At 44.0% G+C, this 288358-nt stretch overlaps 2 protein-coding genes and 2 pseudogenes across 3 annotated transcripts; 1 reads left to right on the forward strand and 3 right to left on the reverse strand.

Moving 5' to 3' along the window:
* Positions 1-9004: 9004 nt before the first annotated feature.
* LOC147463154 (uncharacterized) lies at positions 9005-11192 on the reverse strand (annotated as a pseudogene).
* Positions 11193-38596: 27404 nt separating this feature from the next.
* On the forward strand, positions 38597-183651 carry LOC147463155 (uncharacterized). Of its 2 annotated transcripts, none has more exons than XM_086487493.1 (21): positions 38597-39202; positions 83072-83134; positions 83278-83612; positions 100485-100557; positions 100659-100736; positions 100815-100874; positions 100970-101074; positions 101189-101299; positions 102271-102297; positions 102578-102697; positions 102801-102976; positions 103058-103269; positions 104054-104169; positions 174693-174735; positions 174812-174903; positions 175153-175201; positions 175379-175449; positions 175531-175656; positions 175754-175839; positions 176053-176098; positions 183333-183651. In XM_086487493.1, exons 1-21 carry the CDS (start codon positions 38891-38893, stop codon positions 183375-183377), a joined length of 2346 nt encoding a protein of 781 aa, XP_086343619.1. In that variant the 5' UTR covers positions 38597-38890; the 3' UTR covers positions 183378-183651. The 2 variants fall into 2 exon arrangements, with proteins under 2 accessions (XP_086343619.1, XP_086343611.1); XM_086487485.1 differs by having other exon boundaries at positions 38598-39202; positions 83275-83612.
* On the reverse strand, positions 92889-94276 carry LOC147463156 (uncharacterized). Its single transcript, XM_086483017.1, has one exon. It carries the CDS (start codon positions 94185-94187, stop codon positions 92889-92891), a length of 1299 nt encoding a protein of 432 aa, XP_086339143.1. The 5' UTR covers positions 94188-94276.
* A 24470-nt stretch (positions 183652-208121) lies between the features above and the next one.
* On the reverse strand, positions 208122-209857 carry LOC147463157 (uncharacterized; annotated as a pseudogene).
* Positions 209858-288358: the final 78501 nt, after the last annotated feature.

Consider the following 288358-nt stretch of genomic DNA (forward strand, 5'->3'; position numbering starts at 1 on the left):
CTCTCTCTGGATCTCTCTCTTGCTCTCTCTCTCTCTCTCTCTCTCTCTCTCTCTCTCTCTCTCTCTCTCTCTCTATTTTCCTCTCTCTCTCTCTATTTCCCTATCTCTTTCTCTCTCTCTCTATATATATATCATTCTTTGTCTCTCTCTCTCTCTATTTCCTATCTCTTTCTCTCTCTATTTCCCTCTCTCTCTCTCTCTCTCTCTCTCTCTCTCTCTCTCTCTCTCTCTCTCTCTCTCTCTCTCTTTTCTCTCTCTCTCTCTCTCTCTCTCTCTCTCTCTCTCTCTCTCTCTCTCTCTCTCTCTCTCTCTCTTTCTTTAATTTTAATTTCCTACGCATACATTTCTCGCTCTCTTTAATTTCCTACACACACACACACACATCTCTCTCTCTCTAGTTTCTTACACACACACACATTTCTCTCTCTCTCTCTCTTTGATTTCCTACACACCCACACACATTTCTCTCTCTCTCTCTTTCCTACACACACACACACACACTTCTCTCTCTCTCTCTCTCTCTCTCTCTCTCTCTCTCTCTCTCTTTCCTACACACACACACACACACACGAAGTAGCTTATGTGTATGTGTGTGTGTGTGTGTGTGTGAGAGAGAGAGAGAGAGGGGCGGGGGGGGGGGAGAGAGATCCATAATACCTGCGTTGCAGGTTTCCAAGAGCAGATATGTCCGCGCGCAGGTTTCCAAGAGCATACCAAATTTTTTCGTCGAAGTACGCGTGGAAGTACGTGTGGAAATACGCGTGGTAACATTTACCTTTCGACAGGCATTGCCACACGTATTTCGACGCCTCTGTCGACGTGTATATCAACGAGCAGCATGCCCGTCGAAAGACGCGTGGAAAGGTACGGTGCGTCAAAATGTGGTGAGTCAAAATCTGGGTGTTATGTTGTAGGGATGCATGCAAGAATTTCATGATCAACCAGGAGTTCAAAATGGGAGATTATGTGTTAGTCTACACCTTAAAACAAAACTCCAAGAAACTAAAGAAGCAAAGTAATGGTCCATTTTTTATTCATGACATATCATCTAGTGGATCCATAAAACTTGCTACATGAGAGAAAGAAGAGATGCCCAATTGGATTAGTGGTTGTAGGTTAAAGAAGTATCAATTTCGTCACTAACCATCGACATGTTAGAGAAGTTCCACAAAGGAGATGAAAGGAAGAAACATGTCAAGGCTAATAAAGCTAAGGCTCAGGAGGGAGCTAAGCTGAGGATTTTAAAGCACAAAGAACATAGAAACAACTTGCAAATTCCACAATAGCAAAAAATAGCACCTCCTTAAATCGAAGGAATTCACATAGATCAAAATTGGCTTGGAGGCATGGACATGCACATCAAAATCTAACTTCCAGATAGATCAATATAATTTTAGGATTAGCCCCATGATACACCATATCGAGAATTTTCCATGCAACCAATGTAATTTTTCCATTAATTTCAATGAGTTCCTAATGTAAGTATAAGGTTGCTATAGCCCCACATCTTTTTGATTGTGCATACAATTAAGTATAAAAAAGTTACATATTTTGTATTCTACATACCTATCATCGGTGTTTGCATGACTACACCCATATTTAGTCTTATATAGGATTTATATCAATACATCTTGGTAATTTGCCTTCATACTAACACCGAAAATACATTAAAAACATCCAAAAAAAATTTACAATTCTAAGCATAACTACAAAGCCCAAAAATTGCACAAACTAAAAAACTAGCTTCCACATTGTGGTCATCTCAATCTCTTTAGAAAGTGTGTACTTATAGCCAAACAGTGTTGTGTGCTTAGGTTTGGACCTAAGCTACAAGTTGACCATGTCCATTGAAGGAATTGAGAAATATTGGACACAATACATTCCTGACTCATAATGAGTTTGATTTTTGTAAAATGGATTTTTTTTGTCAACTTTGTGTTGTAAGCTATTGGGGGTATTAGGTGCCCCGAAACTCAATATATATGCAATATATAGTTATGAGTTCATATGCACAATCAAACTTGTCTTTCTATAGCATATGCATTGCCAAAAAGGTGATCAATGTAAAATTTATCCATAAATCCGCACGGCATCATTTCCATAGTAGGTCATTACTTCAAATACATAGAATTTCCATGCATTAGAAGCATTTGAGGACCTTTATAATGATGAAGGCTACCTATGTAGCACCCTAGAAATCACTAAGAGGATTTTTAGGGTAGTCAATTGTCACCTTTATGAAAAATGTGCAAAAATAGCACACATTTTTTTTTTGGCACAATTTAGGTTGGAATTGCTTATGAAAGAAAATTCTAGCGGCTGGAACCCATAGCCCAAAAAAATTCAAGTTTTTCAAAGGTCATATGATATCTTTGTGGATATCAAACACTCTAAGACCTCATTGGCATCCATCGTAATAATTCTAGAAAATTACTTGGTTAAGAGGATATAAAAGTGTCCCGGTACCAATCTAGTGCTAAGAGTGATCATATGTGGGAAGCACAATCTATTGTTACAAATTCACAATAAGTGATCAAACCAAAAATATATGACATTTCAACAAACAATTAACAAGGTAGGTATGGGTAAAGAAATCAATCATGGCCAACAAAACTAAGCAGATATGGATACCCAAGGCCACATATTGAAAGGTAGCACTCAAAACAAAACAACATAGTCCTCCTACAAGATCTTGAAAACCTCAAAGAAATTATACTTGGTAATGGCAACCAAAACAAAAGTTGAAAACCACAGAAAGCCCACCCAAGTGTTAATGGATTCCAAAGAAAACACAAACCCAACCCCAACTAGTGCAAACAACTCAGCAATGGAGACCAGAACTATAGACTTGAAATCAACTCTGATAAATCCACCAACATAAACAACCAAGTTCAAGTGGATACCCAAGCAACCAAAGACAATTTAAATCATGACACAAAAACCTCAACAACCCATTATGAAAGAGAGAGCATGACATCTTCAAACACTTTTATTCAAAAAACATAGTATAGATAAATCCTCGACAACAAAGACCATTGAAAAAATAGTTCATTACCCACATCTTACACATCATAGTGTTACCCCATGCACTTCTTCCATTGACATAATAGGGCCACATTACATGGCCTTGCATAGACAAAGTGTTACCGTCCATGCATAATGCACAACCTTTCGTCCAAAACGATGGGAAAGGGTGAGTAGCTACGTATGGCTACTACAAGATGATGAGAATTCATGTGTATAAATGTGTTTTATTGCTTAAATTTTACTTTTTACCTCTTATAAGGCATATTAATGAGCCATACTGACCAATTATAGTAATCATGATGCCTAGAGTGAGAGTATATGAGTATGAAGATGAATTTTGGCTAATTTTTAATCAACTAATAATAAATTTTGGTAATTTTGTTTCATTTTTAGTTAATAAGGATAAAAAAATAATAAAACTACCCAAAAGAGCCAAAAGTGAGTTTTGAAAGCAAACCCCAAATCAGCAAAGCAAGAGCGTCAAACATGTCAAGTTTCAAAAGATTTGGTGCAAATCAAATATTTGGTCAACTTATAGATGATCAAAGTTGCAAAATCAAAGGTGAACAACAATAGGATATTCAAATCACTAGCCATTTGAGCTACAAGTTAAATGAAGTGAGCAATCAAAGCAAAGAGGTAAGAGTACACTTGGGTTTCTAAGTAAGTCGGCTACACATACCCAAGATAGGTCATTTTAGGCCTCATTTGCATTTGTGAGAGTGTGTGTGGGAGAGAGAGAGAGAGAGAGAGAGAGAGAGAGGGCTAGATCTTAGGGCTAGGGCTTCTTGGCAACCTAGAGTGTGCACTGCATTTCTGCTTGCTACAAGCCAGTTAGTACGGCCATCATTCTTCATTAGATTTGACGGGTACATTCTGCATACCTTACTCGCCATGTCTATGTGGTCATGATAGGACAAAGACACCAAAAAGATCGCGCCAATCAAAATTGAATCGAGTTTTATTGCTAACAAGAGGATCAAACGTGATTCAAATCCAAAAAGAATTGGGAAAAATACTCAGCACGATGCGAACTTTGAGGCTATGTAACCAAATTCTAGTTTAATGGTGAGCACGTATCACAATCCATGTTCCCCATCACCCAAACTCAAAAAGTTTACTCCAAGAGATTCACTCAATCCGCGCCAGTGTACTACAATGAAAACAAAAAAAAAATTGGAGTCCAAGAATGGATTGCGATTCATGCCCCCAATATAGCTTAGAGTTGGGTCAAATCTTGCAAAAAGTTAGAGAAAAGTTTTGGTAGGCCACCCCTAAAACTTGATTGAATTTGAACATAGTTTGACCTAAAAACCCCAAATTTTCAAGCACTGAGACTCCAAATGGTCATTTTGACCTACAGCAATAAAAATTGGCAGAAAACCCAAAAATTTGGTACTCAATCACTTTAGAAACATGCCAAGATGCTACACTACAAATCTTGTATCATTTGGCTCTGGTTCATGGATCACGATCCATGCCCACACATGCCATTGTATCCTAGAATTTGATCCATAGATAGTTTAGTATATCTATAAACAAAGGGAAACAAAGGTTTCAAAGAAATCTACAAGTTTGGATGGAGTTCAAGAGAGTGCACCTTCAGAGACTCCAAGCAGCAAAAATTAGAGTTTTTATCAAAACCTTGAAGCTTAGAACCTTGAAAGTGGTTACATGGCTTAAGAAGTCAAAATGTAACCAAAAGTGCTTGACAAGAGCATAAAGATTGACATCAATGGTAGAAGGGTCCCTCAGAGATAGATTGTGGTGAAACTTGACACATACGAGTGGTCACATAGGTGTTCTTCAATATCAAAGCAACAAATCAGGGAAAACTAACACCTATTAAACACATGATTACAACAAAGAGGGCTCTTAGAAATAGTTTTGGTCAAACTCAAAAAGATATGGCCATAAGCTAGAAATTGGGCTAACTTAGTGAATTTTGATTTGAATTTGAATGTCCTAATATCTAGGATTAGATATTAGGACACATGACCCAATTTTAATCTGATTCTATGACCAAACATGGGTCGTGATCCATGTACCCATCCTAGATCTCTAAAATAACATATATCCAACTTGATTCATATGATAATTATAGCCCAATCATCCCAAAAGTTTTCTATCATATCATCTATTAGTCATGTTGAACTTGATGGTACCAAGAAAACCTAATTTGGCTTCCAAACATGAATTTTGATCCATGTAACTCTAGCTTAGAATTGACCTACAACAATCCAAGACCAATCCCTCCTAGTGCCTGTAGTTATTTTAGACACAATATTGAATTTTGGTCAAATTTGGATCACATTTGCTTCAATTATGTTTAATTTTTAGTCTATGGTCAATTTTGCACTAAAGCACATTTTTTTTTACAAGCTTGCGACCAAATTCTTGGCATTAAAATTACAAAATTTTGTTATGAGGATACCTCACTAATGTGTACCAAAGGAATGGGGAGGTGCAACTTATGAGATCGTGGACATCTTGTCCAATGAGAAGGCCCATGTCAAAGACAAATATTTGGAACAAACACCAAAAAATATCTTCATTGGAATTTTCCAAGCAGTAGATGGCATCAAAGTAAAGGCGACCATACTCCCTGAAGAGCTGTGGACTCTACACCAAAAGCCCAAAATGATGGATAGTGCTAGATGCCTATAGCTAGACAATTTTTTTTGTCTATCACCATGGAGCACTAACTTTCAAAGAGCACATGAATTGATGTCAAGCATCCAGTACATTGGAGAAGCAACTCTCACAAACAAAGATGGGGCTACAATGCAAGTAAAGATAACCCATGAGATAGTTTGCCTAGCACTACACATATCGGTCAGTCACCACAACTTGCTACTAAAGACCAAGGAAATTGATAATGATAAAGCTTTCATCAAGTAGCAGGGTCATAAGCTCACCTATAAAGACCCAATCTATTCAAAAGTAGAGCTCCCATTACGATTGATCTCACAATATCTTAAAGTGCAAAAGTTGCCCATATACATTGAGCCATTGGCAATAGTAATGGCCATTGGCTTATCAAAGCATTGCATCATCAAATACAGCTCAAGAAACTACATTTTGGAAAATTTGGTTGAAGAAAACCTAACAAGCAATGAAATGAACAAGAGCTACATGAATACTTCACCGATGCTAGCTTGCATAGCAGATCAAGCACTTGAGATGATTGAAGACCTCCATGAAGCAAATTCCTAATTGGACTTATTACACAAGTCAAAGAATAGTATCCAAGTGGTGAGGAGTGATTCTAAAATTCCCACAAAAAGAAAGAAACACTGATCAAGCTCAAAAGCACTAACATGATAGCAAAGCCACGGAGTTAGACATAGAGCTCCATGGGGATATCTGAAGAAAAGAGGATATCCCTTCATAGAACCAAGCAGCCAAAGAGGAGGAAGAAATAGAGATTTCCCTTATATCAAAAGGAAACCATAGCAAGAGGAACATATTCCATGAATGCAAATACAAAGATCTATGGAGAAGTCTCAGAGGTTTAAAGCAAAAAGGTTTACAAGGAAAATTGAAGAGCAAAAGAAAGCTACAACAACATAGCAAGATTCATCTTCCTTATACTCAAATGATTAAGGGCTCTTAAGAGATAGAGAAGGAGAGAGCTCTTGCAAGCGCGCGCACATGCACACACACACACACACACACACACACACACACACAAAGATGGAGGCAAAAGACTATACATCTTCTTCTTCACTTACTCAAGATAAGAGATCTAAAAAAAAAAAAGAGGAAAAATACAGCATAAAAAGGGAACTAGTACAATGATCTAACGTAAATTGCTAGTGAGTGAGGTGAGTAGATAAGTGTGGCATCACTCTGTAGGTAGACCAACTTGGTGTATAGATCTATAGCATCACTGGCAAAGATATGCGTATGCACCAAGGTGCACCGTTGATGATGACTGTCAGTGGTAATCATCCAAGAGTCGTACAAGTTGATCTTGACATCTTAACACTCCCCCCCAAGCTCAATACCATCGCTTGTATGTGCCAAGCATCTTGTATGATTCTCTGCCCCAAGGACCTTCATGAAGATATCTACAACCTTCTCATCTGTCATCACGTACTCAAAGTAGATGTCGCTTGCTAAGACCCTTTCTCTAATAAAGTGGTAATGCACCTCAATGTGCTTTGTTTTGGCATGAAACACTAGGTTTTGTGCGAGCTATATGCTACTAAGGTTGTCACAATAGATGTGAGTAGGGGATTGGAGGAAGCTTTTTGAGGGAGCTTTTGAGAAAGCTTTTCTTAAAAAATAGAACAATTGATTATCTTTTTAAAAAAGCTTTATCTATGCTCGTTTTAGTGGATTGATTCAAAAAGTCAAAAAATCTCCCTTTCTCTGCTCTACGTACCACCTACTTAGGACAACCATAGTGATTAATTGTGCTTACAAAATAGCCAAAAATACACGTAGTATCTAAGAAACAAAATCCATACAAGTTTGTACATCCTCTTTCATTGTACATGATCTGGTTTACGACAACAAGCAAAAGCCATATTTACATGTATTTGCGAGCAAACAAAACACATATATTTATTCACAGAATGTTCAAAGCATGCGTATATAGTGGCATACCACAAACATCATCATCTACAAAATGTGAGGTATCTTGTTGTTAGTCTACTCTATGGGATGGGTTGGTGGATCCAACTCCACAATGTTTGGAAGCGGCTCCACAAGAGATGTTGCCTTCAGGGAACGCTCGACCTCATCTTCTAGTCTCTTGTATCACTCCTAAATCTCTCGTAGTTGATGGGATTGCATCTCTAAAACATTTTTTAGTGTGCTAGAGACATCCTCATTGCTTTCAAACACTGTCATCATACGGCCCATCTGGCTACCCATTAAGGCCAATGCACCGCAATCAACCCGTATTGAACGACAACGTCGTTCTCATTGGTGTATTGTGCAAGAAACTGCCAAAGAACCAATGCCCACGTTCCATACCCCCTACACAACAAATATTTGTCAAAGGATTTAGTAACAGGACATAGGAAAACTATACTTAGAGCCAATGAAAGACGTACTATACCTCACATTGGTGTCCCATCTTCCTCTCGTGTCCAATCATCCTCTTGAAGCGAATCGTACCAAGCATTATCTGATGGAATATCAACGGCCTCTAAAGTCCAAGTATGCTCTTCTCTCATAGATGAAACCAACAATGTGCACACGGTTCTACTTTTTGTCTTGCACACAGGTGTCTTAAACACAACCACATTCAAGTGATATTCTTGCCAACCAACAATTGATGCCATATCATGCACCATTCCATAATTAACTGATGGACAAACAACCATGAACACACCTTTGTCATCAGCTGTTGCCAATGCAAGTTGTGCGAGATGACCAAAATGGCATGCTTCCATCTTGTTACAATTATAGACGTCTATTTCAGAGAGCCCATCCAAAGACACATTTGCTGGTAAGAAAGAATATATGTGTTCACCGATGAATCAGCGACCGACACATTGTGCAATGGCATCACACTTCTCCACCACATGAGGCCTGACATTGCTAGAAAACAAATTTGCAAGAGTTTCCTTCATTTTAGCCTAAGAATTCCAAAAAGTATCTCTCCACCTTTATCACAAAGGCCTCTACAAGAGATTTAAGGACATTCAAAACAATGAAACGACTAACAAAAAATCCTTCAAATAAAACCTTGTTAGCTACCACCTAGAGAAAAAGTATGCTCTTTAGAAAGGAATTGAAAGTATGACAGGTAGTCTCACAAGGTGATCTTAAATCTTTCACAAACCAACATAGAGACATGCCAAACATAGAGACATTCCAAAATTCTTACCACCCCAAAAAATGTAAAAGAAGTACATAATCCGTAGATCATAGTAGTAACAAAATCAAATGTATGGATCTTCTCACAACAATCTCCTCCCTCTTAGCTTGGCACGGGTCCACACACTATGGGAGAAAGATACTACTCATAGAGTACATCATCTAGCTCTAACACATGCAATGTCTCAGGTCTTCTGCACTCGCCTTCCCCAAACCACCACACCCTACAAACACATCCAAGACATAGTCGCAATGCTCTGTGAATGTTGCCAGCAACCACCTGACCATGTCACCAACATAGAAATAAACACCATTACTCTTGCAAGTGGTGGAAACAATGTGTCAAAGTTAATTAATACAAGGACCATTCAAATCAACATCATACAAGATAAGCGACTTACCAAAAAAATACACTACTTCTCTCCGCACTACCTGTAACAATTGCACCATCAACTTCTGTGAGGAAAACACAATCATCTAATACATAACTAACACTATGCTGAAAACAACCTCTCCGAAATCTTCTCCCCACTCTCTCTGTCGTAGCTCGGCATAGCTTGACCAACACAATGCCAAAGACACATTATAAGATCAAGCACCTATTTGAATATACAAATTGTAAATATGATATTATCAAATTAAGAAGCTTACCATAATATAAATAAAAACAAGATATACTAAAAGATCAATGATCCTACCGCCTCTCTAGTGACAGGATGTCGATATGCCTTGGAGTCACACACAAGCGTTCAAGTACGATGAAGCACAATTCCCACTCTTGATGCATCCACAAGGAACTCCCCTATGTGCTCAGCTAAGCACATGGTGACCAAGAAGCCCTCGTCGGCCAAATACTCGCAAGCAAGATCCATGCAACCCCTTACCAAACCCGACGAGAAAGTATTCCACTTGGGAATAGTCATGCCCTCTAAAAAATCAAAATGTTAGTAAGACAAGTTACTTTCTTGTTACCCTTTGAAATAATAAAATTTTACTTATCCCAAGGGATAGGACCAAGGGCGTCCACCAATAAACCGTAGAAAAATCTACAAATATCAATCAAGCTACCTCTTGGCATGGCACTCCATATTTGCTATAAAGATGCGTCTTTTGAGTGGCAAAAAACTTGTTGATGCTATTTAAAAAACATTTTATAGTCATATATTGAAAACATACTAAATTTAATGTTTCATGGATGTTGCATTTACCTAATTAGCCACATCAACAAGTAGAGCATCAACGAAGTCTGGATTCAAATTCATTTGAGACAACTTACCAACAGAACGTGTCATAGGTCTTCTCTCCCAACTCTCTCGACTTAGAGAGGACTCTGCAACAAAGGAGGTAGTAGGTGCTAAAGAGACCTCAACCGCATTCATCCACTTTGAATCACTTGAGGTGCTAGGAGGTTCCATAAGCCCTTTACCTTTCTTGTCCAAAATGCCAATAAAAGGAGAAGAAGTAGCTCTTGTGGTTGTTTGAGTAGTCCTCACATTGGACTGTGTACCTTGGACAGCTTTTGTGGCATTTTTACTAGCTTCAATCTCGTCACTTCCTTCGCTTACTTGATGCTCCATAGAAAAGTGCGTCCAATTCTTTATTACTATGGGTCTCTTGCTTGAATCCTACAAGCATCATTGTTTCTATCATCATATGCATGGCTTTCAAGTACACACATACATTCATAAATTAATCTTTCACATGGTTTAAGAACTTACTCTTGAAGATCCTTCTCTTGCTTTGGGATTACACCAATCGGATAATCTAGCCACCAAGGACATAATCGTGCTTCCCATGGTGTCATAATTTTCTCAAGCAAGGAGGGAGAATACATAGTGCTCTCATCATGGACATCAACCCACTCTCTTGTCAATTCTGAAGTCTCACCCAATCTTCTCTCTTCAACACATTGCAAAATCCACCTGCAACAATTATCAAAGAACAAAGGAAACTAGAAGTATTGAGAGAAGAAAAGAATTAAGTAACCACAAACTTTTCAGCAGATCGGTCTCCTTTGTTTTCGAGATCATTTTTCAAAAAAGAACCATTAAAGCCACCCTATCTTAGGCTGCCATGTGGAATTTAAGGCAAAGCAATATTAAAGAAAATCAAGCCACCAAATGTTTTTAATATTCTACTTTATTTTGGTAATTCCATGAAAAAAAATATACAAACCATCCATTTTTAAGATTCTATGAGGAGTTTAAGGTATAGAATGAAGTACTTCTCATGCATGCATATCACAATGCAATAATCACCATCAATACATAAGTAATCTTAGATTCAAACCTATACACTAGCCGTTTCATTGAAAACACAAGCTCAGGCATCTTCTCTGCAACATCCGAAGACTTCACCCCATCCATAAGATATGCAAAAGCATGCATGTAATTACCTCACACTTACTCTACATGTAAACATATTCATAAATTCTAACTTATATTTCACTTTATGTTTACCTGCACGACATGATTCTTCAAGATTATCTTGAAGAATTCATCGAATGAATCCGGTAATTGTGGCCCTTCAACTTGTATCTTTTGGATTAAAAGAGAGGCCTCAGAGTGCATATGAGCCCAACATGTTTCTTTCTTCATGTAAGTCCGAAATGCCTTATAATCTTGAAATTGAGGACATAAGGGGTCTTTAGACTTTGTCAGACTCATGAGTTGCAACAATATTTTCTTCCTACAATACATACAAACTTAAACTTAAAGAAAACATTGAAAAAAATCAAGTATAGACAAATAAATGCATCCAAAATACCTTTCAGTTTCATGAGAGAATTTAGAACTTGGAAGGCAGTACAATTTGTCTCTTGTAATTTTACACATGGTTGTATCCTCCCACTTTATGCCAATCAACACTTTGAAGAAATCCTCTCCATTATGGGGATTTGCAATGCATAGATACTTGTAGCCTCTATCTTTGAGCTGCTCCTCCTCCACTCTAGTAGCTTTATCTAAATGTTTCTTCCTCTCGGCCTCATCTAAACCAAATGCTTCAATCTTTGCCTTTTCTTTAGGGAGGAATGCTTGAAATTCATCCTTACATCATAAATTAATTATGTAACCATCAAGCAATACACAAAACTATAAATGGAAGGAAGAAAAAAGAGAGTAGTCACCTTCCAAACAAGTTGTGAAATCAATCCACAAGGAGAGTTATACCAAGGAGAAACACCATGATAATATTGGGCCTCTACACTCATCTCAACTTCTGTCCACTTCCTTAGTTTGGGTGTCAATCTATCTAAAATAGATTCTTTGTTGGCAACACCAAACTTTTGAAACATGTACACCTCATGAGCAATGTTTGGAGTCACATGAGCTCTAGAAATCCTATTTACAACAATAAATTATGTGAAGTGAATAGTTAGGCATAAGTTTCCTTCTCATGGAGTAAAGCGATGTTAAACCACTTACGCATTGGTTGTGTCTAGGGCGAATAGAAGCTCTGCCTCCTTTGCCTTTGGTACTTGTATAAATTGACACCTCACACTTACATGGTATTTCGCATTATCGGAGTACTTTGTATATTAAAACAACAACTATAAGATTCATATAGAAGCATCATTCACAACAAAGAAATTAGAAAATGTAAGAAAATGACATACTTTCTTTGATACGTCTCCACCATGTATTCAACCTGTGGTTACCATCCCAAACAAGAAATTTCTTACCCCTTAGGGCATTCCACTCTTTTCCAAGAGCTCTCTCAAACTCATCATTCTTTTGACACCATACAGGTCCCCACTCTTCAAGGTTGCTTGTTGTCACTGGCATTATCTCTCCTCTAGCACCCTCCATGGAAACAAGAAAATGACCCATAGTTTCAAGATAAGCAGATGAGTCAAAAGAAGATATCAACCATTGTGCATCATCGATGGCAAATCTAATAGCTTCATGAGCCACCAATCTCCATAGAGGAATAGGAGGAGGCGTGGTCCTTTTCTTCACATAAAACTGACTCAACACATCATTCATCAAGACAAGAGAAACTTGTTTGCCCAATTGTCTTGAATGTTTCTTCTCCTTACCATCATCCTCTCTCCCATGATCACTGTCATTACTCACCTCTTCATTTTCATCAAGACCTTCTTCATCCAAATTAGCCTCTACAAAAAGAAACAAAAAAAACCTAAATAAAAATAACAAAAGTAAAAGTAGTCAATGCTATAAACCATGGCAATGGGTTATACATACCTTCTATATGATTAGAATCCTCATCCACTTTCGCTTCATCATCAATGAAAACACATTTTTTGTCACATATGTTTTTTTTTTTTTAGGGGTAGTGTCTAAAGGACTTACAGGTGATGATGCTTCTTGTTCTATCATTATTTTAGAAATACATCCTGAATGCAACTTCATGTTCACATCACGGCTATTATGTTGAGAGACAAGGATCTACACGCACACTCACTCCAAGGCTTCCCATTTACACAAAGGGAATACTGGACACATGTCAAGCTCCTAGGCCAATTGTCCCCAACCTCCCCTCAAATCCTATTGGATGGCCATAGAGGTGGACGAATGAGAATTAAGCTAGAGTAAATCTAGTCTAATCAATTTAAAAATGCTTGATAAAAGAACCAATAGAAATTAAGCTCCCTAGAAGACTATTGGACAGTCTACCAAGGGGTCCAATGAGCGTCCAGCAGCCCAATGGCTTGCCTGATTCGTATTGGCCAGAAGAAAAAAAGGTCCAATGAGAGTTTAGATGAATTATTTAAATACCCAAAGCTCTCACAAAAGGGAAAAGGGAGACACTTTTCAAAATGCTATCAACTATGCTTCTACTTTGTGATTGGCTAAGCTTTACAGGAGCAAATTGGAGGCCATCATGAGCATTTAGCAAGAGGGGTCGACCAAGATGAGAGAAGGGGCTGCATTTTACATTGATAATGAGAAGGCCGATTGCAAGAATCTATATTTCTCAGTTGTCGCCAGTTTCATGTAGTACAGTGGCTAAGAAGCTAGACATTGCATTTGAAGTGGGAGTGGTTTGTTACATGGCTAAACCTAACTCTAACACCAATTGTGAGTGTGCAACGTGGGAGTGCATGCTTGTACAAATAGTTCTATCATTAAATATTTATAGGAACTTTACACTAAGCATGTCAATAAGCATCACAAGGCACACTTGTTTAAGGAAGGTGATTACCTTATGCTTCTAGTTGGAAAACAAAAGGATGAATAGTGTTGACACCAACATTTTTATGGTCTTTTCAAGATATCTACTTCCATAGTTGATGTTTCATTGCATTTAGAACTACCCAACCTCAATCGTGAAGATCCACTGACTTGTACAGTGAATGACACAGTCGAACCAGGAGTATCTCAAAGTCAAGCTAGAATGATGAAACTACCGCGAGAGTTCATCGAGACCAACAATGCAATTCTAACCCCTCAACATCAAGCAATCTTTGATCATATATTCGGCCTAAGTAATGGCCTCCATGTCATTATAGGCGTTCCAGGATGTGGAAAAACATTCCTCATAAAAATTTTCACCTCAAGCTTCATAAAAAATAATAAGACTGTTATCCTCACTGCATCAATTGGAGTAACGGCTGCTCGCCTTAGCAGCCTGGCAACTAAAATCCACTATCAATTCGGGATTCCTTGTTCCAAACGCAAGCAATTCATCGTACAGATGAAATATTTGTCGCCATCCATGTGCCAATGTCATTATCATAGGGCTATCAGACGAGCCTCTGCTGCTGCAGCCTCTTTTGTTGGTTCTTGCCTCCACTTCTCACACATTTCTTTGTGTGTGTGTTGAGAAGCTTGCACCACATACTTCATTGTGTGCTGATTCAAGCTTTGCTTCCAATGGAAAATACAAGAACGCTCTCGACCGCTCATTGTATTGGTCTTGTCACCACCATTGAAAACAATTCGAACTGCATTCCAATTTGCTGAGCTTCATCCGCCATGAAGCCAAAGAAATAAGCTTGGTCGCACCCACACGATATCATTACATCATTGAGACACTCCCAAAAAAAACATTGTGTTTCCATGTCTTCCTGTTTCATTTCACAAGTTGCAATAGTCAAAAGGTCTTGCATGCTGCAAACAAATTGTTTTAGAGAGAGTCAAAGGCAAGCCACAAAGCTGTTAAGGTGCGCCATGTACCTTGGATCATAGGCATGATAGGCCATAGTCACCCATTCGTTAACACGTCTGGTGTGATCAAACTGGATCCCCGCACGTTAAAGATCTCCATCCCAATCTTGTCTCATTCGGTTCACCAGGTCCACACCGGATGCTGGACCAATTGTGGACATTTTGAAGACATAACATTTTTCCCCCTCCGTACCTTGACCAGGAAACCGGCTTCCATGGAAAAAGTCATATGTGCAGTCTCGCTTCAGCTTTAGGAGTGCATCAATGCTGAAAGATTCTTTGTTAACCCCTCTACGTAAAATAGATACTGACCTTCGAAACCTAACAATGTTAAAAGTGTTTAGATAAAAAATAATTTAGCATAGAGTTTTGCATCAAAATAAGAATCTAGGAAATGCTCATACCAATTATCTTGCACCAATGGACCCAACTCCTCAGAAATTGCAAATAGCTGTTGGTTCCTTCGTTGGTGTTGTTGCAAACAAGTGTTGTACTTATAATTTTATTTGCCAAACACATTTGGACCTTCCTGGCTCCTGCGTGTGGGTCAACATTCAAAATCCTTTGCACCATCACCTTGGTGTTGTCCGTTAGTGTTTTGGATGTGCCGCTACGCACATCGTGTCGATGTGTGCCACGATGAATCATGACTCTAGTGGCAGTCTCATTGGATGGCATGACATAGTATACTACACAATCACATGTTGCAATACAGAAAGCAATTGCCTTACAAAACTGGCATGTAAGGCTCTTATCTCCAATCTTACAATATTGTATGGGTGCAGTTGCCTTTTGTATGTACCCGTTGAAATGATTTGTATTGGGAATATGATAATTAACCAAGTGGACACATTGTTCATTCATACACTTGAGAGATCCTATGCAATGACTAAGACGCACTACACTTGGAAAAACAATATTGGACGTTTGTGGCTTCGACCACCAATGAGGATCATACTTATGCTCCATTGCATCCATATGGTGCAACTTTCCCATGGTAGGTGGAAATTCTAGAACAAGATCACCATTGTAAGACCTTGGAATCTCTGTAACTTGTTCCACTTGTTGTATTTGCATTAAAAGCTTTGTCAATGTGCCCTTCTTTTCGGCCTATAAGAGTTTTTGTCTTGTACTCCTTTTGAAGCTATTTGAGAGCAAAAGTCAAGGGAGGGTACATAGATCTATTAACTCCTTTTGATCGAATTGCACCTTTGACAGACTATCCACAATGGCAATGGGAGTCATGCTAGGTGAGCCTGCATATTGTGTTTGATGGGATACGTTGACTTTGTATTTACGTGAAAGCTGTTCATCCAGTACATAGATGAATTCACCCAAATTGTTGAGGGGTTGTTGAGCGTCCTTCTCAAGAGGCAAATTCATTTCAATATCACCAACTTCAATGACTGCATCTAAAGTTGTAAATTGCATTGGAGAAATTAATTCTAAAAGAAATGATTCAAATATTATAAATTTACCATTGTAAAAAGGATAAGAAAACTCTTTACCCAAGAAAAATAAAGACCAAGCCATAATAATATGCTAAGCAAATAAGCACAAGATCACATTGTATAAACTAACAAATTGTTTATATACTCACGTCTAATAATATAGCCGTTATAAATTTTAAAAAATATTATTTTATTATTTTGAAAAATTAATGTTAAAAAAACAAAATATTTAAGTAAAAAAATATTTGTTTGTGACTGTGTGATTGTGTGATCACGTGAATTTAATTATTTAAATATGTTTATGTGTAAGGGAGATGTGTGAGCAGTCGTGTGTGCTAACGAGAGGGGGGCAAGAAGCTGTAAGTCGAAGTCGAAGGGTTGGGAGTCGAGTAACGGGACGTTTATGAGATAGTACACCCCACCTCCTCCCCCGCCATGCGGGCGGCGAGGAAGGGGGGGGACGTGTGCGTTACCGCTACCGGGGGCGGAGGCGAGGTAAGGGGGGGCGGGGCGGGGTGGGGTTTGCGGGCAGGGCCGCTACTTGGGCCGGAGGCTGAGGCGGGGGGGGGGGGGGGACAGGGGCGGGCAGGGGCGCTACCGAGGCAGGCGGGCGAAGACGGGGGGGGCGGAGGCGGGGATTGCCTGCGCGTTGGCCATGGGCGCCCATGGCCAGCATGGGCTAGCATGGACAGGCAGGGGCCGGCAGGGGCGCTATCGGGGCAGGGGGGGCAGAGGCCGGGGGGGTGGTGCGTTGGCCATGGGCAGCCACACGCCCCCACGCGGGGGCATGTGTCCGTCCCTGGCCAACGCGTGGCCAGCAGCAGTCCACACACACACACTCACACGCTTGGCAGTCCACGTGGCCACGCAAGCTTTCGCATGGCCACGTGGACTTGCCACATGTATCGTCGTTAGCCGACGGTACACGTGGCGTGCCACGTGGATTAGCGCACTGCCACGTAGGCAGCGTGCAGTTCACGTGGCATGTCACGTGTATAATAAGGCACCATGTGGCGTGCCACGTGTACTGTCGACCAGCGGCAATACATGTGGCAGGCCACATGGCTTGCACGTTGCTAAGGCACCATGTGGCGTGCCACGTGTACTGTCGACCAGCGGCAGGCCACATGGCCTGCATGTTGCCTACATGGCAGTACACGTGGCCACGTGGCACGCCACGTGTATCGTCGGCTGCCCACATGGCCTGCATGTTGCCTACATGGCAGTACACGTGGCCACGTGGCACGCCACGTGTATCGTCGGCTGCCGACGATACACGTGGAAATTCCACGTGGCCACGAGGCGGCCTACATGGCCACGTGGACTGTCATGTGTATGTGTCCACACACACACACACACACACACACACACGTTGCAAAAAAGCGTGTGTGTGTGTGTGAACACACACAACAAACACATAAGCAAGCACGTATGTGCACACACACACACACGCAGGCACATATGTGTACACAAACACACATGCAGGCGCGTGTGTGTGTACACACACACGCGCCTACGTGCAGTGCGTGTGTGTGTGTGTGTGCACACACACGCGCACGCCCACAAATACTCACAAACACACACACACGTGCCAACACACACACACACACACCTTCACCCTCCTCTCACACACACACATACATGGACAAATTAATTAAATTAATAAATAAAATTGAAAGTTTTATAAAGAGCATTGACTTCCTCTTTTCACTTTGTTCATCTCTATTGCATAGATCTCTCTCTGTCAAGTCTTCTTTTGCTCACTTATCTTTCTCAAACTCTTACCTATAATTTCTCATAAATCATACTTATATCTATCTTCTTTAATTCTTTAGCGCAAGAATCAGAACAAGAAATCAATCCAAAAATACTAGTGCCGTGGATGAGGTTGATGTTACAACGTTGCAAGAAGTCCCTCCGCGATGCACTCAAGATACCGAACAATCTCAAGCCTTGAGTTCTTTAGATCGCATTGTGTCCATCGTAACTGGAGTGGATGGAACAACACAATCAAGTGGCGGACCCAGTCATCATGTGGAAACAGGTACCGTAATTGAAGATGTAAGAGATGAAGCGTTTGGAAATGTGGTCGACAAGCACATTTCATTGGGCTAGGTGGATTCTCATAGAGCTCCATACGATGGCAAACTTCCATGCTTGCCTCTATGTCGACTTCTTTCAAACCCCGCCATCCACACGCATGATGACCATGTGGTGGATTTGCAACTCTCCATTGCAAACAAAAGCTACCAACCAACCATGGCAAGATTTATTGTTAGTGAACGGATTCCTGGAGAGGATCACAAACAATTTTCTCGTCTTGGTCACCCTTCGAGGGATCTTGCAATGTCATATGATTTGGATGAGGAGCTTCGTCAAATCCCCGAGCTTAGTCACATGGTCGAGAGGTACTTTGTGGTTTGGGATGGTAATCACAGATTGGAGGCATGGATGCGGTGGATGAATGAGAATGACATCCCAATTGAGAAGGCACCAAAGGTGGAGTCCGTTCTAGTTGATTTTCAACCCCATGAGACAGTGGAGTTTCTATTGGTTTTGGGAATGATCAATAGGTAAGCCCAACTTTTTTTGTGTGAATGTAAATGCATCTTATTTTTTTACTATGTGAATTACAATCGAGTGTTAAAGGGCCACAAGGGTTTCAGTGCCTCACACAACTGCTCATGATATTTTCATGATGAGAAAGCTAGGGTTGGGGGACCCTACTTCACTTTTGCAAAAATTTCCTGAAAAAGCGTGTTTGGCAGCAGAAAGGGCTTTGAATTTTAGGGGTCCAAACAAGTCAAAGTGGCTAAAACTGCCAATGGCTGTCCTTGCGCAACTCATTTGGAAGGTATGCTTTAAACCAATGATAAATGAGAATATGTTTTGATTGCGAAATCTTATTATGTGTATTTTGATTGAGTCCTTGGCAAATAATAGGAAGATTTCGATGCTATGTATAGTAGTAAAACAGAAGGGCTGCCATCAAAAGGGAGTTTTGACTACAAGTTGGGCACCTGACGCATACGAGGAAAGCATCAATCCAGTGCTATCTCAAACGGAACAATATTTTATGCACAAAGGGCTTGAGATAGCCACCATTGCAAATCTAGAGAATGGAAACGATTTTTTCCAGAAATGTATATCATTTACACGTTGGGGCGAGAAGACCATGAAAATGACACCCTCGAGAGTGGTAGAGGTTGCGCGTGCACGCATTAGCCCGAAAGGTAAGTAAATGTCATTTAAATCATTCGATATATATCTCTTTTAATTATGTAGTAATGAAAAATAAGTCTCGCTTTTCCTTTGCTAGGAAGTGCCGCTTGCTTGATTTGCTCCAAGGCGGTGATGCATCCTTGAAGGAGAATGGCATAGGGTTGACGGAGAAGGCCTGGATCCAGTGGCTTCGATATCATGTGTATTGGTAGCGATTGGAAAGGTTAGATTTAGTGATTATGTGCACCAGCTAGCAATTTGTTGATAATTTAACTTGTGACTTACTATTTGCTGCAGGAGAGTGCTTGAGATGACCAAGAAAATGGAGGCCGAGAATCATGATGTTGCTATCCAACATGAGAAGACTGAAGCTAGGCATGGTTGCACACTTGCCCACACATTACTAACATACAGACGCAAGCACTTTGACAAGGCCTTTAAGAAGTGGAGTGCTCAGATCAAGTCCACACAGGATCCCGAAGAGCAACCCCACCTTGCTTGCACGGCACGACGCTTGTTGTACAGCTTTGACATCTTTAATTGACAAATTAAGAATGTAGTAGGACACACTAATATTGTTCTCAGTGGCTCAAAACATTGTGATCTGTCTTGTAGATGGTGGACAGATGCTCTTGTCTTTCCCATTCCCGAGCACCCCAGTGATGCATGGTGCATGTCGGAGAGAGAGGAGACGGGCTTATATCCTGACGAGTGGATAGACGACTTGCAGCCAAAGGGAGTGTGGCTCAAGTGTCCTTGGTGGCTGGACTACCCGGAGAAGGAATACCCACCCAAAGAGGAAAAGCTATACATAGGTATCATTCTATATAGTTTTTACCTTTGCCATGCAGCAATACAACATGGGCTCAATAATTGTTCTTTTTTAATTAATAGCGGAGCATACTGCGTCACAGAAGAAAGCAGTTGTGATAGAGGATGCTCTATCTCCAAACACATCAAAGAAACCGGACAAAAAGAAACAGGCCTCAAAGAAAGACTCCCAAGCACAATCGGCTGACCGGCAACGTGGGAAGAGAAAGAAGAGGGTTGTTGTTTCCAGTGATAGTGAGAGCGAGCATGTGGTTGAGGAGTATTCTGTAGAAGTCAGCGATAGTGCTCATAGCCTTGGTCCTATGAGCCATAGTGTATCGACACTATCCTTCACTCCAAGACCAGTAGGGGGCATCCAGGAATCCCCTCCATGTTCACCATCACATGGCAGAGCTGCAGAGGACCTATTAGACATGGCCAGAGTTGTGGGAGATAACCATCCAGGTACGTGAAAATGGTTAATGTTGTGTTGTTCTCTTTAGCATTGCTTGAAAGATATATTTGATCTTATGTTGCTACGTACAAATATGCATGTAGAGCCACGCCACCTTGCAGTGCATGCTAGTGTCAAGGAGTTGGCAAGAGCTATTCCAGATGTGTTGTGCAATGACAGGTAAGCCATGCTAATTTACAATCAGAGTTATGTCCACAATTTTAGTGCTAACAAAGATTGCATGCAGTTCTATGCATTCACTATGTAGATTCTTGGGCTCTCTATCAAGAACAGAGCAGATGAACCCCAGCTTGAGATTGGGTGGCGTACGTTTGATGTACATGGCCTTTCCCTTACACACTAGGCCACATGCAGCTACCACGGGTGGGGTTCCTTTATGGAACCAATGGGATAGTGAGCTTGTGGATGTTGCATTCCTTCTGGCAACCGAGTCTCTTTTGGTTGATGGCATGGTTGTGGCGACATGTCATGCAGAACATCTGTCCATTGTCACTTTGAAGGCAAAGGGAGCTCGTTTCCAGTTGTTGAGGGTATTGTACATACGGCTGTCGGAGTCTAGTTGCACGACTGTTCAGGACTATTTAGAGGGGGTATGTTTTTTTTGTTTTGATAATGAATAGTAACTTCGATGTTTGCATTTCAAAATAATAATGTTTTACTATTATTTGTAGGTTGGTACTTTGTTGCTGGTCATTTTTTTGCCCCCTAGAACCAGTGGGTGTCGGCTTCCGAGGTATGATCGAGCGGATGGAGAGATTGCAGCAAATGTATGTGGCTTCTCTGCAAATGACGACATGTTGTGGGAGAAGCTACCAAGTTCAGATTCCACATAGTGGACGCTTGATCGTATGAGCAGGCCTTATTGTAGAGGTGTTGAGAGGAGTCCAACGTTTGCCAGGTGGTAGAAACTTTTTGGAAGTCTTCTTCATGTTCCCATAAAATTATAGTTATAACAAATCTAAAGATTACTTTTGTATTTGTAGATGGCTACTAGGTACCTTCACAAACATGGGAGATGCTACGTTGGATTGTTTTGCAGGAGTGGGGACATTGGCAGCACAATGTTTACTACTACGCAGGCATTGCATTAGTTGTGAGAAGGATTGGGCAGTTTTCAGTGCTTGTCTAGAGCCAGCTCAGCGCCTACCTTCCGATTTAGGCTCGACATTGATGTTTCATAGGAGTGTCAGAGCTCAGGTAACTAAGCAATCGAAGCAGGTGTCCGAGCAGCTTCATCCGTTGGAGCCACCTTTCTCGACACCACTCAGCAGTCAGGGCGGGACAATAGCAGCACCGTATCCCACTTTCACGGCCCCAGTTTTGGCATGGCGTGCAACTGGACCGTCTCCCAGTGCATTTATTGCCTCCACATCTGAGGCCCCGCCCAGAGTTGAACCATTGCATCTTTCACTACCTACAGTCCCCCCCACATATAGTTCCTACCCTCTTCCATTTGGAGGAGTTCCCCCACCATTTGGTGCACTGCCCCCGTTGGCACGACCTTTGTGTCCTCATAGAGCATATGGCCCCCCACCACCCTTCTTTCATCCATGTCACCCATGATGTATTCCCCCCCCATATCTATTTACTTTTGATGCAATGGAACACATAGATTTGGGGTTTGCTATATGAAATAGACCATAACTGTGTGTAAGGAACTTCTGTTTCTCTTATTAATAGTGTATTGAATGCATCCATGGTGTTTTTTGTTTGAATGTAAGTTGGCCGTGAAACAACAATCAATTTTTAGTGAGAGAGAGAGAGAGAGAGAGAGAGAGAGAGAGACAGAGACATGGGTAGATTGTCCCTTCTTTTGGGCATCTGCTTGCCCGATTCTTAAAAAGCGCTCTCCAAAAATTGCTCACCAAAAAATTGCACCCAATAGACGGGAACAAGGGTTAGAATATAGACATGTGCTTATGGGTCTATCTCAACACGGGGCCAATGGTAAAGGGGTCCAAATGAGAGATGATCTGTCAAAGAGCAAGGGTAACCAATGGAGCTTAAAGACCTTAGGGTTAGCTTCATTGAAGACCTCCAAAGGTTAGCGTTAAAATTCCTTTCACCTTAGGTAAGCTAGGGTTGTGCTTGAGGTGGGAACCCAGCCCAAGCTTGACGTGCTTGTCGTGCTTGCTAACTAAGATGCTTGAGGTGCTTGTTGGGCTTGCTGACTAAGATGCTTGAGGTGCTTGTCGTGATTGCCGACTATAGAGCTTGAGGTGTTTGTGGGAACACTACCCAAGCTTGAGGTGCTTTCTTGTGCTTGTTGACTAAGGTGCTTGTGTTCCAAAAGTCAAAAAAATCCCTACAAAGGAGGGGGTGAGCCCTAAATCTAGGGGGATGAGAGAGAAAACACACACACACACACACACACACACACACAAGGTGCTTAAGCCCATGCCTCAAGAGGCAGCAAAGACACATGTCAAGTCCCTACCTATGTTGGCCTCAAGGTGTGCATGAATCCTATTGGATAGGCTTAAAAGGGGTCCAATGAGAATTTATATTAATTAAATAATTACCTAAGCAATTATTAAGCCTCTCTCCCTCAAAGGGGAAAGAAGGAAACTTGTCCAAAACCTATCCTTGTTGCTTGATATGTCTCTTGCATGTGATTGGCTAGGCCTGGAGGGGTCCAATGAGCTTCAAGCATGAGCTACAAGGGGGGGTCGACCAAAGCAAGAAGGGGGGTTTCTTGGGGGGTATACTCTCCCACACACACTCACAAACATTAATTGTGTGAAGTGCAAAGTGCAAGATCTCCATCTCCTTTTCCAAGCTAGTAGAGAATTTTAGAGCCTACACCAACACTCTTGGCTATGGAATGAAAATCCAACAAAGAGCCATGCTTCAATGCTTAAGCTTGTCATCTTCTCCATATTAACTACTATGTTATTATGTATGCTTGCAAGAAGAGTGATGATAAGTGAGGAACTATTTCTTTCTCCCTATGAATGTTTTTTCTTCCTCTTCCCTACCCTCATTCCCGTTGCTCTCTCTACCTTTGAAGGTGTTTGAGGCCTTGGGGCTAAGGCTTGGGATAGTTAATGCTTTTTGCAAAGTCTATGTTATGCTCGCAATGCATGAAGCTTTCCATCTTCATTGCATCACCTAGGTCACAAGGAAAACAAAGATTGTATTGTACCAAGTCTCTCGTGATGGGAGAATCTATAATACAAAAGCCTATTGGAGGGGGGATCGGCTCCACATAAATCCAGTCCTCAATTGTTGTCAAGTTCTCTAAACTCTCTCTCTTGCAAAAGTATTGTTCATGCCAAGTTAATTAAGTACTATGATTATGTTGCCACCATCAATTAAGTTTACCCTCTATGTTCTCAAAGTAGTCACACAAAAATAATATCTTTAATTCTCCTAATTCCTCTATTCTCAAATTTCATAGGCCATTTTCATTACAGGGTGCCCATCCTAAAAACTTGAAGGAAAAAAAGATATGGCAACATTGAACAATTTAATGCGATGGCACAAGGCAGATGGGTTTGTCGATAACCTCCGAATTCAATTGCTACAAAAGCGAAAGTTTGTTCACTCACCGTTGCAAACCCATCAAGCCACCCATGCTCCTTTCCATGCCGAGAAGATTCCCCACACCTTGTGTGCAGGTGGCATTGCTCACCCCTTTGTATTGAAACCCTCTATATCCGCCATGCACACCCTCTTTCCCATGTCAATGTTACCATCAAAAGCTCAATGAGATCAATAGAGAGAGAGGCCTAGCTCGAGAGAGGGAGAGACCTTGATAAGAGGAAGAGAAGGAGAGAGAGAACGGGCAGGCCAAGGGCCATGACATACATGCGGTAAAGGGGGTCCTATAAATAGGGGGTGGGAGTGGAGAGATCTTTTGGAGGTCTAATAAATCTACTAGGGTAGTGTATGCACTGCAAAAGCTCTCTACGCGGTTGGAGTTCGTGCCTTCATGAGAGAGGTTTTTTGGTAAATTTTGTTAAGTATGGAGCTTGATTTACCCTTGTAATTTTCTGTGGTAAAAGCGCACATTTGTAAGGCCCCCATTATGAGGAGAAGCCATCATCCGTGAAGGAAAATCACTCACCGAAAACCAAAATTTTCACGGACAAGAATCAGGGGCAACTTTAGGGGCCTCGGGGGCAGAGGCCCTCGAGACTTTTTTTTCCCTCGCCGGAATATTCCTTTTCGCCGGAATATTATGGCAGGACGGCGGCCGGAAAGTGGTCGAAAAACAACCGATCGGTTGGCCGGTGGCCAGTGGTCGGAAGTTAATGGGCGGTGGCCGGTGGCCGAATTCAAAAGCGAACTTGTCTTCTCAAGGGCGGCCACACATGGGCGGATTGGAGGGTCTGATTTGGACTTATTCGCACAAGGGCGGCTACACATGGCTGCCTCTCATAAAAGAGGGCAACCCTTTTGGCCTATAAAAGGAGGCCATTTCTACACACATTTCATAGTGTGAAGTTGATGCAACAAGGTGAGTGTGAGGTGGTGAGAGTGAAGCAAGGCGGGAGCTCTATTAAGGGTTTAACCCCTTTGTAAACTACTTCTTCTTTTGAAGTGCTAAAGCCATTGAGTGGCTGCTTTCCCGTGGACGTAGCCCAGATTGGGTGAACCACGTATATCGTGTGTACTATCTCTCTCTCTCTCTACTCTATAATCTCTTGTGTGTGAAATCTATCTCTCTCCATTAAGTAATCTACTCAAATATCTATTTAGCTACGTCTTATTTCTTAACAACTGGTATCAGAGCAAGGTTTGCTCGTAGCTAAATTATCTCAAGGAAAGGATTCCTTGAATTGAGTGGGAGTTATGGCGGAGGAAGGGAAGCTCAAGATTGAGAAGTTCAATGGTAAAAACTACCAACATTGGAAGATGCAGATTGAAAACTATCTCTACCAGAAGGACCTCTATTTGCCACTAGGCGGTCTTGCAAAGAAGCCCGCAACAATGGCAGATGAAGCATCGATTGTCCTTGATCGAAAGGCACTGGGAACAATCCGGTTAATCTTAGCGTCAACGGTGGCCTTCAATGTTTCGGAGATGAAGACCACGGAGGACTTGATGAAGTCACTTGACGACTTCTACGAGAAACCATCGGCATCCAATAAGGTATTTCTTCTGAAGCGCTTGTTCAATCTAAAGATGGCAAAGAATGGTTCAGTTGTAGAACACCTAAATGACTTTAACACAAACATAAGTCAACTTCGATCGGTGAAAATCAATTTCGATGACGAAGTGCGAGCTCTCCTTATACTATCATCTCTACCGGATAGTTGGGACAGCCTTGTGATGGCTGTAAGTAATTCTATTTCTGGCACAAATACTCTTAAGTTTGATGATGTTGTGGGTGTTCTCCTAAGCGAGGAAATGCAAAGGAGAAGCACAGGAGAATCATCAAGTGCTGCATTGTCAGTAGAAACAAGAGGAAAGCCTAAGGAGAGGTTCAAAAACCAAAAGGGTCGTGATTGCTCAAGACGGAGCAAGTCACGCACAAAGTCAGTTCTTGAATGTTGGAACTGCGGCAAGAAGGGCCACGTCAAGAACGATTGCTGGTCCAAGAAGAAGAAGGAGACAGAGTCTCAAGACAACAAGCCAACATCGGAGGCCAATGTGGCAGGTAAAGTAGAGCAAGATGCTCTAATTCTCTCATTACACAATGTGTTTAATTCCTGGATAGTAGATTCCGGGGCTTCATTCCATGCGACACCACACAAGCAACATTTCCAAGACTACACCAAAGGTAATTTTGGGTATGTATACTTGGGAGATGATGAAGCTTGTGAGATTGTCGGCAAAGGTACAGTTTCTGTCAAAATTGCTAACGGAAATGAATGGAAGCTTAAAGATGTTAGGCATGTTCCTTCTCTTCGCAAAATTTTAATCTCTACAGGATAATTGGACGATGAAGGTCACAACATTACATTCGGAAACAAACGGTGGAAGATCTCAAAGGGATCTTTGGTGGTTTCCAAGGGAGAAAAGGTCGGTTCACTTTACTTGTGTACTGTTAGCACGCAACCTACAGCTTGTGCAACAACTACAGAAGTTGACAGTGCAGTGTGGCACTACCGGCTTGGGCATATGAGTGCCAAAGGAATGCAAATCCTTCAAACAAAGAAGCTTCTACCAGGTTTGAAAGAAGTGGACTTAGAGTTCTGTGAAGATTGTGTTTATGGTAAACAAAAGAGGGTAAAATTTCAAAAATCATAAAATGAAAGAAAAAATAAAAAACTTGAGTTGGTTCATTCTGATGTTTGGGGTCCTGCAAGTACACCATCACTTGGTGGCTCATTGTACTATGTAACATTCATAGACGATGCGACTAGAAAAACATGGGTTTATGTCATGAAGAATAAATCCGATGTATTTTCCATATTTCAAAGGTGGAAAGCCTTTGTGGAGAATGAAACAGGTACCAAGGTTAAATGCCTCAGATCCGACAATGGAGGTGAATATTGCAGCCAAGCTTTTGAAAGCTTTTGTGCTAGCAATGGCATTCGGAGGCGAAGGACAACCCCAAGGACACCTGAACAAAATGGGATTTCGGAAATAATGAACAGGACAATCATGGAGCGAGCACAAAGCATGCGGCTACATGTAGGCCTACCGCTTGAGCTTTGGGCGGAAGCTGTAAGTACGTCTGTGTACTTAATCAACCGATCACCCTCAACGGCATTGGATGGGGGAGTTCCAGAAGAGGCATGGACAGGTAAACCGGTGAATTATGCATTCCTCAAAGTGTTTGGGTGTGAGGCTTTCATGCACATAGATAGAAGCATAAGATCAAAGCTAGATGCAAAGTCCAAAAAGTGTTTCTTCATTGGCTATGGAGAAGGTGACTTTGGGTATCGCCTATGGAATCCTGAAGATGGTAAAATCTTAAGGAGTAGGGATGTAATTTTTAACGAACAAAATATGTACAAAGATTACTTGGAAAGAAAACAAACAAAAGAAACAGTTGATGAGTACATGGAGCTTGAGGACGGTGAAGACTCAAGGACTGCAAACGGTGACAATGTGCAACAACGTCAACCAAATGAGGAGCCTCAACCTATTCCCCGAAGATCTACAAGAGCAAGTAGACCTCCAGAAAGGTTTGTTCCTTCCTTCAACCATCTCTTGATCTCAGATTCTGGTGAGCCGGAATCATACGAAGAAGCTATGCAACATGAATCCAAAGAAGAATGGACGAAGAGCATGCAAGTGGAGATGGACTCACTACATCGCAACCAAACATGCGAGTTGGTTGAGTTGCCTAAAGGTAAGCGGGCACTTCAAAACAAATGGGTGTACAAGGTGAAGGAAGAAGAAGGTGGGAAGAAAAGGTACAAGTCTAGGCTTGTGGTAAAAGGGTTTTCTCAAAAGAAAGGTATTGACTTCAATGAAATATTTTCTCCTGTTGTAAAAATGAACTCAATTAAGCTTGTCTTAAGCCTTGTGGCTGCTCATGATCTAAATCTCGAGCAAATGGATGTAAATACGGCATTCCCTCACGGTGACTTAGAGGAGGAAATCTACATGCTTCAACCAAAGGGGTATGAAGTAAAAGGTAAGGAGAAAATGGTTTGCAGATTAAAGAAGAGCTTGTATGGTTTAAAGCAAGCATCAAGACAATGGTACTTGAAGTTTGATCGATGGATGTTGGATCATGGATTCACAAGATGCAACTCGGATCATTGCGTCTACACGAAGAATTTGGGAGATGGGAAATTCATCATCCTAATGTTATATGTTGATTGCAAGTGCTAACATACAGGACATCAAAGACCTAAAAGAGGAGCTGTCTAAATCTTTTTCAATGAAAGATTTAGGTGCTGCAAAGAGGATACTTGGTATAAAAATATCAAGGGATAGGACGAAGAAGACAATAAAGCTATCTCAAGAAGATTACATCAAGAAGGTACTAGAAAGGTTTGCAATGCAAAATGCAAAACCAGTTTCTATACCTTTGGCTATTCACTTTAAACTAACGAAGGATATGTGTCCAAAGACACAAGAGGAGATAGCCTATATGTCTAAAGTTCCATATGCTGCAGCGGTAGGTTCTCTAATGTATGCTATGGTCTGGACAAGGCCAGACATTGCACATGCAATGGGAGTTGTGAGTAGGTTCATGGACAACCCAGGTAAAGAGCATTGGCAAGCTGTGAAGTGGATACTTAGGTATCTAAAAGGGACAACAACAAATGCTTTGTATTTTGGAGGAACTGATATTTTTCTAGAAGGGTATGCTGATGCAGATATGGCAGGTGACAAAGATACTCGAAGGAGCACTACTGGCTATGTGTTCATGGTTGGAGGCACAGTAGTAAGCTGGGCTTCAAAGCTAAAGAAAGTGGTTTCACTTTCTACCACGGAAGCAGAGTATGTAGCAATGACGGAGGCAAGCAAAGAAATTATGTGGCTTCACAGATTCTTAGAAGAGCTTGGATTCAAACAAGACAATTGTGTCTTGTACTGTGATAGCCAAAGCGCTATCCATCTTGCGAAGAACTCAGTCTTTCATTCAAGGACAAAGCACATTGAGGTGAGATATCACTTCATACGCACTCTTTTGGAAGAGGGACAGCTAAAGCTAGGAAAGGTGCATACAAGTGAAAATCCTGCAGACATGTTTACAAAGGTGTTCAACAAGGAGAATTTGAGCCTTTGCTCATCTTCAATCGGCATTCAAGGATAAGAAGCCAGGATGGAAAGCAGTCACAGGTTTGGTTTGGAGATCAGTCTCCAAGTGGGAGATTGTTAAGTATGGAGCCTGATTTACCCTTGTAATTTTCTCTGGTAAAAGCGCACATTTGTAAGGCCCCCATTATGAGGAGAAGCCATCGTCCGTGAAGGAAAATCACTCACCGGAAACCAAAATTTTCACGGACAAGAATCAGGGGCAACTTTAGGGGCCTCGGGGGCGGAGGTCCCCGAGACTTTTTTTTCCCTCGCCGGAATATTCCTTTTCGCCAGAATATTATGGCCGGACGGCGGCCGGAAAGTGGTCGGAAATCAACCGGTCGGTTGGCCGGTGGCCGGTAGTCAATGGCCGGTGGCCGGTGGTCGAAAGTCAATGGCCGGTGGCCAGTGGCCGAATTCAATGGCCAGTGGCCGAATTCAAAAGCGGACTTGTCTTCTCAAGGGCGGCCACACATGGGCGGATTGGAGGGTCTGATTTTGACTTATTCGCACAAGGGCGGCTACACATGGCTGCCTCTCATAAGAGAGGGCAGCCCTTTTGGCCTATGAAAGGAGGCCATTTCTACACACATTTCATAGTGTGAAGTTGATGCAACAAGGTGAGTGTGAGGTGGTGAGAGTGAAGCAAGGCGGGAGCTCTATTAAGGGTTTAATCCCTTTGTAAACTACTTCTTCTTTTGAAGTGCTAAAGCCATTGAGTGGCTGCTTTCCCATGGACGTAGCCCAGATTGGGTGAACCACGTATATCGTGTGTACTATCTCTCTCTCTCTCTACTCTATAATCTCTTGTGTGTGAAATCTATCTCTCTCCATTAAGTAATCTACTCAAATATCTATTTAGCTACGTCTTATTTCTTAACAAATTTAGATGCCTACGGAGTGGGACAATAAGAAGTTACATCCCACCAGAATGAACCACAACATTCTACCAACAAAAGAACACACTTCTATGTAGCTTCTATCAAGTTCGTATGCACACCATGGCTTCAAGCCCGACTATCAAACCATGGCATTCATCAAACATCAATTTATTAGCTTCAAGCCCGTCTCTCAAACCATGGCATTCATCAAACATAACAATCGGGTGTCAGCTTAAATCATCCGCAATCCATAGAGCACACCATTCACAAATTGGACCAAGAGCCAGACAAAAGTCATCTCCTTACAAAATGAATTTTCACAATAAGAATTACAATATTAAAGTCGTCAGTTACAGCTCGTGCCATACAAATTCGTATGCACATTATGAAATCCAAATAAAATATATCAATCAAAATTATCTTCTCAATCAAAATTATCTTCTATGTCAATTGTCGACATCTGAATACATGTAGCTGATCCTCATTAGTCAGCTTGTTCTGATGGATAAACATATTGTGGTTCAAATCCAAGCCAAAATAGCGAAGGAAGATGTAATAAATATGCTTGTAGGCCATATATGGTGAGCTTTGCACCACTCGTTCGGCAAAGTCTCCACATGTACACATCGGGCTACTGGCAACATGAACTTCATACCTCTCTCCCCAAACTTGGGAAGAAGATGTCTCCACCATGAAATTTTCATTCTTTCCTGCCTTCACTACAATGTGCTGAACAATTTGTGCCTCCATGGTTGCGGCCAATTCAATTCTTTTCGAGGCTTGAATTGACACTCCGGTCCGATGACACACGTTGATGGTTTCTTTTGCCACAATTTTCCTAAACGTGAAGCCTCCCGTATCCAATTTCAATAGCTTTGAAGCATTCAGGTTTGTTCCCCTTTCCACTGGCCAAGTGCTGGGGACTCTTGTAGGGTATTGGGTGATGGTGTTATAAATCCTCCATGTGTGATCCACGCTATTATTGCAGAACTACATGAATTGTGCCTTTGTACCGATCCCTTGACTAGTGCCATCTCCTGTCTCCCAAATGCGAGTCCCTTAGAAGGGTGGTACAACTGCACTCGTAGCCGTGTTCTTTATATTTTTTTTGCATTTGCCAAATCTAGAACCTAACCACCCTTTGCATTGTACCCTGCTCCCCTTCGGAATACGACAGATTGCCCACATTGTTTTGTGAATATTTATCTCCTCAACCATCATCCCACCTTCTTGTTCTTTGACCACATTATTTGCTCAAATAGATGCTTTTTGGGGTCCCCACGATATCATGGGATGTTTTGTGTGAGATATCTGGTCTATGCGACGCATTCTCCTCCTCACAACTCACTGTTGCAGTGTGTTTCCACTTCTTCGCAATTGTGATATATTATCTCCCTCCATTGCCGATGTACGATAGAGTTGTGTACTTGCTAGCTCATCCTCAATCTCTCTAGCTATAGCAGTTGGACCCAGTGCCTGGCCTTGCTAAGCCCGACGACCAAGTTTTTTAGCAGAAGGTTCAGTTCCATGATATCTACCTTCGACAAAAGCAAGCATCTTTACACTTTGCAGTAGAGCGTTTGAAAGATTAGAAACGCAGGCATCGTACAAGCTCAACATTTCTTTGTTTCCCTTGCCAGCTAGCCAACTTGCATGTTTTGTTTTGGCAAGGTTTGTAATAGGAATATATGACAGATCATCCACCTCGTGCAACATATTGTTATCAAGGTATTGTACTGAAGAAACATTATACGAATCTCCATTAAAATAAAGTCTTCCATTGTTTTACCTCAATGAAGTGCTTTCTCCAGCGAGGGTAACGCACATGCCACCAACTTAGCCAGCAATCCATTTGCAACAAGTTACAATCAAACACTTTTCCAACATCCCACCAAGCTCTGTACAATTTGGTTGCCTCCTCATGGCTTCTTGCACATCGCCACAATTCACAGATACGCTTGTGCTCGTCTTGAAAGTTTTTTTGCACGTATTGCATGACATGAATGTGAAAGCTTTGCTCCCAATGAAACAAACACGATCGTTCTCTTCCTTCCATAACATTGTCGGGTCCTCCATTGAACATAATTCGGACAACTTTCCAATTTGCACCAACTTCATCTGCCATGAATCCTCTAAAATCAAATGGTCGGTTCCTGCTTTCCAATAGCACCAAATTCAACATTTCCCAAAACATGATCTGCGCATGTGTGTCCTCTTCCTTCATCTCGTAGATTGCTATTTTTTGCATTTCTTGAATCCTGCAAAGTTTGAAGAATATTGTATACCATAATGGAATGACAAAAAACAAGCACAGCATGTAAGTAGGATTTACATAGGATCATAAACATGTGCTGCCATTGTTGTCCATCCCACAACTCTACGAATGTGATCGAAACAAACCCAACTTTTTCACAAGTCTCCACTTCCATCTTGTTGCATCCTATTCACAAGCTCCACACCAAAAGTTGGGTCATTGATTGACATTTTGAACACATGAGATATTTTGTTATGATCTATGGATTGGCCCGAAAAAAGCATATTGTGGAAGAACCTGTAGCCACAACTATTTTTTAGCCGGAGCAATTGAGACTCAACATCAATACCAATCCTTGTGGTAGTTGCTTCTCTCATCCAGTGTTTGAATCTGATTTTAATAAAACATATTTAAAGATCAGTCTCTAGGAGGACGTTTATTGTTTGGCAGTCGTAAGCATAAATCAATACTTTTGTGTATGAATCAATGGCTGCATCTCCTTTAGCATAGACAATAGCTCTTTGCTATTTAGCTCCTCCCCATTTTCTTGAACCACTGCCCCCATTACCATCTGCTTTGCCAGATTCTATTGCAAATGCCTAGGTCCAATTACTGGTGTTTCAAACACCACACAAGATATGAGCTCCCTCATCCTATGTATTGCCGAGAGTAGAACTCCCTTTGCAATGGGGTGAGTATGCCTGCCAATGTGGATGAACAAACGGGTCCAATTGAATTCAGTGAGCACATAGTACACAGTGCAGGGACACTCTTGCAACAGAACTAGACTATTACCATAGTGAAAGCAACAAAGGGTTTCGTTTTTGGAGCACAATATACCAACCGATGCAATTGACGTTAGCAACTTCCCTATCCAAGAAGTCTCATTTGGCTGCCGGTTTATTGCATTGATCGAACATGAGCTATTTTTGCAGATGAGGTGTCCGCCACATTTACTTCTTTTGATCAATGTTGGATACCTCATTCTAGAATGAACAGATTTTACCCAGCAATGACCATCATACTTTTGTTCCATTCCTAACATTTTTAGGACACCATCTGGCATGGCCTCTAGCTCATAGATGCAATCTAAATTATACACTTGCGGAACTTCATCAAAGCGCCTCTTAATTGAACATCTAAAAATCATCCGACTCAACTTGGGATACTTGTGGCTATTTTAAGCAATGTACTCCAACGTACTCTGAGTTATTTCCATTTGGTCTACCGGCGTAGGCTTATTTATGTGTTCTTTTTCTTCCTCTATTATTGAACCATCTAGCTCTACTTGATGACAAACAAAAAAAGATCTTTTTTTTATTGGTTAATTTTTCAACTGCAATCCCTTCTTGTTCCTTAGTGGAGCTATTCGACAACTGAACTATTGTCACATTTGGCTTTGGTGACTTATCCATTCGATTGTCTATGACCAATAGAAACCTTGTAGACAAGGTTGAATCCAGAAGGAATTGAAACTGATGATTTATTGTCACACCATCTTTCACCTTTATCTGGATATCCCCATCCAGAGAGGACATGATGGCAAACATCTCATTGCCCCCACAACCGCTGTAATCCCTAGGGTTCACCATGGCAAATCTTGTTCTGGAATCAAGAATCATAGGGACAATGCTAGTAGTATTCAAGAACAAACTCATTTGGCATGTTGAAGAGGAAGCCATTGCTCAAAAATTCAGTCGAGGTAGCTAGATATCAAGCTATATTTTAGTCTACCCACTATCCTATATTTATAAGCAAATGGCACACTCTCTCTATTATCCCTTTTATCTCCCTTTCTCTTTGATATGATATTTATCTCACTCTTCATATCTTATCTTGCAAGCTCACTCTCCATCTATCACCCTCTATATCTCTCTAACTTTGCATTCGTTTCTTTCTCTCTCTTAGCCTTACTCTACCTCTAATACTCCCCTTCTCTTCTTTGCCAAAAGCTCCCCTTATTCTCTATTCATCTAAACACTCTCTACCTCAATCTCAATCTTTTTCTCTCTCTTTCTATATCTCTAACCTTACTTCTCTCTCTCTCTCTCTCTCTCTCTCTCTCTCTCTCTCTCTCTCTCTCTCTCTCTCTCTCTCTCTCTCTCTCTCTCTCTCTTTTAATACATATTCATCTCTCACACTCTCTCTTACAATTCTCTCCACTCTCTCTTTCTCTAATTCCAGAGTTATCTTATTTTTCTCTACCTCTCATATTTCAGAGTTATCTTATTTCTCTCTCTCTCTCTCTCTCTCTCTCTCTCTCTCTCTCTCTCTCTCTCTCTCTCTCTCTCTCTCTCTCTCTCTCTCTCTCTCTCCGCAATAGTATAATAGCCAGATAGAGTGGACAAATAATTCAAATGGTAATGGTTTCTTTGGCAGCTGCTTGCCCAATATACAAATGAGAACGACATTGTCGTGTAGTACGGAGGTGACTATGGAGCAATGGATTTGTTGGGGAGCCAGATGGGTCGAATGATGACATTATATGAGAGCAACGAGGAGTTCTCCAACAAACTGCGCTCAGTTCTTGAAATGCAAGCACAACGGCTAAGAGAGATTCAAAAGCGAGATAGAAAGCTTGTTGAGGAGGTGGATCATGCACTACAGGAAGCAACATTGATTGAGCTACATCCAAGAATTGTGGAATTAGATCCTCCCACCACTCAACTAGAATAGCCATGTCAAATTTCTACTCGCATAGTGCATTGATAATCTTTGTAGTCACTGAACGATTGCTTGTTATAGTCTTTCGTAATAAATTTTCGTGTTATTGTAGCACTTTTCAATGGGCTTGCAATCATTGTGTTTCTACTTTGTTTGTAGTTGTCTTTACGATCACAAATTCGCAGCTCTGCATTCAAGATTCATCCTTTCTTGTCTAGTCTCTCTCTAACTATGTCTCCCTCTGTCCATCACCGTCTCAAGTCATTGATATTTGAGAAATTATTTAAAATACATTAACAGATGAAGTATGAAAGGTCTTCCTGACAATCGCACCTGTTGTAACATGCCGATTGAGGTGTGATTGTCTCTCTCAAAATTTTAAGTACATCTCTCTCCCCTCCCCCCACGCAACGTGTGTTGCGTCAGATAAGTTATGTCCAACACCCTGAACCTCAAATTTTAGTTCAGTTGTATTTTAAGTTGGATTAATGCAATTGTCTTCACATTTACTATATCTTGTATGCAAGCACATGGTTCAAAATGCAAATATAACCTCTAACCAACCAATCGCCACTCCATCTCCTTTGTCTATTGATGTAGCAACACGATGTTGGGCATAGCTCATCGTTTGGTAGAGGGAGCTTTTTGCATAAGATTGAAGAAACCAACACAAAGCTAATAGAGAGATATTTTTCAATAAATTTGCCAGCCTTTCCATTTTACGAACAAAGCTCCCTCCCCGCCTATACTATGAATAAATAGTATGGCCAAGGGCCTATAGGGCATGGTTGGGTGGTGATTCGCATGTGCTAGTCCCTAGGTCCTTGGCTTGCACGATCTTACCTTATACCTGACCCACAATGCCTAATGGATGTCCATGCTGTTTAATGATAGGTCCCTTGGAAAATTGATGTAGATATTACACTACTAAATCAGACAACTTTGTGACATTTTCATTCAATAGTGCAAAAATTGTTTCTATGACAAAAATGCGTGATTGTAATGTCCTAAACTCTTGCAAATCAGGCAACTCTAAGGTATCATTTATGCCTGTGGTAATGCCGTACGGGCACCCTCCTCCGTGAGAGTAGTCGACAACAACATAGGAGCAGATGCATCAAGTGCAAGACGCTCGAAGTCAAACTGATGATGCATATCTATGTCTGAATCCATGGTGTAGTTGTGAACTGCGAAGAAAAGGTAATGCTTGGAAAAACATAACCGCTATGCGAGAAGCAACTAGCAACCACAAAACCATGAGATTGATTGGCCTTGATAAATCGATTCCCTATGTTGAGACGGTTTGTTGAATCAAAGGTGATGTTGATGCTGACTACAAAATTTCGGTCAAACGTTACTTGAACAACTTGCATATAAGATTCGTATAACCAAGATTTGAACAACTTGCATAAAAGATCCGTAACCAAGCTTTGCCATGTGGAGTTTTGAGCGCATAAAAATTGCTTAAGGTTGATTTTAAAATGTATCTTCAAAGCATACCCAAGTCGTTGCAATCACATTGCTTACGTGGAAGCATGTGTGACACACAAAAAATCAGAAAAGAGCTTGGTTTCTTTTTTTGGAATTGCTGAAAATATTTTACGCAGGAAAATATTCCGAAGTGGTGAGCCTAATCAAGCTTAAGCTCCCAACACTGCTCGAAGTCCTTGACTCCCGCTATTGCCCAAATAGCTATGGGTGAACTGCCACTCGATCAAATTAAACCCAAATGCTCAAGGGTTTTGGGACCAAGTGTGAAGGCCAACCAAGAAAAAAAAACACCTCCTAGAGAAACGATCGCAATAAGCAGCCTCTTGTGTGTGCGCGCGCGCGCACACACACACACACACACACACACACACACACACACACACACACACACACACACACACACACACACACACACACAGAGAGAGAGAGAGAGAGAGAGAGAGAGAGAGAGAGAGAGAGAGAGAGAGAGAGAGAGAGAGAGAGAGAGAGAGAGAGAGAGAGAGAGAGAGAGAGAGAGAGAGAGAGAGAGAGAGAGAGAGAGAGGTCTTCGTCTCCTAGCCGTGCTGTGACGGAAGTTGTAATTCTCCCAACACCAAGCCAACGAGCCCAAGCGCACTCTCCCACGCCTCGCTCGCCTTGACCTTCTTCTCCATGGTTCCTTTCCCCCATCTTGCATGCATGCAAACCCACGCCCCAATTAGTTTGTTTAATCGGAGCTTTGATACCAATATAAGACCAGAGGGTATTGGAACTGCCTACTCCACCCAATCTGCCCCGACCCCTTTTTAAGCTAGCAGAGCCGCCATGCTCAATTCCCACCAAGGCCTTGGCCGTTCTCGGCTTACCCTTGGTCTTACACAAAGTGTAATAGGTCATTCCCTACACTAAACCAATTGTGTTGCCCCCCCCCCCCCCCCCCCCCCCCCCCCCCCCCCCCCCCCCCCCCAAAACAAGCTACCCAGGATATTTTGTTTTGGAGGAGGCACATGCAGCTATGGGGCAGTTTATGCCGGGGCCTCCCGCGTATGGAGTGCCCTCATCTCTAATTGACACCCTCAGTTTTTAGAGGGGATCTACGGTTGAAAATCGACGTCGCTTGTCGGCGAAGATCACAACCGTTGATCCAGAATGTAAACTAAATGTAAACTCAGACAAATGTGAATTAGTTGTAAACTTGATGTGAACTCTGGAAACTATGTGTACTACAGTGTTGTAAACTCGATGTGAACTAAGATCGTGGCGGGCTAGATCTACACAATATAATGCTATTGTTCTACATGTATATCAAAACGAGAGCGTAGTGGTAACACATTGGGCTTGATACAGGGAGGTGGTGAGGTCGAATCCCATACAATCCCTATTTTCTCTCTAAATGAATCAACGGCTCACGATCCACAATGATCTGGGACCGTAGATCCCCTCTAAAAATTGAGGGTGTCAAATAGAGATGTGGATGGAGAGCCCTCTTTAACAATTCATTGACCCTGTCCGATTGAGAAACTACGCTTAACTTTCCATCAATAAATGAATCGACGACCCACGATCCACAATGATCTGGTTAACTTTCCATCAATAAATGAATCGACGGTCCACGATCCACAATGATCTGGACCGTAGATCCCCTCTAAAAATTGAGGGTGTCAAATAGAGACGTGGATGGAGGGCCCTCTCCAACAATTTATTGACCCTGTCAGATTGAGAAACTACGGTTAACTTTCCATCAGTAGTGGCGAGTCTCCAAAAGTCCACTTGACTGGGCAACCTCCTCCGACGCCTTCCTGCCACTGCATCATTTTTCCCGATTAGCTCGTCAGCAGGGAGCTCTGTTGCTGACTTTACAACGGGAATTGTGAAAATCGCAGAGGCAGAGAGAGAGAGAGAGAGTTTACAATACCATCAATTGGGTGCTGCAAATTTGGATCCTACGTTGTGGGCTGCAGATCCCATAACCTTGCCCTCGTCAGATGAAGCGCAGGATCTCATTCAGCTGAGATAACATGATGGCACATGTTGCCCCCGCCGAGTATGCCATCCATGGCCGTGAAGCCCCCTCTTACAATGCAACGACAGAGTACTATGGAGGGGACTATCTCCCTCCCCAGGTACCTGGTGATCCCATGGCTTTCCACCGGCAGCAACACCAGCTTTCCGAGGATGCTTCTGTTTTGGCAGATGCTCTTGCTGGTATAGAGATTGCACAGTCAGGACGAGGCAAGCCTGGGCCTCCCCACAACAAGGAGCTTGTGGTTCATGCCATTGAAGCTGCTGCCTCTGTTCTTAGGGATCAAGCCTCTGCTCTTCGAGACCAGGTTCATTTTTCTGCCTCCAATGTTACGTTTCTCTCTTAATCAAGTAGATCCGACAAATGCATAAAGCTGCTGCTGCAGTTGTTTGTTTAAAGAAAATTTGGACGTGCAGTTTAGAGGCCTTGTCATGATATAGCATTTCATGGAAGATCGAGACATTTTGACCAAATCAGATCACATAGTCTAACTAAATATCTTAGATGTCTTATGTATCTATGTGATTCCAATATCGCCTGTTTTTACAGATGCTAAGTGAGGTGCAATCACTTTGTAGGGGAGAAGCAATAGCAGCCATCTGCAAGAGTACAAGAAAGATAACCATCAGCTCCATCAAGCACATAAGTGAACATATTATGCACATAGGCGAACGTATAGTAGGACATCCCATTACTGTATCATTGCCCACCATGGTGGGTGTACTAGCTATTGACAAGCTATGAGCACTTTAGATGCCAGTTTGACATAACACGAGAGGTTGCCATGTTGCTGGCAGAAAGAGCGTCACAATGGGCTTTCTAGCTGCAAGATGACAGCCTTGGAAATAAACAAAAATGATATGGCTTGATAGGAGTTTTTGGGAAGGGTTTTTGAGTCTCTCTCTCTCTCTCTCTCTCTCTCTCTCTCTCTCTCTCTCTTTCTCTCTCTCTCTCTCTCTCAAAGCGGGGCTTTTACCCCTTTGCATTACATAAAGTTGACCATAGGTCCATATACAATAGATATGAAAAAAATCCTGAAAGATATGCAATGAGATCATGGAAGTGAAAATCCCAAAACAAACCATAGGAAATATCTAAGGATAACGATACTCTAATCAGGAAGTTAAAGATCCTAAAACAAACCACATGATACATCTAGGGATAAAGATACTCTGTGTGTGTGTGTCTATGACCCTTCACGAGAAAATAGCTTCCACTATAGTAGGAATATATGCGCCGAGGGTGTAGCCAGGACGGGCACCACGTTCCAACGGAAAAGAACAGACTGAACAGACTTTTAGCACTTCAATAACAACTGAACTGAAAGAGAGAAACAACATGAGACGGGGAGTGGCGAAATTCCACCCCAAGAGAGCATTGGCCCGAAACCTTGACGCACCTTTCGGTATTCCTTTATATTGCTTGAACTTAGTACAATGCCGGTACTCCACCCTCTGCACCTTTGTACCGAAGCGTGCTAGAGAATTATCCCTCTGCACATATTTAAAGGCCCCTGGCCCATGAAAAGTAGTTACATGAAAAGCATTAAACTCAAAAGCATCTGGTCATCTTGCCCAAAAGCGTTGTCTTCGTCGGATTCTGTGCGAGAACCCATGTGTGCTGCAGAAAGGGTTGGATCCTCTGTAGAAGAAGAATCGTCTCAGCTTTGATACTACTCTTACATGCTTGAAGACTCCGGGCAAGAAATCAATAGCAACACACGAACAAAATCCGCAAATAATTGAACTGAACTAGAATAGAGAGACAGAAGAAGAGTGTTGACGCGAGACTCCAAGCAAGAAATCAATAGCAACACACGAACGAAAACCTCAAATAACTGAACTGAACCAGAATAGAGAGACAAAAGAGGAGAGTCAACACGAGACTCCAAGCCAGAAATCAATAGCAACACACGAACACGAACCGCAAATAACTGGACTGATTTCTTGCTTGGAGACTCCAAGTAAGAAATCAATAGCAACACAAACAAAAACCGCAAATAAACTGAACTGAACCAGAATACAGAGACACAAGAGGAGAGTCGAGACAAGATGATTCCGTCCCTAGATGTACTAGCCCCAAAGATTGGCACCCTTCCAATGTTTCTAAATTATGGCTTCACAAAGGTATAACTCCCGAGGGTCCATCTCTCTTCGAGACTCTACGTCCAGATGCTCTCTAAGAGTAGCCAAATAGTACAAGGGATGCCTAAAAGCAGAGGCCCAAAAACCTCATCTGTCGAAGCACTTGACCCTAAAAGCATAGTTACTCGGAACGGGAAATGGGAACGGGGAACGACAACATGCATGAAATGCCATTCCCTGTTTCGGATACTCATGTTTGAAACACGGAACAGGGATTTGGAACGGGGACGTGAAAATGGCCATTCTGTGTTACTATGTGCACCAAAAAGCATGCGAAACCTCAGCTCTAGAAGCACTTGACCCTAAAAGCATGTGCACCAAAAAGCATGCGAAAACTTGCCGTGCCTTGCAGCCAAGGCAAAACGCGAAAATCCGTACAACAGTGCCACGTGGTAGTGAGTGCAATCTACCAAAATGTGCCTCAGCCTTGGTGCTCTGACTTTTTAGGGTTTTAGGCCCCTCGATTGGTGTTGCATAAGTTGGTAGGTCGTTACGTGTTAAACCCTAATCCCTTAGGCCTCTCGGCCACATCGTCTGGGTTAAAGTTTTTAATCTCTAACCCCTTGTTCTCTTGGCCAATTCCTGAGGTTGGGCATGCCACATCACCAACTTGTGGCAATGTCACAAACTGTTGACGTTGAAGACGAAGAAGGTTAGGACTCCTTGATTCTAACTCTAGCCAACATGTAGAACCTAGCCGAGGGGCCTAAACTCTAGCAGTAGCAGAAGAAGTAGAAGTTTTACCAACTTAAAGACCAAAGAGGGTTAGGATAAAAATCCTAACCCAAATCATGGAAAATGTATTACTTGCATTCATGGGAAGCAGCATCGAGAATCTATTGAGAGGCATGCTACATGCCAAGCCATCGCCGTTTTGGAGTTGGTTCACACCGACCTTTGTGGACCTATCCGGACCCCTTCCCTCGGCAAGGCTCTTTATTTCATGTTATTGGTGGATGATTTCAATTGCTTTACTTGGGTATACTTTCTACAACACAAGTATGAGGCATTTGACCTCTTCAAGAATTGGCGTTCTCTTGTGGAGAAGGAACGCAATCAAGTGTTGAAGACTATTTGATTTGACAAAGGTGGGGAGTTTACCTCCAATGCTTTAATGTTTTGTGCGGACCATGACATCAAGCGAGAGCTTGCGAATTCCGGATCATCTTCAGAGAATGGTGTCGTGGAGAGGAAGAATAGGACAATGGTAGAAATGGCACAAACCATGCTTGAGGGGGATGTTTGACCCCAAGTCCAAGACAACGATTTTTGTCGGCCATAACTCGCTTTCCGAGGGATATCAACTCTATGATCCAGAGAAGAAGGATGTTATACTTAGCCGTGATGTTGTCTGCGATGAGTTTTTACCTTCAGAGGGGGATTCCGCTCCTAAGTCTTCAACGACGATTTGCCGATATTTGGGACACCCATATTTTGATTTGCCTCTTGATGAGCCCTCTTCGCCTACCTGTGTTCCTCAAGCTTCAGAGGAGAATGCACCCATTCTCGATGATGCAGATGACAGTGGTTCTCATCATACTGCAGAGTTAGAGCCAGATATATCAGTAGCTCCTCCCCCAGGGAGCAAGATAGACAAGTTGCCAAAGTGCCATGGCTATTGGAGACTTTGCGAGATTCAGCAACTTCAGATTTTCTACCTGATTGGTGTGCAGCCTGTTCTACACGGCGTTCTCAGTGACTTCGTGCTGCTGAGGTGGATGAGACTTTATTACAGGTTGTTAGATTTACACCACTTTGTTGCTTCACAGGTCTAGGGCATGCATGTACGGCTAGTGTGCCTCCGGGATGGCCACCCTTTGCATATGCATATAGGCTGCATTGTCCGGCCGCCCACTTTTGGGCCGGCCGCCTTCCTTTGTCTAGGCGCCCTACTCACTTATATTATGTTGGGTCGTGGGGGCATTCCTCTTGCATTGCTCGACCTCCCCTTGGGCACCTATATAAGTAAGGCCGGGGGGGGGGAGGTACCCACAGACAGACATTGATACGTTGTATTGTAGGTCTCATGTTCTAGTAGTCATGGGTGTGAGTGTGCGTGCGGAAGTGTGAGAGAGGGGGGGAGAGAGAGAGAGAGACAGAGAACACAAACACAAAACGCTCGTATGTGGAAGAGGGGGCGATCAACCCCCCATGACTACTAGAACAAGAAGACCTGTACAATGCTCAGATGATGATGAAATGTGTAACCCCCCTAGCTCCATATATATGAGTGCCCAAGGTGGGCGCCCAACTCAAGTGGACAGTCGGCCCCAAACTCGGGCGGTCGGACAAGGTACAACCTATGCTATGGGTGGCCAACCCGGAGACACTAGCCATACAAGGAAGCGCCCTAGACCTGTGTGAAGCAGCAGAGTGGTGTAAATCTAACAACCCCTCTCAACAGTTGATGCTGAACAAATTTCGTGAAGCCGAAGATGTGAGGCAAAGGAGGAAGATGTCTGCAGCAATCTGGGGTGTCCCAACCTCCAAGAGATGTCCATGGTAAAGTGCCGTCACGAGCAGTGTAGCAAACTGCTATACTCCGCCGATACAGGGTGGAGATACTGCGTGAAGGTCCCGAACTGAGTGTGAAAACAACTCCTTGTCGTAAAAGAAGTGCCAATAGACGTGCAAGTGTCACAAAGTGATGACGTGGCTACGGACAGCAGAAACCCTAATTTCTGCCAGAAACCCTAAAACTCCTGCAAACCCTAATTTCTGCCAGAAACCCTAATTTTCGAAAATCGCGGAGGTGTTTTTTTTTTTTGGTGGAAATTTTGAGCGACGCAAATCTCAGCTTTTCGCTATGATTTGGGAGAAAGAGAGAAAAAGAGAACTTGCTTTTTACTGGCTCTCATCGAGAGAGAGAGTCTGCTTTTGCTTTCAAGCTTTCAAGGTTGGATCAAAACGTACGTACTCATCCATTCCGTACCGTACGGACGTTATGTACAGATCCGTACCGTACGGAACGATCCGTACGCCCGTACAGTGCTGATTTAAAATAAAAATCCAAATCTCTTGCAATAGTTACACAGTATATGGTTGTCTTGTAAAATGTGTCTTTGAATGTCTCTATAAGTTGTTAGCTTCTCTCTTGTTTTTTATTGGAAATGTCCTAGAAAATTTAGTACTTTGCGGTTTTTTTACAAGAGTACGTATTTTTACGTACGTAAATACGCCACGTACAGTACGTTTGGTACCACCTTGCAAGCTTTTGGGGCTCTGCTTTTGGGCATCCCTTGTAACCTTTAAATTAGTGGTGAGGGCCTCACTTCTCAGAGCATCTGGACGCAGAGTCTGAGAGTGAATCCCGACCCACTCTCTTGTACTTTGAACTAATTAATATAAAAAGAAATACCGAAAGGGGCACCAGTCTTTGGGGCCAATATCTCTAGGTACGGAACTCCGCCGGGCCAATGCAAATCTATTGTGATTTGTGAATTGTTTTGAAGGGGTTATTTGGTGCTGTCGCGGTTGATTCTTGACTTGGAGTGTCCAAGTTTGTTACAGTGGTATCAGAGCTCGGCCGATTTCTCTTCTACGAGAAATCTGATCCCCAATTTGTTTTTCGCGGCACCTATGGCTTCACGCAAGGATCAGTTGACTCCCTCTGCATCTGGAGATGCGGGCAGGGATCACAACGAAGATTCCGGCAGAGAGTATGGCCCGCCTCGGCCTACTCAGGTGGAGCGGCGAGAGATGGAGCATCGCCAGTTGATCGGTGATGCAACGAAGATGATGCTCAATTTTGCGAAGGACCCAAAATTTGCAAAATATATGAGCGAGACTTCTTTTCAAGAAGTGCATGAGCAGTGGCAGAAAACCACTACACCCACTCTCAAGAAACCTTCTGCTCACAAGAAATATTCAGAAAAGGAATTAGAAGAGGTGGTTGATGCATGGATTGCTCAGCTTTTTGACGCGCAAAAGAAAGCCAAAAATCACGGCAAAAAGCAGAAAAAAATCACTGACTTCCCGGGATATTTGGGTCGTCAGTCGACTTTTGACAAGGCAAAGAAACGGAAGAAGCGTGTTCGATTTGAGGGAGTACCCAGTTCTTCTTCTTCTTCTTCTTCTTCTTCTTCTTCTGATAGTTCTTCTAGCTCTTCAAATTCAAGCGAAGACGACAGAAAAGGTAAAAAGCGAAGCAAGAAACAAAGCTTCGGAAAGGGCAAGAAAAAAGGCAAAGAAGGCTACATCTCGCCTAGAGACTGATAGTTCTACTGAGGACTCGTCTACAGACAGCTCAGATTCCGATGACGGAAACTTTTATGCGAACAAGAAGAATTTTTACAAAGCTAACTAGTATGACTTTCTCGAAGATAAAAGCAAGAAAGTCCGAGAGTTTAAGGAAGGTGGCCACTCGATCAAGTTTGATACTTTTTCAGGATACTCAGATGCTTCGAAGGCTTTGTCTTTTATACAGCAGTTTGACATCGCTTTCGCGGGAGGACGCTATTCAGAGCACTCCAAGATTCGGAGAGCTGCCTCTTACTTTAAGGGGAATGCTCGTACTTAGTGGTCCATGCTTCTTTTAAACAAGACTGCGCCAGTTCAATGGCTGAAATTTAAGAAGCTTTTTATTTCTTCTTGGTTGATGCAAGAATATGAACGAGATATACGAGCTGCTTGGAACCATCTTCAGATGACCAAGAAAGATACAATCAATGCTTACTGTGAAAGATTCTGGTTCTCTTTTCTACCCGCCTCTTCATTCAAGAAGATCTCGTTCAGAGAACAGATTGAGCGGTTTACCTTGGGTCTACCTACAGAGATCCGAGATCATTGCTTGGAACAAAAGTCAGCTTCTATTTAGGAGCTGATGAGTCATGCGAAGCGGGGCTTTGCCATTCACTTGGGTAGTCTGACCTACCCCACAGATGAGGCCATGACACAACGAGTCGAACAGATTTCTGGGAATGAAAGTAGAAAGAAAAAGAGCAACCCAGACAAAAAGGATGCACGACCCAAGCTTACTCCCGAGGAGAGAGCTCACTTCCTCAGAGAGGGGAAGTGCTTTGGATGCGGGGAACATGGACATATCTCCGCGAAGTGCCCTAAAAAGGCACAGAAAGAACAGAATGATAAAGACGATGACAGGCCTGAGAGTTCGAGAGCAACTGAGGAACGTGGCAGAAAAGGCAGATAGAAAAGCAGAACTGGAACCACATGGCGTGGGACCTGCACCGAATCTAATGAATGAAAGTACAAACTTTGCCGCTTTTGGGGCAAAGTGAAGGATTATGAAGCTCTTTTGAAGGAGCTAAGGCCAACTTCTTTCACTTGGAATTGGCGGCTCGATTTGAAATTACGCCCGACAGACTGACGCCACAGGCGGAGGTAGTTCGATTGGCACCCGGATGGGATGTTGCCATTACACCGAGCATTGGCAAACTTCGTTTGCAATGACAGGGTGTTCAGGGCACGCGAGTGACGTTCTACTCAAGATCCCTTGGTACCACAAGAACTACGCCGTGGTTGACTACCGGGCCGAGAAAGCGACTTTGATAAATGAAGGGCTTAGAGATTGTACTTGATGAACTTGAGTTTCTTACTCATTCTTTTGGGAGAGAACTGAACGATGTATAAAGGTTGAATATGTTTTGAACTGATCAAAAGAATGCCAAGATTTTTCTCCACACTCATGCCGATTGCTTTTCAGAGGGCCTGAAGATCAAACCATTGATCTGATACCTGGAAGCACGCCACCGAACCGACCACATTACCGTGTGAGCCGAGTACAGAATGAAAAGATTATGAACCCAGTGAAAGACCTCTTGGAAAAGGGTCTTGTCCAGCATAGTACTTCACCGTATTGCTCTCCATTGTTGTTGGATTTGAAGAAAGATGGATTTTGGAGAATGTGTATCGATTATAGCGCTCTCAACGAAATCACCATCAAGAACAGATTTTCGATTCCTAGGATCGATGATATACTCGACAGAGTTACAGGGATCCTCGTGCTTTAGCAAGATTGACTTGAAGAGTGGATATCATCAGATCCGAATCGCGCCGGGAGACGTCTACAAGACAGCCTTTCGGGCGACTTTTGGGTTATTTGAGTTTTTGGTGATGCCTTTTGGCTTAACCAATGCTCCTGTGACATTTAACCGGATGATGGACAGGATTTTTCAAGAGTACCGGCTATTTGTTGGCACTTTCTTTGATGATATCATTGTTTTCTCCAAGAATGAAGCAGACCACAGAGATCATATGCTTCAGAGATACATTTTTTTGGGGACACTTTGTCTCAGCAACAGGAGTGCAAATGGATCCGGCCAAGATAGACACTATCTGTGATTGGCCCGATTTGAAAAATGTCCATGAAGTTGAAAGCTTCTTGGGATTGTGTTCGTACTACAGACGGTTCATTCGAAAGTTTGCAGAGGTTGCTTCCCCTTTGCATATCTTGATACAGAAAGGAGTCCCTTTCTCGTGGGGATCCACAAAGGTGACTGCCTTTCAAACATTGAAAGAGAAATTGACTATAGGACCAGATTTGACTTTGCCAGACTTGCAGAAGTCATTTGAAGTATTTTGTGATGCTTATGGTCGTAGTCTGGGTGCGGTCTTGATGCAAGAAGGCCATGTCATTGCTTACGAGAGCCGATTGTTCTCTAGGCCGGAGATGATAGCACAGATTTATGAGAGAGAGCTTTTGGTGGTTATCCATGCTCTTACTCAGTGGCGGCATTACTTGCTCAGAGCGGATTTTACTGTCTTTACAGACCATCAGAGTTTGCGCTACTTCTTGCCACAGAAGCAGCTTTTGGAAAAGCAGATGCGGTGGGCAAACATCTTGTCACAGTTTCACGTCCAGATTGTCCATATGCAGGGACATAAGAATGTGGTGGCAGATGCTTTGTCTCTAAAGCCGTTGGTTTTGGCTATTTCCGCGATACATCATAGGAGCTTCGAGGATACGGTCGATCAGTATGCCACAGATACAGATTTTGCAGATATTTTCACATGGATACGGGATGGGGAGACAATAGCTGGATACTCCCTTCGGGAAGGCTACTTGATGAGAAAGACTATGTTGTGCGTTACACAGCCGTTGCGGGAAAAGGTTATGACTGAATGCCACTGTCCACCTTTTACGGGTCACCGCGGCATTGCTACCACCATGAAGGGGTAGAGAGATACTTCTTTTGGTCGAGACTCGTGCGCAGTATGCTAGAAGGTCAAGTTTGACAGGCATAAGGCACAGGAATTGTTACAGTCTTTACCCATACCCACCCGCCCCTGGAAAAGTATGGAAATGGATTTCATTTTTGATCTCCCGAGAACACAGAATGATCACGATTTTCTGATTACATGGCACGTCTGAGACGATTGTCTCCGACAGAGACCCCAGATTTATGAGTTTGTTTTGGAAGGCAATTTGGGAGAACATTGGCACGCAGTTGCAGTTCTCGTCATCATTCCTTTTGCAGACTGACGGGCAATTTGAGATTGCCAATTCATTGATTTTAGATTTATTGAAGTCTTGTATCTCGGATCAAAAGACTCAATGGGAAAAGAACTTACCTTTGGTGGAATTTGCCTACAATAACATGATACACTCTTCGACGGGGAAGACGCCATGTGAGATTGTTGAAAGTGCTGCGAAGGTTCCATCCTTCCTGAGCACGAAAGATTAGATATTTGAAGCGGATGAATATTCGCGAGATTTGGATATGGCTTTTGCCAAGATTTGCAAGACTTTGCAGGAGTCTCAAGAATGACAGAAAAAGGCAGCGGATCGCCATCGTCGCGACTTGAAACTGAAGGAGCATGATTGGGTGCTCTTACGATTTGAGAAGGCACGCCTAAAAAAGAAAAAGGGAAAGGACAGGCTTTTTTCCAAAGCTTAGTATGCGGTACTACGGACCTTTCCAGATTATTGAAAAGATAAATGATGTCTCCTTTCGATTGAAACTGCCAGATACTTGGAGGATTCACAATGCATTGCATGTGAGTCTCTTGAAACCTGTTAAGGGTGATGTGCCTGATGATGGGGAGTCTGATGAGCAACCCGCAGTGGAAGAAAACGAGGAGACCCTTGTTCCTGAATAGATTTTGGCACATACGGATACGAAGAAAGGTAAAGTCCGAAGGCAGTTCTTGGTTAAGTTCAAGAACTTTTGTGCATTTGATGCGAAGTGGATGGAGGAGGAGGACTTAGCAGATACTCCTCGGATTGTGAAACTTTACCTCGATGTTTTGGTTTAGCATAGTCTACTCCAAACGGAACCCAGAAATTTAGCTTGGTCGAAGATCTGGTGTAGTGGGATGCACAAGAGGCGAGTTACTCCGCTCCTTTATCAACAGATGCCTTGATTTTGATACTAAGTCAGTGATGTCGCTTTGAGCTTCAGGGATACTGAGAGCTGACAGTATTCTGCTGGGTGACTTTATGAAATGGAATTCCTGATAGTGATACTGATTTGTTTCTTCACTTCTTACAATGCTTTCAAGAGGGGGGTATGTCACAAAGTGATGACGTGGCTACGGACAGCAGAAACCCTAAAATTCTTGCAAACCCTAATTTCTGCCAAAAACCCTAATTTCCGAAAATCGCGGAGGTGAATTTTTTTATTTTTTTTTGGTGGAAATTTTGAGCGACGCAAATCTCAGCTTTTTCCTATGATTTGGGAGAAAGAGAGAGAAAAAGAGAACTTGCTTTTTACTGGCTCTCATTGAGAGAGAGAGAGAATCTGCTTTTGCTTTCAAGCTTTTGGGGCTCTGCTTTTGGGCATCCCTTGTAACCTTTAAATTAGTGGTGAGGGCCTCACTTCTTAGAGCATCTGGACGCAGAGTCTGAGAGTGAATCCCGACCCACTCTCTTGTACTTTGAACTGATTAATATAAAAAGAAATACCGAAAGGGGCGCCAGTCTTTGGGGCCAATGTCTCTAGGCACGGAACTCCGCCAGGCCAGTGCAAATCTATTGTGATCTGTGAATTGTTTTGAAGTGGTTATTTGGTGCTGTCGCGGTTGATTCTTGACTTGGAGTATCCAAGTCTGTTACAGCAAGTGTCCTGCCCAATAGGATCTGTGGTGTTTGTAGTCAAACTATTTGGCGAAAATGGGGAAGCCTCGAAACAGTCATGAGAATGACCAGAAGCCTGTCAATGCATGAACCTGTAACCGAGTGTGGCCAGGTGGCTAAGCTGTGTAAAACTCCAGGAAGGCCAGATGTAGCAATTTGCGCCGTAATCGTCCTTCGAATCAAGGAAAGCTAGACTAAGCAGTTGTCACAAAAATACGGAAGCGTAAACTGACGTTTAATTGCACTTCAAATACTCAAGAGAATTAGAGGGAGAGAGAAAACTTGACACTCCATTGGGGACCAGAAGATGGGCTGGTCCCCCCCCTTAAAGAGAATATCTTTATTACTAAGGGAGAATCTTTACAAGCATAGGAACGGGGCATACGCCCGTCCTCTATTCTTTCTTCTGTTCTGTTCGGACTACTGACTGAGAAAGTGTTTCCACTTTCTTTCTACTTAGGGGATTTCCCCTCTTCTGCGAGACTGGTTGGAAGCTCTCGAAAAGAGAGTCTATCTTCCAAAACAGCTCATCGGAAGCTCTCACAGAGGAGAGTCCATCTTCCGTTATGTGTTGCCTTCTTGCTCATTCATTCATGCATCGAACACAAAAGAGAAACAAGTAAAATGCACACGCACATGCTTGCTGTAATTTTCTGCACATAACCTGAAATTCTTACCTGTGCACACCCCTACGGCGAAACAGAGGTCTTCTTCGCGATGGAATCGCGCCAAACTTGATGTAGACTTAGGATAAGGAGAGAGAAGAGAATATCTATGGCTGATCTACTGAAAACAGCCCTAATCGAGGTTATTAGGGGTTGAAAACAGAGAATTACAGCAGCCGCACTCTGCTAAGAGAGCGTCTACGGCAGCTTCTCGCGATGAAACTTCACCAGAAGGTGTCTATGACTGTGAGATCCCTTGTTCTTGACAATGGGAGCACAAGGCTACCACATATGTCGCAAGGGGCTGCTCTCAAGCTTCAATGGAGGGCTCCACCACGTAGAGCACGCTCACATTAGGGGGGGTAGGTGCACTGCCAGCCCTGAAAATGGGGGCGGGGAGGCTCCTAAATAGCCATCAGGGAGAGGGGACGCTAGGAAGAGAGAGAGGGTGAGAGTGAGAGTGAGAGAGAGTTAGTTTGCATTGGTAAGTGTGCCACTTGGCACACTTACTTTAAAAACTTAAAAACCATTCAACTTTTGACTTTAAAAACTTCTAGCTCATTAATTAAAAATGTGCAACTAACTAACAAATGCTACCAATGATTCTTTTATGAGAACACCAAAGGTCTGCCGGCGCAATGCCGCACTGGCACTGCACCGCCTTTACCTGTTCACACTTGTCCGGCCGCCTGCCCGGGCACGGACCGTTAAATTTAATTTAACGAAACTTACCCTAAGGCTTTATTAGCTTTATTAGCCTTAGGGTCACTGTTCTAAGGACCCCATCTCATTCATGTGCTTGTACTGACGCGCGTATTTTTCCTGAGCCTAAAATCTGAGGCTACTGCTTACCCCTTTCTGAAGACCCGATTTCCCAATCACTAGGGCTTCAGGGTAATTTTTGCTAAAGTCCCTCTGAGGTGTTGTGGCCCGCATTTAGGCTCACCTGAGGCCTTCGAACTGCTAGGTCTATTCTGGTGTACACAACTAATTAGATGATTCTGTTCTCGTAAATAAATTAATTATTTACAAAGTCTGACTTAGTTACAGCAGTGTGCATTGTAGAAGCTACCGTAAGTTGCAGCAGTCATCGAGAGACCGCACGACCTCCATTGGATGGTGTCTTGTCAGTAGGTAGGGTAATCCAAGATGAGGGGAAAGCCAGACTCGAGAGTCTGCGCTGTGAAGGGCCTTGAGAAGAGGGGTGGTCAGACCAAGTGTCTACACTGTAATCATCCTGTATGAAGAAGGGAAGCCAGACTGAGTAGTTTGCGTTGTGAATAATCTTTGAGAAGAGGAAAGGCTAGAACAATCTGTCTGTGCCGTCTTGTCTTTATCTCATGTCTCCAATCCTCCGGTGTAAACCAAAACATAATCCACGCCAACAACGCCACCAAACCGCATCTCGGTGTGGCTCTTAATGTGAATGAATTGGGAGTGGCCTATTGCCCAAGTCGGGGGATAAATCTGCTGTAAGGTTACTGAGCATGAGTGTAAGCAACTCTGAGGGTAGCAATCCAAATGATCGGGAGTGTAGTAGAGCAACTGCACTACCATCCAAGCCAGTAGGCTCCGGTTGACTCCGGATGTAGTCGCGTAATGATGCGCGATCTCTCGCATCTTGCGGGTAAACTCTCTAAGAGAGTCTAAAGAACAGAAGTCCCACTCCAGTCTGTAGATCCAAGCAATGAATCTGTCCAAGAAGAGATCCAAGATCCTCTCCCTAAGTCCATGTAGATGCTCCTTTGTAAGCAAGTGATCTGACATGTTGAGGTCAAGTGGTAAGTGTCTGTTTACCAAAGATGGTGCTGTCCTCTTTGGGAATGTCGGAATCCCATATGCCATGAGCATGGCCATATCTTGTGTGAACTTCTCTGATGAGTGCAAAGGTGTGTCCATAGCAAACCACAAGTCACCACCCCCTCTGGAGTGCGCAACCGCCGAATGATGGCTGGAATGAATGGATCTCCCAAGGATCGTATGCCCATAGATGATCAAGCTGACGTTGAAGATATCGTGTACTACAGCAATCATTGAGAGACCGCACGGACCACCATCGGATGGTATCCTGGCTGGAGGTAACGTCATCCTCTGTAAAAAACACAAATCATGTGGCTGCTGTCCACCCAAAAACGCAACTGCGAGGTTCCTAGTAGGGTCCGGAGCGGTGCAGAGGGTTTGGGGAGGGTGGGGAATCAAAGTCACAACCCCGGGTGGGGGAGAAAACAGCAGTGGGGAATGGCTGAAAACTGTAGTAAATGAAGAGGATTGTCGTTGGGAAAGCATCGGATGCTGAGCTGAGGGTTGGGTGTAGGCATGATCCAAGATGGGCCCCCTCTCAACCTAAAAACGCAAGTATATCTACCCTGAAAACGCAGCTCTGCCAAAAGACGCAAGTGCTCCCCAAAATGTAAGGGGCAGCAAAAAACGCAAGTGGATAGGAGGGGTTTTCTGGCGATCAAAGAGCTAGACGTGAAACACAAATCTGCCAAAAAATGCAGATGGAGGAGAGGTAGTTCCGGCGATGAAACTGGCCTCTGTGGCTAGCACTAATGGGTGAGGGTAGAGATCTGGTGTTCTCCAGCAAAAATGCAAGGGGAAGGATGAGGTCTTCGTGATGGATATCCTCCAACTGCTGGCGCCCCCCCTCTTGGTGTAAAAACATTGGCAGATTTGCACAAGGGAGATAACTTGAAGCAACAGGTGATGCGCTTGGTCTCAAGACCATGAAGAGCTGAAGCTGTTGATACCTTGTGAGAGTGCGCATGTGCGGAAGCGTGAGAGAGGGGGGAGAGAGAAAGAGAGAGAACACGACCATGCTCATGGCATATGGGATTCCGACATTCCTAGAGAAGACACCACCATCTTGGGTGGACAGACACTTACCACTTGACCTCGACACGTTAGATCACTTGCTTACAGCCTAACACAGGAGCATCTACATGGACTTAGGGAGAGGATCTTGGATCTCTTCTTGGATAGGTGCATTTCTTGGAGCTACAGACTAGAGTGGGACTTTAGTGCTTTGGAATCTCTTGGAGAGTTTACCCGTTAGATGGGGGAGGCACCTACATCTGGAGTCACCTGAAGCTTGGCTTGGATGGTAGTGCAGTTGCTCTGCTACACTCCTGATCATTTGGATTGCTACCTCCAGAGTTGCTTAAACTCACCCTTAGTAACCTTACAACAGACTTATCCCCCGACCTGGGCAGTAGGCCACTCCTAGCTCATTCACATTGAGAGCCACACCGAGATACGGTTTGGAGGCGTTGGTGGTGCGGATTTTGTTTTGGTTATCGGAGGATTGGAGGTAGGAGATACAGACAAGACGTCACAGACAGATTGGTCTGGCCTTTCACTTCTCAGAGATTATTCACAGCGCAGATTGTTCAGTCTGGCTTCCCTTCTTCATACAGGATGATTACGGTGCAGACAGCTTGGTCTGACCACACCTCTTCTCAGAGGCCCTTCACAACCAGACTATTGAGTTTGGCTTTCCCCTCATCTTGGATTACCCTACCTATTGATAGGTCACCATCTGGTGGTGGTTCGTGCGGTCTCCCGTCGACTGCTGCAGCCTACGGTGGCTTCTACAGTGCAGACTGTTTAGTTTGGCTTTCCTTGATTCGGAGGAGTTTACGACACAGATTGCTACATTTGGCCTTCCTGGAGTTTTACACAGCTTAGCCACCTGGCCACATTGGGTTGCAGGTTCATGCATTGACAAGCTTCCGATCATTCTCATGATTGTTCCTGGGCTTCCCCATTTTCTCCATATGTTTTGACTACAAACACCATAGATCCTATAGGGCAGGACACTTGCAGGTCTATTGGCACTCCTCTCACGACAAGGAGTTGTTTTCACACTTAGTTCTGGACCTTCAGGCAATATCTTGACCCTGCATCGACGGAGTACAGCAGTTTGCTACACTGCTTGTGACGGCACTTCACTATGGAGATTTCTTGGCTGTTGGGACACCCCAGACTGCTACTACACTCATGGAGTATCCTTTAATGGACATTGCAATAAAAATCTTCATCATTTGCCTCACATCTTCGGCTTCATGCGGTTTGTTCAACATCAGGTGCTGAGAGGGGGTGTTAGATTTACACCACTCTGCTGCTTCACAGGTCTAGGGCATGCATGTACGACTAGTGTGCCTCCAGGCTGGCCACCCTTTGCATATGCATATAGGCTGCATTGTCCGGCCAAGCCCACAACCGGGCTGACCACCCTTTGCATATGCATATAGGCTGCATTGTTCGGCCGCCCACTTTTGGGCCGATCGCCTTCCTTTGTCTAGGCGCCCTACTCACTTATATTATGCTGGGTCGTGGGGGCATTCCTCTTGCACTGCTTGATCTCCCCTTGTGCACCTATATATGTGAGACTTGGGGGGTACCCACACACAGACACTGATACGCTGTATTGCGGGTCTGATGTTCTGGTAGTCATGGGGGGTTGATCGCCTGCTCCTTCATATCTAGCGTTTGTGTTCTCTCTCTCTCTCTCTCTCTCTCCCCCCCCTCTCCTCTCTCACGCTTTCGCACACGCACACTCTCACACAGGTGAACTATACTTTGATGTCTATAGTGATCAAGGACAGAGATCCTCTTACAGTTGAGGAGGCATTTTCACAACCGAAGTGGAAGTTGGCCATGCAAAAAGAACTTGATCCCATCAAGAAGAACAACACTTGGGAGCTGGTTCCACAACCTGCCAAGCAATAAGTGATTGGTGTCAAATGGGTCTACGTGACCAAGTACAACTCTGATGGTTCTTTGGACAAGCACCAGGCAAGACTAGTTGCCAAGGGCTTCTCTCAGAAACCTGGTGTGGACTATGACGAGCCTTGGCACCGACTGCAAGGATGGCAACCATTCGGATAGTTTTTGCCCTTGCTACCTTTTTCGGGTGGTCGGTTTTTCAGATCGATGTTGTTTCGGCATTTCTTAATGGGGATTTAGAGGAGGAGGTGTATATGGAGCAACCTCTAGGGTTCAAGGATCCAGACTTTGCAGACATGGTTTGTAGGTTGCTAAAGGCTCTCTATGGCCTAAAGCAATCCACTCGAGCGTGGTACTAGAAGATAGACTCTTTCTTCCTACGACACTCGTTTCAACAATCTCCTGCAGATCCAATTTATACATTTACCGTGAGGGAGGATTGGTGACACTTGTTCTCCTCTATGCGGATGATCTTGTGATTATAGGTAGCCATGCTGAGCACATTCGCAGTCCTATGGAGACCTTGGCTAAGGAGTTTGAGATGACAGATCTTGGCTTGCTTCATCACTTTCTTGGATTGGAGATATGGTAGAAAGAGGGGGGACATCTTTCTCTCCCAGGAGTGTTATATCCAAGAATTGTTGGAAGCATTTGGTATGACTGAGTGCAAACCTATCTCAACCCCCTATGGATCCCAATCAGAAGTTGTCACAATATGATTCCCAGATGTAGCAGATGCTACAAAGTATCGGAAACTGGTTGGTTCTCTTATTTGGATTCTCAACACCCGATTTGATGTCAATTTCCGAGTGGGACTTCTCAATTCTTTCATGCAAAAATCTGCCAAGTCACATTTGGAGCACAGGCTCTTCGGACTTGTGGTATTTAAAGGCGACCAAGTCATTACGCATTCACTATGTGGTTAGAGGTACAAACTCGTAGATTATTCTACGAGGATAGAGTGATTCGGATTGGGGTGGAGATCCAAATGGACGACGGTCGACTACAGGTTACACCTGTTCTTAGGGCTCAGGAGCAGTTTCATGGAGCAACGAGAAAAAACCTACAATTGCCTTATCTTCCACAGAGGCAGAATACCGAGCTGTTTGTAGTGCTACATGTGAGTCAGTGTGGATATGGAGGTTACTTTTGGAGATGGGATCTCCCGTGCAGACGACGATTATGTACTCTGACAACCAGAGTTGTATAGCCATTGCGAGAAACCCAGTGTTCCATGCCTGAACCAAGCATATAGAGATACATTGCCATTTTGTTTGTGAGAAGACCAAGGATGGATCTATTCGACTAGAGTACATCCCGACTTCGGATAACCTTGCTAACATCTTCACCAAACCTCTTCCGCAAGCGACATTATCCTCTCATGCTAGCTCCCTTGGACTTGTTTCCCGTCCAAGAGCTGAAAGGGGGTGTTAGAGTTCAGTTTTCTCTACGGTGGTAGCTCCAATATCCCCCAGGAGATGATTAGGGAGTGAGTTGTTTTGTGGTTGTGCCCAACCATATTTGAGGTAGATGTACTTGTTCTCTGCGATGCACTCCACGGTGTTGCTCACCAGGTAGGCTGAAATGAGGCAAGACCCCCATTCCTAGGGTTTGCAGGGGTCAGAGTCTCAAGTGCTTTGCAGTTTAGCTACTAAACATGTGTCATGTCACTTTCAGTGAGTTCACATATTTATTATCCATTTATCAAGATCGTGGGGTTATGCAGTAGGTAGGGCAAATCTGGGATTTGCCTATATATGCAACCCCTCCCCCTCGTACTTTTGGCATGTGTTGTGATCATTGCAAAGCTTCAACGTCTGGGCACAGTCTCACTCTCTAGCGTTCTCTCCTTACTAGCGTTTTCATTGTGTGCGTCTTCACCCTCTCTCTCTAGCTTTTCTAACCACCATCTCTCTCTCTCTCTCTCTCTCTCTCTCTCTCTCTCTCTCCATCGTTTTTCCTCAACGATCTCTCTCCCCCTTGCTAGTGCTCCCTCTCCCTTATCGTTTGAACACCTCTCGGTGTGGCATTACCTACGTGAGTTTGCGTGCCCGTTCGGTGGGCGGTACACGCTAGGAGCTTGACGAGGAGATCCATCGCGATAGATATGAGATTTATTGGCTGCCCAATACGAAGAGGCTCGCTCGTGGTCGGAGACAAGTTCGTCACACGATTCACCCTTTTCCCTTGCACCTTTGACAATTCTCCCCTCTTGAAAGAATTGTAATCGCCCTCGATTACATCTGCAAAAAAGCCAAAGGGTAGAAACTCTCTTCAATAGACACCGACTCTTATGTTCTCATGCACTAGACTCCACCAATCCAACACTTCTACAAAGACATTAGTCATTGATCAATCACATTTCTATCGAGCGTCTTAGATATAAATCCTGATCATTGTAACCATTTAGCAATCACATCGAGACCACGTTGATCTTTTCACAGATGTCTTGATCTACTAAATCTTGCTACTATCAAATTCATATCCTTTCATTTCACATTTCAATCAAGCAAACCATGCCCATGACCATCCACACAAGACAATACATCCACATAGCATGCAATTCGCAAATCACAAATTTGATGCACATTGTGAAGTTTTCGTCCGAGTTACGACCAGTTGATATTGTGCTAATTCTTTCTATCGTTTGTGGTGCGTATGCCCTAGTGACTACCTCATTTTTGTGCTATTTTTTTCGACTTAATGCTGCTTTTAGTGCTAGGCTTCATTATGGCTGAGTCTGCCCTTGATCTCCAGAGTCATGACAGATACTCAGTACACTGAACTTTGTGTTGATGTATGGTCATGTGTGTGTACATGTGGTGTGTGTTGTGTTTGTTGTGGTGCGTATGTCCTATCAACTACCTCATTTTTGTGCTAATTTGTTCGATTCGATGCTTCTTTTAGTGCTAGGCTCCATTATGGCTGAGTTTGTCCTTGATCTCCGGAGTCATGACAGAAACTCAGTACGCTGAACTTTGTGTTGATGTATGCTCATGTATGTGCGCGTGTTGTGTTTGGGAGCATATGATAGTACTTACTTCTACACCCACTATTGGGCATTGATGACGTTAGTGGGGATGTCGTGGTGTTTAGTCAATACTATGCATGATAAAGCTGATGGTTATATTGTCTTGTGGGTGACTACCATGGGTCTATACCTTGCACTTTCCTTTAAGGGTGAATCTGGGCTTATCCTGGATTTGTCTAGGTATATCTTGATGCACCAGAATCTCATTTAGTTCATTCACTTAGCCATCGCATCTAGATCTCACCGATCTCTAATAGATGTCCAGGTGCACTAAGTTCAAATCTTTCATTAGACAAAATGTTGTAGACATTTTGTCTCTCTCCATGTCTTTAACAATACACACATGGAAGAGCACATGTTTTCAGTTCAATCAACCGTGCATGTCCAGGCACTTAGAGTAGATGCATATCCTTTGGTTGCACACAGCATGATCATCAGATTACCATCAGATCCCATCAGGAGCATTTTTACAGTGCACATACCTATTTTCCCTATTTTAGCCATTTTTCACTTATTATTATTAAGTGACTTTGTTGGGAAATTGGGTAGGGCAAAATGACTAAGGAACTATATAAGAAAAGCTAGTGCTAGCACTTTCTGGCAGAAGAGGCAACAGGGACCAAGTGTCCAATAGAGCACCTTCTTAGCAAGACCCCCCGGGCATGACAACCTAGCGTTTTCAGCCAAGAACAAGCCTGGTGTTTTCATCAAGTACAGATCAGCCCCAACGTTTTGCCACTTGCAGATCAGCCTGGCGTTTGCAGATTCCATAGCGTTTTTGTAGCAAGACAGCAGATCAGCCCTAGCGTTTTTGGAGTTGCAGATTATCTAGTGTCACGTGACACATCCAACCCTATATTTCCTTGACAAGCTACAGCATGCCCAGGGTTTAGTTCAGTCAAGTCAGTCTAGAATAGGAAGTGTACTGGCACTTTTGTGAGTCTGTTCGCAGACCGGGCATGACCAGTCACGTAGAGTAGATGCATATCCTCTGGTTGCACACAGCATGATCATCAACATTCCCATCAGAATCCATCAGGGGAATTTTCCAGTGCATAAAACCTATTTTCCCTATTTTTGATATTTTTCACTTATTTATTAAGTGACTTTTGTTGGGAACTAGGTAGTGCATTTTTTTTTTTTTCCGAGAAAAAGATCCTTCTATTAGTTAATGAAAACTGCCCATAGGGCTACATCCACCTCTGCAGGAGAGGGCTACAACAAGCATGATGGGGAGACTCCCAATGAAAAAACAGCATATATACAATGGGGCTAAATCAAGAGATGGGAGGAGGGAAGAGCCACACAGGTGGACAGTAGTGCCATCTGAGCACCCCCTGGACCATGGTGTAGAAAGGCCCAGGGCGCCAGAGTCGAAGGAAAGCCTCTCGGCGCTCCCGCATGCGGTCGGAGCTGCCCTGTAGTCCCTCAAGCTGTCCTCTGAGAGTATGGATCAGCTCTAGCCAAAAGTCACGAACAGTCTCTGCTGGTGGCACAGGGCGAGCCTCAAAGATGCGGAAACAGCGGGCCCGCCAGATGAACCAGAGAGCTAAGCCGCTGATGAGCTCCCAACACTCCTCTCTCTCACTGCTCCAATCCTGTGGAGTAAGATCTGTAGCAGGCTGGAGTGTAGGTCGCCCCCCCTGTATCACTATCATCCTGCTGGTGGAAGATAGCTCAAACTGAAGTGCCGGGCCCGTGAGGGTGGACCAAGCCGTTGCCCCCCAAGTGTACTGTCGAGCTGTGGAGAGGGCAGGCATCAGCCGAAGAACTCGTAGCCACACCTGCTGGGCCGAGGGACAGTCCCAAAGACAGTGACGCTGACTCTCCACCAACTGGTCACAGGCTGTACATGCGGCCGAGAGACCACTATGCACAAGCTAACTCCCAACTGCTGTGGCTCTGTGTGCAACCAACCACTGGAACAAAGTGACGCGCCTCGGCTGTCTGGAGTCCCACAGCCTCTACCAAAAAGCTGCCAAGAACTCAACTGTGAGGCCCTCCTCTTGCCAATGACGTGCTGCAGCGGGGCGTGCCTCTCTCTACGCTGCAAGTATATGACATCCAAGCCGAACAGTGTACTGAAAGAAAGGGACTCCTGGGCGGTCTGCAGAAGAGAAGGGGTCCCTCCATAGCCACTCACCAGGATCCCACTGTACTCGTGCCAGTGGACAGCACTCCCAAGCCCATAGCCTCCAGTGTCCTGCCTCAAGAGCTGCTGGGTCAGGGTCTATGACGCATGTCCTCCCACAGATGCCCACAACTCGGATCCTCTGGAAACAACACTCTGCTACCTGCGGGGCCTCTACTGCAACTCGTTGTAATCGTCCCCCACCCTGAAGCTCGAGGAACAGGGCTGGTACAGTCTCTGAACAAGCCCTGACTGAGATGAGAACCTCCAGCCGTGTGAAGGCTCCCATCCATCGAGGTGCTACTCGCTCGAGAGGCGTGAGCCACTCAGCTGGAACTGACTCTGAGATGTCCTGACACATGCTCTGCACCCCTCTCATGCCCTGTAGCTGGACAGCCTGCACCTCCTCTGACAAACCTGTGAACTCTAGCCAGTCACCTAGAGAGCGCGCTGGACCTGCTGCCATGGGACCCCAAGAAACATGAGGCCTACTCCCAACCAAGTGGCCTCTCTGAGTGCTAACCATGGGGTTCCAGACGAGGGGCTGTCGTAGGCGCTCCTCCGTGCACGTCGGCTGTCTCTGCTCTAGACCACGCCGTAAGAGCTCCCAAGAACGAAGCAAACTCACAGCGAATCGGTCCTCCAGTCTCCTGCTCAAACCAACTCGGCGCAACTCTGTAAAGATCCATCTGGTCGAAGGTTGCCAAGGGCCTCCTGACTGAGGCACCCTGGCACGAAGCCTCTGCAGCAAGAACTCTTTCCAGGGCTCCTCGCCTGGAAGAAGTCCTCTGACGACGAACTTCCCAAGAAGGGCTCTGCTCTGCTGTGCTAGATCAATGATCCCAAGCCCTCCCTGAGAACAAGGAAGTGTGATGACTGACCAAGCCACCTTGGCTCGGGCAATCTGAGTGTCGCGACCTGACCAAAGGAAGTTCCTGATCAGCCTCTCTACCTGGCTGATACAAGAACTCGAGAAGATCCAGCAAGAAGTGATGTACCACATAGTTGCCAACAACACCTGGTTGGCAACTACTACTCTACCAGCCAGCGAAAGTCGTGTTGAGCTCCAATGTAACAGCTTTCTCCTGATGGACAGGAGAAGAGGAGCAATCTGCTGCTCGGGGGACAAATCCAAACCAACCTGACAACCCAAGTATTGAACTGCAGTCCCTGGAGGAATCCACCTGAAACCCTCTCCTGGCATCCACTCTGGCACAGGAGCACTGCCAAACGAGAAAGCCACTGTCTTTCTCCAGTTGATCAGTGCGCCCGATGCACAGCAGAAGGTCTCCAGAGCCTGCCCACACCTGTGTAAATTGGCCTCTTGGCCCTCTAAGTACAAGGCTGAGTCGTCGGCAAACTCAGCGTCCAGAAGCTCATCTCCCCGTATAGGGAGTGCTAAGCCCCTCAAACCAACCTGCTGTGACACCAAAAATCTGCTCATCGCCTCCGCATAGAAATGAAAGAGAAAGGGGGCAAGAGGACAACCCTGTCTGACCGATCGTGTGAGCATGAAGCACTCACCTCTACCTCCTGCCAAAAGCACCTAACTGTGAGCCTGTCTGTACAAAGCTGACACCCCTCTGATCCAAGCATCTGAAAAGCCCATCGTGCGAAGCGTGCCCTCTAGAAAGTCCCAATCAACTCTGTCGTATGCCTTCTCAAAATCGAGAAGAAGAATGACAAGGTCCTCCCCACGGAGACGTGCCAGGGCAGAAGCCTCCCAGAAAGTGAAGATGTTGTCAAGGATACTGCGTTCCTTGACAAAACCTGTCTGAGTCCCATGTATAAGGCTCTCCAAAAGTGGCTGAATCCTCAAACTCAGAGCCTTGGGAAGAATTTTGTAGGCTGAGTTGAGGATGGTGATGGGGCGCCACTGTCGAATCTCATCCAAGGAGCCACCCTCCTTTGGAATGAGGTAAATCAGGCCCTCACTCATGCTATCCGGCATCACTCCTGTGTGCAGAATGTACTGAAAGGCACTACAAAGATCTGGGCCAAGCAAGTCCCAGTACTCCAAGAAGAAGCTGGGAGTCAGCCCATCCTCACCTGGACAGCTACCACGAGAAAGGGCCCTAAGAGCCGTGTGCAGCTCCTCAAGCTGAAGAGGTACCTCTAGCCTCTGGCGCATCTCCTCAGTCACAAGACAAGGCATCTGCGCCCAAACCTGCTCCCTGCATGCATCTTGTCTCTCTGATTGGGGCTCAGCCGACAATAGCTCACGGTAAAAGTCAGTAGCAACTGCACGCATATCCTCAGGCTCACAAACAACTGACCCATCGGGTCTCCTCAGCTGATTGACCTTGGCATGCGAGTGCCGAGGTCCCACTGTCTCAAAAAAAACACGTGTCACTCTGTCACCTACGTGAGTCCACTGAGATGCCTGTAGGTGAAAGGCAAACTCATGGCGCCTCTCCTCTGTGCAAGCAAGCTCCTGTCGAGCCTGCTGTAACTGCTCCTCCAACCATGGACTGTCTGGATGCTGCTCCTGCATCCTCTGTAGTGAAGCAATGCCTCGTCTAAGACGCTGCTGCTCCTCTCTCTCTGCAGCTCGTCGAGCCAAAGACTCTTGGAGAAAAAAGTGGCTAAGCTGAGCTAGGCCTAAGGCCACTCTGTCTGCCGGTAGAGCCTGGCTGTCCATGCCCTCTGTCCAAAGAGCCTCTACCCTCTCTCTGAGTGCTGAGTCCAACAAGACCCGCTCTGGGATGCGAAGCATCGTGCTCCCACTCCTCTGTCTGTCTGCCACTGTGAGGATCACTGGTGCATGGTCTGAGAAGGATGTCCCTGCCAGGATGCCCACTGATCCCCCCAAGTCACTGAAGTGGTCACTAGTGTAGAAGCGATCTATCCGCGATAGATTCACTCCTCCCACTCTGCGGTCCGATCTAGAGAAGGCAAGACTCTCTGGAGGCCTCACAAAGCCAGAATGCTGCCATGTATCCGAGACCCTCAAAGTCATACACAACCTCTCCCAAGATGCTAACTCGACTCCATGCACAGTAGCATGGCTGCCTCCGATCCTGTCAGAAGGGTCCTCCAACATGTTGAAGTCCCCTCCTACACACCAATGGTCAACCTGTGGCAAAGACTCAACAATCTGTGACCAAAACTCTGCACGAGCACTCGCCACATTGGGTACATAGATGTTCAGGAAGCCCACAAGGCCACCCTGAACCTGCAAAGTGATCCACTGAGCCTTGCCTGGCACAATAATCTCTCTGCCCACAATGGCCTGCTGCAATGAGTCCGCAATAGTCATACATACCCCACCTTGGATGCCTCCAGGTCCAAAAGCAGCTGACCAAAAGGTATCATGACGTCCACGCAAAATCTGACGACATTGCCGAATGCGGCTCTCAGACAAATGGTGCTCCTGAAGCATAAGGAGATCAATCTCTCCTCCCACAAGGCAACGCTGAAGCTCCTGACGCAATCGGCCCTGTTGTCGTTGAAACTGGGGCCCACCTAATCCCTGCACGTTCCACGAGACGATCCTCATGGGGAGCGAGAGAGAACAGATGCTGCCGTAGCAGCAAGACGGGCTATCTTCAAGGCAGGCTTGGATGGGGAGTAATCCGCATCCGAGCGTCCTCTAGATAGGCGAGCCTGTAGTGAGTGCCTGGCCCAAGCCCAAGCAGAGCGAGCCGTGCGTAAAGCAACCTCCTCTGTCCAGGAGTCCTCATGTATGTATACATAGCAAGGCAAACACTGCGTATCAGCAAAAAAGTACACCACAATGTGCGTACATCCTGCTGAGTCTGGGGGTGTCACCGCAAAGTTGGCCAGTGGCCACAAAGTCTGCAACAAATCTGTAACTCCAAGTTCTCCCATGTGGTGAGAGAACTCGAGAACCTGTGTATGCAACCATCCCACCAATGAGTCGAGGGACCACTCTGTCTCGGTCCTACCACAGAGGGGAAAGGAGAAACCAACTGCTGAGTCGAAGGCCTCTGTCCCCCTAGCGGCGAGGAACAGAGCGTGGACCCTGAAGCAGGCTGCCTCGTGGTCTGCTGCGGAATCGTCGAGAAAGCGAGTGAATCCGTAATCGAAGAAGTCCCAGCGGCGTCGGAGGTCAATGCTCGTCAGACCACGAGGGATAGCTGCAAGGGAAGATGTCTGAATCTGTAGAGGGGGCCGCAAGAAGGGTTGACCCTCTCTCGCTAGGTGACTCGTGGCAAAAGCGCTGCCAAGAGATCTCCTAGCCGCCGGCGAGGGACTAGTCTCCTGAGTCGACTGTGATACTGAAGCAGGAGGAGGGGGAGAAGGAGCTTGGGGGGGGGGGGGGGGGGGAGAAGAGAAGCGGGGTGGGGCGGCAGAGACAGGGGGGCGAGGTGGGGAGTGGGCGGGAGCAGAGGGCGGGGGAGGGGATGAGGAGGAAGAGGGGAAATCTGAAGGTGGGGGGATTGGCGAGGGTGAAGCGGAAGTGGAGGCTGGCGTAGGGGGCTCCTTCTGCTCAAGAGGACCAAAGCAGTTCCATGTGGGAACCCATTGGTGCTGAGTAGGCACCTGAGGGCCACTCTGAGTGCCAGGCTGTCGCTGTGGCCCCTGGCGTCGACGGCCACGGGCCTGCTGCCACCCCTCCTCCGTTGGAGCCCCAGGCTCGGAGGGTGGCTCAGAATCTGTGCGCTATGTCGCTGGCTGAGGCTGCGGCCCAGCCTTGGCAGGCTGGGGCTGAGGCTGAGGTGCAGGTCGTGGCCTCCTCCGTGGACAGGCCTTCGCTAGGTGGCCCATCTGTCTGCAAATGAAGCACTGGTTCGGGAGACCCGAGTACTCCACACTCTGTCTAAACCAACCCCCACTTACCCGAGGCAGAAGGATGACCTTCGGGAGCGTGTGGGTATCTCTGACCAAAACTCGAACTGAAGGGATGCTGACCGCCTTGGTAGCTACTGATGCTGCCGTACGAGGTGTCTCCAGAAGAGTCCCGATGGAGGAGCTAATCCTGGAGAGAAGTGGAAGGTACTCCCTCCGTAAACCCGGAAAGCAAACTGAGATGGGGATGTCTGCCTCCTCTACTAGCACATCCGAAGTCGGGTGAAAACCATGTCGCCACTGTCGAAAGTGGGCGCGTGATGCTCGGATAGCCAGTGGACTCATAGCTATGACCTTGGAGGCCATCTCGGAGGTCTCGAACTCGATCTGGTAGTACCCCTGTCCGAGGATCTGGACATCCAAAATCTTGCCCACCTCTGCGAGAAGGCAAGCCTGGAGAAGGTCTCGCAACTCTCCTCTGCTAGGACGGGTGCCGAGAACCTTGCAGATGACAGAAGTCGCCTGCAAGCGCTCTACCTCTGCGGCAAGGCTCGCTTGCTCTGTCGGCGAAAGAGCAAGTCGAATGGTGGGCTCAGCGGGGTCGGGCGAGGGGGCTTCAGGCGAGTCCCTTTGTGGCGGAGCTGGAGCCTCCATCTGTGTCTACTGCTGAGTCGAAGAAGCGGACGGAGAAGAACAATCTGCAACCGAGTACGCCGAACACTTGTCCGAAGAAAAGTGTTGCAGAGCCAGGCGCAAAAAACCCTTCGGGGATAATGCGGACAGGGGGTGGGGGGGGGGGGATGGAGGGAAGGAAAAAGAGGCGAGCACAGGTACAGAAGGCTGCGAGGGGGGGGGGGGGGGGGGGGAGAAAACAGCCAAGGAATGGGGGGGGCAGCGGGCGGGCTAGAGGGGAGGGCGGCGGGCAGCAGGGGGCAGTAGGTGGCGGGCTGGGCTGGGTGGGGGAAACAGCGCGAAGGCGAGAGGGGGCAGGGGATGCAGCGCGAGGGCGAGGGGGGGGGCAGCACGAGGGCGAGAGAGAGAAGGGGGGTGAGGGGTAGCGATGGCGCAAGGGGGGGAGCGTGCAGCAGCAGCGAGCAGCAGTCTTTTCGAATATACCTCTTCTGTAGGTAGGGCATTTTTGCTAATGAAATATATAATCAAACCAGAGCTAGTACGTTCTGGCAAAAGAAGAGAAGAGGCAGCAGGAGCATTGCTCAACAGGCCAATTCTCAATTAAGACCAACACAAGGACCTGGCGTTTTCAGCCTTTAAAGACTTGGCGACTTCAGCCTCAGATCAGCGTTTTTCCCCTCAGCTAGGCCAGCGTTTCCATCACTTGCAAGACACAGCAATATAGCGTTTTCTTGGACCTGCTGTCTAGCGTTTTCAGCCAGCCTACCCAGCGTTTTTTTGCACCAGCAGGCAGCGATTCTGCAGCAGTATTACAGCCATAAGACAGCGTTTTTAGGGCAGCATTTCAGCACCATAAAGACAGCGTTTTTTCAGCAGCAAAACAGTGACAAAAAAGCCAGCAGAATCAGCGTTTTCATGCAACAGTCATTAGCGTTTTTGGATCTAGCCAGTTGTCAAGAGTTCAGCCTTAAAGTACGCAGCAAAGAAAGAGGTCGTCATCGGCACCGCAGTCTTCCAGGCATTCAATTTCCTGCATTGCATCATTTAGCTTCAATTTACACTTGTACCAGATTTGTGTAATCAATAGCGTAGACCTCTCTCGCCACCGAGAGAGGGGCCCTTGGGGAGGGTTTTCCAACATTCCTGGTGTCGTATTCTCTTCTCTCTCTATCTCTCAGTCTCAACACCTTCATTCGCAGTGTTATTCACTTTGTTTGTGATCACTTGCACTCTCTCACTAAAGGAACGGAAGGCTCTCCCTTCCGTAAGTAAAAGGAATCCTTGAGCAGAGTTCGGAACACTCATCTTGAGCAAAGTTCAACATTCACTTCCGCTGCACCTTACATTGGTATTAGAGCTTTGGCAGTGTTCTGTATCACACAAGGAAAGAACCACAAGAACCACATAATTTTTTTTTGCTTGTTGCGGTCGCACGTAACCCAAGTCCTCTTGGGCGTGTCGATTCCTAATCGTGTTTTTGAAGAGTGACAGGAAACCCAAGAAAGGAGGGCTTGTGCAGCCTCCCCTTGTGCCTCTTTTTACTCATTGAGAGCGGACCGTGCACTTAGCGGCCGACCAATCGACGTGAGGTGGGAAAAAGCAACCTTGGTGTGAGCGCAAGGCCGCCAAGAGGTGGATGCGTCCGTGGAAAAGAGCAGAACTCGGGTGAAGAGAAGATCCTTCTCTGACACAGATTGCAAGTGAAAGAAGAACCTCAAGACCCTCAAGAACCTCAAGAACTCAAGACCCTCAAGATCCCTAGAACCCAAGACCCACAAGAATCCAAGTTCCTCGTGAACTTAAGAACCAAAGATCGCAGTGTATGGTCATTACCCGAAGCGGAATGGATACTTCGCATGGAGGTGATGGACATGAAAGTAGTAAAGAAGAATTTCCTCACCATGGAGGTTTTCCTGACCCTCCCCCTTCGCCATCTACGCCAGGGATTGCACCAAATCCTATGGAGGCTTTGGTCAAGACGATGATGGACATGATGGCACAACAACAAGAACGGCAGGCAGCCTTCGAGGAACGGATGATTCGCGAGCGTGAACAAGCGCGCTTTGCGGACAAGGAACGAAAAGAAAGAAAAGCAGAAAGAAAGGTAGCTTTGGAGCGTGAGCGCAATGCTGTGCGCTTTGTGGCCGAAGAAAGACGAGCGGCCTCGGAGGCCGATTGTGAAGCCCAGAGAGACCTACGCATGCAAGAATTGGTTTGACAGGTCCTCGCCTCGAAGTCCGGGCCAGCCAAAGATGTTGGTAGTTCATCAAGTGGCGCAAGCCGAGATTCAGACTCCAACAACCCAGTCACAGAGAAGTTGACTTTCAGTAAGTATAATGGTAAGATGGACGCGACGGTTATTCATTCTTGGTTGCATCAATTTAATCCTTATGTTGCGACAATTAAGAAGACAGGAAATAGCAAAGTTTCGACGGCAGCTATGTACCTTGCCAGTGATGCTATCAATTGGTACCACGCATGGCAAGAGGCACAGTTAGCCGCGCACCTAGAGGAAGCCGACGAATTCACTTCCGTTTCCTTCAATAGGACCGATTTCCAAGACAAGCTCAAGGCACGGTTTATGCCACCTCAGTATCTCGCACGATTGAAGGACGATTGGCGCGGTCTCAAGCAAAATGGTATGCCAGTTATGTCTTTCTCTAATTGTGTTTTGCAGCTTGACACTCAAGTTGGATGCGGAGCGCAAGGAGGCATTCCTTTATGGATTGGACGAGTATATTAAGTATGATGTCGAGGTGCTCGATCCAATCGATCTCAACAAGGCGGTAGCAATTGCTCTCGCACAAAAGATGAAGCACAACAAGGGAAAACCTAAGGAACACAAGACTTCCACAAGTACCTCTTAGACTTCTCAGAACCCTCAGAATGGTAAGAGCGGTAAGAACGGTAACTCTTCTAACCAATATTCCAATAGTCTCTCAGAAAAGAACGCTTCCAATGAACCTAAGGGTAAAGCTAACACAATTGCTAAACCTAAGCTCACTCCAGATGAAAAGGTAGCACAAGGAATTCTAGGAGGATACATCACGTCGGAAGAGCAAAGCACTTATTCTAAGGAAAGTCGTTGTTTTCATTGTCACATCAAGGGTCACATAAAAAGAACATGTCCTAAGCTTGAATCGAATGAATCTAAAGAACCCACAGAACCCACTTCCTCTGTCAATGCAATAAATGACAACACGAGTGTGCCCCCCCAAGTTTCTCATGACCCTCGCATTGATGAGTCTCTCATTAAATGTTATGGTCATATGACGGGGCAGCGTTTTGTCATATTGTTTGACCCAAGCAGTATGCATGATGTGATTAGTCTCTCTCTTGTTGAGAGAGCCCACCTAGAGGTTAGTCCGAAATCTCCTCTTGAGGTCTCTGGCTTCGCTCCCGGTATGGACTCTCTCATCACGAAAGAGTGCCTTGATGTGTTGTTTACAGTTCAACAACCTGCTTTCCGAAGAAAATTTTTAGTCTCTTCTCTCTCAGGATGTGATATGATTTTGGGCATTCGATGGTTTCGTGAGCATAACCCTCTCATTGATTGGGCGAAAATACGTTCACTTTCAATGCCAAAAGTGACTCTCCCCTTGTCATTCGTGGAGAGCAAGTTGTTCATTCTCCATGTCTCATTTCTAATATGCATGCGAAGATTGAAAGGATTTAGGAGAAGGAGCCTCTCTTAGTCTCTTCTTCTCCAGAGCATGACACACATGATTTGCATGATGATAAGCATGATGAATTGAATGATAATGATACGCATGATGATTTGAATGACAATGACAAGCATGATGATTTGTATGATCAAGACGTGATTGTTCACAAGGATGATGGTTTAGTTGATTCTTTTTTTAGGGAAGCTAACCTCGTTGCAGATTCGATTAATCACGACGAATTGATTTCAACGTAACCGCGAAACGTTTCAAGGCCGAAACGTTTCACCCTGAAACGCGGCGTTTCACCACGAAACATTTCAGTTCAAAATGAGAGCACAGTGAAACGTGAGACCGAAACGTGCGTTCAACGACTTTGAAACTAAAACTATGGTAACTCGTTGTTAGTGAAACGGCTTGTGTTTCACTTGGTGAGCGAAACGTTTCAAGGCCCGAAACGTTTCAAGGCCCGAAACGTTTCATCTGTCCTGACCTGTCGAAACGCGTTTCATGGTGACGCTGATTGATTTTGGCTTTCGAGTCCAGGTCCATAGCACTTTCCCAGGCAGATTCGATCAAACACGAGGAACCGATCTTGGCTCTCGAGCCTAGGTCCAAAGAACCCCCACAGGAAGTACTATGTGTTCGAATCATTAGTCAGCACGCATTGTACGAGTGTTTCATTCGTGATCGTTTTCTGTATTTTAGTCAGCGTCTTTATGTGATCCCTTTTCCTAGGCATGCCATATTGTACGTTGAGCACTTTTCACTCATGAATGAGCACGGATGTATGCGGATTATTCATGAAAAGCTGAAAAGTATGCATTCAAGGAAGTCACATTCCATGTTTCTTCCTTGGCACGACCCAATTGTAGAAAGAGCACAAGAAAGTATAAGCACCAAGCATGGGCATTTCCGTTGTGAATTGCCACAGTTGATTGATTTAGATTAGCAAGATAAGATTCGATCTCATTGTTTGCGTGTGTGTGGTGAACGGTTTGGCACTCTGTGTTAGGGAATAAAGGCCTAAGTGCCTTGTACTTATTAACTTATAAGTTAAAAGACTTATAAGTGAGGGGGCCCAAGTGTGAATGGCCCCCTAGTCACTTACTCATATACTCAAAGGTCAAGCCCAAATGTTATTAGCGTGGCTTTTCCCAAAAAACTCAACGAGCTCTCTCTCTCTCTCTCTCTCACGCCTTTCTCTGCGTGAGCTTCTTCTGCGCCTCTCTCCTCTTCTCCTTCACTCTCATTGCATAGAGTAGCAAGTGGGCTCTCTCTCCTGCTCCCCCACACGTGGTATCAGAGCTTTAGGGTTTCCAAGAGAGCCATCTTCGCAACACAGATCAGAATTCGGTTCTTGCTCGCTGCGGGAAGGATATTCAACCGTTTTCGATCAACTCTGTCGCGAAGGGATCCTCTCACCGTGTAGAATCGACCTCCGGTGACAGTTTCCCCAAAATTAGGGTTTCAAAAACTGGCGAACAGCAGTCTATTTCTGCTGAAATTGACCAATTTCGGGGTCAATTTGATGCAATTTCATTAGGGCAAGTCTCACAGGTCAATCTTACAGGTGTTTCCACCAACGAGGTTCTGAAAATTCAGCAAAACAGGTGTTTACAGGTCTGATTTTTGCCCTAAAACAGGGAATTTCAGCAAGCAAATGATGTATACACCTTGTGGAAACCTTTGGTAAGGGTTTGGCAGTGAATGTACGCCGTTTTGGGGTGATTTCGCGTGAAATTTGCTCGCTGTTTTTCTGTAACAGCAAGCTGTTTTTTGCCCGATTGCGCACATTTGGGCGTGTTTAGGTCGGCAAAACAGGGTTTCAGTGTTTGCAATCACTCAGAATGACTTCTAGCAGTGAAAGTGGCAATTTGTTGCACATTCGCAAGCTTGAAGGTGCCCATAACTTTGCTATATGGAAGAAGCAATGTTATAATGTGATGTTGCAGAAGAAACAGGCGAAACCTATTAAGTTACAGGGTGTGAAACCGGTTGATATGGAGGTTGAAGAATGGGAAGAAGTGGACGAGTTGGCTCGCTCCACGATCATGCTTTCGGTGTCTGACAATTTACTCTTCAATGTAGAGAATGAGCAGACAGCATGGGGCATGTGGAAGCGTTTAGACGAGTTGTATGCACAGCAGAGTGCTGCCAGTAAAGTGTATTGGCTTAAGAAGCTTATGGATCTCCGCATGAAGGAGGGCACGCACATGTCAGTGCACCTCAATGAATTCAATTCTATTTTCAGCCAACTGACAGAGCTGAAATTCACAATTGATGAGGAGTTCAAAGCTACTTTTCTGCTATGCACATTGCCCGAGAGTTGGGATGTATTCCGGACAGCTCTTAGTAACTCAAGTGCGTCACTTAAGTATGCAGATGTAGAGAGTTCTCTCTTGATGGAAGAGATGAACAGAAAGAACACCACAGGTGGGTCTTCTAATGCATTGCACTTGAGAGGCAGGTCTCAACAGAGGGAGAAATCTGACAGTAAGGACAGGGCACGCAGCAAATCTCGTAGGAAAGATGTTGTGTGTCATCATTGTGGAAAGAAAGGGCATTATAAATGGGAATGCTATGAGTGGAAGAAAGAGAAGAACAAGGGTGCTGAAACTGATGCAAAGGACAAGGGACATGCCAAGAAGAGCACTGTGTTGATTGAGGAAATCAATGTTGCTAGTAGTTGTGACAGTGACAGCAGCACTGATGTACTCAATGCCTCTTCTGTGGATACACATACCCTTGCTATGGGTTCTGATGTGGACATGCATACTTGGATTCTTTATTCAGGTGCCTCCTTTCATGTAACACCTCATAGGGATTGGTTTACACAGTACTCAGGTGAGGTGCAGGGCACTGTTTATTTAGGAGACAACTATGCATGTGACATTGCAGGTATTGGCAGTGTCCAGTTTTCCTTTGATGATGGTATGACTTTTGTTTTGCACAAAGTGCGCCATGTGCCACAACTCAAGAAGAGTTTGATTAGTACAGGGCAGCTAGATGATGCAGGCCATCACACCACTTTTGGTGATAGCAAGTGGAAAATTTGTAAAGGGGCCCGGATTGTAGCCAAGGGTTGTAAATCGGACACTTTGTATCCTTTGCATGTATCTAGTGTGCGTGACCATGTTGTCGCCGTAACCGAGCAGCCAAGTGTTTCTTTGTGGCATGGCCGGTTGGGACACATGAGTAAAAGAGGAATGGAAACTCTGTCTCGTTGTGGTTATTTGCCGTGTTTGAGGTATGCTGATTTTTCTCATTGTGAGCACTGTATTTATGGTAAGCACAGTCAAACACCGCACAAAAGGTCACTTTCTTTGAGGTCTGACAGGTTAGACTTAGTGCATTCCGATGTATGTGAAATGCCACAGTTGTCCTTAGGGGGAAAGAAATATTTTGTCTCGTTTATCGATGATGCTACACGTAAGGTGTGGGTGTATCCAATACGTGCTAAAAGCGATGTTTTGGATACATTCAAGAAGTTTCTTGCGTTTGTTGAGAATCAAACTGACAGGAAGCTTAGGTCTTTGCGCTCAGACAATGGGGGGGAGTATGTATCAAAAGCATTTATTGACTTTTGTGCTACTAAAGGTATTAAAAGAGAGCTCACGGCTCCTTTTAATCCCTCTCAGAATGGAGTTGCAGAGAGGTTGAACCGGACTATCCAAGAGAAAGTTCGGAGTATGCTGTCACATGCTGCATTACCTCATGGTTTTTGGGCAGAAGCTGTGCAAACAGCTATTCACTTGATTAATCGCTCACCTAGCAAGGCTTTGGGTGGAAAGGTGCCTGAGGAGGTGTGGTCTGGCAAGCCACCCTCATATGCACATTTAAGAGTGTTTGGTTGTGAGGCCTATGTTCACATCCGGAGTGAACTGCGCACCAAACTAGAACCAAAGTCTCATAAATGCATTTTCCTAGGATATGGTGAGGATGGTGAAATGGGGTATAGATTATGGGATCCCGCATTACGAAAAATCATACGCAGCAATGATGTCATCTTCAATGAGAATTGCATGCACAAACAGCCCACAAAGGTCGAGGAAGTGCGTCGGGTTGTTTTTCGTGAAGATGTTACGTATGGACAGCCAAGAAGGCCCAATGTTCAGCAGCCTTTACATGCTGAAAATGGTGCTGAAAATCAGCCATTAGCTGCTGAAAATCAGCCCCAACAAGTTGCCATTGATGCACCACAGGTAGGGGAACAGGTTGATGCTCCTAGACCGCCCGTTGTTGCGATGCAACCGGCTGAACAGCCTGCTGTTTTTGATGGTTTACAGGCTGAAAATCCACCTGTTATGGATCACTGGGTGCGTAGGTCTACTCGGGTGACAAGGCCCCCCGATAGATATGAACCGTCTTTGGACTATGTCATGCTTACTGAATGTGGTGAGCCGTCTTGCTATAAAGAGGCTATGCAACGGGAAGACAGTAAGAAATGGTTCAAAGCAATGGTTTCGGAAATGCAGTCTTTGGAGAAAAACCATACATGGGACTTGGTTGATTTGCCTAAAGGGCATAAGGCTCTGCCATGTAAATGGGTTTACAAGACCAAGGTCACATCTGATGCTTCTTTAAAGTACAAGGCACGTTTGGTTGCTAAAGGGTACAAGCAAAAGCATGGTGTTGACTTTGATGAGATTTTTTCTCCTGTTGTAAAGCTTGCCACATTACGTCTTGTTTTAGGCCTGGTTGCTTCTGAAGATATGGAGTTAAAGCAAATGGATGTCAAAACAGCGTTTTTGCATGGCGATTTGCTTGAGATGATCTATATGATGCAGCCAGAAGGTTTTGTGTCAAAGGGGCAAGAGAAGAAAGTATGTAGACTCTTGAAGAGCTTGTATGGTTTGAAACAGTCTCCCCGTGCATGGTATCACAAGTTTGATACATTCATGAGGTCTCAAGGATACAAAAGAAGTAATTCTGATCACTGTTTGCATATCAAAACGGCAAGTGATGGATCTCTTCTATTGCTGATTTTGTATGTTGATGACATGCTTATTGCGGGTAACAATGTCACGGAGTTGGATGCATTACAGCAAAGCTTAAAGAATCGCTTTGACATGAAGGATCTTGGTGATGCTAATCATATTTTGGGCATGCGTATCTCTCGAGATAGACCTAACAGGCGTCTGTATCTATCTCAACGAGATTATGTTAATAAGAGCTACATCGTTTTCATATGGATGGGGGAAAGGCACTTGGTACTCCGCTGCCTCCATATGTAAAACTGACTGCACATGACTGTCCAAACACAGATGATATGCGGGCTGAAATGGCCAAGATTCCTTATGCATCAGCCGTTGGCAGTTTGATGTATGCTATGGTTGCTACACGTCCGGACATTGCATTTGCGGTGGGAGTGGTAAGCAGGTACATGAGCAATCCTGGCAAAAAGCATTGGGAAGCAGTGAAGTGTATCTTGAGATACTTGAAAGGCACTAAAGACTTGTGCATTTGTTTTGGGAAGAGTGAGACATCTGTGCATGGCTTTACAGATGCAGATTTTGCTGGACATCCAGATTGCAGGAAGTCTACCTCTGGATATGTGTTTACATTCACAGGAGGTGCAGTTTCTTGGATTTCTAGACTGCAAAAATGTGTTGCTTTGTCTACCACTGAGGCTGAGTATGTGGCTGCCACTGAGGCATGCAAAGAAGCTTTGTGGCTCATGCGTTTGGTAGAAGAGCTTGGCATTAAGTCACCGGTTCCTGTGCTACACTGTGATAGTCAGAGTGCTATTATGCTTGCAAGGAATCCTGTTTTTCATGCCAAGACAAAGCACATAGAGGTGAAGTATCATTTTATCAGGAGTGTGCTTGATGACAAGAGCATTACACTTGTCAAGGTGCACACAGATGACAATCGTGCAGATCTTTTGACCAAGAGTCTTCCAGCAGAGCGGTTTGCATATTGCCGTCAGATGATGGGTGTTGGATGAGTAAGTGCATGATCAGCTGATGTATTATAGTTAGTTGATTCTTTGATCTCCCAAGGTACATTGCCTTTAGGTGGGAGGTTGTTAGGGAATAAAGGCCTAAGTGCCTTGTACTTATTAACTTATAAGTTAAAAGACTTATAAGTGAGGGGGCCCAAGTGTGAATGGCCCCCTAGTCACTTACTCATATACTCAAAGGTCAAGCCCAAATGTTATTAGCGTGGCTTTTCCCAAAAAACTCAACGAGCTCTCTCTCTCTCTCTCACGCCTTTCTCTGCGTGAGCTTCTTCTGCGCCTCTCTCCTCTTCTCCTTCACTCTCATTGCATAGAGTAGCAAGTGGGCTCTCTCTCCTGCTCCCCCACACTCTGTCTATTTGTTCATCTACATTGCATGCACAGTCTTTTAGGAAGACGAGATTTTTTTCAGTCACGTTACATGGAATAGGTATGTTCATGCTTTTGTGTTGAAAGTGGTTTTATGAATTTTCAGCCTTGGAGATTCTTGAAGAAGATGGACCTACGTCATAGACAAGTTGAAGCATTGAAGGAGCTACAGAAGACTTTGTGTCGCTTTCGGCGTGGCCCAAAGAAGCAAGGGTTACAGACCTTTATGAAGTTCAAGTACCGCACGACCCACACATCAGAGTGGGCCGGCGAAGAGTCCTTTCCAGGATTCCGGATGCTATTGGTGATCTCCCTCGATGCCATACAGTTCGGTACCAGCACCTCACTTTGAAAAGGAGGGGATGTCATACGACACATCCAACCCTATGTGTCCGTGGACAAGCTACAGCATGACCAGGTTTCAGTTCAGTCAAGTCAGTTTAGAATAGGAAGTGTACTGGCACTTTTGTGAGTCTGTTCGCAGACCGTGCATGACCAGTCACGTAGAGTAGATGCATATCCTCCGGTTGCACACAACATGATCATCAGCATTCCCATCAGAATCCATCAGGGGAATTTTCCAGTGCATAAAACCTATTTTCCCTATTTTTGACATTTTATACTTATTTATTAAGTGACTTTTGTTGGGAACTAGGTAGGGCAATTTTGCTAATGAAATATATAAGCAAACCAGAGCTAGCACTTTATGGCAGAAGAAGAGAAGAGGCAGCAGGAGCATTGCTCAACAGGATAATTCTCAATCAAGACCAACACAAGGACTTGGCGTTTTCACCCAAAACTCCTAGCATTTTTAGCCTTTGGAGACTTGGTGACTTCAGTCTCAGATCAGCGTTTTTCCCCTCAGCTAGGCCAGCATTTCCATCACTTGCAAGACACAGCAATACAACGTTACAACGTTTTCTTGGAACTGCTGTCTAGCGTTTTAGCCTACTCAGTGTTTTTCTGCACCAGCAGGCAGCGGTTCTGCAGTAGTATTACAGCCATAACACAACATTTTTAGGGCAGCATTTCAGCACCATAAAGACAACGTTTTTTCAGCAGCAAAACAGCGACAAAAAAGCCAGCAGAATCAGCGTTTTCATGCAACAGTCATTAGCATTTTTGGATCTAGCCAGTCGTTGAGAGTTCAGCCTTCAAGTACACAGCAGAGATAGAGGTCGTCATCGGCACCGCAGTCTTCAAGGCATTCAGTTTCCCGCATTGCATCATTTAGCTTCAATTTACACTTGTAAGAGAATACTTTTACTTCATGAGTTGCTATTGATTTCTCGCTTGGAGTGTTGAAATCTATAACATGTGGTATATGTCTGGAGCTGTAGGTTTCCGATTCTTTCCTTGAGGGTGAAGCATCTTAGAGTTAGGAAATGATCCGGATGCTAGTAGTTTATCTCAAGGTAGCTAGGTACGTAGTGTTCGGTACAAATTCGGTATGTAAGGTACGTAGTACAGAATGGATCGAGTTTCCAGGTACGTAAAAATTCGTCCTTTTTTTCAAAAACGTAAAATTGAGAGTACTTCATATCTTTACTTAGGCATTCACCAAGACTTCAAATAAAGATTAGAGTCCACGACTCTAACCAAACAGTGAAAACACAAAGCTGACCAATGTCTACAGCCAAATGTCTATATCCGAACAATGCCATGGTCTCATAAAACTAAGAGCATTAAAAAAAAAGTACATAATAATAATCCAAGACTGAAGTATGAAGTCCAGACTCTAATAAGTTCTGCAAACCTCACAATGCACGATTTTTTTTCTTTGAAAAAAAGCATCTGTACGGATCCCTATCCATACGTACGGATTTGTACTGTAAGGACCTATCCGTACGTTGTACGGATGCAACCTTGGTTTATCTCTTTACCGTCAGTTTTGATCCATTTTCTTGGAGCGGTCAACAACAGTACCTTCTGCAGATGCTGATTGTGCGACTTGTGAGTTGGTTGAGTGTAGGAGGTTCTGGTTAGATCTGGATTTACTTTCAACGGACACCATTTTTACTTCTTGGACGTTTTTCGGGGGTAGTAGTTCGATAACATACCGGCCAAGTACTATTCAACCTTGGAGCTCTGTAGAAGATATCGTTGTCTACGAAACCCTCTCTTTACAGTTGCAGATTGCTCATTCGAACTTCCTGGTCCACCTTCCTTTCCAGGAGTTGAGAGAGGGTGTGTCACAAACGGGAGCGCATAACAAGTTACAATATAAAATATACTCGGATAAATAGAATTTATCACTTAATATTGAAGCCAAAGGATATAGAGAGAAATAAATAGAGAGAGAGAGAGAGTGAGAAGATTGACACAGTACTGGGACCAGAAGATGGGCTGGTCCCCCCCCCCCCCTTAAAGAGAATCCTTTATTAGGGAGAATCTTTTTACAAGCACAAGAACCGGAGAAAACCCCTCCGTTCTAAATCTCTGACTCAAGGGTCGTTCCTTCCCGTAAGGGAAATCCGAGAGACGAGCTCTCAGTTCTTTTTCCGTCTGTGCTCGGAGTTGAGACTCCGCAGACAATTTCCGAATTCCGTTTCCGGAATTCCCAAGCGTAGGCCAAAGCCTTCTTGCTTCTCCTTCGCGATGAAGTACTTGCAAACACACGCAAACACTCGACAATAATTCGTATGGCGAATCCACAATAGATACCTGTCGCTCTTGCGCGGGAAAAGCGACTTCCGTGCTTCGTAGTCACGCGCGATCTCTCGCGTCTTCTGGCGGCAGAGTCTTCTCTTGTTGGCGTTGGTAACTCCTTTTCAGTGAGGGCATGTGGTGCTTTTATAGCTTCTTCGCCACGGCACGAATAGCTGCTCGCGTAGAGATCGCGGCCGTTTTTTTTTTTTTTTCGCTGTTCTGTCAGAAAAAGAGAAAGAGAAAACGCTGGCCGATCTGTTGCCTTATTTATCGGATGGCTGCCCACTTATAAATGGGCGGCCGGCATATTTTAAAAATAGTCTGAATCTTCCCAAAAACTCAATAAAACCTTATAAGTTAAAAACAATGCTTTCACAGCACTTCCCAGGCGTCCCTGGATGCAACCACATGCACAAATGCAATGCAGACATAGATTCCTTGCGGGAAAGCGTTTGCTCTTCCCGGAAAACTCGTTCAAATTTTCCGCTTTTTAAGAAAAGCTTCTCAGAACCCAGCTTTATTCTTGTGCTTGCGTCTTTACGCATATTCCTCTTTTCCAGTTCGGATTTCCTCTCGACTATGGATATCCCCTTTCCGATGCACCCGTCACCCACCTTGTGACGCATCAGGAATACCCATCACCTAGTCCTTTCCTACCGAACTTACGGTACAATCTCCTTCACGATGCTCTATGTCACCCATCCTATGACGCATCAGAGATGTCCGTTTCCGGATGATCGGATACTTCTTTACTGATGCTCCCTGTCACCCATTCGTTGTGACACATTAGAAGTACCCGTTCTTGGTGGCCTTACAGATATTCCCGTTCTTAGTGCTCCCGTCATTACTTTCAATGACGCACTAGGAATACTTTGTACTCGGATGTCTTCAGTGAGAAAAACCCTCTCACTTAAAATTCCAATAATTCATTTAGAATTATTTTTCCTGGTGTTCCAAGCGAGAAAACCCTCTCACTTATAAATCCAATAATTCATTTAGAATTATTTTTATGTCAGATAAAGCCAATTTAGCAACATCCCTCTCACTTATAAACAGTTGTCCTCAACTGTAGAGGTCCAACTGAACTGCTGGGGAGAAGCCGGAAAAATTCCAAATCTTGCTCAATGGTGAGTCGAGCTGGTCCTTTCTCAGTACATTCTCAGTACAGAACTTAAAAAGTAAATTAAACAAAAATTTCATAATTCAATACTTACCTTACCAATTCATGTCCTCCCTCTAGTACTTCGAGGATATCCTTCACCATTCATCAAACTTATGAGCCATGTAAGAACTCGTCATTCGCGTCTTTCCGAGAATCTGTTAACTCAATTCCACCTTTGCAATCCCGAGAAGAATAATCGTCCTAAAAATCAATTTAGGTCTATGTCCTTGCGCATAACCTTGCGCTATTAGTCCTGAGGATATTAAACCTCTTGTGTCCTCCCACATAGGGAATGCCCAAGTCATAGAGCATTAAGCTGATGTCTTTTTTTTACAAACAAAGTTTGCGATCACCTTAAAGAAGGTTTGTGTTCCGGGCTAACGTAGGCGGACGGTTCCAATCCGAAGATTCCTTGTGCACGGCGGCACTTCTTTCCAATCTTTTCCTCTTGCGAGTTATTACCACAAGTAGTGTTCTCCACTACTTGCTTTGACTCGCTCTTGTTCCCATTGGGTAAATCGATCCCAATCTTCTTGGATGCCTTCCTCAAAGCGTAGAGGAAAAATTTGTCGAAAAATTCAGCCTTGAATTGAATCCAAGTCTTGTTGTAAGTTCCTTGCAGAGCTTTGGTCTACCACCAAGTACTTGCAATCCCCTTGAGGTGTTTGGTCACATGCCTCACCTTCGACGCTTCTGAGAAATTGCCGTTTGCAAAGGGCAACTTCAAACTGTCGAATGAAAGCTGTAGCTTTCAGAACATCTTTCCTTCCGTCAAAAGTATGAAACTTGACCGGAGTGTTCTGAGGTCTAAAGACCTTCTTCATATCCTTCCCGAAATGACGGGATTTCTTGGCTATGGTTCTAGATTGATGTCCATGGATATCTTCCAGGTTCTGAAGGATCTTGAGCATTCCGCTCCTTGGATTCTCTAGGTTCTTGAGCATCATGCTCTTGTCGCCTTCTCAGAGAATCCCAAGTCTTGTGTCGACTTCTTGCAGAGAGAATTTTTTTTTTCCAACTCTGCGAGCTTTTCTTGCAGGACTTAGGTTTCCGCCTGCTTACTTCTCTCTTGGCTTGTCATGGCTTCTTCCCGTATCTTCCCAGAGTCGTCCTCCTTTACAGAGAAAGAGAGGAGACCATGCTCTGATACCACTGTCACAAACGGGAGCGCATAACAATATAAAATATACTCGGATAAATAGAATTTATCACTTAATACTGAAGCCAAAGGATATAGAAGAAATAAATAGAGGGAGAGAGAGTGAGAAGATCGACACAGTACTGGGGACCAGAAGATGGGCTGGTCCCCCCCCTTAAAGAGAATCCTTTATTAGGGAGAATCTTTTTACAAGCACAAGAACCGGAGAAAACCCCTCCGTTCTAAATCTCTGACTCGATGGTCGTTCCTTCCCGTAAGGGAAATCCGAGAGATGAGCTCTCAATTCTTTTTCCGTCTGTACTCAGAGTTGAGACTCCACAGACAATTTCCGAATTCCACCTCCTACATCATGCAGTAGAGTCTAGAGGGGGCGCCCTCCCTTGGGTGCCTCAAGGGGGCTTGTAGCAGGTGCAGGGAAGCCAACGTTTTTCTGCAGATCAGCCAGTGGTTTGCTGTAGATCAGCCCATCGTTTTTGCGCAGCAGATCAGCCCCAGCGTTTTTCATGGGCAGCAGATGCAGTACCTTGAGATCATCTCTATGGTGCACGTCTCCTCAAGCCGGCCTTACACAGGCCTTGTGATCGTGCACATTGCAATGGCAGAGTTTCTCATCCGAGATCTAGATCTAGCTAGGAGGAGGTGCACCAGATCTATGTTCTTAGAGCATGTTGGAGGTGGTATCCATGTGGGAACCGTGTTAGTGCTCTCGTGTGCAGGAGCAATTTGCAATGTCAGTAGCATTCCCAGGTGTGTGTACCTCGGGTCTATCCATTGGGCATGTCAAATCTATGCCGGACCACCCTTGGTCACTTGTACGAGCAGCTTGTTATTAGCATGGAGAGCCTTTCCCAGGTCCCTCTCTCTCTCTCTCTCTCTCTCTCTCTCTCTCTCTCTCTCTCAGATGTCCAGTCTCTTTCTACCTCAGTGATCTCTCTTCTCCACAAGTGTGTTGTTCATGTATGTGGCATTGTAGGTGTTCTAGATTGAGTTGAGGTGTCCACCGGATCACCAGCCAGGTCTTGTCTTCATTGCATCTTCCTCTACCTCCTTTTAACAATAGACATGGCCTTTGCATCACTCACATCGCCACCAGCCCATTATTGAAGATACTCATCATCCTGAAGTCGCATGCACCGATTGTTGGTAAGACGTGCAGGTCTTGGCTCCATGACGTTGACAATATCCCACAAGCATCTGTGTAGAAACTACAACAACAATCTGTTGCCAATGAGCATGGTTGTCTTTGGACATGTCTTCATACAGCTTGTCTACGGTGTTCGAGCATAAGGGAGCCATTGATGGAGAGGCCACATACGTCAAGAGAGAAGACCTCAATGACAATATCCCACAAGCATCTGTGTAGAAACTACAACAACAATCTGTTGCCAATGAGCATAGTTGTCTTCGGACACGTCTTCATACAGCTTGTCTGCGGTGTTCGAGCACAAGGGAGCCATTGATGGAGAGGCCACATAGGTCAAGAGAGAAAGACCTCAATCACTCGGTATCCTGTGTTATGCCCAGCATATCCTTCATATTGTAGATCTGCCCTTCTAGTCGGAAGTTTGATCATTTCAACCAAACCATGTGAAAGCTGAAGTCTTGGCTCATGGTTGTTGATATCTGTGCATGGCAGACCATTTGTCTGCTCTTTCCTGTTGCCTTCTATGTTGATGCCTGTCGCCAGATCTAGATCATCTGGCTGCAGGTTTTTTGGGTGCACCAGGCTTTTGTACTGGTGTCAGGTGAATCTGACACTTATACTTTTGATGACTTGTTACTGAGGGCATGCTTGCCCTATGGCGTGAGAGCAATTGGAGGCTATATCTCTTCTTACTCCTTAATTTTTGAGATTTTGTCTTATTCTGGCCGAAGGTTTTTGATAGGGTATTACTGGTTAGCTAGCAGTTTGAGGTATTTTTTAAGTTTATCTGACTTTATTTTGAATTGTGTAAAATGGAAATATCCACTGTTGGTACTCTGACAAATTCTCATGTAAGATTTTTGTTCAATATGTTTTTTCTTTACTCGTGTACATGAATGCCTTGCTTTATATATGGCACATTGGATTCTCATACAGCGACTTTGGTTTCAGATTTCGGAGAATGAAAGATTAAGGTCTGCACTAAGGGTTAGGGAGTGGGAGTTGCAGAATTATGTGAGTTCTTATATACAAAACCATTGCCTCCCCACACCCCCTTCAAGCTTTCCTTCTAATTTCAAATCAACTCGAAATTTCTTCCTTTTCCTTTCAAAGCCTGCATAGCAAAGCTGATACATTTTTGTTGAATTCCATAGCAGAGAATTGATCAAGGAGTGACCTCAAGTCATCCTGAGAATCAATCTCAGGATGAATATCAGGCTCTGCAACAGGTGGCACCCAACAATCAACCTCTGATGGGTAGAGAGCTTTGGGCAGGGAATGGTTTCTTAGGAGATTCCCAGAGTTCTTTGATTGTTCATCCCAATGTGCAATCATTTGTAGATAATAATTACCGTTTTCCCTCCAATGGTGCACAAAGTCAGCAATATGGTTCAAATTTTGGTCCCATTGGTGCTATTAGAAACAAGAATCTGCCTGATGGTGCCTTTTCCCATACGTCCTCACCAACTGCTCGATCCATGTCTCCAATAAGGTACCGTGTAGCAACAAAATTTTACTGCTAACGCAAGCATTTAGGCTATTTAGAGGCGCTTTCATAAGGACGTGGTAATCAAGAGAGACTGTCTTTTCTCTTTTAAACTGGGCAGTCTCGTTTCTATGAAGCTTCGGGTGTTTTGACGTGTGAAATGTTTTATGTATTAATTACTTGAATGACCAAAGTATGAAATTTTACTTTCAATGCTTCCGGCTCTCCAATAATCGGGATAATTTCATGGCTTTTGTTTTACATCTTAGGTGTCTTTTTGAACATTAAGTTCTTGAGTGCGAAGTCACTCTCTAATAATGCTGGCATATCTATTTATCGGCGGATATTACTCTAATCACTGTGTATGTGTGCCCAAAGACTTTTTTCATGCTTAGGGCCTCTTTTTGTTGGACTCGAAATTCAACATCATCCAAAGGTGGGAACCTTGAAGGATGTCATGAAGGAATGTCCTACAGACGAGGCAAAAGATAGTATGAACCTTTCTTGTTTCCTGTCAGTGTACAACAACATTGGTGTTAGAGCTCCTGCCGTTTCTTTGCATTCTGCTATGCTATATGGTTAGTTGGTGACTCCTAGTTGGCGACCCATTTTTTATCTTTTTTGAGGCCCTTACATGTTGGACTGCCAAATCTTTTGGAGCAATCAACTCTTTTCTTTCTCCCTCTCTCGCACACCCACCAGATTCGGGGCCATCAGAGGCTACCATGTCCCTCTTACCATGGTAGAGTGAGCCATTTGATGGCTCAAACAAGGCAAAACGTCAAATATTTACGTCAAATCATTCAGGGGTTTGCGGAAAGCACTTTATAACGCACCAGTTGAGTTAGCCCCCTTTCTCATGTAATGGGAGGCCACCACGTGCCAATGAAAAACAACAGACGGAACAAACTTTAAGCACTTGGGGAGGAGGGGCTGTCGGAGGTGAGGCTGAGGTGGAGGGTGGAGCAGTGACCTTGTCCTCCTGAAGAGGGTCGAATCGGTTTCTTGTGGGAACCCACTGTTGCTGGACTGGAGCCTGGGGACCGCTCTGAATGCCAGGCTGGCGTGGTGGCCCCTGTCAACGTCGATCATGAACCTGCTGCCAGCCTTCCTCCGCTTGAGCCCTAGGCTCGGAGGGTGGCTCTGTCTGCGTACCGTGTGACTCTGTCTGTTGCTGCTGCTGTCCAGCCCTTGAAGGTTGGGGCTGAGCCTATGGTGTAGGTTGGGGTCTCCTCTGTGGATAGGCCTTCGCAAGATGGCCCATCTGACGACAAATAAAACACTGATACGGGAGGCCCGAATACTCCACGCTCTGACGGAACCAACCTCCACTCACCCGAGGTAGCAGGATGACCTTCGAGAGAGAGTGGGTGTCGCGAACTAGAACATGTACTGTGGGGATGCCGTCCCCCTTGGTAGCTACAGAGGTTGCCTTGCGAGGTGTCTCCAGGACAGTCCCAATCGTTGAGCCTATCTTGGAAAGGAGTGGAAGGTACTCCCTCCTCAGGCCGGGGAAGTAGACTGAGATGGGCAGGTCTGCCTCCTCGACAAGAATGTCGGTAGCTGGGTTGAAACCGTGGGGCAACTGTCGAAAGTGTGCTTGAACTGCTCGCATAGCCAAGGGGCTCTATCGCAATGACCTTGGACGCCATCTCGGGAGTCTCAAACTCTATCTGGTAGTAGCCACGTCCAAGGAGCTGAACATTGAGAATCTTGCCCACCTTTGCGAGAAGGCGGGCTTGAAGGAGATCGCGCACTTCCCCTCTGCTGGGTCTGGTGCCGAGAATCTTGCAAATAACAGAGGTGGCCTGAAGGCGCACCACCTCTGCCTCTAAGCTCGCTTGCTCTGTCGGCGAGACAGCAAGTGGGATGGAGGGTTCTGCGGGGTCCGGCGAGGGGGCTGCAGTGGAGTCCCTCTGTGGTGGAGCAGAATCCTCCATCTATGTCTGCTGCTGCAAGGGCGAACAAAGGGGAGTCGAAGGCGTCAAAACGAGCGAAGTGAGTCGGTGGCGCTGTGAACCAGCTCTGACAGTGACAGAGAGAGAGACTTGAGGCGGGGGGGATGGCACAAGCAGGAGGAGCGGGGGGGAGGGAGCATGATGGCGGGCATGGGCAACGGGATAGGGTGGGAGGGGCGCAGCAGGACAGGGTGGGAGGGGGCAGCGCGGCGGGCAGGGGCAGTGGGACAGGGAGGGAGGAGGCAGCGTGGCGAGGCGAGGAGGAGGGCAGTGGGCGAAGAAAGGGGGTAGCGAGGCGAGGCGAGGAGGGAGCGCCTTGTGGCTGGGGGGGGGGGAGGGGCTGGGTTGGCGATGGCGAGGCAGTGCAGGCGAAGCGCGCGAGGGAGCAATAGGAGCGAGCAAATCCCCTCAGTTATTTTTGTACTGCTCTTGAGGACAACTTGACCCTTGGCCACTTGTATGCTCTATCAAGCAAGGTCGTCGATCGGATATTTGGTAAAAAAATTTGCATATTGGGGATCCTTCGAATACTAGAGCATTTGCCGAGCACAAGCATCAACTTGCTGTTGACGCTGCATATCCATTCATTCATACTCCGTAGGCCACGGTGGCCCATACTCTTCTTTTGAATCGACAGAAGGTGGTTGTCGTCCATTTTAATTTTCCGTGCTTCCACCCGATGTGGAGTTGTGGGGTGGGTTCATTTGATTCTTGCGGGATTCGTTACCTGAATCCATGTGTCACTGTAGAAGGGATGGGATTTCCCGGGTGGAAGGAAAATCGACATGGCTCTAATACCACTGTAAGAGACTTGGACGTCCCAAGTCAGGAATCTGACATGACATGCGAGAGAGTTACGTAATAAACTTAATCACAATTTAATAAGAAATGACATGGTTCGGCACAGTTCCGTGCCCAGAGATATTGGCCCTATAGACTGGCACCCCTTTCGGTACTTATTTTTATATCAATGATTGAGCAAACTACAAAGTCCAAGGGTCCTCTTTGCTCAGTGCTCCCAGGAAAATCTTGCAGAAGAGAGATCCTTAATACATATTTAAATTTTATAGGCCCATGGCCTTCTCAAAAGCGGTCCATGAAAGGCTTGGAGTTCTAAAAGCTTCCTGGCCCAAAAGCTGGCACTCCAAATCCATATAATATGGGATTGAGCTAGTATCTTTCCATAGATAAACTTACATCTACATCTACATCTACAACATGCTAGGTTTAGCATGCATGGCTGGATCATGGGCTATAGAGCTTTTGCATATACTAGATATTTTTGGGGTCTTTTGTTTCATCCATGATATGCACATATACATGGATGCGATCGTACATTGTTTTGTCTCATAGGCCAACATGTTCTATGACAGATGTTAATATATTTTTAGGATGCTCCCCAATACTGTAATTTCCGTACTCAGACATGGTATCAGATTCACCAATTGTAACTTTTTGGTCTCATAGGTCATTTTGGCCTTTTGAAGACGTTAATATAACATTTCATTTCATCTCTCTCTCTCTCTCTCTCTCTATATATATATATATATATATATATATATATATATATATATACCTGCACACTTCAGTTTATTTCAAGTTGTCCAGTATTGACTAGTCAAGTGGTGTTGTCACAAAGTAAAGTGATGACTGGCATGCTTAAACTGGCCGTTAGAGAAGAGCCAAATCAAATCCGAACCTGAAGATCGAAAGAAGAGTGCAGCTGCCCATGAATCACACTGTAAATCGCGGCAATGTACGGCATGTGCTGAAGCCTGACATGGCACTGCACGGACTCGGCTGACATGGCAGGTTTGCATTGACAATGCTTTTTGGCATCAATTATTGGAAGTAGTTGATTTTGGGTGCTTTTAGGTGCCAGGTTGAAAATGTCAGATGAAGTATGTGCTTTTAGCACTTTGTAAAGACAACTAAGTACTTTTTAAGTTGCTTTTGGGCTTTTGAGGACCAATGCCTATAAAATAGAGGCCATGATACCATCAATTGGGACACTGTGGATGACGGAGAGGGACTGTGTATGGACTTTGCATGGTTGTAACTTTGACACTTTTATCTAAAAATAAAGAAATACTGCCACAGATGCTTAGTGAGGGGCCAATGCTTCTGAGAGTGGAACTCCACTTTGTGTCTGGTCTACAATTTATTTCAAGTTCAAGTCTGCTGTTTTTCCGTTCAACATTAGTACTGTTGCAGTGATTAACCACCTTGTCAAGTGACTCGCTAGTTACAATTGTAGATTGAAGTAGCAGAAAATGTTGATTTATTCAATCATTGGTTTCAAGGGCCTAAATATTCATGACCATTGGCATGTTAAAGGTACCCATAGAACTCTTGCTTTTCAAAAAATATGCCTCCAGCCATTACTATAATAGGAGAGCGAAGAAGTTTTGCTTGGAAGAGATGCACCTCGTGTCACCAAACGGCACCACGTGCCAATAGAAAAGAACAGACTGAATAGACTTTAGCACTTAAAAATAACAACTGAATTGAAAGAGAGAGAGAGCACACACGACACAGAGTGGTGGAATTCCACCCAGAGAGTACTGGCCCCAAACTGTGGCGCCCCTTTTGGTATTTCTTTATATTTCTTGAACAAGGTACACTCTGTGGCTCTTGCTCTGCATCTGCCCGTGGTAGAATGCCAGAGTGAGAGCCCACAATTCATATTTAAAGGCCCTTCGCCATTCAAAAGCAGCTACATGAAAAGCTTAAAAGTTCTAAAAGCATATGCTGTCCAAAAGTTGCCAGCCTGCAAAACGTGGAAATCCGTACAGCCTGCCACGTGGTAGCTCAACGCAATTCGGGGAAATCTGCCATGTTAGCAAGTTAGCACAATTGCAAAAATCCGTACTACTCTACCACGTCATCAGCTAGTACGCAAAAGAGCCTATGTGTGTCTGCTGGTCCTGCTTTATTTAATCTCTTTAGGTCCCCTGGTCCCATAAGTTGGTAAGATTGCTTCTGCTGCTTCTAGGGTTTAAGCTTCTCGACCGGGATCTGTAGGTTGGCTCGGTTCTTGAGTGGCTTGACACGTCAGTAGTTTGTGACATCCCCCCTTCTTGAAAGAAAGTAATAGTCCGCGATTACTACGTATCTGCAAAACAACTCAAGTTAGCTCAAAAATTTCCAAGGGACAATCAATTTTCTCATTCCAAATTGGAGCTCTTGATTTCTTGGATCATTGGCTTCCCAGAATCTCGTCCAATAAGGAGTCTCATTCCAGATTGGAGCTCTTGATTTACTGGGTGGCTTCCCAAAAAAATCTCATCCAATAAGGAATATTCAGTGGTTTGCACATCACAATGCGACACAAATGCTCACATGTGCATATGTTACAAGACACAATGAACAACGTCTCTGAGCACTCCCCCGAGACAGACGGTATGCGGTATGAAGCTACTCAACGACTACCCCCCCCCCCCCCCCCCCCCCTTTCCCCGCAAATAACCTAAAAAGGTCCGGGCCATGAGTTCAAAGGACTAGTACAACCTAACACTCCCCAGATTGTAGCGTGCGTCGCTTGGAGGTTCAAGCATACAACTAAACTCTCCTCAGACATCCCGTCTGTGTCGTTCAAAAATTTTCCAGCATACAACGGAACGCTCCCCAAACATCCCGTTTGTGTCGTTTCGAGGTTAATACAATACCAAAACAACATTTTTCACTACTCCATCCGGGACTAAATCACCAATCATTGAAACCAGTATTAAAACTAGAGTTAAATAGTTCAAATTGGCACCAAGACAAGTTCAAAAAAGGTACCATCCATTTCAAACAAATTCCAAAAAGTATCACCAAACAAGTTCTCAGGCAAAATTCAAGCTTAAAAAGCAATCTTGACATCAGTCAAGCTCGAAAGTCGACTTGCTTTCCATTCAGAAACCTGCACCAAAATTAGGGTTAGATTTCTTCCACAAGGTTGTAGCCGATCGCAGCATGGTCCTTAAACTCTTGAATAGTCGAAACAAGCCTCGAGAAGCAATGTTCCTGTGGCGAAGATGGTAGCCCAAAGATTTAGCAATCACATTGGATCTCCAAGGTTATCAGCTCGAGAAGAGACACCTGGTGAGAGATGTCCAAAAATTCCGAGTCGTTATTCTGCTAGGGTTTCTGTGGCAAGCCATTCATGATACCCCACTTTGTTAGAAGTTGCACTCCAAAGGAAGATATCAGAAATCATGTAACTTTGGGCAAAAATTTTCTGGAAAGCTTGCCAAGTCCTTGGAATGTGTGGCTTGGTAGTTATAGACATCAACCTCTGTATGGCACCGCTTCTGAAAAAACAACGGCTCGAAAAAAGGATCTTGGATCCTTCTCTTGCAAGTGATCTTTATGGCTTATGCCCTGTAAGATATGCAGATGGGAGCGCGCCCGATTCGGGATGAAGTAAGGGTGGAGTTGCTGATAAGCTTGGGGTTGGGCTCCGGGGTGGGGCCACGAAGATTCATACAAAACTTGGAAGCGCCATCTTGCTTTGTCTGCTCTTTGGTGGGACCGGTATGCTTTCAGGAAAGCACACGCCGGAAGCTCTAATAACACTGTCACCAGACGGCACCACGTGCCAATAGAAAGAACATACTGAACAAACTTTTAGCACTTCAATAACAACTGAATGAGAGAGAGAATGAGAGAGAGAGAGAGAGAGAGAGAGAGAGAGAGAGAGAGAGAGAGAGAGAGAGAGAGAGAGAGAGAGAGAGAGAGAGAGAGAGAGAGAGAGAGAGAGAGAGAGAGAGAGAGAGAGAGAGAGAAATGAAATGTTATATTAACGTCTTCAAAAGGCCATAGTGACCTATGAGACCAGAAAGTTACAAGGTGGTGGATATGATACAAAGTCAGAGTAACAAAATAACCTAACAACAGTACAAAACAAAGATATATATTATGGGATTCTAGATTGGTCGATGTGAGCTAAGCCAAAAACTAAGCAAAAATGGGCGGCTAGTTGGGATAGCTGAATCACAAAAGATCTAGCATTGGTTGTTGGCGAATCTCATCAATTTCCTCCATGGTTAGTAGTCTGACCGGGCGTCGTGCATGCCTGGCCAGCGTGCTCTGAATCTTTTGACGTAGCCTCTGTCGATGCTGTATAGTCCTTCGCAGTCGTGGGCGCCTGGATTTCCCCAGTTCAATCGCTCGGTCGATTAGTGTGCCTCTGGCGTGAGACGAGAGGGAGCTCTGCTGTGGGAGTGGCTCTTGCGGCTGTCTCGTGTCTCCTCTGAAGAAGTCTGTAATCCGTCTTTGAGACTGGTTAGCCTCGCCATTCATCAGGCTCTCTGTGTTTGCGCAGCTCGAGCAAGAACAAACCCAGGCATCTTTGATCTTCGTATCCCATTACTCTTGAGAGTGGTCCAAAACCCTCTCTGAACAAGCAATGGAAGCGGCCTCGTATCTCGTAGTAGACAGGGCAGCGGCATGTATAATGCAGCTCTGTCTCAAGTTCCATGTCACACAAGGGGCATGTCCTGGCCTCTGCTGGTACTCCACTGTATCTCCCAGTTTCAATCCGCAGCTGGTGAGACGATGTTCGTAACTGGCCAATAGCACATCGTATCCCATGAGACAAGTGGGTATCCATGTATCTGGGTCTCGTCACAAAACCATCTTCCGTAAGCTGGAGAAGGTGGTCTCTGTAGAAAGCCATCTTCGTGCCTAGTTCTTGTGCTGGTTGTATCCATGTCCTCCTGGTGTCTAGCTGGGTCAGGTCTTGGCGGATGAGCTTGGTGATCTCCGACTGTGTAAGAATGAGAGATGGTGCATCCAATGAGTACTGGAATGGTGGCAGCCTGTCTATGCTGAACCCATGCGCCTGAAACCATGATGTCATCTCCCCATACCAGCATGTTGTATCTCCTTGTATGGCTAACTGTCGAGAGATCACCATGCGAGCATATCTGTCTCTGGGAAGTTCCCATGTGCGGTTTATGAAGGAGACTGATTTGGTGAGTGCCTCTACCACTAGTGGGGGGGCCGCTAGCTCTGCTCGGATAATGGCCCGTGGTACTGATGCCTTGGCTCTAATGAGCCGCGAGATCATAGAGACGAGAGGTTTCTCCATGTTCCCCCATCCGTCTGTGCGACCCGGCCTCCCGTGGTGATCCAATGAAGGTCCCCATATCTCAGCCCCATAGAGCAATGCTGAGGCCACCAAGGTGTCAAAGAGCCAGAGCTTCGTCCGGGGTTCCTGAAACTGAACCTGCGAACACATCCTCTCCAATCTACCCAATGCTGCATGGGCTCTAGTCAGTCTGGTCTCTGCTGCTCTTCTGAGTGAGAATGTGGGTCCAGTAAAAACCACTCCAAGGTAAGTGTAAGCGTCTGTGTACTCCACAGTCTCCTGGCCGTATGTGAATGGAGGTGTTGATCTCTTTATCCACTGTGGGGTGGTATTAAACACCATAACCTTGGTTTTACCAAGGTTGACAGACAAACCACTTTCGTGGGCAAACGTATGCAAAGCATCCAATTGGCGTTGCATTCCCTCTGGGGATTCGGAGATCAACACAATATCGTCCGCATATAACAAAAGTGGAATCCATGTCCCTGCCAATTGTGCACCTTTATCCCCATCCCTGTCGATGTAGTCAGAAACCTCATCCACATACATACCAAAAAGAGTAGGAGAGAGCGGGCAGCCCTGCTTCACCCCAATAGTGGAGTGATCCGGTATTGAGAGTCCCTCCGGGGTGCGTACATGCCCTACTACTGATCTGTATAATGCCATGATCCCCCAAATGAGCTCTGTGGGTACTCCCATTTCTTGTAATCTGCGCATCAATCTAGCTCTGGGTAGTGTGTCAAAAGCTTTGCGGAAGTCCACAAAGCTACAATAGATCCGTCTCCCATGAGATCTGCCTTCCTCGATGATGGCCATGAGTGTCAAGATGTGGTCAAGAGTAGAGAAGCCTCTCCTGAACCCTGCGTGCCCAGTTGCACGCATTCCTTCCCTCTCTGCCCATCTACTCAGCTGTTGCTCAGAATGGATGCATACAATCGTGCCAGTGTGTGCCCAATCATAATAGTGGGATAATTCCCAGGCTCCATGGGGTCTCCTGACTTGAAGATAGGTACTATCGTAGACAGGCTCCAAGTGTCCGGTAGGCACTCACACATGGCACGGTTAAACATAACTGCTATAAGCTCTGCCAGTAGATCTTTGGCATGTATGAAATGCTCAGCGACTAAGCCATCATGATCATATGCTCTCCTAGTCCTCATCCTGTCAATAGCTTTCTTCACCATCTCAGCGGTGAAAAAAGCAAGTGTGTGTGGGCATGGGTTGGGGGGTTTTGGGAGGGGCGGCTGTCTAGGTACTGTGTACAAAGATGATGCGTACTGACCCCAGGTCTCTGTGGAGGAAATAGCAGGGGGGGGGGGGGGACTGCTCATGAAAGAGCCGCCACGCTTCACGTGAGTCCTGACTCAAGAATAGCTGATATAGATCCTGTTCGAGTCGAGCCAAAAAAGCCCTCTTCTTCCGCCGTACCAGGCGTCGGAAGTCAATCTGTGACTGTCTGTGAGTGAAGTCCCCCAAAAGCACCTCCCTCTGAAGTCTGGTTCCGGTCTGGCGGCACTCCTCATCATACCAGCTGTTCTGAGGCATGCTCCCTGATCGGCGGCTCTGCTCAGGTTGGGTGTGTGGGTATGCTTCTGCTGCTGCCTCATGTAATGTCTGTGTCAGTATAGTAGTTAGCTCCTCCAGAGGTCGCCCCGGGTCCTCACTGCATAGGCGTCTGTAGATCCCGTCCATGTATACAGAATCTGTCTCCCGTGTGAATGTGTAGCGAGTAGGGGCTGCTACCCGTGGCCTATGTGCTACACTGAACTGGAAAGAGATGGTCATCGACACCAGAGCATGATCTACTGCTACTCCGACCGGTCTGGGTCCAACTGTGAGATCCTCGATACTAGAGATGAGATTCGGTTGTGCCATGACATAGTCCATTGTGCTAGCTCCATGCCTGTGAGGGAAACATGTGAAACCTCCCGCAACAGGAAATCTCTGTAGGCCGTTCAAGATGGCCAAACCATGTGCAGTGCCCTTGTCTATCAGGTGTCGCCCATACTCGGTATATTCCACATCGTGTGATAGTCTGGACAGGCCCGTCTCCACAACATCGAGCTCTCTTAGCATCTCTTCTGAAGTATCATAAAAAACTGCCTGGTGATGGGCAGTCCTAGCATTGAAGTCCCCTAGGATGATAATGTCACCATCCCTAGAGAACTCCCATATGTCATCATCCAGAATAGAGAAAGGGGACTGTCCTCTGGGTGATGCATAAACTGATGTACTCGGGGGAAAGTAGCAAATAGCTAGGTAGAGATATTTGCCTGTCTCTGCTTTCAATCTCACCCACATGTACCTAGCCTGCTCATCCCTACGGGCTATATGTATCAGTGGCTGCAGATCCGCTCTAAATAACACTGCCACTTCCCCCGAGCCCCGCCCTCTGTGTTCTGAGCGTGTCTCCTGTCTGTAAGCTGTCTCCCACCTGTATCCACTGATGTGAGGCATGGATTGCCAAGGGGCCTGGTGTGTCTCAGAGTAAAAGATGATGTCTCTTCCAGTAAAGCTATCCTCAAAAGCACCTACATCAAGATGCATAGATCCATTACAGTTCCAGGCAGCCACTTTGAGTGTGGTCCCATAAGTCTCGCACCGTCATGTGGAGTGTTGCTCTAGTATTACCACTTTTCCGTCTCGGTAGAAGGCAATCTTGCCTTTTCCCCTTGCCGCTCTTATCTCCGGCATTACTTCCTGCATATGAGTGATCTGAGAGAGAGAGAGAGAGAGAGAGAGAGAGAGAGAGAGAGAGAGAGAGAGAGAGAGAGAGAGAGAGAGATAGTTCTATTATCGTCCTGGGAGGTCAAATATGACCTATGGGACCAAATGAACATGTCACGTGGTGTGAGTGGAGTTCATAAGTGACTCTCGATGCTCAAAAATGGCTGAAATGAGCGTCGCAATAGAGAGTCCACATCGTGGTTGGGAGAGGAAGGTATGTAGGGAGAGCTCATGGCTGAATATATGGGGAAAAGAGGACCTAATGTGGTCAAAAGCTGAGCACTCAAGTAGTGTGTGGTACTCACTCTCTCGCACTTGACGAGGGCATAAGGTGCAAAGTCGATGACACTCCTCGCCAGTGCCCCAACGTCCTGTCTCGCAGCGTAGAGAATGGGAGCTAAGACGAATGGAGGCAATGGTGCGGATCGCACTCAACGGGATGGGCTCAAGGATGTAGGAATGGGTTCGGTTACCTCGTTCCGAGAAGAAGAGAGATTTGTAGTTTGGGGCAACGTGTGTGGTGTAATGGCTGAAGCGAGAACCTCCGGATTTCTCCCAAGCCATGATACATTGGCGTTGTAAGAAGGCCTCATTAACTTGGGAGTCGATCGACGCATCCTTGACCAAGTGACATGCATCCCATCTTCCAAACCATTTCTTGATATCAAGTATCCACCCTGAACTTAGTATTTTGCTCTTGCATGTCTTTTGAACCTTTTGACTTGCTTCATATGCGATTCTAGGAAGTCGATGCAAAGGGCTACGTTGTGTCTTACGCATGTACTCCACAACCCTTTCCATGCCCAAGACCTCAATGGGAAGCGATCCGGACTCAAGAAGTAAGAGCATGTAGGGTGTTTGTGTCTTGACTTGGAGAAAGATGGTGAGAAAACGCTTTTGGACATTCTCAAACTCTTTCCAAGTAGACTTCCCGATGCTTCCACCCCACACCTCCACTCCATAAAGAAGCACCGGTGTCACCAATGTGTCTAAGAGGTACTTTTTGAGAGCCCAACACTTGATCTCTCCTGCATTGCACATGTTCTCAAATGCATAATAAGCCCTCTTTCCGGCTTCCAAGCGACGCATTGCACAATCCTTCCATTTATGATTGGATGGAACCTCAAGGCCAAGGTACTTGAAGTGATCTACCACTTCAAGTTTCTCATTGTTGTATACAATGCATGGATTTTCGTCATTGAGGGTCTTTACAAGCATAACCTTGGTTTTGGATCCATTCACGATCAGCCCGCTATGTAGGCAAAAGCGTTCCAAGACACTCATAAGCTTTTGTGCATCTTCTAAGGTATGTGCCAAGAGCACTACATCATCGGCATAAAGCAAAAGCATGATCACCGCATTTCCAATCTTAACCTCTTCTATGCCATCTTGCTGCATAAAATCAAGAACCATGTATTCCAATTCATCAATGAGTAGCCCAAAGAGGGTTGGGGAAAGTGGGCATCCTTGTTTGACACCGATAGTGCTTGCAAAAAATTCTGAAATTCCATCTCCCATACGTAATCGACATATCACTTTTTGGTAGATGCGAAAGACTGCATGCATAAATTCTCTCGGCACTTGAAGGCTTTGCATACGTCTCCAAAGATTTCCTCGCGGTACCATGTCAAAAGCTTTCTTGAAATCCACAAAGCAACAATACAACTTTTTTCCTTTCAATCGAGATGCTTCCATAAGAACTCGAAGAGTGACAAGGTGATCAATAGTGCTATGATGCTTTCGAAAACCTGCTTGGCCAAGCGCACGTTTTCCATTCTTTTCAGCCCATTCACTTATCTTCATCTCCATGATACATCCAAATAACTTTGCCATCAAAGAACCAACCATTATAGTGCGATAGTTGTTCACATTGTTTACATCTCCTCCTTTGTGCAAAGGTTTGATCCAATTCGCACTCCAATCATGAGGCATGCCATACTGAAGTGCAAGGTTAAACATATCGCATATCCAATATCGTGTTTTCTTGCTTGTCCATTTAATCATTTCAGCCTTGACACCTTGAAGGTCACCTGCCTTGCGAGTAGCAAGTTTCTCAAGCGCGCGGCATATATCTTCAATGGTAAAGAAGGGAGACATAAATGGAAGGGAGCTACAACCCTCCATCTTATCAACATTGGGTTGCTCATAGAGGTTCTTACAATGCATATACATATCCTCAAGAGTCAAATCACCAAAGCTCTCAACGCGCTTGCCTTTTAGATTTTGCCAAAACTTGCCACATGCATGTGCTTTCTCTTGTGCTAAAAGAAGTTGTTTTTCGACTTCCCACCTTCTCCTCTTCTTTTGAACAAGTGCTTTGTATGTGTGTGAACATTCCAAGTAAACTTCCTTGTCTTTGATTGCATCCAATCTTAGCAAGTGTTTTCGGGCTTGACTACATTCCATGTCAAACCATTTCTTCTTGGTGCTACCCTTCTTAGACCTTTTGCAAGACATGTGTTTCGCCGAAAAGCATTCCTTCGCACAAGAGAAAATTACTTCTTTGAAAACTTTCCATTTGCATTCTAATGTTGGGCTCCCTTGATGCTCTATCATGCTTAACATTTGGTCCACCATATCAGCATATATAAGTGCTCGTTTGAAGTCTAGACGTAGGTACAAATGATTCACATCATGATTGGAGGCTACATGCTCGGGCCGTTTACCACACTTGAGGTCAATACATAACATCCTATGATCCGATTCCGGATTCCATTCACCAAGTGTAAAGCTTTGTATGCATTCTAGAGTGGCTTCTGAGAACAACATATAGTCAATCACGCTAGCACCATTGTGCTTTCTACATGTAAAGTCATTGGTGCCTTGCCATAGAGATACACCATTTGCAATGAGCATTCCAGTACTATTGCACATATGTAGAAGTGACTTTTCATAGTGATCCACTTCTTTTGCATCATTAGAACTTCGATTATACATGTATGAGTCATCCACTCTTCTTGATACATGCGGCATGTCGACTTGTTGTGTGTCGTGTTGTAACATATTTGTGCGAGCATTCGTGTCTCCAAAAACAATGACTTCACCTTGATCCTTGTAATGAGCAATGTCTTCCTCTAGTTCAACAAAGGGCTGATCTCTATCCATATTCAAGCGAGCATAAAAGTTGGAGTCATAGTGAGGAATGTAGCAGCCGGCCACAAACATGACTTGACCATTTGGTGGGCTGATTTTCAGCCATAAGTAGCGTTTATACTTATCTTCTTTGACAATGGAAACATCTTTTAAACCCTTTTTGGTCATACATGCTACGCCTCCTTGGCCTCTTCGTTGCTTTGCATTTTTGGCCCACATCAAAGAATGCACATCGTATTTGTCAAATCCAAGAATTCGTTGCGCATCATGCTCTCATGTTTCGACAAGAAGTATCACATCGGAGTCATTGGTAAGCTCATCAATGCCAATTCCCGCATTCCATGGATACCCGTTACAATTCCAAAAGCTTATTCGCAAGCGTGAGTTGGTCTCATAGATCATGTGTCCCTATTTGTTGGGTGGACTTGCATCCTCCTCAAGTGCCTTTTCTTCTTGAGATGATACCTTAACCTTCTTGCTTCTTTCCTCGTATGCTTTGCGACGTACATTTTGTTGCATAAGAGTGCGATCCTCATATACATTACAACCCGTTCCTTTGAGGTAGATCCAACCATTGTCAAGGATGATCTTTCTCTTTACTTCATCAGCCATGGTACATACAATAGGTCTTTCTCCCGAGCGAGGGACTCCTTGTTTTCCAACTCGATGTGCACCATAAGCCATGATTCCTGACATGCCAAAGTGTGTAGCAAAAAACTCTTCAACTAGCAACCGCAAGAGATTGGGGTGTTTCCATGCTTTCCTCCTTGATTCCATGAATGACGATGTTCTTTGAGCGTTTTTGTCGTTCTTGCAATTCTTGAGTGTCCACATTCTCTACATTCTTTGCTTGGACAACGGCTTGCGTGATAGGAGATGTAGAAACCACATTATCCTTACATATATCAGCCCATGATTTGGATGCATTTCTCATCTCACATACATCATGTCGTATTGTATCTATCGTTTCCTCTTTCAATACATGATCACTCTCAACTTTGCTCAAGCGCTCTTTCACTACATTCATGTCAACAAGAGAGCGTTTACATTCTTGAACTTCATTCTCAAGATGCATCAAGCGTGTTGTTTGCATTTCAAGAACCTTCTTGAGGTTCTCATTCTCCACAACGAGAACTCTTAAAGTACCATTCTCCATTGCAAGTGCGCGTAACTCTTCACCTTGCTTGTTGACGGTTTCTTGTAACGAGATCAAGTAAGCCATGATCATTGCTTCCGTTGTTGTAGACGATGTGGTTGGATTAGCATCCAAATTCCTTGGAGATTTTGCATCATTCTCCATGGCGAGTGTGGCTTTTCCACCCTTGCGAGTTTTGTCTGACATTGCCTTCAAGTCGGCAACAAAAATGCAAAGTTTTGACAGTTTTTTCAGTTCTGAGATGCTGTTACAGCAAAGCCTTCCATTACACAGAAAAATTCTGTCTTTACATCAATGCGTAGAGGGCTTCGTGCTCTTCGATTGAGGCTATAGATCACCTAAATCAGAGTTCGGATGAGCAAGTTATGGTCAAAAGAGTGAACTGTTGTCTACTAGGTCAAAAAACGGCTGAGAGAGAGAGAGAGAGAGAGAGAGAGAGAGAGAGAGAGAGAGTTAGTTACCAGGAACGAGCAACCGGAACGGGAATGCGGAACAAAATGCCATTCCGTGTTACGGGTACTCTCGTTTGAAACACGGAATGGGGATTCGGAACGGGAACTTGGAATGGGAACGGGGAACGGAGACCTGAAAACGGCCATTCCCTGTTACTATGGGGGGGGGGGAGAGAGAGAGAGAGAGAGAGAGAGAGAGAGAGAGAGATAGAAATAGAAATAGAAATAGAAATGTTATATTAACGTCTTCAAAAGGCCATAATGACCTATGAGACCCGAAAGTTACAAAGTGGTGGATCTGATACAAAGTCAGAGTAACAAAATAACCTAACAACAGTACAAAACAAAGATATATACTATGGGGTCCTAAGTTGATCGATGTGAACCAAGCAAAAAACTAAGCAAAAAATGGGCGGCTTGTTGGGATAGCTGAATCACAAGAGATCTAGCATCGGTCGTTGGCGAATCTCATCAATTTCCTCCATGGTTAGTAGAGAGAGAGAGAGAGAGAGAGAGAGAGAGAGAGAGAGAGAGAGAGAGCACGTTACACGGAGTGGCGGAATTCCACCCCAGAGAGTATTGGCCCCAAACCGTGGCGTCCCTTTCGGTATTTTTTTATATTGCTTGAACAAGGTACACTCTGTGGCTCTTGCTTTGCATCTGCCCGCGGTAGAATGCCATAGTGAGAGCCCAGAGTTCATATTTAAAGGCCCTTGGCCATTCAAAAGCAGTTGCATGAAAAGCTTAAAGTTCTAAAAGCATCTGCTGTCCAAAAGCTGCCAGCCTGCAAAATACGGAAATCCGTACAGCCTGCCACGTGCCAGCTGTCAGCGCAATTCGCAGAAATCTTCCACGTCAGCAGGTCAGCGCAAATTGCGAAAATCTGTACTGCTCTACCACGTCATCAGCTGGTACACAAAAGAGCTCTTGTGTGTGTGCTGATCCTGCTTATTTAATCTCTTTAGGTTCCTTGGCCCCCATCAGGTCCCATAAGTTGGTAAGACTTCTTTTGCTGCTTCTGCTGTTTCTGCTCCTTCTAGGGTTTAGGCTTCTCGACCGGGATCTGCAGGTTGGCTCCATTCTTGAGTGGCTTGACACGTCAGCAGTTTGTGACACCTTGCTTTTCAAGGGTTGAAAGATGTGTAGAATGGATGTCCAGCCTGTTCAGCTGTTCACGCTTGTATGCTGCTGCTGCTGTGTGTCTTATAGCTTGCTCACTCTCTCTCTGCTGTCTTAAATTGGGTCGGGAAGAGAGAACACCGATGGGAGGTAGGTTTTTCATGTAAAAGCATGCTTTGCATTGTGCAAATAACTGTCTTGGTTCAGTTTCTACATATCTTTTTACTGACTTATCCATATTTTGAAATATTCTTATTTTTGAAAAACATTTGCTAGCTCATATTGTGCTGATTACAGACAGAGCAGAGATGGGGACTCTGGTGCAAGAGTTCAACCATCAGGAGCTGTTGGGAATTCTCAACCTCGGCAGGTGCTCTTCATTGAACTTGCTTATCATGACCTCTTGAATCATTCTTTTTTTAGAGGAGATACTTTGTATGATACCGACCTCGGTTTCAAAATTCCCTGCAGGAACTTGTTAAAAGTACTCCCAGGCCTCAAGATGAGATCAAACATCTAAAAAAGCTTCTTTCAGATTGCACATTGAAGGCATGTGATGTTCTGTTTTTGTTACTTACAGTGATAATGACAGGTCTGACACTTTCAATCTTGATACTGATTCAACAGGAGATGCAATTAGTGCATGAGAATCACATGCTTGAAAAACGCTTATCTGAGCTGCGATTGGTGTGTTTTTGACACTCAAACTATGCCGTTTTCTAGAAGGAATTGATTTTGCTTTGTTAATGGCATCAGACCACTTACGACTTTAAAATTTCCAGACAATTGAGAAGTATCAACAAGAGCTTGTGGATGCTTCTTCAAGAGAGACGTCCGTGAGGCAGGACGTTTTAGAGGAAAATGCTCGGCTTACCTCTGAAATCAGAGTAGGTTCTGCAGTAGCACAACTTTCTCCAATCTTTTTTGGGTCTGTCATAAGAGGAATTATTTCACTTGGTTATACTCTGTTTTGATCAAAAAGTTCTAGCTGTATGGTCCAGGCTGCAAGGCAGGAGATCAACTTCTATGCATCATCGCTTATGCCTTTGCTTGCGGAATTCAATTTGCAACCTGCTACTCGGGATCCACATTCCATCATCAGTGGTATCAAGGTGTGAAATCTGGCTTGATTGAGCTGGTGATACTTTTTCAGCAAGTTTATTGACATGTACTAAGCTAGCTTTTGGTAACTGACGAGTAACTTTCTGACTGGTGAGATGTTGTGTCTGCAAAATCTTCTTAAGCAAATCATACAAAAGTCAACTCGATTTTGAATTGGATGTTTGCTGATGCATTATGAAATAAGTTTATCTAGCCACCAAGAACTTATAGATGAGCGGCTAAAGGAGTTGGCTAGTATCTTTGATGAGGGCAGTGCATTTTGATTTTCTTTAAAAGAGAGGGCATTTAACACTGTTAGTAAGAGCCTTTGAGCCTTTGGTGAAGTTGGACTTACGGGGTTGGCTTGAGGGCAGTGCATTTTGATTTTCTTATAAGGGATGGCATTTAAGACTGTCGGTAAGAGCCTTTGGTGATGCTGGACTTAGAGAAGACCATTTGATGCTCCTGCTTATGAACCTGCTTTTTGATTTTCTTAAAAGGGATGTCATTTAAGACTGTCGGTAAGAGCCTTTGGTGATACTGGACTTAGAGAAGACCATTTGATGCTCCTGCTTATGAACCTTCAGGGTTTCTATGTTGTAGATGTGCAATCAGACACTCTTCAACCCAATCGCGTCGGCAATTGGCTGGGCCTTTATCTTTGCTGAATCATTGGACCCAGCATCTTCATATTACTTTTTTGATCTATTGGTTAAATCAACAAATAGTGTAGGACGGCTGTTTACAGTTTACATCAAATTGTTGTGCATAGATCTCACACATAGAGACTTTGAAGCGTATAGAATTATCTCATCTAACTCTTGCAACAAGACATGAGTAGCTGAGGAATTGGGTGGACCATGGCAGCTTTTAGATGCTTTTCTACCCCGTGTGTCTGTTACCTTTGGTGTGTTTAAGTTGTGTTCTATATATCGCATATTTGGAGATGTATCTGATTCAAATAATGTTTAATTACATGCAGGCGCTTGTACAACACCTTCGAGAAGAGGTATTGATTCGTCTTGCATTATAATCTTTTGATTTTTGTTGAAAATTGCTTGAGGTGCATTATTCTAGAGTGATGCAATGAACCTCATTTACAAAAAACAAAATGTAAAGTTTCAATTTGAGGCTGTTTGTTTTCTGTTGCCCCTATTCTTGGCCCACTCACTGATTACGTGAGTAGGGATGAGTTTTTTTTCCCAAATGATTTTTCAAAATGTGCCTTCAGCTTTGTTTGCTTGAAGTTTGTTAAGCAATCTTTACTCTTAACTTTCAATTGTCGATAGGCTAGAAAGGATTCAGGAACACCCAAGCAGTCTTGGCGAAATTCTCAAATGTATCAACAAGCTCAACATGGCGTTTCTTCTTCTCCTGTTCATCATATGTCATGGGTCCCTAAATCTCCAGTAAGACTTCGTGTTATCTCATATTCATGTGTCTCCACGCTGGTGGCTTGTATCATAAGTAAGCTTGGAAGCATTGTTTCCCATGTTTATTTTGGGTGAACAGGAACCTCATGGCCTTGAGATTGTTCCTCAAGCGTCTTATTTACAACCTGAAAGACCTCTTTCACCCACTTCGCCCCTCTCGCATACTCCTAACGATTGGGAATCCAATCCACATCATGCTTTTGGCACTGACAACTATAGCAATGAGAACATTAGGCTCTCTGCATATCCGGCACAGTACGTTTTTTTCTGTTTCCTTGATTTAAAATACATTTGTTCATTTTGTTGGTTTATTGGTTTGCAACTACATTATGGCAGGGGGTCAGAGCCTCAGCAGATCAATTCCCGTAGAATACCTGCAGACTATAACAACTCTGGTTTACCACAAAGAAGTGACTCCTACAATGATACAGATGAGGAGTCAAATGTCCCGGGCCATGGTTATGGCCCAGAGTATCCAGAAAGAGCTGAACGGCTATCCTCACAGCTACCCACAGTCAGGGAGGAGCCAAGTTCATCTCTTTCTGATGGTAAGATGATTATCTGGTGATTTTGCCACGATAAGTTCCAGGATTATTTAATTCAGTAAGTGTCAGTATAGTAGATTTGTAAATGTTTCTGCATAGGAGCAGTTTAATAAAAAGTAAATCACTTAAGAGTATCTCACAATAATAGTTACTCGTGAGAATCATTATGGCAAGCACAGCAAATTCGTGGTCTTGGACATGGTAGGATGCCCTTGTGGCCAAGAGCTGGCATATTTTATGTGGTAGATATAATGAACTCCAGGCTCCATTGAGGGTTTGTTTACTACAAAGCAGTGGAGAGTAGCTTTAAGAAACCAGAAAGAATTGCCTTGCTCAGGTGTGCTAACACGTCGAAACAAAAAGATTTCAAAATGCTTCTTATGTTACTAGTATATCTCCCTGAGACTCCATTTGTTGAGAATGTTCAATTTTGTGTTCTTATTCTGTGTCTCAGCCATCAAACACTGTAATTCATTGCTCTTAATCCTCATGAATTATTGAATGCACAGCCTGATGAGCATTTTTGCATTTTCTGTTTATAGGTTTGACAGTGTTGTAATCAGATGTCCTCTTTGTGTATGCGTGGCAACCATTAGCCTGCAGTGTCAGAAATCTGACTAGTTGATTTACTGTTTGAGAAATACCAGTAGGAATCAGGTAGTGATCAGAGCCATAGGTTAGGAAGAGGGATTGTTTTATATATTTTTCTGTGTCTTTTTAGTGGGTTGGTGTGGAAAGGCAGAGGAAAGATTGTCATTTTGTTTTTGACCATTGTGTTTGTTTGCAGAGGAGGATCCTTTACCTGATATCGAGGGCCTTTGCATTAATGGCGATGCAGTTCTGGGGAACAAGATCACAGCATGTGGAATCTCAATCAATGGGACTACATTATGCCATTTCCAGGTTTAAGCTCCCGTTTTTAATCAAATCTGACTTTGTAAGAAAGAAAGAAAGAAATATATGTTAACATCTCTTAAAGGCCAAAGTGGCCCACTAGACCCAAACAAATCACAATTGATGATGATATCTATGATCAGAAAGGGTTGCAAAAGTGATACTTGAAGTACCACCCTAACTTATGTCCCTAGCTAGAAAAGGAAAAAGAGAGCTCCTGAATGCTATAGGCTACTCTATGAACCTTATTATACAACTGGTGTGTTGTGGATGTAGTCCTGCTCAGCACAGCATCTCCTTAAGTAATTGTCTTGAGAGTGAGAAAATGCTGAGTTTTCATGCGTTGCTCCTCCGCTAACAGCAATGAGGACTCAAATATGCACATGGTGAGGAAGCTGTAAGTGTGGGTCCCATGGTTGTGGGCATCTTTACTCAACAGACGGCAATGGCCCTGTTTAATGTCACCCCTCTAGAGGGTCATTTACTGCGTAGCTTGGTGGATGAGGAAGAAGAGGGGGCTGGAGCTATAGCACTGGCACTGAAACGGTCTGTTATGGCTCCTTCACAGCTGGGAATATGGGATCTTCTTGTGATATAGACTCACGTCTACCTGTCTTCAATCGCAGATTATGTGAGCAGGGACGCATCTGTCCAATAGCACTCCTGATACCATGTGTGAGCTGTGTATCCCTGTATGTAGGGTGTATGATAAACCTGTCCGAAGTGGTGTGTAGAAAATGGCCTTGGCATTTTGTAGAAAATCATCTTGAATAAAATAAATGTCTCGAGGGCACATACCTGAAGGTAAAAATACATTTACATAGCTAATTACAATAGAAGTATAGCCCAAAAGGTTACAACAGAGCCATCCCTGATAGTTTAATTTGACTTTAATGAAAGCCATGTATCATTTGTAATTATGTACATACCTATTATAATATTTAAGCTACTTGTTGCAAAAACACAGATCTGCTACAAAAAAATTGCAACAAATTTGATGTTAATGCAAGGCTGAAAATGGTGTGGCTGATGTGGGAACAAATGGGCTCGACTCCAAGGCAATGGGTCACCAAAGAAAGAGAGAGCGCACACAAGGCTGCAAAATGGGATCACTGACAGAGCTCAAAACGATCTCAACAAGGGCTGCATATCTACTAAAAAAATACCAGCAAAGGGTAGGGTGATAGGGAATAGAAAACGCTAGGAGAGGGTGAGTGCTGTGCGCCCCGCGAATATGTGTGAGGGAGAGAGGGTAGGTGGTCCATTTTAAAGGAAAAAATTTACCGCAAGATCCGGTGATCAACTACCATCCAGTAAGTGAAGTACCGTTTAGTAAGTGCAATGTGCACATATAGGGTTTCCGGCATTGTTCTTACTGTATCTCACAAAACTGTGATGCATTTGACCTGGGAACTAAACCGACGCGCTACCTTAAGTTGGAGTTACAATGCTGAGCAAGCAATTGGTGTTATTATCCAAAGTGAGAGACATCTTATCCGGCTGACTTCTCTCAGAAGTAAGTTTATGGACAACGACGGAATCATCTCTTACATTTTTTGAGTGGATTCCAATGGTTGTCTTGGAGGAGAAGTTTGAGTGGCTGATTGTCGCTATGTCTTTTGCAATTGCACCTTTATCAGGAGTTGTTGATGGAGTTATCCCTATTGAGGACCTGATGGTGGCTGATATGCAATTGTAGCTTTATATTCACAGGTAGATGTTGAGTTTTGGCCCAATTCTTTACTCTTTGAATGGGTAGGGATGACTTAGTTGCACCTTTGTTTAACTAGGTTTCAGATTTTGGATGACAGAGGAGGGCCTATCCTTGTAGAGCAGGGATTGTGCATCGACTTGTCTTTTTTCCTTCCAAGGATGGAAGTTCTTGGTTGGGGCTTCAACATTCTCGTCTATCTGGTGTGCAATAGATCAAGTGCATGTGCCAAAGTTTTCTTTGGATGGCAGAGGGGGATTCTGAACTATTAGGTACCACTTCTTCTCTGTTCATCCAATTTGACTGGATGAGGCCCAGAGGTGGGCCATTCTTAGCTATTTATGCTAATAATTTGAGGAGGTATAGTTGGAGTGTGGACTACCCCCATCTCCATTTCTCTCTTCAGCGACAATAGTGTGGCCTACAAATTTGGCCATGGCTATTCCCTTTTGTTATTCTGCCAGTTTCAATTGGGAGACAGGTTTGCAATCTTTTATGGACGGTACTCTTGATGGCCCTCGAGAAGAGATTTGTCGAGATCCTTTGGGTGATAGTTTGTAAGCAGTGTCGGGAGTTGGCAAGGAAATTCAATTCTTGCTTCTGCAACTCCCTTGGGTAACGAATTTTTTAATCTTTGTGGGCAGGTAATAGTTGCCCTAGGCAGGCCGCAGTTCCTTACTCTTTTAGAGTATTGGTAGTACATTGTGGATTGGATGCCGATTGTCACGGGCCACGGTCGTGCGCGTGTATTTTTTGAAGCACAATAGCCAAGGACTAAGTTCTGATGTAGGTTATATTGGAAGCAAACAACAAAAATTGGAGTGTGTGTGCTCTTTTGAGCGTGTAAAGAGTTTGGCATATTATATTGGATTGAAACTTTTAGTCTTACAGTTTTGATATTTAGTTACAATGGAAGTAGCTCTACTCTGGGTTGTCTCAGATTTCTCTCTGATGGTACTCACTCTTTATTCCAAGATTGAGTGGAAAAGGGGTGGGGGTGTGGGGGCTCTCATCTATAGAAGGGGGGCTTCTAGCACTAGCTCTTGAAGCTTTCCGTGAGACACTTTGTTTAAGTCAGACACACGGTAGAGAGAGTGTTTACCTCAGTAGGCATCTTTGGGGATTATTCTCTTCACGAGGAGGCTTCTAAGTTCTTGTCTTCCGATGACTCGTTGCTCCATTCATCGGAGTAACATGGGTGGACTCCTCTAGTCCTATTTTTTTCCTTCTTGCGTGCTTCTTCCGGTAGTTGGATGGTGTGCATGAGCCCATATTCCGATTAGTATCTTGGCATATGCGTTTGTAAACCATAGCAATTGGAGGCACTTTTGAATGCCTGTCTCTGTCGTCTCCCTTTCTTTGCCTCTCTTCTTCTAGATGTCCTTGCCTCTAAGCTAACTCTGTCAAAAGTTCTTGCCATAGAAGACTCCATTGGAGCCTCATGCCTTTCTTGCTCCTGTGCTTGTTGTCTATGCTCATGCATGCAGCACTATCTTGCGTGTCACAAGACGGGCACCACGTGCCAATATCAAAGGACAGATTGAACAAACTTTTAGCACTTTAATAACAACTGAATTGAGAGAGAGAGACGACACGCGACACGGAGTGGCGGAATTCCACCCAGAGAGTATTGGCCCCAAACCTTGGCGCCCCTTTCGGTATTTCTTTATATTGCATCAACACAGTATAAGCCGGTACTCCAGACTCTCCACCTTCTCCAGGAAGCATGCCAAAGAATGAGCCCATGGCCTCATATTTAAAGGCCCCAGGCCCCAAAAGCAGTTTACATGGAAAGCCTTTAAACTCAAAAACTTAATCTTTTTACAAATAACCGCAATAAATCCCTCCGCTCTAGATCTTAGACTCGATGGTCCTTTCCTTCCCGTGCGGGAACCTGAGAGGCTAGTTTTCAACTCAGATACCTTGTTCTTAGAGCACAAAAGGCTTAAGCTCTACAAACCGTCCCACATTGCGTTTCCGGAATCCCCAAGCGTAGGCCGAAGCCTCCTTGCTCCTTCTCTGAGTTGGAGTACATGCAAAACACAAACACAGTAGCAAGGAATCGTAGATATCATGTACAATCATCACTTGTTGCTCCCAACATGGAAAACAACCTCCCAATGCAAACTTGTCACAAACACTTTGCAGTTACGTCGCAGCAGAGCCTCCTCTTTTGTTAGCGCTGGCAATTCTGTTGAGAGTGGGATGTCCCTGTTGCTTTTATAGGCTCTAGAGGCTGGCAAGAATAGCAAGGGACTCGTGCTTTTCCTCCCAACAATAGCAAGCCGGGGGAGGATGGAAGAAATGAAATGATATATTAACGTCTTTTAAAGGCCAAAATGACCTATGAGACCAATCTGTTACAGCTCGGTGAATGAGAGTCCCGCGGGTGTGAGTATGAGTTGAGCTTTGCAGAGGTGGCTCCTCCTCTATATATGTCTAGTGTTTGGTGTGAAGAAATCAGTAATCTGTCTCTGGGATTGTCTATCTTCAGATCTCCTCAGTAAACTATCTCTGTGTCTTTGTAACTCAAGTAGATACAGGCCAACACATTTCTGGTCCTGATAGCTCATGACTCTCGAGAAGAGTTCGAAGCCTTCTCTGAATAGACAGTGGAAGCGACCCCGTATCTCGTAATACACTGTGCATTGACATATATAATGTGTCTCCGTCTCTGGCTTTGTATGGCATATGCGCCGTGCGGCATTTCCTGCTAGCTACACAGAGAGAGAGAGAGAGAGAGAGAGAGAGAGAGAGAGAGAGAGAGAGAGAGAGAGAGAGAGAGAGAGAGAGAGAGAGAGAGAGAGAGAGAGAGAGAGAGAGAGAGAGAGAGAGAGAGAGAGAGAGAGAGAGAGAGAGAGAGAGAGAGAGAGAGAGAGATGTAATGAAATGTAATATTAACGTCTTCAAAAGGCCAAAATGACCTATGAGACAAAAAGGTTACATGTGGTGAATCTAATACCAGGTCTGGGTACAAAAAGTACAAAGAACTGAAAAGAAAATAGTGGGTAGGGGTGGGGTGAAAGCTGATACAAAGGTGAGCTGATACAATGGAGCTCTCTGACAGTCGAGGCATCCTAATACATATACATATGACATAGTTACATGGGACGGTGGGTCGGGGTCGGGGTCGGGAACGGGGATGGGGAAGGGGACTGATGTAGACTCCGGCATGGCCTGAAACTCATCACTGAGAAAGAGGCCCCTTAAGGCTCCGCCACATGTAGACAAGCGGCCTTGTCACGTGACACATCCAACCCTATGTGTCCGTGGACAAGCTACAACATGACCGGGGTTGAGTTTAGTCAAGTCAGTCTAGAATAGGAAGTGACCTGGCACTTTTATGAGCCTGTTCGCAGACCGTGCATGTCCAGACACTTAGAGTAGATGCATATCCTCCGGTTGCACACAACATGATCATCAGTATTCCCATCAGAATCCATCAGAATCCATCAGGGGAATTGTCCAGTGCATTAAACCTATTTTCCCTATTTTTGACATTTTTCGCTTATTTATTAAGTGACTTTTGTTTGAAAGTAGGTAGGGCAATTTGCTAAGTTTGTATAAATAGAAACCTAGCGCTAGCACATTCTGGCAGAAGAGGCAGCAGGAACTCGGTTCAACAGGCACCTTCTCAGTAGGACCCTCAGCAGGCCTAGCGTTTTTGCATCACAGCAAGGACCTAGTGTTTCTTATCCACAGACTAGCCTTGCCGTTTTTGCATGGTAGATTAGCCTCGGCGAAAACAAGACACAGCATATCAATCCTAGCGTTAGCAGATTTCCTCGGCAATGACAGTTTTCAGCCCTAGCGTTTTTGGTTTGCAGATCAGCCTCGGCGTTTTGCAATTCCTTCGCGACAGAATTAGCAATAGCATCAGTGTTTTCAGTTTTCAGCAGTTAGTACCCGCAGTAGAACCCCCAAACCTCGCAGATCTCACCTTCCCGCAGCAGATCCTTGCTGCACGGTCAGATCCGTCGGAGTTTACAGTTTCAGCCCGGAAAACGCAGATTTCAGCACCTGCGTTTTCAACGCGTCGTTGTCGCATTGTCGTCATCGACATCGTCACCGAGACAGAGTCAAAATTCAGCAGATAAAGATTTGCAGATTTCAGCCCTTAGCGTTTTCAGATTTCAGCCCGTCTCGTCGTCTTCCTCATCGTCGTTGACATCGTCGGCAAGTCCAAAGCATTGTAGAGATTTGTGCAAGCATAAGTAGACCGCTCTCGCCATAGAGAGTGGGGCCTTCGGAGGAGGGTTTTGGCAACATACTGGTGTCGTATTCTTCTCTCTCTATCTCTCAGTCTCAGCACCTTCATTCACAGTGTCATTCACTTTGTTTGTGATCATTTTTTTTTTCCGAGAAATAGATCCTTCTATTAGTTAATGAAAACTGCCCATAGGGCTACATCCACCTCTGCGAGAGAGGGCTACAACAAGCATGATGGGGAGACTCTCCCAATGAAAAAACAGCATATATACAATGAGGCTAAATCAAAAGATGGGAGGAGGGAAGAGCCACACAGGTGGACAGTAGTGCCATCTGAGCACCCCCTGGACTATGGTGTAGAAAGGCCCAGGGCGCCAGAGTCGAAGAAAAGCCTCAGGGCGCTCCCGCATGCGGTCGGAGCTGCCTTGTAGTCCCTCAAGTTTTCCTCTGAGAGTATGGATCAGCTCTAGCCAAAAGTCACGAACAGTCTCTGATGGTGGCACAGGACGAGCCTCAAAGATGCGGAAACAGCGGGCCCGCCAGATGAACCAGAGAGCTAGGCCGCTGATGAGCTCCCAACACTCCTCTCTCTCACTGCACCATTCCAGTGGAGTAAGCTCTGTAGCAGGTTGGAGTGTAGGTCGCCCCCCCTGTATCACTATCATCCTGCTGGTGGAAGATAGCTCAAACTGAAGTGCTGGGCCCGTGAGGGTGGACCAAGCCGCTGCCCCCCAAGTGTACTGTCGAGCCGTGGAGAGAGCAGGCGTCAGCCGAAGAACACGTAGCCACAGCTGCTTGGCCGAGGGACAGTCCCACAGACAGTGACGCTGACGCTCCACCAACTGGTCACAGGCTGCACATGCGGTCGAGAGACCACTATGCACAAGCCTGCTCCCTACTGCTGTGGCTGTGTGTGCAACCAGCCACTGGAACAAAGTGACGCGCCTCGGTTGTCTGGAGTCCCACAGCCTCTGCCAAAAAGCTGCCAAGAACTCGAATGTGAGGCCCTCCTTTTGCCAATGACTTGCTGCAGCGGGCCGGGCCTCTCTGTGTGCTGCAAGTATATGACGTCCAAGCCGAACAGTGTACTGAAAGAAGGGGACTCTTGGGCGGTCTACAGAAGAGAAGGGGTCCCTCCATAGCCACTCACCAAGATCCCACTGTACTCGTGCCAGTGGACAACACTCGCAAGCCCATAGCCTCCAGTGTCCAGTCTCAAGAGCTGCTGGGTCAGGGTCTATGACGCAACTCCTCCCACAGATGCCCACAACTCGGATCCTCTGGAAAAAACACTCTGCTACCTGCGGGGCCTCTATTGCAACTCGTTGTAATCGTCCCCCACCCTGAAGCTCGAAGAACTGGGTTGGGACAGTCTCTGAGCAAGCACTGACTGAAATGAGAACCTCCACTCGTGTGAAGGCTCCCATCCACCGGGGTGCTACTGGCTCGAGAGGCGTGAGCCACTCAACTGGAACTAACTCTGAGATGTCCTGACACATGCTCTGCACCCCTCTCATGCCCTGTAGCTGGACAGCCTGCACCTCCTCTGACAAACCTGTGAACTCTTGCCAGTCACCTAGAGAACGCGCTGGACCTGCCGCCATGGGACCCCAAGAAACATGAGGCCGACTCCCAACGAAGTGGCCTCTCTGAGTGCTAACCATGGGGTTCCAGACGAGGGGCTGCCGTAGGCGCTCCTCCGTGCACGTCGGTTGTCTCTGCTGTAGGCCACGCCGTAAGAGCTCCCAAGATCGAAGAAAACTCGCAGCGAATGTGTCCTCTTATCTGCTGCTCAAACCAACTCGGGGCAACTCTGTAAAGATCCATCTGGTCGAAGGTTGCCAAGGGCCTCCTGACTGAGGCACCCTGGCACGAAGCCTCTGCAACAAGAATTCCTTCCAGGGCTCCTCGCCTGGAAGAAGTCCTCTGACGTTAAACTTGCCAAGAAGGGCTCTGCTCTGCTGTACAGGATCAATGATCCCAAGCCCTCCCTGAGAACAAGGAAGTGTGATGACCGACCAAGCCACCTTGGTTCGGGCAATCTGAGTGTCACTACCTGACCAAAGGAAGTTCCTGATCAGCCTCTCTACCTGGCTGATACAAGAACTCGAGAAGATCCAGCAAGAAGTGATGTACCACATAGTTGCCAACAACACCTGGTTGGCAACTACTACTCTACCAGCCAGCGAAAGTCGTGCTGAGCTCCAATGTAACAGCTTTCTCCTAATGGACAGGAGAAGAGGAGCCATTTGTTGCTCCGGGGACAAGTCCAAACCAACCTGACAACGCAAGTACCGAACTGCAGTCCTTGGGGGAATCCACCTGAAACCCTCTCCTGGCATCCAGTCTCACACAGGAGCACTGCCAACCGAGAAAGCCACTGTCTTTCTCCAGTTGATCAGTGCGCCCGATGCACAGCAGAAGGTCTCCAGAGCCTGCCCACACCTGTGTAAATTGGCCTCTTGGCCCTCTAAGTACAAGGCTGAGTCATCGGCAAACTCAGCGTCCAGTAGCTCATCTCCCCGAATAGGGAGTGCTAAGCCCTGCAGACCAACCTGCTATGACACCAAAAATCTGCTCATCGCCTCCGCATAGAACAGAAAGAGAAAGGGGGCATGAGAACAACCCTGTTTGATCGAGCGTGTGAGCATGAAGCGCTCACCTCTACCTCCTGCCAACAGCATTTGACTGTGAGCCTGTCTGTACAAAGCTGACACCCCTCTGATCCAAGCATCTGAGAAGCCCATCCTGCGTAGAGTGCCCTCTAGAAAGTCCTAGTCAACTCTGTCATATGCCTTCTCAAAATCAAGAAGAAGAATCACAATGTCCTCCCGATGGAGCCCTGTCAGGGCAGAAGCCTCCCAGAAAGTGAAGATGTTGTGAAGGATACTGCGTTCCTTGACAAAACCTGTCTGAGTCCCATGTATAAGGCTCTCCATAAGTGGCTGAATCTTCAAGCTCAAAGCCTTGCCAAGAATTTTGTAGGTTGAGTTGAGGATGGTGATGGGGCGCCACTGTCGAATCTGATCCAAGGAGCCGCCCTCCTTTGGAATGAGGCATAGTTGACACGTACGGTCACGTACGACGGGTACACATACGAAGACGTGCGGTACTAATCGAACTAAAAAAAATTAGACGTACGGTGACGTAACGTACGATGCAAAAAAAAATCATGCGTCTTACACATGATAGATCATATGAGTCATGACATCGACCTTAGTACTTAGTACCAGGGCTAGAAACAAACATTTTTCCTAACCGATCATAATAAGGGAAAACTTGAGTTTTGAGGTCAAAATTTGAAGCTTTTGCCGGTAATTACACTAAAACTTGTGTAAATTTGCCGGTTTTCTTAGAGGCAAGCTCAAAATCTAACCGGGATTTTATAATTTCAACCGGTTAAAATACACTAGACCCCGGCTTTTTTCTAACATTGCTTAGTACTAAATACTTGTAACTTAAGTCTTACAAGTTTGAACATGAAAGATCTGTCCATGGACATTGGAAACGGCAATGTCCGAAGAAAGAAGAATCATGATCTCCAAAGTGGTGGCGGCCATAGTAGATCCGCTACCCAAGCCTCGTCGCACATAGGTCATGGTGGTTTGAGCCAATGCAGCCATTGGGCTCTTGTTCAAATGCAGTCGAGATGCAAAACATTCCCACACCAAAAATCGCCCCGCAAAAAAAGAAAAAAAAAAAAGAAAAAAAAAACGCACGACTCATGTACGGAACGTACGAGTCGTACGGTACGGAACGTACGGAACGTCCCATACGTCGAACGTGGACAACCCTGGAATGAGGTAAATGAGGCCCTCACTAATGCTATCAGGCATCACTCCTGTGTGCAAAATGTATTAAAAGGCAATACAAAGATCTGGGCCAAGCAGGTCCCAATACTCCAAGAAAAAGCTGGGAGTCAGCCCATCCTCACCTGGACAGCTACCACGAGGCAGGGCCCTAAGAGCCGTGTGCAGCTCCTCAAGCTGAAGTGGCATCTCTAGCCTCTGGCGCATCTCCTTTGTCACAAGACAAGGCAACTGTGCCCAAACCTGCTCCCTGTATGCATCCTGCCGCTCTGACTGGGGCTAAGCCCACAGCAACTCACGGTAAAAGTCAGTAGCAACTGCACGCATATCCTTGGGCTCACAAGCAACTGAACCATCGAGTCTCCTCAACTCATTGACCTTGGCATGCGAGTGCCGAGGTCCCATTGTCTCAAAAAAGGTACCTGTAACTCTGTCACCTACCTTAGTCCACTGAGATGCTTGTCGGTGAAAGGCAAACTCATGACGCCTCTCCTCTGTGCAAGCAAGCTCCTGTCGAGCCTGCTGTAACTGCTCCTCCAACCATGGACTGTCTGGATGCTGCTCCTGCATCCTCTGTAGTGAAGCAATGCCTCGTCTGAGACGCTGCTCCTCCTCTCTCGCTGCAGACCGTCCAGCCAGAGACTCCTGGAGAAAAAAGTGGCTAAGCTGAGCTAGGCCTAAGGCCACTCTGTCTGCCGGTAGAGCCTGGCTGTCCATGCCCTCTGTCCAAAGAGCCTCTACCCTCTCTCTGAGTGCTGAGTCCAACAAGACCCGCTCTGGGATGCGAAGCATCGTGCTCCCACTCCTCTGCCTGTCTGCCACTGTGAGGATCACTGGTGCATGGTCCGAGAAGGAAGTCCCTGCCAGGATGCCCACGGATCCCCCCAGGTCACTGAAGTGGTCACTAGTGTAGAAGCGATCTATCCGCGATAGATTCACTCCTCCGACTCTGCGGTCCGATCTAGAGAAGGCAAGACTCTGTGGAGGCCTCACAAAGCCAGAATGCTGCCATGTATCCAGGACCCTCAGAGTCCCAAGCTGCTAACTCGACTCCATGCACAGTAGCATGGCTGCCTCCGATCCTGTCAGAAGGGTCCTCCAACATGTTGAAGTCCCCTCCTACACACCAATGGTGAACCTGTGGTAAGGACTCAACAATCTGTGACCAAAACTCTGCACGAGCACTCGCCACATTGGACGCATAGATGTTCAGGAAGCCCACCAGGCCACCCTGAACCTGCATAGTGATCCACTGAGCCCTGCTTGGCACAATAATCCCTCTGCCCACAATGGCCTGCTGCAATGAGTCCGCAATAGTCATTCATACCCCTCCCTGGATGCCTCCAAGTCTAAAAGCAGCTGACGAAAAGGTATGATAACGTCCACGCAAAATCTGACCACATCACCGAATGCGGCTCTCAGACAAATGGTGCTCCTGAAGCATAAGGAGATCAATCTCTCCTCCCACAAGGCAACGTTGAAGCTCCTGACGTAATCGGCCCCGTTGTCCCTGAAACTGGGGCCCAGCTAGTCCTTGCACGTTCCATGAGACGATCTTCATGGGGAACGAGAGAGAACAGATGCTGCCGCAGCAGCAAAACGGGCTATCTTCGAGGCTTGCTTGGATGGGGAGTAATCCGCATCCGAGCGTCCTCTAGATAGGCGAGACTGCAGTGAGTGCCTGGCCCAAGCCCAAGCAGAGCGAGCCGTGCGTAAAGCAACCTCCTCTGTCCAGGAGTCCTCATGAATGTATACATAGCAAGGCAAACACTGCGTATCAGCAAAAAAGTACACCACAATGTGCCTACATCCTGCTGAATCTTGGGGTGTCACCGCAAAGTTGGCCAGTGGCCACAAAGTCTGCAGCAAATCTGTAACTCCAAGTTCTCCCATGTGGTGAGAGAACCCGAGAACCTGTGTATGCAACCATCCCACCAGTGAGTCGAGGGACCACTCTGTCTCGGTCCTACCACAGAGGGGGAAAGAGAAACCAACTGCTGAGTCCAAGGCCTCTGTCCCCCTAGCGGCGAGGAACAAAGCATGGATCATGAAGCAGGCTGCCTCGTGGTCTGATGCGGGATCGCCGAGAAAGCGAGTGAACCCGTAATCGAAGAAATCCCAGCGGCGTCGGAGGTCAATGCTCGTCAGACCCCGAGGGATAGCTGCAAGGGAAGATGTCTGAATCTGCAGAGGGGGCAGCAAGAAAGGTTGACCCTCTCTCGCTAGGCGACTCGTGGCAAAAGCGTTGCCAAGAGATCTCCTAGCCGTCGGCGAGGGACCAGTCTCCTGAGTTGACTGTGGTACTGAAGCAGGAGGAGGGGGAGAAGGAGGGGGGGGGGGGGGGGGGGGGGGGGGGGAGAAGAGAAGCGGGGTGGGGCGACAGAGGTAGGGGGGCGAGGTTGGGAGTGGATGGGAGCAGAAGGCGGGGGGGAGATTGAAGAGGAGGAGAGGAACTCTGAAGCGGGGGCGGCTGGCGAGGGTGAAGCGGAGGTGGATGCTGGTGTAGGGGGCTCCTCCTGCTCAAGAGGACCAAAGCGATTCCCCGTGGGAACCCATTGCTGCTGAGTAGGCACCTGAGGGCCACTTTGAGTGCCAGGCTATCGCTGTGGCCCCTGGCGTCGACGGCCACGGGCATGCTGGCACCCCTCCTCCGCTGGAGCCCCAGGCTCGAAGGGTGGCTCTGAATCTGTGCGCTGTGCCGCTGGCTGTGGCTGCGGCCTAGCCTTGGCAGACTGGTGCTGAGGCTGGTGTGCAGGTCGTGGCCTCCTCCGTGGACAGGCCTTCGCTAGGTGGCCCATCTGTCTGCAAATGAAGCACTGGTTCGGGAGACCCGAGTACTCCACACTCTGTCTAAACCAACCCCCACTCACCCGAGGCAGAAGGATGACCTTCGGGAGCGTGTGGGTATCTCTGACCAAAACACGAACTTAAGGGATGCCAGCCGCCTTGGCAGCTACTGATGCTGCCGTAAGAGGTGTCTCCAGGACTGTCCGGATGGCGGAACCAATCCTGGAGAGAAGTGGAAGGTACTCCCTCCGTAAACCCGGAAAGCAGACTGAGATGGGGATATCTGCCTCCTCTACTAGTACATCCGAAGTCGGGTCAAAACCATGTCGCCATTGTCGAAAGTGGGCGCGTGATGCTCGGATGGCCAGTGGACTCATAGCTATGACTTTGGAGGCCATCTCGGAAGTCTCGAACACGATCTGGTAGTACCCCCGTCCGAGAATCCGGACATCCAGGATCTTGCCCACCTCTGCGAGAAGGTGGGCAGCGGCGGCAGTGCCGGGTGGGGCTGTAGCAGCGACAGTGCCGCGAATTGCCAGAGCTGTGGAGGGGCAGCGCGCGGACACGCAGAGCAGCGAGGGCTGCCGGGGGGGGGGGGGGGGGGGGGCAGAGAGAGGGCAGGCGAGCAGCGATGGGGGGGCGGGAAGGGGGAGGCACAGCGCAGGGGATACAGCAGCAGCGAGCGTCGCTCCTGAAGAGTGTTAAGAAAATGGTGTCACAATCAAAACTTGTTTGTGATCATTTGCACTCTCTCACTAAAGGAACGAAAGGCTCTCCCTTCCGTAAGTAAAAGGAACCCTTTAGCACAGTTTGGAGCACTCATTTTGAGCAAAGTTCAACATTCACTTCCGCTGCACCTTACATTGGTATCAGAGCTTTGGAAGAGAAGCGGGGTGGGGCGACAGAGGCAGGGGGGCGAGGTTGGGAGTGGATGGGAGCAGAAGGCGGGGGGGAGATTGAAGAGGAGGAGGGGAACTCTGAAGCGGGGGCGGCTGGCGAGGGTGAAGCGGAGGTGGATGCTGGTGTAGGGGGCTCCTCCTGCTCAAGAGGACCAAAGCGATTCCTCGTGGGAACCCATTGCTGCTGAGTAGGCACCTGAGGGCCACTTTGAGTGCCAGGCTATCGCTGTGGCCCCTGGCGTCGACGGCCACGGGCATGCTAGCACCCCTCCTCCGCTGGAGCCCCAGGCTCGAAGGGTGGCTCTGAATCTGTGCGCTGTGCCGCTGGCTGTGGCTGCGGCCTAGCCTTGGCAGACTGGTGCTGAGGCTGGTGTGCAGGTCGTGGCCTCCTCCGTGGACAGGCCTTCGCTAGGTGGCCCATCTGTCTGCAAATGAAGCACTGGTTCGGGAGACCCGAGTACTCCACACTCTGTCTAAACCAACCCCCACTCACCCGAGGCAGAAGGATGACCTTCGGGAGCGTGTGGGTATCTCTGACCAAAACACGAACTTAAGGGATGCCAGCCGCCTTGGCAGCTACTGATGCTGCCGTAAGAGGTGTCTCCAGGACTGTCCGGATGGCGGAACCAATCCTGGAGAGAAGTGGAAGGTACTCCCTCCGTAAACCCGGAAAGCAGACTGAGATGGGGATGTCTGCCTCCTCTACTAGTACATCCGAAGTCGGGTCAAAACCATGTCGCCACTGTCGAAAGTGGGCGCGTGATGCTCGGATGGCCAGTGGACTCATAGCTATGACTTTGGAGGCCATCTCGGAAGTCTCGAACTCGATCTGGTAGTACCCCCGTCCGAGAATCCGGACATCCAGGATCTTGCCCACCTCTACGAGAAGGTGGGCAGCGGCGGCAGTGCCGGGTGGGGCTGTAGCAGCGACAGTGCCGCGAACTGCCAGAGCTGTGGAGGGGCAGCGCGCGGACACGCAGAGCAGCGAGGGCTGCCGGGGGGGGGGGGGGGGGGGCAGAGAGAGGGCAGGCGAGCAGCGATGAGGGGGCGGGAAGGGGGAGGCGCAGCGCAGGGGATACAGCAGCAGCGAGCGTCGCTCCTGAAGAGTGTTAAGAAAATGGTGTCACAATCAAAACTTGTTTGTGATCATTTGCACTCTCTCACTAAAGGAACGAAAGGCTCTCCCTTCCGTAAGTAAAAGGAACCCTTTAGCACAGTTTGGAGCACTCATTTTGAGCAAAGTTCAACATTCACTTCTGCTGCACCTTACATTGGTATCAGAGCTTTGGCAGTGTTCTATATTGCTCAAGGAAAGAACCACAAGAACCACATAATTTTTTTTTCCTTGTTGCGGTCGCACGTAACCCAAGACCTCTTGGACGTGTCAATTCTTAATCATGTTTTTGAAGAGTGACAGGAAATCCAAGAAAGAAGGGCTTGTCCAGCCTCCCCTTGTGCCTCTTTTCACTCATTGAGAGCGGACCGTGCACTTAGCGGCCGGCCAATCGACGTGAGGTGGGAAAAAGCAACCTTGGTGTGAGCGCAAGGCCGCCAAGGGGTGCGCCCGCGGTAAAGAGCAGAACTCGGGTGAAGAGAAGATCCTTCTCTAACACAGATTGCAAGCGAAAGAAGAATCTCAAGAACCTCAAGACCCCTAAGAACCTCAAGAACCTCAAGCACCTCATGAACTCAAGACCCTCAAGAACCCAAGACCCTTAATAACCCAAGTTCCTCGTGAACTTAAGAACCCAAGACTTCAGTGGATGGTCATCACACGAAGCGGAAGGGATACTTCGTTTGGAGGTGATAAGCATGAGAGAGGTGAAGAATTTTCCCCACCAGGAGGTTTTTCCGACCCTCCCCCTTCCCCATCTACGCCAAGGATTGCACGAGATCCTATGGAGGCTTGGTGCAAGACGATGATGGACATGATGACAACGTGGCACAAAGCACGAATGGTAGCCATGGAGCGTGAGCGCGAGCAATTACGCTTGGAGGCCAAAGAATTTGATCGCAAGTACGCAGAAAGAAAAACAGAATTGGATGGCAAGAACGTTGTTCATTCTTCTTGTCTCATATCAAATGTGTAGGAGAAGATTGAAAAGAATTAGGAGAACGAGACTCTCTTAGTCTTTTCTCCAAAGCATCAAACACAGGATTTGCATGATGATAAGCATGATGAATTGTACGATAATGATGAGCATGATGATTTGAATGACAATGACAAGCATGATGATTTGCATGATCAAGATGTGATTTCTCACAAGCATGATGATTTGCATGAAGATGATGTGATTGTTCACAAGGATGATGTGTTAATTGATACTTTCTCTAGTGAAGCTAACCTCATTGCAGATTCGATGAATCACGAAGAAGATCTTGGCTCTCGAGTCGAGGTCCACAGAACCCCCACAGGAGATTCAATGAAACAGGAAGAACCGATCTTGGCTTTTGAGCCTAGGTTCAAAGAACCCTCACAGGAAGTACTATGTGTTCGAATGATTCGTCAGCACGCATTGTTCGAGTGTTTCATTCGTGATCTTTTCTTGTATTTTAGTCAGCGTCTTTATGTGATCAATTTTCCTAGGCATGACATATTGTACGTTGAGCTCATTTTACTCATGAATGAGCATGGATGTATGCGGATTTCTCATGAAAAGCTGAAAAGTATGCATTCAAGGAAGTCACATTCCATGTCTCTTCCTTGGCATGACATAGTTGTAGAAAGAGCACAAGAAAGTATGAGCACCAAGCATGGGCATTTCCCTTGAATTGCCACAGTTGATTGATTTAGATCAGCAACACAAGATTCGATCTCATTGTTTGCGTGTGTGTGGTGAACGGTTTGGCACTCCGTCTCTTTGTTCATCTACATTGCATGCATAGTCTTTGAGGAAGACAAGATTTTTTCCAGTCACTTAACGTGGAATAGGTATGTTCATGTTTTTGTGTTGGAAGTGGTTTCAGGAATTTTCAGCCTTCGAGATTCTTGAAGGTGGACCTAAGTCTATAGACAAAGTTGAAGCATTGAAGGAGCTACAGAAGCCTTTGTGTCGCTTTCGGCCCGGCCCAGAGAAGCAAGCGTTGCAGATCTTTATGAAGTTCAAGTACCGCACGACCCACACATCAGAGTGGGCCGGCGAAGAGTCCTTTCCAGGATTCCGGATGCTATTGGCGATCTCCCTCGATGCCATACAGTTCGGTACCTGTACCTCACTTTGAAAAGGAGGGGATGTCACGTGACACATCCAACCCTATGTGTTCGTCGACAAGCTACAGCATGGCCGGGGTTCAGTTCAGTCAAGTCAGTCTAGAATAGGAAGCGATCTGACACTTTTGTGAGTCTGTTCGCAGACCGTGCATGTCCAGACACTTAGAGTAGATGCATATCCTCCGGTTGCACACAACATGATCATCAGTATTCCCATCAGAATCCATCAGGGGAATTTTCCAGTGCATTAAACTATTTTCCCTATTTTTGACATTTTTCACTTATTTATTAAGTGACTTTTGTTGGAAAGTAGGTAGGGCAATTTTGCTAAGTTTGTATAAATAGAAACCTAGTGCTAGCACATTTTGATAGAAGTATAGAAGCTTTGCAGATCATCCCGGATTCCGTTTTCGGAATCCCCGAGTGTAGGCCAAAGCTTTCTTGCTTCTTTCTTCGAGATGGAGCACCTGCAAAACACAAACACAGTAGCAAGGAATTGTAGATATCATGTATAATCATCACCTATTGCTCCTAGCACGGAAAGCAAACTTCGCACGCAAACTTGCCGCGAACACTTGCAGGTCCGTCTAGGCAGAGCCTCCTCTTCCCTTGGTGTTGGCAGTTCTACGGAGAGTGGGATGCCCCTGTTGCTTTAATAGGCTCCAAAGGCTCGCAAGAGTAGCAGGGGGACTGGTGGTTTTTCTCCCAACAATAGCAGGTGAGGGGAGAGAGAGAGAGAGAGAGAGAGAGAGAGAGAGAGAGAGAGAGAGAGAGAGAGAGAGAGAGAGAGAGAGAGAGAGAGAGTTGGAATTAGGGTTGCAAGAAAACACACAGCGGCTTGGAGAAGACAAAGGAAGCTCAAGGCACACAACGGAGAGTGTATTACTTAGTGTGCAATGGAAAGATAAGATATCCCTAAAGTGATGGGCGTATATACAATGCACTGGGGAAAAAGCCTCCTAGTGAGGGAAAAAATACCCCGGCGGTCCTAATTGTGTTCACACACATCACTACCACATGTAAATGGTAACAAATCCCCCCCTTGGAGTGACGCGGTGAACGAGAGTTGGCACATAGAGTATAGGGAACTGCCGTGCCCTTAGGACATGATCAGTCCACAAAGGGAAGTAAGCACAAAGCTTTGCGGAAAGCTTCGAACTTTTCACGAGACAATGCCTTTGTGAAAAGATCTGCAAGGTTGTCTTGTGTTGGCACATAAGCCAAGCTGATCTCTCCTAATGAGGACCTCTCCCTGTCATATTGGTAATGCACCTTAATGTGCTTTGTGCGAGCATGAAAAATTGGGTTCCTCGCAACTGTCAATGCGCTCTGACTGTCAGTGTAGATAGTGTTGGCAGTGTTCTGTCAAACACCCAAATCAGCCATAAGGCATCTAAGCCATACACACTCTGTCACAAGACGAGCACCACGTGCCAATAGCAAAGAACAAACTGAACAGACTTTTAGCACTTCGTTAACAATTGAACTGAGAGAGAGAGAGACGACACGCGACACGGAGTGGCGGAATTCCGCCCCAGAGAGTATTGGCCCCAAACCTTGGCGCCCCTTTCGGTATTTCTTTATATTGCATCTACACTGTACAAGCCGATACTCCAGACTATGCACCTTCTCCAGGAAGCATGTCAAAGAATGAGCCCTAACCTCATATTTAAAGGCCCTTGGCTTGAAAAGTAGTTACAGTGAAAAGCGTAAATCACAGAAATCCATATAGTCCTGCCACGTCAGCACTTTCAGCCTAAAAAGCGAAAATTTGTACAGTTTTGCCACGTTAGCATTGCCAGCGTGAAAAGCGGAATCCGTACAGTTCTGCCACGTCAGCCGTCAAAATTCAAAAGCTTCAGATCCAAAAGCAATGCCAAAAAGTTGCCAACGTAAATCATGGAAATTCGTATAGTCCTTCCACGCCAGCATTGCAAGCGTAAAAAGCGAAAATCCGTACAGTTCTGCTACGTCAGCACGGCCAGCGTGAAAAGCGGAATCCGTACAGTTCTGCCACGTCAGCATTCGTCCAAATTTCCGGAAATCTGTTGTTGCTTCTTCTGTTGCTTTTGCTTCTTCTAGGGTTTAGGCCCCTCGACCGGTAGCTCCGTTCTTCAGTAGGTCGACACGTCAGCAGTTTGTTACACACTCAACCATCGTAGCTGTGAAGACTTCCTTGTACTCAGCCTCACAACTGGAAGTGCCACAGTGGGTTGCTTCTTGCTCAACCATGATATGCATGAATTGTCGAGCATGAAACAAAAACCACTTGTGACACTCGCGTGTCAAAACAACCAGCCCAATCTGAGTCCGAAAAAACATGTAAAGTTGGCGGCCATGATCCCTCCTTGGGATAAAACAAGCCAAGATGTAAAGTGCCACTCAAGTAGCGAAAAATCCTCTTGACAGCTTGCCAATGCTTAGACCTTGGGCTATGTATAAATTTGTTGACATGTGATACTGCAAACTGAATATCCGGCCTCTTGTTGCATACATAAATAAGGCAGCCAATACGAGTTTGGTAAAGAGCGACATCGGCAGGATCACCAGCATCATGAAGACTCAATTTCAAACCTATTTCCATGGGAGTGGCAATAGGTTTGCAATCCTCAATTCCAAACTTACATAGCAATGTCTCTATGTAACTTGCCTGTCTCCCAAATTGGTGATGTCGCGGCTCTGTAACCCCCCCCCGGCTGGCTGACGTAGCAGCAGCGTACGGACCTCCCTTGAAATCGCGGCGCATTCTCCAAAAATCTGTACGGCCTGATGACGTGGCAGCAGCGTACGACAGCTTTTGGGCCTGCTTTATTCTACGGAATTTAGCAAGAGAGAGAGAGCTTTATTTGAATAGCTTTATCTTATCAAGCAAGGCTTGAGAGTCAAAGAAGCTTTATTTTTGAATGCTTTTTGGGGCAGCTTTTGGAGCTCTGCTTTTGGCATCCCTTGTAAAACCTTTATAAGAGTGGTTCGGGCTCCCACTTCTCAGAGCATCTAGACGTAGAGTCTGAGAGTGAGACCCACCCACTCCCTTGTACTTTGTGCAACAGATTTAATACAAAAAGAAATACTGAAAGGGGCGCCAGTCTCTGGGGCCAATACCTCTTGGCACGGAACTCCACGAATCCAATTGTGAACTGTTTTGAAGTGAATTCCTGTTGTGTTGCGGTAGATTCGTGACTTGGAGTGTCCAAGTCTGTTACAATGGTATCAGAGGGCGACCGATTTCTCTTCTACGGGGAAATCCGATCCTTTTTATGTGGCACTTATGGATTCAAGCAAAGGACAGTCGACTTCCTCTGCATCCGGAGATGCGGGAAGAGATCAGAAAGAAGATTCACGTAAGGAGTACGGTCTGTCTCGGCCTACTCAGGCGGAGCTTGAAGAGATGGAACATTGGAGATTGGTTGATGATGCGACAAAGCTGATGATGAATTTTGCGAAGGACACTAAACTTGCAAAATTTTTCACCCAAACCTCCTTCGACGAGGTGCACTCACAATGGCGGCAAACCACGGAGCCACCCCTCAAACCGGCACTCAAGAAACCTCCTACTCCAAGGATGTTTACATAGCAAGAATTAGAAGAGGTGGTTGATGCATGGATTAGCCAGCTTTTTGACGTGCAGAATAAAGCCGAAGAGCACGACAAAAAGCAGAAGAAAGGCACTGACTCCCCGGGTTATTTGGGTCGTCAATCTACTTTTGCCTCGGCAAGAAAGCAGAAGAAGCGTGTGCGATTTGAAGGAGTACCCAGTTCTTCTTCTTCTTCTTCTTCTGACAGTTCTTCTAGCTCTTCTGACTCGAGCGAAGAAGACAGAAAAGGGAAAAAGCGAAGCAAAAAGCAAAGCTTCGGAAAGCGCAAGAAAAGGGCAAAGAAGTCTAAAGCTCGCCCAGTTCGGACAGTTCTACAGAGGACTCGTCTTCGGATGGTTCGGACTAGGACGACAACAGATTTTATGCAAGGAAGAATTTTTTTAATAAAGCAAGCCAGTATGACTTTCTAGAAGATAAAAGCAAGAAAGTCCGAGAGGTTAAAGAAGGTGGACAGTCAATTAAATTTGACACGTTTTCTGGATTTTGAGATGCTTCGAAGGCTTTGGCTTTCATACAGCAATTTGACATAGCTTTCTCTGGAGGACATTACTCAGAGCACTCCAAGATTCAAAGGGCTACCTCTTACTTAAAGGGAAATGCTCGAACTTGGTGGTCCACGCTTCTATTGAACAAGAAAGCGCCAGTTAAATGGATGAAATTTAAAAGGATTTTTATTTCTTCTTGGTTGACTCCGGAGTACGAACGCTTCATACGAACTGCTTGGAACCATCTTCGGATGACCAAGAAAGATTCATTGGACGCATATTGTGAGAGATTCTGGAGCTCTTTTCTACCAATCTCTTCATTTAAGATCTCGTTTAAAGAACAGATTGAGCGGTTTACCTTGGGACTTCCTACAGAGATCGAGATCATTGCTTAGAGCAAAAGTCTGATTCCATCCAGGAACTGATGAGTCATGCGAAACTGGGTTTTGCCATTCATTCAGGCAATTTGATCTACCCCACAAATGAAATCATGACGCAAAGGACAAAACAGACTTCGAACAATAAAAGTAGAAAGAAGAAGAGCAACCTAGAAAAGAAAGAAAAGGATGCACGACCCAAGCTCATTCTTCGAGAGAGAGCTAACTACTTCAAAGAGGGGAAGTGCTTTGGATGCGGGGAAACTGGGCATATGCCTTAAAAAGGCATCGAAAGAACAAAACGACAAAGATGAAGAAAGGCCTGAGGGTTCGAAAGCAATTGAGGAACGTGGACGAAAAGACAAGATGAAAGCAGGACTGGTTCCATATTGCATGGGTTCTGACCCAAGCACGATTGACGAGAGTACAGAACTTTGCCGAGCTTGGGGCAAAGTGAAAGACCAAGAAGCCCTGATTTTCTTTGATAGAGGAGCCAAGGCCAACTTCATTTCACCTGAATTGGCGGCGCGGCTCGAGATCCACACTTGATCGGATGGGACCACTAGCAGAGGTAGTTCTAGCGGCACCCGGCAGGGACGTAGCCATTACACCTTTCATTGGCAAACTTCGGTTGCATTGTTAGGGGTTTTTGGGACACGAGGACTTCTACATAATGCCCTTGGAAGGTTGTGATGTCCTCTTGGGAATTCCCTGGTACCATAAGAACAACGCCGTGGTTGACTATCGGGCGAGAAAAGCGACTTTGACAACAGAGAAGGGCCGAACTATTGTACTTTACTTGATGTGAAACTTAAGGGCGAGTTTGTCCCTATTGTATCGTCCTCTTACGTTTCAAAATTAATGAAACACAGTCTGTTTGTTTACTCGATCTTTTTGAAAGAGTTTAATGACGAGAATAGGACAAATATGTTTGAACTTGATAAAGAACGCCAGTATTTTCTCCACACTCATGCCGATTGTTTTTCAGAGGGCCTGCCATGCGAGTTACCACCCGTTCGTCTTGAGGATCATACCGTTGATCTGATACCTGGAAGCACACCATCGAACCGGCCACCTTACCGTGTGAGCCGAGCCCAGAACGAAGAAATTATGAACCAAGTGAAAGACCTCTTGGAAAAGGGTCTTGTCCAGCTTAGTACTTCACCTTACTGCTCTCTAGTGTTGTTGGTTTTGAAGAAAGACGGATCTTGGAGAATGTGCATCGATTATAGATCTCTCAACAAAATCACCATCAAGAACAGATTTTCGATTTCTAGGATCGATGATATTCTTGATGACTACACGGATCCTCGTGCTTTAGCAGGATCGACTTGAAAAGTGGATATCATCAGATCTTAATCGCACCGGGACATGTTTACAAGACAGCTTTTCGGACGACTTTTGGGTTATTTGAGTTTTTGGCCTAACCAATGCTCCAATGACATTTAACCGGATGATGGACATGATTTCGAGAGTACAGACTATTTGTTGGCACTTTCTTTGACAACATGATTGTTTTCTCCAAGGATGAGACGAAACATAGAGAACATCTGCTATAGGTCTTACAGGCATTCCGAGATCACAAGTTGGTGATTAATGCGAAGAAAAGTGAAATTTTCCTACCCGAGATACACTTTTTGGGACACATTGTCTTAGCAGCAAGATTGCAGATGGATCCGGCCATAGAGACTATCTGTGATTGGCCCGATTTGAACAATGTCGATGAAGCTAGAAGCTTCTTGGGCTTGTGTTCGTACCACAAGCGGTTCATTAGAAAGTTTGCAGAGGTTGCTTCCCCTTCGCATATTTTGACACAAAAAGGAGTCCCTTTCTTGTGGGGACCCACATAGGTGACTGCCTTTCAGACACTGAAAGAGAACTTGACTATAGGACCAATTTTGACTTTGTCGGACTTGCAAAAGTCATTGACGTATATTGTGATGCTTGTGGTCGTAGTCTGGGTGCGGTCTTAATGCAAGAAGGCCATGTCATTACCTACGAAAGCTGATTGTTTTCAAGGCCGGAATTGATAACACAGATTTATGAGAAAGAGCTTTTGGCGGTTATCTATGCTCTTACTCAGTGGCGACATTACCTACTCGGAGCGGATTTTACTGTCTTCACAGACCATTAGAGTTTACGCTACTTCTTGTCATAGAAGCAGCTATCAGAAAAGCAGATGCGGTGGGCGAACATCTTGTCACAGTTTCACTTCCAAATTGTCCATGTGCAGGGACAAAAGAATTTTGCCTCGGAAGACGTTGGTTCTGGCTATTTCCGCGATACGTCATAGGAGCTTCGAGGATATGGTCGATCAGTATGCCACAAATACAGATTTTGGGATACGGAATGGGGAGATAATAGCGGGATATTCCATTCGGGATGGCTACTTGATGAGGAAAACGATGTTGTGCGTTACACAGTCGTTGAGGGAAAAGGTTATGAACGAATGCCACTGTCGACCTTTTTTGGGTCACTGCGCCATTGCTACCACCTTGAAAAGTGTGGAGAGATACTTCTTTTGGCCGAGACTCAAGAACATAGGGGGAACGCGTTCCGTAGACCCTGGAACACCGGAACGCCGTTCCCTCCCCCTCTGCCCCCCTCTGCGAAGCCGGAACGTCTCGGAACGTTTTGTCGTTCCGGGTGACCACCTGATACCAGAACGGCCGACTGGAACGGCTCCGGAATGGTCCGGAACGGCCAACTCTCAAAAATGGGGAGAAATAGGCAGGTTTTTGCAAATTTGTAGCGAACATTGGGTGTTTTTTTAAGTGTGCAAGGACTCAAAAATTAAAATGCACCCCCTCACACCCATTCCCTTCTCAAGCATTATTTGGGTGTTTTTTATGCCTCCCGTTCCGCGTCGTTCCTGTTCCGAGCCCTTGGCCGTTCCCCCGTTCCGCGGGGGTCCCCGTCGCCGTTCCCATTCCGCGTTTCGAGTAACTGTGCTCAAGAAGGACGTGGACGATTTTGTACGTAGTTGCTTGGTATGCCAGAAGGTCAAGTTCAACATACATAAAGCACAGGGATTGTTATAACCTTTGCCCATACCCACCCGCCCTTGGGAAAGTATTGCAATGGATTTCATTTTTGATCTCCCGAGAACACAGAGTGGTCATGATGGTATCTAGACGGTTATTGACAGATATAGGAAGCAGGCTCATTTCATTCCAATGAAGAAAATTGTCAAGCCGGATCACTTAGCGAGACTGTTTGTGGCCCAGATCTTCAGATTACATGGCATGCTTGAGACGATTGTCTCCGAGAGAGACCCCAGATTCAGAGTTTGTTTTGGAAGGCTATTTGGGAGAACAGTAGCACGCGGTTGCAGTTCTCTTCATCGTTTCACCTGCAGACTGACGGGCAATCAGAGATTGCCAATTCAGTGGTACTAGATTTATTGAAGTCTTACATCTCGGATTAGAAGACTCAATGGGAAAAGTATTTACCTTTGGTGGAATTTTCCTGCAATAAAACGATACACTCTTCGACAGGGAAGGCGCCAATTTAGATTATTGAAGGTGCTACGAAGGTTCCACCCTTCCTAAGCACGAAAGGTAAGATTTTTGAAGCCGATGAGTACACGCGTGACTTGGACACGGCAAGATTTTTGAAGCCGATGAGTACACGCGTGACTTGGACACGGCTTTTGCCAAGGTCCGCAAGGCTTTGCAGAAATCTCAAGAAAGAAAAAAAAAGGCAGTAGATCGCCATCATCGCGATTTGAAATTGAAGGAGAACGATTGGGTGCTCTTACGTTTTGAGAAGGCACGCTTGAGAAAGAAAAAAGGAAAGGAGACTGTTTTTCCAAAGCTTAGTATGCGTTATCACGGACCTTTCCAAATTTTCGAAAAGATAAATGATGTCTCCTTTAGACTGAAGCTGCTCGATGGGGAATTCACAATGCTTTTCATGTGAGTCTCTTGAAGCCTTTTAAAGGCGGTGTGCTCGAAGATGGGGAGCTTGATGAGCAACCCGAAGTGAAAGAAAACGAGGAGATCCTTGTTCCAGAACAAATATTGGCACATAAAGACAGAAAGATTAAGGGTAAAGCGATAAGGAGGTTCTTGGTTAAATTCAAGAACTATCCTGCAGTGGATGCGAAGTGGATGGAGGAGGACCTAGCAGATACTCCTCAGATTGTGAATCTTTACCTTGAAGCATTTGGATTAGCATAGTCTATTCTAAATGGAACCTCGAACTCAGCTTGGGCGGAATCTGGTGCAACGGGTATGCACAAGAGGGGAGTCGCTCCGCTCCTTTGTCAACAGATTGCCATGTTTTTTGATACTAAAGTCATTGATGTCTCTTTGAGTTTCAGGGATATTGTGGGCTGACAATATTCTGCTGTATGACTTTATGAAGTAGAATTTTCGAAAATATGATATTAATTTGTTCTTGTCTTGTTTGAGTGCAGGAACTGATAGAAGAAATGACTGCAGCATTTCGGTCTCAACGATCTCGATAGACATGGTTGCAATAAGGATTAGTCAATCGGGCATCTGTGAGGTCCCGAGTGGATCTAGATGCGATTGCTAAATACGTTGCTGATAGATCATGGTCTGAGATCCGAATCAATTTTGAATGTGATTTGTCATGTGATGTCAAGTGATGTGGTGTGATGTGACTGTCGATTGGTACATGTGCTAGATGTGTGTTCCTTGTGCATCGGTACTAACAGTCAGTGTCTGCTAAGACAGTTTATGGCCTCTGTCTGATTTGCAGACGTAATTGAGGCGATTACAATGCTTTCAAGAGGGGGATATGTCACAAACTGGTACGTGGCGGCTTTGTACACACACACACCCCCTCTGGCTAGCTGACGTGACAACAGCGTACGGACCTCCCCTGAAATCGCGGCACATTCTGCGGAAATCCATACGGCCTGATGACGTGGCAACAATGTACAACAACTTTTGGGCCTCCTTTATTCTGTGCAATGTAGCAAGAGAGAGAGAGAGCTTTATTTGAATTGCTTTATTTTTATCAATTAAGGCTTGAGAGTCAAAGAAGCTTTATTTTTGAATGCTTTTTGGGGCAGCTTTTACTTCTCAGAGCATCTGGACGCAAAGTCTGAGAGTGAGACCCACCCACTCCCTTGTACTTTGTGCAACAGATTTAATACAAAACGAAATACCGAAATGGACGCCAGTCTTTGGGGCCAATACCTCTTGGCACAGAACTCCACTGGGCCGGTGTCGAATCAAATTGTGAACTGTTTTGAAGTGTATTCCTGTCGTGTCGCGGTAGATTCTTGACTTACAGAGTAACCAAGTCTGTTACAGTCTGACACAAGGCAATACCACTATCACACTGCTTAAATTGTGTACCCAAGTAATGATGCAACAGCCCCGAATCTTTCATCTTAAAAGTAGCATTCAAATCAGCCTTAAATTTAGCAATATGTCTGTCATTTGGTCCAATGATCAACAAATCATCCACACAGAGAACGACAATGAGAAGTACATCACCCTCACGCTTTACATACAATGTGCTTTCTGCTGGATTGTTACAAAAGCCTCGCTTGACCAAATGAGTGTCAGCCTTCTCATACCAAGCACGAGGAGATTCTTCAACCCATACAAAGCTTTCTTACATTTGCACACTTTATCTTCCTGTCCTTTGATGAAAAAACCGTGAGGTTGCGTTACATAAACTTCCTCAAATATGTCAAAATTCAAGAAAGCAGTAACAATGTGTGATTGATGTACATCCCAACCAAAATGAGCTGCCAATGCACATAGAAAACGCACAGTAGTCATACGATAAGTGGGAGCAAAAGTCTCTTCATAATCTATACCTTTTTGCTGTGCATAACCCTTTGCAACAAGTCGAGCCTTATGGCAATCAATCTCACCATCCGTCCTGTGTTTCAACTTGTAAACCCACTTCGTACCAATGGCCTTTTTGCCAGGAGGCAAATCACATAAAATCCACGTGTCATTTTCTATAAGTGCATCATACTTTGATTGCATGGCAGCCATCCACAATTTTTTGAATTTTGTGCTTCATTAAAAGACAAAGGCTCCTCTACATCACATAAGCTAGACACAGCCAAAGCATAACAATCTGACGTGCATGGCAAGAACTTGAACAAGTACGACTAGACAAAGGTACATCCAATTTACCGTCACACAAAGTATGCACCAGCCATTTTGGCATACCTCTAGCCTGCTCATTCTCAGCCCTTTCCTCATCAAGTACATCATGTACATCTGCATCAATAGTAGGTTGATCTGTAACATTTTTTGAAACCCCCATAGGCTGTACATTTGCCATATTTGAATTTACATTCGAACTTCCACCATTGAAAAGAGGCAACAACGTGTCATAAATTAACTGTGAGCTTACATTACTGTCTCTAGTACATGACAGCAAGAGATGAACAAAATCTTCCATAAACACAACATCCCGTGAGACCAAGATACGCTTTGTTTGCGGATGATCAACTTGTAATTCTTGCTTTCAGCGCTAGAATCAACAAAAATACATTCGGCAGCCTTATCACCCAATTTTTTGCACTGCATTTGTGGCATCAAAGCATATGCCAAACAATTAAAAACACGCATGTGCTTAATAGAAGGCTTTCTATCATGCCATGCAAGGTGGAAAGGTATGTAGTGTACGACACGTTTTAGGTACGTACGATACGCACTACCGTACTGAACCACCGTTTAGGTACGTACCATTTGTAAAGAACCCATATTTTAGTGAAAAACACATGAGGAATAGAGGGAGGGGGGTCACGAAGAGTACGTGCAATGTAGGAACAAAGAGTGGAAGGAGCATATGAAAGAGTGGAGCTTACCTTTTTACACGGGAAAATCTCAGGTAGAAGTCTTCGTGTGACTGTCTGTGAAGTTCTCTGCAGAAACTTGCTCTCCGGAAATCGTCAGATAAAGTAACCCTTGGTAATTTGCTCTCGAGACCACACAAAAGGCCTAAACCGGCTTGTGTTATTTGTCCGTCCCTGAACGCTAGATTTTCGCCAAAATTGAAGCCCGTTGACTGTACTGAACCGTACGGTACGTATTGTATCATACCGTAAGGAAAGGTACCATACGTATGTACGGATGCAACCTTGATGCCATGCTTCATAAGGAGTCATAGATTGCAAAGCTTTCATAGGACACATGTTAAGTACATAAGTGATACACATGATGGCCTCAAGCCAAAACGAATGTGGCAAAGCTTGACTTTTGACCATACATCGTGCCATTTCCGTCAGCGACCCCATTATGTTGAGGCGTATACGGCATTGTATAATGGTGTTTTATCCCACGACTAGCCAGAAATGCATTAAGTTCCTGAGACATATACCCCCCCTCGATCTGAACGGAGGGTGCCCATAGTACATATCGAGACATTTTCAACCATAGCCACATGCCTTGACTTCGCTTTAAGCGAATACACCCATACATGCCTAGACTAATCATCAATGAAAGTCACGAAGTAAAGGTATTTTCCCAAGGACGGATTTTGCATGGGCCCACAAACATCACTATGCACAAGCTGCAACCTGCATGTGGCCCTAACTGAACCATCCTTTGCAAACTCCGAACGCCGCATCTTACCCAAAATACAGCCTTGACAATCATGTTTAACAGATGCTTCAGGAGGCGGCAAAGAAGCAACCATATCAGATTTTTGCAAACGCAACAAACTGACAAATTTCAGATGCCCATACGTGCATGCCAAAGTTTTGCATCTGAAACAGCCTTTGAATCTACAACAACATTTGTAAAATTCTGCCTACACTTGTCATACAAAGTGAGCTTATGTAGCCCACGACATAAAATGCCAGATACAACAATTTCATCACCAAAACTGAGATCATATACTGTACGTCTATCATCCACAAATTTGACTACAAGACCAAGTCTAGCAAGTGCAGATACATACAAAAGATTCTTCTTGATCCTAGGTACATACAATGCGTCAACAAGTGTCAAACAACTGCCATTTGCAGCAGTAAGCACAACCTTTCCAACCCGTTGAACCCGATAAGAGGCATTGTAGGCACAAGTGACTAAATTCCCATGAGGGACAGACTCAAGAGAGGTAAACAATTCACGATGTGAGGTAATGTGCTTTGTAGCACCACTCTCAAAATACCACACATGTGAATCTGTAGCAACTGACATGCATGCATCATGGACAGCAGGATCATTACTACACTCTGCACAAAAAGTCCACTCTGCATCTACATCAACATCACAATCTCCTTTCACAAAAGACTCTACAATAGCTACACTTGTATTGGACCCTGTAGTTGATCCAGCTACTTTCTTCTTAGCCTCTTTTTCCTTCAATTTCACACACTGCTTGATCAAGGATCATTAGCTTTACAATAATGGCAACGCATTTTCTTTTTGCCCCTTTCACCAGAATTTCCAAACGAATTTCTGCCAGCAGAAGCATTAGGAAAAGGTGGTTCACCACTCGTAGAAGAACCATGAGAAGTGGCTACATTGCTGCTACCACTTTTTCTTTGCGCAGCAATAAAGGTCTGTTCAACTGCACGCTGTCTAGTCCTGTTTTTTTATGGAAAGTAACTCTTGCAGCAGCAATGTGCATAATGCATCAAACTTAATGACTTCTGGATTTTTTTGGGTCATAAGTCTCAAAGTACTAGCAAAAGTCTGGTACAAATCGGGAGAAAAGTGAAAACCTAAGGAGAAAAAACTGCCGCCCGCTGCTGCTGCTTCACCTGCGCACGCCATCTCTCTCTCTCTCTCTCTCTCTCTCTCTCTCCCCCCCCCCCCCCCCCCCCCTGCCCTTCTGCCCCGTAGCCCACCTCCGCGCTGCCTGCCAGCCAGAGCTGCCCCCTGCCAGCTCGCTCGCTGTAACTAAGTCAGACGTTGTAAATAATTAATTTATTTACGAGAAATAATTATCTAATTAGTTGTGTGCACATTAGAATAGATTTAGCAGTTCTGGGGCCTCAGGTGCGCCCAAGTTTGGGCCAGTGCACCTCAGGGAGACCCTAGCAGAAAAATACCCTGAAGCCCTAGCGATTGGGAAATCGGGACTTCAATAAACGGATAGATAGCAGCTTCAGATTACAGGCTCAGAAAGATACGCGCGCTAGTGCAAGCACCGGAATGAGATGGGGTCCTTAGAATAATAATCCTAAGGCGTGAATCATTTTACGGCCTTAAGATAAGTCAATTAATGTATTTTTAAATTGTCTATGCGGGACCAAATGGCCAGACAAGTGCGAACAGGTAATGCCAGAGCAGTGTCGGTACGACATTACGCTGGGGAGCAGTGAACAATTTCATTAGTAGCATCTGTGTGTGTGCAATTGTGAGTTAATTTGCACATCTCATTAATAGCCTAGGGATTTTTAAAAGTGAAAGTTGAGGGGTTTTTAAAGTTATTAAGTCAGTATGCCAAGTGGCACACTTATCAATGCAAACTAACTCTCACTCTCACTCTCACCCTCTCTCTCTTCCTAGCGCCCCCTCTCCCTGATGGCTATTTAGGAGCCCCCCCTCCCCCATTTTCAGGGCTGGCAATGCACCTACCCCCCCTAATGTGAGCATGCTCTACGCGGTGGAGCCCTCCATTGAAGCTTGAGAGCAGCCCCTTGCGACATATGTGGTAGCCTTGTGCTCCCGTTGTCAAGAACAAGGGATCTCACAGTCATAGACACCTCTTGGTGAAGTTTCATCGTGAGAAGCTGCCGTAGACGCTCTCTTAGCAGAGTGCGGCTGCTGTAATTCTCTGTTTTCAGCGCCTAATAACCTCGATTAGGGCTGTTTTCAGCAGATCAACCATAGAAATTCTCTTCTCTCTCCTTATCCTAAGCCTACATCAAGTTTGGTGCGATTCCATCGCGAAGAAGACGTCTGTTTCAGCGTAGGGGTGTGCACAGGTAAGAATTTTAGGTTATGTGCAGAAAATTACAGCAAGCATGTACGTGTGCATTTTGCTTGTTTCTCTTTTGTGTTCGATGCATGAATGAATGAGCATGAAGGCAACACGTAACGGAAGATGGACTCTCCTCTGCGAGAGCTTCCGATGAGCTGTTTTGGAAGATAAGACTCTCTTTTCGAGAGCTTCCAACCAGTCTCGCAGAAGAGGGGAAATCCCCTAAGCAGAAAGAAAGTGGAAACACTTTCTCAGTCAGTAGTCAGAACAGAACATAAGAAAGAATAGAGGACGAGCGTATGCCCCGTTCCTGTGCTTGTAAAGATTCTCCCTTAGTAATAAAGATATTCTCTTTATGGGGGGGGGGACCAGCCCATCTTCTGGTCCCCAATGAAGTGTCAAGTTTTCTCTCTCCCTCTAATTCTCTTGTATTTGAAGTGCAATTAAACGTCAGTTTATGCTTCCGTATTATTTTTGTGACAGTTGTATTAGAGCAAGGTCCTCTCTCTCTTCCTGAAGGGATTGGCGACTCTTGGCAGACTGCAGAAATGGGAGGACGCGAGATAGAGTTCTCTCTCCTTCAACAGCAGGTGGAAGAGTTGCAGAAAGCTCTCTCCCATCCAGAAGTCCAAAAGATTCTCCATACTCTTGAAAATGGGAAGGAGAAAATGCCGATGGGGTCGGGAGAAATCCCGCAGAACCCAAAGGCGCCACAACCAAGAAAAGATCCTTTGATTGGAACCTCCCGCATGCACGAGAGGCAGAAGAAACCTCCAGAACGTCATGTGCGGTTTAATCCAAAAGTTCAAGAGCAGGATCCCCCTGATTCCCCTCAGTTCTGTTTCATGAAGGATCTGGATGACATAGTTGCTCCGGAAGACATGTTTCTCGACGATCCGTCGCAGCAAGAAGTGCATTCAAGGGAAAGGACTCCTGTCCACAAGGAGTCCAAGCATAGAAAGAAGGAGCACCATAAGAAGAAACACCATAGGTAGAAAACATTCAAGTCGGGAGATAAAGATGTGAAATTCGACACCTACAATGGACGGCGTGATAATGACAGCTTTGGCTTTCATCCGCCAATTTGAAGTTGCATTTGCAGAAGGGAATTTTAAGGAAAGATCCAAGCTTCGCCATGTCAGTTTCTACCTGAAAGGCACCGCCAGCAATTGGTGGTTAACCCTTATCTTGGAAGATCGCAAACCCCAAGATTGGACTGCTTTCAAGGAGTTCTACGCACAGTTCCTCCCTCCAGACTATGAGGAAGAGGTAAAGAAAGAGTGGGATCGACTTTCACAGTCGGAGAACGAAACTTTTCCACGCTATGTGGATAGGTTTTGGGACGTTCTCTTGAAAGTCACTCCATTCAAGAAGATTGACGATTCGGAAAAGATGCGCAAGATTGAAGCAGGACTGCATGAAGCCTTGCAAAAGGCTATGAAGCTTTACCCTCGAGGTAACTTGCAGATACTTATGGAATCAGCCCGCATAGCTGATGGAATACATGACAATGGTACTCCCCGGAAGATGGAGCAAAGCACTTACCATGCCAAGCAGAAGGCTCTCCATGAGCAGCCTACCTCTTCTACTTCTTCTGAAAAGAAGAAAAGAACCGCCTCCGAAGCAGAAGCAAAGCCAAATCAGCCCAAGAAAGGGAGATATCTCTCTCCTGCTGAGTTGCGAACCTACATTAGTGAAGGAAGATGCTTCAAGTGCGGACAAGTTGGTCATATGAAGGGTGACTGTCCTACCAAACCTCCACAACGACCCTCTTCCAATGCAGTCCCAGATGTACAGGGAAATACAACCAAGGATGGAAAAGAAAGAGCTCTTCTCAAAGCATGGGGTAGTGTCAACAACCAGCGGGCTCTTATTTTGTTTGACCCTGGTAGTACAGACAACTTCATCTCTACCAAGCTAGCTGACGACCTGAACTTGCAGCCCAATCGTTTTGGAGTCTCTATTCAAGCGCTATCTGCTTTCAAAGGGCAGAACTCAAACTCTACTCCAATCATAGGGAAGTTGAATCTAAAGGTCGACGACTACAAGGATCAAGAGTCTTTCTTACTAGCTTCACTTGAAGGATGCGATGTTATCTTGGGAATGCCTTGGCACTACAAGATGCATCCCATTCTTAACTATGTTCAGAAAACCTTATCTTTTGCTAATAAAGGAAAGGAGTATCTTGTACTTGCAGATGCAGGTGATTGGCGTATTCCTATCGCCAATCACATTGCCATCAAGAAAGAAATGAAAAAGTGTGTTTCAGCGTACTTGATTTTTGCAAGAGAGAGAGATGTCTGTTTCACAACTTTCTTTCTCTTTAGAGCAAAACAGACTTAAGTTAATAGAAAGATATAAAGATTGTTTTGCAGATGAACTCCCACCTTCGCGACCTGAGGATCATACAATTGATTTGATCCCAGGAAGTTCTCCTCCAAATCAGCCCCCTTATCGAGTTAGTCTAATGCAGCAAGAGGAAATTCTCAAGGAGGTTAACGAACTTTTGGAGAAGGGCTTAATAAGGCCTAGTACTTCTCCATATTGTTCACCTGTCTTGCTAGTACAGAAAAATGATGGCACATTCCGCATGGGCATAGACTATAGATCTCTAAACAAGATCACAATCAAGAATCGATTTCCAATCCCTCGGATTGACGACATTCTTGACAAGTTACAAGGAGCAAGTGTCTTGAGTCGTATAGACTTGAAGAGCGGTTATCATTAAATCCGCATAGCTCCTTAGGATGTGCATAAGACTTAATTTAGAACAACCTTCGGGTTGTATGAATTTCTAGTGATGCCTTTTGGGCTCACTAATGCATCAGCTACATTCAACAGAATGATGGATAGAATCTTCCACTCATATAGAAGTTTTACAGGCGTTTTCTTTGATGACATCTTAATCTTCTCAGAGTCGGAAGACGAATACTATAAGCATCTCGCCTTAGTGTTTGAAGAATTACGCAAACACAAATTATTTGTGAATGCTAAGAAGAGTGAGTTCTTTCTAAAAGAAATCCACTATTTTGGGCCATATAGTATCTCACAACCAGGTGAGAATGGACCCTGATAAGATTCAAGCAATTGTAGAATGGCCTACGCCAACTACAGTACATGATGTACGAAGTTTCCTTGGCCTCTGTTCTTATTATCGGCGTTTCATTCGAGCTTTTGCCGCGATAGCAGGTCCCCTCCATGACCTGACAAAGAAGTGGATTCCATTCCATTGGGGGTCTGGACAAAAACAAGCTTTCGAAAAGCTTAAGTATCTACTCAGTCACGGACCTGTTCTCACCGTCCCTGATCTTCGCAATCCGTTCGAGGTATACTGCGATGCATCTGGAGATTGTGTAGGAGCAGTTTTGAACCAAGAGGGTCACGCGATAGCCTATGAAAGTCGGCGCCTTAAAGATGCAGAGTTGCATGTCTCCATATACGAGAAAGAGCTAATGGCAGTAATTCATGCTCTTTCCATTTGGAAACACTATCTATTAGGAGCTGATTTTATTATCAAGACAGATCATCAAAGTCTTCGCTACTTCCTCACACAAAGAAAGTTATCAGAAAAGCAGATGAGATGGGCCAACTTTCTTTCAATGTTTCATTTTGAGATTTTACACACTTCTGGAACGAAGAATGCAGTTGCAGATGCTCTCTGCAGGCGGCCAAAGATCAATGCACTAACAACAATTTATCATGAGGAACTAGAATCTCTCAGCGAGATGTATCCTCAAGATCGAGACTTCGCCACAATTTGGGCAGATCTTCAAGCTGGTCACTCAAAGCCACCTTATTCTATCAGGGATAATACACTCTATCGTCAACAAGCAATATGCATAGCTCAGCCCTTAGGACACAAGGTGATGGGTGAAGCACATAATTCTCCTTATGCCGGGCATCAGGGAATTGCTTCCACCACTAGTGCCCTCGAAAGGTATTTCTTTTGGCCAACACTCCGTGCGGACATTGAAAAACATGTACGTGAGTGTTTAGTATGCCAAAAAGTGAAATATGATAGACATAAAGTTTATGGCAAGCTTCAGCCGCTCCCTATGCCTTACACGCCATGGGAAAGTATTGCCATGGATTTTATTACGGATCTTCCTAGATCCAAGAATGGAAATGATGCAATCTGGACTATAGTAGACAGATTCAGTAAGCAAGCACATTTTCTTCCAGTGAAGAAGACGATCAAAGCTGATCACATGGCTAGAATATTTCTAGCTCAGATTTTTAAACACCATGGATTGCCAAAGACTATTGTCAGCGATAGAGATCCACGCATGACTAGTCTATTTTGGCAGGCATTGTTGGAAAACTTGGGAACTAAGCTTGATTTTTCATCAGCTTATCATCCTCAAACAGATGGTCAAAGCGAAATCGCTAATGTCACTGTTTTAGATCTCCTCAAGTGCTATGTTTCGGAACGACAATCCGAATGGAACAATACTTACCAATAGTTGAGTTTGCGTATAATAATACCATACATTCCTCAACTGGTAAAGCCCCCTTCGAAATTATTTACGGGAAGTCACTCTTACTTCCTATTATGGTGACCAAAGAGAACATCTTCGCCGCAGATGAATTTGTGCGTAATATTGATATTGCCCATCAACAAGTAAAGCAAGCGATTCTCGTACTCAAGAGCAACAGAAGAGAAAAGCATACAAGCATAGAAGGAATCTCAATCTTGAAAGAGGACAATATGTCCTTCTTCGGTTTGAGAAAGCTAGATTGAAAAAGCGGGTCAGCAAAGGGAAAGTTGTCAAACTTTCCCATAGATTTTACGGCCCTTTCAAAATTACAGCTAAAGTCAATGATGCGACTTTCAGATTGGATTTGCCTTCTACCTGGCGAATCCATAATGCTTTTCATGTTAGTCTCCTCCGACCATATGTTGGACCTCCTCCAGTACTGCCCGTACAAGAAGATCCTCCAGAAGTCAAAGAGACTGAGGAAATCCTTCAACCTGAACAGATAATACACCACTCGGAGAGACAACTCAAGTCGGGGAGTCTAGATCGAAAGTACTTAGTCAAGTTCAAGAATTACACTCCTTTAGATGCAAAGTGGATGAATGAGTCCGATCTTAAGGACTACCCTGACATCTTGCACAGTTATGTTGACGCTCTACAGTTGAGGTCAACTGTTTAGAACCAAGAGGGATGTAACTAAGTCAGACTTTGTAAATAATTAATTTATTTACGAGAAAATAATTATCTAATTAGTTGTGTGTACATTAGAATAGAGTTAGCAGTTCTGGGGCCTCAGGTGCGCCCAAGTTTGGGCCAGTGCACCTTAGGGAGACCCTAGCAGAAAAATACCCTGAAGCCCTAGCGATTGGGAAATCGGGACTTCAATAAAGGGATAGATAGCAGCCTCAGATTACAGGCTCAGAAAGATACGCGCGCTAGTGCAAGCACAGGAATGAGATGGGGCCTTTAGAATAATAATCCTAAGGCGTGAATCATTTTACGGCCTTAGGATAAGTCAATTAATGTATTTTTAAATTGTCTATGCCGGACCAAAGGGCCGGACAAGTGCGAACAGGTAATGCCAGAGCAGTGTCGGTACGGCATTGCGCTGGGGAGCACCGAACAATTTCATTAGTAGCATCTGTGTGTGCAATTGTGAGTTAATTTGCACATCTCATTAATAGCCTAGGGATTTTTAAAAGTGAAAGTTGAGGGGTTTTTAAAGTTATTAAGTAAGTGTGCCAAGTGGCACACTTACCAATGCAAACTAACTCTCTCTTACTCTCACTCTCACCCTCTCTCTCTTCCTAGCGCCCCCTCTCCCTGATGGCTATTTAGGAGCCCCCCCTCCCCCATTTTCAGGGCTGGCAGTGCACCTACCCCCCCTAATGTGAGCGTGCTCTACGCGGTGGAGCCCTCCATTGAAGCTTGAGAGCAGCCCCTTGCGACATATGTGGTATCCTTGTGCTCCTATTGTCAAGAACAAGGGATCTCACAGTCATAGACACCTTCTGGTGAAGTTTCATCGTGAGAAGCTGCCGTAGACGCTCTCTTAGCAGAGTGCGGCTGCTGTAATTCTCTGTTTTCAGCCCCTTATCACCTCGATTAGGGCTGTTTTCAGCAGATCAACCATAGAAATTCTCTTCTCTCTCCTTATCCTAAGCCTACATCAAGTTTGGTGCGATTCCATCGCGAAGAAGACCTCTGTTTCAGCGTAGGGGTGTGCACAGGTAAGAATTTTAGGTTATGTGCAGAAAATTACAGCAAGCATGTGCGTGTGGATTTTGCTTGTTTCTCTTTTGTGTTCGATGCATGAATGAATGAGCATGAAGGCAACACATAACGGAAGATGGACTCTCCTCTGCGAGAGCTTCCGATGAGCTGTTTTGGAAGATAGACTCTCTTTTCGAGACCTTCCAACCAGTCTCGCAGAAGAGGGGAAATCCCCTAAGCAGAAAGAAAGTGGAAACACTTTCTCAGTCAGTAGTCAGAACAGAACAGAAGAAAGAATAGAAGACAGGCGTATGCCCCGTTCCTGTGCTTGTAAAGATTCTCCCTTAGTAATAAAGATATTCTCTTTATGGGGGGGGGGGGACCAGCCCATCTTCTGGTCCCCAATGAAGTGTCATGTTTTCTCTCTCCCTCTAATTCTCTTGTATATTTGAAGTGCAATTAAACGCCAGTTTACGCTTCCGTATTATTTTTGTGACACCCGCTGCCTGCCCTACGTTGCCGCCCCCGTCACCCCCTCCTATTGCTGCCGCCAGCGCCTCCACCCTCCCCCACCCCCCCCCCCCCCCCTCCCTCCGGCCCGTCCTCCCGCCCGCCTCGGTTTCTCCCTGTCATCCTCTGCAATTCGGCCTCCTCGGCATTGCTTCATTTTTTGGGGCAGTGTCTCTTGCGCCTGATTGCAGCGCCCACCCGTCGCCCTCTTCTTACGACATAGCAGTAGACACAGATGGAGGCTCCAGCTTCGCCACAGAGGGACTCGCCAGATGCCCCCTCGCCGGACCCCGCTAAGCCCACCATTAGACTTGCTCTCTCGCCGACAGAGCAAGCGAGCGTTGCCGGAGAGGTAGAGCGATTGCAGGTGACTTCGGTCATCTGCAAGATTCTCGGCACCCGACCTAGTAGAGGAGAGCTGCGAGACCTTCTCTAGGCCCATCTTCTTGCAGAAGTAGGCAAGATCTTCGATGTCCAGATTCTCGGACGGGGGTACTATCAGATCGAGTTCGAGACCTCCGAGATGGCATCCAAGGTCATAGCTATGAGTCCATTGGCCATCCGAGCATCACGCGCCCACTTTCGACAGTGGCGACATGGTTTTGACCCGACTTCGGATGTTCTAGTAGAGGAGGCAGACATCACCATCTCAGTCTGCTTTCCGGGTTTACGGAGGGAGTACCTACCACTTCTTTCCAGGATTGGCTCCGCCATCGGGATTGTCCTGGAGACACCTCATACGGCAGTATTAGTAGCTGCCAAGGCGGCTGGCATCCCCTTAGTTCGAGTTTTGGTCAGAGATACCCACACGCTCCTGAAGGTCATCCTTCTGCCTCGGGTGAGTCTGGGTTGGTTTAGACAGAGTGTGGAGTACTCGGGCCTCTCGAACCAGTGCTTCATTTGTCGATAGATGGGCCACCTAGTGAAGGCCTGTCCATGGAGGAGGCCGCGACCTGCACCACACCCTCAGCCCCAGCTCGCCAAGGCTGGGCCGCAGCCACAGTCAGCGGCACAGCGCACAGATTCAGAGCCACCCTCCGAGCCTGGGGCTCCAGCGGAAGAGGGGTGGCAGCATGCTCGTGGCCGTCGACGCCAGGGGCCACAGCGACAGCCTGGCACTCAGAGTGGCCCTCAGGTGCCTACTCAGCAGCAGTGGGTTCCCTCGGGGAACCGCTTTGGTCCTCTTGAGCAGGAGGAGTCCCCTACGCCAGCCTCCACCTCCGCTTCACCCTCGACAACCGCTCCCCCTTCAGAGTTCCCCTCCTCCTCCTCATCCTCCCCCCTGCCCTGTGCTCCCGTCGCCTCCCCACCTCGCCTCTCTACCTCTATCGCCCCACGGCTCGCTCTGCTTGGGCTTGGGCTAGGCACTCACTACAGTCTCGCCTATCTAGAGGACGCTCGGATGCGGATTATTCCCCATCCAAGCCAGCCTCGAAGATAGCCCGTCTTGCTGCTGCGACAGCATCTGTTCTCTCTCGCTTCCTATTAGGATCGTCTCATGGAACGTGCAGGGACTAGGTGGGCCCCAGTTTCAGCGACAGCGGGGCCGATTGTGTCAGGAGCTTCAGCGTTGCCTTGTGGGAGGAGAGATTGATCTCCTTATGCTTTAGGAGCACCATTTGTCTGAGAGCCGCATTCGGCGACGTGGTCAGATTTTGCGTGGACGTTATGATACCTTTTCGTCAGCTGCTTTTGGACCTGGAGGCATCCAGGGAGGGGTATGTATGACTATTGCGGACTCATTGCAGCAGGCCATTGTGGGTAGAGGGATTATTGTGCCAAGCAGGGCTCAGTGGATCACTATGCAGGTTCAGGGTGGCCTTGTGGGCTTCCTGAACATCTATGCGCCCAATGTGGCGAGTGCTCGTGCAGAGTTTTGGTCACAGATTGTTGAGTCGTTACCACAGGTTGACCATTGGTGTGTAGGAGGGGACTTCAACATGTTGGAGGACCCTTTTGACAGGATCGGAGGCAGCGATGCTACTGTGCATGGAGTCGAGTTAGCAGCTTGGGAGAGGTTGTGTATGACTTTGAGGGTCTCGGATACATGGCAGCATTCTGGCTTTGTGAGGCCTCCAGAGAGTCTTGCCTTCTGTAGATCGGACCGCAGAGTGGGAGGAGTGAATCTATCGTGGATAGATCGCTTCTACACTAGTGACCACTTCAGTGACTTGGGGGGATCCGTGGGCATCCTGGCAGGGACTTCCTTCTCGGACCATGCACTAGTGATCCTCACAGTGGCAAACAGGCAGAGGAGTGGGAGCACGATGCTTCGCATCCCTGAGCGGGTCTTGTTGGACTCAGCAGTCAGAGAGAGGGAAGAGGCTCTCTGGACAGATGGCATGGACAGCCACGTTCCACCTGCAGAGAGAGTGGCCTTAGGCCTAGATCAGCTTAGACACTTTTTTCTCTAGGAGTCTCTGTCTCAGACGAGGCATTGCTGCACTACAGAGGATGCAGGAGCAGCATCCAGATAGTCCATGGTTGGAGGAGCATATACAACAGGCTCGACAGGAGCTTGCTAGCACAGAGGAGAGCCGTCATGAGTTTGCCTTTCACCGACAGGCATCTTAGTGGACTCAGGTGGGTGACAGAGTGACAGGTGCTTTTTTTGAGAAAGTGGGACCTCGACACTCCCATGCCAAGGTCAATGAGTTGAGGAGACTCGATGGGTCAGTTGCTTGTGAGCCCAAGGATATGCCTTTTACCGTGAGTTACTGTTGGCTAAGCCCCAGTCAGAGCGGCAGGATGCATACAGGGAGCAGGTTTGGGCACAGTTGCCTTGTCTTGTGACAGAGGAGATGCGCCAGAGGCTAGAGACGCCACTTCAGCTTGTGGAGCTGCACACGGCTCTTAGGGCCCTGCCTCGTGGTAGCTGTCCAGGTGAGGATGGGCTGACTCCCAGCTTTTTCTTGGAGTATTGGGACCTGCTTGGCCCAGATCTTTGTAGTGCCTTTCAATACATTTTGCACAGAGGAGTGATGCCTGATAGCATGAGTGAGGGCCTGATTTACCTCATTCCAAAGGAGGGCGGCTCCTTGGATGAGATTCGACAGTGGCGCCCCATCACCATCCTCAACTCAGCCTACAAAATTCTTGGCAAGGCTTTGAGCTTGAAGATTTAGCCACTTTTGGAGAGCCTTATACATGGGACTCAGACAGGTTTTGTCAAGGAACGCAGTATCCTTGACAACATCTTCACTTTCTGGGAGGCTTCTGCCCTGGCACGGCTCTGTGGGGAGGACATTGTGATTCTTCTTCTTGATTTTGAGAAGGCATATGACAGAGTTGATCGGGACTTTCTAGAGGGCAATCCGCACAAATGTGAGCAGGCTCTTGAGACCTTCTGTTGTGCATCGGGCGCACTGATCAACTGGAGAAAGACAGTGGCTTTCTCGGTTGGCAGTGCTCCTGTGTGAGATTGGATGCCAGGAGACGGTTTCAGGTGGATTCCCCCAGGGATTGCAGTTCGGTACTTGGGTTGTCAGGTTGGTTTGGACTTGTCCCTGGAGCAGCAGATTGCTCCTCTTCTCCTCTCCATTAGGAGAAAGCTGTTACATTGGAGCGCAGCACGACTTTCGCTGGCTGGTAGAGTAGTAGTTGCCAACCAGGTGTTGTTGGCAACTATGTGGTATATCACTTCTTGCTGGATCTTCTCGAGTTCTTGTATCAGCCAGGTAGAGAGGCTGATCAGGAACTTCCTTTGGTCAGGTAGTGACACTCAGATTGCCCGAGCCAAGGTGGCTTGGTCGGTCATCACACTTCCTTGTTCTCAGGGAGGGCTTGGGATCATTGATCCAGCACAACAGAGCAGAGCCCTTCTTGGGAAGTTCGTAGTCAGAGGACTTCTTCGAGGAGAGGAGCCCTGGAAGGAGTTCTTGCTGCAGAGGCTTCGTGCCAGGGTGCCTCAGTCAGGAGGCCCTTGGGAACCTTCGACCAGATGGAGCTTTACAGAGTTGCGCCGAGTTGGTTTGAGCAGGAGACTGGAGGACCGCTTCGCTGTGAGTTTACTTCGATCTTGGGAGCTCTTACGGCGTGGTCTGGAGCGGAGACAGCCAACGTGCACGGAGGAGCGCCTACGGCAGCCCCTCGTCTGGAACCCCATGGTGAGCACTCAAAGAGGCCACTTGGTTGGTAGTCGGCCTCATATTTCTTAGGGTCCCATGGCAGCAGGTCCAACGCGCTCTCTAGGTGACTGTCTAGAGTTCATAGGTTTGTCAGAGGAGGTGCAGGGTTTCGAGCTACAGGGCATGAGAGGGGTGTAGAGCATGTGTCAGGACATCTCAGAGTGAGTGAGTGGCTCACGCCTCTGGAGCCAGTATCACCCTGGTGGATGGGAGCCTTCACACGACTTGAGGTTCTCATTTCAGTCATGGCCTGCTCAGAGTCTGTCTCAGCCCTGTTCTTCGAGCTTCAGGGTGGGGGACGACTACAGCGAGTTGCAGTAGAGGCCCCACAGGTAGCAGAGTGCTGTTTTCAGAGGATCCGAGTAGTGGGCATCTGTGGGAGGACCTGCGTCATAGACCTTGACCCAACAGTTCTTGAGACAGGACATTGAAGGCTATGGGTTTGGGAGTGTTGTCCGTTGGCACGAGTACAGTGGGATCTTGGTGAGTGGCTATGGAGGGACCCCTTCTCTTCTGCAAACCACCCAGGAGTCTCGTTCTTTCAGTACACTGTTCGACTGGGACGTCATATACTAGCAGCACAGAGAGAGGCCCTCCCCGCTGCACCACGTCATTGGTAGGAGGAGGGTCTCATAGTGGAGTTCTTGGCAGACTTTTGGGAGAGGTTGTGGGACTCCAGACAGCCGAGGCGAGTCACCTTGTTTCAGTGGCTGGTCGCACATAGAGCCACAACAGTAGGGAGCTGGCTAGTGCATAGTGGTCTCCTGGCCACATAAGCAGCCTGTGACCAGTTGGTGGAGCGTCAGCATCACTGTCTGTGGGACTGTCCCTCGGCTCAGTAGCTGTGGCTACGTGTTCTTCGGCTGACGCTTGCTCTCTCCACGGCTCGACAGTACACTTGGGGGGCAGAGGCTTGGTCCACCCTCACGGGCCTGGCACTTCAGTTTGAGCTATCTTCCACCAGCAAGATGATAGTGATGCAGGGGGGGCGACCTACACGCCAGCCTGCTACAGAGCTTACTCCACAGGAGTGGTGCAATGAGAGAGAGGAGTGTTGTGCAGCTTGTGACCATTTGGTGGAGAGTCAGCGTCACTGTCTTTAGGACTGTCCCTCGGCCCAGCAGGTGTGGCTACGAGTTCTTCGGCTGATGCCTGCCCTCTCCACAGCTCGACAGTACACTTGGGGGGCAACGGCTTGGTCCACCCTCACGGGCCCGGCACTTCAGTTTGAGCTATCTTCCACCAGCAGGATGATAGTGATACAGGGGGGGCGACCTACACTCCAGCCTGCTACAGATCTTACTCCACAGGATTGGAGCAGTGAGAGAGAGGAGTGTTGGGAGCTCATCAGCGGCTTAGCTCTCTGGTTCATCTGGCGGGCCCGCTGTTTCCGCATCTGTGAGGCTCGCCCTGTGCTACCAGCAGAGAGTGTTCATGACTTTTGGCTAGAGCTGATCCATACTCTCAGAGGACAGCTTGAGGGACTACAGGGCAGCTCCGACCGCATGCGAGAGCGCCGTGAGGCTTTCCTTCGACTTTGGCGCCCTGGGCCTTTCTACACCATAGTCCAGGGGGTGCTCAGATGGCACTAACCGTCCACGTGTGTGGCTCTTCCCTCCTCCCATCTCTTGATTTAGCCTCATTGTATATATGTTGTTTTTTCATTGGGAGAGTCTCCCCATCATGCTTGTTGTAGCCCTCTCTTGCAGAGGTGGTTGTAGCCCTATGGGCAGTTTTCATTAACTAATAGAAGGATCTTTTTCTCGGGAAAAAAAAAGTCTGGTACAAATCTAACAAAGTATCAAGAACATTTTGCAGAAGGGAACTGTCAGAAATTACTTCGCCTGTAGAAATAATTTGCTCATTGATATCCTTGACACGAGCAAGGAAAGTGTCCATTTCATCTTCCTCATGCATAATCTTCGACTCCAGCTCTTTACGTAGCAATGCAATTTTAGCTTCATTGCGACTTGCATAAAGACCGGCTAGAATATCTCAACCCTATTTTGCAGATTTTGCTGAACGAATGTGAGGAGTAATAGTGCGCTTCACAGACAACACAATCAATGCATGAGCGTGCAAATCTTTTACATCCCAACGAGCTTGCTCAGCCGTAGGCAAAACAGCTCTGGCAGTAGCAATCCTGCCACCAAAACCTGCAATATCCTGAATATCGCCTATATCCTCAGATTCAGGACGTACATCAATGCCTTGCACAATATTCCAAACGCCCTTTGACACAAGAACATGTTGCATCATATAAGCCCACATAGGGTAATTGTCTCCATCCAATCTATTCTCAACAACAAACATCTTGAACACAACTGTGTTGTTGTCAGCGATGGAAAATGCTACATCTGAAGTGAAAACTGCCTGAAAAGAGGAGAAACAAAGCGAGAACAAGGCGTGTTATATAGCACAAAACATAGAAGACTCTAAGGGACCTGTTATGCAGAAAATGGCACTGAGAGAAATTCTGCAGAAATAGCTTGCGTAGCACTGCCTGTAGTGGAAACGAAGGCCGAAATGAGCCCGAATCAGAAATATGAGCAGATCAAGCTCTACAAGCTTACCCAAAGTATTTATCAACTTGTTGACGCTCTCGAAAACTCACACAAATCCGAGAAAGCGAGCAGGCGTGTGTTGGAGCTGCCCGAGAGGACGCAACCTGCTCTGATACCAATTGTTGGAATTAGGGTTGCAGGAAAACACACACAGCTTGGAGAAGACGAAGGAAGCTCAAGGCATACAACAAAGAGTGTATTACTAAGTGTGCAATGGAAAGATAAGATAGCCCTAGAGTGATGGGCGTATATATAATGCACGGAGAAAAAACCTCCTAGTGAGGGAAAAAATGCCCCGGTGGTCCTAAGTGTGTTCGCACATATCACTACCACACACACACACACTCACATATATATATATCTATATATCTATATATATAGATATATATATATATATATATATATATATATATATATATAGAGAGAGAGAGAGAGAGAGAGAGAGAGAGAGAGAGAGAGAGAGAGAGAGAGAGAGAGAGAGAGAGAGAGAGGCTCGTCGATTTGCCTTCCTTCGACGTTGGGCAAGATCCCCACTCTTCTTCACATTGACAGGTGGTCAGATTACTTGGCATTATGCCCCTCCGCAGTGGTTTCTGCTCCACTCCTCACACCGACCACCATGAGATTGTTCTAGTCGAGTAGTCACTATAGTGGCTATCCTCCTTACATTCAGATTGTACACCCCACGTGATAGGCTATTTTGGCATCCGCTGGGGATTATATTGTACTCAGTAATATACAGCCTTGATTTTTCCAAAAAAAAAAGAGAGAAAGAGAGAGAGAGAGAGAGAGAGAGAGAGAGAGAGAGAGAGAGAGAGAGAGAGAGAGAGAGAGAGAGAGAGAGAGAGAGAGAGAGAGAGAGAGAGAGAGAGAGAGAGAGAGAGAGAGACATTGGCCCTTGGGCAACAGCTCTAGGTGGATTTACTACTATTTGGAGAGGGACCAACCTCTCATATCATTTTCCCATCTCATTGTTCATCTCCTTCACTAGATCCTCTGCACAGAGATGAGGCTGCCGCATCCCTGACAGTGTTCTCACCACTGAAGTTTTGCAACAACAGATTCGTGACTTATGGTCCACGGGTGCTTCTTATTGTGGTCCCCTTGGAGAGTTTCCTGCTCATTGCATTACTCAGTCTAGTATTTATTGCCGTGATCAGACTGCCATTATTCATCGTCAGTTGAGAGTACGTGAGTCTGATCTTCACATTCCTCTTGGTTCCACTCAGCGCTTGCTTGAGGAGTGGCCTCAGGATGCTTATCTCGCTGCTAGACAGACAGAGCTCACAGAGGAGATTCGTCGCGTACAGGAGGCTAGGTCTGAGTTCACTCATCATGCTTCAGTTTCTCATTGGATAGCTAAAGCTGATCGAATGAATAAAGACTTCTTCGCTGCGCATAAAGAGCGCCCTCCTGGCACCACCCTTCGGACTTTGTGTGATGCTCAGGGGACTCTACATATGCATCCTGATGTTATTCTTGATATGTCTGTAGATTATTTTGAGGCATTGTTCACTGCTAATGTATGCACTACTGAGGTTTTACTTGCCCGTGAGAAGATCTGGCATCACACTCGACACCGTTGTACAGACACTATGGCAGAGATCTTGTTGGCACCCTTCTCACTTACAGAGCTCCATGCTGCTATCGAGAATCTTGATCCATCCTCATGTCCATGAGAGGATGGCCTCACTAGAGCTTTCTTTTTGACTTATTGGGATGTATTGCATATACCACTGCTTCGCGGTTGTCAGGACATCTTTGCATTAGGATATATGCATCCGGATCTTTGCTCAGGTCTCATATCTCTTATTCCGAAAGGGGGTGACACCACTCAGCTCCGACAGTGGCGACCTATTACACTACTCCCTTCGGTCTATAAGATATTAGCGTTACTGATCAGCCATCGCTTGAGACCGTTCTTACCAGATATTATTCATACTTCTCGAACAGGCTTTGTCATGGATCGATGCATACTGGATAACATCTTTACTTTGTATGAGGCAGTAGAGTGGGCTAGATCATCTTCTGAGCCTCTCGCTTTCTTCATCCTTGACTTCGAGAAGGCATACGATCGTGTTGAGTAGGATCATTAGCCAGGATGGGTTTCCCTTCGAGATGGATCTCAGGCATTTCCGCTCTCTTCAGGACTGCCAGCAGTGCTATTACTATTGGTGGCCATGTCAGTCGCTGTTTTGAGCTTTCTCGATTTGTCCGTCAAGGATGTCCTTTAGCAACATATCTATTTGTAGGAGAGACTATGTCCGACTTTCTTCGTGCTCAGAGTCATGCATTTCGTGGCTTGACCATGCCATTACCTACAGCTCCGGACCTTATTGATCAGGAGTTTGCTGATGACACTATGCTGATGTTGCGCTATTTGCTAGTTGCTCTTGATGCCATGTGGGAGGCCCTAGAGGTTTTTTGCATTGCCAGTGGTGCAAGCATTTACTGGCATAAATCCCATGGGTTACTGGTTGGCAGTGATGACATACCTACTTGGGGGGTAGCTGATGGTTTCACATGGCTGCAGTCGGGACAGACATGCAGATATCTGGGCTTTCAGGTTGGATTTGATGTTTCCTCACAGCAACAGTTTGCACCCGTACTACAGTCTATTCGCAGGAAGCTATGTCATTGGTCTTCACGTCATTTGTCGTTGGTTGGCCGTGCATTGGTCGCCAACCAGGTCATTCTGGCCAGAGTATGGTATACGGCCTCTTGTTGGATGCTACATTCTGGTGTGATAGCGCAGCTCCGCCGACTAGTGCGGAACTTTTTATGGAGTGGCACAGATGGGACTATTGATACTCGTGCTTGAGTTCGCTGATCCACGATTATTCGTCCTAGGTCAGAGGGAGGCCTTGGCATTATTGATCTAGAATTACAGAGCCGTGCCCTTCTTACCAAGCTTATTGTTCGGGGTCTTTTTCCCGGCCAAGAACCTTGGAAGATGCTTCTTCAGGTCGCTCTTTGCACAGTGACTCCACGCCTCGGCACTAAAGATGGTCATACTTGGCATACAGGGTATCGTTCCCTCTTTACGAATGCCCCCTTGTCCACCACCACCCTCTCACCTTTCATCCGATCGCTCCTACAGATTTGGGTTTCCATGCGACGGGCTATCATACGCTCACCTCCCTCATGTCGTGAGGAGATTGAGCGCCAGCCTCTCATTTGGAATGATGCAGTTCTTGATTCTTCGGTTAATCCACCTCGTCAGGTTGGAGAGAGGACTCACATTGATTGGGCTGCTTGGGACACTGGCCGCCCTGTTGCCTCTATGCGGTTGTTTCATGAGACACGTATGCTCGATGCAGATTTTGTGACAGAACGTTATGACATTGGTCGCGGGGTGACTCATCGACTGCTTGAGATTGAATCCGTCATTCCTTCACAGTGGGATGCAGTCATGCGAGGCACGGTTCAGATGCCTCTACATTGTGGTTGGGAAGGCCTCTTTGCTCAGAGCACTCTCTTATTAGTTCGTGTAGACACCATGTTGTTCACAGTTGCTGCTGACTACTCTCATGGGATTCATGCTAGATTGACATATGATGCCACCTCTCCGCACCCTATCTCCCCCGGCGCTCGATGGGAGGCCATACGAGTAGTCGGCTCCCGTGGGAAGCGTCGTTGTGTTGACCCCGTTTTGCTTCCACCGATGCTGCACTTTGGAGGCTCTAGGTGTGGGAGGGTCGTGCCCTATCTCAGCTTTATTGGGACCCAGGAGCGTGGCATTGGCCTCACTCTGACCCCACCGGTAAACCTGTATCATTCTTTGAGTACACTGTCAGGATTGGAAGGTTAGCATTGATGAGACAGCAACCAGAGCAGCCCACTCCTATACGTTTCTGGTTACATTCAGGTCTCTCCCATGCTTATCTACAACAGTTTTGGTCAGCCATCTGGGATTTACATGCGGCTCGTCGTATTTCTTTTTTCATGTGGATGATTGCACATGCAGGACTTCCAGTTGGGACTTGGCTAGCTACTATGGGTCATGATCCGTTATGTACCCGCTGTTCTTTGCGACTACTTGAGTCACCTGCACACTGTCTTTGGTCATGCTCATCTTCTCATGTAGTGTGGCTAGCAGTTTGCTTTTTACTTAGCAGAGCTGGTGCTCAGCATGGATTTCTCACTTGGGGATCTGTCTCATGGTTGATGTCGATGCCCGGACCGCATCTTTTCTACGAGGGCTCAGACACAGATCCAGCCGTTATGCTTACCTTGACTGGGTATCGGCGAGGGACTTTGGCTATGTTACCACAGATTGCTTGGCAGGGGGATCCTCAGACACGTGATGAAGTTTTTTCAGTGATCACTAGCATTACACTATGGAATGTTTGGAGAGCTCGTTGTCTTCACATTCTCAGTGCAGCTCCACAGCTCCTCCAGGATACCCTCACTGCCATTTGGCTGGACATCATTCACACTCTGATTTGGCAGTGGGATTCTTCCTCAGGTACATCTCGAGCAGCCGAGGCTCGTCGATTTGCCTTCCTTCGGCGTTGGGCCCGATTCCCACTCTTCTTCACACTTACAGGTGGCCAGATTACATGGCATTATGCCCCCCCTCGGTGGTTTCTCCTCCACTCATCACACAGACCACCATGAGATTGTTCTAGTCGAGCTGTCACTATAGTGGCTCTCATTCTTACATTCAGCTTGTATACCCCACGTGATAGGCTATTTTGTCATCCGCTGGGGATTATATTGTACTCAGTAATATACAGCCCTGATTTTTCCAAAAAAAAGAGAGAGAGAGAGAGAGAGAGAGAGAGAGAGAGAGAGAGAGAGAGAGAGAGAGAGAGAGAGAGAGAGAGAGAGAGAGAGAGAGAGAGAGAGAGAGAGAGAGAGAGAGAGAGAGAGAGAGAGAGAGAGAGAGAAATGAAATGAAATGTTGTATTAACGTCTTCAAAAGGCCATAGTGACCTATGAGACCAAAAAGTTACAAGGTGGTGGATCTGATACAAATTCAGAGTAACAAAATAACCTAATCAACAGTACAAAACAAAGATATATATATTATGGGATTCTAGATTGGTCGATGTGAGCTAAGCCGAAAACTAAGCAAAAATGGGCGGCTAGTTGGGATAGCTGAGTGAGAGAGAGAGAGAGAGAGAGAGAGAGAGAGAGAGAGAGAGAGAGAGAGAGAGAGAGAGAGAGATAAATTGAAATCAAATGTTCTATAACGTCTTCAAAAGGCCAAAATGACCTATGAGTCCAATCTGTTACAAAATGGTGAATCTAATACCATGTCTGGGTACAAAAGAACTAGAACAAAGATACTATTACTAGAATCCATCCTCATTTGCACTCTGGATCTCGAGAGATTATGGCTCGAATCCTCTGCTGTAGTCTCCATCAATGCTGTGTAGCCCCTCTCCTCAATCGTGGCCGTCTGGATCTTCGTAGCTCCAATGCTTGGTCGATGAGAGTGTCCCCAGTGGTCGAATGAGTGTGGGCCAAGCTCTGGAGTCTGCAGTTATGGGTGCTCTTTTGGCTGTCCCACATCTAGTGAAAAGAGAGAGAGAGAGAGAGAGAGAGAGAGAGAGAGAGAGAGAGAGAGAGAGAGAGAGAGAGAGAGAGAGCTGTTTGTTATGATCTTTTTAGCCAGATAGGCGCGCCCTCTCTTTTATGCTTTTCTTTTTATAAGTGAGTTGTTTACTTATTAAGTGGGCAGCCGGACGTTTTTCAGAAATGGTGTGAACGTGTTCAAACCTTAGTTTAAAACTTATGAGCTGAAAATCAATGCTTACACAACACTCCCCATGCGTCCCTAAATGCAATTTCATGCACAGAGCTATGCAGACATAGACTCCCTCGCAGGTAATCATTTGTTTTCACGGAAAGTAGCCAAAAACAACCTACTTTTCTTCAAAGCTTCTCAGAAGCCATCTTTATTTATGTGCTTGCATCTATATGCATGATTCTTACCGAGTTTGGATTTTCTCTCGAAACCAACAGAATATTCCCTATCTGGTGCTCCCGTCACCCATCTTGTGATGCATCAGGCGACGGGAATACCTGCTACCCGGTCTCTCCCATAGAACTTACCAAACAATTCCTTCGCGATGCTTAATGTCACCCATCATACAACACACTGAAGATATACGTTCCTAGTGGCTTCTATCTGTTCTTGTAGATCTATAGTTCCCAACTTTACAATTCAAGTGCACACATTTAAATATCCTAATTTCATTAAATAGAAATTACTCGCAAAATAAGAAAATAGTAACTTTAGCAACGTTATGCTACTGCTACACGGCGAGATCTCCCTCAAGCAAACTATCGTCCAAGAAACCCAATAATAATCTGCCAAATGTCTCCCCCATGGATAGTAGGAAGAGAGATGAAACGAGGACGTTTATGTGATAGATGTGAAGGTGTAGATACTAGTGGGGAACTCAAGGTTCCTTTTACTTCATGAGATAGATGTGCAATAGACTAGAGAGATATCGTGAGTGAAGGTTCTGTAAGTGATAGAGAGAGAAGTGTACCACCGGATGGGGTCTCAAATCCCCCTCCTTTCTATCGCTAGAGAGGTGTTTGCTTTAGATTGCACAAATGCCAATACAATGGTTCTAGATGCTGAGACACTGATGGCATCTTGTTGTAGGTGCTTGGATCTGCGAGGCTAAGGGCTGAAAATAGAAAACGCTAGTGGAATTGATGGGATCTGCAACTGATGACGAGGCTATGGGCTGATTGCCATGGTAGATGTTGAGGATGTGCTAAAAACTGAAAATGCTGGCTGATTTGATGGGGCTGAGGCTGATCTGGTACTAACGCTGATGCTGATGGTGTCACAAACTACTGACGTGTCAAGTCAGTAAAGAGTAGAGCCACCCTGCAGATCACGGCCGAGGGGCCTAAACCCTAAGAAGAACAAGTAACATAAGAAGAAGTCATACCAAATTATGGGACCTCGTCCAATGGGGTCCAAGTGACATAAAGGAATAAAAAAAGCAAGACCCACACACATACACCAAGAATTACGGAAAAGCTGATGACGTGGTAGTTGTACGGACGCTCCACGTTTTGCGTTGACTACCGACGTGGCAGTTGTACGGAATTCCGTGATTTACGATGGCAGTTTTTTGGCATTGTTTTTGGAACAGAAGCTTTTGAGTCTGAAGGCTTTTCATGTAAACTGCTTTTCATAGGCCAAGGGCCTTTAAATATGAGGTTAGGGCTCATTCTCTGGGATGCTTCCTGGAGAAGGTGCAAAGTCTGGAGTACCGGCTTTTACTGTGTTGATGCAATTTAAAGAAATACCACAGAAAGGGGCGCCAAGCTTTGGGGCCAATAGTCTCTGGGGTGGAATTCCGCCACTCCGTGTCTCGTGTCCTCTCTTTCTCTCAGTTCAATTGTTATTGAAGTGCTAAAAGTCTGTTCAGTCTGTTCTTTTCTATTGGCACGTGGTGTCCGTCTTGTGACAGATGGCTGAGACTGCTAACACTTGGGCTGATCTAGATCTGCAAGTGTTGACGAAGGCTTTAGGGTGGAAAACGCCGATGTGTTAGTGCAAAAACGCGAGGGATCTGAGGCTTCTGCTGTGGAGTAAAAACGCTAGGGTTGGGTACTCTTTTGAGGGCGATGTACAGTGCATCCCTATGGGATACTAACTTATGCTTCTAGTGGTGACCTCGGCGTCATCTATGTAGGGAATGCAAGTGAGTGAGGGCAGAGCCACTTAAAACCCCCTCGACTTGGCCAAATGTCACTTCTTAGTAAGTTTAATAAACCTTTATTAGAGGTGCTTTGTATGAAGATACTACCTAGGCTTGGGTACCAATGCTAGACTATGCGGATACTCCTCGGTGCCTACACCTAGCAAACATTGGTTGCGCTCGTGCAACCAGAGGGTATGCAACTAATTCAAAGCGCCTGGACATGCACGTCTTGCGTACAAGCTCACAAGGGTGCCTGAACACTTCCTAGACTGTCCTAAAACGAGAAGTAGGAGTTAGCTTGTCAATATGCACATAGGGCTCGATGTGCATGTGACAAATAGATTGTGGCCCTAACTCTCAAACTCCTTTCTATGTATGAAATGTTCGGATAAAATTGGGAGGAGATCTGACAGCGAGACCCTTGCCAAGCCAACGACATTGTTACTCCATGTGTAGAAGTAACAGAAAACTTTGCTCCAATCCAAAGTGCTCTGTGCAAATACCCCATCTACCTGATCTGATGTTTGAAACGGGCTCTGATGCAACCTCTCCCTAGAGTAAAGAGATTCACAATCCTGATATGTGGCCTAGAATGAAGGCTACTTGGAGATAGTCTTTGATTTCCAAAATAGAGTTTGAGCCCAGCCACCTTGATGACTAAATAAAAAGCCTCCAATGAAGTCACTAAATTATGGGTCGCTTGAAGAGTGTGTAGAGGATTTGACCCGAATCACAAAACAACTAGGATCCAAAAGGCCCTCCTATGCAGTGCAGTTGTCTCCAATTGAAGACCACCAACTCTTTAGCACCACCATTTGAAGACCGTCTCTGTTACGTTCTGAGACTTCAAGTTGAGCTATGTATGGCCAAGTGTGAACATGGCCACTTCTTAAGTGAGTCATGCAATTGGGACTTTGGTCTCATTTGTGGGACATCTTGAGTGATCACCACACTTGGACTCTAGGCCCTTGGTAGATCTACCTGCACACCCGTATCAGTGTGGGCTTGGTGGTATGCGACACCAGCCCTTGTGGTAGAGGATTTTAGTAACAGGGAACGGAGACGGGGGACACCCGATTACGGGACGGGTGGGGAGGGATAGAAAACAGCATGCCAAGTGGGAAGACAGCCAAAACGTCATGAGGACGGCCTCGGACGACAGGGAATGGCCTGGAACGGCAGGGGATGGACGACAGTCAACATTCAAATTTTCCTGAAAAACCAACCGTTTTTAACGGCCAATTCCACTCCAACATCCATTTTTTGGGACTTTGAAGCAACCCAATGGCTATAAAAGCCACCCTTTGGGTCACTATGTCTCAAGCTCTCCACCTCAGTTCTCAACTCTCAAGCCAATTGCTCTACGCCACTACCGTCTAGCCTCTCCTCTCTACCTTCGCCTCTACGGTCTACCCTCTCCTCGGACCTCTACCCTTTGAGTCTCCTCTCTACCATCACATCTATCCTCAAGGCTCTCCACCTACTCTCTCCCTCCTCTACCCTCTCAACTTTCAAGCTCTCCTCTACTCTCTCTCCACCTACACTCTTCTCCATCATGTCATCTCAAGCTAACTTCTCTTCTCAAGCCGGCTCTTCTTGAAGGAGGCCCGCCGTGCAAACATGGTCATGGTGGGATGAAGTCGAGTCTATCGGGCGTGGTCAAGGTGGTGGTGCAAGACCATGGACATGCAAGCTATGCCCGTACAAGAGAACGGGTGGTGCAAACAAAGTGCAAGCCCATCTTCTTCATGAACTCGGCCACGAGGTGAAGTTTTGTCCACACATTACACCCAAGAAGAGGTTGGAGCTTCTTGAGAAGCTATCGGTGTATGAGGTCGCCAAAGCGGCCGCGAAAGGCCGCTTTGTTGTTGTTGATCCCTCCGCCACGGCGACACTGCGAGAGCAATTGCAAGCCAACCTTGGCTCCATCTCTCAAGCGTTCAAGTCAAATGCATCAAAATCGTAGGTGGATAGGTCGGTTGCCCAATTCTTCTTCCACGGACCACGACCACATTGCCTTCCATGCTTTGCGGTGAGTGTGCATTGTGACTTACGCACATTGCAATCTCTCATTTTGTATTTCATTATGGGGTCTCCATACTATCACTACATGCTCTTTTTTGTCTTGATAGGTCTCCATGCTTTCGAACCATGGCTAGGAAAATAGGGGAATATGGCTCCTCTCATGTGCCACCTTCATCGGAGAGGCTTCACACCAGTCTCCTTGACAAAGAGAAGCTTGCCGTGGAGCAAGCGGCCCAAGCAACAAAGGATTTGTGGGAGACCAATGGCGTCTCTCCTTGTAGATGGATGGAGTGCCGCAAGTGGCCTATCCCATCGAGAGGTGGCCTACTCTCGGCGGGAGATGTACTTTGTGGAGTCACATGATGCATCCGACAATGGCAAGGCCGCGGAGATGCTTGCTGCGGAGTGGACAAGCACCATAGAGATCATCGGTCCGAAGAATGTCCTTTGTATGGTTGCAGATGGATAGGCGTCAAATAGGGAAGCTGGGGCTATCATTGAGGGCATGTATCCCACTATCCATGTCACATTTTGCATGGCGCATTGCCTCAACAACCTCCTCAAGGACATAGGAAGCTTGTCATTGGTTTCACCCACCATTAGTGACGCCAATCAAATTGTGACCTTTGTTCTCAACCATCCAAAAGTGTGCCATGAGTTGGCAAAGAGGAGCCACTTGTCCTTGCTCAAATATTCAGAGACAAGATCTGCATTCAATTGGCTTATGCTAGGTTGCTTGTCTACATGTGGCGGAGCCTTAAGTGGCCTCTTTCTCAGTGATGAGTGCCATTCCATGCCGGAGTCTACATCAACAACAGGGTTGAAATGCCCAGAATGGGCCGATGACGCCGCTTTGTGGGAGGAGGTGAAGACTCTTGACGCCATGGTCAAGCCCATTCTACGCCTACTAAAAGTTGTGGATAGCTTGCAGCCATGCATTGGCAAAGTCTACGAAGCCATGGATCGGATGATAGAGACACTTGAGAAGCTTGTGCCTGACCCTATTTAGCATGCCGAGATTTGTGGCTTGTGTGAGTCCAGGTGGAATGCATACTACTCTCCACTTCATGCGGCGGCTTATGTGCTTGACCCCGAGTTTCAGGGAAGGCGTCAAGAGAGCGACAAGAAGGCGAGCAAAGGATGGCGGCTTGCATTGGAGCGCCTTGAGCCTAGCAGCGACATTAGGCGCAAGATTAGAGATGAGCTACTCAACTACAGGCAAAAGAAGGACTCCTATGGATGTGTAGATGCACAAGTTGATCGCAACAAGATTGACTCGGTTTTGTGGTGGGAGGACGATGGAGGAGATGGCCCACATTTGCATCTTGGTTGTTCGTGTCCTTCGCCAAGCATGCACCACTAGTTTCTTGGAGCAACTATGGAGTGTGTATAGCCACATTGCATCTAAGAAGAGGAATTGCCTTGGGGTTGAGAGGGCCAATGAATTGGTGTTTGTGAGCGCTAACTTGTGCATGCTTTCCAAGAGCGTCACACACAAGGCAGATCCCTTCACTGAGTGGGAGATGGCACAAGAGAATCCATCTATGGCCGAGACACTTTTGGAGGAACTAGAGGAGGACCGTGAGGCCTCATATGTCGACTACGATAATGATGTGGAGATTCAACAGGTGAGCACTTCCGGAGTTTGATGATCATTGATCACTCTAATAACTCTAGAGTCTAGAGTCTACTCCTCTACCTAGCCCTTTACACTTTTTGTTATCCTTGTCCTTTTTGAGCCCTTGTGGCATGTACTTTTCATTTTGTATACATCGATGTTTTATTAGCACATTTGCGTCTATATGACTCATGTTCTTTGGTCTATTTAGTGTAAATTTGTGGTCAAAGTGATGCTCCATGTGTGTGGCATGTGTGTAGGTCAAAAAATGCCAAAAAAACTTTGTTTTATTTTTTGCCGTTCAGACCCCCGTCCCGTCCCGTCCCTGTCCCCGTACTCGTTCCCGAGCCCGTTCTCGACCCCGACCCGCTGTTCCATGTAACTATGATCTGAGGATAGCCCGTTGGTAGTAGGCTCCCAGGCTCAAGGGTGAGCCCGGATTGGATCTATGGCTGGAGGTGAGCCTGATGTCTGCTCTCTACATTCGTTTATGTCTGTGTATGGCTTGTGTCATGTCGTGTGCAGGGTGGATCCGACGAGGGACTAATTGTCTTCGGAGTCCGAACCCAGTCAAGGAGAAATGTAATGCAGCTAACAAGAAGATTGCCACCACGGGTGTTAGATTTTCTTCATCTCCAAATGCTTCGCACAGTGTCTACAGGATTCACACACATCACATGCACTGGCCCTTGGTTGTGGGTTGGCCACCCGTACAGCTGCTGGACAAGGATCTCAGGCACACTTAGGGTGGTTCAACACATTTCCCACTTTAGACCTGTTTTGATCACATATTCCCCCATTTATATTGGAGGGTTATATTTTTAGGTCATTGGGGTATATTGAGGATTGTTGCCCTGCCAGCCTCTATTCTCCTATATATAGGAGGGGGGGCACCCTCTTTCTCATTGTCTTGTCTCACACCATGTAGCCATCTCGAGTTATTGGGCTGCCAGCCTTTCCACCATTTGTCTCTTGTCATCTCTCTCTCTCTCTCTCTCTCTCTCTCTCTCTCTCTCTCTTTCTTTGGAAAAAGCAGGGCTATATATTACTGAGTACAAGATAATCCCCAGCGGATGCCAAAATAGCCTATCACGTGGGGTGTACAAGCTGAATGTAAGGTTGAGAGCCACTATAGTGACAACTCTACTAGAACAAGCTCATGGTGGTCTGTATGAAGAGTGGAGGAGAAACCACTGAGGAGGTGCATAATGCCATGTAATCTGTCCACCTGTAAGTGTGAAGAAGAGTGGAGATCGGGCCCAACGCCGAAGGAAGTCAAATCGACGAGCCTCGGCTGCTCTAGATGTACCTGAGGAAGAATCCCACTGCTAAATGAGGGTGTGAATGATGTCCAACCAAATGGGAGTGAGGGTATCTGGTAGGAGCTGGGGAGCCGCACTGAGAATATGAAGACAACGAGCTCTCCAAACATTCCAGAGTGCAATGCTAGTGATGACTGAGAAGATTTCATCTCGTGTCTGAGGATCCCCTTGCCAAGCAATCTGTGGTAACATAGCCAAAGTCCCTCGCCGGTAACCAGTCATGGTAAGCATAAGAGCTGGATCTATTTCTGAGCCCTCATAGAAAAGATGTGGTCCGGGCATCGGCATCAACCAGGAGACAGATCCCCAAGTGAGAAATCCATGCTGAACACCAGCTCTGCTAAGTAAAAAGCAAACTGCTAGCCAAACTGCATGAGAAGACGAGCATGACCAAAGGCAGTGTGCAGGTGACTCAGGTAGGCGCAAAGAACAGCGAGTACATAACGGATCATGACCCATAGAAGCTAACCAAGTCCCAACTGGAAGTCCCGCATGTGCAGTCATCCACAGGAAAAAGGAAATACGACGAGCCACATGTAAATCCCAGGTGGCTAACCAAAACTGTTGTAGATAGGCATGGGAGAGACCTGAATGTAACCAGAAACGCATACGAGTGGGCTGTTCTGGGTGCTGTCTCATCAAAGCGAATCTTCCAATTCTGACTGTGTACTCAAAGAATGATACATGTACGCCGGTGGGGTTAGAGTGAGGCCAATGCCACTCTCCTGGGTCCCAATAAAACTGAGATAGGGCACGACCCTCCCACACCCAAAGCCTCCAAAGTGCAGCATCAGCGGGAGCAAAACGGGGGTCAACACAACGACGCTTCCCGCGGGAGCCAACTACTCGTATGGCCTCCCATCGAGCGCCGGGGTAGACAAGGCGCGGAGAGGTAGGAGCATATGTCAGCCTAGCATGCATCCCCGAAGAGTAGTCAGTATCAACTGTGAACAGCATGGTGTCGAAACGAACTAATAAGAGAGTGCTCTGAGTAAAGAGGCCGTCCCAGCCACAATGTGGAGGCATCTGAGCTGTGCCTCGCATGACTGCGTCCCATTGTGAAGGAATGGCAGAGCCAATCTCAAGCAGTTTGTCTGTTACCCCGCGACCAATGTCATAATGTTCCGCCACAAAATCTGCATCCAGCATACGTGTCTCATGAAATAGCCGCATAGAGGCAGCAGGGCCAGTGTCCCAAGCAGCCCATCTATGTGAGTCCGCTCTCCAAGCTGACGGGGTGGATTAACCGAAGAATCAAGAACTGCATCATTCCAAATGAGAGGTTGGCGCTCAATCTCCTCACGGCATGAGGGAGGTGAGCGTTTGATAGCTCGTCGCATGGATACCCAAATTTGAAGGAGCGATCGGATGAAGGGTGAGAGAGTGCTGGTGCACAAGGGGGCATCCGTAAAGAGAAAAGGATACCCTGTTTGCCAAGTATGGCCATCTCTAGTGCCGTGGCGTGGAGTCGCTGTGGAAAGAGCGGCCGGAAGAAGCATCTTCCAAGGTTCTTGGCTGGGAAAAAGACCCCGAACAATAAGCTTGGTAAGACGGGCGCGGCTCTGTAATTCTGGATCAATAATACCAAGGCCACCCTCTGATCTAGGACGAATAATCGTGGACCAGCGAACTTGAGCACGAGTATCAGTAGTCCCATCTGTGCCACTCCATAAAAAATTCCGCACGAGTCTGCGGAGCTGAGCTATCACTCCAGAATGCAGCATCCAGCAGGAGGCCGTATACCATACTGTAGCCAGAATGACCTGGTTGGCGACCAATGCACGTCCAGCCAACGGCAGGTGACGTGAAGACCAATGACAAAGGTTCTTGCGAATAGACTGCAGCATGGGTGCAAACTGCTGCTGTGAGGAAATGTCTAATCCAACCTGAAAGCCCAAATATCTGTATGTCTGACCTGGCTGCAGCCATGTGAAACCATCAGTTACCCCCCAAGTAGGTATGTCATCACTGCCAACCAATAACCCATAGGATTTATGCCAGTTAATGCGTGCTCCACTGGCAATGCAAAAAACCTCCAGGGCTCCCCGCATGGCATCAAGAGCTGCTAGCAAATAGCGCAACATCAGCATAGTGTCATCAGCAAACTCCTGATCGATAAGGTCCGGAGCTGAAGGTACTGGCATGGTCAAGCCACGAAATGCATGACTCTGAGCACGAAGAAAGTCGGACATAGTCTCTCCCACAAACAGATACAAATATGCTGCTAAAGGGCATCCCTGACGGACAGATTGAGAGAGCTCAAAACTGCGACTGACACGACCACCAATAGTAATAGCACTGCTGGCAGTCCTGAAGAGAGCGGAAATGCCTGAGATCCATCTCGAAGGTAAACCCATCTTGGCTAATGATCCTGCGAGAAAGTCCCACTCAACACGATCGTATGCTTTCTCGAAGTCAAGGATGAAGAAAGCGAGAGGTTCAGAAGATTATCTGGCCCACTCTACTGCCTCATAAAAAGTAAAGATATTATCCAATATGCATCGATCCATGACAAAGCCCGTCTGAGAAGTGTGGATAATATGTGGTAAGAACGGTCGCAAGCGATGGCTGATCAGTAACGCTAATATCTTATAGACCGAAGGGAGTAGGGTAATCGATCTCCACTGGCGAAGCTGAGTGGTGTCACCCCCTTCCGGAATAAGAGAAATGAGACCTGAACAAAGATCCGGATGCATATAGCCTGATGTAAAGATATCCTGAGAACCACGAAGCAGTGGTATATGCAATACATCCCAATAGGTCAAAAAGAAAGCTCTAGTGAGGCCATCCTCGCCTGGACAGGAAGATGGATCTAGACTCTCGATAGCAGCATGAAGCTCTGCAAGTGTGAATGGGGCCAACAAAATCTTTGCCATGGTGTTTGTACAACGACGTCGAGTGTGATGCCAGATCTGCTCACGGGCAAGTAAAACCTCAGTAGTGCATACATCAGCAGTGAACAATGCCTCAAAATAATCTGCAGACATATCAAGAATAACATTAGGATGCATATGAAGTGTTCCTTGAGCATCGCACAAAGTCCTGAGGGTGGTGCCAGGAGGACGCTCTTTATGCGCAGGGAAGAAGTCCTTATTCATTCGATCTGCTTTAGCTGTCCAATGAGATACTGAAGCATGATGAGTGAACTCAGACCTAGCCTCCTGTACGCGACGAATTTCTTGTGTGAGCTCTGTGTGTCTAGCAGCGAGATAAGCATCCCGAGGCCACTCCTCAAGCAAGCGCTGTGTGGAACCAAGAGGAATGTGGAGGTCAGACTCGCGTACTCTCAACTGACGATGAATACTAGCAGTCTGTTCACGGCAGTAAATACTAGACTGAGTAATGCAATGGGCAAGGAACTCTCCAGGGGGACCACAATAAGAATCACCCGTGGACCACAAGTCATGAATCTGCTGCTGCAAAACTTCAGTGGTGAGAACACTGTCAGGGATGCGGCAGCCTCGTCTCTGTGCAGCGTATCTAGTGAAAGAGATAAACAATGAGATGGGAAAATGATCTGAGAGGCTGGTCCCTCGCCAAATAGTAGTAAATCCACCTAGAGTTGCTGCCCAAGGGCCAATGTAAAAACGATCCAGTCGCTCTAATAATTTTCCCTGCTGTCTCTGAAACCCCTACGAGTAATGGAGTGTAGCAGGGTGGTGACCAAAAGAGGGTATGTGCCAGGCGTCAACACCTTGAATAGCTAGAAGAAATCGATCCCGCTCGCTGCTCATCTGGAGAAATGGATGATAGAACTGGAGGAGTGAGCGATCGCCAATTAGAGTCGCTCTCGACGTTGTTGAAGTCGCCTCCAACAACCCAAGAGTCCACAGCAGGGAGAGCAGCAACCAAGGAGGACCAAAAAGAAGCTCTCTCCCGAGGAGTAGTGGGTGCATATATTGACATAAAGCCAATGGTAGAGTCCCGAATCCGGATAGAAACATAGACTGCTCTGCCAACGACAAGTGTGCCATGCTGCTGAACTGATGCCAAGTATCGTGACCCCATTGAAATGCATACACCGCAACTCTGTCCATGAATGCCTAGAGCAGGCTCCCAAAAAGTGTGAGCACCCGAGGGCATGAGATTACCAAAGGGAGTGGCGATCTTATGCTCCTGTACTAGTAATATATGCACAGTGCCTACTACATGAGCATGTAAATCTTTGCGAAGTAAAATCTTGCGTGAACCTCTTACCCGAGAAGTCTGTAAACCATTAGTATTCCAAGAAACTACATGTAAATCCATAGTCTGCATGGAAGAAGTGGTAAAGCATCTGACTAAGTGCGCATCTTCTTGGAGGCAGCTGGGCCATCCAAGGGATGAGCTTCTGGCGGGGCTGCAGGCAGCAGAGCGCGAGGTGCAGGATGCAGGGTTACGCGGCAGCAACGCTGCAGGTTCACGCAGGAAGGGTCGCGCAGTTGCGCGCAGCGTTGCGCGCGCAGGCTGAGACTTAGACAGGTGCGCGCGGGCAGGCTGAGACGCAGGCTGGTACGCCTCTCTCTTTCTCTCTCTTTCTCGAGAAGCTGCTACCCCACCAGCGTTTTCCCTTCTAGGCTGCGTTTTTGTGGGCTGCCAGCGTTTTTGCTTCCCTTTCGATCGCCAACCTCCTCCCCTCCACCAGCACCTCCTCCTCCACCCTCTACTCTGCTAGCGTTTTTTCTTGCCTTGCGTTTTTGGCTGGCATGCGTTTTTGCAGCAGAGGGGTCCTCCTTTATGCCTAGCGTTTTTGGGCTTGCTGTCTAGCGTTTTGTAGAAGGGAGGCACATACTCACCAGTGTTTTTCAGATTTGGTACATGCTCAGCTTTTTGGCCTTCTTCTTCCCAGCCTGAGTTCTGTCTTCTTTGCCACTTGAAGATCATCATTGCTGCATGGTACCATTCTTCTTGGACCTTCCACATTCAGATTCGGGACTGTTTTCCCTGATTTTCAGCCGGGAGTTTGTGCCCCACCTGTCCTCGTGTCCCAACCTTCAGCACCTGGTGTCCCCCGACACTCTGAGGATGGCTCAATGCTCTGTTTACAGCAGCATTCCAGCCCCCTTTGCTGCGTTTTCTGGCATGGACAACACCTTCCCCTTTGCCTCATCAGGTTCCCTTCAGTTACCCTTCCTGATTCACATGTCTTTACCCCCTACCCGCACCTGTGTGGCGCTTTCATGGCGTGTTTTCAGATCGCATTTCAGCTTTGCTCCTTCCTCCTTCGACATTGAGCCGTGGACTCAGATATAGGTTCTGGCACAACGGATGGATCTCCCTTGACATTGCAGATCTTCCCTCCTCAAGGCTCTCTTGCCCTCGGGAAGATCCAGGGGATTGGATTGGTACAGGTACTTATGTACTTCTTCCTTAGTAATCCCCCCTCCCTCTCCCTCGATTGTTCTCTCTCTATTTGGGATTGCGCTATCCACCTCCTTCATTGGTTCTCTGTACGATAGACCCGTGCCTCTTGGCACATCAGACACTTCTTTTGGACGTGTTCTCCTAGATGTGAGTATCCTTTGGCATCTGGATGCCTGTAGGGTCTCTACTGGCACACTGCCTCATGGTGGCTCTTTTGCCTTGCCTCTACTTGGTAGAGCCTCTTCCTTGCTTCTACTTGGTTCTGTGGCTCCTCCACTTGCAGTTTGGATGTACCTATGTACTACTTACACAGTGAAGACCTCTTGGACGATCCTTGCTTTGCTGATCTACTCCGAGGCTATGACTTCTACAACACCGGTCATTCTTCCCAATGCATCCTTTCAGCCGTCCTTTACCTCACCACATTCCATTGCCTGCCCAGGGGGGAGTTCTCCTATGTCGCGTGTCTTCACGACTTGCACTTGCAGACTCTCTTGGATATTTTGTCCAGATCCCGGTGGTGGATGTGCCATAGAAACAGGGAATGGTCATTTTCAAGTCTCCGTTCCCCGTCCCCATTCCAACTTTCCGTTCCGAATCCCTGTTCCGTGTTTGAAACGTGAGTATCCATAACAGGGAATGGCGTTTCATGCCCGTTGCCGTTCCCCGTTCCCCATCCCGAAATCCCGTTCCTGGTAACTATGGGATGTGCTCCCACAGGTTGACTTTCCCCAAGATCTCCTCCGACTCTTTTGTCTGATATTGTGTGTGTACCATGAAATGGCAGATCATATTGCAACTCATATATACCCTTGAGACAACTCCTCTCTTGGAAGATTGCAAATACTACGGTCTCTACATGGATGGATTGCTTATCCTGTATCTTGTCTACTATGGTGGACGATGCCTTCCCCATTGAGCCTCTTCTTCCTGCTCTTCCTCCCTCTTCTGCTAGAGCTTCTTTGACTTGGATATGCTACCGGTTTCCCACCTCGGCAGTTTCCTCTCCTTTTGGTCAGAGTGCTCCTCTTCAAGGGGGGTCCCTATGTCTTGTCTCCTACTGCTACCTTGGGTCCCTCCATCCTAGTGGTGATCATCACCGATGGGCTATTGGACGCTCATCTTAGGTTACTTCCTAAATCCTCTTCAACGACTTATTCGGTAGCTTGCCACTCCATCAGCTTTCTTGTGCGACTTGATTGGAGTTTTCTCACCCTTGGTCATCATCACATTGGTGCTGTACGGATTATCGTGTTGTTTGGCTGGCGCTTCTCATCCTTTTCTCCCCGGATTTACATCTTCCCCAGATTTACCAGGCGTGTTGCATTCTCCTCGACAGCTTCTCTGCATCTGTTGTCAAGGGGGGGTGTTAGATTTTCTTCATCTCCAGATGCTTCGCACACTGTCTACATGCTTCACACACATCACATGCACTGGCCCTTGGTTGTGGGTTGGCCACCCGTACACTTGCTGGACAGGGATCTGAGGCACACTTAGGGTTGTTCAGCACATTTTCCACTTTAGACCTGTTTTGATCACATATTCCCCCATTTACAGATGCTTACACTTACCTTGGAGTGGTTTTTAGTGGGCCAGCATTTTCATTGAGGAGGGCAGCAGAGACTAGATTGACCAGAGCCCATGTAGCAGTGGGTAGATTGGAAAGGATGTGTTCACAGGTTTAGTTTCAGGAGCCTCGGACGAAGCTCTGGCTCTTTTACACTTTGGTGGCGTCTGCATTGCTCTAGGGAGCTGAGATTTGGGGACCTTCATTGGATCATCACGGGAGGACAGGCCGCACTGATGGATGGGGAGACATGGAGAAGCCTCTGGTCTCTATGATCATTAGAGCTAAGGCTTCAGTACCACGTGCTATTGTCCGAGCAGAGCTAGCGGCTCCTCCACTAGTGGTTGAGGTGCTCACTAGATTTGTCTCCTTCATACACCACATGTGGGAACTTCCCAGAGACAGATATGTCCGTCTTGCACTTGAGTCCTCTCGACAGTTAGCCATGCAGGGAGATACAACATGCTGGTATTGGGAGATGACATCATGGTTTTAGGCGCATGGGTTCAGCATAGACAGATTACCTCCCTTCCAGTACTCACTGGATGCACCCTCTCTGACTCTTACACAGTCCGAGATCACCAGCTCATCCGCTAAGACTTGACTCAGTTAGACACTAGGAGGACATGGATACAGCCAGCATAGAAGCTGGGCACGAAGACGGCTTTCTACAGAGAGCATCTTCTCGAGCTTACGGAGGATGGTTTTGTGACGAGGCCCAGATACATGGACACCCACTTGTCTCATGGGATACGATGTGCTATTGGCCAGATACGCACATCTTCACACCAGCAGCGGATTGAGACTAGGAGATATAGCAGAATACCAGCAGAGGCCAGGACATGCCCCTTGTGTGACATCGAGCCTGAGACAGAGTTGCACTACACATGCCACTGCCCCGTGTACTACGAGATACGAGGCCGCTTCCATTGCTTGTTCAGAGAGGGCTTTGGACCACTCTCCAGAGGCATGCGGTATGAGGATCAGAGATGCCTAGGTTTGTTTCTGCTCGAGCTGCGCAGACACTGAGAGAGCTTGATGAGTGGAGAGGCTAGCCAGTCTCAGAGACAGATCACAGACTTCTTTAGAGCAGACATTGGACACCGAGAGGAGCTACTACCACAGCAAAGCTCGTCGCCTCACACCAGAGGCACACTGATCGACCGAGGGTCCGAGTTGGGGAGGTCTAGACGCCTACGACTGCGGAGGACTACACAGCATCGACGGAGGCTGCATCAGAGGATTCGGATCACTTTGGCCCGACATGCACGACGCTCGGTCAGACTACTTACCATGGAGGAGATTGATGAGATTCGCCAACGACCGATGCTGGATCTCTTGTGATCTAGCTATCCCAGCTAGCTGCTTAGTTCACTCCTAGTAGTTTAGGATTCCATAGTATTTTATTTTGTCATCTTGTTACTCTTACTTTGTATCAGATCCACCACATTGTACCTTTCTGGTCTCATAGGTCACTTTGGCCTTTGGAAGACATTAATATAACATTTCATTTCATTTCATTTCATTTCTCTCTCTCTCTCTCTCTCTCTCTCTCTCTCTCTTGTGTCATTGTCTCTTTCTCTCTCTTACAAAAGAATTAATGAACGTCAATTGTGTAACTCTTCGGTTGCTATACCTCAATAGCACTACCTTGCTTGTTGGGGATGCCAAAAAAGCCGAGTGTTGATAGCCAGCGGCAAGAAACTGGCACCCATGTGGGCTCTGAGAAGGGGATGCGAAGGAGCTAGTTGTGTGTGTGGGAGGCGACTGCGAGATTGAACAACTTTCTAGAATTGTTTCCATATAGAGCTGCATCACCTGGGAATGACAGCAGTGTCGGCACATCCTGACTAGTCCGAGTGAAGTCTTTCTCAAACCCTGATGCATCCAGAACGGAATCCCAATCCATGTATGGTGGGCTTCGTATTGCGTGCCCTCAACATCAATAACATTTGCTGCCTCTCTACCTCCATCAAAGCGGCCGAAACCTGCAAATTTATCGCCTTCTAAGGCAGTCCACCTGCGAGCAAGGAGGGGAAGGTGCTCAATAGCAAGAAGGGGGTGCGGAGGAGCTAGTTGTGTGTGTGTGTGGGTGTGTGTGAGAGAGAGAGAGAGAGAGAGAGAGAGAGAGAGAGAGAGAGAGAGAGAGAGAGAGAGAGAGAGAGAGAGAGAGAGAGAGAGAGAGAGAGAGAGAGAGAGAGAGAGAGAGAGAGAGAGAGAGAGAGAGAGAGAGAGAGAGAAATATAAATGAAATGAAATGAAATGATATATTAACGTCTACAGAGAGAGAGAGAGAGAGAGAGAGAGAGAGAGAGAGAGAGAGAGAGAGAGAGAGAGAGAGAGAGAGAGAGAGAGAGAGAGAGAGAGAGAGAGAGAGCAACCTGCAAATTTTGCATCTTCTGAGGCAATCCACATGCGAGCAAGCAACGGAAGGTGCGAAGGCTTTCTTTCTACCCTTTCATGGGAGCGCAAGCACCTGCATCTTGAGGAGGCAGGGAAGCTTTGCCCACTTCGCAAGGAGGAGAATTATAGCCCGAGGAGGCAAGGCTACTTTGCCCGCTGAGCAAGGAGGAAAACATGCGTGGTAGGCCCGCTCGTGGCAGGTTTCACTCACAGTTGGACCCAGACCTATTGGTGTGGCAGTGGACCATGTTCTTGTGTCGCTGACGATCTCTTTCGAGTTTAGTGTAGCACACAGGCCACATGCAGCATCTCCTACTCGCTACACCTTCACGCGGGAGACGGACTGTGTATACATAGATGGGATCTACAGACGCTTGTGTACAGAAGAGCCAGGGTGACCTTTGGAGGAGCTTACTACTATACTGACGTAGACGTTACATGATGCAGCAACAGAGGCATACCCACACACACAACCTGATCAGAGACGTCATTTTGGGAGCATGCCCCAGAACAGCTCGTATGACGAGGAATGCCGAGAGACGAGAGCTAGAGTTCAGAGAGAGGTGCTTTTGGGGGACATCACTCACAGACAATCACAGATTGACTTCCGACGCCTAGTGCGGCGAAAGAAGAGGATATTTTTGGCTCGCCTAGAGCAGGATCTATACCAGCTATTCTTGAGTGAGGACTCACGTGAGGCATGGCGGCTCTTTCATGAGCACTCCCCTCCCCCTGCCATTACCTCCACAGAGGCTTGGGGCCAGTATGCGTCATCTCTGTACACGGTTCTTGGACAGCCGCCCCTTCCCGAACCCCCCCGATCTATGCCCCCATACATGTGCTTTTTTCACCGCTGAGATGGTGAGGAAGGCCATTGACAAGATGAGGACTGGGAGAGCATATGATCATGATGGCTTAGTGGCTGAGCACTTCATGCATGCCAGAGATCTACTAGTAGAGCTCCTAGCAGTTATGTTTAACCGTGTTATGTGTGAGGGCTTGCCTGATACTTGGAGCCTATCTACTATTGTACCTATCTTCAAGTTAGGAGACCCTATGGAGCCTGGGAATTATTGTACTATCATGATCGGACACACATTGGCACGGTTGTACGCATCCATTCTTGAGAAGCAATTGAGTAGATGGGTAGAGAAGGAAGGGATACGCGCAGCCGGGCAGGCAGGATTCAGGAGAGGTTTTTCTACTCTTGACCATATCTTGACACTCAGAGCCATCATCGAGGAGGGTAGATCACATGGGAGACGGATCTATTGCAGCTTTGTGGACTTCCGGAAAGCATTTGACACCGTACCTAGAGCTAGATTGATGCGCAAATTACAGGAGATGGGGGTACCCACAGAGCTCATTTGGGGGGTCATGGCATTGTACAGGTCAGTAGTGGGGCATGTACGCACCTCAGAGGGCCTATCTACAGAGGTTCATTCCACTATTGGGTTGAAGCAGGGTTGCCCGCTCTCTCCTACTCTGTTTGGTATGTATGTGGATGAGGTTTCTGTCTACATTGAGAGAGATGGTGATAGAGGTGCACAACTGGCAGGAACATGGATCCCACTATTGTTATATGCTGATGATATTGGGTTGATCTCCGACTCTCTAGAGGGGATGCAACGTCACTTGGATGCTTTGCATAGCTTTGCCCATGAAAGTGGTTTGCCTGTCAACCTTGGTAAAACCAAGGTCATGGTATTTAATACGACCCCACAGTGGATCAGGAGGTCAGCGCCCGCATTCACATACGGCCAGGAGACAGTGGAGTGTACAGATGCTTACACCTACCTTGGAGTGGTTTTTAGTGGACCAGCATTTTCATTGAGAAGAGCAGCAGAGACTAGATTGACCAGAGCCCATGCAGCATTGGGTAGATTGGAGAGGATGTGTTCACATGTTCAGTTTCAGGAGCCTCGGACGAAGCTCTGGCTCTTTGACACCTTGGTGGCTTCTGCATTGCTCTATGGAGCTGAGATTTGGGCACCTTCATTGGACCATCATGGGAGGACAGGTCGTAGTGATGGATGGGGGGACATGGAGAAGCCACTAGTCTCTATGATCTCACGGATCATTAGAGCCAAGGCTTCAGTACCACGTGCCATTATACGAGCAGAGCCAGCTCCCCCCGCTAGTGGTTGAGGCGCTCACCAGATCTGTCTCCTTCATACACCGCATTTGGGAACTTCCTAGAAACAGATATGTCCGCCTTGCACTTGAGTCCTCTCAAGAGTTAGCCATGCAGGGAGATACAGCATGCTGGTATGGGGAGATGACATCATGGTTTCAGGCGCATGGGTTCAGCATAGACACACTGCCCCCTCTCTGACTCTCACACGGTCCGAAATCACCAGGCTCATCCGCCAGGACCTGACTCAGCAAGACATCAAGAGGACATGGATACAGCCAGCACAGGAGCTGGGCACGAAGATGGCTTTCTACAGAGACCATCTTCTCCAGCTTACGGAGGACGGTTTTGTGACGAGACATAGATACATGGACACCCACTTGTCTCATGGGATACGGCGTGCTATTGGCTAGATACCCACGTCTTCACACCAACTGCGGATCGAGACTGGCAGATACAGCAGAGTACCAGCAGAGGCCAGGACATGCCTCGTATGTGACCTGGAGCCTGAGACAGAGTTGCACTACACACGCCACTGCCCCGTCTACTACGAGATACGCGGCCGCTTCCACTGCTTGTTCAGAGAGGGTTTCGGACCACTCTCCAGAGTCATGCGGTACGAGGATCAGAGATGCTTGGGTCTGTTTTTGCTCGAGCTGCGCAGACACAGAGAGAGCCTGATGAGAGGAGAGGCCAGCCAATCTCAGAGACGGATCACAGACTTCTTTAGAGCAGACACTCGACACCCGGAGGAGCTACTACTACAGGAGAGCTCGCCGCCTCACACCAAAGGCACACTGATCGACCGAGCGACCGAGCTAGGGAGATCCAGACGCCCACGACTGCGGAGGACTACACAGCATCGACGGAGGTTGCATCAGAGGATTCGGATCACTTTGGCCCAACATGCATGACGCCCGGTCAGGCTATTGACCATGGAGGAGATTGATGAAATCCGCTAGCGACCAATGCTGGATCTTTTTGATCTGTGATTTAGCTATCCCACCTAGCTGGATCTTTTGTGATCTGTGATTTAGCTATCCCAACTATCTGCTTAGATCACACCTAGCTGTTTCAGATTCCATAGCATTTTATTCTGTCATTTTATTTTGTCATTTTTGCTACTGTGACTTTGTATCAGATCCACCACATTGTAACTTTCTGGTCTCATAGGTCATTCTGGCCTTGTGAAGACGTTAATATAACATTTCATTTCATTTCTCTCACCTTCCGCTGCACACTCTGACAAAGGGGTATTGACATAGTAAAAAGATGTCACTACCAATTAAAGTGGCTCCAGCCAGCTATGTAAGGCAACCTAGATCGTTCTCAGCGCTATCGTACGTACAACCAAGCTCCAAAAGAGAGGAGAGATGAACTGCTTTGCAAGACCACCTGCCTGCTATCTGAGAGTGTGGCTGTGGATGCTGATCACTGCCGTAAGGCGGTGTTGGTGAATGTTCAAGCTGCGGCAACAAACAGGGCTGCAACAGCTCAAGGGGGCTGAACAAGTACAACACACGGCTGCGTGAGTGGGATGGGGAGGGCTAGAACTGCTTGACCACCGCAAGCAGCAGTGGCAGCTGCAACTTTTGAAGTGGACGGGCAACACAGCATAATGGAGGGGAGCACACGCACGATAAAGCAGAGAGATTGTGGGTATGCGCAGGCAGTGGTGGGCTGAGCGAGTGCAGCTGGGTGGGGTGAGCGAACCGAGATGAGACTGTGGTTGAGGCGAGGGTTGCATGGGTGGTTGAGGCGAGGGTTGTGCAGCAGGCTGAGGGGAACTCGATGGCGGGGCTTGGGTGAATGCAAGCGCGAGGGCTGGTGCAGATCAGCGGGTGGGCTCTGTCTACAGCCCAGGAACGACAGTAGGATTTTCATTCGGCAGTATAGAGATCATTACTGACTCCCCCCACCCCCGCCCCCCCCGGCGCCCCCCTCACACACACACACACACACACACAGTTTTGTACTCACCTGAACTCATGTCACGTAGCCTTTTATATGATTTTTTAAAAACTTCACCATTTGGAAGTGAACTACCTTGTGACTTACACACTATTTGGGTCTGGTTTGATAGTGGGTACGGCATCATCGAGATGGGAGCTTTTTCCATATTCCAGGTAATTTTTGAATCATTTCACGAAAAGGATTTGGTTTGTTGAGAACATCAGCTAAGAACAAGATGACTCGTCACAGGAGCCGCACAACCGGAGTATACCATCACTGCTGATGATGTTGATACCCGTCTGTCACTAGAGTGCACTCCCATGGATGACAGGAATAGGAAGGTTAGTTGGGAATTTATTTGTGGCTCATTAACGTCAGAGCTTGCAAAAATGAATAAGGAAGCATTGCAAATCTGTATACAACACAGTGGGCCAACTTGCGACTGTCTTGAAGCTGAGAAAATGAATAGATCTTTGCCCAGTCTTCAACTTGCTCATTTGGAAAACATTGTGTTGTCTCTTTTTTAATCATAGAAATGCACTGTATTTTTGAAGCTCTTCTGTGGGTGCTGATTGGAAAATGATGTGCAGGGTGAAATGGTTCAAGTCTTTGTAAACGACCATAATCGAATAACCATCGGTAAAGATTTTCCTCTTAGCTATAAGTTCTAGAAAGACAATCAACACAGGTCATTGAGCAGTATAAAGCAGATCGATTGTGTTTATCTTTTTCCTGCTCTTAGGGTTCTCTGCTGTTGAGGAGTATCTCTTTATAGGTTATGCAAAACTAATTCGCTGTTGCCCTTTTTTGTTACAGACCAAGAAATGCGGGACCAGATAATTGAGTATCTTGAGAGTGGACAAGCCAATTTTGAAGTCAGGCTTGGGGTTAGCTTCCAAAAACTCTCAATGTTTTATGTATCGTTACTGCAGATTGTGTTTGCTCATTGAACAGGGTACCGCATGCAGATTGAGAATTCCCAAGAAGTTTCATTTGAGCCCGCACTTCTATCGTTGAAGCGCTCTATTTATGAGCTTAAAAAACTGAATGGCAAGAGAGTAGTAGGAAGCGAGAGATATGCATCGGAATCAGCTGTAAGCATGAAATGCAAAAAGTTTTACCATAGAGTTGTATAGAATTGAATTATACTTGAATTTTTAAGCTAACGGGCTTTTGTGATATGATTGGCAGGTGGAAATCAAAGTAGGAAAGGATTCTCAGTGTGCAATCATAAACAACACTGGAGCCATGCATTTATTAGATTGCCTTGATAACCGGTATGCAAAAGATGAATTTGATTTGAACCCAATATAAACTCAAAAGTTTGTTTTGTTCAATCATTCATTGCTGTCTTCACAAAAATTCTTGCTGAGCCTATCGAGTATGAGTAAGCTGTATAAAAGATCATTGGTTGAGCCTCATATCCACTTGAAAATGCTAGGCATGCTTAAGCATGAGCTTTTTGCTCACATTTGTCTTGATTTATGCAGCACGAGAGATTTGCTGGTCTTGACTATGAGAGAATTCATCAAAGCGGTATGTAAATTGTAGCTGAGTATGGTTTGTTTGTTGTCAACATTTAAATTCAAGTTTAACTGCAATTCCAGTCTCTGCATGCAAGTGGTAATTCTTGAAGTGGATGTGCTTTGTTAGTTAATCTTGCAATTTAAGCTTAATGCTCATTCTGGACTTTTTTTTTTGGTTCCAGTAATGAATATGGGATCAACTTTTATTTAGAATCCCACCCTCGACACTATTGCTGTTAGTTATCCTATCCAGTGGAAACCTTATAATAGTTGTAGGCTAGAGGCGTTTGAGACTTTACTATGTTTAGATGTTGCAGGTTAGAGACATTTGAGACTTTAAAAATCAATCCAGTATCCCATGGGTGGAAGGTATTCCACTATTTATATTCTGAGTTTCTGTCTGTGTAGATTCACATTCGTGGTTTGAAAGTTCCTTACCCGTATGAAAGCAAAAAGAACACAGATTGCACCACATATACAACCTCTTCCAAAGAAGTAGTATTACAAAGATCAGTTCATGACCATTGTCAAGGAGGGGTTCATACTAAAGCCAGGATACATGGACATATACATGCCACATTGTGCCTGAGGGGCAATGGGACAGCTTATTTGCAAGCTGCATGCAAAGGAGATGGAGAGTAAGGAGCACTGTGCTTGTAGGTATAGAGTTTATGAGAGCATATGGAGTCGGTTTGCCACTTTGTGCTTAGGACAGCCTACACTCCAAGAGGAGATGGACTTGGGAGCTTGGCCGCATCCTACTTGAGATGCAGAGACAGAGAGACTCACTCCTCTTGTCACCTATAGCTACTTGGTTGTGGGGGGGGGGGGGGGGGGGGGGGGGGGGGGACTCTCATCCTACCTAGACACTGCAGCAAGAGGAGGTGGTTTGATCCCACACAGGGTAGTTTTCGTTCGACGTACGGGACGTCTCATCCTACCTAGACACTGCAGCAAGAGGAGGTGGTTTGATCCCACACAGGGTAGTTTTCGTTCGACGTACGGGACGTCTAGTACCGTTCGGTCGGACCCGTTCCGTTCAATACGTTTAGTACGTTCCGTTCGGTCGAAATATGTAGCCTTTTATGACCGTTGGCCGCAGTTTTGAACGGTGACAGTGAACGTTAGTGGGCATTTAGGGAGCAGTTTTGGAGCATGTTTGCAACCATGTGGCATGTACCAATGCCCATTGCCATGCTCTCCCTCTCCCATGCTCTTCCTCTTTCTATAATCTATTTAAGCAACTCCTCCACCTTGTTCTCAACACAACTTACAAGCTACAAGCTCTAGCCTCTCAATGCTCTCATCATCCATGTGCTCCCATTGAAGCTCTCAAGTGACAAGGCTCAAGCTCTCCATCTTCTCTCCCTTGGGTCTCTCCCCCTCAAGCTCCCATTGAAGCTCTCGAGTCTCAAGTGACAAGCTCTCCATCTTCTCTCCCTTGGGTCTCTCCCTCTCAAGCTCTCATAATTGTAATCTGTACAAATGTCAAGTTTCTTTAAGGCCTAAGCCTTAGGCTTAAGTATTATTTGTTTTTTTAATTTTGAACGTACATAATGTCATCGTACATCATAATTTTTTTTAGTTCGTTTAGTACCGCATATCATCGTACGTGTACAAAACGTACAGGACCGTACGAGACCACCCTGATCCCACATGCGAGCACTAGTGGAAGGATATGATGCCCCAAGTGCCCGCTAGAGGGAGATCCAAGAGATATGGGCGTGCCGTTAGCAGGTTAGAGAAGAGAGAGTGGATCAAGTATTCTCAGTTTGAGTGCTATTCCTCTGTGGACTCGTTCCCACCTAACCATCCATGCATGATATTTTACACCCACCACGTTGATGTTGGATGAGCTAGATAGGTGCATGCATATCATGATGGTCTTGCTTGAGCATAGACACTTTTAAACCTCATAGTTTTGAGCTCCTTCCCCGCTTCACTCATGTCCTCAAATATATTCTTTTCTATTTGAAGTCAGGTTGTAGATTTTATTTTGTACCTTTGTCCCTTTTTTGAGGATAGTCAAAAGACCCACTTATGTGCACTGATCTGTCTCGTAGGCCAACTTCGCCCTTTAGTAGATGTTAATAAATCTCTCCCCGACGTAGAGACCCTTTTTTACAAGTATTTTCTAAGCACCAATAGTTTTCTTAGTTTAGGTTTTCTCCTCGTCTTTGCATGAAGATTTGCGTGTAATTGCAATAGAGATGGAGCTCTAAGAACTCTTGTTGTAAAGAATGAGAATCTCAAGAAGAGGCTTCATAGACAAAATGCACGCTTGATGCAACTTGAGGCTGAAGTTAAAAAATATAGATGGGCTGTTGTGGATATGGATGGGCTCAAAGAATGAATGAGCAAGTTGAGCATTACTATATAGTGAAAGAGAATAGCATTGACACAATGAGATGTGACGTAAGTGGTGTGAAAAATGAATGTACAGTTAAGCCATTGGCTGAAATATGTAGTCGGAATGTGGTGTCAAACTTACCTATAATGCATACTATGACTCACGAAAAAGATGTAAACAATGTAGATGCCAAAGAATTCAAAGTGTGAAAGACTTTCCACCAGTATTTTCATTCATAAAAAAGCGAAATTCTTCCATCTCTTGCAAGTGCTATGGAGACCTTCTATGAAACACACCTTGGTATATCCTGAATATGATGCATGATTAGGAGAAAGACCCATTGCATGCACTATGGGTGATGAAACCAAACGTAAGATTATTCGTGATAGGAGTTGGATCAATCTTAAATGCATGAGATGTTTATTATATGAAGACTACACCCTTGAGCTACAAAATGCTTATGGCAAAGTATGTGAGGCTCGGAATAAGGAACTCACGAAGCCATCCCATGATGTGAAACCACCTCATGAGGAGTCACCCACATCCTACATATAGGACCACATGATCAATGAGACCGAGTCTTGATTGCGAATATAGTGTTGTAATTGTAATGGGTACCCATGGCATGCGAAGATTGCAATTGATGAACTTATACATGAAGCAGATGTTGTACTACATAATGAGATTGTATAGATAGAGACTACCCTTTTGCATATTTGGAGGAAGATATTGTGCACTCAAGGACAAAGATGAGGTTATTTTATTAGGTGATGGGCCTCCACCAAAGTCTTAGCACCATTATGTTAAAGTTTTGCCTCTCAAGTGAGTACCCAATGTGATCCTATTTATTTATTTTTTTATTTTAGGTATTTTTAAACTTATTTGACATGAGAACCGGGTTGGAAAATTTCGTTGAGGGATATATAAGGACCTCTAGCCCCCATTGTAATAATCCTCTAATACATTGCCATGTTGGTTGGTTCTCTCTCTCAGCAAAGACCAGATTGTCCAGAGCCTATGCAGCATTCGGTGGATTGGAGAGGATGTGTTTACAGATTCAGTTTCAGGAGTCTCGGACGAAGCTCTGGCTTTTCGATACTCTGGTGGCTTCCTTGCTCTATGGAGTTCAGATATGGGGGCGTTCATTGGACCATCATGGGAGGTCAGGTCGCACTGATGGATGGAGAGGCATGGAGAAGCCTCTGATCTCTATGATCTCGCGGCTTATTAGAGCCAAGGCTTCAGGACCGCATGACATTATTCAAGTAGATCTAGCTGCCCCTCCACTAGTGGTTGAGGCACTCACCAGATCAGTCTCTTTTATACATCGATTTTGCTCCCTAGAGATATATATGCCCGCCTAGCACCTGAGTCCTCTTGATAGTTAGCTATGCAGGGAGATACATCATGCTGATATGGGGAGATGACATCATGGTTTCATGTACATGGGTTCAACATGGACAGATTGCCCTGCCCCCCTTCCAGTACTCATTGGATGCACCCTCTCTGACTCTTACACAGTTCGAGATCACCAAGGTCATCCGCCAGGACCTGACTCAGCTAGATATGAGGAGGACTTGGATACAACCGGCATGAAAGCTGGGCACGAAGATGGATTTCTATAGAGAGCATCTTCTCCAGCTTATTGAGGATGATTTTGTGACGAGGCTCAGATACATGGACAACCCACTTATCTCTCGGGATGCGATGCGCTATTGGCCAGATATGCACATCTTCACACCAGCTACGGGTCGAGACTGGTAGATACAGCAGAGTAACAACAAAGGCCAGGACATGCCCCCTATGTCACATAGAACCTGAGACAGAGTTGCACTACACATGCCAGTGCCTAGTTTACTATGAGATAAGAGGCTGCTTTCACTACTTGTTCAGAGAGGGCTTTGGACCACTCTCTAGAGTCATGGGGTATGAGGACCACAGATGTTTGGGACTGTTTTTGCTCGAGCTACGCCGTAGATATAGAGAGAGCCTAATGAGAGGAGAGGCTAGCCTGTCTCAGAGACGGATCATAGACTTCTTTAGAGCAGACAGAGTTGCACTACACATGCCACTGGCCAGTTTACTATGAGATACGAGGCCGCTTTCACTACCTGTTTAGAGAGGGATTTGGACCAGGGATTTGGACCAGGGCTTTGGACCACTCTCTAGAGTCACGGGGTATGAGAACCATAGATGTTTGGGACTGTTTTTGCTCGAGCTACGCTGCAGTTACAGAGAGAGCCCGATGAGAGGAGAGGCTAGCCAGTCTTAGAGACGGATCATAGACTTCTCTAGAGCAGACACTGGGTAGTCAGAGGAGCAACTACCACAACAAAGCTCACATTCTCCTTACACCAGAGGCACATTGAGCGATCGAGCCACTGAGCTAGGGAGATCCAGACGCCCACGATTGCGGAGGACTACACAGCATCGATAGAGCCTGCATTATTAGAGGATTCGGGTCACTTTGCCCTGACATGCACGATGCCTGGTTAGACTACTGACCATGGAGGAGATTGATGAGATCCGCCAGTGACCGATGATGGATCTTCTGTGATTTAGCTCTTTCGAGGATTGTACACCCTGCTCATCTTGTACCGACCTTTGTATGAGCTCTTACCCATTATATCACACACACACACACACACACCCACACCCACAATGTGTTGTATTAGCCCTCATTCACTACTTTCACCCCTCCCCTGCCCATATCGTATACAATTCCATTTCAATACCTTTTCTTTTTATTTTTGGTACTCAGACATTGTATCAGATTCACCGCGTTGTAACTTTTTGGTCTCATAGGTCATTTTGGCCTTTTGAAGACGTTAAATATTAACATTTCATTTCATCTCCCTCTCTCTCACACATTCTCTCTCTATCTCTACGCTTTCACATTGTCTAGTTTGACGTGGTATTAGAGCAAGCTGGCCCTTGATCGTGGAAGACATGCAGAAAGGAGAAGAGGAGTTCGCGGCTTTAGAATCGGCAAGCACGGTTAGTTGGAGTAGGAGTATGAAGAGAAGTGGAAGAAGGTTATTTCCAAGTGGATAGACACTTCAATTTTTCCTTGATCTCGAAATTTCCTTCCGCAAGATGGCTTCCCCGTGTTCAAATGCTAACGACAAAGGTGTTGGAGGCAACTATGCTCATTGGAAATTGATCATGCGGCTGTGGTTTCTACGCAAAGGCTTATGGGATGTCGTTGACGGATGAGAGAAGATCGGTGCAGTCTTGAAACAATAGATGGACTCACCTTCCGCATGACGAGTTTCTTCAGTCATGCAGTGATTGTGATGTGAGTAATGCAAAGACCATGTTTGCCAATGTTTAGACACAAAGGAAATCTCTCTTGCAGTATAGGACTGTCAGATAGATGTGGTCAAAGCTCACAGACATTTGATCGAGACTCTACGATGCAAGGGGCCACCTTCCTTGGACACTTATTTTCCATCAAGTTTGAAGCCCAAACTTCCGTGCAGTCATTTTTGATGAATGCAAAGATCATTCATGATCAACTCTCAGCTATGGAAAGTGCATTGACTAGTGTACTCAGTTAGCTGCCTTGGTACTTGCGAAGTTGCTGAAGTGTACAAAATGGTGGCAAAGGCATTATGCTTGTAGATCATGAGGGAAAAGCTAGATTTTGATGATCTCAGTTCTTTTCTCATAGAGGAAGAAGCCGTCTTACTCTCCCAAAGCAAGGTTCAAGTTTCGAAAAGTGATGAATCGGCACCTCTTACATCGAAAACTAAAAAGAAATCTTGGAGTGTTGTTACAATTCTGGAAAGCATGGTCATTTGTCTCAGGATTGTACATTGAAAGAAAAGGCAAGAGCTCTTGTACATCGAAAGAAAAGGCAAGAGCTCTTACAAGGAGAAAGGCAAAGCAAGCTTGATGAGGACAACAATGTAAATGATTTCCCCAAGTAGTCAAGGACTCAACCGAGTTTGCCGGTGTGGTACTGACTACACTGATAGCCTTGTAGTTTTAGTTGTAGATGCCGTAATATGCTTGAGCTAGACAAAGGCATGTAAGTGGTAGAGTGGGGCAACTGGTGCTTTACTTGATTTGGACTCACGTCATCGTTATGTGTTGGAGTTCATAGTGCATTGCATCTGGGGAGAAACCAATATGACAAATATAAAACACTATAGATGTGTTGCAGACAATTCATTGTTGTTGGCGGGATTATGGACAGCGTGTGTTCGAAAATTCATTATCTTCAAGAATCTTGGATGTGATGTATTTACAATTCACGAGTGGGGATTCTTGGACCTAGTGTAGTTTTTAGTTTAAATTTCTTTGAGGTGGTTGGTGCTCAATGTGGCATCTTCATTATGGTGACAAGTTGGCGGTTTCAAATCTGAGGTGTATCTGGTAGTAGACGTTCTACTGGGGTGTCCATTGTAGCTTATGAGCTGCATAGAGGGTGTGAGAAGTTATGCATCTCAAATAAACGTCCCATTGGATCCTTTTTATTTATTTTGTCATTTAGGTATTTTCAAACTTATTTGACATGAGAATTGGGTCGGGCAATTTAGTTGAGGGGTGTATAAGGACCCCTAGCCCCAATTGTAATAATCATCTAATTCATTGCCAAGTTGGTTGGTTTTAGCAATCTCTCTCTCTCTCTCTCTCTCTCTCTCTCTTCCTCGTGTTTGCACACTATGCCCTTGCAAGTTCTAGAGTTTGAGCACCATACTCTAATTGAGTGTAGCTTTTAATCACATTCTAGCTTGATACCACCTTTTACAGCTCTAGTAGTGTCCCCCCCCCTTCCCGCCACCCCCTTCTTGCATGCATATACATTATAATATATCCAGATTTCTTTTCTCATTGCCAATTTTGAAGAGTGGGTCCTAACAAGCCTCTTTTTTTTTCTTTGATGCAGGCAATAGAGCGGAAAAGAGGAAAGAAAAGGCTGTGGTTGAAATAAGATGCGGTATTGTGAAGGTTGGCTTTTATAGCTTCAGCTTGATGTAATTGGTGCAATGAGTAAATTATACTGACCTTGTGCTCAGTCATATTGTACAGATAAGAATGGCATCGGTTTCCTTGTATTTTATATATGAGAGTGGAAAGTGTCCTGACATTTTTTTTGATCATTTCTTGTATTAATCAGTTCAAATAAATGGAACCGTTGTATCTTGAATAGAAAGCGAGAATTCAACTGCCCAGAGGCAAATGATTATATTTTGGTGGTTGGTGTTTTTTGTGTTGAATTTTTGGTTCAGAAAGAATTGTAATGGAATGTTAGAACGTTAATGCGTAAGGCAGATAACTTTGAGGTCAAAAAATATTTTCTTTTTGCCTTGATGAGACATTGCAGCCGACATTTTCTTTAATGACATGCCTTTATCTCCACATTATTTAGTGCAGGAAAAATTACCAAAATATCCCTGTATTTTGTGGAAATTCCCTCAAGGTCAAAATATACCTAAAGAACCAAAATTTGATGGATTGCTCCAATATTCATTTACCTTACACTTTTTGAGAATAGAGATCTATCTTTAAGCGTCTTAGACGAACATTTTCACCACTTAGCTGACAAATATTGTCATTTGTGTCTACAAATAATGACCTATTTGATTCCGAGAGCCCACATTATGATCACAATTTGTACTCCTAATGTTATCTAATGATGGAGAACCAACGTGTCGATAAGGAGTTGCAGAACATAATGCCTCTAGAGATGTTTGCGGAATTATTGAACGGTATATTTGGAGTTTTGATAAAATTGAAGAGCGTTTTGGAAAGTCTTAGTCAAATAGAAGAGGTATCTGGGGAAATTTGAAACTTGCAGGGTATTTTGGGAATTTTGACAAATTTCAGGGTAATCTCTCTTTAATGTGTCAGAATTACGTTCGTCGGTGCAACACTTGGCAGTAAAATTGATGTCAAGCTCTATGATCATTTGATGCAGCTGAATTCTCTTTGCCTACATAGTCTTCTAGCAAATCATTTTCACTACCGGAGTGTTAAGAGGGCTGGGTTACCTTGCGTTATTCTCCATCGCCTTAGTTTATACTCTATAGCGCCTGTCGACCCCCTTGAGCTTCATCATTTTCATCATTCTTGTCTCTCTTCTTCTGCATTGAATCATGTAATAGACACCATTCACTTATCTGTGGGAAGTCTCTCAATCACGAAGGAACTGTAGTTGTGGAAACTAGCCTTGAGTTCAACACTTGTCACTCGGACCTTTGAGGTCTATTCAGAGTGTTCCTTTCTTCTTCTTCTTGAACCTTTATCTTCAAGAGAAATTTATATACTCCAACTATTTATCTCAAACATTGTTTCCTCGAGCATATGTTAGCTCTTTGATTAAAAAAGAGTGACTTTAGGAGCTGGAGTATATATGTTCCACGCCTACTTGAAAAACATTCTCTAGGCCAAGTGATGCTCGTTAAAGAAAATCACCCTCCCTAAAATCTCTCTCTCTCTCTCTCTCTCTCTCTCTCTCTCTCTCTCTCTCTCTCTCTGTGTGTGTGTGTGTGTGTGTGTGTGTGTGTGTGCGCGTGCGCGGGCGTGTGCATGCTTGCATGTGCTATCATGCGATGTAACCACTTTATCCTTTCATGTCGAATTCCAATGTAGTAGAAGGCTACTTAAAACGAATTGAATCATGTCTCAACATATGAGAGTGAGATTGACTATCTTGTCCTTATTGTGTCATAAGCCAATTTGAAGTTTGAGGAGGCCGATGTTGCAAGAAGTGCTGTGTATATGCACGAGGATGCTTGGTCTCTAAGGCATGACTAGCATTTGGCTTGCGGCTATTGTCGGAGGCTACGTCTTGCCATTGATCATCCTCTTCTCATCATAAAGGCTATTTGCCCTTGTCATTGGGTGTTATTGACACATGAAATTGATTGCTTGGTTGTCGATCTCCTTGTATATTCACGTGAAGATCATTGTGAGCAGGGACTTGTTGCAACAAAAAAACATTTTGAGTTGATACATGCCCATGATTGTGAACATCAGTTTGTTTACATTTTGTCATAGAATGACCCAACTCACCACACCTAAAGCAATGACTAGCAAAAGCACCCGACTTAAGTTTCAAATACATTCGAGGTCAACATGTGGGGCAATGAGGTGAACCAATTATGCCTCATGTTGGAATTGTCCCAAAGCATACGTAATCTATTCTTGTTCCTGTTCGTGTGCTAGGCAGCACAAGCACTTGACCAAACATTTCATAGTTGGATATAATAGGTGCCAATACATAGCAAGGCAAATGTTTGCTCTACCCATGTTAAACATTCTTGCTTGAGGATTGCTTCAAAATTTGGTCAAAGGACGTCATGCAATCGTATGCACCATTTTCTCCCTAATAGAAAATGGGCATGTGTCGCTCATGCGCTAGCACATTTTGCAAATTCACTTCAAGAAATTCCTTGGGGCTGTAAAACATTTCTTCCACATGATCTTCATAAAGAAGATTATCAAGCCACCACCGTATGAGAAGACAAGAGGTAGCCTCCCTATAAAGAAGTGGATGCAAGTCTTATTACTATAGTCTACAAATTCACGAAGGGCCTATTTTATAACAATAGAAGGTTGTAGGACATCATCTTCTTTACATTGATCAACTTCCAAAGCATGGATTTTAGCGTAGTCTTATAGCAAGGAATAAGCAAACTCCAACAAGAGATTCCCATTCTTCTTCTAGCTGACCTTTAGCATTTTCAATAAAGACAAGACAATACATATTCTCAAGTGCAACATCCATGGGTCTTCTTTAGTGTGGTTTGCTTGTGCTCCTAACTTTTTGCATCTTGACTCATTGACAAAGATTGGAGTGTAATGCTCGCTTGCTTAATGCGACAATCTTTTTGGTTCACAATCCTCGTCACCACCTACATCTACATCTTGCCCCATCATGTCAAACCCCTGGGGTCAAACTGTATTCGAGATATATAGTTTGCATCCAAATCTCAAAGTCATTGTAGCAAAATCTGTCTCTCTCTCCCTCTCTAAAAATTCACAAAAGTCAATCAATAGTTGTAAACCCTAATTTGTCACTTACAAACCCTAAAATAACACTTGACAACACTTGAAAAACATTCTTTAACACCTACAAAGCCAACATATATAGTACCTACAACCCAAAAATCAACACCTGCAGATCCTTAATCAACACTTGAAAACCCTAATGTAGCACACAAAAACCGAATACATCACCTACAAGCCTATTTCAATACGTCGAAACCCTAAAACAAATAAAAAATCCTAAGATAGCCTAAAATGCGACAAAGTACAAGCTTATATACAAACAAAATTAGCAAAAACAACACCATGTAACTGGAAGACTGAAGGTTTGACTCCCTTACTTTCAAATAAAGAGGCCCTCTTAGATCCATTCTTTTCTTAGTGAGAGGATTTTTATAAATCTAGAAAACATTCTTGCTTTGATTAAAATATCATGTTTATTTAACTAGCTTCTACCCTCAATCTTGTCACTCTCCACAAAGGTACCTTATTTACATAATATGTTGTCCTTGAGAGTGGGGCTAGGACTACAAAGTTCCAGTGTAAAATTGAGCTATAAATTGGAATCATGAAGTTATCAAGATTTGCTAGTCTGAAGTGTGAGGTGTGCGTGCGCGTGCACGGATGAGTGTGTGTGTGTGTGTGTGTGTGTGTGTGTGTGTGTGTGTGTGTGTGTGTGTGAATGTAGCAGGGTGGCCTCAAATAACACTCACTCCTTATTGCTTTATCTATATAAACAATAAGGTAAGTGGGTTAGTGAGGTCAATGGATCGGCGAACACCGGATGTCTGCCTCGTCGCGAAGGCATATTTAGTTTTAACCCCAACAACCTCCCACTTAAAGGTGAATGTGCCAACAAGTGGGTCCTACTAGTAGCTAAACTATTAGTATGTACAAGAAAATAGGTGAGACTGTCTCAACCTACGTCCATTGGCTCACTCACTCGATCTATACGCAACCATACTTGCTCTAGTGATAGACAAGTATGCGTATCTATTATATGCAAATCCTGCAGATAGTTGTGCATGGTTTACATAGGTCAACAATGCAACATGCTAGTATCTGCCATCGTACGACTGACAATCCTGGTTGAAAATGCTCCCATTTATAGTTGCCAAGTCAGGCCTTGATACTAGTAGGTTGTACATGAGACGCTCGAACGTTGACAAAATCTATACAAACTTGAATGTACTAGCCTCCTTATTACTATCTCCATGCACTATATCATCAAAAATACTAATCATGTATGGATATGTCATTGCCAATACTGGGATGTCTACATTCCTCTCATCCATAGGTGGAACTATGTGTCCTGGCATCAACTTATCAGCCTCTAGCATGAGCATATCAAAGGACTCCATGTTTGCCATCTCTACAATTATCTCTAGGGAGCATGCCTGCTCTACCTTTGGTATGCACAAAATTTGATATCACCTAGTATGTCTCACAAGAGCTCTGTCGCTCTATCTCTATCTTTACAGAGTCTATTGATGTGTCTTGCACAGCTAAAAGCATCTTGGAGATTACTTATGAAGGAGAGATGTCTTGTCTCGCTCAATACATGTCAACAACAAAATCGAGACTATGCCGTCTTGTACGTCAGGTACATGCATAGAGTAGACCAAGCCACTCGGGGCTCCCCTAGCAAAATGAATATGAAAAAGTCTATCTCTAAGTAGTCTTTGACACCCATAATCTGCTAACTGTCTCACTAAGATCAAACTTTATGTTAGCTGAGGAAGATAGCGCACATATCAAAGTATATATGATGCACCACTTGTGAATGACACAAACATCTCTTGCATTTCCGACATCAAAACATTCAACCATCGACCAACTACAAATGACCAAATATCCCACTAGAGAAAGTGCTAAACCACTCACGATGTGGTACAATGTGGAGAACTATCCTCATCTAGCAATCAAGGAAGAGAAGTGCCACCACCTGAAGACATGCAAGCAAGAGGAAGACTAAAGGTGAATATGAAATCACCGTCACTGGTATATGAAGCCACTGCTCTAGCATGTGTCAAAACCACATCTGCATCTTGTACATATTGCTACCACTACCTCATACGTCAAAAACAATGACGCTTAATGTGCATTGTGTGACCACAATGCCAACAATGCAGGTATCGCATGAATAAGACCTCTGTCTCTCACGATTCATGTGTGCAAACTCTAAAACGTCACACATACGTGCTATATGGATGCCAAGAAATCCTGAGAGAAATCTTATAGAATCTAATGGATGCCAATAAATCCTGAATGAGACCTCCGTCTCTCACATGTCATGTTTGCAAACTCGAAAACATCACGCATACTTGCTATATGGATACCAAGAAACCAAAACCATGGTAATAAATCTTGGGAGATATCTAACAGAGTCTCCCTTATAAACTGACAAAAAATTGAAGCAAAAGCTCAACTAGAAACATGCCAAAACGGCAACAAAGCGGGATACCATTCGACCACTTCATCAATTCGACCATAAGGAGGCTTGGGAAACTTTACTGTCATTGGATGTGACCAGACAAAGGTAAGGAAGATGCAGTTGAAGACTGAGTTGAATACTGCATAGAAAAAAAACCTCTCCATCAATGACTATTCGCTGAAGATAAAGAACATATGTGAGTCACTTGCATCGATTGGTGTTAACAGTCGATGATGCTGATAAAGTAGAATTCAGTCTGTGAGGTTTGGATGGAGAATACAAACACTTCAAAATTGGCATCGATCTTTAATAGAACATTCCCTTATTAAAAAATCTGTTATCCTTACTGATTGTGGAAGAAAGGAACTTGAGGAAGACTCCTCTACGTAGGGTGGAAACAATTTTGAAAAGGTCTTTTTCAACAATAGAGGAAGAGGAAGAGGACGTTGTGTAGGTCATGGATGAGTTTGAGAAAGAGGCAATCATCAAGCAACTCCACCACCTGAAGACATGTAAGCAAGAGGAACACTAAAGGTGAATATGACATCACTGTCACTGGTATATGAAACCACTGCTCTAGCATGTGTCAAAACCACATCTGCATCTTGTACATATTGCTACCACTACCTCATACGTAAAAAACAATGACGCTTAATGTGCATTCTGTGACCACAATGCCAACAATGCAGGTATCGCATGAATAAGACCTCTGTCTCTCACGATTCATGTGTGCAAACTCTAAAACGTCACACATATGTGCTATATGGATGCCAAGAAATCGTGAGAGAAATCTTATAGAGTCTCCATTGTTAGCATGAATGAGACCTCCGTCTCTCACATGTCATGTTTTTATTGGTGAGCCTGTCTCACAAAAGCAACTGATTACACTTCTTCTTGATACGGCAAAGGATTCTTTCTATGACAACATTGTTACCGTTGTTTCTAACAAGGAAGGTCTGGATTTTGACCAAACCTGCATATCTTTAATTGAATACTCTCAACATCAGAACGCCGTATTGTTGGTCATAATGCAGCTATTATTTCACAAGAGAAGACTGAGTCACAACACTTGAAACATGCTTTTTTATATTTGAAGACGTTGATGTATTCCATGTTTTCCTTAGCCAATGCATATGAGACTTGGACAATCCTATGATCGGCTACATATATAATGTCCATGCAGGGATAAAAATACCTTCAAGGCGCATCCAATTGGAAGCTTTAGAGGTCAAGCTCAATGGCAAGAGTCCTTTGAACATTAGGGAAAATGTGGACTCCTAAAGAGGCTCTAAATGAGGTTTGACTTAGCCTCTCTTGTCCAAAGTGGGTAACCCAATGAAGTTCAAAAACGCTTTGTCAAAACCCTATCAACCAACAAATCATTGGAAAGATTTTAGAAAGTAAGTTCTAAATCCCCAAACTGCAACAAATTGGGAGTTGATTTGTAGAAGCTATGGCCTCCCCAATAAAGTTGAAATGTGGGGAGAGATTCCATTTATAAGACGGGTCACATCAAAAAATGGAATCTTCTAGAATATAAGGAATCTGATGGCATGCTATATAACAATGGATAGATGTCGATAAGTAAATCCAAAAGTTTTGACAAGTTTTGATTTCATTTGTAAAAAATTTACTGTGCACCCGTTTTGGACAAGAGGGAGAAAGTCAAAGTCCTTATAGGGCCCATTTGAGAGTCCAAAATTTCCCTAATATACTAAAGATGGCAATCAAGTAGATAATTTTTGGCCAATAGTTTAGAGAGCTGAAAAGAAGGTGCTGCTCCAATCAGGGGGCCGTGTCATTGATGAATTTGAATCTCAAAGGCTAGGAGGAGAGAGTTGTTGGATCCTTCACCCTCGGAAATCCATGACAACCTCCTCTTGCTTGATGCCCATAATGAGCTTACCCTTCTTATCTATAGCATTGCTCAAGCCTCCTCCTCCACTAGCCTCTCTCTCTCTCTCTCTCTCTCTCTCTCTCTCTCTCTCTCTCGTTCTCAGTTGCAAGATGGCATGGATGCTCTCTTTATTTTTTCCCTTCTCACAGTTTCCACATGTGCTAGCAACACTCCCAAATGAAAATATGAAGCCATTGGTAGATCTACGAGCGTATGTACTATCGGTCCAATCTGCATCTGTGTAGCCATAGAGTTGCAACTCCACATCGGCCCTATAAAAGAGTGCATAATCCAAAGTAGTACTCACAGCGCAAAGTGTACATCACCGATCCAAGTGTAGTATCCTAGGATATTGCATAAACTAAGGTTCACTAATCCAACTGTGTAGCTCAAATATGGATGTGAGATAGCTAAGTAGATCAAATTGCCCAAATCTTCCTGTACATGGTAGCATTCTCAAGCACTTGACCTACATCATTGCCCATATTCAAATTTTGATCTAAGGACATTGCAATATTGGCTTACAATCAGCCATACCATACTTTTTCAACATGTCCAAACCATATTGCCTTTGTGACAACCATATACTCTTTTCTGTGAAAATAATTTCAATGGCCAAGAAATACCACAAGTCTCTCAAGTCTTTCATCTCAAATTCTATCATAAGGAGAGCATGTATGCCCTCTACTTCAACCATATTATCACCTCCAATAGTTACATCGTCCAGATAAATGCATATCACCACAATTCTTGCCTCATTCTTGTACACATACAATGAGTGATCTGCATCAGACATTCTTGCGCGTCATCCACATAAATGCATATCACCACAATTCCCATCTCATTCTTGTGCACATACAATCAATGATTTGCAATAAAAATTTCCAAGCCCAATGAAATAATGAATGTCACAATCCTCTCATACCAAGCTCTAGGTGCTTGCTTCAGCCCATACAATTCTTTCTTTAACCTGCATACGAGGTCATGTAGCCTCATGTTTGCATAGCCTTGTGGCTGCTCCATATACACAACTTCCTCCAAGTCTCCATTCCGAAAAGCATTATGTACATCCATTTGCTTCAACACCCATTTTAATGCGGCAGCCACTACAATAAACACACGAACAGTAGCCAAATTGGCTAGGGGGCTGAATGTCTCCTCATAATCAATCCCATAAGTTTGTGCATAATTGTTGTCTAGAAGCCTTGCCTTGTACCTACTCACATTGCCATCAACATTATGCTTTATTTTGTAAACCACTTACATCCAATTACCATTTTACCTTTTGTTAATGGCACCAATTCCCATGTTCTATTTGCATCAAGTGTAGCCATCTCTTCATCCATTGCTTGCTGTCATTTTTCATCTTTGACTCCATTCTAAAAACATGTGGATTCTTAAAGTATTTTTGTGATAGGTTTCTTCTAAAATTTTGCAATAAAATACTTTCATATGTCATGGAAAGTAGAAAGGGCATACACATCAAGCAAAAGAGGATCACTATGAGTCGAAAGAATGTATTGACTAGTTGCTTTATCACACCACTACCAACCCATATACGCAAGATGCCACTCTTGAAACATAGGTCCTTTAGTGATAAGAATGTTTTCATGATCCGGATTAACAAGTTGTGACGGACATACATGATATCCAAGAACAACATCCGAGAGTTCACTGCCTTTAATAATTAACAACATGTTCATTTTTCAACTGGAAAATCCTTGTCCTTGAAAAGGAGGATTAGAAGGTTGGCTAGAAGGCAAAACATTGATGAGAATAGTTGTAGACATATCCAATTGCGAGAAGACGTATAAGAGAAGATCACAAAATTTGCACACCATATACAATCAAGATTGCAATTGAGGACAAATTGAGAGGTGTGACGGTCGTACTTTGCTAATAATAAACAAGAAAATGATGCTTGATGAATGCTCAAAGAGGATGAGAAAGTTCCCAAAAAATAAATTAAAAGGATACTTCAATAATAAAAAAGTCCTCAAAATAGAGATACATGAGACTCAAGATTGGCGGCCACAATATGAATAGTGAGCTATATATAGCTCCAACAAAGATAGATTGAGCTATATATAGCTTCAACAGAGATAGATTATGATCAAAATTTCATCATAATATATCATTATTTTATGTATATTAAAAATAGAATTTCTATTTTTAACATATGTAAGCTCACAGCTAGACATTAAATTACTACTCTTAATACTTTCAAGGCACCAAAAGTAGTAATTTTTTCACAAAAAACATAAAACATTTTATGTTATTGTTTCTCTACCTTGCATTGCTTGAGGTTAACCTTGTAATTTTTGTGAAGGTGAGTTGTGCTCTAGAGGCAAAAGATTCTAGTTTTGTCATATTTTTATATCAATAGATAAGCTATCAATCGATATATAAGTACATATATGAAGATTTAAAAGCTGACATGTCATCAAATAACACAATTAAATAACATGGGTCAATGTATATTACGCCCATTATTCATGTATAAATTTTTTAATGAATTGTCACATCCAACAAGCATGCATGTACACACACTCCTTGCATAATGACAAGAGCCATGGGTGCCATGATTCCATCACATAATAAACCTTTACCGTGAGAATCTTCCATGATCAAACACAAATTAAAGGTGAGTTACCATCTAATCTTCACAAATTTCCTTATTGGCAACTTTTTTTCCATGATAATGACTTCATTGCATCTCCCCTTGATGCATTGTGGCTTCTATTGAGATTTCTTGTTACAGATATTTAACCAATGCCATGAAAGTAGCTCTAGATCCCTCTTATAAATGTAATTCTAATCATAATAGAGAGCGAAAATTTTGTTTCCTTAATCAAATTACATAAACATAATAATATTGAAACAAAATCACACTTCCTTTGTAGATAGCTAGCAACATGCTAAGTGCCCACACCGGCTCTAATACAATGTTTAGAGAACCACAAATTGTGGGATTATCCATTGTGCACACAGAAGATTATTAAGCATAATCAAGGTGGGTTATAGTATATAAGATATGCCATGGCAGGCAGAGAGAGAGAGAGAGAGAGAGAGAGAGAGAGAGAGAGAGAGAGAGAGAGAGAGAGAGAGAGAGAGAGAGAGAGAGAGAATGTGATGCACTCAAAATTTTAGCTTGATTGCATATGCCACACATGCACTATAAAATGAGCGAGTGAGGACACTATATCTCAAGCCTCCACATCAGCTTGTACATGTGGCAAGTTTCTTTTCACATGAGTGGTCAACACATACTTTGCAATCTCCAGCACTCCTAGAGTATTGTCACGTGTTCTCTCACACACTAAAGATTTATCTCTCAACACTCTCTAAGTAGAATCTCTTATGATGCTACCTTGCACACACTACTAATTCATCACCCCTGTACTCAACAAAGGAACCATGGATTGCTTCTTGCTAGTCCATGTGATATAAGCACTCCCAAAGAAAAATGTAAATTGGCTAGTAGGTCAATCAGATTGACTACTAGCTCAATTCACATCATAAAGATGCACCTCCACGATAGCCTCATAGAAGAGTGAATAATAAATGTAAGACTTCCATAGTGAAATGTGTACCGCATTTCATCCAAGTGTGTCTTCCTAGATAGCTGTGTAGACTATCTCTCAATACCAAATCTGTGTTTCATGTAGAGGTGATGTGCCTTACCCTAGACCTTACATTGTATTTATCCACCCATTCTTCTCCTTATTCATTGTACATATACAAGCAATAAGGAGCACTCTCATAACCTTCTACTAAGAGGTTGCTCCACCCACTCCCTATGTCCTCTCTCCTCTTTCCCTTCTTGCTCTACACATGCACACATTGCACACTGCAACTAGTATCATAGCTACGACTTGGCCGAGGGGGGAGGACGATGGATTTCAAAAGCTTCACAATGATGATTCCTTGAGATTGGGGGAGCTCAAACTCGACACCCATAGATCTCAGATTGGATCGGATAGGGAGCTCTTGGAGCTTGATCCTTAATAGAGTGGGAGGAGGCAAAGAGAACGGCTCAAACATTAAGTGCATGCACATCAGGCTCTGAAAGGGCAAAATGTTTGCATAAGTTTGAAGGGAGAGATGCTAGATAAGTTTGGAGCAAAAAATGGAGCTCAAAGTCTTCTATAGAAACTATAGAGTAAGGTTGAGGCACTTAAAGCTCAACTAAAGCTATGTAGGTAAGGAATTATTCAAGTAGTCCATCACGAGCATATATGAGAAGCAACACGGTGGCAGTAGGGGGGGGGGGGGGGGGGGTGGTTGTAGAGCCTCAATATAAGGCTCAAGGCTACATGCAAAGAAGCCAAGGCATTGGAGGGCAAGGCATCATTGAGGTTTTCACAAGGCTCATAGGGAGACATCCACAAAATATTACAGTAGTAGATTTAATTTTGCAAATTGATAGGTAATGTGGGAAGCTCATGGTAGAAAACACAAGGTAGTGATGAGATAATTGACAATGAGAATCTTTTTCAATAGCAAGTGGTAGATTAAGCAAGCAACACTATTTAGAAGGGGATTGTGTATGTATGGGCATGCACGCGCGCACGCGCACACATACACACACACATGAGCTCAAAATGGACAGTGTTGAATCAATTTCCAAGCCAAACTTTTCTTCAACCTACAGGTAACACAAGATTTCTTTAGGGGTTATGGTTGTGTATACGCACACGCACTCACACACACACATACACACACACTCTTGCACAATAAGACCCTTGAAACAAAGATTTTTCTAGCAAGCATCTTGTTTTTAGATATTTGCAATGGCAACGTTAAAATCATATGAGTTTCTAAGCAAGGGCTAGTGAGATAAGTGCAAGGAGAAGAGCAGGCTTCAGTAAGTGTGTGTGTGTGTGTGTGTGCGTGTGTGTGTGTGTGTGTGCATTGAATCAGATAGACATCGAGAGAAGAAAGTGCTAATTGTTTGTGTAACACACATACGAAGCTTGTTGGGTAGCCATACCCCATGGATCTGACATTAGTGGGAGCACAAATCGAGAGAGAGAGAGAGAGAGAGAGAGAGAGAGAGAGAGAGAGAGAGAGAGAGAGAGAGAGAGAGAGAGATTTGAGTGAGGGAGGGAGAGAGAGAACATTCCCTTCTTGCAATATCTTCAAGCATCACCTTTATCTTCCCACCATCAACACCATTTTCCCAGAGATGGCAACATCATTGCCATGCTTGGGTGAGGTGCCATCGGACATTGGCATCAACAACATTGATGGTGATGACTTCTTTGAGATACCTCCTAGCATTTCAAAATAGGAGACGCATAACCACTCCTTATTCCTACACCGGAATTTCATTTTGGCATTGACTAGATTCTCATGCACACACACACAGCTTGAAGGCAAGGCTTTTGATGACGACATTATAGGTGTGTGATTTTTTTGATTGATGGACATTTTCTAGTCGATGCATAGTTGTCAACATTGGCACTATAAGTGGAGCTTCTTTCATAGGTTTTGCCATCGTCTCCGAACTCATGTACTTGGCATGTGTCTCTGTTCATTGACATAGACCTACTTGTGCTTGTCTCTGAGGTTTCAAAGATTTTTGGCAACCATTCTAGTATGGTATTGATGTGCTGTCTTTGCGGTTTCTAAGTCTAGGCTTACTACTTCTCTTATATTTGTGCATAGCCTTGTTGGCTCTTATTGAAACAGATTTCTTGACAAGGTTTACATAGGATTCTTTGGCATGTATTTGGTGCTTCAATTTATGGTCATTGCTGGAAAAGTTTTATATGGTTTTGGTGCATGGTTTATGTCCATTGTTCATGCATTTTGACAAGTACTTTTGAGTGCTAGTGAAATATCTTGAGAGCTTTATTTTTGCATTGATTGAATTTTTTGGATTGCACCTCTTTGGTGCTTGTTTATGTGCGAACACTCCATTGATGTGAATTTGAGTTCGGATTGACATTTTGTATGACATTGTGGAGCCATTTTGACATTTCAACTCATTGGCATTGAGTAGTGTTCTGGTTTACAATTTTGATTTGTTTTTGAAGACTATAGTGGTGTTGTTTACTCGCACTTTGCCATACCTTTTGTTGACAATTTTAGTTTATAGTGGTCAAAGAGCTTCTCCTACTTTGGCATCTTGGATGCAATTTATGGTTTGAGAGTTTGCACTGAGACTTTGCTCTTTTGTATGGGGAGAGTCTATCCGATTTTCCCTAGGTTTCTTGCCATAGTTTTTGGCTTGATTGCCATACACTCTTTTGATTCATTTGTGTTCATTGCATTGAGATGGTGATTGAGGTTTACTCCCATGTTGACACAATTTTTATTTATGCTTTATGGAATCCTCTTTGATTGACACTATACTTGATGCTTCCAAGTCTATGGATGTGGCTCAAAAGTGATGGACTTCTCAATCATGCTGATCTCTAAGATATTGACATTGTGGTCATACAAGGCACATTCGGTAGCATTGCTTTCAACACATGAGGCAACATAGGAGATCTTTGCATGATGCAAAAGACATTTCATGCATGTTAGAGAGACGGTTGCAGTGCATGGTTATGCTAGTGATAGTGATGTCACTTTTGCTTCTAATTTTCTCCTTGCTACTTTCGGTCCTTGGATGGCACACTTTCTTCTTGGTTGCTAGATGTTGACGCCATCTTCCATGTCACACCATGTTATCAAAGTTTCAATAGCTTTTCTAGTGAGAGATACAATTGTGTGTAGATTGTTGATTGGCATATGCCATTCAAGGGGTAGGAGACGTGTGTCTACCATTGCTTGACAACACTTGAAAAACCTTCTTTAACACCTACAAAGCCAAAATATGTAGTACTTACAACCCCAAAAACAACATCTGCAGATCCTTAATCAACACTTGAAAACCCTAATGTAGCATACAAAAACCGAATACATCACCTACAAGCCTAATTCAATACCTTGAAACACTAAAACAAATAAAAAATCCTAAGATAGCCTAAAATGCGACAAAGTACAAGCTTATATACAAACAAAATTAGCAAAAACAACACCATGTAATTGGAAGACTGAAGGTTTGTTGACTCCCTTACTTTCAAACAAAGAGGCTCTCTTAGATCTATTCTTTTCTTAGTGAGAGGATTTTTATAAACCTAGAAAATCTTCTTGCTTTGATTAAAATATCATGTTTATTTAACTAGCTTCTACCCTCAATCTTGTCACTCTCCACAATAGTACCTTATTTACATAATCTGTTGTCCTTAAGAGTGGGGCTAGGACTACAAAGTTCCAGTGTAAAATTGAGCTATAAATTGGAATCATGAAGTTATCAAGATTTGCTAGTCTGAAGTGTGAGGTGTGTGTGCGCGTGCACGGATGAGTGTGTGTGTGTGAATGTATCAGAGTGGCCTCAAATAACACTCACTCCTTATTGCTTTATCTATATAAACAATAAGGTAAGTGGGTTAGTGAGGTCAATGGATGGGCGAACACCGGATGTCTGCCTCGTCGCGAAGGCATATTTACTTTTAACCCCAACAACCTCCCACTTAAAGGTGAATGTGCCAACAAGTGGGTCCTACTAGTAGCTAAACTATTAGTATGTACAAGAAAATAGGTGAGACTGTCTCAACCTACGTCCATTGGCTCACTCACTCAATCTATACGCAACCATACTTGCTCTAGTGATAGACAAGTATGCGTATCTATTATATGCAAATCCTGCAGATAGCTGTGAATGGTCTACATAGGTCAACAATGCAACATGCTAGTATCTGCCATCGTACGACTGACAATCTTGGTTGAAAATGCTCCCATTTATAGTTGCCAAGTCAGGCCTTGATACTAGTAGGTTGTACATGAGACGCCCGAACGTTGACAAAATCTATACAAACTTGAATGTACTAGCCTCCTTATTACTATCTCCATGCACTATATCATCAAAAATACTAATCATGTATGGATATGTCATTGCCAATACTGGGATGTCTACATTCCTCTCATCCATAGGTGGAACTATGTGTCCTGGCATCAACTTATCAGCCTCTAGCATGAGCATATCAAAGGACTCCATGTTTGCCATCTCTACAATTATCTCTAGGGAGCATACCTGCTCTACCTTTGGTCTGCACAAAATTTGATATCACCTAGTATGTCTCACAAGAGCTCTGTCGCTCTATCTCTATCTTTACAGAGTCTACTGATGTGTCTTGCACAGCTAAAAGCATTGTGGAGCTTACTTATGAAGGAGAGATGTCTTGTCTCGCTCAATACATGTCAACAACAAAATCGAGACTATGCCGTCTTGTACGTCAGATACATGCATAGAGTAGACCAAGCCACTCGGGGCTCCCCTAGCAAAATGAATATGAAAAAATCTATCTCTAAGTAGTCTTTGACACCCATAATCTGCTAACTGTCTCACTAAGATCAAACTTTATGTTAGCTGAGGAACATAGCGCACATATCAAAGTATATATGATGCACCACTTGTGAATGACACAAACATCTCTTGCATTTCCGACATCAAAACATTCAACCATCGACCAACTACAAATGACCAAATATCCCACTAGAGAAAGTGCTAAACCACTCACGATGTGGTACAATGTGGAGAACTATCCTCATCTAGCAATCAAGGAAGAGAAGTGCCACCACCTGAAGACATGCAAGCAAGAGGAAGACTAAAGGTGAATATGAAATCACCGTCACTGGTATATGAAGCCACTGCTCTAGCATGTGTCAAAACCACATCTGCATCTTGTACATATTGCTACCACTACCTCATACGTCAAAAACAATGACGCTTAATGTGCATTGTGTGACCACAATGCCAACAATGCAGGTATCGCATGAATAAGACCTCTGTCTCTCACGATTCATGTGTGCAAACTCTAAAACGTCACACATACGTGCTATATGGATGCCAAGAAATCCTGAGAGAAATCTTATAGAATCTAATGGATGCCAATAAATCCTGAATGAGACCTCCGTCTCTCACATGTCATGTTTGCAAACTCGAAAACATCACGCATACTTGCTATATGGATACCAAGAAACCAAAACCATGGTAATAAATCTTGGGAGATATCTAACAGAGTCTCCCTTATAAACTGACAAAAAATTGAAGCAAAAGCTCAACTAGAAACATGCCAAAACGGCAACAAAGCGGGATACCATTCGACCACTTCATCAATTCGACCATAAGGAGGCTTGGGAAACTTTACTGTCATTGGATGTGACCAGACAAAGGTAAGGAAGATGCAGTTGAAGACTGAGTTGAATACTGCATAGAAAAAAAACCTCTCCATCAATGACTATTCGCTGAAGATAAAGAACATATGTGAGTCACTTGCATCGATTGGTGTTAACAGTCGATGATGCTGATAAAGTAGAATTCAGTCTGTGAGGTTTGGATGGAGAATACAAACACTTCAAAATTGGCATCGATCTTTAATAGAACATTCCCTTATTAAAAAATCTGTTATCCTTACTGATTGTGGAAGAAAGGAACTTGAGGAAGACTCCTCTACGTAGGGTGGAAACAATTTTGAAAAGGTCTTTTTCAACAATAGAGGAAGAGGAAGAGGACGTTGTGTAGGTCATGGATGAGTTTGAGAAAGAGGCAATCATCAAGCAACTCCACCACCTGAAGACATGTAAGCAAGAGGAACACTAAAGGTGAATATGACATCACTGTCACTGGTATATGAAACCACTGCTCTAGCATGTGTCAAAACCACATCTGCATCTTGTACATATTGCTACCACTACCTCATACGTAAAAAACAATGACGCTTAATGTGCATTCTGTGACCACAATGCCAACAATGCAGGTATCGCATGAATAAGACCTCTGTCTCTCACGATTCATGTGTGCAAACTCTAAAACGTCACACATATGTGCTATATGGATGCCAAGAAATCGTGAGAGAAATCTTATAGAGTCTCCATTGTTAGCATGAATGAGACCTCCGTCTCTCACATGTCATGTTTGCAAACTCGAAAACATTACGCATACTTGCTATATGGATACCAAGAAACCAATACTGTGGTAATAAATCTTGGGAGATATCTAATAGAGTCTCCCTTATAAACTGACAAAAACTTGAAGCAAAAGATCAACTAGAAACATGCCAAAACGGCAACAAAGCGGGACACCATTAGACCACTTCATCAATTCGAACATAAGGAGGCTTGGGAAACTTTACTGCATTAGATGTGACCAACACAAAGGTAAGGAAGATGCAGTTGAAGACTAAGCTGAATACTGCATAGAAAATGAACCTCTCCATCAATGACTTTTCGCTGAAGATAAAGAACATATGTGAGTCACTTGCATCGATTGATGTTATAGTCGATGATGATAAAGTAGAATTCAGTCTGTGAGGTTTGGATCGAGAATACAAACACTTCAAAATTGGCATCGATCTTTAATAGAACATTCTCTTATTAAAAAATTTGGTATCCTTATTGATTGTGGAAGAAAGGAACTTAAGGAAGGCTCCTCTACGCAGGGTGGAAACAATTTTGAATATGTATTTTTCAACAATAGAGGAAGAGGAAAAGGACGTTGTGTAGGTCATGGATCAGTTCAAGAAAGCGGCAATCATCAAGCACAAAAGCTGAATAACAATCAAGGTTAGAACACAGGTAGTTGATAAAACTTTTGAGGTAGAGGGAGTCTAAGAGGTCGTGGAAATGTGCAATGCAATAATGCAGGTTAACACGAAAATGTAGTATGTGGGGTTGTGAAAGACATGACCACATTGAACGTGACTGTCTAGATAGGAGGCAATAAAACAATTACGTAACAACTAGTAGGAATCTAGATGATCCTGAGAGGCTATTTGTGGTGCACTACATGATGAACACTATGTCTGCAAATGTGGCAAAATCCAGTGATAATTTTTGGTATGTGGATTCTAATGCATCGAATCACATGACTAGTCATGGTGAGTGGTTCAAGGAAATGCAGATTACAAAAGTCTTGGTTATGTAGGAACTTGGGATGATACTACACATCCCATTATGCATACATAAAATGTGCTACTGTATATGACAAATGGTAAAGTGAAGTACCTAGCTAATATAGTGCACGTACCCAACAATACAAAGAACTTGGTTTTTGTTGGGAAAATGTTTGAAAAGGGTTTGTAGGTCATGTTTAACTCCGATGGTCTCTTTGTCAAAAAGAATCATAAGAATGGAGGCTGGTTGCACAAGGAAAGAAAGTGGGCAGAATGTTTACTTTGGATATAAATGTGCCCGAGGGGAATGCTACCATGTTTTCACGAGCTGCAGGTGTTGTTCCAGACATTGAGATTTGGCACAAAGGTATTGGCCATGTAAATTTGTAGAGGCTAAAAATGATGCAAACTAAAGAGATGGTTACAGGTTCACCTACATTTAGTGTTGAGAATCTTGTCAATTTAAAAGAAAGCAAAAGCATCCTTTCCTCATAATAAGCATGTAAGCCGACATACATTGGATTTAGTGCATATAGATGTATGGGGTCCGGCAAAGACTACATCTATGGGTGGATGTAGATACTGTGTGAGTTTCATTGATGACCATACAAGGAAGATATGGGTCTATTTCATGAATCGAAAAAGTAAGGTGTTTATGCACTTTAAGAATTTCAAAGTTATGATCGAAAAAAAACTGGAAACATGTAAAGTGCCCGAGGTCATATGGAGGGGGAGAATACTTATCCAATGAATTCAATCGTATTCCGAAAAAGCATGGAATTCAAAGGCAATTTTCATGCAGGTATACTCTGCAGCAAAATGGTGTTGAGCAAAAGAATAAACACATTGTAGAGGTTTCTAGAGCGTTGATGAATGAGCAAAACATGTCTCATTTTGTTATTGGACTGAGATTGTTACTACAAGTGTGTACATTATGAACATGATCCCTACTGTTGTAGTACATGATATGACACCTGAAGAGAAGTTTAGGGGTGCAAAATTGGGTGTATTAGATTTTAAAGTGTTGGGATGTATTGCCTATGTGCTTGTGATGAATGAGCTAAGAAGTGATCCTGATCTGAATGCAGAAAGATAAGTGTTCATTGGCTATTCCCTCAAGCAGAAAGGGTACAAGTGTTACAATCTTGTCACGGGTAAAGTGAGGGTGAGCAAGGATGTTGTTTGTGATGAAATGGAAATGTATGCTATTGTAAAAGATGATTTGGGGTCTGGTGTAAGAGATAATGTGGCTACAAAAAATACAGATGTGCAGTCACAAGTCTTGAGTGGACTGCAAGGGTCATCTAGTGCAAGTCATGGTGAAAATCCATGGAGTGGTAGGTTACGTGAAATATTGATTCCTGCCCACTCTTCAAATGTATCAAGGAAAGGGAAGGAAAAAATTGATGATGCCCCTAAGTTGCCAAATTTTATTGATGGTCATGATGATGGTGATAGTAGCGGATTTGAGTAGAGTTTGGATGAGGAGTTTGACATTCCCTCTGTGAAGACTCCAAGTGCAAGAAGGATGCAAGCAGGGAACAAGGTACGTGGAAGTGATCCTGGACCACGTAGGTAAAAAAGAGTAAGAAATCCTATGTAGAGATTGACTTATGATAATTATGTGGCTTGTCATTGTGCATATATGGTGAATATTACAGAGGATGAGAGGTTTTCTTACCAAGTTATAATATGAAGTTGGTTCTGCTATGACCGGACATATTGAGTCTTTCATGTCTATTAAGTAACTTGTTTTTATTGGTGATCGTGTTTCACAAAAGCAGTTGATTCACTTCTTCTTGATACGGCAAAGGATTCTTCCTATGACAACATTGTTACCATTGTTTCTAACAAGGAAGGTGTAGATTTTGACCAAACCTGCGTATCTTTAATTGAATACTCTCAACATCAAGAACGCTTTATTGTTGGTCATGATGTAGCTATTATTTCACAAGAGAAGACTGAGTCACAACACTTGAAACATGCTTTTTATATTTGAAGACGTTGATGTATTCTAGGTTTTCCTTAGCCAATGCATATGAGACTTGGACAATCCTATGATCGGCTACATATGTAATGTCCATGCAGGGATAAAAGTACCTTCAAGGTGTATCCGATTGGAAGCTTTAGAGGTCAAGCTCAATGGCAAGAGTCCTTTGAACATTAGGGAAAATTTGGACTCCCAAAGGGGCTCTATAAGGAGGTTTGACTTTGCCTCTCTTATCCAAAGTGGATAACTCGATGAGGTACATAAACGCTCTGTCAAAACCCTATCAACCAACATATCATTGGAAAGATCTTAGAAAGTAAGTTCTAAATCCCCAAACTCCAATAAATTTGGAGTTGATTTGTAGAAGCTATGGCCTCCCCACTAAAGTTGAAATGTGGGGAGAGATTCCATTTATAAGATAGGTCACATAAAAAAATGTAATGTTCTAGAATATAAGGAATCTAATGGCATGCTATATAACAATGGATAGATGTCGAATCCAAAAGTTTTGATTTCATTTGTAAAAATTTTACTGTGCGCCTGTTTTGGACAAGAGGGAAAAAGTCAAAGTCCTTAAAGGGCCCATTTGAGAGTCCAAAATTTCCCTAATATACTAAAGATGGCAATCAGGTAGATAATTTTTGGCCAATAGTTTAGAGAGCTGCAAAGTAGGTGCTGCTCCAATCAGGGGGCCGTGTCATTGATGAAATTGAATCTCAAAGGCTAGGAGGAGAGAGTTGTTGAGTCTCTTCAACAACTTTGGGCTGAATAAATTGTTTTCATCATTGACTTTGCCAAGAATTGCACACTTAAAGAGAAAAATTTAAAGGCTACTCCATGCATTGGCACTCCTTCCAACTTACAATTCTTGTGCATATAAACCACTTCAAGGTGAACGATGCAGTAAAAAAGGTTGTTCATTTTTATATGTCTGATGAAAAAAATCATGATAAAATTGTTTGTTCAACATTGCTTACTGATGCATCACAAATGGTTGAAAGAACAAGGGCTGGCACCATTGGGTGTGGTCAAATGGAGCAACATCCCAATTCAAGGCAAAGTGACCATTTTACTTTGTTGCACGATACAAACAACTCACATGTACTAAATGCTATGGAACTTATTTTGTTCAAGTCATGGCAACGGAGAACATGATGGAGCTAGTGCACTTATTAAGAGAGCCTTGACATAGGAGAAACTCAAGGTAGATGGTGTACCTGAAATGTGCAAGAGATGTCGTGGTATTTCTAAGGCTCAAGTACTTAGGTTCAAATAGAGAAGGCAAGGTTTTCTGGGAGATCAAGGAAGGGGATGTAGACAACAACATCATGTGGGATTGTAAAGCTATTCCTCAATCTCCCTCCCTTCATAGTGTTAACAAATTCAATTCTTGCAATGCACGAGCACTTAGGTTTAGGTGGATGTCATGCTTCTGCAATTGGTGCTTGCAGGGGGCTTGGAAAAGATGCACAAACAAGGCCTATGTTGGAAGCTGGATGTATCACATTATTGTCCTCATTGATGCATTAGGTAGTGATGTTTAAAAGGATGTTGATGAGCCCTTATATATAGTGTATCATGATGCTTTGAGTGACGCTCTTAGAGCTAGAGACAACTTTGCAATCAATGTAGAACTAGACAATGATGGAGGTGCAGAGTTTTACGTTCTCAAGTGCATTGAGTCAAAGCAGAGGGCCAAAAGGCACATGCAAAATGGATGGATAAATACTTTTGAAAGGGGGTCCTATTTTGTAGTAGGAATGTCTATGAAGTAGTTGATGGAAGAACGTATACCCTCCTCTAGAAAAAGCCACCTGCTCTTTTGTACTCACACCTTGTGAGAGCCATCAAAATTCACATGGAAGAAGTGGAGATTTGAAATAGTCTATATAGAATGTCATTAGAAGTTTACAAGGCGGTATATAACAGCATGCCAATAGATCTCAAGCTACACAATAAAGTGGCTATTGAGGAGTATGAGTGTTGAAAAATATGGACAATGTATTCAAATAAGTTCATAAGAATGTACTACATTTGGCTAGCACCTCTTCCCTTCTCAAACCATCTCACTGCATCTCAAACATATACGTTGTTTCTTATCCATTTGCTTTCAAGCAGTACATAATGGTGTCCTCCAACAATTAGGTTTCTACCATGTCTAGAATGGTTTCTATTGGTTTCTACCATTGCAGTGGTGGTTTCTAAACTAGTTTCTACTAGGTCAATGGTTTTTACCATTTCCTTCACTAGTTTATATCACCTATTGTGGTTTCTAGTAGGTCTGCTAATTCTTTCTAGTTATTCCAAGCTTATGGTTTCTCATCCCAATGCACATTTCTAGCAAGCCCAAGGTGGCTTGAACGAATGTCAGAATGGTTTCTACCACTCCATGGGTGGTTTCTACCAATAAAATGGTCCCTTCTCCCGGGGGATTCACTCTATATACAAAACGGAACGCCACCTGCGAGCGGACAACTTTGATAAAACCCCTATATACTACTCATATTAGGGAATATGACCCCCCTTTCTATGCTTATACGACAATCAATGAAGAAAACTATCATACCCCTATCTTACAAATAAAATCTAGGTCTCACATGATCTAACTAAGTAAAACTAGTCAAAGAGTATGTAGCATAGTGACTGGCAACGTACTAAGGAACCACTTTTGTTGATAACTAGATGTACCCTCAATGGGTCTCAGGCTTTCAAACTGTGTGCTCGATCAACCTGCACTCTGGCTACTTGTCCAATTCAAACCCATCTAAATTACTCAAAAAACATGGTTATAAAGTTGTGTTAGGTTCTTTGTGTAAATTTGCATCTAATCAATCTCTTTATAGCTTTCATCCCTCAACAAATGAACTATAATCACAAAACAAGCAATTGATACAAAGCAATGTTAGTTCTTGCGTGTATCTTTGTAGCTATTGACTCACAAGTTCGAGGGCAGACTCTTTTGGGAAGCCATGATTTTGAAACACAAAAACTTACTCTCATTTTTCCCTTTTTTCACTTCTTCCTCCCCCCCCCCCCTTCCCAAATAAATATGATACCCCCTTCCTTATTTTTAAGCTTGGGAGATAAATTATTGAGGGCCTGCCCCTAACTTATACACTTATGTAACTTGTTAAAAAAACCCCCTCCCCTGCACTTATGTGGTGCGGTAAGTTTTCCATGGTGAATCCCCCGGGTCCCTTCTAGGCAAAAACATCTAAAAAGAAAAAAGCAGCAAACCTGCTAGTAAGCTACGTACATGTTTTCCCTAAAAAAACACAAACATATTAAAAGAGTGATTCCCATCATTACATTAATTAATTAGTTGAGTTTACAACATGTTTTTTGATGAGGTTCAAAAGTCAAGTTTATAAAAGGTTTGCTATTTTTGTTGGGGGTTTGATTGTTTGATTTGCCGTGGGTGTTTGTAATTGACCTTTGGTTTCTTTGCTTCCTTCTCCCGCCTAAGATGCTCTCATATTTCCCTCTCCACTCTTTCCCTCTCCATCCGTTCCTTGTCATGCCTCTCAACTTCTAGGTTGGCCTCCATTTGTCATTTCCGGTTTGCATTCCTCCATTGGGCTTTGTCGTGATTTCTCTAGTCAGATGCCAATTGGCTTATGATTGCATCAAAAAATGTATCCTTAACAATTAAAAAAAAAATTCATCTGTATACACTTTACGGTCCTCCAGCTGTTACAATAGAAATAGCCAATCGGCCAAAGTGTTTTCCAAGAAGTCTTGTCGCTGTTTTTCAGTCTGGTGCCCCAACTTGAGAGCAAGAAGACAAGTTCCTTCATCACTTTGGCACACTTTGTATTGCTATCATCAATGATAATAGTGTTGTTGGGCCTAAAGTGTGGGGTTTTTCTCCAAAATATTTTCAAGTCTTTGAAGAATACAAGGTTATTGTGCATTCGCCAAGATGCCCTTGTGCAATCTCGTTGTGACATAACACTTGATAGCGAAGACCGATACAATTTGAAGATGGTGTCTAGAATTCCTTCCACTTTAGTTGTCATGCAACTTTCCCATATAAACACATTGAAAAATCTGTTGCACCAATCCAAGAACCTGTGGCTATCTTTGTAATAATATACTTCTCAAGAGCGTTGACTGCATGTGTGCTTTACTATTCCTCCTACATATGCAGGAGGATTTTCACCAAAGTGGGTCTCTACAATGGTAACCAATAGGGCATTCAAGTCAAGTATGAGGGCCTGGTTATCGTATTCCTTTAGCTTTGGCACACATATTGAGTCTAGTAGAGGATACCATTTAGCAAAAATCACATCCCCAGAGGGATGTACGTAATTGGAGTACTCTTCAACTTTCCTCATGTGCATAATCAAGTGCTCTAGGCACTTCTTGGGCTTAGTTCTCTCTCTTTTGATCCGGCTAGACTTTCTGATTCGCCAGGTCTAGGGCCTTTCCCATGCAATGGCATAGTTCGCATCATGCAAGGGAATCAATGCAAGTTTCTCCTCCTTTGCAATGACATGTTTACTGGAATCATTTCTCGCATTGGTGTTTACACCTTCAGTAGGATATGAAAAACCTAGATAGTCACAAGATGTAGCTATTATAAACAACCAAAATGCCTAGCTATTCAGAATAAATTTGAAAGACCAATTTAACAACACTTGAGTCAAACAAAGGAAATGGAGAAAAAGAAGTTGTTCTATTCATTTCCAAAAGGTAGTATATGCTAATGCACACTGGAATTACAAGGTGTTTCAGTTGCACACTTGCATATAAAACTGCACACTGTATTACAACACATAGCTCATGATCGCATCTACACACATTTCTGTGTACTGAGGTTTCCACAAGCATTTCATGCTCATAAGGAAATATTTTTGCATACAGGTGGATCTTGTAATTTGGATTTCTGTTTTGTGGCCCGATGATGATTTCTCAACCATCTCCACATGTGGCCCCTCCCTTTTTTTCAGGTCTCCTTCACTGACTGTTTTTAGTGTCCCATTTCCAAGAGTTGCCTCTTCTTTTTTGGCTCTGCATGGACAAACAAGATAGCAATAAGTACATATCACATGCTGTAAAGTTTTAGGGTTTAAAAAGGGTAGAGTAGTGGTAGTACCACTATGATGCACTCGATTAGTGCGCTTCTTCTTGGAAGACAAGAAGCTCTAGAGAGTCACATCAATGGGAGATTCTTGGACCTTCACACATATGTTATTTACTTTATCAACTTCTCCATCCCGTTGAGGAAAACATCAAAATATTTCTCACCAACCTTTAATGATGACTTCTCAGTCATCTCCACATTTGGCATCTCCCTTTCAGTTCGATCTCCTTCTATGAGGATTGTTTTTGTATCTCCCGCTTCCAAGCGCTATCTCTTCTTTTCTGGCTCTGCATGGACAAAAAGACAACAATAAGTACATCATACAATTTGCAAAGTTCTAGGGGTTAGGAAGTGTGGAGTACTGGTAGTACCATTAGTGCATTTCTTCTTGGAAGACAAGAAGCTCTGGAGAGTCAGATCAATGGGAGACTCTTGGTCCTTTTCACATGATGTTTTCTATATTGACTTCTCAATGCCATCGAGAAAAACATCCAAATCTTCCTCACCAACCTCCATGTTGCTCTTATCAGAGCCATCGCTAGTTGGCAGGCTTGATGTTTCAATGGTGCTCAAACCTTGCACTCGGGGACTGCTTGTGGTGCCAATGGGACTCACACCTTGCACTTTGGGAATGATTTGGGTGTCATGAATACTCTTAAAATGTTGTGTGCCAACAATCTTCAATGATGAGCTTGTGAGCCTTCAAGACCACCTACACAAGATACATATAAGACTTACAACACTCTATTGGTGGTTTCCAACACTGCATAGGTTATTTTTGACACTGTATTGGTGATTTTCATCACGATATTGGGGGTTTCCACCATTGTATTAGTGGTTTCAACCACTGTATTAGTGAATTTCACCACATTGGACTGAAGTACCCACCAAGAAATCTTAAAACCCAGCTACTTTTGACTAGCTTCCATAGGTTTCCACCACTATATTTGTGGTTTCCACCATTGTATTGGTGGTTTCAAAAGCTGTATTGGTGGTGTCAACCCCTGTATTGGTGAATTCAACCACTATATTGGTGGCTTCAAACATTGTATTAGTGGTTTCAATCATTATATTGGTGAATTCTACCACCAAGGATTAATGTGCTGTAACATTTAATGGCCTAATAACTTATGTGTAGCGGAAATTAGCATGAACAAAGTGGGGATTTCATTAGAATAGATTCCTAATGAGAATTACAAGAGTGCTTGGGTGGAGAGAGCAACAAAAAGCATAACATCTAGTTAGATAGCATCGACAATACTTTCAAAAGAGAGAGAAATTAAGCTATTGACAACAGTTGAGGACCGGATTTTCATGGAGCCGGTCCCCCCTCCAAAAGGCTTTGTATTATGGTTTCTCCCATCAAGAGAGACATTGTACAATACAATTCTTTGTGTTCCTTCAAGACTAGCTAGTGCAATGAAGATGGAAACTTCATGCACTAAGCAAAACACTTAACAAACACAACTTGAATTATCCTCGTTCTCAGACCCAAGACCTCACACACCTTCGAAGATGGTGAGAGCTAGCAGGGTATGAGAGTAGATTGAGAGGAAGAAGGAGTATCTTACGAGAAAGATGTACATCTCCTCACATAATCACTCATATGTAGCATAGCTTAGCTTAGTAATTAGCTTGGTAGAGGAGATGAGCATGCATTGAAGCTTGGCTCTTGGTTGGATTTGCATCCACATGCCAAGAGAGTGTTGATGTAGGCTTCTATATCACAAGCTTGGCGTAGGTGATGAGTTCTCCATTAAAGCTTGGGAAGAGATAGTCTTCTCTTTCTTCACACATGAGCTTGTGTGAGTGTGTGTGATAATGCCTTGCAAAAATCAGCCCCCTCTCTCTCTTGGGCGAGCCCTCTTGCTAATTGCTCTTGCTGAAGCCTCATTGGCCCTCCCCAAGTCAAGCCAATTATAATTAAGCAGCATAAGTGATAGCCTTCTAACATGTGTCCCCCTTTCCCCTTTTGTGAGAGCTTTAGGTAATTAAATAATTAAACTAAACTCTCATTGGACCCCCTTGCCTCCTGGCCTGCCTCCTGGCCAATAGGAATCAGGCAAGCCATGGGGCTCCTGAATGCTCATTGGACCCCTTGGGAGACTGCCCAATAGTCTTCTAGGAGACTTAATTCTCATTGGTTTCTTTTATGAAATGTTTTTAAATTAATTAAACTAGATTTACTCTAGCTTAATTCTCATTGGTCCACTTCAAGGGTCATCCAATAGAAATTGGGCACACCTTGTGGGCATCTGGCCTAGGGAGCTGACATGTGTCCCTCATTCCCTTTGTGTAAAGGGAGCCTGTGTGTGTTTGTGTGTGTGTGTGGCTTTCTCTCTCATCCCCTACCTTTAGGGCTCGCCCCCTCCCATGTAGGGATGTGCAAAGACTTTTAGGGCACACACAAAGCATCCAATTTTCCCTAGGGTTGACCTTTGGACACAACCTTTGAATTTTGGAACCTTAGCATTTTGGAAGTCTTAATGGGCTGAACCTTAGGGTCTTTTTAGCCCATTGTTGCACATGGCTCTTTTGCAGATGGCCCCCCCTTTTGGATCCCTATTTTCCCTCCTTTGGATCCCTACTGTGGCCGGTCTGCTAGCTTAACCAATATTCTAGCTTTTTCTCCCCTGGCCTTCCCCACATTAAATTACGCTTCAGTCAATCCCTGGAGGATGGTAGGAGGCTCGAGCTCAAGTTTGAGCCTGTATGTACATCCAAGTGCTATATCTACTGCCAGGCTTCTACTTATAAGTGGCTTCAATCTCTTTCCTATATTGGCTTTGGGGTCAATGTTTTCCTTGTCAGGATAGATTGAATCTCTACATGAAGACAATGCATAAGTAAATAACAGAAAATTTGCTTCACTAACACTATTTAGGCACATGAAAACAATGCATAACCAGAAAAAACAAAAAGATTACTTAACTAAGACAATGTAGCCAACCAAGAAGCATCACCTTAATGCTCGGATTCTTTTCTTGAGACCTCCTGATGCAACCTGCAATGTTTCAAGATTGCGCAATTTCTTCTTTCGGATACGACCACCCAAGATGGTGTCCTTCATTTGACAACTTCGCACCTTTCCTTTCAGTTCTTGTACCTCTGTTTTATGTTGCAAAATGGTAACCTGATCTGTAGAATGTAAATGTGAAAGGCGAACAATCTCACATTGTTGAGCTTGGAGAATGCCCTTGTAAGTTTCAGCTTCTCTTGTAAGAGATTTACAATAACCCAGAAGGCCCTTTTCTCCATCACCAGCAAAGGTCAATAAGCTTGTAGGATTGACAAACGGTGGAGACGCATTAGTCATTGGATTCTTAGGGTAGAGAGAGCCTCTCGTCTAGATATCTATGTGTTTAGCTCCCTGAGCTCTGAGCGTGTCTATGGAAGCGGGAGGTATATGTGTGTTTGTTTTACTACGCTTAATCAATGGTTGGTACTCATTGTCCAAATCAATGTGAAGGTGATATTTGGCTCGTTTCTGGGTAACATTTATGCCATTTGAGGAGTGCGCCATTAGCCACATGTGCAGGTTTAATGGAAAGTGAATAGCGGCTGCGCCTTCGTCCCTCCATGTTAGCCTCATTCCCTCCATATTGACGAGGTTCATTCAATGCAACTGAAAAGAGGATTATCCCTCAATCACTACGTATGAATGTTCAGAAGAGTAAGGAATCTACTTAAAGTACACTTTTTGAACTTTTACTATGAAAGAACCAGCTCTATTATTTGCCATTTTTTCTAGAGAGAGAGTGCAAAAAATACATTTTCTTAGAAGGCCCTCCAAATGACCTCTGAAATTCCCTAATGATGCGATAGAGGATTCAACAACTCTGTACAATTCAGTTTGGTCACTCTATGATGGAGGTTTGGGATAACCTCGATGTTGAAAGAAAGAATTACATAGTCGAGGCCATTCACAGAGAGTACAGCTGACAGAGAGGTACAATCTAGTATCCAACCCTTGGATTTTGAGTGTGGAAAAGTCCACAATGTCACACCGTTGATCAGTGGTAAGAGACAGGTACAATGACGGCAGCAGTCCCAAGCCGGCATGGTTGGACGCAGAGCAGTGGGCGGGGATTGCACGAGAGACACAAGACAATCTTGAGAGACTATTTCATTGCGTATTCCGACACTCACCATTCGGCACATGTTTGAAACTGATTCTCATGATGTTGGTGATCTTGCCGATGTCATTCTTATAAGATTGTTTTTGGATGCCTTATCTATGTATGCAATACGAGGCCCAATATTCAGTTTTCAATCTTATAGGTCAGCAGATTTATGCATAGCCCAAGGTCTAAGCATTAGCAGTAGGCTGTCAAGAGGATATTTTTCTACTTAAGTGGCACTTTACATCTTGGGTTGTTTTGTCCCAAGGGGGGATCATTATCACCAAATTTTACATGCTTTTTTGTCCTCAAATTGCACTGGTTGTTATGAAATGTGAGTGTGCACAAGTGGTTTTTTTCCATGCTTGGTAGTTCATGCATATCATGATTGAGCAAGAAGTAAGGCAGAGTATAATGCAATCTTCATAGATATGGGTGAGTGTGTATGGCTCAAACGCCTTATGGTTGATTTGGGTGTTGAACAAGACACTACCAACATTATCTACACTACCAGTCATAGTGCATTGGTAGTTGCAAGGAACTTAGTTTTTCATGCTCGCACAAAGCACATTGAGGTGTATTACCACTATATCAGAGAGAGAGAGAGAGAGAGAGAGAGAGAGAGAGAGAGAGAGAGAGAGAGAGAGAGATAGATAGATAGTTCTATTATCGTCCTGGGAGATCAAATATGACCTATGGGACCAAATGAACATGTCACGTGGTGTGAGTGGAGTTCATAAGTGACTCTCGATGCTCAAAAATGGCTGAAATGAGCGTCGCAATAGAGAGTCCACATCGTGGTTGGGAGAGGAAGGTATGTAGGGAGAGATCATGGCTGAATATATGGGGAAAAGAGGACCTAATTTGTTCAAAAGCTGAGCACTCAAGTAGTGTGTGGTACTCACTCTCTCGCACTTGACAAGGGCATAAGGTGCAAAGTCAATGACACTCCTCGCCAGTGCCCCAACGTCCTGTCTCGCAGCGTAGAGAATGGGAGCTAAGACGAATGGAGGCAATGGTGCGGATCGCACTCAACGGGATGGGCTCAAGGATGTAGGAATGGGTTCGGTTACTTCGTTCCGAGAAGAAGAGAGATTTGTAGTTTGGGGCAACGTGTGTGGTGTAATGGCTGAAGCGAGAACCTCCGGATTTCTCCCAAGCCGTGATACATTGGCGTTGTAAGAAGGCCTCATTAACTTGGGAGTCGATCGACGCATCCTTGACCAAGTGACATGCATCCCATCTTCCAAACCATTTCTTGATATCAAGCATCAACCCCGAACTTAGTATTTTGCTCTTGCATGTCTTTTGAACCATTTGACTTGCTTCATATGCGATTCTAGGAAGTCGATGCAAAGGGCTACGTTGTGTCTTACGCATGTACTCCACAACCCTTTGCATGCCCAAGACCTCAATGGGAAGCAATCCGGACTCAAGAAGTAAGAGCATGTAGGGTGTTTGTGTCTTGACTTGGAGAAAGTTGGTGAGAAAACGCTTTTGGACATTCTCAAACTCTTTCCAAGTAGACTTCCCAATGCTTCCACCCCACACCTCCACTCCATAAAGAGAGAGAGAGAGAGAGAGAGAGAGAGAGAGAGAGAGAGAGAGAGAGAGAGAGAGAGATTTACTTGTATTATGTGCCGGCATAGGACCTTACATATCTGTTCACAAAGGCATTGTCTCGTGAGAAGTTTGAAGCCCTCTGCATGGCACTTCCCTATACGCTATGTGCCAGCTCTTGTTCACCACATCACTCCCACGAGGGATTTCTTACCATACATATGTGGCAATGATGTGTGTAAACACATGATCGTCGTGGTATTTTTTTCCCTCACTAGGAGGTGTTTTCCCCTCATGCATTGTATATACACCCATCATTCTAGGACTAGCTTATCTTTCCATTGTGCACTAAGAAATACATACTCTCTATTGTGTCCCTTGAGCTTCTTCGTCTTCTTCAAGTTGTGTGTGTTTCTCTACAACTCTGTTTACAACAACAATAACCTCCCACTTAAAGGTGAGTGTATTGATATGTGGGTGTACAAAGTGTGCATGTGCGGAGTAGAAGGGAAAGAGGAGAGACAACATAGGGAGTTGGTAAAGTAACCTCTCATGAGAAGGGTATGAGAGTGCTCCTTATTTCTTGGATATGTACAATGATTAAGGAGAAGAGTGGGTGGCCAAATATAGTGTTTAGCTCAAGATAAGTCACACTACCTTTACCCCGAACAACCTCCCACTTAAGGATGAATGTGCCAATAAGTGGGTGCTACTAGACAAACTACTACCATATATAATAAAATTGTGATATGCTCTCTCAATCTATCCCCACTGGCTCGCTCACTTGATCTACATGCAGTTGTATCGGGTCTAGTGATAGGAGAGTGTGCATATCCACTCTAGAGGACTGCATGCAAATCCCACAAACATTTCTATATGGTATGCATAGTTCTACAATGTATCATGCTACTGTTAGTCATCATATGGTTGACAATCCCTGCTACAAATTCTCCCACTATAACTGCTAGGTCAGGTTTTGTTACTAGTAGGCCATACATGAGATACCAAAATGTTGACAAAATTTACCAAATATGGGCCAAGCTAGCCTCCTCAACATTATTTCATACATTGTATCATTATGACTACTCATTACCTATGGTCATTTCATCTTTGACACTAGTATGGATACGTCCCTCTCATCCATAGGTGGAATTATATGTCCTACATTAACTAATCAGCCTCTAGCATGAGCATATCAAAGAACTCCATGTCTCTCATCTTTTCTTGTGTCTCTAGGGAGCAGATCCATAGAATCTGACAACACCTATTGTGTCTCACTGGAGTAATCTTGCTCCAGCTCTACCTCTGCAAAGTCCATTGATATGTCATGGATAGCTACATGCTTTGTCGCATGAGCTGGTGGAGCTCACTAGTGAAGGAGACATGTTTCGTCTCTCATTCATTATATGCTAGCAAAACAAAATCCAGACTGTGCCATCTTGTACCTCAAATGCATGCATAGATATATGTCATGTCAAGGGTAGGACTAGAAGAGAACAACCTTGGCAAAGCATTAGGAAAAATTTAGACTCTCAAAGGGGCCCTATAAGGACTTTGACTTTCTCTCTCTTGTCCAAAATGGGCACACGGTAAATGTTTTACAAATGAAATGAACACTTGCCTAACCTTTTGGATTTAGAATATACTCATTGAGATCTATCCATTGATATATAGCATGCCATTAGATTCCTTATATTCTAGAAGATTCCTTTTTTTGATGTGACAACTCTTATAGATGGAATCTCTCCCCACATTTCAGCTTCAGTGGGGAGGCCATAACTTCTACAAATTAATTCCAAATTTATCAAAGTTTGGGGATTTAGAACCTACTTTCCAAGATCTTTCCAATGATATGTTGGTTGATAGGGTTTTGACAAAGCGTTTATGTACTTCACCAGGTTGCCCACTTTGGACAAGAGAGACAAAGTCAAAACTCCTTATAGGGCCCCTTTGAGAGTCCAAATTTTCCCTAATGATGTCAGACACACTTTTAGTATAGGGATCTATATATAGCTAAGAGCCTATATATAGGACAACTAGGTGGTTATTTGTAGCTTTGTTTCCCTCAGTCTTATACAAGTATCAAAGCTCAGGGGACAGGGAAGCTATGGACGAGGGAAGGAGAAGGGTACGAGTCCTTTGCATGCTCTCTCTCTCTCTCTCTCTCTCTCTCTCTCTCTCTCTCTCTCTCTCTCTCTCTCTCTCTCTCTCTCTCAAGGCCATGGCGGTTCTATGGAGGTGAAGAGGCATTGAAGGTCGTGGAAGTTTTGGGGGATTTTTCTTTTTGCATGAAACATGCAAGGAAGCTTTGAGGCATGGAAAAAGGAGACAATTATTAAGGGTTCTATCCTCTAATCACATGTGCAGCATTCCCTACAGGCCAAGAGGATATTGTTGGAATTAGGGTTGCAAAGAAACACACACAGCTTGGAGAAGATGAAGGAAGCTCAAGGCACACAATAGAGAGTGTGTTACTTAGTGTGCAATGGAAAGATAGATAGCCCTAGAGTGATGGGCGTATATACAATGCTCGGGGGGAAAACCTCCTAAAGAGGGAAAAAATGCCATGGCGGTCCTAGTGTGTTCACACACATCACTACCACATGTATATGGTAACAAATCCCCCATGGAGTGATGCGGTGAATGAGAGCTGGCACATGAATAAAGGGAAGTGCCATGCCCTGAGGACATCATTAGTCCACAAAGGGGAGTAAGCCCAAAGCTTTGCGGAAAGCTTCAAGCTTCTCACGAGACAATGCCTTTGTGAAAATATCTGCAAGGTTGTCCTGTGTTGGCACATAAGCCAAGCTGATCTCTCCTGCTGAGAGCCTCTCCCTGACATAATGGTAATGCACCTCAATGTGCTTTGTGCGAGCATGAAAAACTGTGTTCCTCTCAACTGCCAATGCACTCTGACTGTCAGTGTAGATAGTGTTGGCAGTGTCTTGTCCAACACCCAAACCAACCATAAGGCGTCTGAGCCATACACACTTAAACGTAGCTGTGAAGACTGCCCTGTACTCATCCTCACAACTCGAAGTGGCCACAATAGGTTGCTTCTTGCTCAACCATGATATACATGAACTGCCAAGCATGAAACAAAAACCACTTGTGGACACTCGCGTGTCAAAACAACCAACCCAATCTGAGTCCGAAAAAGCATGTAAGTCTGGCGGAAATGATCCCCCCTTGGGATAAAACAAGCCAAGATGTAAAGTGCCACTAAGGTAGTGGAAAATCCTCTTGATAGCTTGCCAATGCTTAGACCCTAGGCTATGCATAAATCTGCTAACCTGTGAGACTGCAAACTAAATATCTGGCTTCGTGTTGCATACATAAATGAGGCAGCCAACAGCAGTTTGGTAAAGAGTGACATTAGCAGGATCACCAGCATCATGTAGACTCAACTTCAAACGTGTTTCCATGGGAGTGGAAATAGGTTTGCAATCCTCAATTCCAAACTTACATAGCAATGTCTCTATGTAACTTTTCTGACACAAGGCAATACCACCGTCACACTGCTTAAACTGTATACCCATGTAATGATGCAACAGCCCCAAATCTTTCATCTTGAAAGTAGCATTCAAATAAGCCTTAAATTCAGCAATATGTCTCTCATTTGGTCCAGTGATCAGCAAATCATCAACATAAAGAACCACAATGAGAAGTACATCACCCTCACGCTTTACATACAATGTGCTTTCTGTTGGACTGTTACGAAAGCCTTGTTTAACCAAATGAGTGTCAACTTTCTCATACCAAGCATGAGGAGATTGCTTCAACCCATACAAAGCCTTCTTACATGTGCACACTTTGTCCTCTTGTCCTTTTATGACAAAACCGTGAGGTTGCGTTACATAAACTTCCTCAAATATGTCACCATTCAAGAAAGCAGTAACAATGTCTGATTGATGTACATCCCAACCAAAATGAGTTTCCAATGCACATAGAAAACGCATAGTAGTCATACGACAAGTGGGAGAAAAAGTCTCTTCATAATCTATGCCTTTTTGTTGTGCATAACCCTTTGCAACAAGTCGAGCCTTATGGCGATCAATCTCACCATCCGGCTTGCGTTTCAACTTATAAACCCACTTCGTACCAATGGCCTGTTTGCCAGGAGGCAAATCACATAAAGTCCATGTGTCATTTTCTATGAGTGCATCATATTCTGATTGCATGGCAGCCATCCAATTTTTTGAATTCTATGCTTCATCAAAAGACAGAGGCTCCTCAACATCATGTAAGCTAGTGAGGCAAGCTTTTCCATGCATGGGAGCCCCCCATATATATTTTGCCCTTTTACCAAAATATTTCCTATTATATAAGTTACTTTTGATATTTTCTTCCCTTTTCACAAACGTTTTAGCCTTTATTAAATAAATAAGACTTATGCTAATCAATTATGATGTAGCATAAATAAGTAAGCTTTCTTTGCTGATCTCTCTTTTGACCTTAAATATTAAATATATATATTCTAACTTACATTATATAGTTTAGTATTTTCTAATATATTTTTCATGTATATATATTATTCCACCCTACCAAATATTTTATTCACTAGTTTTCATTTTCAAACCTCAACCCCACTTTCAAATTTCAATAATACCTCCATCTAGATGATTGCCAATTTTTTTCAAAACTCTAGGTCATGTTTTCATACACATGAAGGAGCTTACACTTGAAGGCAAGAGAGCAGTCCACTCAAAGGGGACCACCAAAAGACCTTTGTAGCCACAAATAATACATTATTTGGCTGAATTTTTTAAGTAGAGAAGAACCCCAAATCTGAAGGAGCGTTCAACATGAAAGATGTAGCTCGTGATCTCAACTTTTAGCTCAAGTTTTTTTCAGAATTTTTGGAGTTATGAACACGGAGATATGATTTTTGTAGTGGACCACAGTTTTCTCGTGTAATGGTGACACAGGCCATCCCCAATTTTCTCCCCTCTAGAATGGCTATGGTTCTACAAGTCTTCAAGCATGATTACAAGAGACAAGGCTCTTTTAATGAGGTCTTGGCAAGTCTAGAGTGATTCTATCACCATTTTTGGAGGATCCATCCTCATCAACAACTATCCACCTTTGACAATCTCTCTTGTAAATTTCTTACCTCTCTCTTCTCTCCCTAATAAGCTTATGTCTAGCCAAAGCTAGACTATTGTAAATATCTCCTATCCTCTACATCCTACCCACATTCTCTCATCTTCTCTCTCTATTGACTCTGGTATTTTAAATAATGAGGAGACAAGATGGGAGCCATAGTCACATGCACCCCATTTTCCTAGTCACCAAAGTGGGACACTCACCTCAAATAGAAATATTGCTAAATCCTCCCCTCCTTCCCTATATAAAGAGGCCATGAGAGCTCAAAAATACACACACACACACACACACATACACACACCTATCCATACACACTCTTGTGCTACATGCTTGTAGCATGAACCCTAATCACATAATCACAACACCATCATCATCACCATCACCATGCACAAAAGATGAGCACCACACCTCCACACCACTTGTAATTAAGGGTTGAAGGCACAATTTCAAGAAGAAGAAGAAGGGTGAGCACACTCGTGATATTCCTCGCCATCAATTCCCATCTCTCCATTATGCCTCCTACGATCTTGTCCCCTTCTCATTTTCCTGCCATACGCTACCTATTGTATTCATCTTTTGCAATCAATCAACACACTCCATCTTGGTGCCATACTTTGTGTCGCTTTGGATACATCTCATTGTGAGTATGGTATATGCTTGTTCCTTGCCCTTTTTTGTGCTTATGTAAAGGTGTGCGGATTCGCCACCATACACACACACTCTCTCTCTCCCTCTCATATTCCTATCATCTTGCTACTTCCATCTTGAGGTGTGCGGATTCGCCACCTCTTGTATGATAAGTGAGCATACTCGCAAGTTTCCCCTACCTCATTATCTTCCTTACTAACATGCACGAGTAGCAAGCCCATTCTCACTCATTCACCACTCCTCTCACCTTATTCTCCGACCACCCCATTCCACATTTGGGCGTGGATCTTGAAATTGTTTTCCATGGCATGCTTCATTGTGTATATGTATGCGCCCTAGCCGCATATCTTGCTAGGTGGTGCCCCTATTGTGTATCCCCCATGATGAAGCCATTGTGCATAGTTTTGGTGTAGAGGCCACCGGGTCTATTTTTCACTTCCGCCTCTCATTTGGTGCCCCCATTGAGGAGGGCTCTTGAAACCTTCAGTTTACAAGGCTGACATGTTTACTTCTCTTCATGGACGAGTGGCTTCTTGAATTCTCTAATTGGACCACTGAAGAGGAGGAGCTTCAAGCAGGTTTGACACAAGTCATCAAGACACTCTTGCCAGGGTGTTGTATTGTTATCTAGAAGAAGTGGTAAGACCCTCTTTCCCTACTCAGATTGTTTACATTTCTCATCATCCCCGCAAGCGTAAAAGCAAGGCACAAGCTGCATCATGCTCACATTGTAGCCAAAAACCGCACCTTCGACATGAGTGCAACCCAAAGTGAAGAAAAGGCCATCATTTTCTCCCTTGACATCCGCACAAGCGTTCTCACATCAGTAGGCTTTCAAGTAGCACCAGGCTTCTCTACATCTACGTCCACATCTTTCCCACCTATTCCACCTACGCCCACAACAAGCCTTCACAACTTGAGGAAGCTACTACGAACGCGTGGTCCCTCCCTCTCCCTTGCACCAAAAGATTTAAGGGTTTTTCAACGCCATCAATCACCCCGTCTCCAAAACAAAAGGGTAAATCCTCCAAAGTCTTTCTATACCTCACTCTCATCTCATGAGCCAGGAACTAGAAACAGCAGCATGGATTCTACGTCGTCTACCGAGTGAAGCGGCGGAGCTTGTCATCAACAAGGTCTTTGACACTGGTTTTTCTTGGCAGAAATACAAGACCCTCCACCTCCAAGGGGTGTTGCTTGTGGATCAAGGCTATGATGATGACTTTACAGCTTGCTATGTATCCATCCAACTTGGATTAATACAAGTGGTAAGACTCACCACCTACCTCATCACACCTGTGTATACACTAGATGGCACTCTATCTTGCAAGAAAGTGAAGTTGCTCAAAGAGAGAGAGTTCAAGATTTTCCAAGAGCTTGCTAGAGGGACAGTCCTAGAGCTAGAAGACGAAGACAACCTTGTCCTGTGGTACTATAAATTTGACCTCGACTACCAAGAGCTCTACACCTCCGACTATAACCTTCCACCACGAAGGAGAGAGCCTTTCCGAATTATCATGTGATGGACCCAGCGCATCAGCCTTTTGTAAGGAACCAAACTTATGTACCACAACGAATTCAATCAATCAAAGTAATCTTGGACCGCAAGATGTTTTATCAGCAGATCATTACAACCATGTTTGGTAGAGAACGACTGCAAGAGATAAACACCTCTTCTCTACCCTTTATCCTCCCTATGATTAATCATGAAGTGTCTTTTGATGTAGTTATTTTCATCCTTGTATAGTATGTTTTCCATCCACCGAGCACCCAAGTATGGAATCTCTATAAAAAAAATAAATAATAATAATCTAAGACGAGTTAATTTTCTCACTCTCACAATGGCAAGTGTAGCATTTCCAACATTTACTGGTAAGGTGGGTGAGGATGCTGCAGACTTTCTAGAAAACTTGGAAATAGCATGTGTCATCTCTGCGAGAGATGATGATGCTTGGCGCTTGCGCATCTTCCCACTTCTAATGAAGGTGGAGGCAAGATCATGGTACAATGCCTTGGCACAAGCAACCAAGGAACGGTGGGACTTATTAAGAGCAGCCTTTGTCAAGCGTTTTGGAGAGGGCACAACATCAGAGAAGCTATGGCAATTGTTGACAGAGTTGAAGCAGGGCAGTATGCTGGAATACGCATCATATGAGTCAAAGTTTGTAGATTTATGGGGGCGATGGGTTGCATCGCTAAGAGAGGATGAGGGGGCACCTGATTTCCTAAAGAAGGATCGGTTTGTGGCTGGGTTATGGCCAACTCTTAAAGAGAAGGTGAAGGGAAGGTTTCCTGCTACGTATGAGCTAGCAGTTGAAGTGGCCCGCCTTAAAGAAAAGAAGCTGCGCCTACAAGCCAGGAATATCGATGAAGAGGAAGCCGTTAGGACCCGACCACCTCTAGCACCACCTACAACAGCCGCCCAGAGGATTCAACCACAAGAACCAATTGAAGATCAACAAGACCTGCTCAATTGAATCACCAATCAACTTGAGAATCTCTCAGTCCATTTGATACAACAAGGGCATGCACACAATCGCAACCAAGAGCAAGGAAGAGGACAACGAAGGCAAAACCAAGAATACCACTGCTACAATTGTGGGGAGGATGGTCATGGCATGTACTACTGTCCACACCCAAGGAGGCAGAATTTCAACAGAGGAGCCAGGCAAAACCAGGTTTCACCACCGAGAGCAAGACCACCACCACCGAGGGCACCACAACAAGCACCACCCATGCAAATCCTACAACCACCCATTCAACCACAACCACCACCACCACCACAACCTCTCATTCCACCCTTACCCCCACCACTAGTTGGCAATCAAACAGTAAGCGTCATCAGTCTTGAAGGTAAAGGAAAGGAGAAAGTGGAGGAGGATAAGACCAAGGTTAAAGGAGTAGATGCCATAGGGGTAAAACGTGCTAGGCATGGTGAATCTTCCCAAAAGGAAGAAAAGATGAAGACTAAAAGAGAATCTAGCAAGAAGCCGTCCAAGTCACGACGTAAAATTGACATTGTAGATTTCTCTTTGGGTGAATGTTCTAAACCATATGATTTGGTTCAAGATGTTTCTGTGCAGGGCCCAAAAATCACCTGGCCCCAGTTACTCCACCTAGCACCTAGGGTGAGGAGACAATGGACAAAGATAGTTAGCACGAGACGACCAAAGCCAAAGATAGCTGGGGCTATCTCTGGGAGGAATCTAGATGACATACTACCAGTGATGGATGCTTACATCAAAGGGCAACACATCTCCAATATCTACATCCATGGTGGCGCACAAATATGCATCATGAGTGAAAAAATGATGCACCGTTTGGGTTTAGAGGTGAGTCGGCCGGCACCATGCCGAGCCAAAATGGCAAATAATGTAAAAGTTCAATGTGTTGGTGTCATAAATGCAGTTAGGATAAAGACATTCAACACCGAGGTAGATGTGGACATCTTTGTCATGCCACACAAAGGGGAGGGCTATCCTATCATTCTAGGGAGGCCTTGGCTTATGGCTATGAGAGCTAAGCAGGACTGGGACACCGGCATAATCCAAATGAAGGATGCAAAAGGGAGGCCAATACTTTACAACATGAAGAAAGGTCGGCAATGCGACATGGATCTAGAAACCTCTATGGATGAGTTTTCTAGTGGTGACTCTTCAACCACTTCAGAGGAGGAGTCAACAGTGAGTGAAGAAAGTGACAGTAGCATTGAGGTGATGGGGATCATTCTCAAGGACCCTAAGAAGATGGAGCAACCTGATGCCTCATCATCAAACCAAGGGGAGACACCAGGTATACAACCTCTGGTAGAATCACGTAAGCTACATCAAATGCTCTCTAGTGAGTTGTGTGGGAAGGAGCGTGAAGATTATATTTTGATGCTAAGTAATTTTACCACATTGTTCATTGATGAATATGATAAAATCACTGGCATCACAGTAGTTCAACATCACATTAAGCTCAAGGAGGGAAGTAAACCTGTAGTGTAGAAGCTCAGGCGGCTAGGAGTAATTCAACAAGACGCCCTGCTCAAAGAGGTGAGGAAGTTGCTAGAAGCCGGGTTTATCTATCCTGTTGAAGACTCAGAGTGGGTTTCTCCAGTGGTAGTCACACCAAAGAAGAATGGTAAGTGGAGGGTTTGTGTTGATTACAAGCCTCTTAATGCAGCCACAAAGAGGAACCATTTTCCTCTTCCTTTTCAAGATGAAATACTCAATGAGGTAGCAAGACATGAGTGCTACACGGTATGTGATGGCTACTTCGGCTACTTCCAAATTAGCATCGCTGAAGAAGATCAAAAGAAGACAACCTTTATCACACCATGGGGATGTTTTGCTTACAGAGTTATGCCTTTTGGTCTCACTAATGCTCCAGCCACTTTTCAGCGATATGTAACATTTGTTTTTCAGCCATTCTTTGGAAAATCAATCCGTGTTTTTATTGATGACTTTTGTATCTATAGCTCTCGCTCTCTTCATTTGGAGAAAGTTTATGAAGGTCTAGCTAGGCTACAAGCTTTGGGGGGCCAACTCAATGTGGAGAAATGCCACATTGGTGAAAGCAAGGTTACTCTTCTTGGTCATGTGATCTCGGCCAATGGCATTGAAGCTGACCCAAGCAAGGTTCAAGCCTTGCTGGCTTTGACCTCTCCCACCACAACAAAGCAGTTGGTCTCTTTTCTTCAAAAGGTGAGGTATTTGAGTAGGTTCATTCACTTGCTCTCCCAAGTGGTTCTCCCTTTACAACAAGTTACCCATCAAGAGATCTTCACTTGGAGTGAAGAAAATGAACAACAATTCAATGAGGTAAAACAAATTCTAGCTTCACTTCCCACCATAGCACCTCCAAAGTGGGATGAGCCATTTTATGTAAACCCTAGTGTGGGCTATGACACACTTGGGGCTGTATTGATGCAAAAGGATCCTCAAACTTCGTTCATGCGTCCTATCTACTTCTCTAGTCGAATGATGACTCCATCAGAAAAGGGATACACGGCAGTGGAGCACATGGTGCTTGCATTAATGTTTGCTACCACCAAATTTCGCTCTTATTTATTGTCTATACCATTCATAATCTTAACAATGGAAGAAGTATTTCCTTATGTAATGCAGCACATGGATGTTTCTTCTAGGATTTCCAAATGGCTCACAAGGCTGCAAGAGTTTGACTACACAATGCAAGTGGAGAACTCCACAAGGGCCAGTCTAGGAGGTATTCCCAATCATCGCCACTATGAAAAGAAGCTAAAGATAAAGCCAAATGATCAAGATATTACACCCGTACTGGAAGTCCCTAAGGTAGAGGAGGCTCACTCTCTTTTCTTTGATGGAGCCTACAAGAGGAAAGTGGACAAAGCTGCAGCAGGCATTGTCATCTTCAACGAGCAAGGGGATAAAGTTTTCTCCATTGGGAATCTCTTGGATTCTCACTCTAACAATGAGGCAGAATATGCAGCCTTAACTCTTGGGTTAGAGTGGTGTGTGACACAGAGCATTCAACGGTTAAATGTATTTGGTGATGCCATGCTTTTAATAAAACAAATACAAGGAACTTGGGCTTGTAAAAATCATAGCTTGCTAGGCCATTTGCGCCAAGTCAAGAACTTTTAGGGAAATTTCAAGTTGTACAATTACATCATGTCCCTCGAGCAGAAAATCAAGAAGCAGATGCTCTAGCTAGAGAGAAGCTGCAAGATGTTTCAGTGGTGGGTGCTATCAAGTTGAAGCTGCCTCTCTTCCAAGGTAGCGATGCTATGCCTGACATCATGAGTTTCTTGGATACAGGAGAGTGTCCTAAGGATCTTACTAATGGCCAAAAGCAATGGCTTGTGCGCAAGGCAACAAAATACCGCCTTATCAATGAAGGCCTCTACTGCAAGGGTAAGGATGAAATTCTTAGGCGTGTACCTCTCTCTAGAGAGATCACTGAAATCATTTCAAGTTGCCATCATGGTGTTTTGCGGAGGACACTTTGCACTTGACATCACTAGTAGAAAGATCCTACAAGCCGGGTTTGTATGGCCTAGTCTACATAGGGATGTGCATCATTGGTGTAAAACATGCAAGGAATGTCAAAAGGCAGGGGATAGGAGACTCACATATGAGCCACAGACTCCTATAATCTCATATGGACCATTTGAGAAATGGGGGATTGATGCTATTGGGCCTTTGCCAAGGAGCCAATCAGGTAAATTTTATATCATCATGGGTGTGGACTACATGACCAGGTGGGCTGAAGCAGTTGCCACCACCCGGATTACAGCTAAGGAAGTGGCTAAGTTCGTATTTGAAAACATTTGTTGCCGTTTTGGCACTCCTCTTGAAATAATTTCTGACAGGGGACCAGGTTTTAGAGGAGACCTTGTAGGAGAGCTAATGGAGAAGTTAGGTATCTCACGACGACACTCAACTCCCTACTACCCACGATGCAATGGTTTGGTGGAAAAGGTAAATGGTATGATCTGCAAGATCATCACTAAACATGTAAAAAATCACAAAAATGATTGGGACAAGCATCTTATGGCTGCACTTTGGGCTTATCGCACTTCATTTCGCAAATCCCTTGGGTTCACACCATATCACTTGGTGTTTGGTAAGGAAGCCATTTTACCCATTGAAGTACAATTGGCTAGTCTTAGGGTGCTAGCTGGGCAGGTGAAACGTCCTAATGCTCATCTCCACAACCACATTCTTGATCTAGAGAGGCTTCAACTAGACAGAGAAGATGCTATCAACTATTATGCAGCACAGGCAAAGCAATGTCGACTTACCTTCAACAAGGGACTTAGGGAAAAAGGTCTCAAGAAAGGTATGTTGGTCCCACGGTATGATAACAGGTTTGACACTAGGAAGGATAAAAATTTTTCACCCAGATGAGAGGGGCCATTTGTCATTAGAAAGCGCTACGCCAATGGCAGTTACCGGTTGATGTATGCAGATGGTAGGCTCCACAAAACACGTGTCAATGGATGGAGGTTGAAGCAGTACTTTTTGAGGTTTGATCAAGCACCTATGATGGAAATCCCTGAGGAGGGAGACTCCTCCACCTCAATTGAAGAACGATCAAGTACAGTGCTAGAGGCATGAATACCTTTAGCCTTAGGGGGAGGGCTAATGAGGCAAGCTTTTCCATGCATGGGAACCCCCCACATATTTTTTGCCCTTTTACCAAAATATTTCTTATTATACAAGTTACTTTTGATTTTTTCTTCCCTTTTCACAAACGTTTTAGCCTTTATTAAATAAATAAGACTTATGCTAATCAATCACGATGTAGCATAAATAAGTAAGCTTTCTTTGTTGATCTCTCTTTTGACCTTAAATATTAAATATATATATTCTAACTTACATTATATAGTTTAGTATTTTCTAATATATTTTTCATGTATATATATTATTCCACCCTACCAAATATTTTATTCACTAGTTTTCATTTTCAAACCTCAACCCCACTTTCAAATTTCAATAATACCTCCATCTAGATGATTGACAATCTTTTCAAAACTCTAGGTCATGTTTTCATACACATGAAGGAGCTTACATTTGAAGGCAAGAGAGAAGTCCACTCAAAGCGGACCACCAAAAGACCTTTGCATCCACAAATAATACATTATTTGGCTGAATTTTTTAAGTAGAGAAGAACCCCAAATCTGAAGGAGCGTTCAACATGAAAGATGTAGCTCGTGATCTCAACTTTTAGCTCAATTTTTTTTCAGAATTTTTGGAGTTATGAACACAGAGATATGATTTCTGTAGTGGACCCCAGTTTTCTCGTGTAATGGTGACACAGGCCATCCCCAATTTTCTTCCCTCTAGAATGGCTATGGTTCTACAAGTCTTCAAGCATGATTACAAGAGACAAGGATCTTTTAATGAGGTCTTGGCAAGTCTAGAGTGATTCGATCACCATTTTTGGAGGATCCATCCTCATCAACAACTATCCACCTTTGACAATCTCTCTTGTAAATTTCTTACCTCTCTCTTCTCTCCCTAATAAGCTTATGTCTAGCCAAAGCTAGACTATTGTAAATATCTCCTATCCTCTATATCCTACCCACATTATCTCATCTTCTCTCTCTCTATTGACTCTGGTATTTTAAATAATGAGGAGACAAGATGGGAGCCACAGTCACATGCACCCCATTTTCCTAGTCACCAAAGTGGGACACTCACCTCAAATAGAAATATTGCTAAATCCTCCCCTCCTTCCCTATATAAGGAGGCCATGAGAGCTCAAACACATACACACACACACACACACACCTATCCATACACACTCTTGTGCTACATGCTTGTAGCATGAACCCTAATCACATAATCACAACACCATCATCATCACCATCACCATGCACAAAAGATGAGCACCACACCTCCACACCACTTGTAATTAAGGGTTGAAGGCACAATTTCAAGAAGAAGAAGGGTGGACACACTCATGATATTCCTCGCCATCAACTCCCATCTCTCCATTATGCCTCCTACGATCTTGTCCCCTTCTCATTTTCCTGCCATACGCTACCTATTGTATTCATCTTTTGCAAGCAATCAACACACTCCATCTTGGTGCCATACTTTGTGTCGCTTTGGATACATCTCATTGTGAGTATGGTATATGCTTGTTCCTTGCCCTTTTTTTGTGCTTATGTAAAGGTGTGCGGATTCGCCACCATACACACACACTCTCTCTCTCCTCTCATATTCCTATCATCTTGCTACTTCCATCTTGAGGTGTGCGGATTCTCCACCTCTTGTATGATAAGTGAGCATACTTGCAAGTTTCCCCTACCTCATTATCTTCCTTACTAACATGCACGAGTAGCAAGCCCATTCTCACTCATTCACCACTCCTCTCACCTTATTCTCCGACCACCCCATTCCACATTTGGGCGTGGATCTTGAAATTGTTTTCCATGGCATGCTTCATTGTGTATATGTATGCGTCCTAGCCGCATATCTTGCTAAGTGGTGCCCCTATTGTGTATCCCCCATGATGAGGCCATTGTGCATAATTTTGGTGTAGAGGCCACCGGGTCTATTTTTCACTTCCGCCTCTCACTAGACACAGCCAAAGCATAACAATATGATGCATAAGATGCATGGCGAGAGCCTGAACGAGTACGACTAGACAAAGGTGCATCCAATTTACTGTCACGCAAAGTGTGCACCAGTCATTTCGGCATACCTCTAGCCTGCTCATTTTCAGCCCTTTCCTCATCAAGTACATCATGTACATCTGCATCAGTAATAGGCTGATCTAGAACATTTTCAGAAACCCCCATAGGCTGTACATTTTCCTCATTGGAACTAACATTCGTATTTCTACCACTGAAAAGAGGCAACAAAGTGTCATAAATGTCCTGTGAGCTTACATTATTGTCTCTAGTACATGACAGCAAGGGTTGAACAGAATCTTCCACAAACACTACATCCCGAGAAACCAGAATACGTTTTGTTTGTGGATGATACAACCTGTAACCTTTGCTTTCAACACTATAACCAACAAAAATACATTTGACAGCCTTATCATCCAATTTTCTGTGCTGCACTTGTGGCACCAAAGCATATGCCAAACAACCAAAAACACGCATGTGCTCAATAGAAGGCTTTCTATCATGCCATGCTTCATATGGAGTAATAGACTGCAAAGCTTTCGTAGGACACCTGTTTAGTACATAAGTGGCACACATGATGGCCTCAAGCCAAAAAGAATGCGGCAAAGCTTGACTTTTGACCATACATCGTGCCATTTCCGTCAGTGACCTGTTTTTCCTCTCAGCAACACCATTTTGCTGAGGTGTATAAGGCACTGTACATTGGTGTTTTATCCCATGACTAGCTAGAAATGCATTAAATTCATGAGACATATACTCCCCCCCTCGATCGGAACGGAGGGTGCCCATAGTACATTTCGAGACATTTTCAGCGATAGCCAGAAATTGTTTGAAGCGCATAAAAACTTCAGACTTCGCTTTAAGCGGAAATACCCATGCATGCCTGGAGTAATGATCAATGAAAGTCACGAAGTACAGGTAATTGCCCAAGGACGGAGTTTGCATGGGCCCACAAACATCACTATGCACAAGCTGCAACCTGCATGTGGCCTGAACTGAACCATCCTTTGGAAATTTAGAACGCTGCATCTTACCCAAAATACAGCCTTCACAAACATGTTTGACATGTGCTTCAAGAGGCGGAGAAGAAGCAACCATATCAAATTTTTGCAAACGCAACAAACTGGCAAAATTCAGATGACCAAAACGCGCATGCCAAAGTTTTGCATCTGAAATAGCCCTTGAATCTGCAACAGCATTTGAAAAATTTTGTCCACACTTGTCATACAAAGTGAGCTTATACAGCCCACGGCACAAAAGCCCAGATGCAACAATTTCATGACCAAAACTGAGATCATGAACTGTACATCTGTCATCCACAAATTTGACTACAAGTCCAAGTCTAGCAAGTGCGGATACAAACAAGAGATTCTTCTTGATCCCGGGTACATAAAGTGCATCAACAAGTGTGAAGGAACTGCCATTAGCAGCAATGAGCACAATATTTCCAACTCCCTGAACTGGATAAGAGGCGTTGTTGGCACAAGTGACTGAATCCCATGAGGGACAGACTCGAGAGAGGTAAACAATTCACGATGTGAGGTAATGTGCTTTGTAGCACCACTGTCGAAATACCACACATGTGAATCTGCAGCAACTGACAAGCATGCATCATGGATAGCAGGATTGTAAGTGCACTCTGCGCTAAAAGCCCATTCTGCATCAACATCAGCATCACAATCTCCTTTCACAGAAGACTCAACAATGGCTGCATTTGTAGTGGAACCAGCATTTGCAGTGGAACCACCCTCTTTCTTCTTAGCCTCTTTGGCCTTCAACTTAGGACACGACTTGATCAAGTGATCATTGGCTTTATAATAATGGCAACGCATCTTGTTTTTGCCCTTATCACCAGAATTTCCAGACGAAGTGCTGCCAGCAGAGCATTAGGAACAGAAGTTTTGCCACTCGCAGCAGAACCATAAGAAGTGGCTGCATTGCTGTTACCACCCTTTCTTTGAGAAGCAATAAAAGCCTGTTCAACTGCATGCTGCCTAGTCCTGTTTTTTCTGGAAAGTGACTCTTGCAACAGCAATGTGCATAATGTATTAAACTTGACAACTTCAGGATTTCCTTGGGTCATAAGTCTCCAAGTACTAGCAAAAGTCTGGTAAGAATATGGTAAGGCATCAAGAACAGTCTGCACAAGGGAACTGTCTGAAATGACTTCACCTGCAGAAATAAGTTGCTCCTTGATATCCTTGACACCAGCAAGAAAAGTGTCCATATCATCTTCCTCATGCATAATCTTCGACTCCAGCTCTTTACGCAGCAAAGCAATTTTAGCCTCATTGCGGCTTGCATAAAGACCTGCTAGAATATCCCAAGCCTGTTTTGCAGATTTTGTTGAATGGATGTGAGGAACAAATTTTCACTTCACAGACAACGCAATCAATGCATGAGCCTGCGCATCCTTAACATCCCAACGAGCTTGTTCTGCCGTAGGCAAAACAACTCTAACAGCTGCAATCCTTGCAGCAAGATCCTCAACATCACCTACATCCTCAAACCCAGGACGTACATCAATGCCTTGCACAATATTCCAGGCGCCCTTTGACACAAGAACGTTTTGCATCATATAAGCCCACATAGGGTAATTGTCCCCATCCAACCTGTCTTCAGCAGCAAACATCTTGAACACATCTGTGTTGTTGTTGTCATCTTGAACACACTACTCGAAAATAGGAGAAATGGAGCGAGAATAACACGTGCTGTATAGCACAAACCGCAGAAGACTATAGGGCACCTATTATGCAGAAAATGGCACTGACAGAAATTCTGCGCAAAATGAAAAAATTGCCAATGCAGACCTGTCTGTAGTGGAAACGGAGGCCGAAATGAGCCCAAATCGAAAATCAGTATTTGTTGACCTGCGAACACTCGCCAAAGCTCACTGAAATCGGAGAAAGTGAGCAGGCGTGTACTGGAGCAGCTGGCGACTAAGCCCGAGAGGATGCAACTTGCTCTGATACCAATTGTTGGAATTAGGGTTGCAGAGAAACACACACAGCTTGGAGAAGACGAAGGAAGCTCAAGGCACACAATAGAGAGTGTGTTACTTAGTGTGAAATGGAAAGATAGATAGACCTAGAGTGATGGGCATATATACAATGCTCGTGGGACAAAACCTCCTAAAGAGGGAAAAAATGCCCCGGCGGTCCTAGTGTCTTCACACACATCACTACCACATGTATATGTAACAGATATGGCTGCAACAATAACCACTTGCACGCATGGTAGTGGCGAGATCAACTTGCAAAAACATAGGCAGGCTTGTTGGGAGAGGAGTCTAGAAAGGAGAAAATGGTAGTGGCAAGATCAATCTGCACAAAAATTGACATAGCCATGCTTGTTGGGAGAGTAGTGTAGAAAGGAGAAAATGACGTTTAAGGTGAGGTCGATTTGAAGCATCACAATGGCACATAGCTCTCCCTTCATCACCAAAGCGATTCCACCATCGATGAGAACATAAAGATTTCATATTTGAGTATTTGTTTGAAAGTCAAATTGGGTGCCCAAGGGTGTGCAAAGTGCCCAAGGGGCCCATCCCATAGCGTAGCCGACCATCCCTCATGAGGTGACAACCATGCTTGCATGGGAAAAGTACATGGGTCACCGAAGACTATCGAATCTATGCAAAATCACAAAATTACAAAACATTTGGGGAATTTCAAAGAATCCAAGCAAGCACTTGAGCAAAGCGTGAGCTTCAACAAGAAACATCGACAAGGCTACAAAAATCTTAGCATGCACGGTCATGCAACATGCACGAGATCAACCACATGGTAAGTTGAGTCGAGACCAATGATTAGTTGGAAAACCCAAATCAAGCATGTCTTGAGTACAAACAATCTTGATCAAAAGCATCGATTCTCCCAAGTATGTTGATAGAACACGCTCATCATCGGGTTCTGAGAATCAGTAATAAGCAAGTTATATTTAAAGTTTTCAATTACAAACTCATTGAATTTTGCAAACGTTTTTGCAATATAAGCACGACAAGAAAAAGTTGCTTATGTTCAATGAGGTTTTGCGGTCGGGCAAGCATGGCCACAAATTATCTTGAGATATTTTCTCTCAGCATTGGAAACTTAGAGGTACGCTTTGTTAGTGTAACTATAACAATAAACTTCATATTATTTTATGCTTTTGCTATGAGCATACAACTTAATAGGGTCAATTATTGTCGATCATCAACATGATCAAGCATATGTGGCAAGTTTGTATGTAGTACGAATATCATAGTTGTGCCCTTGAAAGTTTATCCATGCAAGGCATGTGACTATGTCTAGATTAAGTAGCCGTAGCTCCAAGAAGGATAACCCATCCAAGGATTATAATGACAAGGCAATATTGCCTACCATAAAAGCAAGTTCGGCATGGCTGATGACTTCTAAGACAAAGATAATTGGCAAGGATGATCATTAGTTCAATTATACAAAGCCGACATCAAGCATCTTTCTCTTTTAGTTCAGAGTTTTGGGGCATGTCTCCCAAGCAAGTTTACTGCAACCGAGGTACTATAAAAAGAGAAAACAACAGTCATGCTCCACTCCTTGTCAAAAATTGGCAAGGTTAATTTCCTCTTGACTCTGTTTGCCATAAGATGCATCATGGTACATCAATTTTAACTAGGGAGAAAATCTATGTACAGGGATTCTCAAGAACTAGTATCTCTTTGATATGTCCTCTTTGTCCTATCAAGAGAAGGGGAAAAGCAAGGCTTTCAGGAGCACCGGTCCATGCATTGGATGCATAATCACTTCAAATGCCAATATAGCTTGCCAGTGTACAGGCAAAAAAGTACGTGAAGTACATTAAAAGCACAATCATGCCACTAGATGTTATGACTTCCGATGCGAAGGGCGTTAATTTCAAAAAATTGATAAGTACGTTAAGTTTAGGTTTCAGATTTTGAACTTCCTTACTCTTGCAGAATCTTTTATAGTGCCACCTTGCCAAGCAAACCTTGATTCGATCAAGAAGCGTTCAATAGCTTGTCGATATTTGATAGCTAAGTTTCAAGTGCTAGCTCTTGAGTATCTCTTTCAATATTAGGAGATCTCATGATTCTCAACAAACTGCATGATTCGACAAGGCTGATTCTCTATGCTTCTGTCTCATCTACTCGATGAACTTATGCAAATCAAGGCTTCAATTTGGGGCATTTTGCCTAGAAACTTCCAATGTTTGGAATATGCTCATAGCATACAAACTTGGGGAAATTTGGCAAGACGTCCACCTGTTTTTTATTTGAGTCAGTATGAACCAATCCACAAGGGCATACATGGTATAGCTGACAGTGCTAACTTTTTCAGCAATGCATGGCTACACACCAAACTCAAGTGAAGAGAATTTCTCTCAAAGGAGTGACAAAGTTAGACAATTTCAAGTTCTACTTGTATTTATATCTTCAACATTTTATTCAAAAAGATTTATCTGATGTGCAAAGCAAAGTTCTTTGACAGAGTTATTGCAAAGCAAGGCTTCTATTATGTGCCATAGTACTATTTATTGATTTAAGATCACAAATAATGGCATATACATTTGGAAATAAGAGGATATAAGCTCACAGTTATGGTTTGCAATGACCAATTGCAATGACCTCATCATAAGCATCTAAATTGGTTCCACTTTATTTCCAAATAAGCTTGGTTACACTCTACACTTGGTATGTATTTGTCAGTATGCTTTTATCCAATTTTCTCTTCAGTCACTACAACACGTCGCACAAAATTCGATGCATATACCGGGGAGACAAGCTTTCTTTTAAAATTAAAATACACTAGAATAAGCATCGTAATAAGCGCCGATATTGTAGCGTCGATATATATATCGGTAATCACCATCGGAATATATGCAGTTATAATCGTCAGAATACACGCAATTATATACGGTTGTATACATGCAGTTATATGCGTTGAAAATTTATATGATAATGACGGTTCTTTCGAGGCCTATACCAACGCATATATCGAACTCTGTTCAGACGACCAAACCTACAAAACTTGATTGCCAAACCATGACCAAAACCTATGTGCCATACCATAACCATAACCTATGCGCCATACCATAATTGTGAAACAAATCATAATCACAAACGGAATGCAAAACCATAAACATAAGCACTACAAAATGGTGCATGCAAACAATCACTGAGTAAGACTGTATCAAGAAGACCATAGCTACAAAAAAGATTGTACAAAGAAGACTATATAAAGATGACTAAGTAAGACTGTATCAAGAAGACCGTCATGATAATGCCTCCCACTCGACATACTCTCCCTCCTCCTGTAACTGGGTCAAAAGGACCACAAGTCCATGCTTGTACCCATACTTCTCCTCTCGGCGTGTCGGAAGGCGCTTCACGGCAACTTCCTACAAAATTATGGTTTAATCATGAGATAAATCTTCAAACTTCATATATATTTTCAACAATGCAAAGCATACGTATAATACTTACAAACTCATGTCAAAGTGTGTCATAGCCTCCACTCCCAAGATGTGACAAAGTATGTATAGAGTTGTCAAATCCTTTGTCGCATGGCCTTTCTAACCCTATCCGCCACAACAACCCCATCCTTGCTATTGTACACCTTGCTAGGATCATGCTCATGTGATCCCCAAGGTGTACGTGGTGTGCCAATCGGTGAACTATCTACTGAAGAGAGTGGGGGATGCTCTCTCGGTGGTGTGGGCGCATTGGTAGAACCGCTATCACAACAACCACCACCTCCAGAACGACGCCTACCTCATCTCGAGGATAAACCACCCATTGGTGTATGGGGCACACTAGTCCTAGGCATAGGGGGCACACTTGACTGAGGTGTGGGCTCTGTCGGTGTAGGGACCACAATAGTCCTAGGCGTAGGATCGGTTGTAGTAGGTCTAGAGGAACGTGTTTCCCAAAGGTTCTGAGCCATCACGTTTTGCTCTCTGTCAAAAAGAGACCCATCCACTCGGGTGACATGCCGGTCAGAGTGACAGAAAAACTAAAATAGGAGAGTATGGCTCATTGTCATTGTCATTGGCCATCGCTACATATACACAAATAACATCCACAAATTACGTTAGTTTACAAAAGAAACACTTAATCAATACAAATAACAAATAAACAAATTTCCAACACAAATGAATGAATCTAAAGTATATTGTAGACTAATGAAAAGAGTTTTACAAAAGAGTTCCTAGCAAAAATCATTAGTTAATCTTTCGTCTTCTATGAGACTGATGCACCAAAGATGTCTATCTCAATCTGTACTTTTTCATCTTCGTCATCAAACCACAAGATGTCTTGGATGTAGCCAAAGTATTCAAGTTGGCTAGTCTCTGTGTTCTCATCCCTGGCACTACTCCTACTTTATTGGACGAAGCTTACCCTAACATCACTGTCAAAAGTGACCCTTTGTTCTTCAATCCATTGCACTCTGAATTGTTCCCTATGCAACCACAAAGCTCAATATTTGTGATAACTACAGCCACAAAATTAAAACAGACTTAAAATTATTAAAGTAATGTTATCGTACATGTGGAGCTCAAAAAGGAAGTTGTGAAAATATACATGCCAATCATAACCCCTTGACATCTCCTCTTCCTCTTTAGTAATCAACACTCCATTCCTCTTTGCCTCTGAGATTGTAGCATCTAACCATCACCCAGTTCAAAAGTCAGGCAATTTCTAAAGATGATCTGAAAAAGGAAGGTCTCTAGTGGCACGGTTGCGCTTGAATTGTAGGCGTTCTGTCGAGCATTGTTGATTTTTCCCTTCGTACCTCTCTAGCCACTTTTGCATGATTTCTAAGTTGAGAAGGCAAAATCTCATAACCTTTTCTCGCATTGTGATGTCCATCTTCCTAACGATGCCTTGTCTCTGCGGCTCATCCCCTATCACCTTTAAGTTGACCTCAGTAGTCCACATTCAGGGGTTCTCTGGATCAATTGAGACCAACAATTCACTGATGAGGACAAGAGACTCTTGTACAAGCTATCCTCTCTATGCTTCCATGCACAAGAGTCAGCAAGTACCCACATCACATCATCTATTGATCTAGTATTTGAGTGCCATGTCATCAAAGCGGCGATGGACTTGCACCTGAACATACTCTTTATTCTTGGAATGATAGGAAAGTGTCGAAGGACCTTTGCATGGATAAACTTTCCTTGTGTGTCCTCTCTATACCTGTTTGATCCATAATTGGGACACTGTTCTAAATTTTCATACTCATTGCAAAAAAGTATACAATCATTAGGACATGTATGTACTTTGTGATAATACAGGCCCAAATTAGTAAGAAGATTTTTAGCGGCTGGACGGGTAGGGGGCATGTGATTCCCTTCTGGCAAGATTTTCTCTTTGAGAAGCCTGTCATTAGATGAATAAGTCAGTCCCTTGATCAAATTATCAAGCTATAGTTTACATTTTATCATGATTAGGATACAATGTATTTACCTGAAAAGCGTTGTGATTGAGGCGTCAAACCACCCGTAGATAGCCACCCATAGATAGACTACAAATTAAGTATTGCCAATGCGGTATAGAGAACTGAGATTTTTGCACCATTGTAAAGTGGCATGCATGCAATATTTTACATCATCTTGCTCTCTTTATCGTTACTATCATGCCATCGATATGGACGGGATGGATGAGGTTGGTCTGTAGTATTGCATTGAATGTTGTCGTCTTCTATGTTTTCAATGATGGGATCCATGTCAAAGAACACGTCTAACATCTGCTCAATCTCTACTTCTTGAAATGCCGCATCAGTCGATGGCTGTTCGTTTAAAAATCGTCTTCTCTAGGATGAAGTTGTGTCTTGGAGTTTCTCTATTGAAAAGAGATCGTGATTGCGTATGTGCTGGTCATAAATTTTTCTTTTTTGAAAGATCTGATGCTTGCAATGCACACAAGGACACGCCATCCTATCTTCCATACTTTATCTACCAATGATGCAACAAATAATTGAAACACTCTAGTTGTTATAGCTACACACTACTAACTACACGACAATACATGACAACGTGACATTCTCTAGCCAAGCCCGATCCCCGCACACCTCGGTCTAGAGGTGCACGGAGATTAGGACCATAGGGTAATAATCTCGTCTTTATTGGTCAATGACTATATATTAAGGTTGTTGAATTTTGTGTGCGCTTTTGAAGTATGATTGCATTATTTTACTTTGTTTATCAATTTTCATTTGCATTTTGAAGTACACAAGGTGCTTTTGAAGTCCTATTGTATTTTTTGACCTATTTGCCGCTAGCTCTAACAACCTCACATTCTCTAGCCATGCCCGATCCCCCCACACCTCGGTCTAGAGGTGCACGAAGATTAGGACCACAAGATCAATGACTATATATTAGTGTTTTTGAAGTCTGTGTGCGCTTTTGAAGTCCAATTGCGCTAGCGCTTTTCAAACCTATAACCTAACCTATAACCTATAACCTAACATAACCTAGCCTAACCTAACATATAACCAAATTAAACCTCACCTATAACATAACCTAATCAAAGTTTGTTTGCTTCTTTTGAAGTCATTCTTGGAATCCGTTTGCGTTATTTTTACTTTTTGTCGCTAGCTCTAACCTAACTTATAATCGAACCTAACCTATGACCTAAACTTAACTTAACATAACATAACCTAACCTATAACCTAACCTACAACCTATAACCTTAACCTAACATATAACCTAACCTAACCAAAATCCGTTTGCGTTTTTAGAAGTACATGAGTCATCTTCGAAGTCCGTTTACGTTTTTTCTACTAATAATTTTCCGCTAGCTCTAACTTAACCTATAATTTAACCTAACCTATAACCTAAACCTAAACCTAACCTACAGGCTAACCTAACCGTAGTCCGTTTGCATTTTTTGAAGTACATGAGTCACTCTTCGAAGTGCGTTTGTGTTTTTTCTACTATTAATTTGCCGCTAGCTCTAACCTAACATGTAATTTAACCTAGCATATAACTTAAACCTAACCTAACCTAATATAATCTATAACCTAACCTATAACCTAAACCTAACCAAAGTCCCTTTGCGGTTTTTGAATACACTAGTCATCTTCGAAGTTCGTTGCGTTTTTTCTACTATTAATTTATCGCTAACTCTAACATAACCTATAATCTAACCTAACTTGTAACCTAAACATAAACCTAACCTATAACCTAATCTAACCTATTCAAAGTTCGTTTGTATTTTTTGAAGTACACAAGTTATCTTTGAAGTCCATTTGCATGCATTTTTTCTACTATTAAATTGTCGTTAGCTCTAACCTAACATAACCTTTAACCTAAACCTAACCTATAACATAATCTAGCATAACCTATAACCTACCCAACCTATAACCTAACATAATCAAAGTCAATTTGTTATTTTTCTACTATTTTTCGCTAGCTCTAACTTAACCTATAGCCGACACAATCTTGTATGGTGATTGGTGTGCATTCTAATCTTACCATTGCTATCAAGGTGTTATCTTAAATAGATCTTCCTTTGATGAAACCTTGTTGGTGAGGAGTGATACCCTTATCCAGAGTGAGAGAGAGTCTTAGGACAATTGACTTGGCAATAATTTTGTAAGCTATATACTGACATCGTGGTTATGGGCCGCCAATGTTTCAGTTAGGAGCATCATATTTTTTTCGAACCAAACCTATAACCTAAACATTAGTTAACTTAGCTTATAATCTAACCTAACCTTTTATGTATATACAAACTATAACCTAACCTATTGCGTAAACCTAGCCTATAATCTAGCTAACCTAACCTATAACCTATAACTTAAACCTAATTTATAACCTAACATACAAGCTAACATAACTTAATTAACATCTTATAATCTAACCTAACATAACCTATAACCTAAACCTAATCTAACCTAACCTAGCATAACGTATAATTAACCTAACTTATAACCTATAACTTATTAACATATAACCTATACCCTAACCTAACTTATAACTTAAACTAAACCTAATGAAAACCTATAACATAAACCTCATCAATCGCATAATTTCAAAACAAGATTTTTTCATAGCATAATTTCAAAATAAAATTACTCCAAACCATAATTTCACAACAAAAACCATAATTTCAAAAAAAATCAAAAGCATTATTTCTAAACAAAATGGCATAAAAACTTAAAGCATTGAAAGTCTAAAGTATGAAATTTTATTTTGTCAATATACAAATTAACTTAAATTAATTTAATATACATTAAAATTTTGAGCAGTCACATGCGGCCTATTTGAGCAATAAAGGGTCTTGTAAATGTCCTCGAACCTGCAAACACACACACACACACACACACACACACACACACACACACACACACACACTATATTATATCCTAAATCCTAAACCTACAAGAAAACTTGAAAAGAATCTCACCTTGATGCAAGAGAGTAGTCCACAAGCAAGATTTTCAACCCCGGCAAGTTGTTAGGCACCAGATCTACAGTAAGTGAGGAGGAGGGCAAGAGAAGAGGCACAAAAACTAGAGAAATACACAGGGAAAGACCCGTGGGTTCAATTTTTGCAGGGTCCATCGGTACAAGCATCGACTCAGGCATTGGAAACTCATCTATACAGGCGTCAAATAGACATCGGTATATGCATCAAAAGAGACATCAGTATCTGTGTTGGAAATTCAAAAATGAAGTTTTTTTAAAAAAAATTATCTCCCTCCATACGTACCTACACATATAACGATGCCCGCCATTGACGCCGGTAGTTTGGCGCCGGAAGTTAAGCGACCTCTTGTAGTGAGTCACATGATAAGTTCATATAAGAGCATAGAATTTTGGAAAATTAGTGTCATTTTGTCTCTTACCTGTTCATCATGATATCATGGGGTCGGTGCATGCTAAGGTGGTACACTTTTTGTGGTTAAAACCAAAGTGGGAATGCTTGTGTTTTTTAGCACTTGAAAACCTTATAAATTTCAAATGTGTAGAATATTATGGGTTTTGGGGACAACGATGAAGATGAGAGGGAACGTGGCCCAATTATCATGCCACTAGTGCCACAAGAGAGAGAGAGAGAGAGAGAGAGAGAGAGAGAGAGAGAGAGAGAGAGAGAGAGAGAGAGAGTAGCATGACCTTGAACAACAGGGGAGAGAAGGTTTATGATTGAGTACATTCAAATGTAATGGTAAATAAGAGCAATACACTGATTGATAGTTGGCTCATTCTGTGACTTTATGGTGCAAGTTTATGGATTGCATGTGAAGTAGGTCCAAATCAAATATCCACGCCGAGAAAAGTTTTGTTGCAATAATAAAAGTTCCATTAGGAACATGGCCCTAGCCTCATGGGTGAGAGTCTATGACAACTGAGAGACATTGATGTGCACAAAGGCATGTGGCTCACCGTGTTTGAAGAGCCCCAAAGAGGAAGTCCAAAGGTACACTATAAAACATTGAAGACAAAGTTTTATGAAACATTTGTAAGGGTAAGTCGAACTTGTGTCACCATGTGGGAAAGCCCTCTAGCCACCTAGGAAGAGATAAATGTGACATGGTCCAATAGCAAGAGGGTGCAACCTCTCTAACCAATGATTGTAAAGCACCAAGCCTACTTTAGAGGCTTTTTTATAATTAATCTTTTGCACTTTGAGTCCTATCATTGTGTCTATACTCTCTCTCTCTCTCTCTCTCTCTCTCTCTCTCTCTCTCTCTCTCTCTCTCTATGATTATGCTTTTGACACAAGCTAACCCTAATCACCATCTCTCTAATCTTAACCCTTACACCATGGTTAAGCTAAGGCTTCACCCTCCATATCTTTATGCTAACCATTGGCGATTGGGGAGTACGCTTTTGCATTGACTAACCAGTCAAGTGGTAATTGTAAAGGGATAGGTCATGCTCTCCAAGCTTCGATGGTGAGCTAGCAAGCTGTGGAGGGTGAAGCCTCAAGCTCACAATGGGTCTATGTTATGGTTAGAATTGATTAATTAGAGAATAGACTCTAATATAGTCTTCGTGCTTTACAATCATTGACTAGAGAGGTTGCACCCTCTTTCTATTGGACCAAGTCATCATTTATCCTTCCTAGGTGGCTAGAGGGATTTCCCACATGGTTGCCACAAGTTGGGTTTACCATTACAATCGGCCCCTAAGCCAAACTTGGGGATTTTACAAAGACTTCATGTGTTTTGGGTTTCCTTCATGTGTTCATACCATAATGTACTCCTAGGCTAACACGATTCATCTACTTGATTCCTCATGGAGTTTCAATTTGATTCATCACCATGGTTCAACATCTCATGGTACATCATAGTTGTTCGCAATTGGATTCATCACTATGGTTCACAAAAGAGACTTAGTAGGTTCACTAGTAGTCCTAGAGTACAAAATTTGTTCATTCATTCATTTATGTGTGAAGAGGTTGTCGTGCTTGCCCTCTTCAAAATCATCTTCTTTATCTTCGTTGTTTGTTGTCGTCGTCGTTGTTTGCTTCATTTTCATGGCATGGTTGTCGGTCGGTTGTGTTGAGGATGCAACCGTCTTGGCCAATGGTACAAAGTACACATGCATTTTGATTTTTATGCTGACGTATGTGCCAATGAGAAAGGTATTACCTTGACATTTCAAAGGCAGTGTCTAATTCTCGTGTCATAACAAAACTGCTTGCATACATGTCAAAGTGTGCTCTATGAAAATGAACCCTCAAAGGATTTTACAAAAGGGAATTCTTTGGCGGAATGTGAAGCTACTCTTCTCTTTTGAGAAGCACCTCTTCATGATTACCAGAGTTTGAAGTACAAAGAGAGAGAACCCTTTGAAGCTCAAAAAAATAGATTTGAATGCTCGATGGGGAGGTTTCAAATGCTATTTGATGCTGCCCTTCTTCTTGTGGGAATCGCCGCTTAACAGGCTCAAGAACTTGAGCTTAATGGCCGCAGGAACTCAGCCTTGGGGCCGACTTTATGCCTTTTAGACAAAGAGAAAATCCACGGAAACAACATGGGAAAGAGGGCTTGGAGGCGGGAGGCATAGGGAGAGGAAATAAACTCACTTTTCAGCTGTTGAGGTCGAGTGTGCAGGCGACAAGAGCATGGACATTAGAAGGTGTCGAGGGGCAAGACTTGGAAGTTTGAAGATGAAGAGTGCGGGCTAAGGAATTGAGGATGAGCATCTTGGAGTGTTGGAACTTGGAGCATGTAGCCACAAGGTGAAGGTGAATGATGTTTGAGAGTGATGGGCTTCAACAGAGCTGCACCAAGATTGATTGTGACGTGGGCGATTGTGACGTGGGCGACGGGCTCTGCAGGTTTAAGATTGATGGCAATTTTGTGAGTCCAGCAAGTGCCAAGCCAGCAGTGTGTGTGATGTCAGTGACAAAAGCAAAGAAAGGCAGCAAGCCTAGCGAGTAGGTCTATGTGTTGAAGACACCCGCATTATTATTGTGATCGAAGAAGGGAGATGAGAGTTGGATGCGCATGGGGAGCAGGTGAGGCATAGATGAATGTTGCAAATGAAGGTCAATGTGATTGTGAATAGGGTAGCTTTGGCAACTGTGCAGTTGCATTGGCTCTCAACTTCAATAGTAGGTTGGGGGCGGGGGGGGGGGGGGGGGGGTAAATATGAACACACGACAAAGCAATACAGGGTTGATAGAGAGGTTGTGGCTTGCAAAAGCAATGGAGTGATTGGGCAGTTAATGTGCAGCATGAGGCTCCAAGCAGCTAGCGAGCAAAAAATGCCAAAATAAAGAAAAACAAAACCCTGGAAATGGTTCCCACCACTATTGATGGCCTTTCAAAAAACCATTTTGTTTTCAAATCCACACACTTACTCAACACACTTAAACAAAGCAAGTTAACTAGAGATTTTAGGGAAAATCGAGCACAAAACACAGAAAAAATTAGATCAGGCCGCCATTTCTTGATGCTTGGCCAAATGAAGTAATTTTGATGCTTTAGGGTTATCTGAAAACAGTGTCGTAAAGCACTCTACTTGCACATAAGCATCAAAAGGCAATGCGGATTATGATAAGAGCAATGGTGGTGTGAATTTGGCTAAAAATGAGCACAATGACGCTAAATTTAATTTTAAAAAAATTGTACACACACAAAATAATGGAATGTCACTAATCTTCACGCATGCCCAAACTTAACTAATGGATCTAGTGTTTAGAAAGGCAAAACAACTAATGGAGAGCGTCACCTTTGCTGTGATACCGATTGTAAAGGGATAGACCATGCTCTCCAAGCTTCGATGGTGAGCTAGCAAGCTATGGAGGGTGAAGCCTCAATTTCACCATGGTGTTATGTTATGGTTAGAGTAATTAGGGTTAGGCTAGTGCTTAGAGTAAGAGCATAAAGGTAAAGTGCAGACACAATGATAATAGACTCAAAGTGTAATTGATTAATCAGAGAATAGCCTCTAATATAGGCTTAGTGCTTTACATTCATTGTCTATAGAGGTTGCACCCTCTTGCTATTGGACCAAGTCACCTCCTATCCTTCCTAGGTGGCTAGAGAGATTTCCCACATGGTTGCCACAAGTTGGGCTCACCCGTACAACATTCATGCTACAGCATCATAAGGTATACCAAGAGCCTCCCCACTGTAAATTACACTGACTCTATTGCCTATTCCCATGCTTTTGTACTAAAAAATTTCACAGCTGGTAGCACAACTCAGAAGAGCCCAACAAAGAAGAAAGACTGGCAAGGAAAACATATTGCTAAGGGCGTGTTTGTTGAAGAAGTTGTGACCAATGTCATAACAAAGGCACTTATGCCCAAAAAGTTGACAGGTGGAGAGAGGCCAATGGGGCCACATGAGTTGCGGCTTCACCTCTACTCAATGTGAAGCTCGAAGGGAAGCATGAGGTAGAAGAAACATCCACCATAATTGTGGATTTTCAAGACCATATATTGGTAGCAAAGAAATTGGTTAGCACCTTCAATGAGAGGATTCATGAGAAGAAAGAGTAGCTGCAGAGAATGAATGTAGATTTAGAGGCAGCAAAGGTAGACAAGCACAGATAGGAAGGTCTCTCAGATGGCGTAGTTGTATTTCACAAGAAGCTAGTAGATTCTCAGTGCCAATTGGAAGCAATAGATGCAGTAGGTGAAATTGTAAACACGAAGAAAATCATTAAACTCCATGCTGAAATTAAAACTATAAAGGAAGTTTTATAGCTCTTGGGAGCTTCAGAGTTGCGTGACTATGAGAAGCATGCGACAACTTTCTAGGTAGAGAGGGATAGGGTGCAAGAATTTCTTGAGCAAGATGTCCGTAGGCTAGATTTCTGCAAAGACATACTTAAAAAGATGGGGCAAAATCATGTACACACAATTAATCCATTTTCCCCGTCTGATAGACATTTGTGCATCATGTGGCTTGGTATTTCTTGATAGGGTGTTTGTATACTCCAATGCAAATACCCCCTACCATCTCTTATGCTTTGTACATTTGTGTGGAAGTTGAGATGTGTGCATTCACAATGGATGCAATCAAGTAACTGTCGATGCTGCACGATGAATGTGCCCACCCGTAATTTCCAAGAAATCTCTATTGATTGGTATGTTCATTTGCAAACCTGGCTTGCTTTAAAAGGTAGTAGAGTGACATAGAAATCACCTTTTGACAAGTAGAAACCACCCATGGAGAGTAGAAACCACCCATGGTGAGTAGAAACCATTATGGCATTGGTGGAATCCACCTTGGAACTGCTAGAAATGATCCTCGGGATGAGAAACCATACTCTTGGGATAAGTAGAAAGCACCAGCATACTTGCTAGAAACCACAATTTCCTACACTATAAAGCAATGAGGGATAGGGTAAAAACCAGTGACCTGATAGAAACTAGTCTAGGAACCATAACAGGATATTTTTTCTCGAGGGGTGCACCTACAAGAAACTATTCATATAACATGCATTCACTCAAGGTAATAAAATGGCCCTTTTTTCTTTAAAAACTTATGTATTTTTCTCTAAAATCAATCAAACCCCCCTCTGTCAATAGAATCCTGTTAAATTTAAAAACTTTGTTAAATTAGAAAACCCGTTCATTTGAACTCGTGTGGTAACTTATATGTCTAAGAGGTGAACCCCCTTGCACATTGTTTCTACCACTATAATGGTAGAAACCAATAGAATGCACCTGGAATTGGTGGAGGGAGCACCTAGTGAGATAAAACTCACCTTATAATTGGTAGAAACCACCCATGGAGTGGTAGAAACCATTCTGACACTGTTGGGACACACATTAGACCTGCTAGAAATGATACTTGGAATGATAAACCATAAGTAGAAAGCACTACTAGACCTACTAGAAACCATAATTGCTTGCACTATAAAGTAGTGAAGGAAAGGGTAAAAACCAATGACCTGGTAGAAACTAGTCTAGGAACCATACTAGGACATTGTTTCTACCAATGTAATTGTAGGCACCGATATAAACCATTTTGGACATTTTAGAAACCTAACTGGTGGAAGAAACCATTATGAACTACTTGAAAGCAAATGAAAAGTGGTAGAAATTAGGTAGATATCACCTTAAGATTGGTAGAAACCTCAAGTAAACTGGCCAATAAGAAAGTAGGAATGTTTAAAGTTTCCTTGGAGTGGTAGAAACCATACGCCTGAAATGGGTAGAAAGCCCAAAGAGACCTGTTAGAAACCATAATTGGTTGCACTTTAAAATAGTAAAGGGAATGGTAAAAACCTTTGACTTGGTAGAAACCTATGGAAACTAGTAAAACGTAGTTGGGTTTTAAGATTTCTCATTGGGTACCTCAATCTTGGGCGGTGGACACCACCAATACAAAGTTTGAAACCACAAATACAATGGTGGAAACATGTGGAAACTGGTCAAAAGCAGCTGGGTTTTAAGATTTCTTGGTGGGCACATGTCATAATAATCAATATCTAATTCTCCTAAATGATTTTCTCATATTAAACTAATCAGTGTCTTGAATGTGTAAGTTGCTATTGAACCCTCTTGTGACATGGAATTGTGAAAAACTACTATCGGCGACTCGCAAAGCTTTGAAAGGTACTGCGCTAGGGCCGCATCCCTTCCACGATACTCTCGAGTCCATCGCTGAAGGAAGTCATCCTTGTCAGCAATCCAAGACTGCACATATCATGTCAGAAGTGACACAAAGAGAGAGAGAGAGAGAGAGAGAGAGAGAGAGAGAGAGAGAGAGAGAGAGAGAGTTACCATGAAGTTCTCATCCTGCAGAAAGAGGTTTTCTTGCCACAGGTCTACAAATGTAGTTGACCCCTGACCTGAATGGTTAAACCAATCCTCCACTTCTTTGTTACTTGTTGATGGTCTTAGGCTTTGTCTTATTGCTTGGAAGGTGGCTTCATCAGGTAGTGTCTCCTTGTATTTTTCAGCTTTCTCAAAGCATCTTCGGAGGCATTCCATTGGATTGTTGGATGTTTCCATTGCCTCATCATCACTACTATCCTCTGAAACAAATCCACTCCTCTCCTCTTGGACTCTGGAAATAATAGCCAGGGAGAAATCCTCCCTTAAATAAAAGATGCTTTGCACATCATGTAAGAAGATATAGGTCCTGTCTCCAATCCTGAAGTCAGGCACAACAGGCAACATCATCTGAGCATGCTTCTCAGTGAAGTTACTGACATCCAATGGAAGTTTGATTTCTGTGGTTTTCACAGAGAGCATCTTACTTCTTTGTACTTCAATTGCCTCAACCTCAAGGTCGACTGTATCTTCAACCTCCTCGAATCCTTGTATATGAGTTGTCTCCTCGCATTCTTCATCTGGTGCTGCATCCTGCTCCTCTAACACCTCATCAGGATTCTGCATGAGGAATCCAAAAAGGCTGTTCAGGTAAATCATAAAGCCAAAGGCTTCCTGAATGAGTTTCCATTATTTTTGGTGCAAAGGGCAGGCTGAATGTCGGCAAGAAGGTGGTAATTCCCTATACTTCTTCAGTCCCTGTCCCTTTCCACCACAGTCATTTAAATGCACAAGAGTCATAGTGGGCAGAACAACCCTCCCTACGTGCACCATCACTTCAAACTTATCTCTGTAGGACTGCAAGAAATTACTGTGCTGAGCTAACAGGCCTTCAATGTCAAACTTTGGGTTAAACATAGAATGAACTAGATCAAACTTGTCCCCAGCACCACAAGATGCTGCAAAATCAAACAGCCTCTCATCAGTTGCAGCGGGGTCTTCCAGAGAAGACACATCCTCTTTGGCTTTACCTTTAGTTGCACAGGGACTACTTTCTGGCACATTTGCATCATCTGAGAAGTCTATATTCCTCTTTCTTGTATTTTTCTTGACAAGTACTGTACAGGGTGAGGGAGCCTTGTAGGGTGAGGGATCCTCTTGGCCTGGTGACCTCTCTGATTGATCTTCACCAATTGACTCTTCTTCAGATATGTCCTGACAAAAGTCAACAGTTCTTTTGGCAGAAACATTAAGCAACTGAGCCTGCAAAGGTTGAAATCCTGGCACAAGCTCTGGGTCTGGTTTCAGCCTCTTCTGCCTACTGGACCTTAATCCTATTCATCAGGAAACATGACAAGTCTCACTCTCTCTCTCTCTCTCTCTCTCCATATATATATATATATATATATATATATATATATATATATATATATATATATATATATATATATATAGATAGATATATCTCTGTCTCTCTCCAAAGCACAAACAAAAACACACATAGTCTCTCTCTCTCTCTCTCTCTCTCTCTCTTTCTCTCTCTCTCTCTCTCTCTCTCTCTCTCTCTCTCTCTCTCTCTCTCTCTCTCTCTCTCTCTCTCTCTCTGTATGTGTCTCTTTGTACTAAAGGCGCACAAGGACGACAACATACTTTTTGCAACTCTCTATGCGCGCCTTAAGTACAATTGAGAGAGAGAGAGAGAGAGAGAGAGAGAGAGAGAGAGAGAGAGAGAGAGAGAGAGAGAGAGAGAGTCATAACTATACTATAGGCGCGCGGAGAGAGCTGCAGCTAGTGTTTGGTTGGCTCTACGCGCCATTAGTAACGAGGACAGAGAGGGGAGGGAGAGAGAGAGAGTGTGTATGTCTGTGTGTGTGTGTGTGTCTATGTGTATGTGTGTGTGTGTGTGTGTGTGTGTGTGTGTGTCTGTCTATGGAAGTATGTGTTGAGGTGTGTGTGTGTTGAACAACAGTATGGGTTTTTCTTTGTTTACACACACACACACACACACACACAATTTGTACCAACTGTTGGAAATACAGAGAGAAAGAGTGAGAGATCACCTTTTGTTGGTGGGGTTTGCAGAAACTCCAAGGGAGGTGTCTCCTCCATTGCTTTTTGTCTGTCAAACTGACTCTGTCTCTCTCCCTCTCTCTCTCTGAGAGTAAGGAGTCCCTCTCTCTATCTCTCTCTCAATTTGTCTCTCTCTCTCTCTCCTTCTCTCTTTCTATGGTTCTCTCTCTCTCTGTCTCTCTATCACTCTCTGGCAGTAATGAGGCTCTCTCTCTCTCTCTCTCTCTCTCTCTCTCTCTCTCTCTCTCTCTCTCTCTCTCTCTCTCTCTCTCTCTCTCTCTCTCTCTCTCTCTCTTTCTATTGTTCTCTCTCTTTCTCTCTCTCAAAATCACACTTATAACGGATACACACGGCGACGCCCCACGTGTTACTATAAAATAGAGTATAATTGCATGTTGTCGCACGTGCGGTCATTATTGAAACCGTATACTTTTGTACGTCATATATAGAGGTCATGAGAGAGAAAAACCACACCTCGTGAAAGAGAGAGAGAGAGAGAGAGAGAGAGAGAAAGAGCCGTCGTCTACGTCTCCGACAGCAAGCCAACCCATCTTAGACATAACGAAGGTCTGCGTCCTCAAGAGGTTTGGCCCTCTCGCTCTCTCCCTCTGCTTCTGAAATTTCCCTCTGCCTTTGCCTCTATCTCTCTCTCTCTCTGTTTCTGTCACAGTATATTGCATATCTAGCTCTGTCTTAACAAACAACACACACATACAGTCACAAACACAACACACACACACACACACACACTCACAAACACACAGACACACAAATAAAACATACACACACACACATAGACACACACACACACACACACACAGAAACAGACAAATATAACATACACACAAACACACAGAGACACAAATATAACATACACACACACAGACACACATACAGAGACACACACATACTCACAAACACACACACACAAATATAACTTAACACACACACACACACAGAGCTCTCTCTCTCTCTCTCTCTCTCTCTCTCTCTCTCTCTCTCTCTCTCTCTCTCTCTCTCTACTAAAGGCGCGCGTAGAGAGGCATAACCGGTGTGCATGTCTCTATGCACGCCGTTAGTACTGTGCATCGACCAGTGTATGTGTGAGTGTTATAGGGAGAGGATGTAAGGCGGGGGAAAGAGAGAGAGAGAGTGAGTCTTTCTTTTACCTTATACTAACAGCGCGCCGAGGTGTTTTTTGAGGTCAAAACATGCTCCACGCGCGCCTTTAGTAATGGGAGTCTCTCACTCTCTCTCTCTATTTAAATATGCTAAGCTATAGAAAGGAGAGGGAGAGGGAGAGAGAGAGAGAGAGAGAGAGAGAGAGAGAGAGAGAGAGAGAGAGAGAGAGAGAGAGAGAGAGAGAGAGAGAAAGAGAGAGAGAGAGAGAGAGAGAGACTCCTCTTTTTGTATACAGTGAAATGGCTAGAACAAAAGCCATTGCAAGGGGCAGGCAAGGGACGAGGATTAGCAGCTAAGGCAAGTAGCAGATTTGCAACCCCAAAGAAAATACCTGGAAAACCCAATAAAATTCTGAAAGGTCCAAGGGTGAAGAAGTTACAAACCTGCATGGGACTTTTCAGAGAAATCAGAAAGGCACAGAAATGTGTAGATTTATGCATACCAAAGCTGCCCTTTCAGAGGATGGTGAGGTCCATATGTGAAGAAGCTACCTGGGGCACCAAAAGGTGGAAGGTGGTGGCATTAATGGCTCTACAAGAACCAGCAGAGGACTTCCTACTGGAGTACTTCAGTGACATCACCATTGTTGCAGCCCATGCCCACAGGGTTACTATAATGGACAAAGATAGTGAGACACTGAAAAGAATAAGGTGGAGGTATGACAAACTACTGGTCCCCAATGTCTGCAGGGATAAGAAAATGAGGGAAATTTTGTTATACCCCCCTGAGCTAGTGCCACAACTCACAGTTGTAGATGTCACACATGATGTGAATACAAGGGCAAGGGCAGAGACTATTGCTCGCCAAACAGAGGACATGAGGGAAGCAGAGCTTAAGGAGAAAGCAAAAGTAGCAGTGGAGTCCCAGAGGCAAACAGAATGCAATGTGACCCTGTCCATAGAGGCAAGCAATCAAGAAACTCTACTTTCAATGAAGGATGGTTTGCTTGCAGAGATACCATTTGTAGATGGAGCCAGAAAGCTAGCTCTGGAAAAAGTGGACATTAATTTATTGCAGAATCCAAATGCTCAGATTTTAGACACAATTATCTATGCTTGTTTTAAGTAAGTGTTACTATCTTGCTAGCTTTGAAAACTCAGATAATAGGTTTGCTAACTCAGGTAAACTCTCTGCAACCTGATCAAAAGTCAACTCCCATTGTACACCCACACAGAGGTGTTTCTTCTTGATCCACAAATGTCACTGATTATTAGACAAAAGAACAGTCCATCTGGGACCTTTGAGAGTTGGTTTCTCCACTGTGCTATGCTGGAAGTTACTGTCATCATCTTTCCATATGAGAACAACCATCACTGGAGTCTCATATGCCTTGATGTTGACCAACCAGCAGTGTGGGTGTTCAATTCAATAAAAGGAACCCACCCTGAAATTAGGTTGTAAGTGTTTTGTATCAGAAAGTGTTTCTTATAGATATCCATGTAAATTTGAAGCCTCATGCTAACATCTTGACACTGCTTTGTGCAGTTGTATAAAGAGGTTGTTGCTTGCCTATGGCAAGCTATGTGGAAGGTATGAACTATACAAGGCCCCAATCAAAGATGTACCTGTCCCAAATCAAACCGATGGAAATTCTTGCGGCTGGAGATGTCTTCTCCATGCAGAATATGTCCTGCAAAGCTACTTTGCATTAAAACCTTTCATGACTAAGGTAACCATTTGGCAATGCATTCAGTCAGTTTTGGTTTAGTTTATAAAAGAATTCTCACCATGTGGTCTTTCAATTTTGCAGAGTGCTTTAAAAAACTACACATATGATTATTTGCAAAGATACCGGGTAAGTTTAATACAATACCTGCTTACTATGTCTAGCCCCAGAGAGCTTGAAGATAGCGGCTTGGATAACCACACTATTGATATGACAATACATGACGTGCCACCACGACAAACCCCTGCATCCGATACAGTGGAATCAAAACGGGCCGAGGGGGTCATATCAGCAGAAGATGAAAGAGCCGAGGATGAGGAAAGGTCAAATGAGCATATGGAAGGTGCTAGTGTACAACCAGAGGAGACAATGAAAGAGCCAAGTCAGCCAGTGGAGGAGCCAAAAGAGCCTATGGATGAAACCCAAGATGAGGAAAGCAGGCCTATAGATGAGCAAAAGGATATGGATGAGGAAAGCAGGCCTAAGGATGAGCAAACTGATATGGATCAGGCAAGGATGTATGAGGCAAGCCGGTCAACCGAGGGAGAGGAAAAGACCTTGGAGGAAACCTTGAATGAGGCAGAAAGAGCCATGGGGGAGACCCCTGATGAAGATGTGAATGATGACTATGAAGATGTGAATGATGAAGCTAAAGCAGAGGAGAGCAACAACGACATCAACACTACAGAGACCCAGTATGGACCCTTGCTACCTGTAGATACGGTTGTTCCGGTAATGTCTATTCAAGTATGGCAAAATATGTTCAGCTTCTAACTACTTATATGTACTTGTCAACTTTTACAGAGGTTGATTATCTTGGACGTCAATGGATTGCTGCTGATGCGCGTGCCTCTTGGTGACACAGAACCCTTTGAGGATTTGCAAACGTTTCGGATGGGAACTTGTCGAGTCGTGGTTCATCCAGGAACCAAGGAATTTATTCAGTTTCTCCTTCCGCGCTTCAGAGTTTCCATATGGTCTTCAATGCAAAGGCAAAACTTGTCGCCACTAGTTACAATAGTTTGCAGTGTATGCGGCGCTCACACGTCAGATTTTGCCCTTTTGTATGATCAAAGAAAATGCGTTACCGTTGAGGGCCACTACCACCCTAAAAAACCACACTTACCTCTTTTGTACAAACCGTTTAGCCAAATCGGTGTACCCTTTGATGCAACTAATACACTACTGATTGATGATACTCCTGAAAAGGGAGAACTAAATCCGTCGGGAACAACTATCTCACCACCTTCTTTCGAGGGGCATTCCTTCGATTTTTACCTTGAAGACATTCTGATTCCATACTTACAGAAATTGTATCTCAGTCCATTGTTCACGGACGAGTTTGTACTTTCTAATGAATTAAGATGACTCTTCTATCATGTCTTTGTCTTGTCTAACATTGAGAGAGAGAGAGAGAGAGAGAGAGAGAGAGAGAGAGAGAGAGAGAGAGATTTGACATGGTAAAGAAATGTATTTCAAGCACACTTTTTCACAGGGCACAATTGACAAATGAGCTTAATAAACTTCATGTATTGAAAGTCATTTGTATACACTTGGGTTCACAAGAATATCTGTTACATTGACACTACTTCAACCCGACCATCCAACTCTTTGCACAAAATATCTTTTTCCCTTCGCCGCATCACCTTACGGCCAGCTAGGAAAAAGGAAAAATCTGATAGGTCCCTGTCCATTGACTCTTCAATTATGTCATGCCGCAAATGCTGAAGACTGCATAGCTCCCTTATTGTAACCACCAACAGTAGGCCATGCTCTTTATCAATCACTTCCACATCCACAGCAGGATTATCTTCCAAACCTGCAGAAACCTGGTCCATAGGAATGTACTTACCATTGAGCATTTGTGATCGCATATACCAAAACGAGAGTAACAGTGATTGGCTTGCAATCATGTACTTGACAAATAGAGTATCAAGCGCGACCTCGCACCGTAAACCAATCTCTTCCTTTACATACCATCCTCTGTCAAGAAGTTTGTCACAGGATGACTGCTGAAATGACTTGCACATGAACATAGTTTTCGTAACACGGATGTTGTAGCTATGAAACAACTCTATGAAGAGTGCAACAGGACAAAAGTTTGCAATTCTAACCAGTTTGGTGGGAATAGATCTACGTAGAGACCTCTGTATATCCTTGTAGAGCTTACTTCGCATTGCCTCCACCATTGTTTCTTCGGGAACTGGCCAGTCCACAGTGTTCCAATCGGTTGGTAGAGGCACTTTCACCAACATGCCATTCTTATTCCCTGAGCTAAGTTGGTAGAAGTGGTCATAAAAAAATATTCCCTCATCAGCCAGGCTTTTGCTACTCCTCCCTGAATACTGTAGAGAACCAATGTGGGCATGAACAACATGGAAGAGGCCTATTATGCACTCCACAGGCTCCCATTGCTCATAAGAAGAGGGATAAACATCTGCAATATATATAAGAATAGTTAAACTAAGAGTATCAATAAGTAAAAAATGACAAATCTAATGTAATTGAGCTGTGAAGAATGGAGACATTGCTCATAAGAAGCGGGAGAAACATTGCAAAATATATAAGAAAAGTTATAATGAGAGTATCAGTAAGTTCACATGTCAAGAGTACTTACAATTGCAACGTGGTTGATGTATATCTGATACATTTCCACCGTTTTCTATCACCTCTGGATGGGTAAACACATGTTGAACAAGAACTTCCTTTACAGATCTTTTGCCGATTTCAACTTTGAAATCCAACACTCTGGCCTTCCATGCTGAGCGGTAAACGTTGATACCACTAGACCTCTTGGGTCTTCTTGGTTGCATGAGGACCCATGAACCTTTGTTTATCCTTTGTCCAACCCATTGGTTCTCTGCACTTATTGAAGTTGATATTGTAATTGAGGATATGCTACTACTTGGCCTTCTAGGCAAACTGCAACTGTTGGTTGTTGGTGTGAGAGACAGTAAACACCTGGAGCTGCTTGGGCGAGAAGACGTGGAAGCCATAGCTCTCAGAGAAAAGCTTTAGTGGAGGGAGATTCACTTTGAAAGCATTCTAATGGAGGGAAAGTGTTTTAGAATTCCAATATCTTGTGTGGGCTTAATGGTCACCCTCCAGTACGTTAATGACCATAAGAGAATATCAGAAGTGGGACCACATGCAAGCACCTAAAAGCTCGGTAAAAGGAAGGAAATTACGATGCTACAATCCTAGATTCGTGAAAGTTTTATGCTATTTTCCTATTTTTTGATTCTTTCCACGTACTTTCCTACGTAACGTAGCCTTCATGCTCATTGGACGCGCTCTATTTTTCTCTCTCTTCATATGGCCCTCCAAATGACCTCTGAAATTTCCTAATGGGCCTTTTTGACCCTATCCGCCACAATAGGCCCATCCCTGCTCTTGTACACCTTGCTAGGATCATGCTCGTGTGATCCCCAAGGTGTACGTGGTGTGCCAATTGGTGAACTATCTACTGAAGAGAGTGGTGGACGCTCTCTTGGTGGTGTGGATGCATCGATAGGACCGCTACCACAACAACCACCACCTCCAGAACGACGCCTACCTCGTCTCAAGGATGAACCACCCGTTGGTGTAGGGGGCACATGAGTCCTATGCGCAGGGGTCACACTAGACTGAGGTGTGGGGCCGCTCGGTGTAGGGACCACACTAGTCCCGAGCGTAGGGTCGACTCCCGGGCGTAGGGTCGACTGGAGTAGGTTTAGAGGGACCTTATACCCAAAGGTGCTGTGCCATCGCGATCTGCTCTGGTGCGAACTGAGACAAAAATGAGCCCATCTGCTTGGGTGACATGCCGGCCGGAGTGACAGAAAAATTAAAACTAGGAGAGTATGGCTCATCGTCAATGAGCATGGCTAATCATACACAAATAGCACCCACAAAATACGTTAGTTTAGAGAAGGAATGCTTAATCAATACAAATAACAAATCAACAAAGCTGCAATTGAATGAATCTAAAGTGTATTGTAGACTATGACTATATATTAAGGTTCTTGAAGTCTGTGTGCACTTTGAAAGTCCGATTGCGTTTTTTGAACTATTTGCTGCTAGCTCTAACAGCCTCACATTCTCTAGCCAGGCCCAATCTCCGCACACCTTGGTTTAGAGGTGCACCGAGATTAGGACCATAGGGTAATAATCTCGTCTTTATGTAAAGAAAGAGGATGCAAGAGAGCTACACAAGACAAGCACAAAGCACACAGAGATGGAAAGCTTCTTCTTCTTCTCACAGAAAAGAGAGTACAAAATGACTAAGTGCTAAAGCTAAAAAGTAGCACATATGTACATGCGGTCACTAAGTGTGAACACGCTAGAAGCGTACTAGGCTGGCACTATAAGTGTAGTCCAGCTGTAGAATCACTGGCAGAGATCCTCCGTGTCGGTCACCTAACGCGCCAGTGAGTAAATGTCGTAAGCGGCCAAGACCCGTAGTGGATGCGAGCTCAAGATGTAGAGCTCGACATCTCAACACTTTATTGGTCAATGACTATATATTAAGGTTCTTGAAATCTATGTACACTTTTGAAGTCCGATTCTGCTAGCTCGGGCTCTAACAATCTCACATTCAACTATTTGCTGCCATCTCGAGCTCTAACAATCTCACATCCGAACCTAACTTATAATCTAACCTAACCTAACCTAATGTAAACTAACCTCTAACCTAAGCTAACTGAAGTCTGTTTGCATGTTTAGAAGTACATGAGTCATCTTCGAAGTCCTTTGCATTTTTTCTACTATTCATTTGCCGCTAGCTCTAACCTAACCTATAATCTCACCTAGCCTATAACCTAAACCTAACCTAACCTAAAATAACCTATAACCTAAACCTAACCTCTAGGCTAACTAACCAAAGCCCGTTTGTATTTTTTGAAGTATTAAACTAACATAACCTACAACCTAAACCTAACCTATAGGCTAACCTAACCGAAGTCCGTTTGCTCTAACCTAACCTATAACCTAAACCCAACCTATAACCTAACCTAATCGAAGTCCATTTGCATTTTTAAAAGTACGCAAGTCATCTTCGTTTGGCCGCTAATAGACGGATGTTGTGTTCGGACAGTTAAAACTTATGGTATGGTGTGTAAAGCCGCTTAGGTTAGACTGCTTCAAATTGGATTAGGATGGCAATTAGCCATTTCAATCCGCTTAGGGCTATCCACCTAGGGCTAACGTCTTAGGACTAGTGTTGGTTTAGCCGCTAATAGATGGCCGTATTTTGGAGTGTTAGGGTACGCTATGTAAAGTTGCCTAGTTTGGCCGCTCCAAATTGGATTAGTGTAGCTTTTTTCCATTTCAATCTGCTTAGGGTTCTATGTATTTTGGTTTGGCCGCTAATAGATGGTGCACCGTGTTAAGACGGTGCATTAGGGCATACTATGTAAAGTCGCTAAGGTAAAGCGCTCTAAAACATATTAGGGTATTGTTAAGCCATTTAGTTTGCTAAGGGTTATCGGTTTTAGATTAACGACTTTTGTTTTGGCCGCTAATTCATTACTATATTTAGAGCGTTAGGGTAGGCTATGTAAATCCGCTTAGGTTTGACAACTTTTGATTTGGTCACTCCAAATCCAATTAGTATTGTAGCGCTTGGCCATTTCAGTCTACTAATAGGGTTAGAGGGTTATGGTTTAGATCCTGGTAGATGGTCGTGTTTGGACATTTCACTGATAAGTGTTTAAATTAACATAAAAGTACATAAGTTCTAACTATCCGAACACAACGTCCATCTATAATCTAAACATGAGTTAACTTAACATATAACCTAACCTAACTTTTTACATACAACCTATAACCTATAACCTAACCTAACCTAACTTGTTGCCTAAACCTGACCTATAATCTAACCTATCCTATAACCTATAACTCTTTTAACTTAATTTAAACCTAATTACTTAGAACCTAACCTATAAGCTAACCTAACCTAACCTAACCTAACATGACTTAACGTATAACTTAACTTATAACTTAACATATAATCTATATATACCCTAACCTAACATGTAACCTAAACTAAACTTCATCAAGCGCATAATTTCAAAAACGACATAATTAAAAATAAAATTTCTTCAAAATAAGATTTTTTCATAAACCAAAACGAAATTTTTTCCTAATTCAAAACGAAATTTCAAAACACCAACCATAATTTCTTATACAGCATTGAAATTTTAAAGCATGAGATTTTCTTTTATCAATATACAAATTAATTTAAATAAGTTTAATATTAAAAGTTCAAGCACTCACATGCGGCCTATTTGAGCAAGGAAAGATGTTGTAAACGTCTTCGAACCTGTAAAAAATGCACACATACATACACCATGTTAAACCCTAAACCCTAAATCTACAAGTAAACTTGAAAACAATCTCACCTTAGTGCTATGGAGTAGTCCACGAGTAAAATTAGCACCTTCGACAACTTGTTTCGCACCAGATATGCAAGAGGTGAGGAGGAAGAGAGCAAGAAAAAGGTGCAAGAATAAGTGAAACGCATAAGGAAAGCCCGCGGGTTCGTTTTTTGTAGGTTCCAACGGTACAAAAATCGACACAGGCGTCGGAACAGATATCGGTAGATGTGTCAAAAAAGGTACCGGTACACGCATCGAAAATTTAAAAATGATTTTTTTTTTAAACTGCATCTCCCTCCATACTTACCTACACATATACCGACGCTCGCCATTGGCACCGGTAATTTGACGCCGGAATTTAAGTGACCTCTTGTAGTGTTTCTTTCAAGTGTATGATGGTGTTTCTGTATGATGGTGTTGCCAAACTTTTAAATGTTGGCATCCTCCTTCTGCATTCCTTGCTGGAGGGTTGCAACCTCTTCCTCCGAAGAGGCAATTGGTTATTGTAATGCCAATGTGTTATTGTTTGGCATTGGTGCATCTACCAATGCAAAGTATCACTTTCACCCGTAGACAACTGCTTGCAATAACCTTTCAGGTTTACCTCTCCTTTTCCAACATACTGAAGTGATGTGGAGAGGCATTGAACGTTAGATGGAAGTGCCTCACATGATTACATCTCCATCAACCCAAAGGTGAACATTAGTAAAACAAGGTGAGGGATCATGAGGGCCTGCCAATGGAAGGATTTGTGGAGGTGCTTTTAGGAAGTAGGAAGAGGGGAGCATTGGAATGTGTTTTTGGAGTTTATTGGGAGCAACAAGTAAATAATTGAGTGGTCTGACCAGAACGAGAAGTTAGTGCCTGTTGTTATGTTAGTGAAGGAATTTGTAGTCCAAATGTGATCCAAAGTTGAGTCGTAGATTGTTGTGGTTTGGGTTATATGTTGTGTCATGTTGTGTGTGGAGAGAAGGTTAGAAAGTGCAAGGTATTCAGGTGTTTGGTATTTAGCATTGATGTTGAAGTCATCGAGTAAAATGGTAGGGGTGTGTTGGAGGTGAGGTGTGAGTAGTGTGGTCAATGTTTGCAGGAGTAAGGGAAGTGGAGTTGAGGGTCTGCGGTACACTGTTATCAGGGTTATTGGTGGATTATGTGGTGTGCTGAGGAGTGCTGCAATGCATTCTAATTTCATTCATGGAAATGATGTTGTGGTGTTGTAGATGTATGTTTTTGTTTGATGTGAAGAGGGATACTCCCATGGGGCCATTTGTTTGAGTGTATGTGTAACCGTTTATGGCCATTGTGTTAGGATGTTGTAGTTTTGTTTCTTGGAGACAAAGAATGTGGGAGGCCATTAAGCTATTATCATAAATGAGGTTGTTGTAGTGTTTCTTTAGGGACACAATGTTTAGAGATTGTATTATCAAGTGATTTCCGGGCAAAGAGTGGAGGTCAAGCTGTGTAGGTTGCCAAGTGGCATGTGTTTTGAGGCGGTCTAACTCAGTTAGAACTATTTGGTCTACTTTAATATGGTTGGGAGTTAATTCTGCAAGGAGGTAAAGGTTGTTGGGATCTCTTACGCGAGAGAGGTCAGTGTACACAAGGCCGTGACTTCGAATGCTGGTTGGATCGAAAGCCAAGGTGTCTAGTGTCAAGCCTTGTGCACTGTGTATGGTTCTAGCAGCTGCAGGTTGAATTGGGAATTGTGTTCTAGTAATAGTGTTTGGGAAGTTCTTTCCTATTTAAAACTCACTTGTAATTTTTTGGATTGGTGTCCATTGTCTATCTATTGATGCAATGTATAGTTGTTGATTTTCATACCTAGTTCTTTGGCCTACTTTAGTGGTTTGAAAGTGAATCTAGATTGTTTGTGTCGTGGAGTTTTGTGTTATCGCTTTGAATATACCGTTGGCTCCATTGACTAGGCCATCTAGAATGTCAATATTTCTAGCACAAAGTTCTACAATTAGGCCTAGTTTTAAGTGAAGTTTTTTGTGAAGACCTGCTGTCAATTTTGGATCTATTGGTATTTGAAAATTTTTCTTGCAATTTTTTGCCCTTGTGTCTTGTGCTTCAATAAATAGTAGTGTCCCTATGGTAGTGTTGAAAATATGTTGGTTGTGTAGGTCTTTATCTTTGTTTGCATAGTAAAGGTGGGAGACGATGGTTGGATGAGGTAATGTGCGCATGTAATGTGTATTGAGGTACAAAATGTCTTTGTTGGTGTGTTTTGAAATGCGTATCCTGTTGAGTATGTCGATGAATGTCTTGTTAGTTTGTCTCATGGTGCTTGTTAACTCATAAGACTTTATGTGGTCATGCCAGAAAGAGGGTGAGATAGCTTCGAGCAACTGATGTTTCCTGGAGAAAATCCAAGAGTCGCGCACAGGACTCGCTTGGCAAAGATCCCCGCACAAGACAACATCAACACCACCAAATGGAAGGTCGTAGTTGTTTTTTATTGCACGCAGTCAAGAGTCTGCCATGGCGAAGACGCTGGTTCCAATCAAGGAAACTTCATCGAAAACGGCTAGTTGTAGGTCGCGATAAAGCAGTCGTAGTTCATTCAGTCTCTCAGGTGATAGGGAAGTGTTAGATGATGTGAGCAGTGGCAAGCGGAGGGCTGAGTGGATAGTGGTTCCACCGATGTTAAAGGCAGCCTTGCCCGTGTATGCCATTAGCAAAGCTTTTGTCAATGTTGGGTTGGAATGTGATCTGTGGTTATAGAAACGTAGAAGTCCTTGGACAATCAAAAGGAGGGTGAAAGTTTTCCCTGTGCCTGCGCCTCCAGTCAGGAAAATATGGATTGGTTCTGTAGGAAATACGTTTTCTTAGCATAATATCATCGAATATTACCCTTTGTTGTGTGTTAAGTAGTAGAATGCTCTTGTAATATATATCATTTGGCTGCAGTAGTATTTTTATGGCTAGTATGGTGTGTGTATGCAGCTGGTGGTGTTGGATATTTAGGTCTTGTGTGATGTCGACACGAATATGGGAGGAAATATTAGATAGTGTTGTAGATGTTGAAAGTGTATTGGTGGCTAGTGAGGCGGTGTTAATGTTGTCCTTTAGTATTGTGGTTTTGTTATATTTGGATTCGTTTGTATCGATGGTGGGTTTGTTTTGATTGTATACATCTTTCCATGTGAGTTCATCTATTAGATGTTGAGTTTCATTATTTATCCATGGTAGAAATAAAAGACATTGTTCTCTATAATAATTATCTGGGTTTTTTGCGGCATTATATTTGACATATCGTATAATCTTTGAATTGGTACGTTTTTTGTATGTGTTGTTTGTTGTATTGTATGTGGAGGCAAATTCTGCCAATGATATGGCATTGAGTTGGACAGGACGTGTACAGTATTTGTCTATGGTTGTCTCATAGAAGATGTTTGTGCTAGTCAGGTCTATGTTTTGTAGGAGGTGTTTTTGCTTGAGAAGCATTGTTCTCTCGTGGGGAGGGTTTGTGTTTATGAACATAAATTCTCGAGTTGCGCTGTAGAGAGGTTGGGAAAGTGCAATATATACTGCTTGTTGTGATCTTAATTGCTGTCTGTTTAGTATTGTGTTTCCTATTTTTCGAAGTCTATCGTATGTAGTTGCATTGTTTTCAATGCAAGAGTCAAATTGTTCTTTGATTTCTTTGATGAGTGTGTTATCAAATTTTGTTATATATGAGGTGCAATAGGTAGCTTCTCCGTGTGCATTTAAAATGTATTGTATATCTGAATTCGCATCTCATAGCTTTGAAATGGTTGGATTGAAGTTATTTATGTAAATATCTTTGATATTTCTTTTCAACAAAAGTGTTGGGTATGAGATTGTGGATGATATAGCTTCGATGTAATTGTCAAATCGAAGGTCCATAGACGGGAGCCACTGTTCGAATGTAATATTTGCTTTATAATCTAGTAGTAGCAAATTATCTTTGATTTGTTTGTGTTTCTTTCTTTTGTATTGGATATTGTTATCTGCAGAACGGCAGGGTTCTAAAATCATAGTAAAAGGCATTGGGTAGCGAGAAAAGTCAAGGCGGCATCCCTTGCGTTCTCTAAAGCAAGTCTTCCTATGCTTGTGTGTTTGAATTTCTTGTAAATCTACACGAAGGAGCATGGAGTCAATTGTTATGTACTTATCAATGAAATCCACAACATCTTCATTGGGATATTTCCCATAGATAGGAGCATTTTCTATCCATAGGAGCCCATGATCATGTTGGCCACCTCGGCTCTGAAACTCGGTTACAAAAAAGTAATCTTTGAGTTTTCCCAATATGGTTATATCCTTGGTTAGCAATTTCTTCATCCCGTTAAATCGGTTCAAGTAAAAGCGGGTTGTTGTTACAGGGTCGGCTCGTACCAAATCTCGTATGTGTGATGCTTCTGTCTGTGTGCTTGCACGCGTGATGGGGTTGAGCTTAGTAAGTGCTCTAATCAAGGGCTTCCAACTTTTCTCAGCTGCAGAAAATGTGATAAAGAATGTTGGTGGTCCAAGTTGTCTAATCATAGCGAAGGCGTTTTTTTATAGTTTCTCTTTGTAGTCAGGTGATGTTCGCAATGCCTCGAAGTCACGATATCCAAGTTGGGAAGACAAGACCTTCTCAATGTTAGTATCTCCAAGAACCTGTGCGGCCACTAGTGTATTGTGGTTTAGCTTGCCTTTGCGCATACGGATCCAAATGGATCCCATGATTTTTTGAGTCATGACTTTGACTCTTTTGAAAAAAAGATTCTCTAAATTTAGTGAGAACCTTCTATCACTATGCATAAGCTCCCATTGAACCGCGTGCTGATATTTATGCTTAGCAAGTGTATGGTATTTACGGGTCTCACCATAGAAAATAGTAGGGAAACTAAGTTCTTCACAGTGTTCATCTTTGAAAATACTCAAAGGATTATTTCCCTCGGTAGGAGCCACAAAGAAGATTTTGTCATTGTGATCTACTACTTGTTGCGATGACTCACTTCCATGGAGCATGACATGTGTAGCTAGATCATCTTCTTCTGGTGGTTGATTGTCGTCGGCAAAATCATCAGGTAAAGGATAATGAAGACTATGGAAATGGCTTACCCATTCGTTGTTCATAGAAATATTTTCGTTCTTGTATAAAGATGTTTGCAATAGTTGAGTAGTGGGTTTCATTGTAAGCAATGGTCGAACAACCCCGGAAAGGTAGCAATGATTGTACTGTAGAGGACGCTTAATACCCACTATTATTGAGGCTTCATCATGAATAAACCTTGGCAATATTTGTTGTGTTTTCCCCAAGGATGCCAAAACATTAACAACGCTACCTCGCAAGCCAAATTGACCATCGTATGTAAGCTCCCTAATTTTGGCGAAAGGTAGCCTAGGACTTACAAGGCGGCTTTCTAAATGATTTAGATTCTCTACTGTAGCCAAGGGGAGGTTAAATCCTATGGAATTCAATTGGGTGAGCAGTCACCATGTTGTTGCCTTCTACGACTGCATGAAGTGCAAACATAGTTTTCGTGCATCTCATTGTTTTTAGATCTTCCAAGTGTCGATCTACGTCCTTTTTGAGCTAATTGTGAAAAAAAACATTAAACGTCCACATTTATAACATCGATATATAGGAACATTGTTTGCTGTTTCTATGTACTGTTATATACCTTTGTTTGATGGGGAGGCTTGTTCAATGCTTATGCTAGACAGAGCTATGGGGTGTATTTTTTTTTTAAGTTTTTAAATTTTTGATGTTATTGCACCTATTTCTCGAACGGTTCCGTCACCTAAGGAAGCAAATTGCCTCGCGATCGATATATGGAGTTCATTTGGTTGCTAGAGAATCAAAGCTGTCAATGATTCTGTCTCATTTGTGTCCCAGGTACGAGGCTTGCGTTTATGTGGGGATCGGTTGTCCCCCAAGTAAAAAAATAGGTCACCACTTCTATCAACAATGATGATTTTGTGAAATGTTGCTAGGTCAACTCCACTATTGAATGTGGTGTTTTTGAGTGAAGTTATTGGCACACCGTAAATATAAACATCACATGCAATACTAAATCTCAAGGAGAAAACATGGATAATATCAAGTGCAATACTAACAGATGATGTATGACTATTTAATACTTGGGTCAAAATGGAGGAATGATGTTCATTGGAAGCCAAATGCGCTAAAGAAGGTGTGATGGTTGGTGTTTGCTCCAATGATACTCTTACTGCCTCTATCATAATGTTGGTGATTTTTTGTAATGACGAGCGCAACTTTATTATTTTATTGAGCACGAGGAAAACATTATTATTCCATGGGTGATCAGCAAGGAAAGCACTATCAATCTGATTTCGAATGAGCTGTTCCAAAGATGGATTATGGTTGGTTGAGAAAGCCATGTACATACAGTTTTTCCTCCCCTTATGCTATGCGGTGGAGGGGAGACAAGTAAATGAAACACGCACACTAAGAAAGAGAGAGAGAGAGAGAGAGAGAGAGAGAGAGAGAGAGATGGGAATTTACAAGATGAGCGATGGATGAAAGAAATATAATACAAAGGGTGTTCTTCAGCGTGGAGGTGATAGAGCTTCAATGTTGTAGAGGAGCACTATTTTGTCTCTTTGACAAAAGATGTGATGAGGCCTAATTTGTTGACGTGGCTAGTGCGAACAAGGGAGGCTAGTAGCTCATGTGCGTCTAGCACATCAGAAGCATATAATTCAACAAAGTTTGGCAAGGTGCAATACTTTGTCGACTATGCCACTTGTTAATAAAACATCAATTGGGGAAGCTTTGTTGGCCAAAATTTTTTCTTCAAGCTTGGGCACCAAAACAATAGTTGTAGATTTTGAGAAAATAGAGCAAAAGTCCAGTTTTTGTTGGTGGTGAAACTTAGTAGATTTGCATTGATCGTGAAAACACTCCACCAAAATTGAGTTCACATTCACAAAGTATAGTGTCCCAGCTACCTATGTATAGGCACTTGACGAGTTAGAGGTTTCTTGAGTTATTGCGATGAAACAGGAAAAGCAATATCAATACTTACTTCTTGATTGTGAGCAACATCAAGAATATGGGGCTTATATGGTTCCTCCACGGTGCTTGAGGCGAGGACTTGTGATGTGTGCTAGTATAGTAATAGCTTTCAATGTTGTAGAGGAGCACTACTTTGTCTCTTCCAAAAAAGATGTTCATTGATAGTGAATTTGCTAGTGCGAACAAGGGAGGCTAGTACCTCATGTGTGTTTAGCACATCAGAAGCATATAATTCAACAAAGTTTGCCAAGGTGCAATACTTTGTCGACTATGTCACTCGTTAACAAAACATCAATTGGGGAAGCTTTGTTGGCCAAAATTTTTCCTTCAAGCTTGGGCACCAAAACAATAGTTATAGATTATGAGCAAATAGAGCAAAATTCCAGGTCTTGTTGGTGGTGAAACTTAGTAGGTTTGCATTGATCGTGAAAACACTCCACCAAAATTGAGTTCACATTCACAAAGTATAGTGTGGCAGTTACCTATGTATAGGCACTTGACGAGTTAGAGGTTTCTTGAGTTATTTCAATGAAACAGGAAAAGCAAGATCAATACTTACTTCTTGATTGTGACCAACATCAAGAATATGGGGCTTATATGGTTCCTCCACGGTGCTTGAGGCGAGGACTTGTGATGTGTGCTAGTATAGTAATATCCAAGCTTAAGAGTGTATTGCTTCGACTTGTGAAGGAACCTATGTTTTGCGCAACAAACGTAGGATGCACATCAGAGCATGAAAAATAGCGTGGTAATCGTCTTTACGTGCATTCACGAAGCTAAGCTGTGATGGCAAGAGAGAGAAAATATTAGGAAGCTGCAAATCTATAGAAGGGTGAAGATAAGTAAGCCTTATAGTGGTACGGTCCTCAGCTGTTGGACGATCTACAACAACAAGATCATCTTGGGAAAGACTAGCTTTTGAAGTGTTAGCATGGCCCTGTATAACAACAAAAGCTATAGTTCCAAAGTGTATATGGGTGTCTTGTGTATGCAAGGACTATGTGTCATCCAGAAATTGATGCACTTTGCTCTCTGGGTAGAAACTAAGACTGACTTCAAAAGGCTTTGTCTTTTCTACAACCGTGGAAGCATTGAAAAATAGTACATAAAGAGATGTGCAAGCGTCTGACTTAGTTTGTGTTAATATCGTGCCGTTTCCAATTTAAAAAGTGTTGATTGAGGGCATGGGAAAAGGAGAAATGCCACTCCAAAATAGACAAAAATAGTGTAAAAATTTTGAAAAAATAGCGTAATTTTTTCTCTTGAAATATTGAGATGGGAATTTACAAGATCAGCATGGATGAAAACAATATAATACAAAGGGTGTTCTTCGGCATGGAGGTGATGGAGCTTCAATGTTGTAGAGGAGTACTACTTTGTCTCTTCGACAAAAGATGTGATGAGGCCTAATTTGTTGACAGTGAATTTCCCAGTGCGAACAAGGGAGGCTAATAGCTCACGTGAATCTAGCACATCAGAAGCATATAAGTCAACAAATTTTTTGTCAAGGTGCAATACTTTGTCGACTATGTCACCCGCTAAGGAAACATCAATTGGGGAAGCTTTGTTGGCCAAAATCTTTCCTTCAAGCTTGGGCACCAAAACAATAGTTGTAGATTTTGAGCAAACAGAGCAAAAGTGCACTTCTTGTTGGTGGTGAATCTTAGTAGATTTGCATTGACCGCAGAAACGTTCCACCAAAATTGAGTTCACATTCACAAAGTGCAGTGTGCCAGTTACCTACGTAGAGGCACCTGACGAGTTCGAGCTTTCTTGAGTTATTACGACGAAAAAGGAAAAGCAAGATCAATACTTACTTCTTGGTTGTGACCAACATCAAGAATATGGGCCTTATATGCTTCCTCCAAACGGTGCTTGAGACGAGGACTTTTGACATACGCTACGATAGTAATATCCAAGACTGAGAGTGTATTGCTTCGACCTGTGAAGGAACCTATGTTTTGTACAACAAACATAGGATGCACATCAGTCTCCAGAGCACGAAAAATAGCGTGGTAATCATCTTTACATGCATTGACGAAGCTAAGCTGTGATAGCAAGAGAGACAAAATATTAGAAAGGTGCAAATCTATAAGAGGGTGAACATAAGTAAGCCTTACAGTGGCACGGTCCTCAGCTGCTGCTGGCCCATCTGCAACAACAAGATCACCTTGGGAAAGACCAGCTTTTGAAGTGCTAGCATGGCCCTGTATAACAACAAAATCTATAGTTCCAAAGTGTGTACGGGTGCCTTGTGCATGCAAGGACTGTGCCTCATCCAAAAATTGACGCACTTTGCTCTCTAGGTAGAAACTAAGGCTGACTTCAAAAGGCTTTGTTTTTTCAACAACTGTGGAAGCATTGAAAAATAGTACATGAGGAGATGTGCAACCATCTGACTTAGTTTTTTTTTTTTACAGTTACATTCGCAATATGGACAAAGTCTCCTATCGTAAGGGTGTCAATGAATTGCTCAATAAATTGATCGCTAACAGCACAAGTGATGGTGTCAGTGTTGACTGTATCAACTAGGTCTGCCTTAAGGTAACGCATATACTTAGCGACTTCTGGGCTTTGTTTGTAGGTTCCATAACGGTTAAGTATGCACCCCTCGAATGCGAAACGAGGGCAAGTTTCAGTGATGTCAACGATGCGCAATAGAGGGATCTTAGTGTGAATATAAGGCACAAGAGAAGATGAACCAGTGGGAATTACATTCTCATGGCAACACTCAGTACCCATATGTGCTTCTAGTTTGGCACCCTTCGCAACGCTCTCTTTTTTTGCAACTACAGGTGGTGGTCCCCCCAGTAAAGGTTTGGCTGCCACAACAAAAAAAAAAACTCGTAAGGGTTGGATACAACAATAGAATATCTATGCGGCGCAAGCAAATCTTACTTAGTTCCATTGTCGCCTCGCATATCTTGAAAAGTGTACGTGCTATTACACCACTTTTCTCCACACGCTTGAGGGATTTGGGCCCAACGCCAAGAGAAGAAGAAACATCAACCTTAGGTAGGCTCGAAGCGCTCCTTGTGCGGAGTGGAGACACACAATCAAGAACGAGGGCACTATCGGGTCCCAAAAAAGATGCAGCTGTATCACGGTGCACTATCTTGTGTAACTCTGTAAAAACAAAAAGGAAAGTCACATTATTTCCGAGCATATATCAATCATTTTCTATAAGTTAGCAAGCTATTGAGTCACCATTTTCAAACTCCATCGAGTGAACATCACTAGATTCATCGCACATGGGTTCGACGTTGTCATCGTAGCCATCGTAATGTCCATCGAGTGGATTTCGCAAGGAAGAAGAGGCAGCCATGTTAAGAGAGGATGGTAAATAATGTTCACAGAATTATTACTTGATGTGTTCAAAAGAAGCAAAGGGTAAAGAACATGCTTTAGCTAAAGGATGAACAAGTTCATAGAAATAATACTTCACACAGTCACAAGCATCTTAGGATCAATAAGGGAGAGGAATGTTTTTGAACTAATTTTTGAAGCAGTAGGACCCCTTATATGCTACAAGCTCCCTTGACTTTCTCAACGGTTCACTATGTCTTAAAGCTAAGCTACTATCCCATCTATTAAATGGATTTGACACATAAATAGATTTGACACATTTAGACACATGCAACAAGTGACATCAAATTCAAAGGCATTAATGAACTAGTGGACAAGTGTGTGTTGGTGGTCTAGAGTTCCCACCATGCTCATGTGTTGAAAACCATAGACATGGCGAGTGAACGAGCCTAAATTTTTCTCTAGACAAACTCAGCGAAAAGAAATTTGTATGTTCGAGAAAATGATTTTTCCTGAGGACTTGGTGGGAAAACAATATTCTGAAAACCAGTGGTCGTTGTAAATAGTGTGTCATTTTAATAGTGTGCCGGTTTCGATTTCAAAAATGCCGCTCGAGGGCACAATAGTGTTTGGCAAAAGGGAGGAACGTTGCCCTAGAATAGAAAAAAAGTAGTGTTGAAATTTTGTAAAGCAACCTAATTTTTTGAAATTCCTCTCTAGTGTTCGGGGAAAATGTGGCGGTCTTAATATCGTGCCGTTTTCAATGTTAAAAGTGTCGATTGAGGGCATGGGAAAAGGAGAAATGCCGCCCCAAAATAGACAAAAATAGTGTTAAAATTTTAAAAAATAGCCTAATTTTCTAAAGTTTCCTCTTGAAATATGTTCGTACCATAGCCTCAACATTGTTGAGCAGTATTCGGGGAAAATGTGCCTCGGCTTAACACCATACCATTTTGAATGTCTAAAATGCCGAGAATTTTTAAAAACCAGGCTAATTTTTTGATGGCTTTTTGCACTGTTTTTCTCTCTTTTGGGGTTGAGAGCATTTTCAAAATTGAATACGGTATGCTATTAGGTCGAGGCACATTTCTCCCCGACAAAATTTTTTGAGAGGAAATTTTGGAAAATTAGGTACTTTTTTGCGTTTTTACACTTTTTTTTCTCTCTTTTGAGGTTGACAATATTTTCAAAATAAAAAACGGCATCGTATTCAGTCCGGACACATTTTCCCGTATCACTACCTGCAGCGAAACACTTTCTCTCTTTCGAGGTTCACAGCATTTTCGAAATCGAAAACGGTATGCAATGTTTTGAAACATGCAAAATGCCTTTCCTTATTTTTACCAAGAGGAAAATTTAGAAAATTAGCTTACTTTTTTACGTTTTTGCACTATGTTTCTCTATTTTGGGGCACAATTTCTCCTTTTCCCCTTGCGCTCAACCGACATTTTGGAAATTGAAGAGATTGACAGCATTTTCAAAATAAAAAACGGCATGCAATGTTTAGGAAAAAATGTTTTCTCAAACATACAAAATGTCTTTCCTTATTTTTGCCAAGACGAAAACTTAGAAAATTAGGTTACTTTTTTAGCTTTTTACACTATTTTTCTCTATTTTGGGGCGGAGTTTCTCCTTTTTGCCTTGCGCTCAATAGGCATTTTGAAAATTGAAGATGGCAGGATATTAAGCTATGACACATTTTCCCAGGATACTGACAGCATGTTATTAAATCGAGAGAAACGAGACCATCCCTATTATTTTTTAATATTGGAAATGATGGCGACATAATCCATTTCACCTTGAGTTGTGTACTTCACCACGAGCCACTGACACAAAGAGCTTTCAAAGGCCTAAGCCTTAAATAGGCTACAAGCATAATACGTATTCTCTTAAGGCTCTGAGATTGACAGCCTCCTCAAAATCGAAAACGCCATGGTGAGATAACACCTCTGCACTCGTACTCACCACCTCCCTCGCCCTCCGCAACCGCGCAAAGACCACCTCGTGCAGTGCCTTGAGACTATCAAAGCTTCGCCGGCTACAGTGGACTGCCTTTAAGGCACGCGGGTGATGGAAACCGGGACTGCCTTTAAGGATCTACAAAGGGCACGTGGGTGATGGAAACCGGCCGTGGCAGGTGGCAGCCCCTGGGCGCTCCTCGCACACAATGAACTCCTGTCCTGAAGGCGACCCCTTGACGAACTTGACCTCCTCGTGCAGTGGAATTGTGCTTGGACTACCTTCGACGCAGTCGCCGCCTGTAAGCCTTTAAGGCTCTGCAAAGCCTCACACCTCTCCAATGTCCACGTGGACGCCATACAGTGAAGGACGCCCAAACGGGCCCAACACTAAGGCCAATGCTTTAGCAGGCCAAAAATGATGGCTAGTATTGTAAAATTTCCGGTTCAAATTTCTCTTGGAGGGATTTTTGTGTTGGAATTAGGGTTGCAGAGAAACACACACAGCTTGGAGAAGACGAAGGAAGCTCAAGGCACACAATAGAGAGAGTGTTACTTAGTGTGCAATGGAAAGATAGTTAGCCCTAGAGTGATGGGCGTATATACAATGCACGGGGGAAAAAACCTCCTAAAGAGGGAAAAAATGCCCCGGCGGTCCTAGTGTGTTCACACACATCACTACCACATGTATATGGTAACAAATCCCCCCTGGAGTGATGCGGTGAACGAGAGCTGGCACATGAGTAAAGGGAAGTGCCATGCCCTGAGGACAGGATCAGTCCACAAAGGGGAGTAAGCCCAAAGCTTTGCGGAAAGCTTCAAGCTTCTCACGAGACAATGCCTTTGTGAAAAGATCTGCAAGGTTGTCCTGTGTTGGCACATAAGCCAAGCTGATCTCTCCTGCTGAGAGCCTCTCCCTGACATAGTGGTAATGCACCTCAATGTGCTTTGTGCGAGCATGAAAAACTGGGTTCCTCGCAACTGCCAATGCGCTCTGACTGTCAGTGTAGATAGTGTTGGCAGTGTCCTGTCCAACACCCAAGTCAGCCATAAGGCGTCTGAGCCATACACACTCAACCGTAGCTGTGAAGACTGCCCTGTACTCAGCCTCACAACTCGAAGTGGCCACAGTAGGTTGCTTCTTGCTCAACCATGATATACATGAACTGCCAAGCATGAAACAAAAACCACTTGTGGACACTCGCGTGTCAAAACAACCAGCCCAATCTGAGTCCGAAAAAGCATGTAAGTCTGGCGGCAATGATCCCCCCTTGGGATAAAACAAGCCAAGATGTAAAGTGCCACTAAGGTAGCGGAAAATCCTCTTGACAGCCTGCCAATGCTTAGACCCTGGGCTATGCATAAATCTGCTGACCTGCGAGACTGCAAACTGAATATCTGGCCTCGTGTTGCATACATAAATGAGGCAGCCAACAGCAGTTTGGTAAAGAGTGACATCAGCAGGATCGCCAGCATCATGTAGACTCAACTTCAAACCTGTTTCCATGGGAGTGGCAATAGGTTTGCAATCCTCAAGTCCAAACTTACATAGCAATGTCTCTATGTAACTTTTCTGACACAAGGCAATACCACCATCACACTGCTTAAACTGTATACCCAAGTAATGATGCAACAGCCCCAAATCTTTCATCTTAAAAGTAGCATTCAAATCAGCCTTAAATTCAGCAATATGTCTCTCATTTGGTCCAGTGATCAGCAAATCATCAACATAAAGAACCACAATGAGAAATACATCATCCTCACACTTTACATACAATGTGCTTTCTGTTGGACTGTTACGAAAGCCTCGTTTAACCAAATGAGTGTCAGCTTTCTCATACCAAGCACGAGGAGATTGCTTCAACCCATACAAAGCCTTCTTACATTTGCACACTTTGTCCTCTTGTCCTTTTATGACAAAACCGCGAGGCTGCGCTACATAAACTTCCTCAAATATGTCACCATTCAAGAAAGTAGTAACAATGTCTGATTGATGTACATCCCAACCAAAATGAGCTGCCAATGCACATAGAAAATGCACAGTAGTCATACGACAAGTGGGAGCAAAAGTCTCTTCATAATCTATGCCTTTTTGTTGTGCATAACCCTTTGCAACAAGTCGAGCCTTATGGCGATCGATCTCACCATCCGGCTTGCGTTTCAACTTGTAAACCCACTTCGTACCAATGGCCTTTTTGCCAGGAGGCAAATCACATAAAGTCCATGTGTCATTCTCTATAAGTGCATCATATTCTGATTTCATGGCAGCAATCCAATTTTTTGAATTCTGTGCTTCATCAAAAGACAGAGGCTCCTCAACATCATGTAAACTAGACACAGCCAAAGCATAACAATCTGATGCATAAGATGCATGGCGAGAGCCTGAACGAGTACGACTAGATAAAGGTGCATCCAATTTACTGTCACGCAAAGTGTGCACCAGCCATTTTGGCATACCTCTAGCCTGCTCATTTTCAGCCCTTTCCTCATCAAGTACATCATGTACATCTGCATCAGTAATAGGCTGTTCTAAAACATTTTCAGAAACCCCCATAGGTTGTACATTTGCCTCATTGGAACTTACATTCGTATTTCCACCACTGAAAAGAGGCAACAAAGTGTCATAAATGTCCTGTGAGCTTACATTACTGTCTCTAGTACATGACAGCAAGGGCTGAACAGAGTCTTCCACAAACACTACATCCCGTGAAACCAGAATACGTTTTGTTTGCGGATGATACAACCTGTAACCTTTGCTTTCAACACTATAACCAACAAAAATACATTTGACAGCCTTATCATCCAATTTTCTGTGCTGCACTTGTGGCACCAAAGCATATGCCAAACAGCCAAAAACACGCATGTGCTCAATAGAAGGTTTTCTATCATGCCATGCTTCATATGGAGTAATAGACTGCAAAGCTTTCGTAGGACACCTGTTAAGTACATAAGTGGCACACATGATGGCCTCAAGCCAAAAAGAATGCGGCAAAGCTTGACTTTTGACCATACATCGTGCCATTTCCGTTAGTGACCTGTTTTTCCTCTCAGCAACACCATTTTGCTGAGGTGTATAAGGCACTGTACATTGGTGTTTTATCCCACGACTAGCCAGAAATGCATTAAATTCATGAGACATATACTCCCCCCCTCGATCGGAACGGAGGGTGCCCATAGTACATTTTGAGACATTTTCAGCCATAGCCAAAAATTGTTTGAAGCACATAAAAACTTCGAACTTCGCTTTAAGAGGAAATACCCATGCATGCCTGGAGTAATCATCAATGAAAGTCACGAAGTACAGGTAATTGCCCAAGGACGGAGTTTGCATGGGCCCACAAACATCACTATGCACAAGCTGCAACCTGCATGTGGCCCTAACTGAACCATCCTTTGGAAACTTAGAATGCTGCATTTTACCCAGAATACAGCCTTCACAAACATGTTTGACAGGTGCTTCAAGAGGCGGCAAAGAAGCAACCATATCAGATTTCTGCAAACGCAGCAAACTGGCAAAATTCAGATGACCAAAACGTGCATGCCAAAGTTTTGCATCTGAAATAGCCCTTGAATCTGCAACAGCATTTGCAAAATTTTTTCCACACTTGTCATACAAAGTGAGCTTATACAGCCCACGGCACAAAAGCCCAGATGCAACAATTTCATCACCAAAACTGAGATCATGAACTGTACATCTGTCATCCACAAATTTGACTACAAGTCCAAGTCTAGCAAGTGCGGATACAGACAAGAGATTCTTCTTGATCCCAGGTACATAAAGTGCATCAACAAGTGTGAAGGAACTGCCATTAGCAGCAGTGAGCACAATCTTTCCAACTCCCTGAACTGGATAAGAGGCGTTGTTGGCACAAGTGACTGAATTCCCATGAGGGACAGACTCGAGAGAGGTAAACAATTCACGATGTGAGGTAATGTGCTTTGTAGCACCACTGTCGAAATACCACACATGTGAATCTGCAGCAACTGACAAGCATGCATCATGGATAGCAGGATTGTAAGTGCACTCTGCGCTAAAAGCCCATTCTGCATCAACATCAGCATCACAATCTCCTTTCACAGAAGACTCAACAATGGCTGCATTTGTAGTGGAACCAGCATTTGCAGTGGAACCACCCTCTTTCTTCTTAGCCTCTTTGGCCTTCAACTTAGGACACGACTTGATCAAGTGATCATTGGCTTTACAATAATGGCAACGCATCTTCTTTTTGCCCTTATCACCAGAATTGCCAGACGAAGTGTTGCCACCAGAAGCATTAGGAACAGAATTTTGGCCACTCACAGCAGAACCATAAGAAGTGGCTGCATTACTGCTACCACCCTTTCTTTGAGAAGCAATAAAAGCTTGTTCAACTGCACGCTGCCTAGTCCTGTTTTTTCTAGAAAGCGACTCTTGCAACAGCAATGTGCATAATGCATCAAACTTGACAACTTCAGGATTTCCTTGGGTCATCAGTTTCCAAGTACTAGCAAAAGTCTGGTAGGAATCTGGTAAGGCATCAAGAACAGTCTGCACAAGGGAACTATCCGAAATGACTTCACCTGCAGAAATGAGTTGCTCATTGATATCCTTGACACTAGCAAGGAAAGTGTCCATATCATCTTCCTCATGCATAATCTTCGACTCTAGCTCTTTACGCAGCAAAGCAATTTTAGCCTCATTGCGGCTTGCATAAATACCTGCTAGAATATCCCAAGCCTGTTTTGCAGATTTTGCTGAACGGATGTGAGGAATAATGGTGCGCTTCACAGAAAACGCAATCAATGCATGAGCCTGCGCATCCTTAACATCCCAACGAGCTTGTTCTACCGTAGGCAAAACAACTCTAACAGCTGCAATCCTTGCAGCAAGACTTGCAACATCCTCAACATCGCCTACATCTTCAGAACCAGGACGTACATCAATGCCCTGCACAATGTTCCAGACACCTTTTGACACAAGAACATGTTGCATCATATAAGCCCACATAGGGTAGTTGTCCCCATCCAACCTGTCCTCAGCAGCAAACATCTTGAACACATCTGTGTTGTTGTTGTCAGCCATGGTAAATGCTGCACCTGATGTGAAAACTGCCCGAAAATAGGAGAAATGGAGCGGGAACAACTTGTGCTATATAGCACGAACCGTAGAAGACTATAAGGCACCTGTTATGCAGAAAACGGCACTGACAGAAAATCTGCACAAAATGACAAAATAGCCTGTGCAGTACTGCCTGTAGTGGAAACGGAGGCCAAAATGAGCCCAAATCAAAATTCTGAGCAGACCACGCTCTTTGAGCTATCCCAAAATATTTGTCGACCAGCGAACGCTCGCCAAAGCTCACTGAAATCGGAGAAAGTGAGCAGGCGTGTGCTGGAGCAGCTGGCGACTAAGCCCGGGAGGACGTGACCTGCTCTGATACCAATTGTTGGAATTAGGGTTGCAGAGAAACACACACAGCTTGGAGAAGACGAAGGAAGCTCAAGGCACACAATAGAGAGAGTGTTACTTAGTGTGCAATGGAAAGATAGTTAGCCCTAGAGTGATGGGCGTATATACAATGCACGGGGGAAAATACCTCCTAAAGAGGGAAAAAATGCCCCAGCGGTCCTAGTGTGTTCACACACATCACTACCACATGTATATGGTAACATTTTGTATGTTTGTGAAAATGAATCTTCTCGAACACTGAAGGGAACTAAACTCCCACTAATTCTGTTAAAATTTTGTAGGTTTTCACGCTTTCAATATAAAATTTAGAGGTAAATTGACGCGACAGCTACAGAGCTATGCAGAGTTCTCTCTCTCTCTCTCTCTCTCTCTCTCTCTCTCTCTCTCTCTCTCTCTCTCTCTCTCTCTCTCTCTCTCTCTCTCTCACACACACACACACACACACACACACATAGGCATTCTATTGAAGCGCTGTGGACACCCGAACTAGCTATCGCGTACTCTGACTGCATTGGCATTCAAGCGCTGGACATGCAGAAGAAGGCTCTAAACGCAATCAAACTCGCGAGTCACGAGGAGTGAGGGGACAACGGCGGCAGCTATGGACAGACGCCTCTTTGAGATGATCTCTCTCTCTCTCTCTCTCTCTCTCTCTCTCTCTCTCTCTCTCTCTCTCTCAGGCAACCAATGCCCAATCGGTTTCGAGCGCCTGGTCATTGACTGCAGCTATTGGAGCACGCGTCACCTGTGGATAGCTACAGAAAACCGATCACGTGGAGCTCGCGAGTCGCAAGACCCTGGACAATTGCAACGTGCTCAAACTTGAAGCTTAGACGCACATGAAGACTTGCATATGAGGACAACTGCAACTACAAGAGTTACGTGCGAAACTTTTAGAGCTTTAAAAGCTTGTACTTCACTATGCTCCACGTGGAGACCATACGCAATAGCACGCCCAAGCCAACCCAGCACTAAGACCATTGCTTTCGCAGATCAAAAAAATATTGAAAAAGTGGACTTTTAATGAGTGTAATTTTTTTAAAAAAATTCAAAAATAATTTTTTTTGATATGCATATACGTTAGGGAAGACTTTTCAGCAAAAAATTAATGATTTTTTAAATTTAAAAAATCACTTTTTTGGCTCTTAGCTATGCACATTTTATATGATGTGTCCTTGGAAAGAGAAAAGAGGAAGTAGTTAATGTCACACCCCCTTTTCTCCTTTCACTTTCAAAAAGATAGTGATAGAAAGGAATGTATCTTACATAGGTCTTTGAAAAGGAATGTATCTTACATAGGCCTTTAAAAAAAGTTAGATAAGCCTACTAAACACTAGCTTCATGAATACCATTGCTCCCTTGAGCTTCCACAACATTAGCTTTAATCCCTTAAAATTAATAATTATTATATATACTTTGCAAGTTCCATGTTTTTTCTAATGAAGGTGATTGTTTTTTCTAATGAAGTTGATTTGGTCCCCATTTGTGGACCTATAAAGGTCCATGTGGACATAATCTGTCTAAATGATTGTGGCCTCATTGGTCTTGAAAAACTTAGTATTTGGTTTTCTCATCGCCTACCTTGGCCTTGTTACCCATCATGCCCCACTTATCCATTGTATATGGGTAAAATACGGCTTGATATTCAATTGCATTGTCATCAAAATATATATGACCATTATAGTCCATCGGTACTAAGTCCTTGAACTCCCTAAGTTAATCATCCACTTTAATGCAATAATGCTCTATCTTGGCTCCTTGCTCATTGTCAAACAAATGTTGCAATCACATTATCTTCCAAGGAATCCCAAACACTGAGTAAACTTATTCGAGCGATGAAAAAATCGAGCGAGCTAATGTGAGCCACTTTATCAAAACACACATAGCCAATAGTTCTTGTAACTCACTCATTTCTGTAAGTCGCTTATTTATTCATTTCAGAGACTAGATAAATTGGTCCTATACCTCCTAAAGATGGCTGGTAAATTTAATAATGGATATGCTAACCAAGAGGTAGGTGCTAGCAAGCTTGGCATTGGATAACTCTTGAGCTTGTTCTTTCTTGTGTTTTTTGCTAGCAAGTAAAAGAAACCTCGTAGCTTTTCCATTTCTAAAAGGAATTTTGTAAGTTGTGACAATCATTTTTCTCAAACATTGGTCTAACATTGCTGACATGGTGTTTGCAGGCCTTCCTGTCCATCAATGCTCGACCTTGTAAGCTACCCCCCCCCCCCCCCCCCCCCCCCCCCCCCCCCCCCCCCCCCCCCGCCGCCCTTACTTTTGCATTATATTTGAGTATTTTTCAACTCTTTTCTCATTGGGAAACCTTCTTAGCTAACTATAGTGAATATTTTAGGGTGCTACGAATTGAGACCATCACCTTTTTTTTTCTATCTGTTGATCACTATCACTATCCTTTTTGAGTTTTAATCAGCTTTAATGAGGAATCTACCAAGATCTCAAAATACAAAATTGAAGGTCGACCTGCAGGCAAGAAGTTTGTATTGCGTTGACTACTACATGCTTGTCTCCCCACCTTTCTTGAAAGGGAAAATTTTAATAAAATCCATTAAGCTTTTGTTCTCCACTTTTTCTAATCCCCCCCCCTCGCCCCCGGTCTCTTTCTCTCTCATCATGCATGCAATAAACAAAGACTCTAGAGTCTAAACCCTCTACTTGCATGCTAAAAACCTCCCTCTCTCTCTCTCTCTCAAAATTGTGAAGCACTTCTTTGGTGACTCTATGTTAATTCACATGATCTCGCTTGCACACAAAAAGACCGTGCTCCTTCTCAGCAAGTCTGTCCGCCACCACATCCACCCTTGGCCACCACTATCCTCAAGGGAAAATATTGTTGGGGGCAAGGGCTATAGCAAAACAAAATATTTGAGAAGCAACTCTCTCTCTCTCTCTCTCTCTCTCTCTCTCTCTCTCTCTCTCTCTCTCTCTCTCTCTCTCTTTCTCTCTCTCTCTCTCTCTCTCTCAACGGTGTGTGGCCTTAGTGGAGAGGTAGGATGATATTGTTGTTGTGTGTAGTGTTTTCCAAAAACATTTATAACAATCAATAGAAAAAAGGAGAGCATTGAAAATCTCCCAATTTTTAGTCTAAATTTTGGGTTTTTATCAGTTTTTACACTCAATCCTCAAAATTTAGCCAGTTTCCATCAAGGTGACCCTCCAAAACTAGCCAAGAATTTTCAATTTTTGTCCTTAAAAAATACACTAAAAATCGGTTTTCTATGAACATTGGTTATGCGTGTGTAACACGGTGAGGACTTGCTAGTCATGGGCTACTACTAGTGAAAGACGGGATAGAGAATCAAAATTGCTAATAATGAATTTTCATTGACAACAGATGTAGTCATTCCATCTCTCTCTCTCTCTCTCTCTCTCTCTCATTGTATAGTAAAAGAAATATCCCTCGAAGGGTATGCTCAACCGTTTCAAGCTTGAAGGGAAGCAAAAGAAAGCTATGCACAGCAAGTACTTGGAGGAGAAATAACAACATGAATGATGGTCCAAGGAGGAAGAGCAACACAACAGACTAATTCCCGGTGTAAAAAAAATGACACCAATTGCAAAACCAACGGAAGGGGTATTTTAGAGCTGACTTGTGAACAAGACTCGATCTTGCCATCCGACGGCCTGGAGTCCACCCTAGCCCCTCTAACCACTACATCTCCAGACTCACGTTGCTTCTAAAGTGGTACGCTTAAGCATAATTAGCTGGGGGTAGACAAGTCCGTAAACAAGGGTTGTCTTTTTACTTGCCCCTCTATCCTAACACATTGCAAGCTTTAATGAAAAAAGTCTATGTACTTTTTCCTTTAGCATAAAGAGAGAGAGAGTGTGTTAAAAGAAAAATATATATTCTCTTTTTATTCACAACAACAAAAAAAGAGAGTATTAAAAAAAGAAAAGAGAATAGAGTTATCCATTTCTTTTTCATGCTAATCTCATGAGATGCCAATTTTGTGAGTGAATGGGAAATGGTGAAGGAAGGACACATGCCACATGGCAATCGTATAGAAGCAAGAAAATTTGGACGGCTCTGTGATGCAAGTTCAGGAGACAGTAACAAACTAAAGGCGGGTGTCAAGCAGGAAAAGGTGGGTGCTAAGAGACGTGATAGCCATGTAGGTGTGCACGAGGCTTGCAAGGGTTGGCGAGGGGATCAGGGGTTGGGTGTGCACTTTTTTATATTTGCAATGTTGCACAGTGGAGGTAGCAAGGGCTCTTAGCTGGGTTGGTTAGCTCTACACATTTAGACTAAAGTGTTGATGTACATAGGGTAGAGTCTCATCATTGAAATTTTAATTAGAGCATTCTAAAGTGAGATATGTGGGAAATGTGTGAGAGTCTGTATAGATTCTACCGAATGAAGTGGAGTGAATAGACAACTCTTTTTTAAATCTCTTTAATGTTTTCTTCAATGCGTTTTTAAAAAAAATCTCCCTGAAAGGGGTTGCACGAAAAAACTTGTGTAAAGTCTTTGATTTTCTAAAATGCAAGCTCAAAATCTAGCCAAGATTTCACACTTTTAATCGGTTAACATACGCTGGACCCAGTCTTTTTCTAACACTAATCTGAGAGAGTCTCACTTCTTTCTTTTCAATTTTTATACATATCGAAGAGTTTCAAGAACAAAGGCCCATTCACTTTCATATTTTGGAATATCTTCTAAGTCCCTTGTTGCACTAGGGCGCTGTCCCAACCTCCTTTTGTGGAGATGGCCGCTAATGCTGCTATCACACTGGACTTGAAAACAAAACCTACACATTTTTTTGAATAAATGGGAGTAGCTCACATGGTTAAACCTCTGGCTTAGATGTTGTTTGTCAGGGCTCGATGCCTCTAAAATGAACTCCCGTGTGCACATTTTGCAGTCGGTCACTACTTGGAGAACTTGGGTGAGGGTGCAAAGCCATCCCTCTGACAAGGGGTGGAGGCCAACTTTTTACTTTTATCTACAAATGACTGGCTACCACCTCCACATGGCCTTCGCTTCTATGCCCTAGTGTGACATGGGCCCACGACAAATCGATCTTCTCATTCAAGAGTACTATGATCTCTCTCTCTCTCTCTCTCTCTCTCTCTCTCTCTCTCTCTCTCTCTCTCTCTCTCACACACACACACACACACACACACATGCATGCACGCACGCACACACATGGAGAACAAGGCTCAACAATTAGTCTTCTGATAGTTTTAAGAGTCTTAGAGATGAATAGGCACCATCTAAGGAACATTATACTTTTGTAAATTTTAAAATTAAATATCGCTCAACAATTAAGCTTCTATGACATGGCGCTTCTAAAGCCCTCATTCTCCCTCTTCCTAGTGCCCTCATTACTTGTCTCATTATAAGAGTTGGATACTATATATATTATAAAGATTCTCTCCCCCTCATTTTTTTGCCTAGCTAATAATCCTCACCCACGCGTACACCTTGCCTAGTTTGTGCAGCACTGCACCTTGGGGCTTGCTCTGCTCCTCTATTAGCTTCTACCTTAGCCTACATTCATGAGCATGTGTGAAGTTAGAGAGAGAGAGAGAGAGAGAGAGAGAGAGAGGACCCCAATCTTGTGCGCTATGGTCAAAGAGAGAAGAGAGCCCATTTGCAACAAGAGAGAAAGAGTGATGGGATGCAAGAGGAGAGACAAAGAGCATGCAACATGTCTGTGTCCTACAGCTCTTGGAGTCAAAGCCTCATGAGTCACGTATTTTGAATAAGGACGTAAGACAAGAATCGGCACACATAGATCACTGCTTTATTAGGATTTGAAGGTGGTTGTGTATATGCTATGGAGAGAGAGAGAGAGAGAGAGAGAGAGAGAGAGAGAGAGAGAGAGAGAGAGAGAGAGAATATATAAGAAAAATATAGACATGGTCCCTAGGTGGCATGACCCCTTCTTCTTTATCCTTGATGTTGATGATGGAGCTCGAACCACATCACAATGGAAAACATGGGGCAATGCTGTATAAGTATTTGCTCGGAAAATATCACTCGGTGTATGGTAAGACGCATTATCTTCATCTTTGGTTTGGCACTAGAGGTTCTAATGACCTAGTTCTCACTCCTAAAGCTCACATGAGCTAATCTCTCTGAAGTGATTTGAGAGGATTTTTTAGACAAATTATTCGACAAATTCTCTTCCAAAATGATCTTGAACTGCTTTGTACAACATTAATTTATGTTCTCTTTTGTGGACATGGTACTATAACTATCCCCTTGGATTTGATATCTAGACTAACAAAAGTATTTTGATCTTAGAAACATGAGAGTTGTGCAATGAAGGACAATAGAAATCCCAACTGTTATCAGAACACAGTAATTCCAATTACCTCCTTGGTTATATAGAATTAGTTAAAAAATCCCCAAGTGTTTAGCCTAAAATTCAATGGACACTCAAGAGTTCTTAAGTCCCTACTTTTCACATCAAGATTCCCCTAGATGTGCAAATTGGAAATTCCAAATTTTGAAACACTTTTGAGAGTGGTTGACACACTTGGTCAGCTGCTTAGTGTCTCTATCTTCAAGATATTCCCACTTGTTTTCACCAATTTGAATCTCTTTTGATGGGGCAAATCCAATTTTATTAGTTTGCAACGCACTTTTTGGTCTTCTCTTTTAATTTAGCACTTTCTCTTGACCTTTTGGCCCTTTTCTATTATTAAAGCTCCCTTGCTGAACTCTTTGTGTTTTCTCTATGTGAAAGACACCTCTCTAGTCAACCCTCTGTCAAACCTCACTAGTGTACATGGACCACGATCCGTAGGATCAATCTATAGATTTTGGTCTCCATTGGAAGAAATTATTGACGTGTCATTCCAAGGTTTTTGTAGATTTGAATGACAAAATTTTAGTTTCCCTTTATATTTTGGTTTGATATGATGTTTTTGATCTATCTTTTCAAATTTTTGATTTGATGAGTATTTTAAGGTCTTCTTCTCGTCAAAGGGTTGGATTTAGTATGATCAGACCATAGGATTTCAATGTATGACTACCTTCCTTGGTTTGAGCTAGACATACATGGATTGGGATCCATGTTCCCTCTTCATTTACAGTGCAAATCTTTGGTTTTACTTTATAGGGTATTTATAGGTGAATCATTTCATATTTTGCAATTTTAAACATGTTTGCCTTGTTTACCAACATTTCTTTGCATTTCAAAGAGTTATGGTCTCCTTTGTACAAATATGATTTTTAGTTAATTTTTCTCTGACTTTTGCAGCTCCAAGTGATGTATTTTTAATTGCTTAACATACTCCTATGAAATTAAAATGACACAATGCAGTGGATTGTACAAAACTTAAAAAAAGTAGCCAACGGAGGTGGTGTGCAAAACTCTTTGAAAACAACGTTAGATAAAATGCTTTAAATTCACTCAATCACAACACTCTTTGCCACCAAATGATAACTCTAAACAACCCTCGACTCCTAGACCCTACCAAGTGACAAAACCTCATTTTGCCACTTTGTTGCTAGTGAAAAATATGATCGGTTTTAGGATTGGTGTTTAGGATGGTTTGTGGACAAGCAAATATGGTAACAAATTCATTCAACCATTTGTAGGAATGAATCCTTAGCAGCAGCACAATTGTTAGAGGAGTTCCTTGATGGGTGTCTATAAGATAGCTATCTAGCACTAGCATACACAATATGTCAATACTCAGGGAAGCAACCAAGATGGGGCATAGAGACGTGTTGGGTAGTCAAGCATAACACAGATAGTATTGTAAGAAGGTGCACTCACAAGAAATAAAAAATAATCACCAATGGTCTATCAATGTTTACTCAATCCTTGCCTTTACTAACCACTTAAAAATTCCTCAACTACACGAGCTTGAAACATCAAGAAATATTGGGAGACTATAGGCAAGGGTAAATAGAACATATCTTGACCCTTTTCATTGATGGTTCCTCAACTAAATGAGCTTGAAAATTGGAGAAACCTTGCGAGACAATAGGCAAGCAGTAAATAGAAACCGACACTTTTACTCTCCTTGACTTGGAACTTTTGACCATGATCTTGACCTCCAACTACAATAGAATGAGTATGTGATGACTGGTAGAAAGAGGCAGCATTTTAATAAATACATTGTTACGATCACATATCCATGGTTAATGGTCTACAAAACAATGAGACATAATTGTTATGATTTGATTTGCTAAAACTCTAAAGGTATGGCATGTGGGCATTGTAGTTTCTAGTACATGACCGTCGATCAGGTCCTCTGAAAACAAGATGTCACATGCAGATGTAACCATGATTCCCCCACTACAAGAGGTCACTTAAATTTTGGCGCCAAATTACTGGCGTCAATGAGCGAGCGCCGGTATATGTGTAGGTAAGCATGGAGGGAGATGAAGTTTTTAAAATTTTTCATTTTTAAGTTTATGGCGTCTATTCCGATGAGCTTTCCTACGGTTGTGTCGAAGCACTTTTCGACGCCTGTATAGATACATATTTCAACGCTTGTACTGAAACCTGTACTACCGATGGACCCTGCAAAAAACAAACCCGTGGGTCTTTTCCTACGCATTTCTCTTCTTTTGCGCCTCTTCTCTTGCTCTCTTCTTCCTCGCCTACTGCAAATCTGGTGCGAAACAAGTTGGTGGATGTGAAAATTTTACTTGTCGAGTACTCCATAGCACCAAGGTGAGATTGTTTTCAAGTTTGCTTGTAGGTTTAGGGTTTAGGGTTTAGGGTTTAGGGTTTAAAGTTTAAGGTTTAGGATTTAACATAGTGTGTGTATGTGTGTGCGCGCGTGTGTGTTTTTGCAGGTTCGAGGACGTTTACAACATCTTTTCTTGCTCAAATAGGTTGCATGTGAGTGCTCAAACTTTTAATGCATATTAAATTAATTTATATATTGACAAAAGAAAATTTCATGCTTTAAACTTTCAAAGCTTTAAATATTTATATCATTTTGTTTTGAAATAATGCTTTGAAAAAAATTGGTTTTGAAATTATGGTTTGTGTTGTGAAATTTCGTTTGGAACTATGAAAAAAAATTCGTTTTGGTTTATGAAAAATTCTTGTTTTGAAAAAAAATCGTTTTGAATTATCTCGTTTTTGAAATTATGCGATTGATGAGGTTTAGGCTATATGTTTCAGTTAGGTTTAATTTAGGTTATATATAGATTAGGTTAGGGTATAGGTTATATGTTAAGTTATAAGTTATAAGTTATGTTATAAATTATAAGTTAGGTTATACGTTATGCTATGTTAGGTTATGTTAGCTTATAAGTTAGGTTAGGTTATAAGACGTTAATTATGTTAGGTTAGCTTATAGATTAAGTTACATTATCTTATAGGTTACGTTTAAATTATATGTTAAATTAAGTTAGGTTATAGGTTATACACTATGTTAGCTAGATTATAGGTAAGGTTATAAGTTGTACGTAAAAAGTTAGATTATGTTATATGTTAAGTTAACTCATGTTTAGGTTATAGGTTTAATTTTAAAAAAAAACACAAAAAACGGACTTCAATTAGGTTAGGTTATAGGTTAGGTTTAGATTATAGGTTATGTTAAATTGGGTTTAGGTTATAGATTAGGTTTATGTTATAGGTTACTGTTAGGGCTAGCAGCAAATTAATATAAGAAAAAATACAAACGAACTTCGAAGGTGACTAGTGTACGTATGTACTTCAAAAAGTGCAAAAGGACTTTGGTTAGGTTATGTTATAGGTTAGGTTTTAGATTATGTTAGATTATATTATGTTTAGGTCATAGGTTAAGTTAGATTATAGGTTAGATTAGAGCTAGCGGCAAATTACTAAGTAAAAAAATGCAAACGGACTTTGAAGATGACTTATGTACTTCAAAAAGTGCAAACAGACTTCGATTAGGTCAGGTTATACGTTAAGTTTAGGTTATAGGTTATAGGTTATAGGTTATGTCAGAATATAGGTTAGGTTGGAGCTAGCGGCAAATAGCAGAAAAAATGCAAACGTACTTTGAAGATGACTCGTGTACTTCAAAAAATGCAAACGGACTTTGGTTAAGTTAGCCTATAGGTTAGGTTTATGTTATAGGTTAGGTGAGAGCTAGCGCCAAATTAATAGTAGAAAAAATGCAAACGGATTTCGAAGGTGACTCGTGTACTTCTAAAAATGCAAACGGACTTCGGTTACGTTAGGTTTAGGTTAGGTTTAGATTATAGGTTAGGTTAGGTTAGAGCTAGCGACAAATAGTAAAAAAAACGCAAACGAACTTCGAGAATGACTCGTGTACATCAAAAAATGTAAACAGACTTTGGTTAGGTTTTGTTATAGATGAGGTTATAGGTTAGGTTTAATTTGGTTATAGGTTAGGTCATAGTTTAGGTTATAGGTTAGGTTAGGCTCACACAAACTTCAAAAAAACTAATATATAGTCATTGACCCTGTGGTCCTAATCACCGTGCACCTCTAGACCGAGGTGTGTGGGGATCGGGCATTGCTAAAGAATGTGAGGTTGTTAGAGCTAGCAACAAATAGTTGAAAAAATGCAATCGGACTTCAAAAGTGCACATAGACTTCAAGAACCTCAATATAAAGTCATTGACTAATAAAGACGAGATTATTACCATGTGCTCCTAATCTCTGTGCACCTCTAGACCGAGGTATGCGGGGATCGGGCCTGGCTAGAGAATATGAGTTTATTAGAGCTAGCAACAAATAGTTGAAAAAAACGCAATCGGACTCCAAAAGTGCACACAGACTTCAAGAACCTTAATATATAGTCATTGACCAATAAAAACGGGATTATTACACTACGGTCCTAATCTCCGTGCACCTCTAGACCAAGGTGTGCGGGGATCGGGCCTGGCTAGAGAATGTGAGGTTGTCATGTATTGTCATGTATTTAGTAGTGTGTAGTTATAGTAACTAGAGTGTTTTAATTATTTATTGCATCATTAGTAGATAAAGTATGGATGATAGAATGACGTGTCCTCGCATTGCAAGCATCACATTTTTCAAAAAAAAGAAATCTACGACCAACACATACGCAATCATAGGCTCTTTTCAATAGAGAAACTACAAGACCTGCGTTATCGATCTCATGGTGTAGAGACAATAGATCAAACTTTGTCAGTAGATATTGCTCCAACTTACATTCCAGAGAATACAATTTTCAAACGAACAGCCATCGACTGAGTCCTCCCAACCAGTACCTGATGTGGAATTTCAAGAAGTAGAGATGGAGCAGATGTTGGATGCATTCTTTGACATGGATCACATCAGTGAAAGCATAGAAGACGACAACATTGAACGCAATACTCCGGACCAACCTCAGCCATCCCGTTTATATCGACGGCATGATATCAACGATAAAGAGGGCGAGATGATGCAAATTCTTTCATGCATGCCGCTTTACACTGGTGCAAAAATCTCAGTTCTCCGTACCGCGTTGGCAATGCTTAATTTTGAGTCTGTCTACGGTTGGTCTGACGCCTCAGTCACAAAGCTTTTCAGGTAAATACATTGTATCCTAAGCATGATAAAGTGAAAATTACAGTTCAATAATTTGATCAAGGGGCTGAATTGTTCATGTAACGACAGGTTGCTCAATGAGCAAACCTTGCCAGAAGGGAATCACATGTCCCCTACCCGTCTAGCCGCTAAAAAGATTCTTACTAATTTGGGCTTGGATTATCACAAAATACATACATGTACTAATGATTGTTTCCTTTTGGCAATGAGTATGCAAATTTGGCATAGTGTCCCAATTGTGGATCAAACAGGTAGAGGAGGACACACAAGGAAAATTTCCCTGTAAACGTCCTTTGACACTTTCCTATCATTCCAAGAATAAAGAGCATGTTCAGGTGCAAGTGCATAGCCGCTTTGATGACATGGCACTCAAATACTAGATC

Source organism: Adiantum capillus-veneris, chromosome 2, assembly GCF_014529385.1.
Source record: "Adiantum capillus-veneris isolate H3 chromosome 2, ASM1452938v2, whole genome shotgun sequence".
NCBI lineage: Eukaryota > Viridiplantae > Streptophyta > Polypodiopsida > Polypodiales > Pteridaceae > Adiantum > Adiantum capillus-veneris.

Coding starts and splice junctions, on each gene's coding strand:
- LOC147463155 (XM_086487485.1), top strand. CDS start 38,891: ATGATGGCACATGTTGCCCCCGCCGAGTATGCCATCCATGGCCGTGAA. Junction 102,298..102,577: donor TACAACACCTTCGAGAAGAG/GTATTGATTCGT, acceptor AATTGTCGATAG/GCTAGAAAGGATTCAGGAAC. Junction 175,840..176,052: donor TTAGATTGCCTTGATAACCG/GTATGCAAAAGA, acceptor TGATTTATGCAG/CACGAGAGATTTGCTGGTCT.
- LOC147463156 (XM_086483017.1), bottom strand. CDS start 94,187: ATGCATCTTGATGTAGGTGCTTTTGAGGATAGCTTTACTGGAAGAGAC.